General features: G+C 48.2%; 1 protein-coding gene across 14 annotated transcripts; it reads right to left on the minus strand.

The window, feature by feature from the left end:
• Window positions 1-11966: 11966 nt before the first annotated feature.
• MICAL2 (microtubule associated monooxygenase, calponin and LIM domain containing 2) lies at window positions 11967-233684 on the minus strand. Of its 14 annotated transcripts, none has more exons than XM_078433218.2 (37): window positions 233500-233683; window positions 207313-207380; window positions 183563-183903; window positions 147353-147560; window positions 144059-144175; window positions 142649-142750; window positions 139669-139824; window positions 136362-136462; window positions 131798-132055; window positions 130350-130465; window positions 129357-129483; window positions 128475-128565; window positions 127247-127394; window positions 125876-126075; window positions 125369-125475; window positions 117009-117077; window positions 113464-113613; window positions 111940-112062; window positions 110468-110686; window positions 110137-110238; window positions 108794-108919; window positions 104255-104317; window positions 99331-99438; window positions 98098-98284; window positions 96817-96905; window positions 94981-95083; window positions 78563-78743; window positions 74439-74620; window positions 68631-68705; window positions 63988-64142; window positions 61439-62741; window positions 44166-44281; window positions 39134-39223; window positions 36313-36406; window positions 19905-20004; window positions 16532-16605; window positions 11970-12560 (listed from the first exon to the last, which is right to left on the minus strand). In XM_078433218.2, exons 3-37 carry the CDS (start codon window positions 183824-183826, stop codon window positions 12376-12378), a joined length of 5889 nt encoding a protein of 1962 aa, XP_078289344.2. In that variant the 5' UTR covers window positions 183827-183903; window positions 207313-207380; window positions 233500-233683; the 3' UTR covers window positions 11970-12375. The 14 variants fall into 14 exon arrangements, 13 of the variants coding, with proteins under 13 accessions (XP_078289347.2, XP_078289350.2, XP_078289348.2 ...); XM_060606024.3 differs by having other exon boundaries at window positions 19905-20007; XM_078433221.2 differs by lacking the exon at window positions 183563-183903 and having other exon boundaries at window positions 11967-12560; window positions 19905-20007; window positions 233500-233684.
• Window positions 233685-269446: the final 35762 nt, after the last annotated feature.

The following is a 269446-nucleotide window of genomic DNA, read 5'->3' on the forward strand; positions in this document are numbered from 1 at the left end:
AGCCCTTAGAATCTGTTCTCCCAAATATCTACACACAATTTTCAGCTAAGATATGTTCCCTCAGAATAAAGATTATATATTTAGCTAGGTGCATTCACATGACTAAACTTTACCCAATGGGATGTAACCAAACATGTTGTGTAACACCTTCCAGGAATCTTCCTAACAAAGAGATGGGACAAGAGTATTCAGTTTCTCATATCATCAGACTACATAACAGGCCACACGTCCCGCTGAGAACAACTGGAAAAGTTAAACGAAGTGAAAAATAAATCTTGAGAGTGTTGGAAAGCTAACAAAACTCACAGGGCCACAATCTCAGAAAAAAAGGAACCCCAAGAGGTGAGCCCATCACTTGGGACTGCTTTCCCCCAGGGCACCTGCCAATTTCAGAAGAAGCAGCTGAGAAGCTAGGAGGTTGAGCAGGGCAGGTGCCAAACCTCACGAGGATAAGCAGACAGATGTTCAGGGGCCCCCAAGCCAGGGGCCCCCAGGAACCTCCCCATCCCACCTTGCTAAAAGACTGCCTTCTAGTAAACAAAGAGAAAACAAAGACATTTAAACTAAAAAGCACAACTGGGAAAAATGGTTAACCGCAGATCCAAACAGAACTAACGTGCATGACAGAAAGACAATCATTCTAGTTGGAAACTTGGTGACACAGGGAGGCAGAAAAAACAAAAGGGTAAACACATGGGTAAATTCAAAAGGATATTAACTAAATAAAATAACAATCATGTTGTCTTATAGGGTTTAAGAACATAGAAATCATATGAAAATACACAAAAGCCAAAGGATTTCAATTGGGTAGTGAGTAAATGGAGTTATTGTTCTAAGGTCCAGGCACCCTCTGGGAAGAAGTAAAGGTAACAATTTACATTGGACTTTGATAAATCAAGAATCATGTTGTAACCTCTAGGGTAACCATTAAAAAATAGTAAAAGAGTAACTATAACTAGTAAGATAATGGAGAGAAAATTGCAGTCTGTGTGTGCCATTCAGAAAGATCTCATAAATTGTGTTTATAATTTATATGTCATATTTAAGCAACTTGTCTTTTTTTTTTTTTTTTTTTTTTGAGAGAGAGAGAGAGAGAGAGAGGGAGGGAGGGAGAGTGTGAGCAGGGGAGGGACAGAGACAGGGAGACACAGAATCCAAAGCAGGCTCCAGGCTCTGAGCTGTCAGCACAGAGCCCTACACAGGGCTCAAACCCACAAACCATGAGATCATGACCTGAGCTGAAGTCGGATGCTCAACTGACTGAGCCACCCAGGCACCCCAAAGCAACTCGTCTTTCGCATTCTGTTTTCTTTTTATTTTGTTGTGTTACTTTTTTTTGTTGTATAGGTTAAAAGCCCAGGGCGTAGGGGAAAACCAAACGTCTCAAATTAAGGTAAAAGTCAAACTGGAGGAAGTTTTCACTGGGGAAACTTTTACATTTCCCAAACGTGAATACCATCTGTTATGGGTTGAACAGTGTCCCTAAATATATATTGAAATCCTATCCCCAGAACCTCAAAATGTGACCTTACTTGGCAATAGAGTCATTGCAGATGGACTTAGTTACGTTAAAATAGGATGTCAGGCAAATTGGACTAGGATAGGCTCCCAATCGAGTAAAACGAGTGTCCTTAAAAGAGGAAGGTTTGAGCACCGACGTGCACAGAGGAAAGATGGCTTGAAGACACACAGGAGAGAGACAGCCACTGGAATTATGCTGCCGTAAGCCACGGGGTGCTTGGGGAGGCTTAGGAGGAAGCATTGCAGGGGCACGCCTTCATTTGGGACTTGTACCCTCCACAACTGTGAGAGAACACATTTCTGTTGTTTTCAGCCATCCAGCTCGTGGTCCGTTGTGGATGGCCTACAAAATTAGTATACCATCCGAGGGACAAAATGGGAGGCCCCTGCAGATCATGAAGAGGGTTCTACAAAGGGTCTGGATCTTAATCAATCATCAGAGGTTGTTTGACCACATCAAAGCATTGTGGGCTGGGTGGGGAGAGGGTGGGGGTTGCTCTGGGTAAAGAGAAGCCAGCCAGAGCTTCCTGGGGACTTCTTTGATCACTGAAAGTAAAGTGTGCTCTTGGGATGAAAAGAATGTGTGAGATAAAATGGCTCTGGAGTGGGACTGTTAAGTGAGACCTCTTAAGTGAGAGTCCCTCTTGGGAACCCTGGGGTATTAGCAGTGGCCTTTGAAGGCCAGGCTGCCGCGAGCGAGCGAGCACGTCCTTCAAGAGTCCTGCCTGCCTGGAGTAAGGCAGCAGATGGTAGGGTGGGGGTGGGGCATGAGGAAAAGCGTCAGGGCAGGGAAAGCTGGAAGACCTCAGCCTTGGTTTGCGACATGGGGGACTGAGGGTGGGGTGTTGTCGAGGATCACACAGGACAATGCCGTTCAGATGGCCTCCGACCCAGCCGTGGTGGAATGCGTCCCAAGATCTTTGAGGCAGGCAGCCCACTTACCTACCCTTTAAGAGTCTAATAACGAACTGTAGACATTTAAGGGGGATCCCTCGCCTGAGCATGACAGCTCAGTGCCAACTACATGTACAGAGGGAACTCTAAAATTCGTGGCTCTTATCTGAGTGGTCTAACAAAGGAATGGAGAACACTCCAGAAGAAGAAGAGCAGGGGCAAAGCTTTTAAGGATAGCGAGAAGCAGTCATCAGACACTTCAGACCCAGTCAGGCAAGAATACCTGGCATCCCAGTGATTCTATTTGTATAATAGAATCTGTGCCTGTGTCACAGGCCACGATATTACTCCCATGGTCTCCCCTACCCTTCCCCAGGCCAGTGTCATTGGAGGAGCAAGGTCTTCTTTGTCACGGTTATAATCCACCTGCCTCCCACACCTGCCTCCTGATTCTGTGGCCTGGAGGAACGAGAGTCTGCACGTCCATCTTTACTAGGGAAGCTATTAACGAGAGTCTGCACGTCCATCTTTACTAGGGAAGCTATTAAGGCTATTTATATTTTAATGTTTCCTTTTAGGGAGGAAGGTAAGCAATATTACATCTAACCATGAGCTGGAACCCAGTCACCATGGCCAGATGGTGTCTTCAGGGCGTACTTTGAGAACCTTGGCCAAATTCGTCAGCAGAGGCCAGCTCAGAGACAGAGAGTCCCAAAAGGGAGGTGGCAATGCTCTGGGAAGTGCCGTCCCTGGCCTGGTTCAGAGCTTCTATCTCCTCTCCTGGGAACTGCCCATTCTTACCTGTTCTGCTGAGATTTGAGGTATCATTTTCTGTTTCTGTTGTTGGGATTAGAATGGTTCAAGATTCACCATGGCCATTCCAATTACAAAGTCATAGTCTGGCCATTCCTGTTTTAAAATTGGTACCTAGGTAGAGCAGACTGACTCTTGCAAGGAACCTGGGAGGGAGGGAGGAAGGGAGGAAGGGAAGGAGGGTCAGCTCCATTTCACAGATGAAGACACTAAGGCACAATCAAATTATCCAGTGAGCAGTGGTGGAACTAGAAATTGGGCCCTGAATTAGTGACTTTTAACTCAGATTACCGTGTTTAGAATGATCATACTTGTTTTTCCTGAGCTAGATCAATTTCCTGAACAGATCAATGATCTGTTTTCAAATCCCACACTTACGGTGTTGAGACTGCTACACACAAACACACATGCATTTCCCCCACATTCTTTTGTTTTTGGTGGGTTTTTTTTTTTTTTTTTTTTGGCATACCCTGTTTTGTTCCAAGTTGATATTTAAGTTCCAGTTAGTTAACATATATGGCAACATTGGTTTCAGGTGTAGAATTTAGTGGCTCATCACATATGCAACACCCAATGCTCATGACAAGTACCCTCCTTAATTAATACCCATCAACTATTTAGCCCATCCCTCACCCACCTCCCTCCATCACCCCTCAGTTTGTTCTCTATCACTAAGGGTCTCTTATGATTTGCTTCCCTCTCTCTCTCTTTTTTCCCCCTTCTCCTATGTTCATCTGTTTTGTTTCTCAAATTCCACAGAGAAGCGAATTCATATGCTATTTGTCTTTCTCTGACTGATTTCACTTAGCATAATATATACTCTAGCTCCATTCACACTGTTGCAAATGGGAAGATTTCATAGTTTTTGATGGCTGAGTAATATTTCATTGTATGTATGTATATAACATCTTTATCCATTCATCAGTTGATGGACGTTTAGGCTCTTTCCATAATTTGGCTACTGTTGATAGCGCTGCTATAAACATTGGGGTGCATGTACCCCTTTGAGTCAGCATTTTTGTATCCTTTGGATAAGCACCTAGTAGTGCAACTGCTGGGTCACAGGGTAGTTCTATTTTTAACTTTTTGAGAAACCTCCATACCGTTTTCCAGAGCGGCTGCACCAGTTTGCCTTCCCACCAACAGTGTAAGAGGGTTCCCGTTTCTCCACATCCTCTAGTCTCCTGATTTGTTCATTTTGGCCACTCTGCCTGGCGTGAGGTGGTATCTCAGTGTGGTTCTGGTTTGCATTTCCTTGATGATGAGTGATGTTCAGCATCTTTTCATGTGTCTATTAGCCCTTTGGATGTCTTCTTTGGAAAAATGTCTATTTGTGTCTTCTGGTCATTTTTTTTTTACTGGGTTACTTGTCAGGTGTTGAGTTTGAGAAGTTCTTTACAGATTTTGGATATTAACCCTTTAGCGAACGTATCATTTGCAAATATCTTCTCCCATTCCACATGACGCCTTTTAGTTTTGTTGATTGTTTCTTTTGCTGTATAGCAGTTGTTTTGTTTTGTTTTGTTTTAATCTCAATGAGGTCTCAATAGTTCATTCTTGCTTTTGTTGCCCTTTCCTCCAGAGATGTGTCTAGTAGGAAGTTGCTGTGGCCAAGGTCAAAGAGATTGCTGCTGGTATTTGCCTCTAGGATTTTGATGGCTTCCTGTCTCACATTTAGATCTTTTAAATTTATAAATTTATTTTTGTGTGTGGTGTAAGAAAGTGATCTAGTTTCATTCTTCTGCATGTTGCTGTCCAGTGTTCCCAGCACTATCTGTTGAAGAGACTGTCTTTTTTCCATTGGATGTTCTTTCCTGCTTTGTCAAAGATTATTTGGCCATACATTTGTGGGTCCATTTCTGGGTTCTCTATTCTGTTCCATTGATCTATGTGTCTGTTTTTGTGCCAGTACCATACTGTCTTGATGACCACAGGTTTGTTATACCTTGAAGTCCAGAACTGTGATGCCTCCAGCTTTGCTTTTCTTTTTCAAGATTGCTTTGGCTATTTGGGGCTTTTGCAGTTCCATAACACTTTTAGAATTGTTTGTTCTAGCTCTGTGAAAAACTGCTGGTAGTATTTTGATAGGGATTGCACTGAATGTGTACATTGCTTTGGGTAGTATAGACATTTAACAATATTTGCTCTTCTAATCCATGAGCACGAAATGTTTTTGCATGTGTGTGTGTGTGTGTGTGTGTCTTCTTCAATTTCTTTCATAAGTGTTCTATAGTTTTCAAAGTACAGATATTTTACCTCTTTGGTTAGTTTTATTCCTGGATATCTTATGGTTTTTGGTGCAATTGTAAATGGGATCGATTCCTCAATTTCCCTTCCTGCTGCTTCATTATTGGTACATAGACATGAGACAGATTTTTCTGTACATTGATTTTATACTCTGAAACTTTTCTCAATTCATGTATCAGTCCTAGTAATTTTCTGGTGGAGTCTTTTTGGGTTTTCTACATAGAGTATCATGCTGTCTGCAAACAGTGAAAGTTTGACCTCTTTCCTGCTGATTTGGATGCTTTTGTTTCTCTTTATTTGATCACTGAAGCTAGGACTTCCACTGCTAGGTGAAATAACAATGGTGAAAGTGAACATCCTTGTCTTGTTCTGATCATAGAGGAAAAGCTCTCAGTTTTTCCCCCATTGAGGATGATATTGGCTGTGGGTTTTTCATAGATGGCCTTTATGATGTTGAGGTATGCTCCATCTATCCTCTCTTGAGGGTTTTTATTAAGAATGGATGCTGTATTTTGTCAATTGCTTCTTCTGCATCTATCAAGAGGATCATATGGTTCTTATCCTGTCTTCTATTAATGTGGTGTATCACATTGATTTGTGAATATCGAACCCCTCAAGCCCAAGAGTAAATCTCACTTGATGGCAGTGAATAATTCTAATGTACTGTTGGATTCAATTTGCTAGTATCTTGTTGAGGATTTTTGCATCCATGTTCACCAGGGATATTGGACTGTAATTCTCCTTTTCAGTGGAGTCTTTTTCTGGTTTTGGAATCAAGATAATGTTGGCCTCGTAGAACAAGTTTGGAAACTTCCCTTCCATTTCTATTTTTTGGAATAGTTTGGGAAGAATGGGTATCAACTCTTCTTTAAATGTCTGGTAGGATTCCCCTGGGAAGCCGTGTGGCCCTGGACTTTTCTTTGCTGGGAGATTTTTTGATTACTGATTCAATTTCTTTGCTGGTTATGGGCCTGTTCAAATTTTCTATTTCTTGAGGGCCCTGGGTGGTTCAGTCAGTTAAGCATCTGACTTCGGCTTAGGTTATGATCTCACAGTTCCTGAGCTTGAGCCCTATGTCAGGCTGTCTCCTATCAGCACAGAGCCTACTTTGGATCCTCTGCCCCCCTCTGACTCTGCCCATCTCCCACTTGCACTCTTTTTCTGTCTCTCTCAAAATAAACTTAAAAATCCCTGAGTTAAAAAAAATTTTTTTCTATTTCTTCCTGTTTCAGTTTTGGTAGTTGTACGTTTCTAGGAATGCGTCGATTTCCTCCAGATTGCCCAGTTTCTTGGCATATAATTTTTCATAATATTCTAATTGTATTTCTGCGGTATTGGTTGTGATCTCTCCTCCTCCATTTGTGATTCTATTTATTTGGGTCCTTTCTCTTTCCTTTTTGATAAGTCTGGCTAGGGGGTTATCAATTCTGTTAATTCTTTCAAAGAACCAGCTTCTGGTTTCATCGATCTGTCCTCCTGTTTTATTTCCTTCTATGTCATTTATTCCTGCTCAACTTTATTACTTCCCTTCTTCTGGCTCCAGGCTTCAGTTGCCGTTCCTTTTCTATCTCTTTTAGGTATAAAGTGAGGCTGTGTATTTGAGACTTTTCTTGCTCCCCACCGCCTCTGCATGGTCTCTCCAAGGGTCTGCAAAAACCAGCTTACTCCCAGTTGGTCTCCAAGACACTCCCTCCATGCACGCCTTCTCCCATCCCTCCACCCCTGTGCTCTTGCTTCCCTACCCTTGGGAACTGAGATTTGATTAGGTAGTGCCATGCTTCTCAATTTGGGGCACAAAAGTGCCCTGTAGGTCCATGGCAGTGTGTCCCAGGTACTTGATCTCCCAGTGTAAACAAGATGCATCTTCCTAGAGTGTCATGTTTACTCAAAGATTTTTGTGAGGGGTGGTGGAGGTTAGATAACCATTCTAGATCATTGTTTTCATGTTAGAGTATATATATAGATGCAGTATAGAAGGAAACACAAGGCACTTTAAAGGGAAAGCTTTGGCTTCCATTCCCTTATTTTCCCTGATCAGGGCAGGGCAGTGAGGTGCTGGGGGACTATGGCAATGGGAACTGATTTAGGAAAGCAAGGGAAGGAACAGGTAAACAGAAGATACAGGTCTGGGTGGGGACACAGGGTAAGGCTGTATAGCCTGGCGGTCAAGGGCCCAGGTTCCGGAGGCTGACATCTGGATCTAGCCCCAGTTCCACTACTTTGTACCTGGAACAGCAGGTAAGCTGAGCCTCTGTGTCTCAGTCTTATCTTAAAAATGGGGTATAAGGATTTTGCTTTCAGGATCAAATGAAACAATACATTTATAGAGCTTATTACGGCACCTGGCAGGTGACACGAGCTGAATTCACAGTATCCAGTACCCTGATCAGAGTCGGAGGGGCTCCTCAGGGGATCCCTGACAACATTGGTTGTGCTTGTCGTTTTTGCAGAAACAAGCTGCGAGAGGGAGTGTGAAACTACCACACACGCCCCGAAGGCTGAGTGATGGTGAGCTGCAGCTAATAGGCCAGCTAATGGCTGAGAGTCCGTGACTCTGAGAGCCAGAGGAGGGCAGATGAGCCCCAGCATGGGCACAAAGAAAACTTGCAAAGTGCCATCAAAAATGGCTGGCCTTCCTTGGGGCTTTCCCTGCTGCCACAATGCTTGCAAAACAGGGGCTCTTATCTGCAGTTATGTTTACTTTTTGTTGATTTTAGATGGGAACAAATGGATCGTTGCAAATATTCCAACAGCAGACAAAAGCTTTCAAACAAAGGGGGAACTCCGTGTGAAATGCTGGGGACTGACCACTTGGTTAACCTGATGTGGCAATTCTGAGGCATTATGCTCTCCCATATCAGGAAGGCTTGCATGCACTGGGATTAAGAACAGAAACAAACAAGCCGGTCCTCAAAGTGTGCATTGACGAAAGAGGCCAGTTCAGGGCAGATGGGAGCATTTCTGCAGAGGAACTGAAATATAAAACCAGGCCATGCCAGGTAAGAAGGTGAGAGGAATGAGGAGGTAAACCGGGACTGGCTCTACCTTTCTGCCTCCCCATCCCTGAGGGTAACTTTCTTTGTTGAAAGAATACACCCAAGGCAAAACTTCTTCACTCCTCTTCCCAATCAAGTCCAATGTGCTAGTCAGGTAAGTCCTTCCAGGTGCCCCGGGGGGAATAAAGCATCCAACTGTTAATTCACAGACTCCCACACGAAATCAAAGCTTTGCCCTGCTCCTTTCACTAGAAAGGAAGAAATGAAATGGACACTGCCCTTGGAGGTGCCAGACCAAGCCCACACGAAAATGTTTTGATTCCTTCAACAGGAAACCATTTATTTTTGGTTCATTTCAGTATTTATAGCAGTGCCCATGTAACGCATTTCAGCCCACATGAATAGTTCCCAATTGTCGGAGCAAATTAATCTTTTACAAGCTACTCAGCAGTGAGGTTAGAAGATAAACAGTAGGCGAAACAGTACACGCTCCCCTGTATGTGAACCTTCCTATTACAATAAATTACATTTGAGCTCACCACATCCAATGACTGTGACTCTCTCTGTTCGTGTGGCAGCCCCGGCTGCCCCCTGCCACCTCTGCCCTGCTGAGGTAGTTCTCTGATCAGCCACCTGGCTGGGACATGCTGCCATTTTCAGTTTGGAAGGAAAAGCCTGTAAGTCTGCTTCCTGGGAAGACAGACACTGCTGAATTGCCATTTGCCTCCTGAATGCAGAAAACATCAATTTCATTGCAGCTCATCAGAGTTGGAAACACCTGCCACTTCCTTTCTCAGTCGCAATTAACATGCTGCATCTCAGCATTGATTGAGTCCAAGCAGCCTCACACTGCCAAAGTCAAGGTCTAAATGAAACAGTACAACCTGATAGTATTTTTCACAGTTTTAGAAACGAACTTATTTTCATTGCCAAAGAAGCACTACAAGAGTTGGGGATAAATGTCTTTAGACTTGAGATAAACGTGAGTAGAATAGACTGAGGCTTATAATGAAAAATAGTTCTTTACCTTTGTATTTATTTGCGAGTGGTACTTGTTTATTTTTGCAGTTATTTGGGGATAGAGTGGAGGACTGATATTCTCCCCTAATGGAAGCTGCACAACCCCACAGGCATTCAGAGAATGTTTGTTACACAAATAGATCAACAAATGAATGCTTTGCGAGAGCAAGCTTCAGACATATCCTCTTGATTCAACTTATGTAAAATCCTAAACTAGCAACTAACATGAGCCCTTTAGTTTAACTTAGAAGCCGTGTGAGACTGGCTATAAAATACGACCCGCAGCTGGGGCTTTATGTCTCGTTCAGAGTCCTAACTTGTTCAGCTTTGATCACAAGTATACTTTTATGGGACAGAAGAAGCTGTTTTCGCCATAATCCTACCCGTACTGCATAAAGAAACTGTCTTTAAAATGTACAATATTTTACACTTTGACGGTCTTAGAACATTCTTTATTGTGAATAGGAATGGAATTGTTCAAAATAATTCAACAGCTACAATATTTGTGTCATTTTGGAAATGTCCATTGAAATGGTTTTACATGCTGGTAAAACTAAAAGCTGGCGTAAGTAAAAGGCTGTTAGGTATGAGCATGTGTTTCAACCTGGCCACGTAAGACTCAGCCTTCCACTCCAGAACATAGTCTTTGAAAGAGAAAATGAACAAATTGCCTTTCTCATCTATTAACAGAAAGAAGGTGTTTCTTGGCCCCCCTCAGGAGGATCTTTCTTTTAGATGAAAATAGAACAAATCAAAATAAGTGGCAATAAATTCTTTTGTATCAAAACAATCCAGACACCACACAGGTAAGCATCACGTTAAACATATGCAAGTCGCAAGCAGCATGCTTTCATAGAACTGACAGAAAACACTGGGTTTGAATACTTCTAAATATTCTAGAATAAAAACAGAAGTTCTAGATCTTTCTCTTTAAATGAATTAAAATTCCTGAGTATCCAGAGTCTTATTTTAAATGCCTGAAGGCCGAAAATATTATTTTAACTATCTCCATAAATCTTTAATACTATACAACTAGCTCACTGCCCCAAACATCTGGGTTACTTATATGTTAAATAGCTTATATACCGATACACCCTAGTGCCAATAGACCTTCTCCAAGTTATAATACAGGAAAATCAGAATTGTGAGGAAACTGTATTAGCAATTTCCACCAAATATATAAATAAATAAGAAGAGGTAAATAGCCATAAATGGCATAGTTTTGACAGCTAGATAGATGCCTGCACATATTCCCCAATAGAATTCAGGCACTAGAAGATTTGACTCTTTTTTTAAAAAGGGGAAAGGAAGAAGAAGGAAGGAAAAAAGAATTACAACCTTCGGAATTTGGTCTGCCATGGAAAGGTTGCATTTTAATACCACCCAAAACATTGGCGCACTTGAGAAATCCAGTTACATTTCTGATTTCTGGCTTATCAGCTGGCCAGACTGGTGCACATAGACAGCATCTCACACAGCAGTGGTTCATGGTCAACATGAACTGAGGAGAGTTAGGTCTCAAGAGCCAACTGTTGCAAAGCACCTTTTGTTCAATGACACATTTACACACTTGCAGAAATGAGAGAGGCCAAACATATAACAAAGAGTTCCTCAGTCTGTCTCTTGTCAGCAACAGGCTGACTCTTCAAAGAATCCCATTGACTGTAAACAATCAAATACTTTATGACAACAGATCACTATTTAAAATCTTTTCTTTGGTTCCCATATGAACCATCAAAACGACCCAGGAATCTCCTGTCAGTGCACAAATTCCATCTCCTGGCTTTCTTTTCACATTGAAAATGTCACTTAAAAAAAAAAAAAAACCCATGACCCAGTTTGGGATTTGATCACTGCCTTTGGTAAATGGGGTCGCTGCACTCAGCTCTAGGGTGAAGTCAGAAGTGGTTTTGTCCTTGTCCTGTGGAGTTCCCAGGGAGTCCCTGGAGAGAGCGCTGGAGACACTTCTCTTTGGACCTGAGAAGGCTGTCACCGGGAAGCCTTCTTCACCTTGGATCACGAGTGTGTGTGTTTTCAGTGCCATTACCAACGGTTATAAAAATGCACTGGAAAATGATTCATTTTCGAGAAACACTTTTCACTGTGTTCCAGGGCCAGTAAGGAGAGGACTCAGAGAACAAAAGCTTTTCTAAGCCTGCAGTATTTGGTGAACACTGATAGTCTTGCCAGTATGAAGTTAAAGTTTGATTTCCTTCTCTCTCTCTTTTTTTTAAATGAAATTAAGGCTCAAATGTTGTATTAAACTCTCATTTCTTATGTATATTATATTAAGGCTTATAAATACAACTGGTAAATTAAATTCACCCTGGATTGAATTAACACCTGCTATATGAGTTATTTGCTTTATGTAATCAGTAATCTCAAGGTTTCTCCTCTTTCTCTGGAAACACAATTTTTAAATATTAACCTAATCTTTAAACTGTGGCTGCTTCTTTCTGACATTTGGAAACTGGTCATCCATGAAAAAAAAAAAAAAAGGGCAAATATGGATATATTAATGAAAAGGCAGCTTTGTAAAAATCTTAAGATGTGTAACTCAATGAATTGGGGAGATAAATGATAAAAACAGCAGGAAAGTCGATCCCTGTGTCACTTTCCAGGCAAAACAATGCTGGTCATCTGCCAAGGTCACTTCCAATGTGAGACATGCCAAAGTGACTGCCAATTCCCTAACCATCTTTGTATATTCGTCATTATAATCTCTGGAAGGGTCTTGGGCAGCTGTACTCCATATGGGAGAATTTTAAGAAGAAATTGCAATAGGGCATCCACGTATGGCAAATCCTGCCAAAGGAACCATGAGTGAGTGAGGTGTGCCCGGCCTGATCCTCAGCCAGCATCCAGGGCCAGCGCCTTGGGCTGCTCACGTCCTACTCAGCTGACAGCCCCTGGAGAATATGAAGCTTTCAAAGTGCTGGTCTTCAGCCTTTTCTTTTATGCGCTGTTCCTCTAAGGAGTCCACGAGTCTGTCCCTTTGTTCAATTACTTGCATCATCTCGCTGAGTATTTCTTGCTCCTCGTTCAGATCGCTCTCATCTTTCTGGCTCTCTAAAAAACAAAAAAACGGCAAGCATTGGGCCTCAGGTAACATTCAGGCCAAGGGAGAGATCTTGGCACGGGCATTCTTGATTGTTTCGGACTTGTTCTGCCTTCTAATTTCCATGGAGAAAACAAGGAAATGAATTTAACACCAGGGAACTCTCTCGCAGCCACAGATTAGCAAGGAGGGTGCTTTGTGCTGCAGTCAGCTCAGTTTTCATCTTGAGAGTATATACAAAGCAAACAGGGGGAAATCCCTTTGTAAGGAAAAGAATATCAGCCAGGCCCCACAGAGTTCTCCAGCCTCCCCTCCCCTGCAAGAAAAAAAAGAAACCAACGGAACAACAAGAAGGCTGTTTTCCCTAAACATGTCTGAACTACAACAAAGGAATCTATGAGAAAAGTTTCTAAACAAACCATCTGCATCAGGGGCTAGGACTTCAAAGATGAGGATCCTTTTTTTCCTTTTTTTTTTTTTTTTTTTTTGTAGTTAATGACAAATTGCAGCCCTTTGAGGAGAGACCAGGCAGAAGCAAAATAAGGCTCTGGTTGGCCAATGGGATGGTGTCTCCAGACTGTGAACATGTTTTCTCTTTTGTCTTAAGAGTACAAGAACTTCTTCCTAATTGGCCTGACACATCCCATTGCCCCGGGGGACATAAGATTGCTACAAAAGGAAGGGAAGGGATAAGAAACAGGTAGTAATGATTTTCTGACAATCAAAATAGATTTTAAGGCAGATTTAAGTCTTGTCAACCAGATTGTTGCCTTGGGAGACGACTTTATAAATACCTGAGCCCATTCCCTTTAACATGCCAGGGACTAGGTGGTGAGCCTGATCCTGGAGCAAAGAAGGGCCACTGTTTCTCACATGAGTCTTAGTTCAGAGGATGGGGTCAGGAAGAAGGCATATATGACAAAAGGGAAATAGAGAAACACCATTCCCTCGGTACTTCGTGTTTTATGGGCAAGAGACGATTAGAAGCAGAGGGTTAGCTCTAGCCTCTCTGTTCTGGGCCAGGAAACATCATACCATTTAATGGGAACACCAGGGGCTCAAGGATTCTTACCCAGCCCCTTGTTTGGAATTCTGGGAAGAAGCCAGCTGGAAGGGTGCCTTCTGCATAAACATAGGGCAGTATATGGTGACTGGGCAGAGAAGGGTCTGAGTGTGGCTCCCCAGATCTCAATCTGCTGTGTGTGGCAGCCGTGGGGCTTAAGAGTGCCCACCAGCCCTAGAGCTACCAAAGGTAGCTGGCCAGTGAGCCTCCCAGAGGGCTCCCCCGCGATGAGGAGTGATGTGGTCCCACGGTGGAGTCTGTCTGGACAAGCTGAATGGAGGATGTGCTGAGGTGTGCCTGAGAAAGCCAGGGACTGCCACCAGGCTCCAGGCATGCTGAGGAGTGGCCAGGCTATGGACGATGCCAGCCATACACCTCAGCTTGCAAATGCCAGCAGAGAGAGTGGCAGCCGGATGATGGGACACAGCTGATTGGGGACTCAGTGAATCAGAGCAACCAACCCAGATACCTACTGCTGCGGAGTCACAAAACCTGCCTCTCCCTACTACCCGTCCTTAGGGAGGAAAGCAGAAGGAAAAGCTGGCCATCTCCAAGGCTGAACATTTTCATCCCAAAGAGACTAAGCATTTCTACCGGGATTGTTAAACTTATTGCATCAGACCGAGTCTACTAGAGAGGGATAAATAAAGTTCTTTTTTCTTTTTTTTTTCCCTCTCTTGCTAACTAGTGGGCTAGAGCTTTTATGGAAGATCGGCTAAGGGAATGAAGAAATGTATGATCCTCACTCCTTAGTAAAACTTAAAAAAAAAAAAAAGGTTCAAAGGTGGCTAATGGGGACTGTTGGTGGTTTTTATTTTACCATCCAGAAACAGAGCAAACTGAAATTTTTATTTGATGTATAAATCAGATATTATGCTCTATGGTTTTTTCTTTTTAATTAATTTATTTTTTAATGAACTTATTTAAATCCAGGTTAGTGTAGTATTGGTTTCAGAAGTAGAATATAGTGATTCGTCACTTACATATAATACTCAGTGCTCATCCCAACAGGTGCCCTCCTTAATGCCCATCCCCCCAACCTCCCCTCCAGCAACTCTCAGTTTGTTCTCTGTATTTAAGAGTCTCTTATGGTTTTTATCTGTTTTTATCTTATTTTGCCTTCCCTTCCCCTATGTTCATCTGTTGCGTTTCTTAAATTCCACCTATTAGTGAAATCATATGATTTCTGTCTTTCTCTGACCTATTTTGCTTAGCATAAATAATACACTCCAGTTCCATCCACGTTGTTGGGCTAGATGGGTGATGGGCATTAAGGAGGGCACTTGCTGGGATGAGCACTGGGTATTATATGTAAGTGACGAATCACCACATTCTACTCCTGAACTATTTTTACACTATATGTTAACTAACTTGGATTTAAATAAAATTAAAAAAAAAAACAACCAAAACCCTGCTATACTTAGTACTTCTTGTTCCCCAGTCCCTGGTCCAGAGCGGTTTTCCTCCTGTGCAAACCTGATGCCGCACTCTCTCAACCCCTCTCTCTTTCTTTCCCTTTGTCTCTCCATGGAAAGGGTTCCCTCTCTTCTGTGGCACTGCTGTTTCTCTCTCCCCAAGTTCATGTCCATGCACCTTGTACCTGGCACGCTGTCTCCCTCCAATCATGGAGATCCTTCTGACACTCCATAGATCAATTTCCTGGTTGTTCCAAATCATCTGACCTCAACATAGCTGTGTTTGAGGGAGGAAGAAAACCCAGAGCACCCTGACTTCTCACCCATCTTATTCCTACTCCTTCTATGATCTGTTAATCTGGGTATATTCCAGTGTCGTTGCTCCTTATTTGATAATCAACACAGAAAAATAAAACATTCCTCCCTCAATGTTGGCTTGTCATCAACGGACTCATGCGAGCCCTCTGACAAATAAAAATGACTTTTATCTGTTCTATACAGTGCAGCCCTAGAAAGATTTTGCTAGAAATAGAATTTTTTTGTTGCTATAAAGAAAGTCCACAAATCATTACTATGTGGGAAGGAATAGGAGACCCTCTTTGGTAGTCTGTGCCTGAATCTTAGTCCTCTCACTACTTAACCTCGAACATACTTTTTAAGTTCCGAGACTCAGTTTTCTAAACTGTAAAATGGGGATAAAATGCCTAAGTAAAAACAATCATAAAGATGACGTCTAATATTTGTCAGGTGCTTGCCCTGTACCAGGCAACCCCATAGGTAAGCATGTTTGGTCCATGAGGTGTAAAGAAATTGTTGAACTTGTCCTTTTAGACCTAGGCCTAAGTGTAGGAAAGCCATGCGTGGATCTGGTCCCATGAACACACAGCCACAAAACGGTGTCTTACTGGGCTGGAACCAATGAATGCATAAATCAGTATAGCATGTGAATTGAATTTATGTCAGCTTTCCCTCCTTTATGGTGGAAATTATTTTCTCATTTGTGTTGACCTGGTCCGGCCTGTGCTGGGAAGGGTGTTTCCTGTACATCTATGGTGCCTGGCAGAACTAGGCCCGCCTTCCTTGGTGTTCCCAAAGCATCTCTGTCCTGGCCTTCATCTCATTGTACTACAAACACCAGTTTGCATGTTGGCCTCCCCGGTGAGACCACAAGGCAGGGGTGCTCTTCTTCTATTGCCAGGGCCCCCCTAGACTCTCAGCAAATACTCCTTAACTGAATAAATGGGAAAGCGAATGAGTGATTTTGCTCTGTTAGCTCATGGGATGGAGTAAACTGCTGCCCTCATAGCCCAGGTGAACAAAGCCAGAAGCGACTTGCTGGGCGGGTGGTGAGTTTCCACCCGTCCAGCCTCCCGTTCTGCCTCCAGGCTGCTTGCACAAGACAGGAAGAGCATCCCACTCTGGGATTTGCAGGGTGCTCTGTGCAAGTGCCTCTCGGGGGAAAAATGTCTTTAACAAGGGCCCCCAAACATGTCATCGTACTCACCCTCCTTGAGCATTTTTTCTCTTAATGTCTGTTCCAGTCTGCTTTGATGATCTTCCAGTTCTAATTCTTGGGCCCTGGAGATGAGAAAATGTTCAGACCTTGTAAAAACTGACGATCTGCCTAGAAACAGAAGCTCACTGACTACAGCTACTGCCTTTTTTTTTTTTTTTTTTTTTTCTCATTAAAACTGAGGTCTTGGAATATCTCTAAATGGAAAGTTCTGCTACTGCTGGGGTCACTGAAGGAGCCCAGAAGGACTGCTGGGATATGCTGAACTGGAAAGACCATGGAGCCGCTGAAGGTTGTGATGTGATCTCAGTGGGTGTTTGGAAGGCCACTCAGGCCGCCCTTTGGGGATGCATCATCAAGAAACGACTAGTATAATCCAGGAGAGAAGCAATGACAATCTGAAAATCTTTTCTCTTTTAGGGGCAAAGGGACTTCAAGAATCACCTCTAACAACTCCCAAATCCCTGATTGTGATAAAGAGCAAAACAAAGAAGAGGAGGCAGGAGAGAGCCATTGTGTCCATGTGGAGGCAATAAAATTCAGACGCTGTCCATCTGGTTGTAGGAGATGTGGAAAGAGGGATCAGGGACGCTTGGGGTCTCTGTGTTTCCACCAATAGGAGCAGCAAAGTCAAGAAGAGAAGTTAGTTCTTGGTAAAGGTCAGTTTGGAACTTCTCAACCTTTCAACGCCTGGGGCTATTCCATGTGTATCCCTCGTGTATGCAAGGCACCCACATGCTAGGCCATGTGTAATGTGGAGGTTCCCCAGAGCTTTGGGAACCCAACTCTGGAGTTCTCAGGAGAATGAGGACCACAAACAGAGGTCACAGGGATCAGAGAGGGTGGGTGAAGTCATGTGATCCCTCAGAGGAAGACTACAGAGAAAGAAAAATTTGAAGACAACGAGGTTGGAAATGCCCACATTTGGAAGTCAAACAAAACAGATGTCACCAGGGAGGAAGCAATCAAAACTTTGAGAAGCAATTAAAACAAGAAATTCAGCATCACAGAAACCAGGAGGAGAAAGTTTTGAGAGAGAAGAGAGAGGTCGAGGGGATTCATTGCTACAGAGACATTGAAGAGGGTGAGGGCTGAGAATAGGCCCCTGGGTTTGACATCATGGGGCCTTCACTTGCACCCTACCCATGGCGTGCATGGGTATCTGCTACACTTTGCTATGCCCTGTCGTTGCTGCCTTTATTTTTACTACTACTTGGGTCAAGGTCCCTGCCATGTTCAATATTCTGCCTTTTGTTATTGACCCTGAACTTCTCTTGGCCTGCTCTGATAGCCAATGGAAGTGTACCACTCAAGCCTTCCTTTAAGAGAGAACTTTCTGGGCAGAATACAGCAAGCTGACTGCTGAGGCAGAATCCACTCAGTGTCATGTTGTGGCCACACTGTCCCCAGGCAGCTCCCAGCCAATGTCAGAGCACAGCGGTGGTACTGGAGTTGGACTCCTCTGATGGCATCTCAGCTCTGGTTCTCCCTGTAGCCTGGCTAAGATGTTCTCAGGGCTACAGGGCCATCTCAGGTTCCTCTGTTCAATTCCCTTTCCTCCCCTTCTCCTTTCACAGGTATCAGGACCAAAGAGGGTCTGTAGACTTGCCTCTTACTCCCCCTCCTATTTCCCTTTATCCCAGTACATTTCTTGGACTTCCAATCTTGTCTTGGTATCTGCTTTCCCAAAGCACCCAAGTCAGTTACCCAAGATGGTTCTCTCTGTTCAACCAGGTCTTTTCTCTAAACTAAAACCTATCCTTTAGCAGCTTAAACCATTCCTGCTTTTGTCTAGCTCACCTGCCTGAGCTTCCCTCTGGCCTCTTTTGGAGCCGAAGGTTCCCCCTGGCAGCAGACTAACTAGGGAAGCTGGTCACTAAGCAGTAACAGCAGCCGTCATTGACTTTCAGACTCACAGGTAGAGCCCATGCACCGAATGCTCCTTCTACAAACTTCCATGGAGCTTTTGCCATGTTTTCTTGTTGCTAGCATGCTACGTGTTAGCACGTCTTTCTCCCCTAAAATCATGAGATCCTCAAAAATAGGGACTGTGGTGTCACTCTTTTTTATTTCCATATTACCCAGCAGTTCCTGGCACACAGAATGTGTTGGATACATTTTTGTTGAATGAACTTTGTACTTCAGATCTGGTCTACAGGCAGACGGTATGATTGGGGAAAAAAGGCTTTGCAGTCAGGCGGGCATGGATAAGTGTTGCTCTGAGTCTCAGCATGTGTATCAACTTAAAAAATAGTGACAGAAAAAATAGTTACTAAGGAGGATGCTTTCTTCCCGGACTTTCCTTCCATGTCCCTGAAGCTCAATGAGTAGAACTCTTAGTCTCCTTCCCCAGTCTCCACTCCTACTCACTCTCAACCTGGGAGAGGTAAATCTGGGAAGAGACTAGGTGAACTTAGCTCACACCCTTTTTCTCCTGGGACTAGCCTGCCTGCAGCAGACCTGTGTTCTTGATTACTCTGAGCCTTGCCATAGGTCTATGGCAAGATTTCCCAATCTTGATGCTATGGGCATTTTACTTCAATAGTTGGTGGGGGGAAACAGGGCATCCTGTGCATTGTGGGATGTTAAGTACCACTCTTGGCCTCTACTCACTAGACACAGGTAGCACCTCCTAGGTATGGCAACCAAAAATGCCTCCAGACATTGTTGAATATCCTCGGGGGGGCAAAATTGCCCCCAGTTGAGATACATTGGTCTAGGGTAAAAGTCTTGCCCCCAAGAAGCAAGTGGGTCCATTACTTTCTGTAACTACATAGATGAGTGTGTCTAATTCTGGGGTCTGGTTAGTGCAGTGGGTTGAATGGTTACCCCCAAAAGATATGTCCACACGCTGAGTGACCTTCAACTCTTTCAGAGTACGATGACATCCACCTCTACTTTCTGGTTCTCCCACCAGGCTGCTCTCTTATTCAGAGAGGACAGCCAGGGAGGTCTCAGTCCTTGTATGTTAAAGCCACAAGGAAGTGGCCAGGCAGATCTCCCCAGCCTCTTCCCAGACATAAGCTTCCCTATTGCAGGTGTGTGACTGCAGGTGGCCCCCCTCCCCCACTGGTCTCGGGGACAAGGATGGATTGAAAATACCTTATCCAAATGCCCTCTAGCTCCAGACCCATCACTTGAGGTCTGTTTTAGCCATAGGACTCCACAGAGGGAACAGACAACTGAAGATTCTCTGCACTAATGCCAGCATGATATGCAAGGCACCAAATATCAATTTGCCTCAATCACGATTCTGTATGCACAAGGAGAAAAATTCCTGGGACTTCAACCTGGGAGGGTGAGCCACCCCACTCCCACCCCCTTTGCTTTTAGGACTCGCTGTTATCTGTGTTGCCTTACTTACATGATCAGTAGCTCTGACTCATATCGCATTAATTTATTCTTCTCCAGAACCAGCTTAAACCATTCCTGCAAAAGCTGTGCTTCATCTTGTGTGCCTGAATCTGCTTAAGAAATCAGCGGCAAATGGGTTAGATTGGCATTTTTCTCCCCATGATCAACCTGCTTAGAAGCTACTTTGGTGGGCCATGTTTGTAGCAGAAAAAGTCTCAACAGGCAGCAGCCCCCCTGATGGCCTGTTGATGCCTCAGGTTGCAGGCGTGAAAAATAAAACCCACCTGTGCATGCTCTGGGGGCCGTCCTCTTGGACATTTAGGGCATGAATACTTCAGCTCCAAGGTTCATATAATCTCGATAATGTCCTGCCATAAATGAAACTTCTCCTGTCTACTGGTAAAACTTCTGTATGTTTTAACAAAAATTGTTTTAATATTTATTTCTTTTTGAGCAGGGGAGGGGCAAAGAGAGAGAGGACCCAGAATCTGAAGCAGGCTCCAGGCTCTGAGCTGTCAGCACAGGGCCTGACGCAGGGCTCGAACTCACAGACCGTGAGATCATGACCTGAGCTGAAGGTGGACACTTAACCTACTAAGCCACCCAGGTGCCCCAAACTTCTGTATGTTGATGCATCAAAATCTCCACCAAAGAAAACCCTAGTAACTCTGCTGGTTACTATCTCTTCCTCCTTCTCCTTCCCCAAATCCAATGATTACTGGGTGCTCAGGTGAGGTGTGGCTCCCTTCATGGGGCAGAGAAGCTCACACCACATTTAATTATAGAGGAGTGGTGACTGGCATCTTAATTTTTTACACAAAGAAAAGCCAAATGATGGGGAAAAAAATTACTAGTTTTGAGTCTCACTGGGAAAGTTCTATTCATATCTTCTTATAACTTAGGTTATGACCTTTATTCTATTTTTTTTAATGTCGATTTTAGAGAGAGAGAGAGGGGGGGGGGGAGGGAGAGAGAGAGAATGAGTAGGGGAGGGGAAGAGAGGAAGGAGAAACAGAATCTGAAGCAGGATCCAGGCTCTGAGCTGTCAGCACAGAGCCCGATGTGGGGCTCGAACCTACGAACCGCGAGATCATGACCTGAGCCAAAGTCGGTCGTTTAACCAACTGAGCCACCCAGGCACCCCTAGATTATGACCTTTATTAAACATAAGAATTACCATGAGAAAAACTGATGCTGCTTTTGGATGCACAATGTTAGATGTCAAATGTTTACATAATAAAATGCTAAAAATCTAAGCATATTTGAGAAGCAGGAACATGGAGATGGTTTTTTAGTATTTCACCCTGAAATGAGAACACAGGCTGTATTGTGGCTCATGGCCATTCTAGAAGGATTTATACTGGAGTATCCCATCGGCAGAGGGGAAAATAGTGCAGACAAAACATACGTGTGACCTTGAGCCTTTGCTTCTTAATTGGTTAAAATGAACAATAAGACACACAAGGAGGGGCGCCTGGGTGGCTCAATCGGTTCAGCGTCCAACTTTGGCTCAAGTCATGATCTCCCGATTTGTGGGCTCGAGCCCTGTGTCAGGCTCTGTGCTGACTGCTCAGAGCCTGGAGCCTGCTTCGGATTCTGTGTGTCTCTCTCTCTCTCTGCCCCTCTTCCACTGTCTCTCTCTCTCTCTCTCCCTCTCTCTCTCAAGAATAAACATTTAAAAAAATATTTTAAAAAGACACACAAATAATAGAGTAGTGAGAAGCTACTATTTATTATGCCATATTATGACTGATGATTACATGCCAGTCAGTGGGCTCTGTGCATTATATGGGACATCTCATTTATTTTTTTATTTTTTTAATGTTTTTTAATTTATTTTTGAGAGAAAGACAGAAAGGAAGCAGAGGAGGGGCAGAGAGAGAGAGAGAGAGAGAGAGAGAGAGAGAGAGAGGAGACACAGAATCCAAAGCAGGCTCCAGGCTCTGAGCTGTCAGCACGGCGCCCAACGTGGGGCTCAAACCCACAAACTGCGAGATCACGACCTGAGCTGAAGCCAGGTACCCAACTGACTGAGCCACCCAGGAACCTCAATATATGGGACATCTCATTTAAACCTCATAAGAAACTCACCAGTAGATTCTTTTATAATCACTGCTTGATAGCTGGAGAAAACAGAGGTCTAAAAGCTCAATTTTCCCAAGCTCACAGTTATTAAGTGGCAGAACCAGGGCTTGAGCCCTAGTGAGCTTTGTCCTGAGCTTTTCACTTCTTTGTATCACTCCCCACTCCCCCTCACTCCTTCCCTCCTTCTCATAGGCTTGTAGGGCAAGTAACACGCCTGACACGTTGCCCTGCTTGTAACAAGTCATTCATAAAAATGAGTTCCCTTTCCTCCCTTAAGAAGAAGGTGGTCTTCTTAACCACCTTTTTGTTGATATGGACATTTGGGTCCGGAGAGATTCATGAGTAATGCACCAAATTACACAATTTAGGGGAAATTGGTACCACAAGGCATATCTGGACTTCTGATGAATGCATCCATTTGTCCCTTCATGCATAAATTCATTTGCTCATCCAATAACACCTACTTATTGAATAGGTATTGGGTAGTGCTTTGGGTAATGGGGATACAGTGACAGATAATGCTACATGTGATGAGAAATTTGGAGATAGTAAAGCATAAGGCCTGCCATCTCTCTTTATTATTTTTTCTAGAGAATCTTCTGGAGCAGATGGATTTAAAGAGCCAGAATAAAATAGAACATTAGAAAACTCTTAACCACAACTAAGCAGCATAAAAGCACTCTGGGAATATAGAGAGGGGAGGGTTTTCCCAGTCAGGATGTGAGGTTGGCTTTCCAAGAAGTGTGGTGCTTGAACTGGGGTGTTGAAGAATGGATAACACTTGGAGAGGAACTAATGAGGATGGGAGAGGACATTTCCAAGAAGACACAATGTCAGCAAAGACAAGGGGATGGAACAGAAAGTGGTAGAGACAGAGATCAGGCAGGACTAAAGGGGCATGGTGGGGCGGAGGGTGAGGTCTGGGAGTGTATGAGGATCTTGTCCTAGAGGTCCCTGAACGTCATGCTAAGACTCTTGTACTTTATGCTGTAGAACACAAAAGGACACTAAAAGTGGTTGAGTAGGATGATCTAAGTGAAGTTTTAATCAGGAAGGATTAAAAGGCGGGGGGGAGAGAAATAGCCAAACGTTATTCTTCCTTAGGTTTCTTGGATGACAGGCAACTGGGACCTTGCAGTTCAGTGGGGAAGGCCAACACCGCACAGCCAAATAGAAGATAATGTGCCCCTTGCTATGGCCACACAGACAGGAATGAAAGAATAAGGTATATAGACCAGAGATCATCTATAGCATAAAAGTTACTTTACACTTGGGATCAAACTTCCACTCTTGCACCTCCTACCATGTGGGCTAAGAACACATACTGTAGCCTCCCTGAGCCTCAGTCTCCTCATCTGTTATGAAGATACAGTGGGATTGACTGTGTACACAATAGACCTTAACCCAGCCCTGGTACGCAGTTTAAGTTCAATAAATGGTAATGGTCATTATTCAAATCATATGACATAAGCGATGAAAGAACCTTCACGGGTAATCTGTTCCGGGGATTCCCTCTACCTTCTTCCCTCTCCAGCCTCTGTGATAACTCTCCATGTGATGGTGGAAATCCTGCGGGGCTCTGTACTCCAAGTATAGAAAACTTCTTTCCATTGGCCTTTGATGGGCTGGCCGCCAGCTGCCAAGTCCAGTTTTGCCTCCATGGGAAAACAGAGAACACTTAACACTCAGAAGGCATTCAGAGTGTTCTTTTGTCAGAGTCAACACCCCTAGGTCATTTGTCATTGTGTCACAAGAGGGCTGCCCACCTCCACTTGCCCTCTGGTGTTCCAGGATGCAACCTGAAGACAGTCCAGAATCAAACAAAATACCAACAGTTCAGAGGGGAGAGATCTTCTTGCACCTTTGTCTGAGCCCTGGGGTTGCTGAGGTCTTTTGGCAGCTGTGTCTTCACCGGGCTCTTCCTACCTTGCAAACGAGCGTGGCCTTTCCACACGAGTGTTGGTGAAGTCTGACGACTTCATGCTCTGTTTGTGCAACTCAGCCTTTCCTTAACCTAATGCAAGACTGTATATGTATCTTGTTAATTATCATCTTGTTTATTTTGTTCCATCATGGGGAAATCTTTCGAATATTTCCTCCAGCGACACAGTTCTAGCTTTGGGGTTTCTGCAGTATTGATAAATGGGCATCCTGGACCTTTATGCAATATTGAAAACCAAAATGTCAGATGGGACTGGACCAAGAACAGAGCCATCTGGCCCATCATTAGGGACCCTGCTCAGGCTTTGGGTGAGGCTGTTCTACAGACTCTAAATGCACTCTATCACCCAGCACACATTTCTATATTTTGTCCATGAGGCTGTTACAGGAAGCCTCGGTAAAATAAATTCCTGAAATCAAGCTTCACAACGTCTGCCGTGTCCACTGGCACTACAAACCTCACAGCTCCACCCAGAAAAGGAAATGACATTTGTTGTTCACAGCTTCTCAGTAAACACCAGTGGCTTCTCATAATCACTAAGTTTCTTTCTAAATATTCACAGTTTCTTTAATAATCCTTCCTAGAATCTTGACAAGGATCAGAATTCCTCTTTCTTTCCCGTGTGAAGTGAAACACAGAAAATAGACTGGCCTTTAGTCTTTGGTTCTGGAATTCGCCATGAGTTTTCAAAGACTGAGGTTATATCTAGCCATGTTGAAATAACTGGTTAATTTGGTTCATTCAACAAATTCTGGTTGAGGAACGCCACACCCAACAAGACTAGTATACATGCCATCGTTCTCCGTGAAAGAAACCTAAATTCATTGCTCTCTCATTTTTCTCACCTAGATTTCTCTTTCAGATTCAACTCCCTCTTCTAGATGTGTTTAACATTTCTAGATGGAGGACTATTTTCCTTGATAAAGAAAACATAAATGCTGAGAGTTGGAAAAGAGTTGTCTTTTTTCATCCTGTAACATTACACCATCTGCCTGGGTCTCTCCTTTCCTTGTTCTCAATCCAAAAGAAACAGCTTTAAAGGCACTATTTTGCTGTCTTTATTCTTTTTTTTTTCTTCAGAGTGAGCCTCTTTGCTGCATGATACCCACTTTAATCCTACATTACATGCCCCCTTTTTAATCTCTCTTATGTGCCCTTCTAAAATGTGGTCCATGAGAGAGTAACCTATGCAGCCACACTGACTTCTATTGGCACAATACTCAATAAACATGAGTTGAATGGAATCATTCCATTCAATTTCCTTTCTTTCAATGGAATAATTTACAACAATTTTTTTTTTTTTTTTAGAATCTGCCTTTCCTCAAGAGTCAAAATCACTTTGGGAGATCTTTGAACATACTGTAATTGACCCATTTTCCTGTTGATTGCTGTCTAAGTCCCTCTCCATGTTTTGCTCTGGAATACACACTGACGAATAAAATTCCTTAGTATGGTATGCAAATGGTCAGTTTCACAGAAAACAGAAAGCCAAAGCATTTTCCAAAGAGCTATGACTGTTGACACTCCCACTAACATTGAATAAAAAGTACCCCTTGTTTCTTAACCTTGCCACATACTTAGTATTATCAAGTTTTATAAATTTTGGTAATTTAATAGTTTGAAAGAGTTTCTCATTGTATTTGCATTTTCCTGATTACTAATGAGCATGATATGTTTTTATTATTTGCCTATTTTTATAAAGGCAAACATTTGCTTGCCTATTTCTTATTGATTTTTAAGGGTTCTTCACATATTCTGGAATACTGATTCTTTTTTGGTTATATTTGTTGCAAATGTATTTTCTGAATTAGTGGCTTATCTTTTCCCTTATAATGTCTACAGACTACCAGCTTGAGGTCAAAAAGATTCTTCTTAACTTTTCAAGTTTCATTTTTCATATTAAAATCTTTGGGGGCACCTGGGTGGCTCAGTCGGCTCAGGTCACTATCTCACAGTTTGTGGGTTCGAGCCCTGTGTCAGGCTCTGTGCTGACAGCTCAGAGCCTGGAGCCTGCTTCAGATTCTGTGTCTCCCTCTCTCTCTGCCCCTCCCCCACTTGCTCTCTCTCTCTAAAATAAACATTAAAAAATTAACTAAAATTAATTTTAAAAACTTTAATCTTTATGAAATTGGTTTGTTTGGATGATGTAAGGCTCAATTTTTTTCCTCTGTTGAAAATCACTTGTCTGAGAATCACTTATTTCCTATATATCTGCATGCTACTGTAGGCTTAAATCAGGTTTTTGTATATGTGAAATTATGTTTGAGTCTCTTGGTCGTTTTCAGTGAAGGATTAAAATTGGCTCCATAAAGGTTGTATACATTTTTTGTTTGATTTACTCCTAGGTGCCATATGTTTTTATGCTAATGTAAGGGCATCTTTTTTCTTTCATTTTTTAATTGCTTTATGCTGAGATCTAGGAATGCAATTGCTTTTTCTATTTTAAGCTTATACCCAATCACTGTCATATAGGCTCTTCTTATTTTTAATAATTTATTTGTGCAATTTGGGGTGCTTTTCACATGGATGATTCTATCATCGAGAAACAACACAAATTTGTTTCTTCCTTTCCAAACCTTATGCCATTTTTTCCTTGTCTTACTGCACTGGCTAGGGTTCCCTGTACAATGTTGAATATAAGAGGTAATGGTAGGCCTTCTTCTGTTATTTCTGATTTTTAAAGAAATGCTACTAATATTTTACCATCCGACAGTGATATTTGCTGCAGCATCTTGGAAGATATTCTTCAAACTAAGAACATTCTATCCTGTTCTAATCCTTTTTTGTTGAAAGTTTTTGTCCCAAGTGTTGAATTTTGTCAAATGATATTTTCTTCTTATACTGAAAAGACCATATGGTTTCCCTCTTTCATTTCTTAATGTGGTGATTGTTAAATCACATTGCATTAAATATTCATTATATTCTTTTATTTTTTGGGGAATCTGCTATATCTGTGGTTCTGTTTGCCCTTCTCATTCCTAATTTATTTATTTCTATCTTCTGTTTTATTTTATGTTTTCAAGAGCAAGCAAGGGGGGGAGGAGGGGCAGAGGGAGAGGGAGAAGCCCAAGCAGGCTCTGCGTTGTCACCACAGAGCCCAGTGTGGGGCTTGATGTCACCACCCTGGGATCATGACCTGAGCTGAAATCAAGAGTTGGATGCTCAACGGACTGAGCCTGCCAGGCACCTCTATTTTATTTTTAAAAATCAATTTAATATTATTGCTTCTAGTTTTTCATTAGTCTTTTCAAAGAACCAACATTTGGCTTGCTTGATCCTCTCCATGTTGTTATGACTCTCTATTTCATTTACTTCTGCTTATTATCTTCTTTATTAGGCTTCCTTTTCTTTTTTTAAATTAAGTTGGACACTTAACTCATTAATTTTCAGCCTTTCTTCTTTTCTAAAAGGAGTATTTAGGGCAATACCTCTCCACACCACTTTCACTGCACCTCTGAGTTTTGATCTACTGGTTTTCCTTTTCATATTTAGTACATTTTAAATTTCCATGTATTTTTAGAAATGTCCATTTGATTTTTTTCTTTGATCCATGAGAAATTTATCTTTTAACTTCCTAGATGCATGGTTTTAAAAAAATATTTGTTGGCTATTGACTTATAAATTAAGTACATTGTACTTTAGAATGTGGTCTGTATAGGGGCATCTGGGTGGCTTAGTTGGTTGGGAGTTCGACTTCAGCTCAGGTCATGATCTCAGGGTTCATGAGTTAGAGCCCTGCGTCGGGCTCTGTACTGACAGCTCAGAGCCTGAAGCCTGCCTGGGACTCTGTGTCTCCTTTCCATTTATCTCTTCCCCACTTGCAATCTCTCTCTCAAAAATAAACACTAAAAAAAAAATTTTTTAAAAGAAAGAGGTCTGTATAATTTAGGTTCTCTGAGATTTATCAACTAATAGAGTTAATTTTTATAAATCACATGTGAGCTTGAGAAGAATATACTATTCTCTAATATGGAGGTACAGGGTTTTATAAATGTCTTTTAAATTAAGGTTATTAGTTACATGGTTCACATTTGTACTAATATTTTGTCTGCTTGACAATCATTAAAAGATATACTAAAATCTCCTGCCACGGTAGCAGAAATTACTCCCTGTAGTTTAGAATTTTTTGTTTTATATATTTTGAGCCTGCTAGAGTCAGCACATACACATTTAAAACTGTGATATCTTCTTAGTAAGTTGATCATTTAAAAATTATGCTGTAACCCTGTTTATTCCTAATCACCATTGTGGTATTAAAGGCTATTTTACCTGCTTTTAATATAATTACCTCCAGTTTTTTTCTCATTTCTTAAATATTTTTTTATGGAGGATTTTAAACACAATGCATTACCTCCAGCTTCATTTAATTAGCATATATTTTGCCATCCTTTTACTTTAAAACTTTTTGTGTATTAATGTTTTATGCAGATTTGCTAAACAGCATGTCACTGTCTTGTTCATTAACTTTCATGATGATTACTGACATATTTGACTTGTGTCTATGTCTTACTTTGTGCTTTTTATCCTTTTAGAATACTCTTTTATTTTTATTTAGAATTGAGTTGGGATTTTTGTTTGGCTGATTATTATTTATTATAAATAATATTAATATACATTTATATATAATTATATTATATATAATTAATATAAATAATATTAATATTAATATTAATATTAATATTAATATTATTTGTTTCCTCCACAGATTTGGATGTTATACATTTTACTTCTATTGTTTTGGGTGACTACATTTAAAACATAAATAGGTGTTTTTAATACCTTAACAGCCTAAACTTAATATCTTAGCCTTCTTTTAAACAACATAAGGGCCCTGGAACTCTTGACTTCCAATCATTCAACTCCAAACTTAACCTCTATTTTAGTCCAGTGCTTCAGTTCTATGTTTTAAAAATCCATATTATGTGGGGGTGCCTGCGTGGCTCAGTCGGTTACGCATACCACTCAGTTTCCACTCAGGTCATGATCTTGCGGTTCGTGAATTCAAGCCTTTGCTTCAGGCTCCATGCTGACAATACAGGGCCTGCTTGGGATTCTCTCTATTTGTCTCTCTTTCCCTCCCCTACTTGTGCTCTCTCTCTCAAAATAAATAAACTTTAAAAATAAATACATGAAAATAAAAATCCATATTATTTTATATTGACAATGATTTACTTGCATGTTTATATTATTTTTTTATTCACCATTTCTTCTTTCATATTATAGATTGTCCTTCTGTGTATCTTTTTCCCCCCTATAGGAATTTGTTTATACATAGTTAACTCTATTCGAGAAAAAATTAATACGTCTTTATTGTGCACTTATTCTTGAAATACCTTTTTTTTCTCTATACACTATTCTAGCTTGAGAGTTATTTTTTTCAGCTGTTTGACACTATTACTTCCCTGTTTTGTAACATCCATTACTGCTTTTGAGAACAGGGCTGTTAGTAAAAATTTTTTTCCCTTTTAAGGTGACTTATCTTTACTCTTTGTCCACTTTAACATCATCTCTGTCCTCAATGTTCTACATTTTCACTCATTGTGCCAAGTAAGGGTGGACATATTTCAAATTTATCCTAATTTCTGTATCCTGGAATCTCTGTAGATTCACGTCTTTCACTCATTTGGGAAAAAAGAAAGCTAACACTTATAAACCACTCGTTGGGCCCCAGACCCTTTCTAAGTGCTTTGCTATCATGTCTCATCCATTACCTCTCCAAATGATACACAACTTCAATTTTCTCTGTTCTCTCCTTCCAGGACTCCAATTGAACATATACCAGATGTTCTCATTTTATTTTCTATGGCTACAAACTACGCCTTTATATTTTCCATCTCTTTTTCTCTCTGTGCTGCATTTTGGTTCATTTCCTCAGATATATTGTCCAATTCACTAATTCTCTCTACTGCTGTGTCCAAACTGCTATTTAGTACTTTCATCGAGTTTTTAATTTCAATGAATGCATTTTTCATTTCCAGGCTCTTCATTTCATTATTTAAAAAAAAAAGCCTAGCCATTTTCCCCTCAACTTTTTATTTGACAAAAATTAAACCTAAAGGATTAAGCACTATATTTAGTTGTTATGTTCCTTTAGTCTCCTTTTATCTAGAACAGTTCCTAGATTCCACCCCTCCCCTTTTTTATGGCATTGATATTTGCCAGTTATTTTGCAGATTGTCTCTTACTCTGCAATCGTCGGATTTTATTCTTATTATTAAATTCAAGTTGAGCATTTCTGCTGCATAAGTGATGATGCGTCTTTCTTGGTACATCACAGCAGGAAGCTTATGATGTTAAGTTTGACTGCGCTTACGGTTGGTCAGGCTGAAGGTGGTGTTGTCTGTTCACTTTGGTAGTGTTTTTTGGTTTTGCTTGCTCATTTTTATGTGTAGTCTATTTCTGTAAATGTTTGACATATAGACATAGTATATTCTGTATGTAATAATTAATATAGTGGAAGTTCTTGGCCATTGAAACTTGTTTTTGCCATTCTTAGTGGCTTACTTCCTTGTGTTTTGGACGATTACTTATTTTTATCATTTAATGATTTGTTGAACTTAATTTGTCTGAAGCCTGAGAGCATCAACTGAAGCATGGTTTCTTTCATAGAGCATCTATACTTGTTTTCCAGGGAGTTAAAAGAACTGGCACAATGCAGGATACTTTGAGGTTAGCTTCCCTACTTTTCTTTAGTCCCAAGGCTTAGCCATTAAAACCACTGATATTTATCCTCAAGGCAACCCTGGATTTCTTTTTGATGCTTCCTCCCTTCCTGGCACATGGAAGTTTCAGCATACTTTTCTTCTTCTCATCCTTGTCCTTCTTGGCCCTGAGAGGTTTACCTCACTTACTTGAGAGAGCCTAGCAATGTTTTTGAAAGTATACTTGTTGTAGTGAACGGGCTTTTGTAGTATCTAGTCCACAGTTCTGCTGCTCCGTGCTTCTTGGGAACTGCATTCTGCATCTGGCCGAGTCGGCCATTTGGTAATCTAGTTTCAAATGTTTTTCCAGGTAAAATCATTATGACCGTGATTTTTTTAAATCTGAGGGTTGCAAAATTAACTTTATGGGTCAGAATAAGCACTAAAAGTAAAATAGAATGGAAAGTACTAGTCTTTTATATATAGCAAAATTCAGTATTATTTCCTGATGAATTTTTCAGTTATATATTTACATGTACTAATTTGTGATATAAAATGCATTTCTTGCTGCTCTCATGGTAATTTTTGTGTGTAAGGCAATGCTCGAGGGCACATAACTCTGAGACCTCCATGCCCCTGGAATCCATGCAGTGGAGAGGACCCAAGGCTTCTTCAGGAAGAGAATCTCAGTCTCACCCTCAGTGGGCCCATCTTTGTTGTAAGGCCACTCACTTTCTATAGAGTGGCCACGGAGGCCAGAAGCAGAGATGAACACCATAATAAGCGGATGATTTTTATTTGCTGAGTAAGGCAATATGCAGTCGACCCCGAGCATCCCGGCATGTCTTTGGTGGGAGTGCCATACTGCAAGGGTCTAACCATCCTCCAGCCCTGAGACATTCCTGGAACCAGCCAAGTAGGCGATTCTGAGAAGTAGGTCAGGCTACCACAGCATGACTGCTATACAACTTCTTGCTTCCAGGGAAAGGGGCTGGTGTGCTCAGTGCTTTCTGTAAAGGCTGCCATGTACCTTGCCCTGAGCTCCTAAGCCGTGGCACAGTCCACTGGGTACACAGCTACCATCTAGGCCTAGCAGGTCACTCGGTGACACTTGGGTCCGGGGCAACTTGTACCATGCTGCCTTCCTGCCGTTTGCTGGGCTGTGAGCAAAACACTCCCGTGCTCTGATGGACTGGATTTCACTGTTCACTTGCGGCACATAGACTTGTGGCAAACCCATCCAAATTCCTTGCTTGCTTAGCCGTCGGCTTTGGACTCTTGTTAACTCTTGGCCATTTTCTATGAATGGCATCGGGCTTCAAACTCACAAGTGTCTGATTCCAGTGTCTGTGTTCTTTTAAGGACACCTCATTGTTATATTTTCAAGGAAAGTATTATTCCTTCTGTTCCTCAGCAGCAGCCAAGATAAAAACCACAGAGTGCAAGCCAAACTACTTCCCTCTTCCTGGCTAGGTTTTCATTGCAATTTCTCTTGTCATAACATGTGCTCCTGCTGCCACCTACTGGCAGCCTCACACATCCGGCTATTTCTTTGTAAACTCCATCTTTGTGAAGGGAAGCCATCTGGCTCTTAAAAAAAAAAAAAAAAAAAAAAAAAAGCAAGAAGCTCAATGAAGACAACCAGCTGGTAAACCTTCCCCAAAAGTTGGTAACACTGTGAGGGCAAAGTTAATTCCCATATACCTCCCTTAGGGACAAATCTTTTCTCCCTCCAAGCTGCTCTCAAGTTTTCATCAGATTTCACCTGCCTCCAGGCGTTGAAAGAAAGCACAGATTCTGTTATCCACACCATCTTAATCTGAATGGTGGTCTCCTGCAAAATTGGGAAATTCCATTGCCTTAGCACTTAACATGGACCACCTCATTGATAACAAATCAGTAGGTAACAGTGCCTTGACCAAGAAGAATCTAAGGGGCTGGCAATGCTTGGCTTGTTTTCCTCATGGGGGTGGAGCCCAGGGCAATCAGGCCCCTGCATATCCTGGTCCTTTACTCTGGGACCTAGGACCACCAGGGCAATCCATGCCTCAAGGACATCCATCCATAACACTTCTCCCCACCTCCCAACACACACCCTACAGGACATCATGACTTGCCATCTAGGGTGGATTGCTGGATTTTCGTTTTTCTTTGTTTCCCCTTCCTTGAAAACAAAATGGGGAACAACCCTTCCTGCGGGTGGGGGAGCTTATTTCTGACTGTTGGGAAGAAAGAAAGAAGGAATTGTTGTCACGACAATTAGGAGCTCATCAAAGCTTCATTTTGCTCATCAGCCATCATTGCCCTCCGTCCTGCACCCCCGCATGTTCCTCTAATTCAATGCCCGCCTAATGAATAACTCCTAGGAACAAAAGAGCCTTTCAGGCTGGCGCACGTAATTATTAGAGGAGCCTTGCATTACTGTCACAGACTACTCATGTTTTCAGGCCTGTCTCTAAATTTGGTTATTCACAACCTTCATAGCTCAATATTATTGCCTAACTGTGATCATTTTCTAATTATCCTAATAATACCTATTAAATAATTCCCATTAAATCACTTGAACCAGAGCAGCACAGGCCAGCTCAAATACAACTTAACCTAATAAGCATTGGTCATTCATTAAGCACCAGGGCAATCTTTTAAAGGGGCTGAATAGAATATTAAACTGCAAAGGAATATTATTACTGCACAAATGTTATTACAAGTTAGAGTGTATTAATTTCGATGCCTGGTTTGCACATCTTCTGTTTGGTTTCCTTCGGGGCCACTCTCCTCAACTTAACTCTTCCAGCCTCCAGCCCCGTGTTGATCTGTATCTGTCACCCACACAAGGACAATCAAGGGGGAAAAGGCCCATAAACTGAACAGGGGAATTCAATTACTAAGGATGTAAAGGGAATGAAGGGAATCTATCTTCTGGCTGGGCTGACACACCTTTGAAAACACCACAAGTTGACTTTCTTCAGCTGATAGTTCAAAATAGCCTCTCTTTAAGCTTGAGGGAGAGGGAGATTTTCAGAAGCCATGAAAATTTGGTTTCTAGAATTTAAATCTCAAGCAGTAAGATGAGTCAATTCTTTTTTGTTGTTGTTTTAATAATTAAAAAAATTTTTTTAATGTTTATTCATTTTTCAGAGACAGAGAGAGACAGAGTGTGAGTAAGGGAGGGGCAAGGACAGAGGGAGACACAGAATCTGAAGCAGGCTCCAGGCTCTGAGCTGTCAGCACAGAGCTTGACGTGGGGCCTGAACTCACAGACCACCGTGAGATTATGACCAGAGCTGAAGTCGGATGCTTAACCAGATTGAGACACTCAGGTATCCCGAGTGAGTCAATTCTTTAACAGTGTATGTGTGTAGATGGATACTTAAGAATACTTTGTAAAAATGACATCGGGTCGCATCCGTTGAATGCCTGCAGTGTGGTAGAAACTCTCAGAGGCAATTTGCCCACCAATGCCCTGAATGACCTGGGAGTGTGAGGATTATTAGCTCCATTTTTGGCATAAGGAATCTGCAGCATGAAAGGTTAAGTGATTCTCCCAAGGCCACACAGCATAAATGCAACAGAGCAGAATTTGAACACGGGCTTTTTGATGCCTATAATTCTCTTTTCCCCACCATGCCACCCTGCCTCCCTAGCAAACTGAAACATGCTCTAGCTTTCTTGGTTTATCCTTTTCATTTCTAAGGCTCTTGCTGAAATCTGTGGATTCCCAAAGAGCGGTGCAGAGCCTTCTTGACGGGGAATGTGGTGGTATGTCAAACAAGGGCAATTCATTTTACTGCAAGTCCCCAAAACAGCTGTAGAGACAGGCAGTGTCTCTCACTGCAAGCAAGAAACAGTTATTATTTGTGTCATGAAGTCTATTCCTCATGGGTGGATGTGTGCATTGCAAGGAAGTGCACGGTGTGTTTTAGAAAGAAAAGGAACAAATACTTACTGATCATCTGTCCTGTGCTAGGATTTCCTCATAAACTGTTTTAGCCCGTCCTTACCACAAATCCAAGAAACAGGTCTGATGATCACTCCCACTTCGTAAACCGGGCTCAGAGGGATAAAGTCAGACTCCAGCATTTCCCTGTGACTCAGAAACAAGCTAACCACGCACGCAAGTGCTAACGCTTGCACTGCAGGGACCCTCACTTGGCTGAGTCCTTGCAAAGCTGTGGGAGCAGCCCTCATAATTTTGCCTGCGTGACTGTGCACAAACTTCAGGCTTCACAAAATCTGGGTCTGCCCCTGCTGATACCATCGCTCTCAAACAGCTGAACTTTTAAGAGAACTGAAAGCCTAAACTTCCGCCATGTTGTTTAACAGGTAAGATGTTTACACGACTGTACGCAGAGATATGTTTTCAGTGTCTGGCTATACCCGAAATGCAGAAGGCTAAAGACATCATACCCCCAAACGAAGGAGACAATATCACCCCCCACCCACTAACTCTAAGGGCCTCTCCAATTCACTAGCTGAAAACTAGTGCTAGGGTGGCTTCCAAAAAATGTAGGGGTCTTATGTCATGCCTCACCTTGGACTCCTTTGCTGTCTCCGTATTCATTGAGGCACTTCACGTCTCCTGGAGCAATGTCCCTCTTCTAGAACAATCTCCTCACCTCACTGGTTAACTCTTATTCCTCCTCTGGGTCTCATCATAATGGATTGCCCCTTCCAGGTGATTAGCCTGAATGCCCTTCTCCCCAAGATCAGTTAGGAAGCCTGTGATCGTGTCCCCATGCCCCCCTCCCCAAACGCTTGTTCCTATCACAGGACTTGTCCTCCTGTATTGCTGTTTATTTATTTACATGTCTGCATCCTTCAATGGACCATGAACTTCTCAAAGGCAGAAACTGTGCTATACTCATCGTTATAGACCCACTGTCTTCATGTCTCCCCCAGGGTAGGACTTCACCAGATGAATTCTGTTTGAATCTAAGGACCTGAAGCTATTGGTGGGAGAGTTACCATTTCTTGTATCAGGCAACATGTTAGTTTATCATCTTCATATATATAATTTTTTAAACTTTTTTTTTTGAGAGAGAGAGAGAGAGAAAATGCAAGCAGGGGATGGACAGAGAGAGAAGGGGGAGAGAGAGAATCCCAAGCAGGCTCTGTACGGTCAGCCTGGAGCCTGATGTGGGGCTCGATCTCACAAACCATGAGATCATGACCTGAACCAAAATTAAAGTACAATGCTTAACTGACTGAGCCACCCAGGTGCCCCTCTTCATATATATTTTTTATATATATAATTTCTTCTTTAATCCTTATATCAGTTCTAAAGGAAACCGCAAATATCCCTATTCTAGAGGAGAAAACGAAAGTTCATAAAAGTTTAGAACGTGACCAGCCCAAGGTACACAGCTAGAAAAGGGAGGGATGAGGACTTTGAGTCCAAGCCCGGGCTTTGAATCACTCCCTGCTTTGCTTGAACACCCAAATAGCTCTCATGACTATCTCAGAACAGTTTCTCATAACCCCCAGGTTGCAAAGAACATTCACACTTGCATAAGGGAGGCCGGACGGGCCAGAAACCCAGGGACAAGGCCCACGGGCTGACCAGTGCCCTAGGAATTTCAAATCGGACCATGAGTTTGTTTTTGGAAGTGTGGAGCAGCTGTGACCTCAGCGCCGCCTGCCCACGTTAACAGTGCCGTTAACAGCAACGAGGTCTCAGTGTTTGGCCGGCTCCGTTAGACCGGCACCATTCTCGGCCCAGGCCCGCCTCTGCGATCGGCGGGGCCACCTACCTGCTTCCCCCCTCAGCGCCTTCTCCAGCCTCACGCCTTGGATCTCAGAAGCCCTCTGCCGCTCCTCCACCTCCTCCAGCTGCCTCTGGATGGCCTGCAATGTCAGGATTGCACGTCACATGGGGACTCTTGAGGTGCAGCGTCGCATGAGGGGGCTGGCTCTACCGCTTAGTTTTCAAGCAGAAGAGGCCCTATCCCTTGCAATGTCCCTCCTTGGGTAACGACCTCTGAATTCCCAAATCGTAGATCTTGATGTTTCCCTCGCTTAGAGTGAACACATAAAGCAAGGAGGCCAGACGTAAGCTCAATCCGCCCCCGAGTAGACATTAGAACAGTCGTCTTCAGGCCAACCACACAGATGTGCTCTCAGGCAGAGGATGCTGGGGTAGGTGGGCGGTTCTCACTGTCCCGGACTCTCCAAGCCTTGAACTCTGACTATGGTCGTGGCATACTCAGAGCGGCAGCTACTACTCAGAGTAGGACGAGGCTCTGGGAGCAAATGGAGGGCATGGTCGCTTTCCATGTTCTCAAGAACCAGCAGAAACCTCCCAAGAAGCCTGTCTGGAACAGGAGACGCTGAGCTCGGTTTGTCCAACTCCTGTCCTTGGCTATCGATTGTACTCCTTCTTTCACCGCACCGCAGGGCTGACACCCGGGGGCCTCTTACCGTGGGAGCATATGGAGGCTTACTAGCAGCTGATTAAGACAAGACCCAAGATGTTTATCCCACTAGCGGACAAACTCACATCCTCCCTAGTTAATGTCTGGAGTCACGGCTGGGTTTGCTTTTACCCGTTTATTTTCCCTACCAGCTATTTCTCTCCTGTCTGTATTAGGAAGGAAAATCAAGGGACAGCCTCTGCCCATATACATTTTCCCCCCATCAATTTTCTCTGCTTTCCAGCAGCATGCTGCCGAGACGGCACAGCCCTTGGCAGAACTGACTTCACACCTGGCAGAACAGGTAAATGAAAGGAACTGGCAGCTGTCTGGGCGGGCAGAAGGTGTGTGTCCCTCTTCCTCCACCCCACTGCAGCTCTGTCTCACCCCCACTCCTCCTGAGCTCCACATTTTCTCAGTCTCCCCTGCATTCAGACTACAATTGCTGAAGGGCCTCTGAGCCTGTGAAGAGGTGTGAGCAGGGGTCAGGCCTGAGTACCCACCTGGTTCCTCTTGCCAGGGACTAAGAGTGTTTAAGTCCCGGGGTGTAACCTAAAATCTGAAATAGACGGGGACTCTCTGAAATACTCCTGTGATTTTGTGCCCTCTGCCGCTCTTTTAAAGACAATTATATTTTTATAAATCCGTCTCTCAATGGTGTGGCGTAGAATCGCTAATGGAAGGGCAGCATTTCAATGACTTTATGATTGACTCTAGTGCATTTCTGGCTTTGTGGTTGTTACAGTCTGAATTGTGTCCCCCCACATTCATGTCCTGAAGCCCTAACCCCAATGCGACTGTATTCCTTTAAGGAAGGAATTAAGGTTAAATGAGATCATAAGACCCCTAATGCCGTTGGCACTGGTGACCTTCTGTGAACAGGCAGTGACACCAGAGACATCTCCCTCTCTGCCTGCGCACAGAAGGAAGGCAGCTGTCTCCGGGCCAGGAAGAGAGGCTACGATAAAACAAAACAAAACAAAACAAACAAACAAACAAAAAACCAATCCTGAAGGCCCTCCATCTTGGGCTTCTGGCCTTCAGAACTATGAGTAATAAATTCCTGTTTTTTAGGCCACGTATTTTGTGTGATGTTATGGCCGCCTGAACGGACTACGGCAGCGGTTGTTGTTTGGAAACCAAGGGTGAAAATCTTGGAGACTAACAAGGGCTGCTGTGAGCGTTAACAGATGGGGACTCCAGAGGCATCATGGTTCTTATCACCACCTACTGTCTGGAGGGAGAACACGAGGAGGGGGTTGCTGGGTCGGCCAATCGATATCATAGAGACTTACCTTGTTTTCACAAGGGAAAGTTACAATGTTTCAAGGAAACCTGTTTCAGAAGTTGGGAGTGGACAGAGACTTTGTAGGGACTTTCCCTGTCCGCTAGGTGACAGGAGTGGCTCCCTTGTCAGTCACTCTGAAGGGTGAAGGAATGTGACTTCCTTCCTCGACAGAACTATATGGCCAGAGGGAATAACTGCAGAAAGGAATATAAGGGTACACTGCATGAATACGAATGGTCATTCTAAGTCCTTCTGTCCTAAAACCCCACTGTTCTTCAAGGCTAAGTCTGGGGTCCTCAGGGAGATGGAGAATGCTTGACTTCCTGCTTCCTTTGGCTGTCTGTGACAGAAGTGGGCAGACCAATTTGGGCAGGAGTGTTTAGAACTAACAATCAAATGAGGAAATCTATATTGGAATGTTGGATGCTCATGTTTTTGACGAACCTTGGAGTAAAGACAGCTCCTAATAGTGGTCAGTTCAGCAGGGACACAGTCAGGAAGTCAGGGGAAGGTTGTATCCTCTCAGGGGACAAAACTAAGTCCCTGCAATGTGGTAGTCAGGGCTTGGGATGGTTCCCAAGGCCATGGGTAGCCTGTCACTCCAGGCTTACTTTGCAGGACACATGTTTGCAGATAGAAAGGCAGCTGGGAGGGGCCAGCTCAACTCCTGGGCTCTCCAGGCCTCAGAGTCCAACCAAGCATTGAGTTAGGATTTTTAGAACGGCCACAAATCTGGTCATTCACAGAAGAGAGACTGACCTTTTTCCCAGCCCATCTCCCCCAATACAATACAGACTCCCAAAGGGCTTCCCAATCCAATTACCAGGTCCCAGTCCCCAGGCTCACTCACTCATGTTAAGTTTGTATTCTGACCTGAGCTTTATGAAGTCTTTTCAATTCTTCTTGCTTAACCATTTGTTTTATTGCGTTCTCCAGCTTCCTTCTTCTAAGTGTCTCCCTCTCCTGAAAAAACAAAATAGAGAAGAAAAAATATATTCAAGAAAAATGGGGTTGAAATTTTCAAAATAATGACACAGGCTTCTACTTTTTCCAACAGAACCCCTGCTTAGCTTCTAGAACAACGATGTTCTGATAGAATTTCCAGCAATGGTGGACTATCTATGTCTGTGCTGTCTAAAATATGGAAGCCACTAGCCACATGTGGCTATTGGATATCTGAAATGAGGCTAGCATGAATAAGAAGCTGAATTTTAAATTTCACTTCATTTTAATAATTTTAAAATTATTAAAGGCTAGGAGGTGCCAGATTGGAAAACTGGCGTGTGTGTGTGTGTGTGTGTGTGTGTGTGTGTGTGTGTTGGAGGGGGTGTATATGTACATATGTAGGTGGGAGTGGCTTTATAGAGAATTGACTTGGCTCCCTTGAGGAAAAGAATAACAGAAAAATTATACTCTATACAGGTGCTACCACAGGCCCAAGAAGGATGAGCCTGAGAGGGAAACACACACACACACACACACACACACACACACACACACATACACACACACACCATGAAAAGCATTTAATAATTTTAAACAGTCCTTAGGTTGGGTCTACATTGCCCAATTGAGCCTGGGAATAGAGGAAGGTATCTAAATAATCCAAATGCGAGTGTTTCTTGGATTGAGGCAGGCATAAGTTTGCTTCCCTTCCCCACTTCACTTTGCTTGTGCAAATATGTCATTAACGTCACTGGGTTTTGTGTGTGCCTAGGCTTGTAAAATCAAGAGCACTCAAAATCCATGTATGGAAACTAGATGTCTGGATTTTGATGGTGTCACTCTTAGGTTTTAAACACCAGCGGAAGGAGAAGTAATGGTGTGGCCAGCTCCACATACTGGAAAGCAGAGGAGACACTTTCGGTTGGGAAACAGCAGAATGCTGGCTGAGCGCTGGGCCCAGGCACCCTACAAAGCTGGCATCAAATCCCAGCTGAGCTGTGTAAGTTTCAGCATGGCACACAACTTTCTGAACTTCAGTGCCCTCTTCAGAACGAAGGAAATGATTTAGTGCCCACCTGGTGGGGACGTTATAAGAATTAATGGAGGGAGGTGCCTGGCTGGCTCAGTCAGTTGAGTATCTGACTCTTGACTTCGGTTCAGGTCATGATCTCACAGTTCATGGGCTCGAGCCCTGTGTTAGGCTCCGTGATGATGGAATGGAGCCTGCTCTCTCCCTCTCTCTCTCTGCCCCTCCCCGACTCACGCCCTCTTCAAAAATAAATGAACAAACAAAAAAGAATTAATTGAGAGAATGTCTTTAAAAAGATATGGGATAAGTACTCAGTAAATACCATGATTTTTATTTTATTTTATTTTATTAATTTATTTTATATGTAATTTATTGTCAAATTGGTTTCCATACAACACCCAGTGCTCATCCCAACCATGATTTTTATTATTCAGTGGCATGGCTATTAGATTATCATCTTGTAAATTAGCATGATTATAATTTACTAAAATCAATGCATTTTTCATACATGTGTGCCTGTATATATAACACACACATATATATGGATATGGATATACATACATATCCTATACACACAAAGTAAATGTTTAAACTGGACTAGTTTCACTATGAGTTCGTCTTCTCTGAGCATACTCATCTACTTTCTACATATTAGGATAAAGGTTAGAGCATGCTAACGATTTCTTTTTAATGCTGGCAGAAACAAATATGGAATTAAAAATTTATTACAGCTAGCCTGGTGCCTGGGCATTCTGGTTGAACTGAATGTTTGCCCCTTAAAGGGATTATAAATCCACAAGGGAAGAATAGACCTAACAGGCCTACCCCAGAAACTGCCAGAGGAATCCAGTTCCACGACAGAGGTCAGGGATTATGCCTAAAATGTGTATGTGCTTCCAGGGCCACGTGGATCCTGGTTATTCAGTCACCCATTCTATGGACATGGAACATCACACTCCTCAGGACAGCCAGCTTTGAGGCTTCAGAGTGTCTACAGGTCATCAGTGAAAACATTTATGATGAAATTTCCTTTTTCTAGAATTCTCCTTAGGATCTAGAGTCCTTTTCTAGAATCTCCTTAGGATCTTCCTCTTCATCCTTGGAAGGAAATTTTAGCTCTCAGAACTCAAACTTATTCCATATCAGATCATCTCTATTTCTATTAGATAGCTTCCAGATTTACTGTCCATCAGTCTGAACAGAGGGTCTGGGCCACTGGGCTGGGGGAACCTCACCATTAAGCAGCCAGGACATTTCTGGAAAGGGTAGGGTGGAGGGGCAAGGTAGAGATCGCTGGTAGGTGTTATCCAGAGATTGTCTAACTCAACCTATACAAAGACTCACAAGTATCTCTGGAGCTTCCATTATATTAATTTACATAATAAATCCCAGCACGTCCTAAGTGCTATGTGGCAGGTATTATACTAATTACTTCACATATCTCTTATTCCTCAAATTACACTTACATTATGGATAAGGCAATCAAATCTTGGAGTTAAGTAACTTGCCCAAGATGGCACAATGAGTAATTGGTAGAGCCAGGAGTTAAGCCCAGGGAGCCTGAATCCAATATCCACATTTTCATCTGGTCTATACTGCTTTTCCTGTGCCCAATAATGTGCAGGGACATCGAAGACCCCTGCCTTAGAGAAATGTCAAAGCTCCCCCCCTAAATTAAGATCATTTAATATAATTTCAGGGTGGGGGGGATGCCTTGACAGCTTCTTAACACTTTTCCAAGCAGCAGAGCCAAACCCTTACTGCTTTATCAAGAGTTAGCAAAACAGAACCTGGAGAAGGAAAGAAAGCCATTACTGCCTTTTATTAAAAGATGTTGACATAGAAAAGAAGGATGATTTATTAACAAATGCTCATATAGCCATCTGATGTGCCAGGCACAGTCCTTATATCCTCAATAGTGGCAATGACAGCACAGAGAGAAAAGGAAAAAGAAGCTTGGGGCAGGGTGCTTGGGTGACTCAGTCGGTTGAGTGTCTGACTCTTGATTTCAGCTCAGGTCATGGTCTTGTGGGTTTGTGGGATCGAGCCTCGCATTGGGCTCTGTGCTGATGGTGTGGGGTCTGGTTGGGATTCTCTCTCGCGCTCCCCCTCTGTCTGCTCCTCCCCTGTTCTCTCTCTCAAAATAAATAAACTTTAAAAATATTTTTTAAAAAGGCGAGGAAGGAAAAGACAAAGGACAGAGAAAGGGAGAGGTCTGGCAGGACCAAGGTCCGGCTGCCTGCCCCACTCTCCCAGGTCCAGGCATGGGTCTGGGAGGACAGGGGGAGGGGAGGGCCGAAGGAAAGAGAAGGGGTGGAGTGTGCACATCCCATGTCCAGTTTCCTGTGCAAAGTTTCATTTGAGCTGACGTGGGCTCTGTGCCAAGTGGCCAGGGACACACCTGTATGGGAGAGAAGAGATAAAGAAACCAGAGCGGAGGGGGAAACCCTTGTTCCTTCAGAGTGAGCCCTTGGGAAGTAGTAAAGAACCTTTTGGCCGCCTTCCCTCCCTGTAAGAGTGGTCAGAAGCCAGGTGAAGCAGGCAAGCTTTTCCACAGTGTGGGCTTAAGTGCTGACAGGCTCTGTTCTGGGCCAGCAGGAGGACAAGGAGCTACTTGCAAGGCTTGCCCGGGATCTCATGGTCTTGCTATTCAATGTGTTTGGACCATTCCATTCTTCTATTCTCCGTGAGTGCTGCAATGGCTGTTAGAACGGCTGATGAATGTCTGTATTCACTTGAATACAGACTTAACTCAGGGCCGCTTAAAGGGATGAGAGAGGGACAGTAAAGAAACCGCAGGAATCAACATAACACCAAATTCATTTGTGTTGAGTACTGAACTAATCAGAGATGCCCCGAGTTAGAAAGGAGAAAGCCCTACATATTCTCTCTCCTTTGCATTCCCTCCCCCACTCCCTCTCACCTTCTTCCCCTCTGTCTCTCCCTCTCTTCCCCTCACCCCACTCATGCCCTGTCCTGGCTCCCCTCCTGACTTGCTCTAAGCTGGGCCATGGAGGGGCTGGAACCCCTGAGTGACTTCAGATGATGCCAAAGCTCCTAATGCCAGATATGGAAAAGTTGAGTCTAAGTAAATAAATGTGGTTCTCTCCCTTTCTCCTCAGATCCCCACTGCTCCAAAAAATAAACACTGTTAGTACAGTGAACTGCTTCTCTGTTCTCCTGGAAAGCATCTTAGGTCCAACCATTCATGCGCCAGCCCCAGGGAGAAGGCGCCAGCCCCAGTGGATAAAGCAAAGAACAGTGAGATTTGGTCATGGGATGTGTCTTCACGTATGTGACATACAGACACATTTAAGGACCTATAGCCACGCTTGTACTTCTAAATCTATGAGTATGGGAATTGTTTAAAGTGTTTCCCAGAAATCTGTTCATTAAGCAAAGAGAAGGACGGCCATGTCCCCAGCCGGCACGCAGCTAGCCCCTTCCACAGCAGGGACCCTTGGAGATCCATGTCTACATGCAACTGCATGGTCCATTTCATATTTCTGATTAGAATCAACAGAACATTTTCCATGCAATCTGCCTCTAGTGCTTCTTAAATGAAGCTGTGTTTCCCCCAGGGAAATATGCATCTGCTTGTTGTAATTTTTTCGATGGTTTGCTTGTTGGACCACATATTAAACCCACTTTAAGAGCTGCAGTCACCAAATGATTTTAAGTAAATATGTCTGTCTTTTTTTTTCTGCCAGCTGGAGTCTCTAAGAAAGGCAAGCTCCTAAAAGTTAAAATTAAAAAAAAGAAAAGATAATTCTTGGGGTGTTCCAGGTAAAAAGCGGTTGCTGTCAGATGCAAGGAAACACGATCCTCTAACGAAACCACTGCAGCTGGAGACCACATTGGGTCTGGAATCGAGATGGTGAGTGGCCCCCATAAGCCAAAAGCCCTTCTTAGTTTGCCATGTCTTGTTACCTTTGACTGCAACGAAGGCTGGGGATGAAACTCTTCATCTCCAGAGGAGGAGCCGGTGGAAGACGTAGAAGAGGCGGCCCCTGTCACCTGCACTCGGATAGGGGTGTGTTTGGGACCTGAAATGGGAACAGAAGAACTCACTGAACTCTCAGCTTCTTTGCTGCTTCCCAACCCAAAGCTGCTTCTCCCTCCTCCCTTCTTCCCCTCACCCCCTTCCTCCCTGCCCTTCCCTCACTGCACCTGCCAGTGAGCAGGAGGAGGCAGTACCTAAGGGCAACTGGAAATTTGGCCCTCCACGTTAATTACATTTCTGGGTCCCTGCCAAGAGCTTTGCAGCTCTTTCATATTAAAAAAAAAAAGGTATTATGCAGAAATCAATTAATTCCTTAAACACCATTTATATGGTGTGTTGCTTAGAATGCATTCAGAGATGAAATCTATTATTAAAATCCTTGTCTGAAGTTAGCTGAGTTACCTAAATGCTCGTGTAAGGTTCGTTCTGCAGAGTAATTGAATGCAAAAAAGTCGGAGCCAGCTCTTAAACAAATCGCCCTTCTGTGGCTCACAGCATCTGGCACCCATTTTTACTACATGACATCTGCTCAGTGTAAAAGAGCTGGCGTCAGAATGTCTGGTCATAGAAAAAAAAAAATCCCAAATGTAATCAGAAGCAAAAGGACTCTAAGCCTAAGGTTTTATCACATAGTCTCATGCAACATAAATATTTCATTAATTATGGCTAAACAAATGCCACTTTTATTTTCCCAACTTGCAGATATTATCACATCATCGAAGTGATGATTCAAATGCCAGGAAAGGCACTGTAAGATAGGGAGGGCTCAACAATGCAGGGCCCACGGGAGAGCTGAAGGCGAGGAGATATGCGAATCTCTGAACAAGAGGTGGATGGTGAAAGGCGGCAAAGGGCCCGTGTTCACTAATCTCTTTGTGATCTGGCTGGGGACCGTGTGTGGTGAAGTCTTCCAGGTGCCACAGGAGGCTTTTATTCTTCTCAGTGAGAACATCTGCCCTTGCACACCATCCTGATGCAGAGTTGATAGTAATGTCTGTCTGCATGCACCCACTCTGGACACTGACTCTCAGAACCAGCGAGAACTCTGTGCTGGGAAATGTAGGAATCTTTACTCTGCCGTGGCAGCTTCTATCTGAATAGAAGTATGTGTTGGGTGGGGAGGGGGAAGGAGAAGCAATTCCATGTGACTAGCATTCTCTCCAGCCTGTCTTTTCCTCCCCATAATTTTCAACTATTTACCCCAGTGGAAGAGGCCACATTTAAAAAAAAAAAAAAAAAAAAAAAAAAAAACCAAACAAAAAAAAAAAAAAAAAGGGTAATTTTAACCACCAGGAGCACATTTACATATGCTGTTATTCAAAGCAAAATAATGCAAACCATCTATATAACAGCACAGACTCTCTGGGGAAGGAGTTCACTGTTTTCCATTTCAGTTTGCCAGATGCGAGAGCTCAGGTAAAGAGAGCTTCAGAGGACATCATAGTAACGGAAGGAGGCACCCTTAGTGGTGAGCTCAGATTGTCCTCCAGTTCCAGCCACTCAATTACCACTGAGTAAAGTAGTCACGGAGTATTCACTTCTGAGTGTGTGAGCCTGAGGACCTAACTTCACCTCCCTGAGCTTCTGGAACTCACAACTTCTAACCTGCAGCACTGTAGTGGATGAGTAAAGGTAATCAATGAAAAGAGCCTGACCCAGTGCCTGGTTCATTAGCGGTGCCTAAATAAATCTTGTCATCATCGTCAGCAGTGGCAGCAACTCTGCCTCATCCTGATCGTCAATCCAAATCAACAATACTGCAATATTAACAAAACTGCCTGAGTAGCCTTCATTTATAGAACTCTTGTAGCCTAAAGTAGAAACTTTCAAAACTAAATGTTATAGGGCCATTGGATTTTCTTTTGAAATTGAGAGGAAAATATTTTTCAATGTAACGCATTTCTTAAACTTCTGGTAAATGTTATGTAAAGTTCTATGGTCACCTCTGCTACCTCCAAACTTTGCACAACCCTCCACACAGGGCTAGGTTCCTCCTTGTGTGCCGTCAGAGTCCTCTGGACATATGCCTATCAAAGCATTCATCATCCTGTACTACAAATGCCTGTCTGCTTCACTGACTCCACTCGGCTGAGCTCCCAAAGCCAGGAACTGGGACTCAATCTTCTGGACGACTCTATTCCTACCATAGGATCTGGGTCATAATAGGTGCCCAATGTATGTTTATTACGTGAGGAGGAGTAAGCCACATGTTATCCATGACATTCAACTCAATAGCTGAGCTTGACAAAACCAATAAACATGGTGCTGTGCAGGAACAGCGCTAAGCTACACTGCTGGAAATACCAAGACTAAAGACATGGGCTCCTTCCTCTCCAGGGATTGACATGCTCATAATGACTGTCAAGAATGTGGGTCTCACTCTCTCTCTCTCTCTCTCAAAATAAACAAACATTAAAAAAAAAAAGTTATATAGGTGCCTCTAAATCTCTTCCCCTTTCCCCGCTTCTACCACAGAACCATTGACTCCAGGAGTTAACTTTTCCAGGGCAAAGTTAACAAAACCTGGCAGCATTGCTCACTCTGTAATGGAGGGGCTGATTCTGGGATTGATCTCCAACTGCAAAGCACTGAAAGTCGGGTCAAGATATATGAGGCAGCTATTTCCAGACATTGGACAACAGACAGTGCAGGACTGTGATAAAGGTAAGAACAGAAGCAAATGAAGCTGTACAATCACAGTACCTCCCTGCCTAGAGGCACTTTCCAGACCACAGTGCAGGTAGGAAGAGCCTAAACAGCGCATAGCAGGTTCACTGAGTTGAAAAGACAGAGACCAGAGTTTGAGTGAGTTGAGGCAGCTGGAATGTGTGGGGGAGACAACCGTAGAGAGCTATGCAGAAAAGGCACTTCAGGAACAAGCACAGAAGTCTCCTTGAGTCTATTGCTTAATAATAAACTTTAGATCCATAGAGAGAAACTGCATGAGGCTGGGCCAATAACTGCTGGGAATTATAGGCTAAATAATCTCTAAAGCTTTTTACAGGATTGGGAAATACTCAAGTTCCACCCAGCGAGGGTAGAAAAAACTTTAGTGGCATTAGAGTAGAGGCCACAGAAGAGTCATACTTTAGTAACAGGGATAAATTAGCCCTAGAGTAAAGGTTATTATAAACTCACCCAAACAAGCTTACAAAAAACAACCTTGAAAGAAACAACTTGATCTTCAAGTTACACTACCGCCTACCAAATATTTTTACTGCCTATTTAACATTCTTTAAGTGAAGAAACAAAGTCTAGACACTCTACAATGTAATAGTCACAATATCTAGCAGCCAGGAAGTATATGTAAAAGAGCAGGACAATAAGCTGATCATCAAGAGAAAAATTAGTTAACAAAAGCAGACTCAGAAATAAATGGAATTAGCAGACAAGGATTTAAAAACAGCTATTATAAATGCGCTCAAGAATTTAAAAAGACAGCATAAATAGAAGGAGGAAGTAAAAAATATAGAAAAATGAACCAAATGGAACCTACAACAATGAAAAATACAGGGGTGCCCGGGTGGCTCAGTTGGTTAAGCATCTGACCTTGGCTGAGGTCACGATCTCATGGTTTGTGAGTTTGAGCCCCACATTGGGCTCTCTGCTGTCAGCACAGAGCCTGGTTCAGATCCTCTGTCCCCCTCTCTTTCTGCCCCTCCCCCACTTGTGTTCTCTCTCAAAATAAATAAACTGTTTTTAAAAAGATGAAAAATGTAAAATCTAAAATGAAACTTTCACTGGATTAGCTTAATAGCAGGTTAAATATTGCAGAGGAAAATGGTGAAATTAAATTACAGCAGTAGAAACCATCCAAAATGAAACACAGAGAAAAAAACAGACTGAAAAACTGAACCTCAGTGATCTGTGAGATAATATTAAGGGGTCTAAAACACATATGGATGGAGTGCCAGAAGGAGATAGCGGGAGATAGAAATGGAAAAAGTCATTGATGTAATATTGTTGAAAACCACACAAATTTAATGCAAGTTGTAAATCCACAGTTCCAAGAAGCTCAATAAACCATAAGCAAGGTCAACATAAAGAAAATCATAGCAAGGCTCATGCTAATAAAATTGCTGAAAACCAGAGATACAGATAAAATCTTAAAAGCAGACAAAGAAAACTGATATATTACCCACAGAGAAACTAAGTTAAGAATGTCCATGGGCATCTCATTGGAATCTAAATAGACTAAGAGACAATGAAAGATCATCAAAATGTTGAAAGAAAAGTCTGTCAATTTGTAATTTTATATCCAGTGAAATGATCCATTCAAAATGAAGAAAAAATAAAGGCTTTTTTTTTCCAGAAAAAGAAAAGCTAGGATAATTTGTTGTTAGAAGACATACAATTAAAAAATGTTAAAAGAAGTTCTGTAGCAGAAGGAATATAGCACATGGAATGAAGACCCATGAATGGCTTAGAATGGCTCTATGAAGAGCCATTTCTGGAATGGTAAATTTAATTTCTTTAAAAGATAATTGGCTATTTAATATAGGATAGTGTGAGCTAAGAAGAAATACATAATTTGGTCTCTGTCCCCCATTCCCACCCATATCTGGTCTTTGACTCCAGTTCCTGACACAGAGCTCCCGAAACTATTGTCATTCCTGAGTAGTTTCTAAGTCTCTTGAAACTTCTGGTGATAGGAGCACCTTTTGTTCTAATGAGGTGACTCTTGGTGGGCTCCTGGGGGATGGCTGGCCATTAGAGAGACCAAGCTGTGACCAGAGCTTGGAACTTACAGTTCTACCCCTGATCCTCCAGAGACAGGGAAGGGACTGGAAAATAAATTAATAATCAATCATGCCTATGTGAAAAAGCCTCCATAAAAATCTCTAAAGTACAGAATCCAGGAGCTCCTGGGTTGGTGAACATAGAAAGTATCAACAAATTTCAAAGGACTAAGGTCATCAAAGTATGTCTTCTGACATAGTGAGATTAAGCTAAAAATCAATAATATAAAATATAACTATAAAATCTCAACATGATTAGAACTTTTCTGAGAACCTCCAGACCAAAGAAGAAATAAACATAAATTTAAGCTGATGGGATAAGAATATGGCATAACAACATAAACTAGGATGTAGCTAAAGTAGTGATTTGAGGGAAATTTAGAGCTTTAAATGCACACACTGTGCAAAAGAAAAGTTGAGAGTTAATGCCCTATGATCTATTTCAAGAAGTTAGAAAAAGAACCACTGACTGAACCTAAAGAAACTAAAAGGAAGAAAATAATCAAGATAAGAATAGATTACGAGAGACAATAAAAATAAAGCAGAAATAAAATAGAAAATTAATGAAGCAAAAATTTGGTTGTTTTAAAAGATATAACACTGATGATTTCTAAGAAGAATGATTAACAAAAAAGAGACAGAAAACACAAATAACCAATATTGAGGATGAAAAGCCCTACAGAGTATTCAAGGAAGCTATTATACAAATGATCTTATAACAATAAGTTTGAAAATTTAGATAAAATGGAAAAATCATTGAAAAACATGACTCACCCAGCAATAGCACTGCTAGGAATTTACCCAAGGGATACAGGAGTGCTGATGCATAGGGGCACTTGTACCCCAATGTTTATAGCAGCACTCTCAACAATAGCCAAATTATGGAAAGAGCCTAAATGTCCATCAACTGATGAATGGATAAAGAAATTGTGGTTTATATACACAATGGAGTACTACATGGCAATGAGAAAGAATGAAATACGGCCCTTTGTAGCAACGTGGATGGAACTGGAGAGTGTGATGCTAAGTGAAATAAGCCATACACAGAAAGACAGATACCATATGTTTTCACTCTTATGTGGATCCTGAGAAACTTAACAGAAACCCATGGGGGAGAGGAAGGAAAAAAAAAAAGAGGTTAGAGTGGGAGAGAGCCAAAGCATAAGAGACTCTTAAAAACTGAGAACAAACTGAGGGTTGATGGGGGGGTGGGAGGAGGGGAGGGTGGGTGATGGGTATTGGGGAGGGCACCTTTTGTGATGAGCACTGGGTGTTGTATGGAAACCAATTTGACAATAAATTTCATATATTGAAAAATAAATAAATAAATAAAAATAAAAATAAAAATAAAAAAAAGAAAAACATGACTTACCAGAACTGACATAAGAAGAAATAGAAAATCTGAATACTTACATATCTATTAAAGAAACTAATTCCACAGTTAAAAACCACCCTACAGAGAAAGTGCTAGGCTAGATGACTTCATTTGTGCTCAAATGTTTAAAGAGCAAATAACACCAGTGTTGAAAAAAAAATACAAACCCTCTTCCAGAGAACAGAAAAAGATGGAACACTTCCCAACTTGTGTTACAGGGCTAGGATAAAATCCAAAACCTGACAAGGATATTGCAAGAAAGGGAAACTTCAGACCAATAACTCTCATGAGCATGGCTGCAAAACTACTAAAAATAGTTAGCAAATCCAATACATTGATACATAAAAATACACAATACATTATGACCAAGTTGAGTTTACTCCAAGAACACAATAATGGTGTGACATTTTCAAATCTCTATAACAAAGTCAATCAATGGGACACCTGGGTGGTTTAGTCAGTTAAGTGTTCGACTTTTGATTTTAGTTCAGGTCATGATCTCACAGGTTCATGAGATCTAGCACTAAGCCAGGCTCTGTGCTGACAGTGCAGAACCTTCTTGGGATTCTCTCCCTCTCTCCATGCCCCCACCCCTCAAAATAAAGAAACATTAAAAAAAAATCAGTCAATGTAATTCAGCACATTATTCATTAAAGTAAAAAAAAAAATTTATCTCCATAGATGTAAAAAAATTGATTACATTTATCCATTATTCATGAAAAAAGTCATAGTAAGCTAAGGAAAGATGGAATTTTCTTTAATATAAAGTACCTGCCTTAAAAATCTACAGCAAACAATATATTCAGCAGTGAAATATAATCCTTCCGTTATGGGGGGGGGGGGGGTGGGGGGAGACAATGATGTACATTCTTAACAATTGCATAGGCAGTCCCAGGCAGAAAAATAAGGCAAGAAATTTAGTATATGTGCTGCCGAAGCGAGCACAGGCAAGAAATTTAAATAAAAGGTATAAAAACTGGAAAGGAAGATGTCAAACTGTATTTATAGACAACATGATTATCTATATAGAAAATCCCATTAAAAAGCTCCTCGAATAATAAGTGAGTTTAGCAAGGACAATATAAAAAGTCTATTGTGTTTCTATATATCAACGATGACCAACAGAAAATAAAAATTAAGAAAGCCATTCCATTTATAATAGCAACAACAAAAAAATGAAACACTGAAGGGACACATTCAATAAAAAATATGCAGAACTACACACTGCACACTAACAGCCTTTTCTAGGAAAAATTAAGGAAAACCTAGATAAACTGAGAGAGATCCCATTTTCACAGACAGAAACTCAGTTGTCAATTCTTCCCAAATTGATTTATAAACGAAAAACAATATCAATCAAAATTCTAACGGGCTTATTTGGTAGAAACTGACAAGCTCATTCTAAAGTTTATATGGAAACACAAAAGACCTAGAGTGGCCAAAATAATATTTAAGAACAAAACTGCAGGACTCCCACTACCTGTTTTCAGGTGAAGCCACAGTTACCAAGAGCACATGTTATTAGTGTAAAGCTAAACATGTAGATCAACGGACAGATTAAAGAGGACAGAGTGATACCTACACATGTATAGTCAACAGATTATCTGTAGAGGTGCCAGAATAACTCGATGAGGGAAAGAATAGACTTTTTAACAAGTGGTGCTGACAATTGGATATCTACAGGCCAAAAAACTTGACTTCAATTCACTATAAAAAATTAATTAGAATTGGATTGTAGATCCAAGCCTGAAAGCTAAAAACTGTAAAGCTTCTGGGAGAAAACCCAGGAGAAATTCTCAGTGACTTTAGGTGTAGCAGAGATTTCTTAAATATTACGCAAATTATAAAAGAATTGATAAAGGTGACTTCATCAAACTAAAAACTTCCATTCTTTGGAAGATGCTGTGATGATAATAAAAAGATAATCCATCAACTAGGAGAAAATATTTGCAAACACATGTCTGATGAAGGATTTATATCTAGAATTTTAGGAACTCTGGCTAAATAGAGGACTATTGTATATTCTTAGATCAGAAGACTCAATATTCTAAAGTTACCAAATATCTGTAAATTAATCGATTAAAGACTGTATCATTTATAACTGCACCAAAAAATCGAATACTAGGGAATATATCTAATGAAAATTGTGCAAGATCTCTACAATCACAAAACACGGGAAGAAATTGAAGAACACCTCAGGGATATGTCATGTCCGTGGCTTTGAAGACTCAACATGCAAAGATGTTAATTGTCTCCAAATTGATCTATAGATTCAATGTGATCCCAATCGAATGTTCAGAAAATATTTTTGTGGAAAATGATTGATTGATTCAGTAAGTCACATGGAAATACAAAACGCCAAGAATAGCCAAGACAGTCTTGAAGAAGAACAAAGTGGAGGGTCTATTCCAGGCTATGAAGACTTACTATAAAACCACTTCCTGACTGAGGTGCAAGGACAAATCAACCAGTGGAACAGGATAGAAGGCCAAAAACAGACCTGCCTAATTTATGACAGAAGTCACAGCAATGAAATGGAGGAGAAGGATGGCCTTTTAAAAATAAATGCTGCTGAATCAAGAAAAACAAGAAGAAAAAAAACAACCAATAAACCTTCACTCTACCTCACAGAATATACAAATATCTATCCTACTTTCGTACTAGACTAAATTGCAAAAGGTAGAAGAATAAAACTTTTATAACTGTTGTCCAAAAGAAATATGAGCCATACATGTATCTCAAAATTTTCCATTAGCCACATTAAAAAATGTGAAAAGGAACAGATGCAATTAGTCTTAATCATGTATTTTATGTAGCCCCAAATGTCAAAAATATTATCATTTCAACATGTGGTCAATATAGAAATTACTGAGATATTTTACATTATTGCATTCATACTAAGTCTTCAGAATCTGGCACATGTTTTATACTTACAGAACATTCCTGGCTAGGGGTGCCTGTGTGGCTCAGTCGGTTAAGGGCCCGACTTTGGCTCAGGTCATGATCTCATGGTTCATGAGTTCAAGCCCCACATTGGGCTCTGTGCTGACAGCTCAGAGCCTGGAGCCTGCTTTAGATTCTCTGTCTCCCTCTCTCTCTGTGCCTCCCCTGCTTGCACTCTGTCTCTCTCTCTCTCAAAAATAAACATTAAAAAAAATTTCTGTAAAAAAAGAATATTCCTGTTTAGGTGATAAAATTTTAATGGTTAAAGTAAAATGTAATTCAAAAAGCAAAACGTTGTGTTTACTAGAAGAATATTTTGCATTGCTTCAGTTTTTAAATTTAAATTTATTATAACATGAAATAAAATAAAAAATGCAGTCCTCACTCATAATAACCATGTCTGAAGTGTGCAGTAGTGGCTGCCATATTGGACGGCACAGTTCTAGAAAGTAAAATAGAACATCTTTATGACTTCAGAATAGGGAAAGATTTCATCAACAGGATGCAGAAACCAACAACAATAAAGGAAACTATTGATAAATTTGGCTTCATTAGAATAAATACTTCTGTTTATTAATAGACACCTTTAAGGGTGAAAAAGTGAGGGGTGCCTGGGTGGCTCAGTCGGTTGAGCGTCCAATTTTGGCTCAGGTCATGATCTCATGGTCCGTGAGTTCGAGCCCCGCGTCCGGCTCTGTGCTGACAGCTCAGAGCCTGGAGCCTGTTTCAGATTCTGTGTCTCCCTCTCTCTCTCTGACCCTCCCCCGTTTTTTTTTTTAAAGAGTGAAAAAGTGAGCCTAAGAGGGAGAGAAGATACTCATAACACATGTATCTGACAGAGGACTTGTATCCAGAATCTACACAGATTACAACTTAATAAGGAAAGGACCATCTATGCAAGAGGTCTGGGCAAAAAGGTCTGAATAGAGATTTCATACAAGAGAATATCTGAATAGAGGATGCCTGGGTGGCTCAGTTGGTTAAGCACCTGACTCTTGATTTCTGCTCAGGTCATGATCCCACAGTTTGTGAGATCGAGCCCCATGTCGGGTTCAGCGTGGAGCCTGTTTGGGATTCTCTCTCCCTCTCTCTCTGCTCCTCCCCTGCTCATGTGCTCTTTCTTGCTCTCTCTCAAAATAAATAAATGAACTTTAAAAAAGAGGGAGAGAAAATGTCAAAAGTAGTGCAACATCATTATCAGGTAAATGCAAATTAAAACAATGAGATACCTTTCATAAACATGGTGAGAGCAAAACATAAAACTAAACTGAGACTGTCAAGTGTTGGCAAGAATGTAGGTCAAGGGTAGCTCTCATTTCCTACTGGAATGTATAAACACTCGTACAACCACTTTGGAAAACTGTCTGACGGTATCTTCTAACGCAAACCACGTACATGCCTACCCTACCACGCATCAAATCCACTCCCAGGTGTTCCCTGATAAAGCTTCTCTCTTTGAACAAACTCTGGGCAAGCTTCTTCGTGGCTAGGCCTCAACTTTTTATAGTCTATAAAAACTATAGACTCTCAACATAAATTACTTAGCCCACCCACTTCTTCCTATGCGAAAAGACTTGAACACTAACAGTTTCTAACAACTCAAAGTCACATCCCTAAGATAACCCTAGCCCTCCTTAAAGTACCTACCTGAGAAAACTCAAGGCTGACTGACAAAGCAATTTAGTGTTTGTTCTAGTCAACACCTGCTGATAGGGCTCTGACTGCCCTTTCTTACAGTCCTTGGTCCCCTTGAGATGTATATGAATCTCCTACCACTCAAGAATGTCTTTCTCAAGAACCTGAAAGCCAGTCCTTTGAAAGGTAATCATCAGGAAGGATAGGACCTCTGTCTCCCAGTCTCTATGGGAAGATAGAATCCTAACTTCAATAATTGCCAGCTAACACACACAACTAGCCTATTTAGCATTTATGCCGACCAAACCTTTATAATTCTTCACTTCCTTGACTCTACTGAGCCTTTGCTCAGCCCCTCCCTATTCCCTCAATCACCCTGTAGAACACCCAGCCACCTCTGTAAAGTTCAAAGGTGAGTTCACTTCATGTTGGACTCTCTTTTCTGCTGCAATAGTGTATTATCAGTTAAAATCTGTCCTTAACACCTTTCATGGCATCTGGCTTTATCTTTGACAATAGCCAACACAAGTGATAGGTATAAGAATGCTCAAAGCAGCATTATTCACAATAAAAGCAACTGAGAACACCTAAATGCCCAGCTTCAGAATGCACGATCGTGGCATATTCACAAAAGGGAATAGAAGGTGACAATGCAAAGAATGAACCACTGCTGCCTACAACAATATTGAACCCTGCCCACATCCCCCTCCCCGCCCCGCCCCCGCCAATAATGTTTAACGGAAGAAGCCAGGCACAATACATACTTGTATTTTCTGTTGTTGTGGAAGCAATGAACTCAGATTCGGCACCTATGATGATACCCATTTATTATGTCACAGTCGTATAGGTCAAAAGTGGAGGCAGGCACGGCTCAACCGGATGCTCTTGTTGGGTGTCTCACAAAGCCACGATTGATGTGTCTGCCATGCTGGGGTCTCATCTGCAGCTCAGAGTTCTCTCCCGGCTCATTCAGGTTGTTGGCAGCATCCAGTTCCTGGTGGTCATAGGAGATGGGGCCCATTTTCTCACTGGCTGTCTGCTGGAGGCCCATCTTCACTCTCAGAGGCCCGCTGTCCGTAGGGCCTCCCATAGTATGACAGTTGACTTTTTCCAGGCCAGCAGGATCCTATCTTTCTCACCCAGTGAGTTTCAGGAAGGGCCCCCTCCTTATTAAGGGCTCCTCCAATTAGGTTAGGGCTACCCAGGATAATCTCCCTTTTGATTAACCCAAAGTCAATTGGTTTAGAACTTAATTACATTCACAAACTCTGGTAACCTAATCACAGGAGTGAGATCCATCATGTTCACGTTCCCACCATACTCAGGAAGATGAGATCTGCAGGGCAGAAAGCATGGGGCCCTCTGAGAATCCTGCCTACCACAATACTGAGTGATTCAACGTTTATAAAGTCAAAAAACTGCAGAAGCAATCCGAGATGATGGAAGTCAGATGGTAAGCACTTTTGTTGGGTGTCACATGTATGTGGGAAGAAGCATGACTGAGGCTTCTGAGTGTTGGTGATTTTCTAGATCTTAATCTCAGGCGTATTTAAGTAAATGTGCACTTTGCAAAAATTCATTAGTTGTGCACTTTAATGTGTATATTTTATACTACAATAAAGATTTAATGCAAAAAGAAAAAGGAGGTTCTCGGGGTGCTTTAATTATATATGAGAATGATACCTCGCATTCAAAATTGTTTGTATAAAATCAGCACTGGGAAGTGCTTGAAATCAGTTTATGCCCCTAAGTAATTCAAGGACCCTGAGAAGTTTATGTATACTATCAATGAACCCAGAAAGTTTTGTGGAAAAGATAAAAATTAAATTTCAGCCTATTTATTCAAGTGATCGTAAGTTTGAGGTATGTTCATTTGAATATGTTTTGAAAGTTTCTCATTTTCAGTTATGATATGGTTCTTTTTCTCCATTGCATGGGAGCATACCCACAGGTTAACTGTGGAGAGAGCAATGTCAGTGTGTATGTGTGTGATTGGTGGGCTGGACAGGGAAATGAAAGGAATAATAAATTCCTTTATTAAGAAATAAATAAATTTAAAAAGTAGTAAAAGAAACTAATCTGAGCCTAATCTCATAGGGTAGGGAAAATCTTTGCATTCTTAGGATATTGACCTGAGAACACCTGAGAGAAAGACAAACTCTTCCATGAAATGGGCCCAGGCACTATTTCTAAGGCTGGTCAGCCTTAACCTAATTCCATTCTCTACCTTCTCATTCTGTTCCAAGCCAAGGAAGTCATACCATTTCTCAGTGAATGTAAATGCAAGAGCTCTCCGTGATAAATAAATCAGGAAAACACACTGGCCCCCACTTATCGTAATCAGCATATACAAAAGTCATCTAAATGTGAAATAAATGAAGTAAAGACCAATCTTCTGCATGAATTTAATGCAAAAATCTTAAATAAAATACTAACAAACAGAACAGTTATATTAAAATAATAAGATGTCATGACCAAGTGGTATTCATTTTAGCAATATAAGGATGGTTCAATATCAGTGAATCTATTACATAATTCATAGTATTAATCAAACTATGGAGAAAATAAAATCATACCATTATCTTGAAGGGTGCCGAGCATCATTTGATAAAATTCAACAACCATTTACGATTTAAAATACTTTCAGTAAAGTAGGGTTAGATGGCAATTTCCTTGAAGTGTTTAAATATATCCCAGTCAACCCAGAAGCAAGCATCATGCTTAGATGGGAAAACATTCTCCTTAATGAGGTGCATTCTCATTAAGGTTAGGAATGTCATAAGGAAACCATCATCACCACTTTTAGTTAATACTGTTCTGGAGATTCTAGAAACCAAAGAAACTAAGGAAACAAAATAAATTAGAGGTATACGTCTTGTAAACAAGAGGTAAGATTATCATTATTTACAGATGTTGGGATTGCATATTCAGGGAGGACCCAGGAGAAGCCACTGGAAAGCCTTCATAAGCAAGTAGAAGGCAGCACAATGGATGGGCAAAAAGTATTTATACAGAAGTCAATACATTTCAGATATACAAACAATAGTAGAAAGATATATCAAAAGGTCTATTTACACTAGCAATAATAAAAACGAATACATTATAATAAACTTAATAAATATGCAAGACCTGTATGATGTAAGGTTTAAAATATTCTGGGGGCGGTGTCATAAAACAGAGAGCAAATGGAAAGGCAATTTATATCATAGGGTTGTGAATTCTTGCCAACTTAGTTTGTAAACTTAATGCCATGAAAATACTCATAGGATCTTTTTTTTGTACATAAACAAGCTGAGGCTAAGTTCAGATAGAATATCAAACAAGGAAGAAGAGCCAGGAAATTTTGAAAGAGAGGATCAATCATGGAATACTGTTCCTATCTGACAGTACATACATAAATTTAAAAGGGTATAAATATATAAAGTAAAATAATTAAAACAGTGTGGTACTGACACATAGGGAAATCCATCCAAGTACAGGAATTTGATACATGACAAATACGTCATTTCACATAAGAGAAAAGATGGATTAGTCACTAAATTATTTTAGAATAACCAGGGAGACAGCTTAAGACAAAACAAAACCAAAACAGGGCTGGATCCACACCTCACATTTTATATTAGGACTGTTTCTTGATATAAATATTTAAATGTAAAAAATTAAAAACAAACAAGAAAACCTAAAAGATACTGTAAGAAAATTCTTTTCTAAAACTTGGAAGAAGTACTTTCTGAACTATTATATAAAGGCTAGGAGCCATAAAATGAAAAACTGCTTATAACAACGATATAAAAATAAAACTTTTATGTGACAAAATCCACCATAAACAAACAAGAGGCTGGAAAAAATATTTGTAATTCCTGTCACAACAAAAGGGCTAAATTTCCCTTTTAATAGAGTCCCTTCACATCATTAAGAAAAATACCAACAGTACAACAGAAAACTGGATAGAAGAGATAATAGGTCATAGAAAAGGAAATACAAATGACTTTTTAAACTGAAAAGGTACTCAGTCACCTGTCACATTGGTAAAGATGAAAAAAAAAAATCGGATAGCCCATTGGTTAGTGCAAGTGTCGAAACACCACGTTCATATTTTGCTGAACCGGCACCATTTTGATGGCGGATTTGGCAATCTCGATTAAAATCCCTGATTCACATATCCTTCGTTCCAGTATTTCTACCTCTACTACTCCACATATGACAAATGGCCTAAGTTCTCAGTTAATTACAACAGCACTGTTTGCAGTAGCAAAAGATATGCAATTGACTTTCCATCCTGGGGGCCTGGCTACCTAAATCCACATCTACACCTGTGCAGAGATCCTGTGCAGCTAGAAAACAAAGGAGAAAGGTCTTTATGTGCCCACATGCAATGATCTCTAAAATAAAATTAAAAGCATAATACAAAGTGTGTACGATATGCTAGCATGCTACCTTAATGTAAAAAAAGAAACAAATATTGTTATTTATAAAATTACTCTTATATGCATGAATTCTGTCTGCAAGAATGCCTAAGAGGTTGATGATAACATCTGTCATCAAGGATAGGACCTGGATGGCTCAGGGACAGGGAAGGGAGATAGGACTATTTATTTTGTGCATTTTACACCCTTTTATTTTTAAACTACACGAATGTACTATCTATCAAAAAATGCACAACACATTAAAGTTTACGATGTGATATAAAGGGTATAATTGAACTCCAGCCTGTTTGTGCCTATCCTCAGCTTGGCTGAAAATAAAGTCTCTTGTTAATCTGTACAGCTTTCTGATTAAGGCACCAAAGAAGGAAATTAATTTTTTGCTTGAAAACTAAAGTTCCAAAATAAAAGTTAAAAAAAGAAAAAAGTTAAAAATAAATAAATAAAAACAAAGTTGCTCAAGAATAGGGACAGGAGAGTCACAGTTTATTTAAAGCCATCAACCAACTATCAACAATTAAAAAAAAAATAAATCATGTGTTTAAACTGTCTCTAAAGATACATACCAAAACTTTGGCAAGGAGGAGTGGGACAGAGAATATATGTTACTTTCTAAAAAATATATTTTCACATTGTCAGATTCTTCCAATTTATTAATTAATTCAATCATTTAAAAATTATAATCAGATTTAAATATAAAAAGCCTAGGTTTCCATTGTTAACCACATACATAACTGTTTTTAAATAGTAACAAAAAACCTAAGTTTAAAAGAGGCACCATTTTTTGACTAGTAAAACAGCAATATTTTTAAAATATGAGACAATACAGATGACAGTATGGCGGAAAAGGTACTTCATACATTAGTGGTGGAATATAAACTGTTACCTTTCTCTCGGTTTAATTGAAACTGACAATATGCAGTTGTAAGAAATAACACAGAGAGGCCCCATGTATCCTTTATCCACACCGTTAAGAAACAATGTTAGTGTAAGAAAAAAAACTTTGCATCTTTAATCCAGTAATCTCATTTCTTGGAACCTATCCTAAAAAAATAATTCAAAGGAAAGAAAAACCTATATGCATAAAAAATGTTCGTTCAATACCACATATATAAAATATAAATATATTCATAGGCATAATTTAAACAATAAACGGTTTGGGGACACCTGTAGGGCTCAGTTGGTTAAGGGTCTGACTTCGGCTCAGGTCACGATCGCATGGTTCATGAGTTCGAGCCCCGCGTCGGGCTCTGTGCTGACAGCTCAGAGCCCAGAGCCTGCTTCAGATTCTGTTTCCCTCTCTCTGCCCTTCCCCTGCTCACACTCTGTCTCTCTCTCCCTCTCAAAAATAAATAAACATCTAAAAATTGAAAAAATTGAAAAAATAGTTTTATTATTTTCTAGATAAAAATAATTTATTTAATGAAGTAACATATCCACTAGTGTTAATAACATTCTACTGCCATTAAATCGCATTTATGTAGACTATGTGTGACTGTCATAATAGTTATGCTATATTGTTGATTAAAAAAATACAATTTGGGGGCACCTGGGTGGCACCTGGACATCTGACTCTTGATTTAGGCTCGGGTCATGATCTCACAGTTCATGGGATTGGGCCCCGCATTGGGCTGTGCTGAGTATGGAGCCTGCTTAAGATTCTCTCCCTCTGCCCCTCTCCCCTGCTCATGCGTACATTCTCTCTCTCTCAATCTCTCTCTCTCTCTCTCTCTCTCTCTCTCTCTCTCTCTCTCTCTTTCTCAAAATGAATAAATAAACTTTAAAAAAATGAAAAATACAATTTTGGGGGTAAAACTTAGTAAAAGTTGCCATACATGGATAATGAGTGAGAAAGTGGTGAGATTATGGTCGATTCTTTGTCTCTTTCAAAACTTTCTGTAATGTAATTTCAAATTCAATTTTTTCCCCCAATTTTTCATGTTTTTCAAATTCAAGTTTTCCTACTTTTGTCAGAATTTAATTTGGGAAGCAAAAGAAAGGGAAAGATGCCCGTTGTTAGTCCAGTAAGAATGGTTAACTGCCCAGCACGAACTGCAGACTTTCGTTAGGAAAGAGCCACTTACTTGCATCTTTGTCTGGAGAAGGATGGACCCTCTGCTCCAGGCAGGTGCTAGTGAAAGGCTGTGCCAGCTTCTCCAGGGGCTGGGCACTGTCCACGGGCTCCCCTTTGCCCCTGTGGATGCTAAAGAGGTCCTGGAGGTCCTTTCTTTGTTTGGATTCTTGGAAGAAACTCTCAAAAGATTTGTCTTTGAGTCTGAGTGAGGAGAAGAGAGAGATCTTCCTCTTTGGAACCCTGGAAGCATCTGGGAAGGTCTCCTGCAAACTCACTTTCTCAAGGAGTGTGGGGACATCTTCCATCTTGTGGCAGGATGGGGACACTAATGCAGGAAACACCTTGGATGGTCGGTTAGGCAAACTGTGGGTACGGAAGGCAGGGTCAGGAAGGCGAGGGTGCGGAGGCTGGGCAGCCCTGGCAGGTGGGGAGCCCCAGGAGAAGAAGGCTGAGGTCCTGCGTGCCATGTCTCTCCCTGGGGACTGCTGGCTGCAGTCTTTACTGGAGCTGGTTTTTCGAAGGCTGAACGAGCGAGTGCAGGAGTGTGGCTGGGTGGTGGGCAAGGGCTTTGATTCTGGCTTGGTGGAGTTGGGGAGGAGGGGCTCCAGGGACCTTCGGATGGCATTTGCTATGAGCCGAAGTGGGGACTTGGGTGGAGGGACGCTTGGCTCCCCTGGAGCCCGTTCAGCTGGGGTCCCCGTCTTCTCCTGAGCCTTTCCCTGGGCTGGCGGGGTCTCTCGCACTCTCCAGGGGAGCAGCAAGGGGCTGACTGGTTTCAGCACATGGCCTCGTCGACCACTGTCAGCACTTTTCTGGGCAGGTTGTGCCCCAGCTTCCAGGCTCACACTCTCAGGGAGGGAGTCATTCCAGTCCAGCAGCTTTGTCTTCTGCTCCGGGGTGAGGACTAACTTCTTCAAGCCCAGCCTCTTCCCCTCTGTCAGCTGTGACCCACCCTCCTCTCTCCTTCCAGATTCTGTTTTCCTTTCTCCTGGGTCCTCTCCAGCCCCGGGGGATAGCTCTTGGTCTGGCAAGCACCTGTCCTTCCCTCTAGCAGGGTGTGGGCCTCCGTGGATGCTTCTGGCATCCCCAAGAAGGGACTCTGTTTCCTGACACCCATCAGAAGCCGTCTCTGCAGGGCTGGGTGTCTGGGGCCTCACCATGCAGTACTCTGCCCGCTCCAGCACTTGGTCATGAGGCAGATACAGGTGCATGTCCTTGGGTGCTGCCTGGGCTCTGGCGCGCCTCAGAAAGATTGGGGTAGAAGGGCTGAAGTGACCTCTTGAGACCTGTGAGGGCAGGTTGTAATCTATCACCTAGAGGAGATGGGCAAAATTAATGGGTATTTAGGGATTCCCAGCATTTATTTATATGGGGAGGCATTTCTCAGCCCATGTCCCCCTCCCTGCCTCGCTTCAGATCTCCAAACCCCAAAGTAAAAAAGAATTCTGCCAAGGATGATTTCAAAGGGCCACTCTTCATTCTAAGTGGCTGCCTTGGGACCTGCTGGGATCTGCCTAGAGCCCTGTATCAGCAGTGATCAAAGGCTTTGCTGGGTGCTGGATTAGGTGGGTTGGAAGCCAGAATGGAAGGTGACTGCACCGACCAGCTCCTGGGCCAGCCAGCCAGCCAGGTAGAGCTGGCCTGGCCTCTATGTGTGGCCAGACCAGATGCCCCAAGGCGAACTTAGCCACAGTTCCTACTAAGGGAACATTCCACCCGTAGATAGGTGTGTTCCTCCAACAACCGAGAGGCCAAGGCTTCTTCCTTGGAGACTATTAAGCGAAGGAGAGACAGTTACCCTTCTGGGCTGGAGCTGTGGTGGCAGAAAGATGGCCGTCGGGACTTTCCACTGACCCTTCTAGAACTGACTCATGCCTTGCTCCACTGAGAAAGTAGCCATTTGTAGCGAGCAGGGACTTGGCCCCTTGGCAAAGGAAGAACATAGGGACATTCTAGAAGTGGCTGTGCCCTGCTAAAAGCTCTGGTGCCTAAGGGCAGGTCATAGGACAGGGGCTTGACAAGAGCACGTACCTTGATTTGTCTCGTGCACCCTACTTCCCAGAGCCCAGACCAGGGTCTGGCAGGTAACAGAGGCTTGATAAACTCATACTGGAGGATACAGTTCAAACCTGAGTATCTCAGGGATGTCATTTTCTGTTCAAGAGGGATGGACCTCCAAGAGTCTCAGCTGCTGTCAAAGGCAGCCTCAGTTCCGTGTCTGCCATCCGTCAGCTGTGAGCTCCTCAACGTTCTCTGCCAGGCCCTCAAGGGCAGAGCAGATGTCCTAGCATCTCCGCATGCCACAGTCCTGCCCAGAGTCCATGCCCCACAGAGTCTGCTGAGTGAGTGGCTGTGCCCTGGGGCTGGCTGAGAAGGAGCAGGATGGATGAGCTTTCATGAAGGGCACAAGTGAAAAAGGCCTGGGTGGGCATTTCTTGGCCCTGGCTTTGCACTTGGGGGACCTCAGACTGCTAAGAATCCAGAGTTAAGGGCGGGGGTAGGAGGGGCACAGGCAGCTCACCTTCCTAACACCGGGGCAGGGCCCCAAGGGGCATTTACCTGAGGTGGGGAGAAGCCATCCAGGACATTCCCTGGGACACCGCCTGAAGACAAAGATGGAGGAGAAGATGAAGAAGAAAACAATGAGGAAGAAGAAAGAGGGGCAGCTTCCTCTGAAGGTGACATGGTTCTTCTGTTGTTCACTGGTGTCGAACCTGCCAAGGAAAGAACATACTCTCCATTACAGAGCTGTTTTTTTACGTTATTTTATCATGAAAAGGTGGAGGTTTGAAGAGAAGCTCCAACTCGATAAACACAGCCAGAGGGTGGAAGGTGCTGGAGACTGATTCTGAGACTCCAGTGCCCAGAGTTTGACCTTGGAGGAATGGGTGCGGGAATGACAGCCTGTGGGGGAGAAGAGGTCCTAGGACGAAAAGTCTAAGAACCATTGCACTTCTCACTCCCATGAGAATGTTCCTGAGATATCTCCAGGGCGTTTCTTGGAAATGGACGACTACCTCTGAAGTTTCCCCCAAAGCCATTGTGGTTGGCATCTGGACTGCGTTAACTCACTTGGTCAATAAACCATCTGAGGCCTCTTCCCACAAGATGCCTGGCCATTAGCTGTGGGCACGGACAGGGTAGGTAGTCACTGCTAATGAATCAGGCTCTTCCTTCTCACATGGGCACCAAGGGGCTCTCAGGATGGTTAGCTTGAGATTTTGAGAGAACACTAGGGAGGGAGGTTATAATGAGTATCAAATCATTTGAAGCATATGGAGTGGGGTTCATGCCAAGTTCCTGTTGGTCAGGGAACAAATGAGATGCAGTGTATGTGCTTAGACCAACATGAGAAAGGAGTGTGGCCAGGACCCTGGGGATCAATGAGTCAATGAGTCTGGTAACAGCAGAATTGTGACAGTTGTAGCCTATAAGATCCATCTCTCCCTCTCCCGAGTGCACACACATGTGTACGTGTGCACAAATATGCCCTCTGGTAACCTTAAATCTAAAATCTCTAGGGCTTTGCTTCCACGTGGGACCATTCCAATAATATGTCCTGAGAGGGATTCAGAAAATGCCATGCTCCTTTTCATATTTGTCCACTCTGTGTCTGACCCTTCAGCCCAGCCAGCTCTCCTGTGAACCCTTCCAGCACGTAGAGTCTATCCCCCAGAGACTTCCCAGGACCAACGTCTCTCAACCACTCCTGTCAGATTCCCTGCTTCTGGCTGCTCAGCTGACCCGTTCCTATTTCCCTTCGAGGTGTCCAGCCTTCAGATGTTAGCTCACTTCCTAACTCAATACAACCCCCTGGCCTCAGTTTCCCCATAGCATTGGGTGAGACACTCCTGCTCTGGAGCCCACACAGGCCAGGCCAAACCCAAGCCCCACCCCCAGAAGAGTTCTTTCCAGACCCATCCGCATGGGGGAACCACACGGGGGCAGGGGGTTCTTCAGGATTCTGTCCTGCTTTCCTTGTACACAAATGTGTGTCAGAGTGCGTATCCCAGTCCTGGGCTCTGACAAGACAGTCACTACACACACAAGTTCAGCAGGCTTCCAAAGCGAAGCCCTCCAGAATGCTTCTGAGGGAGAGAAGAACTCAGGGGAACAGATCCGAGGGCAGCAGGAAGGAGCTGCTGGGAGAAGGCCCCAGGCTGCCAGGAGCCGATGCGGGGGAGGCGGCTGGCCAGCTTGTCACCCAAACCCTCAGCCCCCGTTGCGGCCCACAATGAGATGTTTCGAGCCTAAAAAGGCAAACGCTGTGAGTCAGTTGTTGCCTTGCTTCCTGTCCTCGGCTTGCCAAATTCCTGCCAAATTCCTTCTCCTCCTCTCCCTTGCCCCCTCATTCTCTTCCCTCAGCTACCTCCCAAATCAAACTCCTGAGCTTGTCTCAAAGTCCCCTCAGCTCAACAGACTGACTCTTTGTTCCCCTGAGGAGCTCTCTGGAACCTTCTGACACAGTGCCAGGGACACCTAGGGAACCAAACTTGACAGGAAAGCCTTGGGGTTTGCAAGGTCGTGACCCGGAGGCTGCTCCCTCTCTCCTTTCTTTAACCCCTGCCCCCACCCCTGCCAGTGAGGCCTCTTTGCACTCATGTTCCTCACACACCCACTTCAGGACAACTTGGGCAGGGCTTGAAGGGATGCCTGCCCGTCAAGCTGCCACCTGGGAGGGGAAGACCAGAGGTAAGCTGAGAGGTGACAGGAAATCTCACCTGCCTGAGGTGGCTGAGGTTTTGGGGTTCCCTCAGAGGATGGCAAAGGGGGAGCCTGGAAGCCCGCCTCCTTCACACCCACACCAGCTGCCTGACACTGAGCAAGTTACTTAGATTCTCACTTTCCTCATGTGAAAGACGGGAAGTCTAGCGTTGCTTCATGGGGAGGCTGAGGGGATAAAATGGGGTAAAAAGTGGTGCCCGGTGTAGGATGCCAAGTAAATGCTGCACACGAGCTAAATATTAACTCTAATCCTTCTCTTCTGCCCATGCACATGAGTTGTGCCCAATAAAGACACTGCTGAACTGCTGACCTGTTCCAGAGGGGGCTATGGACCCCAACTATGGCCAAGAGTTCTCTAACTTGTAAGCCCAGGGACTCCCCACTTACCACCTCGATCCTTCTCTGCGGGTTCTTTCTTGTTTTCCCTGAAGGCTTGGCATGGTCCAGCCAGGCTGCTGTGCCCTCTGCCAGGGCCTCAGTCCTGGGTGCTGCTGGCCCTTCTGGTCCCATCATGCAAAGGGGTTGATAAGAAGACCAGGGCCCAGATTACAGCCCCCCAAGCCTCCTCTGGCTCAGCTGTCTCTTTGCTGGGCCCTCCGGCAGTGACCTTTCCCTTCGATTCTAGAGGCCATTCTGGTGACTATGGTCAGCTGGGGGAGGGTGACAGCTCCCTCTGTCCTCCCACCTGGGGTTGGGGCCAGAACCAGCCTTGACAGGGCAGTGAGTGGACCGAGGAGATGGTGCCCCAGGTTCTGCTCACTACTACAGGACCAGTGTTGCCCACTGGGGTTTCCTCTTGGGCAAAATGAAGAGGACGAAAAAGATGGCCGTGAGGATTTTTACAAAGACTGGGATTCCAGGGTGCAGCTTCCCAGAATTTGGTGTTTAGGCAATACTCAAATTTCCTGAGGTCTCAGAGCGCCCTCTAGGGGCAGGAGGCTTGTTCCTTGGTTCATATGTTTGTTCACTCATTTTCTCTTTCATTCAGCAAGCTAGAACTGAGTGCCTCCTCTGGGCCAGGCCCACAGATACGATCCCAACTCAAGGCCGGCCCTCAGAGGCCCGAGAACTAACACCTAGGAAAACTAAAGACACATTGAGGTCGTCAGGTCCATCCCAGAAACCATGCTTCTGGTTAGCAGTCCTCTCTCTCCCAGGCCTTCTCCAGCACCCTCTAACCTGCTGGGGGAGGGGCCCCCAGACTCGCTGCTCACAGCCCAGACCGAGAACTTCTTAAAAGCAGGGCAGAGCCCCTTGTGCTCGTGGCACTCCTTAAAGTCAGCTGGAAGCACTGGATGGCACCTACCCAAATGGACCCACCGGTGGAAGCAGAAGTCTTGTGATTTGGGGAGGGGCTAGGAGGCTGAGGAAATGAAGTGACTCAGGCCTTCAGTAAACATTCCCTATTCTCGTGGCCCTCACTGCCTGGGACTGCAAGATGATTCAAGAGCCATTTCAGGGTGCCCCCAGGTGAAATGGCCTGCAGGTGTGCAGCTGTGGTCCAGCCCCGGAGGCACCCATTATCCCAGCCTGACCCAAGGAAGGGGGGGGGGGGGGGCTCGAGTCTGAGGGCTGCTGGGAGAATGACTCATGGGCCAGGAGTCAGGACTGACTCACAAGGAAGGAGCCAACTAACTAGTGCTCTGTTCCAACTTCAACAATGGTTCTTTTTAGAAACCCCTGTCTAACCCAAGGCTTTCCTGGGTCCACCTCTTCCAGAGCAAGGCCCAGGAGGGAGTGTGGGAGCAGGGGGAGGCCAAAGGTGGACTTGGAAATGGACTGAGAGTCCCTGTGCCTCTCTCAGGACCGGGGAGGGAATGCGTGCCTGCTCCTTAAGGGCTGCAGAGCAGCACAGAGAATGTGGCCAGCCCCAGGATGCTGTGCAACCGTGCGTGTGGTTAGTGCGCCCCCTAGTGGGAGTCTAATGCATCCGCGGCAGCCCTTGGCCCTCACCCAGCCCTGCTCTTCTCTGGGACGCTGGGGTCAAAGCCTGCTCAGATGAAGCAGCAGGTGTGTGTGCCTGGGCGGGCGGGTATGTGAGTGGGTGTGGGTGTGGCTTCCTTCACTGCTTTGCCCATGACTGCATGAGATCATTCGGCTGATGCCCCCAGTCGAACTCCAGTGCCTGGAATGAAAACACATAGAGGCTCTGGGCCTCAGTTTCCCCACCTGTGTTTCAAAAATCTTGGAGCCAGTGATTGCTAAGACCCCTTCCAGGTGCAACCGTAGAGCTGTAAGGCTCCATGATTCCAGACTGAGGAGCTGAAGAGGCAGGGAAGGTCCCAAATCCTTGGAAAATGCTTCCCCGAGTCAGCAGTGGAAACAAAGCCAAACTACTATTTCTTTCCTTGCTGCTCGCATCCAGGAGCCCAGGTCAGAGAGGACACGCATGGAATGAGAACAGCTGCCCCTGAGAATGAACCAGAGGACACTGCCCCTGTCCCTCCCCACCCACTCCCAGAGAGCTCATGACTCACTGGACTGGAATTTTCTTCTGCAGCTCTGGTATTTGTTGGGAGTTACAGACTGGAAGCTATTGGCCCGGAGCAGAGCTGTGGTGGAAAAAAGAAAGGGGCAGGGGAGATGGGGAGGGAGGGAGAGTCTGTTAAACTCGTAGAATAACCACAGGGTTTTTCCCTTGTGGCACGTTTTGTAGACCAATAATTATAACCTACCTTTCTCAGACCACATCTCCCTGTCCCTACGACGCACACCTCCAGCTTTTCATTCAGTCATTCATCGAATATGTATTGAGACCCTGCTATGCGACAGGTACTGCCATCATTCAGAAAATGCCTCAGATTATGAGCCATCATTCTAAGTCACCCATAATTAACATACGTGTGTACCTGTTTGTGTGCACACATGCATGCCCGTGTACATATATGCATTTGTGCACACGCTTGCTTGTTAACAGAGCAGTTCTTCAAAGCTGGAGTCTCACATCAATGTCCCATTTATGTAGTAGAGAAACCGGAGTTGCACTCATTGAAGCCTGCCTGGAAGCCGCAGAGTGTTCTACCTCCTCTCCCCCTTCCCTTCCAGAGCCTTCCAGACCCTTTGGGAACCAGGATTCTGTAGGCTGTGTACTCAAGACCCTCCACCCAGCTGGGTCTTGAGAATTAGCTGAGCAATACGAACATCCCAAGACATCCCATGGTCTTGGCCATTTAGGGTGTGAGAAATGCAGATGTACCTCCTTCCTACACTGGGCCCTCAGATTTGGCCTCAGGCTCCGGGTCCCTGTGGTGGACCTTCATACTGGAGATGTAGAATGGGGTGCCACACGTACACCCGAATGCACACCCTGGTGGGACTGGGTGGTACGGAAGGAAAGGATGCTCTGAGAGCGATGTAGGTGTGGGAGAATGGCGTAGGGAAGGTTTGGAGCCAAAGCCCACCTCTCTCTCTCCCTTCGCCCTGCCCCCATCTCGGGAGGAAGGCCCAAGTCCCAAGTCCTGCCAGGGCTCAGAGCTGGGCGTCGGTGCTCGTCAGCCGGACTGCGAGGTGCGGGCGGCAGCCACTTCCGGGGCTTCTTTTCCTGGGGACGAGATCCTCCAGCTCCTTAGACCCCTGGCTCCCCTCTTTCCCTGACTCCACCTGGAGACAATTTGAGCCCGTTCTCTCCTGTGGCTTCCCTGTCCCACAGGCCTGCTGTCATATCAAGCCCTGCTGTGTGGACAGGTGCAGAGTGCGGCCTCCGCATCTCACAACCTACGGATCTGGCTCGCTCCTCCCGCAGGTGCAGGTCGGGGTTGGCCAGGCTGGACAGTGTATGTCAGGGGCGAGCAGGACTCCAGGGCAGCCGCATCTCGCTGACCTGCGCTGTCCTTTCAATCACCGAGTGGCGAAATTTCTCAAGAAACACAGAAGACTGCTTAAAGCTCTTGTTGCTTCTCCTCGGCTTTTCTCTTTGTGGAATGAAACTTACTAGAAGTAGCTACAATTCACAAGCGATTTTTCCATCCCTGGTGTTTACAGGACACGCGTGCACACACTCCCAAAGGGTTTGGGAGGCTCTGGGAGGGAAGGGGGAGAAGAGGTAGAACTTTCTGCAGCTTCCAGGCTTCGGTGAGAGCAGCTCTGGTTTCTCTACCACATGCACACCTATTTTACCACAGCAGGAACAGCAGGGTGGGTGGCAATGATTTGATCCAGTCGTTTTGAGCAGCATAAAACAAGCCTGGTTCCCTTATTTTCAGCTTATATTTCATTTTTTATTATTTTTTTAATGTTTTATTTTAGTTTTGAGAGGGAGGGAGTGAGGGAGGGAGAGAGAGAGAGGCAGAGAGAGAGGGAGACAGGATCGGAAGCAGGCTCTTTGCTGACAGCAGAGGCTGATTCGGGGCTCGAACTCACAAATGTTGAGATCATGACCAGAGACAGAGTCAGACGCTTAACCGACTGAGCCACCCAGGTGCCCCCAGTTTATATTTTATTTATATTTATTTTAAGGGAGCACTTTTGGAGATCTTAGTGCCTGAGTTGCTACAAAACGAATAAGGGTAAGTATTTTGTCATATGGTGTGAATGATATCATTTTATTGTTACAAACGAGTAGTATCTTCCATAGGTCACTGGGCCATCCTGTCGTCAAATTATTGTCAGAAAAAAATGGATAAATACCAACTTTTCTAAGCCAGAGTAATTTGGGGCAGTCTGCCGCCCCCCCTCCCCCCCCCCCCCAGTTCCAATTAGCTCATGCCCAAAACCTAATACACTTGATTGATTCATTTAATTGTCTAGGTGTGCATTTTACAACACACGCAGACAGGCTCTCTTGAGCTGCTCCTCTGTGATTCCCCAACGTGTAGGTCGTGGCCCTCCTGCATGGAAGCAGCTGGGGCACTTACATAAAATGCAGACACTTGGCTCTACTCCACTGAATCTGAATCTCTTGATTCACTGAGATCCACTGAATCTGAATCTCTTGAAGGTGGTGACCTAGACATCTGCCTTTCAAACAAGATTTTTAAGAATCACTGAACTAGGTGTCTTAGGGGAGTGTTACTGCACATTTTCCACTGAACCTCGATAACACAGGGCTTAAATTTTTTTTTAATGTTTTATTATTTATTTTTGAGAGAGAGAGGCAGAGCATGAACAGGGAGGGGCAGAGAGAGAGACACACACACAGAATCTGAAGCAGGCTCCAGGCTCTGAGCTGTCAGCGCAGAGCCCGACATGGGGCTCGAACTCACAAACCGCAAGATCATGACCTGAGCTGAAGTCAGATGCTTAACCGACTGAGCCACCCAGGCACCCCCACAGGGCTTAAATTCTATATCAGGCCATCATCTTGGTCAGGCTCTATGCTGAAGAACTTTGAAGATACAATAGGTTCCTTGATGAGCCAAGGTAGTCCCAGAAGTCTTTCTCTAAATTGTGGTAAAATATATGTAACACAAAGTTACCACTTTAACCATTTTAAAGTCTACAGCTCAGGGGCCTTAGGGACATTCACAGTGTGTAACCATCACCACCATCCATTTCCAGAACTTTTTCTACATCCCAAACTGATACTCATTAAGCTGTCACTCCCCACACTCCTATCCGCCCCACCCCCTCCAGTCATCACCATTCTGCTTTCTCTCTCTATGAATCTGGCTATTCTAGGGACCTCGTAGAAGTGGAATCATACAATGCTTGTCCTTTTGTGTCTGGCTTAGGTTCATCCATGTGGCAGTGTGTCAGAATTTCATTCCTTTTTAACACTGAATAACATTCCATTATATGAATATCGCACACTTTGTTTATCTGGTCACCTGTTGTTGAACTTGGGGGCATTTCCCCCTTTGGCAATTGTAAATAACGCCGGATTGGCATAGGTGTGCAAACCAGAAGTCTTCTTAAAGCAGTATCTCAGCTTTGTTTGGCATTCCCTCAGCTCAGCTCTGAGCCATTTATCCAAGGGAACATTGTGATTCATGAAGCTCCATTAACATGCACAACATAACAACCCTATATTATCTCGCAAAATAACAGACTCACCATAACTAGCAACACAAAACACCACACTTCGATGGTACCAGAGATCTTAACCTTACAATGTGGTCCGCCTAGCAACGATCAAAAACATGATGCATGGAGGCGAAATCAGTAAAAGATTGCCTGGATGTCATGCCGTCGATCCACTTCTCTGTCTACTCTGTATTTCATTCTGGAATCAAACTAGACTGTCAGGAACAAAATGCGTTGGCCACACTGCCTTGTTGACTTGATGCAGCCCTGTACCCTTGGAAGAAGTGTTCCTGCTGAGCCATGTTTTGTCACCATGCCCTCACCTGCCAGCCAGGGCTGTTGCACGAGACAGCCTCGCTCAAGACAGGGACTCCTGAATCCCTCAATGCCATCTATTTAACATGAGCTGGACAATTTCTACAGAGTGAAGCACTAGGAAAAGTGGTACCAGATCTGAAACTTGCTACAAGCCAATACATTGTTTTGAATTATGAATATTATTATGAATAATAATTGTGTTTCCTTTCAAAATCTGGCTGCCAGAAAACTCAGAATCAAATTCATGATCCCACTAGAGCAACCGTTTAGGACTGCAGCCTGCCTCGCTGGAGTCTCTAACTCCTAAACTGGTTTTGTTAACCTTGACCTTGGGGATTTATCTTTTATAGAGAGTGACATGTAATTTTGTATTATGTCTTTTTTATAACTTGCCTAAAATCCCCTGGCAACTGAGGAGAGAGGAGAAAATGGAGGGAGGGGATGAAAGGCAGGCAGGCTTCATATCTATAAAGGAGGAGGCCGGAGCCCAGGGAGAGGAGACAGAGGCCACACATAACCAGACAGAGGCAGTCTGCACTCAGCTGGGCACAGCACAGCTAGCGCTCTGTCCCCTTCATATGCTTAGCCTTTTGGACGGCACCACAGTGGTTTTTAACAAGTACGTCCTGATGACAATTTGTCTTATTTAAAAATAACTTTTAAGTTTTTTTTAAATGTTTATTTTGGGGGGAGAGAGGGAGAGGGAGAGGGAGAGGGAGAGGGAGAGGGAGAGGGAGAGGGAGAGGGAGAGGGAGAGGGAGAGGGGGAGAGAGAGAGAGAGAGAGAGAGAGAGAGAGAGAGAGAGAGAGAGAAACAGAGCATAAGTGGGGGAGGGGCAGAGAGAGAGAAGGAGACACAGAATCTGAAGCAGGCTCCAGGTTCTGAGCTGTCAGCCCAGAGTCAGACGCAGGGCTTGAACTCACAAACTGCGAGATCACGACCTGAGCTGAAGTTGGACACTTAACCCACTGAGCCACCCAGGCGCCCCAATGTGCCCTTTTTTAAAAAGGCTCACAGGGGAGGGTAAATCCAGAACTTCCAGGAGGCCGGCCCCGCTCGGGTTTTCCTGTGAAACCAAGCCTTGGGAGATTGTTTCTCGGTTCAGGCGGAAGTTCTGCTCTCGGCCACCAGAGGGGTGTGCAGGACAAGCTGAGTACCCGCTCTCCCAGGGCAGTGAAGCTGTTGGTGCCTCAGGTGGGAAGTTTCAGTGAGCCTGCTTCTTCCCAGCCCCGAGGTCACAAGTTACTGTTGACTGAATCAAAACATTCAATTCAAGGCCACCTTTATTAACACAAGCTGGGCTGCTAAAGGCAACGACTTTTTAGGGTGCGGAGGGCCCCAGCACGGAGCCACACCGATTACCAGCCGTGAGACCTAGGGAAAACACAGTGTGTTTGCTCACAGGTAAAATGGTGAGCTTACCGACCCCAGCGGGGTTGTCCTGAGGATGCCATGGGGCCATGTTTGGGAAAACCAAACAGGTACTTAGTGAGAGTGTATTTATTCCTGCGCAGGTCAAGTTTTAGTGCGTGCCACGTGTCCCAAGCACGGCTGATGGCCCTGTGCTGTCCCCAGGGGCCCCCAGGGAAGCTGTGCCACCCAGATGGCTGTGGTCCATGCACTGAGCCACATCTTTCTCTAGCGGGGCTATGGAATGCTCTAAAGAGATATCAAAGAGGAGACTGCTCTAGGCGAGAGGGTGCCGGGCCCCCCCTTGTCTCTGCCAGCCCGGGACACACCGCAGCCAGTCAGTCAGGCCCCTCTGCCATACACCCCACTTGAGATTCCAAAGCTTCTTATGGAGCAAGAGGCTGGGCCTGGGTCCAGTCCCCTCACCCCCACATATACCCTGGCCTCACTGCCTCTGAGCCTGAGGGCTGGGCCTACTGGCCCCTCATTCTCCGTGAGGAAACAGTTGCCGGGCGGGGGGGGGGGTGTCTCCGCTCCCTCCCTGTGCCCCAGGATCAAGCAAGCCTGGCTCCCATCCAGGCAGGCTGTCCGCTCACCTTGCACAGCTTGGGGCTCCTCAGGGCAGTGTGGAGAGACTTCTCTGGTCGGGGCCTCCCTCAGGGAGCTGTGCCTGGTGAGGGGCTGCGGTAGGGGTGGGGGCTCTGGCTGCCGGGGTCTTTCCTCACGGGGCTCTGCACTGGAGGCCTCGCTGCCACTGCAGTCTGGCTCTGCCTCAGAGCTGGAGGAACAAGGGGAGACAGTGGGTAAGCGGAGGGCCCAGTAGTTCACCCCCCAGGCCCACAGCGTGTCCTGCCCATCAGTGCGGCCAGCAGACCACGGGGCTCTGGGGGAAGACAGTGGTGTAGTTACCTCAGGCGTTGTTATCGCCCCCCCTCCCACGTTCATATGAAGTCCTAACCCCTCATGCCTCAGAATGTGACTGCATGTAGATATAGGGTCTATAAAGAGACAATTAAGTTCAAATGAGGTCATTAGGGTGGACCCTCATCCACTATGACTGATGTCCCTCAAGAAGAGGAGATTTGGACACAGACAGGCATAGATGGGAAACACCATGTGCACATGAAGCCAGCCATCCTCAAACTGAGGAGAGGGCCCTGGAACAGACCATTCCCCCTCACGGCTCTCGGAAGGAACCAACAAGCCTGCCAACGCGTTGATCTTGGACCTCCAGCGTCCAGAACTACGAGAGAGTACATCTCTGTTGTTTAAGCTGCCCTGGCTCTGGTACTTTCTGGGGCCCTAGCCAACAAATATAAGCACGGACCCAAGCAGGACGAAGCCCAGCAAATATATGCCGATGTGCTTGCACGAAGGTGGGTCCTCCTACGTTCAGGATCCTTGAGCAGGATTCCTTGGCTCTCCGGGGTAAGATGAGCTTATCATTTAGGACCTGGGCCTAAACCTTCAGGCATTTCAATGCCGCTTGTGTCCTGTGGGAATTGATGGGGGAAAGAGAGGACTAGTGGGTTGGAGGGAGAGTATTTTTCTGGGTCTTGGATGACTGGCAGGAATTCAAGTGGCAGAAAAGTAGAAGCGGTGTATCCTTAGGCAGCAGGGATAGCAAAAACACAGTCCCTCCCCCCCACCCCCGCCCGGGGCTTGGGGGAGGCGCAAACCTGTAGGGCTGTGAATTTAATGACCACTTGTATTTATTCTCTATGTATGTAAGTCCAGCCTGTGTGTGTCCATTGGGGCACTGCCCCTTCTCCATCTGTGTACCCTGGTGGACTCTCCATCCATCCTGGTGCCCAAGCATGCCGGTCATGGCAGCTCAGTGCTCTTCACTGATTAGTCCCACAGGTGCAATGCAAAGTGAACCGTACCCATTGGAGGTCTACCTTGAGATCTTGGTACACGGGCACGGACTGATGGATGTGGGCTGAGGCCCTCAGCAGCTGAGAGTTCCACATGTGGATACAGCCTCTCTGGGGATGGTTGTAAATCCGCTGTAAGAGGGGCAGCAGTGGAGAGTGGTTGTTTGAGTTTCTGGTTCCAACCTTGCCTGGAGAGAGAACTATCTTTGGACTTCCCAGTGAAAGGAAACGGAGTATTTGCTTTGTTAATTAGGCTGGGTTGAGTTGGGTTTCTGCCTCTTACGATGGACATGGTCAAGTCTAATTGAGGCCCAGAAGGCTGTGAGAACTGGGGCAGGACCTTCCTTCTCACCTCAGTGATCACCAAGGGCACTCCAAGGCAGTGGCTCTCATGCAGACATGTGTCACAATCACCTGTGGGACTTACTAAAATGTATCTTCCTAGGCCCCCTTTCAAGAGTCAGAAGACACCAGACCTCATGAATAGTTATCTACACTGCAGTATCCATTTTCTCTCCTCACATCCCTCCCACATCTACTCCAATCAGGTTTCTGATCCTCTTGTTGGAAAATCCAGAGGCCAATTCTCCATTCTCATCCGAAACAGTGAGCCACCCCCTCCTTCTCGAAACTTCTCCTTTCTCCTCTCAGCTTCCACAACGCAGCCTCCGTTAGTTTCTCTCCTTCCTGTGGGTTTTGCCAGCCCCTTCTCTGCTTGCCCAGTGATTGTTCAAATGTCCTGGGGCTCTCCTCCAGGCTCAGCTCTTCTTTATCTGTGAGAAGATATTCTTACTCCACAGGTAACTCGTCGGCATCCTTGGTTTCATAGGCTCCATATGCCACTGGCCCCGAAATCATGGTCTTCAGCCCTGCCTCCCAGACACTTCTCTGTTCTCCTGCTTGCTTGACATCTGCATGAAGACTTCTGATAGACATCTCAACCCCCCCACTCCCCGACCAGGTCCAAAATAGAACTCTTTTCTCCACAAAGCTGCATCTTCCCTGATATCTTCTCCTCCTCAAGGCTACTCTAGAAACAATGGCACCTTTCATCCAGTTCCTCAGATCAAAGTCTGGGAGCCACCCTTCAACTCTCTCTCACCTTCACATTCAGTCCATCAGCATATCTTCTCCTCTGCTCCTGACTGTGGCCCAAGTTTCTCATCTCTTACTGGAGCCACAGGCTCCCACCTGGCCTCCCTACATCTGCTCCTACCTATCTCTGCTCCATGCATTTTCCATACCAAGGCCTGCTGATCTTTGGATATTGGAAATAAGATGTCTCTTTCTGACTTAAGAGTTACCTAATGGCTTTCAATTAGACCTAGAATAAAATTTGAACTCCGTGCCCTGTCTTACTAAACCTTACTCCTGCCTTACTTTCGGGTATCGTACTCTCCTTCCCCTCATTGTATGCCAGCCACATCAGAAGACACTGGGCCACACTCACCCAGAGGCCTAAGTACTAGCATCCCACTGCTTGGATGCCACTTCTCTCAGTCTTCACATGGTGGTCCCTTCTTGTCAACAATTCTCAGCTTGAATGTCACCTCCTCATGGAGGCTGTGGTAGATTGTTGGCAAAAAACAGTTGCAATCATCCCCCTCCTGGATCCACACCCTTTTTCAATGGACCTTTGTAGCTCCTCCCATAATGGTGGAGCCAATTTCCCTACCCCTTGAATGCTGGCTGGCCTTGTGACTTGCTGTGGCCATTCTAATGTGATAGGGGTAGCCAAGACCTCAAGAGACTTTGCACATTCTGCTTTCTCATGGGACAATGTGAATAAGCTTGGGCTGCCTGTTGGAGGAGGAAAGACCCATGGCCAACAGCTCCCTGGAACCCCAGCTGACAGTTAGCCATGCTCCAGAAGCAAGTGGGACCCTGCTGGCCCAAATTCACAAGGGAGCTCACTGAGACCAGAAGAACTGCAGGGCTGAGCCTGCTAGCCCACAAAATCCTAAGTGTAATAAATAGTGGTTGTTTGACACCCCAACCTTTGGAGTGTTTCGTTACTCAGCATGATTGTGAGAATAGATAACTGATACAAGAGACCTTTTCTGGCCACCTATTCTAAAGTAGCTGACAAGTCACTTTCTATCATACATTCTTATTTTATCCTTCTAGCAGGAACATATGAGATATTTTTCCTGTTAACTATTTGCTTGTTTGCTGGCTGTCTACCCAGTTTGAAAGAAAGCCCTGTGAGAGCAAGGCCTTTGTCTTATGTTGGTGACTGCTATGCCCTCGGAGTCTAGAACATAACGAACAATCAGTACATATTGCTGGTTGACCTCCTGAGTGAATTCAGCATCCCGGGGAGGCCTGGAGTCTGCACTCCTAACGACCACTCTGTGTGGTTCTGGTATTGGTGGGAAGGATGGCATTCTGAGAAATACTCCTCTAGGGCAGCAGAGATTCACTTCTCATGCCTCTTCCAGTCCCCAGCCTAGCCTCCCCATCACCATGCATTGCCATCTTACATTTTACTGTGACAGTGACACCCATTCGGCACCCCGTGATGCAGCCATCATGACAATTGCCTTTTGGAGAGAAGACAGTGGGGCCAGAGCCTGTCCCTTCTCTGAGAAAATAGCAACTGCTAACACTTAACAGTGTTTATGATGTGCCAGGCATTGTTCCATACACTTTCCATATATTAATTGTTAGATTCTTACAACTGTCCATGAGACAGGTGTTACGATTGTCCCCATTTTAGGGATGAGCACATAGAGGTATAGAGAGGCCACACTGCCAGTGAATGGAGAGAAGGCCAGCCTCTAAATGCTGTCCTCCTTGTCCAGTCCCTCTTCTGTCCCCAGCCTGCAGCAGCCTGAGCATACCTGCTGTCATCACTGTTGACCAGCACACACACAGCCATCATGTCTTGTCCAACTACGTCCTCCCCAGGGCTGATCCTCACTGAGGTCCACTCAGAAGGCAGGAGAGAGATGGCTCCACCTTCCACATCACTGGGCTCTGGCTCCAGAACACTCTTGGGCTTCTTGGGGGAGGTTGGCTCATCTGCTGGGAGGAGAAGAGGGTCTAGAGAGATGGTGTGAATAAACAGGCCCTGCAGGGTACCTGCTCCCCTGTCCAGAAGCTTGGGAAGCCTGCTGGGAGCAGGGGGTAGGCAGGGCAGCAGGACTTACATCTACTTGGACACTCCAAGACTGACTTTCTCGTCCTCTGTACCATCGTGTGATTCCCACCACTTAGCCCAGCAGGTGCCCCGGCATTTAGAGCACACCTTTGTGTATAGAGCATGAATGCACATATCTATCTCACTTAATCCCACAGGAGGGTCCTGAAATGTTTGAAGGGCCCACCTCAGGCCCACCAGCCTCTGCACTGCTATTGTCAAAATCACAGTGTCCAACATGCTGTTGATCCCAGTGGCAACTTCTTAATTCTTGTCTTGACATATTGGCAGCATTTGACCCAGCAAATCATTCCCTCCTTCTAGAAGCAGCTCTCCTTTCAGCTTCCAGGATAGCACAGCCTCGTTCCCTTCCCCTCACTGGCTGTCTCCTTCTCTCCTTATTTCTGTGCTAGTTCCACCTTTTCCCCCTGACCTGGGGGATACTGGAAGGCTCCAGGGCTGTTTTTGAATCTCTTCTTTTACCTAGACTCATGCCAGTGATAATCTCATCTGGTCTCCTGGGTTCAAATAACCCCAGATAACAATGACTCACACCTCCATTTATATTTCCAGCCTAGTCATTTCTCCTGAATCTAGACTTATATATCCCACTGCTTACTTGGCACCTCCATGTAGATGTCTAGCAGACACATCAAGCTCATGTCCAAGTGGAGCTCTTCATCCCCACTGCTCCCCAGTCCTGCTTTCCCCCACAGCCCTCCCCATCTTGGTAGATGGCAACCTTGGCCTTCCAGCTGCTCAAGTCAAATGTTTTCGGGGCATCCTTGATGTCTCTTGTTCTTTCATTCTTCACTCAAGCTATCAGTGAATCCGGTTGGCTCTACCTTCAAAATATGTCAGGAATCCAGTCACCCATCACCACCTCCTCTTCTACCACCCTGGCCCTAGCCACCATTATCTCTTACCTGGATTATAGAAACAGCCTCTGCAGGTCTCCCCACTTTCCCTCTCACCATGCACCCCCCTTCAGTTTTCTTAATACAGCCACCCAACTCACTGTTAAATATAAGATCATGTTCCCCTGTTCAATACCCTCCAGTGGACCCTGTGACCTCACCTCCCACTACTGCCCCACTGTCTCTGCTCTGACCATGTCCCCCCATCTTGGCCCCTTGCACCGATCTTGCCTCTTCCCAGGAGATGCTGTCCCTGGACAGCTTCCTGCAAGGCTTGCTCACTCACTGCCTCAAGTCTTTGGTCAGATGGCACCTTCTCCATGAGGCCTACCCTGTCATCCTATTTTAACTGCAAACATGCCCTGAGCGTTCTCCATTCCTCTTTATTTTTATTTGCAACACGTCTCACCTTCTAATGATCTCTACAACTTTCTCATTCATTTTGCTTTATTATCTCTCTCTCATGACTAGAATATAGGCAGTGATCTTTGTCTGTTTGGTTTCTTGCTAGAATTGTACCTGGTAAGGAGTAGATGCTCGATGAATACCTGTTGAATGATCAGTGAACCAATGACCAAAACAGGCAGCCTGAGGCCCAGCTCCATCTTGGCCATGAACTAGCTGGGCAACCCCTTCTCTGGTCTCAGTGGGGCAGATGTGCTCTCTCCCTTCTAAGGCTGACACCGCACTTGCACTTGGCTTCCTCCCCGCCCACCCCCTCCAGCGGTCATTACCTTCTGTTCCCTGTGTCCCAGACTTCTGTCTCAATTGGACCTTTTCCATCAGTATTTGCATGTGCTGGAGCCTCTCCCATTTTAAGAAAACTATTTTTAACCCAATTCCCATGCCCGCCCCCCCCCTTGCCAACTCTTCTTCCTCTTCTCCCTTTCCAGCCAATCTTGGGAGAATTGGCTACACTCACTTCTCCACTTGTTCACCTACTATCACCCAGCTTCTCAATCCCTGTAATCCTGCCCATGCCTCTGCCACTTCCCAAACTGCTTCAAAGTCCCCCATGCCCTCCTTAGTGCTAAGTCCAATTCACAAGGCTTTGGGGTCCTCCTGCAGCCGCTGCCGCCCTCACCCCTCCCTGCTCTGGGGACACGTTCTCTCACTGCCTCCCAGGCTGCATCCAACCCTTAAGTGCTGGGTTCTTCATGCCTCCACCTGGGAGAGGTTAGCCACTCCATAACTGTGTTTACCATCTGTGAGGATAACTCAACACATTTTTTATTTTTATGTTTTGAAATACTATATAGGCCAAACAAAAACACGTGTGAAAACACGTGCGCAGGCAGATGCGGTCAATGGGTTGTCAGTTGGCCACTCCTGGCATATGGGCACGCTTGCCTGTGCACACACATGGGCACACCTCTGCACAGGTGTGGCCGTGGATGGGAGGCACAGGGGGAGTAGGGGTGAAATTGGATGCTTGGCTGTATCGTAGCAGCAGTAATAATAGAGGCAGCTTACTTTTACTGAGACTTTTATGGAGAACTATTTAAGTGTTTAACATGTATCAAGTCTATTAAACTTCACAGAGCCCTCTAAGACAAGTATTATTATCCCCATTTTGCTGCTGAAAAAAAAAGCAGGTGCACAGAGAGGTTAACACACCACCACATGGTCATGTATTTCATCAGAGGACAGGGACTAGTCTGCATAGCTGTGAGCAGAACAGAACCATGGACGCCAATGTGCGTGACCTTTATTCTGGGAGTTTGGGCTGGAGTATGTTCCCAGTTTTTTTCCCCTTCCCCGCAATAGAGCCATGCTTTGTCCTGTGATTTTGCAGCCCTTCCTACTAGGGCAGGTAGGTGTGCTTCCCTGCCCAACTGACATGAGGCTTGGCTGGGACACTTGCTTTGGCCAGTGCAAATGAGCAGATGTGACGTGAGCAGTGGCTTCAAATGGCCTTGCTGTTTGGCTAGCCCACTCACATTCTTGCTAGTTTGCCATGAGAAGAGTTTGTCCCAGATGGTCACTGTCCCTTCGGCTTAGGTCCCTGGCTGTGGGCACATGGAACGAGCCTGGAGCCTGGCCCGGCCAATCCCATGGGAGCTCAGGCCACCCTTAAACCTGCAGCCTGAAGCAGAGCCACTCAGCCAACCCACAGACCTGTGAGCAGGAAAAATGGATGCTACAAGCCCTTAAGATTTGGAAGTCTTGTTACACAGAATGACTGTAGCAGAGACCTGACTGTCTACCTGGTTTCTATCTGAGTATAGGTGCGTGTGCCAGAGCCAGAACCACAACCACAAATATTGTGGTTGGCTATACATAGTCAACAGGTGCTACTTGGCCACCTCTGATCCAGGCCTGTGCTCGGGGTTTGGAAACCAATCAGCCATGCTCTCTCTGCCTTCAAGGTTCTTTTCCTGTCCCACAGGGGAGATAAGGCATATTCATACATAGTTGCATTACCAGGTAGATGGTCTGAGAGCAAGGCGGGACAAGGTGGAAGGGGAGGGAGATCGGACTTCCGTACAATAAACACTGGGTTTAAGGCACCATTTTGCTGGGTTAAGGACAAGTCGGTTCTGATCAGAGAAGAGAGAGGTGGTGCTCCATGGGATGGACGTCTGTGAACAAAAGCCATGTGGGAAAGCATTGCCATCTGCGTGGGAACAGAAAATAACCCTGTTTGGCTGGAGGGCAGGAGAGTATATAAAAGAAGCCAGTGGGAATGACTGCATGGACACTGAACCAGAAAGGGCCCTGAATGGCAAAGTGAAGAGTAGATGTCACTCCAAGAGCAACCATTGAAGGGTCGGAAGCTGAGGACTGGTATCACCAGACTGGCCTCAGAGAAAGATCGCTCTAATTACTGAGTGGAAGGCGGACTGGAGGACCCAACAGGAGGGGAGAGGGAGACTAGGAAAGGGGCTATGATAACCTGGGGGAGAATGAAAGGCTGAGCATGCACAGCCAGAAAAGAGGGGAGTGAGGTTGCTGAGAGCAGCCTGGGGGGGATCAGGTATCTGCAGGCAGTGGAGGCAAGCTGTGCCAGGCTGTGGTAGCATCACCTTGGGGACTAGCCCAGACCTACAAGGAACGCTCTGGGGGTCTGCTTTTCTCCTTCCTCCTTCTAGAGAGTTTTGGCCTGGCCAGCAGGGCTGAGGGATGGAATGGCATAAGGCCTTAGGCTAGCTCCCTGAGCTTCTAGAGGGCTGGGGACATGGCTGACTGATGAGCCCTCAGGACAGCAGGGCTAGCATCTCTCACCACGGAGTCCAGATAACAGTGGAGGGGCTGGGAGCACTGGGAGGTGAGGATTTTGAAAAAAGGAAGATGGAGCTTCCTCTTATTACCACCTTATCCAGGTAAAAAGCCCCAAAGGTGGACATACTCTTCCCCTCCTTCTGCCCTCCAAGGCCTGGGCCAAAGGCTCCAGCTGGGTCTCTGGGGTTCAGTGCTATGCCCAGGAGGAAACTGCTTCACTCAAGCTTCTACTTCTAGACCCCTCTCTCATTCCCTGACAACACCCATCTGCATGCACATACCAGTAGTCCTAGCTCGAGCCGTCCTGGTACCAGCAATGGAAGTCATCAGCAATGGAAGGCAACAACAAAAGTAACACCAACTTATTATTGAGTGCCATTATCAACATCCATCATCTCTAACATCCTGACGACCTGCAAGGATGGTGCTGTCACCTTCACTGCATGAGTGCAAGAACGTGGCACCCAGAAAAGAACTCAGCCAGGGCCCCCCAGGGGGTCAGCTGGATCAGTCACCACGGGGACACGCAACGGCTGTGTCAGTGGCCAGCCCCAGGTGAGGGTCCAGCTGTGCTCACCTGCTGCCTCCCCCAGGCCTGTCTGCAACTTGTCGTACGTTTTGCCTGAAGTTATGTATTTCCATAGGGAGAATCCAAGACTCCGGTGGGGCTGGGGGCTGCCAAGGAAGGAGGTGCAGAGGGTGGGGGTGAGAATGATCCAGCAGCTCCCAGAGCAACTGAGCCTGGCCTCTTGGAGGAAAGCAGCTCTGCTCAGAGCCGAGCACTTCAGTCTCCTCCCAGCGCTCTAGCCAGACACCTGCTGCCTGGTGATAGAGGACACTCCAGCAGCGGAGCCAAGCTGTGTCTGTCCTCACACACCACCCCCGGCAGCCAAGTCCCAAGGCCTTTATCTGGCCAGACCCCAGCTACAGTGTCAGGGTGAGGACCCTTGGTTCTGCTGCTGAAATTGTTCCTGTTTTCTCCCCAAGACTAGAGACCCTTCCACGCTCCCCCCAGAACCCAGGGAGACAGCAAAGCAACACGTTCTCCTGTGTATTGTTATTAAGCCCATTTTACAGATTAGGAAACTGAGGCTCACAGGCGTTATCTTCTTTGTCCAAAGTCACACAGCTCCTAACTGCCAGAGCTACTTCTGGCTCGGGGCTTGGCAAGACTCCCTCTGCTGTCTTGCGCACTGTTCTCTCTGAAGAACCAAGTTTAAAAAGAGCAACGAAACTAAGTTTATCAGGATCCAGTCAGGAAAATAGAACTCAAGCTAGAAAGTTCAACAGAGGAAAGTTACTACAGGAAACTATTGACGATGGTGTCGGATGAGCCGGAAAGCCAAGTGCAGATCGGGAGACAACCCAGAGACGAGCAATAGCAGGAAGCCACCTGCTGACGGGGCGGTGGGAGGAGACGGTGAGTCCAAAGGCCAGGGCTGCCAGGCAGGAGTAAGTACCACGGGGAAGACACAGTCACTGCCCGGGATGCAGAGAATTGGAGAAATACCCTGGCCTCTCCCTTCATCCCGCCCTCCACCTTCCCACTAGTGCACCCAATGGTCAGGCCTAACAGGAAGCCAGTTGCCAGGGAGCCTGGGAAATGTAGTTTGCAGGGATTACACCTGTTCACTACAGAGCAGAGCAGGGGAAGGGCGGGGAGGATGTCTCAGAGCGAACAGGCAAATGTCCAGGACACTAAGCATAGAGCGGTCTCCCCACCATCTTGTAAGGTGGACAGCGACGACTGAGGGGACACTGACAAGCCCCCAGCAGGATGGGGGAGGGGCTTGGGAAGGGGCTTGTGTCAGGCATTCCCTCCACTCACTGCCAGGGGATGGCACAGTTGTCTATGCCAGTACCAGGGTCCCTCACAGTGCATGTACCCTTAAAGGATAAAGGCACAGGTGCCTAAAGACGGTACAGCTGCCATCCAGGCTTCTGAGAGTGACACCTCAGGGTAGACTCCCAGGAATGCCAGTTCCCAAGGGTCTTCAGGGAATGGCAAAACTGATGGTGAGCCCTGGGCCTCTGGCGTTTCTGTCCCGCCCTCCTGTACTCTGGCCAGGTATCCCCAGGCCAAGTGTCTAAGCCTGTTTGTGCGCAGACGTGTGTACTCACAGGCCCACGCTCTGCTGCCCTCAACCAGGGTGGGGAGCACTACTCAAAGGGCCCCGGCTGGCCTTGGGAGCAGCCTCTGTGCAGAGGCCAGCCCGAGTAAACTAAAAGCCAGCTAGGGGGAGGGCTCAGGACTCCCCAGCTGTGGGTTCCATCCTCACAGCTCACCAGAGCTGACCTGCTCCTGCGGTGGGGCCCTCTGCCTGCACACGAGGTCAGACAGCAGGGGAGTGCCGTCTACGGACAGACCCGGAACCTGGTGTGAGCAGCAGGGTCTCCTCCATCAGGACCAGGAGGGGAGGGGGCCCGTGGTAACTTCCCAGCAGATCAGCGGGCCCCCACACAGCCGGCTTTTTCTCCTTTTCTTTTGCTAATAGCAGCAGATTTAGGGCCTTAGTCCTCAGACCTCCATTCTCTTCTTCTTCCTCCTCACGCCACGATGGGTGCCGTGTCAGGCCAGCTCTGCGCCTCCAACTTTGGGCACAGCCAGTACCCTATATGCAAGTTTCTCTGAATGACGTTGGGGGTGGAGAACTCTAAGTTTCTGGGTAGGAATCCTAACAGCAGCCCAGGGAAGCAGGAAGGGAAACAGCCTTGGGGCCCACAGGCCTTCCGTCCTGCACACGCCCCTTGACCGGGTGGCAGGCCATCCCAGTGTGCCACAGCTCACCTCAGGGCAGATGGGAATGGCAGGCATGGCTGCCAGGCCCGGATGAAGTCCTCACAGCCCCAGGGACGTGCCAGGCCTGGCTGGGCCTCATGCGGGTGGGAATTGGAGGAGAGAGAACTGATCTTCTGGCACTGCTAGGTCCCCCAAGATTGAGAAGTTGGCTACTTTGTCTGGGTGAGGTGTGTGTGAGGGGGGGTTACCCCTCTTCCTTGGTCCCCCTGCTGCCTGCCCTCTTGTGGTCTCAATGAGAGACACTTGCAGGATGACTCGACTCAGGAGGTCAAAGGCACGTTGAGCAAACCACATGCCAGGCGCAGAGGCAGAGCCTTCCCCACCCCACCTCTTGTCTCAGACCTGCCACCTGGATTCCTGTATCAGAATGCCAGGAGAGGGAGACGATGTGTGTGGCTCCGTGGCCTGGGCCTTGACACCCAAGGGGATCTCGCTGGAGCCGCTTTCTGCTGCCAAACTCACACTGGCTCCCACCAGTCACCCAGTTCTGCGAGAGATGCTGTGTGAAGATCACCCCCCCCCCCCCGAAAGGCAAGAATGCAAGTCGAACCTCCCCTCTCCCAATCAAAAGGCTCTGTGGACACAGCAGGACACACAATGTCACATGTCATTCTGAGCCATGAATCGATGCCAGCAAGACCTTCTCAAGCCCAAGACAGCAGCAGACTCTGCGGTCTGAGGTCCAGCCCAGAAGGTAGGGCTTTTATCTGTTCTGCAAAAACTTATCAAGGGTCGAGTATGCGTCAAGCACTGTTCTACCAGTGGGAATTATAGGAGTGCCCGAAAGAGACAGAGATCTCTGCCCTCCAGGAGCTTATGTTCTGGCAAGGAGGGATATATAAGCAATAACCAGAATCAGTAAGTGAATTACATGATATGGTCAGGGGTGATCATTTCTATGAACACCTGACTAGTAAGTGGGGTAGGGGGGATCAGGACAGCTGGGGGTATGGATTGCAGTATTAACGGGAGACCTCCCTGGGAGGGAGACAAGGGAACAAAGAGCTAAATGAAGGGTGGGGTCAGCTGTACAGATACTAAAGAAGGGTGTTCTGGGCAGAGGGAACAGCCAGTGCAAATGCTCTAAGACAGAACGTGCCTGGTGTTCAAGGAGGCCAGTGTGGCTGAGACACAGTATATGAGAGAGAGCAGGAGTAGAGTAGGTCAGAAAACAGGGGCCAGACCATCCAGAGCCATCTGAGTCCATTACACGTACTGGTTTTTGCTCTGAGTGAGCTGGGAAGCCGCTGGAAAGTTCTGAGCAGAGGACAGATCTAAGCTCTGGAAGGCTTACTCTAGGATTGTGTTGAAAATAGGTTGAGCAGAGCGAGGTAGAACCCAGGAGGCCGTGTTGGAGGCCACTGCAGTAACTCCAGAAGAGAGAACAGTGGCTGAGGCTGGGGAGGTAGCATGGGGATGTCGACAAGGGAACAGATTCTGGCTGGATGTGAGGCCAAGTGAAAGAGCCATCAAGAATGATTCCAAGCCTTTGAGCTAAGCAAGGGGAAAGATGGAATTGCTGTGCCCAGAGACTGAAGGCCAAGGGTCAAGTCTGTTCAGGGGAATATTATGAGCAGGAGGTGGATATTTAGGTTGGAGACTCTTGGTAGAATCTAAGTAGAGATGTCAAGTAGGCAGCCAGAGGCAGGGCTAGAGCCCAGCTCCCTTTTTGCGGAGACTCAGGAATTCACTAAGCCAAACCACAGTCTTGCTGCCAGGTGGCAGGGGAAAGAAGGGGGCTCCAGAGCAGAGGCTGCGTTGTCTGAGGGAGGTGACCAGTTGCCTTCAAGAAGGCTGGGAGATCAGAACACTGGAGAAAAATAGAGGGTGCTGCCCAGTGTGAATGGAGACCTCTGTTGAATCTCCAACCTAAAGATGCCCCGTCCGGCACACTCTGAGCTCCAGCTGATACAGAATGCTCAAGAAAGTCTCTTGACTTCCTTGGGAAGTCTCGGGCCTTCCCTGCTGCACAAAACCAGGAAGGTGCTTATCTAGAGCTCAGCCAGAGAGTTCTTGCTGCCTGAGAGCCCTGTTGGGCATGTTCACCGATTCTACGCCACAAAACCCTAAGCCAGGGGCATCAGTTCACAGGAGGGGCTTGCCCAATACCACTAGTCCATACAAAGCGCTGGAGTCAAGGCTGGGTCTTTGACCAGCTCCAGGACCTCCCCAAGGGCCAAGGCTCCCCTGAGAGCAGCATCTAATTCCTGGCCGGGGCCTGGTGACTCTCTGTTCCTTCACAGTTGAAGATGTTGCTCTAGCTCACCTGCCTAGCATCAGAGAGCTCCTTTAATGTCAAGGTTACCTTCAAGGTGGCCACAAGGAGGTGAAGAGCTAATGAGGGACTGCCCATGAGCTGCTTGGCCCCAAGCCCAGCAGGGAGGAAACGCTCAATCAATAACAGCTGGCCCTGGAGCAGTAAAAGCAGCAGTCACTTCTACTTATTTAAGGGATTAAAGAAAAAGCTGTAAAAGTGAATGAGTTCACAGAAATAAAGGAGAACAGCCCACCCACTCTGCCTGACCCACTTGCTCTACTTAATATTCAGGTTACGGGGAGATTGGTTTCTTTGGCTGGATCATTTCTTTAGGATAAATTCCCTGGGGTAGGATTACTGCGCCAAAAGGTCAGAGTTCTTTTATGGATCTTAATAATTGTTGCCATATTGCTTTCTAGAAAAGATGGTCCTCGTTTACTTTTTACCCAAGACTATTTTTTTTGCTTACAATCTACACCACTTTCTTCTTTAGTATTTCAGTGGGAACGAGATAATTTACATTCCTTTGAATGTAATTTTTATAAATGCTTGCTCTTTCTTTTTTAGCATTTACCTTTTAAGTTTCCTGGAGTGAGAATTGTCTATTCATGGCCTTTGCACATTTATCATCGGTCTTTTACCAACAAATATTAACTGATCACCTACACTGTGCAAGGTACTTGGGAACACCTCCTTTGCATGAACTTTTTAAATGCCACAGCAATGAACTCCTTCATTATAGCACCTAATTCACATTTTCCCTCAGTCTGACTATTAAATATTTCCATTTTTACTGTTAAGTTTTTAAAATGTTTATGGTCAAATTTGTGTCGTGTTTCTCAAGGTTCTAAAGCTTAGAAAGTCACCATTAAAAAATTAAAAAGAAAAAAAAAACCTAAAATTTAAGGGGTACCTGGGTGGCTCAGTCAGTTGGGCGTCTGACTTTGGCTCAGGTCATGATCTCGCAGTTTTGAGTTCGAGCCCCATGTCAGGATCTGTGCTGACAGCTCAGAGCCTGGAGCCTGCTTCGGGTTCTGTGTCTCCCTCTCTCTGTTCCTCCCCCGCTCACAATCTGTCTCTCTCTCTCTCATAGATTAATATTAAAAATTAAAAAAAAAACAAAATAAAGCTTAGAAAGTTATCACTCCACGATCTAATCAATTCTTGATTCTAACATTTAATTCTATTATTTTACCTTTTTAAAATTTTAAGTCTTTAATCCAGTGTTTCTGGATTAAGAATATTCTACCCAACATGTATGTAGAATGTATCATGCAAAACAAAAAACCTATCCCAGACAAACAAAAACTCATTTCAAATAGGTATGGGAAAGCCCACTTCAACAAAGTTAATTAAGCTTCTTTACTGGAGGACCCCTCAGACACTTTACCATGTTAGTAAGTCTCATGGATCTCCAAGGTTTGGGAGGACCAGCATGACTGCTATAAACCATTTCTCAAACTGTGTGACTATGGAGCTCCTGATTCACAAAGCCCCTCTTGGAACTAGTGTTCCCTTGACACACTTTGGAAAATGTTGCTTTAACCCCACTTTAAGTTAAAAAAAAAAAAAAGTCAAAACTGTAAAGTTCCATGAGAATGAGGACTTTTGTCTACCTCACCCCTTGTGATATTTCCAGCACACCGTAGATACTCAGTAAATGTTGGTTAAGTAAACAAGTGAGTGTATGTACAAATAAAACAAATCAAATCTAGTGCATGAGACCGAGATACATATAATCCATGATATAGGGAGGGGCAGGGACTTTGTGTGGCTCACTATCGCCTCCCTAGGACCTAGAATATGTCTAGGGTATGGTGCGCGTTCAACAAATACTTGCATGGATGAATACATAAAGGAATGAGTCACTTGCCCACCCTAGCTCCTGACCTGAGTCCCTGACACCCTTTCTTCTATGGAAAAGAAAGAATATCTCACCTGGGTAAGAGTACATAACCCTGGGCAGCGCAGAAGGCAGTTCCAGGAGCCAGCAGCTGAGCTCAGAGGCCCAGAGCCCCAGAAATGCCCCTTCGGCGGAGGCTCATACCAGCGTCAGAAGCCCAGCTACGTCCAGCCTGGTGACGGCTGGCATCCCAACCTCAGGAGGCTGAGGACCAGACTTCCTTGGCGCGGTCCAGACTAGCCAAGTGAGACTCTGAATCCTTCCCGTATGGGGAGGCCAGCCTGGAATTGGGTCAGAGCCTGCCACGGGTTCTGTCCTCGGAATGGATCTGCAGGCAGAGCTTTGCAGCCTAAGACACTGAGGGACCTGAGCCTCTGGGGACAGGGGAGGTCTCTTGGGATCACAAAACGGCTCTCCATCTGGATAAGCATACTTGCCGTGTTCGCTGCTGTTCTGAAACCAGTGTCTGCTCCTTCCTCCTTACCTCTCACCTCTCACTCAGCTGGGCCAGCATAAGACTTGCAAGGGTGACCTTTGTCACATAGGAGCCTCACTTAGAGAAAGTTTCCTAAGGAAAGCTCTCCTACTGGTCCATGGTTTGGATGGGGGGACAGGGGCGCGAAGAGCTGTTAAGACAGTCTGTTTCCAACGGCTGATGTGACACCGACCCTCACCCAGCTGTGCCCAGCATCTGCACAGAAAAGTACCATGAGCTTTCAAGAAAGAGACCCCAAAGCCTGGCCCAGGAGCATTGGTGACATTTTCCAAATATTACCCCTGGGTAATATTTCCTTTGAGAGTGCCCAGCGCAGCCCCAGAGAGTCCCGTGTCACCACAGATGCAGGTCCCGCCAGCGGTTTAGGGAAGACGGATCCCCCTAAACCAGCCCCGTGTTTGAGGTTGGAGCAGCTTCCACGGCAAAGAAGAGAGGAAACAATGAGCTTTATAAAGAACCATATTTATTTTTCATTTACAGCATCAAATACCATAAATAAAGCTAAACAATGTTTGCCGTGTGCAAAATACAGGGTTCCGTGTGGCACTGTAAATGACTACCAAAGGTCACAAACATGCGCTGCGATGAGATGGGGGGGTGGGGGTGGGGGTGGCTAGCTAAAGAGAAGGCTGAGAGGGAAGAAGGGCCCCCTCTGGTTGACATTTTATAAAGGGAGGGAGACTCTGCAAGAGAAGACAAGACAAGAGCAATGACTTCGTACTGGCTGGAATCTGCACCGATGCGGTGAGCAGCGCAGCATGCAGGGCTGTGCAGACAGGCCGAGAGGTCAGCGTGGCTTGGGGCCGCATGCAGGACAGACACCACCTGCAGCCTGAGCCCCTGAGGCCTGGCCCACAACAGCTCCACCGTACTTGGCACGGTGTTTCTCTATAAAAGCACTTGGAATGTCCTGCTGCTGCAGGCAATGAGGCGGCAGGGGTGGGGGAGGGGTGGGAAATGTGTTTTGAGCGGAGCCCCGGGGGCGTGGACATGGGCTGCTTCAGGCTTGGGCTGAACGGAGTCATTTCTCAAAGCCACCCCTGGCCTGTGACAATGATTGCTCTAAGTGAAGCTTCTGCATCATCTGGGGCTTTCTGAGCCAAGGACAATAAGAGGAGCCACAGCAAAGCCCTTGTGTCTGAAGCACAGGCTGCAGCAGGGAAGGGATTTGCTAGGAAAATTGTGATTGTGTGTTCGAAACACAGAGCATGGGTCAGGCTTGCGATGAAGCCTGGGAGCGTTTTTTTTTTTTTTTTCCTCTCCTTCTTTTTCTTTTTTTTTTTTTTTTACATCCTTCCAGAAAGGGTCACCCATGGTTTTGATCAATAATCTTTATACTAGAATCAATTTAAGACACTTGTACGCATGTACTTTTTCAGAGGCTGCTAGATAAAAGAGTTATTTTCAAAGGTGAAGAGCCCTCTCTGCTGTGTGGTGTCACAGTTGGGGTCACTGTCCCAGGGAGGTAAGTGGCTTCGCAATGGGAAAGGCACGCATGCAGGCCATACAGGGAGCCGGAGGGAGGCGTGGTATGTCCCAGGTGTAGACCGGGCAGCCGGCTCAGAGGTGAAAAGAATGAAGAATGGCTTCCGAGCGGAGCACCACCCCACACTGTTAACCCACCATGCCACGGAATGAGTCCATTAGTATGCGAGACGTTCACAGTTAGCACAACCAGTAAGTACCACGGCGGGGAGGACGGGGCGCGGAAAGCGGGTTAGGCATTAGTACCACTCTCTGAAAATCGGCAAGAAAACCAGTCACCTCAGAGCAGAAGTGTGTCAGCCAAGAAGTGGGTGTAGCACTGGAAGGCTGAAACGAACTGATGGCCACAGTGTAAGGTTGGAAAGAGAGAGACAGAAAGGAGAATTTAGTCTGGGGGACAAAGGAGAAAGGCTGATAACACGAAAGGCACAGAAATTGAAGATGAGGCAACCATTAATAAAAGGGGGACGTCCCCAAACAAATCGTTGCTTGCTTTGGTCAGGTGAACCTTTCTGGTAGTGACCACCTCTTTCTCTGCAAGAGAGGATCCGTGCCCCTCTGTTCTCCACTCAGGGCTACGCACATCCTCGGGAACCCCCTCCCCCCATATCTCTTGGCCCCAATTTTACTCCAGTGTCTCATACTCATTCTCGAATATGCTGGGGAGGCCGAGAGGCATGTGCCTCCTGGGATCCACCATGGGTCTCGGTGCTGCCCACCAGGAAGGTTCAAAGCCTCAGAACGTACAAACATCTCAGGTTTCTGACAGGCACACCCTGTATCACCAGAGTAATTCAAACCAGTCTCTTCATGGCCGTAAAGGACACTCTGAGAGATGCTCACTCGGGCTTCGTGGAGCATTCCACAAAGCGTCTCGGCCCACCCTGAGCCGAAGACAATAGCAATGACACGGCTGCGCATGTGTTCACATCACAACCTCAAGAATTTCCTTTCGGAATCAAAGAATGAAGCAAAAGTTCCTCCCACCACGCGGAATAGTAAAACCCCAGCAAAAATTTGGAAAAACACAACACGAGTCATCAGACTGAGAACAGTTCCAACAAGGACAGAGGTGCCAGTGCCTGTGAACTTGGTCACAGCCATATCCCTGTGTTATCCAAGAACTTCAGGGAAGTATTTGTAGAAATGCCTCTCCCTCTCTTCCTGCCGTATAGAAACCTATCATCACAAAGCACTCAAGAGCCCTGGCTTCTAACCCACGACAGGTTCCGTACTTACTTCATTGAGAGGAGACCTCTAGTGTAACAAGGGCACAGAGCCAGCTCCAGCCTGGCAAATATACACATCCTGAGCACGCTGGTGGGCCTCTCCCGGCAGCCTCTCCATTGTTCCACTAGACCCAGCAGTGGTCATGTCTAGGCAGAGTGGAGGGGTGGGGGGGGGGAGCAGAGGCCTCCTCCGGAAGCCCAGAGTGAAGACCACAGGTAGGCCCCATGCCTGTGTTTGCCCTTAATAGGGCATATTTCCTTTGTATCAGTCAACAAACAGCTTCCACCCCCAGCCTCCCCTGCTAGTCAAGACACAAGAGGTCAGACACATTCCTTTGCTAGGACAGTGTGAAAACAAATGGTGTCGGGCTGTTTTGACCAAATATGCATGGCAGCCGAGCGGCTAAGCAGCCAGGATGTCTGTAAGTAGTGCTCATGGGGCAGATCTCGTGTCCCAGAAATAATACCCTGAGGTGCTAACAAACGCCCTCAGTCCCAAAGGACATGATAGGAGAGGGCAGATTCCTTCCTCAGCCTGACCATTATAGACCCTGAGTGGCCTTGGCTCAGTCTGCAGCCTGGGCTGAGCACCTGATAGGGAGTCCCAGGGGTCATGACCCCAGGCGTCAATGCCACCAACTGACATAGCTCCTCTTCGACATTGCATCAGCTTGATGGAGCTCCGCATGGTCAGGGGCCAAGGGGCTTCCTGTGCAGTGCTCGTTAGTGGGAAGGGATGATGGAGGTTTGTCGCAATCTGCTTGAAACCCCATGGCTCTAAGGCATTTGGCTGTGATTTGGTAGGAGGGGAAAAACCCTTCAGCTCCTATCGTACATCAAAATAAGGCAGCAAAAACACTTTCCGTCCCTCCGGGAGGACAGATAACAGCCAATGACACACTGCCGCGTGCTTTTGCAGGCCGTAGGTTCAATTCCACTCTGATCTACTCCTTGCTTCTAAACTGATCATGCTTTCGTGTTGCAAAACACTGTCCCCTGTTGACAAGTGGCATTAGGGGACGTACATCTAAAAGCACTGGTCAGGAGGCAGCATACTCACTTCTGCTTCTATAAAAGCCCAAATCGTTAATGTTGCAGGCAGTGACTACGGCAGCTGACTGCAAGGTAGAAAGGGTTTGTAATATCAGTTAAAAACTTCAAACCGTGTTTAGAAAAATTGACACTCATAGCAAAAAAAAAAAAAAAAAAAAAAAAAAGCTTTTTCTTGGCTTATTAAAAGTTAAAAATTGAAATGTAAACCTAGAAATGTGGCTCGCTTTGGTATAAAAGGAGGACAAAGCTATAAAAAACATCCTTCATGTCGTGCTGGCCCCAGCACCAGGAGCAGATGCTCGCCCTGACAAAGTCAGGCGCAGGTGGCCAGCGGGAAACTCTTTGGCTTTGAGCGAACTGGTTATTAAAGAATGCTAGGCTTCCTGGCCAGGGCCTTGCTAACTGCAAACACACTGCCGTCTAAGTGGAAATGTTAGGGCCCTTCGGGGGTGGCTGGCATTTCAGTGGAGCTTGACCGGGAAGCATCTGAGCACCCAGTTGCGGATGGTCTCGAGGGACTCCTCAGACTCCCGGTACATGGAAGCCAGGACCTCGGAGAACACCCAGAGGAGCGGGAGCCCGACGCTCAGGAGCTCGTAAGTGTAGCAGTAGTTGTAAGCATTGTCCCTGAAATGAAGGCCGGCTGCACGCAGGAGTCCCCGAATCCAGTTAAGCAGGCTCTGGGGAATGTGAAGCAGGCCCCATGGCAGCCTGAGAGGCCAGCTTAGCGCCTTCCTAAAGAAGGAATTGGTGATACCTGGAGGGCTGCCTTCAGGCGTGCCAATGGCGGCGGCCGCGCAAGAACTTTCCACAGGAGTGTCCCGCCGAGGGGCCTCTTGCTCTCTCCACGTTCCCTCCTCCTGAGAGGGAGCAAAGGGAGGGCATTTAGGCCATGATTCTCACCGAGGACCCCTCCCATGAAGCAGACGAAGAGAGCCAACACAAACTGACGATGGCAGACTCTGCATTTTGCAACCAGCCCCCTCTCCCCCGCCAATAACCTCAGCCCCCATGCATGGCTGAAGGGGGGCTAAATATGGGCATCACTTTCCTGGGGCCAAGGTGACCAAGAGGTTCACAGTCCTTCAAAACACACATGTTCTTTACTTTTTAAAAAAAGTTTATTTATTTGAGAGAGAGCGAGGGAGCAAGCAGAGGAGGGGCAGAAAGAGAGGGAGAGAGAGAATCCCAAGCAGGCTCCGCACTGTCAGCGCAGAGCCCGACTTGGGGCTTGATCTCATGAACCATGAAATCATGACCTGACCTGAGCTGAAATCAAGAGTCAGTCGCTTAACTGACTGAGCCACCTGGGTGCCTTAAAACACACATGTCCTTTGAAAACAACAACAACAACAACAACAACAACAACTGTTGGGTGCCTGGGTGGCTCCAGTCAGTTAAGCGTCCGGCTTCAGCTCAGGTCATGATTTCACAGTTCGTGAGTTCAAGTCCCACATTGGGCTCCGTGCTGACAGCTCGGAGCCTGGAGCCTGCTTTGGGTTCTGTGTCTGCCTCTCTCTCTGTCCCTCTCCACTCGTACTCTGTCTCTCTCTCAAAAATAAACAAAAAAAAAACAATGTACACATGTCCTTTGACTCAGAAATCCTATTTGTCATGATCTATTCTAAGTAAATAATTTGAAATAGGGACAAAGACATGCATACAAAGATGCCTGTTATAAAAATATTTATAAGGTAAAAATATGACACAGGATAAACCTCATTAAATAAATTATCAACCATCTTTTACAGGCATCCAGAATGAGGCTTCAGAAGAATTTTTAATGTTTGGGGAATGGCTCTCAATATACTGCAAATATATAAAAAGAAGGATATAAAAGCGTAGTGATAGGATTCCAGCTAGGTTAAAATACATTCACAGAGGGAAAAGTCTGGAAGGAAATGTCACAAAATGTTAGTTACGGGTTTCTCAGGACAGGGTGGTGATGAATGATTTAATTTTCCTTGTCTGCATACGTTCATTTATTTCCCCATTTTTCTACACTGAGCCTACAGTACTCGTGTAATCAGAACAGGGCTGTTAAGTTGTGGGTCCTTGCTGGAGGTGGGTGGCCAATCAGGCGGTAGAGAAGGTATTTGCTAAGAGCTGCCAAAGGGGGCGCTATCACAAACTGTCCAAATATGTAGCAGGCTGTCACTTCGCGGACTTCTGAGAGCCTGGGGGGAAAACTTAGGGAAAGGTAGTCTCCACAGAAGGCATCCCTGCATAGAACACTCTGAGGTCCCGAGGGACCCAGGCCAGGGGTGGGGGCAGGGGGACCCTGTAGTCTTCGCATGGCTGGGCATATAGTCTCAGCCCAGTACCTGGGAAGGCTCTTCCAAGCTCCTCGGGAGAAGCTGGCACCGCCGCTCACCTGGGAGCTGGCCTCTAGAATGGGGTGAGCCCAGAGGCCTGCTGAACAGGCTAAGGAAGAGGGACCCTCCACACTGCACAGCACAGACTCTCGTGTTTACCTGTGGGTCTCAGTTCCTCCAAAGCCAGAAACGTTGGCCTAACTTGGAAGAACCCTCGCAAATGAGTTCCTGTCCAGGGGCCTGCCCTGTTTCACCAGCGCTTTCAAGACAAAACATACCTCTCTTTGTTGCTTCAACTCTGCCCGTCTCTTCCTCTGCTGACTGTTGGCTTTACAGTGAATGAAATGAGATTTGCAGAAAAACTTGCCTGTAAAAGAAACACACACAGGCACACACAGGTTTTCTCCTGTAAATGAGAGCTGCAGCAGACACAAGCCAAGGTCAGAAAATACCAATAATGGGAGCAAGCCTAGGAAACCTTAAACTTGGGAAGCAGTTTCTATCACTTGTCTTAAAGCAGCAGCACTGAGATGAGAACCCTTTGCTGCCTCAGAGGCAGGCTGTAGCAAGGCGGGGGGAGGAGTGCAGGGATGCTGGGGACGGGGCCGAAACCCTCAAACAAAACACTCCCCAAACCAAACTGAGGCCAAGTCCCTTCCCAAGGCTGGTTGCAAGACTGCAAAACGGACAGCTTTGAATATCAGTACTGTTTCCAGTTCCTGGTCCTTCCTGGGGCCCCCTGGAAGTGGGAAAGGCTTGGAGCAGATGGCGGCAGTGATGGGGAGGAAAAGACCCAGGTGAGACACACACTGGGTCCCTGGCCACAGCCCAGGACCATTGGGCACCTGCCAGAAAAGCCTGCTTTGTTCACCATTCATTACAAGAGTAATAATAGGGACAGTTAATGATGGTAACAACAAGGAAAACTTCTCCAGGACTCACAATATACCAGACACTATTCTGAATTTTTCCCATGAACGAACTCGTGTGAACCATCTTGCAACAAACTTTTGACCTAAGAACTATTATTACCTTCATTTTACAGATGAAACGACTGAGGGACCCAGAGGTAACCGGATTCCTAAATCCAGGGTTATATGGCTAGTAAATGGTACATTCTGGCAGGCCGCTTCTCAGAGGGGAGGTTGCTATTATGATTACTTCCATAATACACACTTTATAAATCACAGCATTGATATGCCATCATTTGTTGGACCCTTGCCACAAGCCAGGTGCGGTGCCAAGCACGTGACTAGGTTTCCAGGTTTGATTCCCCAACCACACGGGGTGGGGGGTGGTGGGGATGGAAGGTGGTGAGACTGGCTGAGAACGCACATGTAAAGCACTCGGCACCCAGCAGGTGCCGCCTGGTGCAGGACCGCTCCCGGGTGTCCCTGGCCTGCCCACAGAAGACCTGTCTCTCTAGCAGGATCCCCCGGCTCTCTGACCAACTCTCCTGAGGACGCTGCATTCCTTGGCAAGTGTTGGGCGTCCCGGAGCCTCCAGAGCACAGAAGCCCAGGCCGCAGAGCAGTGCCGTCCCGGGCCCCCGGGGGTTACCTTCGTCGCTGTCGAAGGCGTAGGCGGCCAGGCGCAAGGTAGAGGCACAGACACTGCAGCGGAAACACTCGCGGTGGAAGAAGTGGCCCTCTGCGCTCAGCCTCTCCATCACATACACGCGCTTCTTACAGAAGTGGCAGGTGTCGCTGCCGCCCAGGTTCAGGGGAAACACCTTCCGCATAGACTCCTAGGGGCACAGGGCAGCGGGAGAGAAGCACCGTGCGTTAGGACGGACACTGTATCTTGCAATGTGAGGCTGACGCTCTTGGAATTGCCGACCTCAATCGCGGGGACCTCGTGGGCTCCCGTCTGCTGCTCATGTCTCTGCAGCAAAGGGTGAGGTGGGGGAGGAAATGCTCCCAACATAGACCCCAACCCTCCAGGGACTGCGGTCCATTTTGCTACCAGGCTGGCCAGCCGGCAGCAAGGGAGGCCCGGGAGGGGCTCTTCCCAAGGCCGGCTGCTCTGGTTTGGGGGCAGGAGCAGGCAGCCCTCACAAACATGCCTGCCAGGAGATGCGGTCTCCAGGAATCTGTCCTGGGGGTTAAGGGCTGCCCGGGTCTAGAGAGAGGTCCCTGAAAGAATGTTTTCCACATTTGTCCTCCTGCAGTGACTTAAGTCAGGTGAGGAAAGCCTGTGGCATCAGAACTGTTCCAGAGAACTGCAGGGAAGGGAGAGGCTGTGTCCTCTAGCCCCCAGACTGCCAGTCAAATCCCTAAATCCAAGGGGGCAGGAGGAGGAGGAGGGCCAGGCAGCGGTGCACCTGGGGGGTTCTGGATTCCAGGCGGGACGCGCTCAAAGGAAACCAGAACTGTACGGTCCGATGGCTGCCATTGGCAGCAGGCAGCCTTGTTTGGAGAAGGGAGAATTCAAAGGGAGGAAGATTTCTCCATTACTGGATTCTCAGTCCAGTGCAAAAGGGCTACTCGGACTGGATGCCCAACACTGATGGTAAGGGGTGCCTGGCTACACGGTTGGCCTGCCTGGCCTTTTCACGGAGCTCTCCAGAGCCCTGGACAGCAGGAGAGAGACCCTGCCTTGTGAAATGACCCCTTGGGGAGCCGAGTGAGGTTCGTCTGTCAGAAAATGCAGCCCCCTCAAACCCCGGCTCTGGTCCAGCCCCTTCTCAGGCCTCCCGTCTACGAGAAGAGGGCCTTGGATGGGCCAGGCCATCCTCTCTGGGAAGTCAGAGCTGGTGTCTGCGGGTGAAGGCTGAGGGGTGCGCATCCTTACCAGGTCTGGAGAGGTGGCCTGGGTCTTAGGTCTGTGATCATTCATGTACAGATTGATCAGGACTTCAGCCGCGGCCCCTATTCCGCTGGACACTTTCCCTACCGTCAGCTACCCAAGAGCAGAGGCAGAGGAGACAGAGACAAAGGTAGAGGCCAGTTAGCACCGAGCAGGAAAGCACAAACAGGCTGGATGTGGGAGAGGGCTCCACACCCACATGCAAATAGCACCCAACATCCCGGGAGAGGCAAAACCAGCCTGGAGCGGGCAGCGGGCACTCCGGAGATGGAGAGAAGCACAGAAATGGAACCCCGTGGCCCGGGTGAGCCAGGTGACCTGGAAAACTACCACCATGGGGAGGTGCAAGGCCTCCAGGATTCATTAAGTTCCTTGGTTCACAGATGGGGTAAATGAATCCCGGAGACAGGGAGGGATCTATCCAAGACCACGGAGCACACACATGCAAGATTTGGAACACTTTCCAGGTCTCCTGACCGCCAGCCCGGTGCCCTCACGCACTAAGGAACCACGACCTCACAGACAGACAGCTGGATGGCAGCTGCCCTTCCCCAGAGACCGCCCCTCTTTGGAGGGCTGTGAGCTGTTGCTTCATGAGCAGTGGGCTTTCCCTGCCCCAGACCACACTGGGGGGGAAGGGTTAAGTCCCCAACTCCACCATGAACCAGTTCTGAGACTGAGCACAAAACTCTCAACTTCTGAGCTCAGTTTCTTTTGTTCAGTAAAACGGGGAAAATGGTGTCTGTCTCACGGATGTGAGGTAAGAACTGAGGGAGAGAATGTATATCCAAGCGCCTGGTGCTTTGAGGGCGGAGCCAGGATGAGCTAGATGAGCTAGACTCCTCCCTCCCTGCTTCCTGAGTTCAGCAGGTCCCAGCCTGCCTTGCAGCCTCCACACCCCTAGGGAGCAAGGGTGGTGTCTGACCTGAGTCTCCCTGGGCCTACAGAGAGGTGACTGAAACAGGAGTGAGGAGGCAACAAGAGCGTACTCGACTGTGGGCTCCAGACGGCGGTGCCCAGAGGCCCCAGACTGGTATTGGCAAGATAGCTCCATGTGGGCCCTGGGCATCACGGCCTGGTCTCGGGTACCTGTGCTTTGGAGGGCATGATGGCCATGCCCACCTGTCCGGGTCCCCATCAATGTGCCTTGGAGCTGGGGCAGCTGCTGGAGCCCAAGCAGATAGGGCACAATCACACACACACCCTCCGGTAAATCCCAACCTGCTCCCCCTTTCCCACCAGCTATGAAAGGCCACCCTGGGAACACTGTAGTCTCCTCTTCAGAGAGGCACACACCACAGTAAGGGATTATGGAAACACTGTTTCGCATCCCAGGATTCCAGAAGGAAGCAGGCTCCAGACCCTCCGCGGCCTCTGTATCCAGCTTCTGGGAGTGGCACAGGCAGACGGCTGTTGCAACAACAAGCAACCGTGATGTGTGAGGTTGAAGGAATGCCCTCAATCTAAACCCAGGACTGCTCCTGGGAGGCCACATCTAATCTGCTACGAGACGCTCAGATGTAAGGCAGGAAGTTCCGGGAACGGCAAAGCCAATGGGCAAATGGCAGCAATTCCCCACCTCCTGATAGCAGGGCCCATACTCAGAGCCTTGGCCAACTCATGGGATTCCTGCAAGAGCACAGCCACTATACGAGGAAGAAGAGGGAAGGATGCCAAGCAGGTGGGGGAGAGTGAGGCTCTCTCCCCAAGGCTCCTGCTCCCTTTCTCATCAAGGAAGCCCTAACACTGACAGCCGCTCTGGAACAGTTGCGCCGACCACGTGTGGGTCTTGGGGTTGTAGGGAATACGGCCGTGGGCCTGTGAGGTAGGGTGTCTGACCTCACACCTCAGACAGACGGGGCCCCTCCAGGCTTTACAAAGCCAGCTCCTTCCCAGTAGCAGCAGCTGCCAGGCCACTTACCCCATACCCATTTCACCCTCCAAGCTGGCCCAGCCTGGGAGAGGTTAGGATTCTGCTTCCAGGCACACTTTCCACCATTTGCAGGATTTTGCCAATGCCAAGGAACTTGGCTCCTGTTTCTGAGAAGGGTTCAGGTGCGTGGGCGCAGGACAACAAGCCTTTGTTCGTCTGTTGTTGCACCCCCTACCGGGAACCCCCAACATGGGTCCCTCAGACAAAGGCTGTAGAATACCAACTACTTCTTGGGGTTATATCAAGACAAAGAGGGGAGGGAAGACAGCGGAGGTGAGATTTACCTGCCTGCCCACACTGCCCTTGTGGGGCTGCCTCCAATGGCCCAGCGTGTGAACTGGCTCTGAGGCACTCTCCCAGAAAGACTCCACGGCGATGCCATGATACCCACGCGCAATTATTGCCTCCCTTGAGTTAGCAGAGACTGAGACTGTACTTTCCGAGGCTTTAAATACAAGCCCCTAATGGGACCTTATTAACCACTTAGCTAATAGGCACTTTGTGCTGCTGAGCTTTTGTGCAATCCTGACTTAAGGAGCAATTACAGAAGCCTGCCGAGGGCTGTAAGGTTGCTGGTGGGTGTCGCCAAACACATCTGTGTCGTCATGGGCCTGCGTGGTTCTTCTACCAGGACAGGGCACCATCCAGGGTCACCTGGCCAGGTAATCCAGGATAAAGACAAAACTGGTCTTTCAGTATGGGCCATAAAGGCTCCTTTCTCCCAGTTGCAATCACAGACCCCACCCCATTTCAGAGGCTTTACCAAGAATAAGGAAAGCACCCTTAAGAAAGCGGCATTGGGTCTGCATGTGCCCCTCCTAACCTGATAGAAACCATCCCAGGGTCACCACTGGCCAATACCAAGAAGTGGACTGGACTTTCTGGAGAGGTCACAAGGAGACTAGGAGATGGAGAACTAATCTCAAGAGGTGAGGGGGGGTCCCCAGAAGCCTACCCTCGATGACCAGTATGGAGGCAAACATTGCCCTGGGGATTATGGGTTCTCTTCTCTATGTTTCTTGTTAACAGGATACCTTATTGGCTCTAGAAGATTGAGGACATGATCGACAGACATGTGCTAGCTCACTGCTCCTCAAACAATCAGTGGTAAATAACCAGGTTTTACTTTAAAAAAAAAAAATCTCTAATCTATTGTGACCTGGTATTTCTGGACACAACACAAGGGAATTGCTAGAGATATGATTGTGCACTTGGTTGTATGGCAATGCCACACTGCTCTACAGGTGTCTAATGCTCACTTTCACTTGCTGTGCTCACCGGGTCACAGACCAGTACCTGCCCAGGGACCACACTTGGAGTAGCACTGCCCCAGCCAACCAAGGAATTACTAGGCTCTTGGGATGCTGAGAAATAGAGAGATCAATTTGTAGAGAAACTTCCAGAAAACTCATCCTGATATTGACCTCAGAGCGAGATCCAGGGGTTCTCAACAAGGAGATACACCCACTGAAAGACCTGCAGAGGACTAGTCATGAGGACAGCTGACAATTCAGGAGAGTTTGGCCAAATAAAAAGATTTAGCCAAAAATGATCACATCCCAGTCACTAGTTTTTAAAGAACTGGTCATTTCAGAGGGCTGTAGGGCTGCTTTTGCAAACCTTTATGTATCTTTCAATATTCTTGTAATTTTGAAGAATCGGAGTATTTCTTACTACCCTCTTTCCTCTTTTGAATTCTAATTATTTTTTGGTTAATTGACTAGAACAAGCTGGAATGGCTGGACACTTCTAGCAGGCCAACATCTCACATTCCATTAGAATAATCTCACATACACTATTTCCCTTCTGTGAGCCTCAGCTGCCCCATCTATAAAATGGAGAGACCACCTCCATCCTTGCAGGACTGCAAAAAAGGGTCCCCATAGAACCTGGGCCACACCTCACATGGCACTAGGCTCCCAAGAAGCACTTGGCAGATAGTTCAAAGCACTGCCGTTGGGGTGGCTTTACACTTCCATGTTCTGGAACTTCTTCTCTCCTTTCTTAGATGGCCTTCACTCTGAAAACCTCTAGGTTGCTTGGGTTCCCTCCTCTGCATGAGTAAGACCAATACAGCCCAGCCAGGGTGAGCGCACCGGCTTCTCTTCGATGAGTCAAACATGGTGACAGGACTCTTGTCACCAGCACGATCCCAGAGGCTGCAGCAGATGGCTGGACACCCCCCCCCCCACACAAAAGGAGGCAACCCTGGCAGCCTGAGCTCAGAACAGGACAAGCCTTTCTCACCCTGCTCTCCACTCCCTTCTGGTTTGCACTCGCTAATGTCATCACTGTGTTTTACTCATGTCTACACTCCGGGCACAGGGCATGTGCTCTGAAGGAAGGAGGAAACAGGTTCCTGGGCCCATCTGTGGCCAAACAATGCTAACGTCCCCCTCCGCCTCCCCCCACCCCCCACCACCTCGGGCCTGGAACTCAGCCAAGAATACCAGGTGTCTGGGCCGGGCTTCTCCACAGAGCTGGGTCCCCATGACCACCTGGCCTGTTGTGAACATCATGAGGCCCACACGGCTCAGGCAGGGTGAGGAGGTGTTTCCAGGGCCTCCAAGCTGAGGGCTCACTGGAAGAGGAAGTTTTGACAGGCAGGGCCAGAGAAGGTCTCCTGGGCATATTTGGGCTGACACTCCTCTCTGAGGAGTCCCTGAGTGAGGAACATCATAGGACAGGCGGTGGGCCTGCATGCCCAGGGATACGCTCAGGGCATGGGGGAGAGAGGACAAGGATCGAAACCACCTTGTTTTGAGGAGGACCAGAAATTATACCCTTGGAGTTGAGACTCAGGCAGGCCTTTGTGGCTGTGACCTCCCAGTGGGCACCCACATCTGCACCTGTGTCCACTGGTGCCAGGCACCGTGCTGTGCCCAACCGTGTGCAATGCTCACGGCCTTGCGAGGTGGGTCTCATAATCCCCCTTCGCAGATGGGAGAGCTGAGATTCAGGGAGGCTCTAACTCACCTGAGGCCGCACTGTTCTTAAGTGGCTGGGATGGAAATGGAAACCTGAAGGTGACTTCTTTGCCTTTAGAAAGAGAGGAATCAACATGCATTTCAGGTAAATGAGCTTTCTTCTGGAATTCTCCTCCACTGGGGAAAGAGTATGTTTACTGGATCCTTCAGGCATGTTACATTGGTCAGTTTATGGCATTATTCCTGTCACCCTCAGGGCTAGCTGCTGTCACCTCCATTCTATAGGTTGGGAAACTGAGGCGCTGAGAGGCCCACCAACTCATCCAAGGTCACACAGTGAGTACTTGGTGTTCTGAACCCAAGTGCGACCCTAAGCTCATATTCTTCTCCCTGAAGCGCCCTGCCTCCCTGAGACACAACAGCACTCTACTAACTAAAATTCCCCATGTTGGGATACACATAGTACACTTCCAAAGGCACTCTTATCCCAGGAAAAAAGAGAAAGACGATGAGGTTGAGGGAGGCCTTGAGATCTAGGCTTGTCTCAAATGAAACAGACATAGCAACCAGCCAAGACTCACCTAGCTTTGCTCCAATGTACAAATCTCTGCAACAAACCCTGCAAATCGAGTTTTGGAACAAATAGCCCCATGTAGAGAAAGCTCCTTTTGTGATGCGAATTGCTCTTCTGACCCAGGAAGACTGACCCACAGTCCCCTCTTGCCCCGCTGCACAAACACTCAGCCGCCATCTTGTTCTCACAAGAGCTCACCAGCCTTGGCAAAGGACTGGCAGTCATGCCCCCCTGCTTGAAAAGAGAGGTTAACTAATGGTTGATTGGGGGCCAGGGGGCCACCACAGGAGGGCCGGTCTGATGGGATGGATGAGTTGAATGGTGCTGGGAATATACGAGTGGACATGATCCCTAGTCCAGTCCTTGGAAGACAAGACTCTGGTAAGGATCTAGATCCTAAATGAGAGGACCTAAGGAAGCCATGTGACACCATTCAGGCCAAACTCCCAGTGGCATCACTGAATCTTAGAGCAAAATATCCACCTGAGAAGGCAGGCAAGTGGAATCTGAAGGCAGAGCCCTGGCCACATATCTAGGGACTGGTGATCCAAGTTTGTATCCCTGTGAGGAACACGTGGTCCTCATACGAGTTTGGCTAGGTCTGCTCCCAGGTGGAGGTGGCTATCCCTGGATCCTCAGAATTGGAGTGTAGGGCTCTAGGGCAGGAATAGAGACACGGTGCCTGCCTGAAGTTTGCCAGGGACCAAACATCAGTCTCTAAGTGCATTTTCCTTCCTCTGGCTTCCCTGAATGGAGTCCAGCTTGCGGCCCTGGGCAGTGAGAACAGCCCATAATCTGCTGGAAAGAAGCACTGAGGCCTCAGGCTCTCTCCAGGGGAGAGGCTCCCGGAGCTCCTTCAGGACTGAATGAAGTGGTTTGTCACCAAGCTGTCACTTACTTTAAGGGGCAGCCAACCCTCTCTTCAGAGGAGGCCATCACCCTGCCAGATTCTGTACATGCACAAAGTCCAGTGTTGAATCAGTGGTAGGGTGGGGCCCAGGAGAGGGAGGGATATTGGTGGTGTGTGGGGGCGGGGAGTGCAGGGCCACTGGCCATATCCTCTCCAAGAATGCTTGAAACTTGGAATTCACCACTCATTCCTAACTGTCTACAAGGGCTTCACAGTGAGATCTGAAGGGTATTGTGAATGCTGAGTCCAAACTGGGTCCTTTTTACAAATGGAGAAACCAAGGCACAAAGAAGGTGAGTGGCTTGCCCAATGTCCCAGGGTGGCCCTTTCTAAGAGCTCTCCACTCACTGCCAGCCACCCTATGACAGGCACATCAGCCTGTAATTAATAAGCTCAATTATACTATCGCCTGATGGTCAAGGCTGGCTAGAGAAATGGAATAAGAATAAGAAATAGGGGTGACTCTTCTACCACAACCTGGTAGAAACAAGGAACAGAGCTGTAGGGGGGAGCAGAGGGCCTGAGATTGGCCATCCCAAAGCCCACTCTACTTGCGGTTCTCCATGCTCCATGTGGAGCTCTATGCAGTCACAGCCTCTGCGCTGGTGCCTCTGACAAGGACTCCATTCACACTGGGCTGGGGTCAGGAGCGCTGGGTACCAGTCGCCTCTCTGCACCTTTGTTTTCCTATCTGTGGCTCTACTCTCGCTCAGTTCTCTTTCCCAGGAAGAGCCCTCCTACCACTCCATTTTAAATTCCTACCCGTCCCCAGCCTGCCAGGTCCCTGCTACCTGCTATAATTTTTCCATAGGATGTACTGTCTTGTCTTCTGATGTACTGTACAGTTTATTCACATATTATATTATCATTGACCATTTATTTCAACCTACAAGGATATAAGCCTCACCAGGGAAGGAATGTAACTCCATTGAGGCCTATCCCAAGAGCCTGAAGTGCCTAACACTGAGCTGTCTGTTGTTTAATAGATGTTTGTTGAATGGCTGAATGTTCACTAACTGCCTTGCTTCATGGGTGACATTGGTTTAAAGCTCCTTGAAGAGCCCAATGGAGAAGCAGCCGAGGGCTCCAGTGGAGCATGATGAAGATGTGACGGGGAACGTGCCTATTGACATTGACAGACGTGACAGAAGTGCCTCTGTCAGACCCTGGTGGCCTCGCCAGCACTTAGAGATCAAACACCTACTAGAAATCAAGTCAGGGAACTTGGGAAGGGTGGTAGCTTTTCTTGTCCCAGCTCTGCCCTCAGGCCAGGCCACCATGAGCATGAAAGAAAAGCAGAGACAAGAAGGGACCTTGACCAGGGCTAACTGAAGAGCGGCTGAGCGGGAGAGAAGCACGGTGTGGGCCTGGCTGCCCAGCCAGGAGCACCAGCCACTGCCTGCTTGTGCCCAGGCAACCTCGCCCCTTCTCGTCCTGTCATGGCTGCCACAGCAGCAAGTACCGTCCCCACCAGGGGAGGCTCCTCTCCCAAGCTGGGCAAAATGGCTGCTCCGTAGCCTTGGTGATGGTGATGACAAAACTGCCAGTCTCCACCCAGAGAGCTCACTATCACATGAGCCAGGAACCACTCTCTTGTTGATGACAAAATACAGAAGCCCAGATAGGTCAGGAGACTTAAGGTCAAAGAGCCGACCAATGGCTGACCTGGAACAAGACGCTAGGCGTCTTGGCTATGGCTATCTTCCATGGAGCTGGAGGTGTTTGTGTTTCTCCATGTCACCTCTCGCTGCCCTTCCAGGGGGTCATTCACACCCACGACTGGGACTGTGGAGGAGTGGGGGGCTGATAATATTCCTTGCTCCTTTCTTAGTGACGTTCCCTGTACTCTTCTCCCCACAGCAGTGGGAAGTCACTGGGGGTGGGACTCCCAACTACAAACCGAGAGACAGCTCCTCTTGTACACTCAGGTAACATCAGGTGTTTGAGCTTTAGCTTAAAGCACAGGAGCAAAAGAGCAGTAACTGTGATGGGGGACATTCAGCCTTGCACGCCCAGACGAGCCTGGGGAGCTAGATGGACCAGATGTGTTCAGAGAAGCACGGTTTGCAAGGAAGGGACCAAGCCTCCTCATGAGCAACAGCTAGACAAAGTGGGCTTCACATCCATTTTCAGGCTCATCTACTCTAGGGGCCAAGCTTCCCAGAGACCACCCCTCTCCCACCCCCACCTGGAAGTGTTCTCAGCATACTCAGTGACAGGAGGACAAGGGGGAAATAAGAAATTCCTCCACAACCACAATCTAAAAATTGTTCAAGGGCGCATTTCATTATCTACCTAAAGTTCGCTCCCTACCCCCGCTCCAAGCCGACCTCTGCACTGCTACCTGAGTCAGCCTTCTAGAACACAGAGCAGTGGCTTCTGTGGCTATAAGAGGACAGAATGAAACCCCTTAATACCAAGAGTGGACTGACTCTCACCCTCATCCTCCACACTCCCATAAATACTTTTATTCCCAAAGCAAGTTACACCAGAATTCTCTTTCCGTTCACGCAAGCCCTGCCTGCCTTCCTCTGCACATGCTAGACCTTTCTGAAATGCCCTTCCCTTTCTGTGTAACCTTCGACACTTGTTTCCCATATTGCCTACTCTGTGAATCCTTTCCAGACTTCTCCCCCTCCCTGGGTTCGTATAAACTTGCCCTTTCTGTGCCTCGGAATTAATGGATAGTGTTGACAAGTAGTAGGTTTGCTGTGTGAAGCTGCCATTTTGCTAGGTCAAAAACAACCAAATACTGGCCATCTCCTATGTAAAATGTTACTCATTTCTATGCTGCTGTGCTGTTCATCATCAAAACTGGAGTAAAAGGATCGTGCCGCCCACCCCGTCTCGCCATCCGGCACGCGGTGGCATATGGTGGGTGCCAAGATGCACAGCACTGTCCGGCAAGTTTTTGTGTGCTGCCTGTTCTACTTTGGGGCTTGCTCCAACACAAAAACAAATGAATCCAGGACTGCTGTAAAGCATCTTACAAACCCTCATCACCTCCAAAGCAAGCTCCTGGCATTTGTCTGCACAGGGTGGGCAGAGGAGAAGATCTCAGAACATGCAGAGGGTGGGGGAAGCTAATGGTACGGGACGACTACCTTTCTGGAAGGAGAAACAGAGTCAACAGTCGATGGAGAGGAAGTAGCAGCAGGATCAGGAGATGGAAGGCAGGAGGGAGAAGCCGGAGGGTGCTCGGGAGACAGATCTTTAGAAAGTAGTTTATTCTGCACAGAACAGAAACAGAGGAAGCTGTGATTATCCCTGGGGCGTGCACCGTGATGCTCGCCTCCACAGTGCAGCTCCATGCCTACGCATTCAAGGACGGGAAAAGAAATCCAGGCCTGGGTCTCAGGACAAAAAAGAAGCCTCGATCTTTGGAGCCCAGCAGGACCGCCTGGCTCCCGGGTACACGGCATTCTGCTACAACTATTCCGGCTCCCTCGTCACACCAAAAGAGCTGCAGCCGCTCCGTCCTAGTCCTGCATCTGTCTGCTCCAGATACCATCGCTAACGCCTGACGCTCTCGCTCTGGAGTTTGGGGTCATGTAGCAGCTGCAAACTTAGGAAAGGAGAACCCTGGGCTACTGTGGAGGCTGGCCCCTGGGCCCCAGAAGTGAACTAGATGCAAAGCATCCCTCCACTGTCAGTGACTCTGACAAGAAGCAGAGGACACAGGTCTGGAGGAGATGGAGTGAAAACAGCAGAGGGGTTATGTCCTAGGGACCAGGCTGCCTGCGAGCGGTGGCGGGGGTGGGGGGGCGCCTTACGCACACATCCACTGTGGGGACCTCACTATCAGCTCTTCCCGCTCCTCGCCAGCCCTCGCTCTTCTCTTCAGTGAGTTTCGAAAGGAGTACCTGGCCTGCAGGGGGCTGTGCTTCCCATTCTCAGGCAAAGCCATTCTTCTTGGCTGATGCCGCCTTTTGGGAAAGCAGAGCACAGGTTACAGCCTGTGGTTGGCCCCATCACTCAGGATCTCCCCGGTCGGGGCCACGGGGAGATTCCCCCATCATGCCTTCCAATGTCATGAGCAACTTGTCCTTCACGGTCAAGTCACTGTGATGTGATTCCTGACAGGCCAGCTCTCCTTCTCCGTGTTGACTCTCAGGATGCTCAGAGCCTACTTGGACCCCTCTAGGATCTAAAAGCATTCGGTTCTGTTTCCTTTGACCTGAGCCCACTTTACTACCTCGCTTTTCCCTTTGTCATGATTTATCTACATATTTTTGCATCTTCTCATGTGGGTCTTTTTTAGATGCCGGTCCAAGTTCTTGCAAAGTCAATAGCTCCTCATGCCGTGGAAGGAGGAGGGGGAGGGTCTGAAGCTGCACAGACTGAGTCGTGGTCACTTTGCTGGATGTCCAACATGTGGTCACTTTGCTAGATGTCCAACATGTGGATCCCTGGGTGGGGGAGGGGGCTCTGAAAGCCCCTTGTTTACCTGTGGGAAATCCCCATGTCCAAACATGGAGGCGAGGTGAGCCGCCTTCTCCTTAATGTTCTTTTTGTGAAATTCCCTGTTGGCCAAGTTCTGAGCCCTCTTCTGCAGGCCAGGTGAGAAAGAGGAAAGAAAAAGAGACAGCAACAGAGACCGTGAGGGTCAGGAGAGAGGTTGGGGGTTTGGGGGGTAGGGGCAGGCTTGTCTCGGTGGGACAGAGGAGACAGGGAGTGAAGAGGAAGAGGAGGAACCCACTGTGGGCGGAGGGAGGAGGGGAGGGAAGGAAGGCACCCCCAAACACAGGCAGAGGAGGGGCACGGAGCAAAGCTTTCACCTGGAGAATCCTGTCCTCCACTTGCTGCAGCCGCCGCAGCACCCCGGAAAGGGCCAGCGCTCCCTGGCAGGCAGGGGGCAGAGCAGGAGAGCTTCCTGGCCCACCCAGCTGCAGGTCAGACTTGGCTCTGGCTCTCCAGGGTCTGCTCGGGCACTCGCAATCAGCAGACACTTGCTTTAGCTCTCGGAGCACGTGCCCCGTCACAACCACCGAGGGGAACTGGGAGAGAAGGAAAATCAAGCTTCCTTCCCGACTGTGGCCCATTCACACCCACCCCACTATAAGCCATCCCCAAGCTGACCAGGGACAGAGGGCACGGCAGGTGCCACCATCAGTCAGATTCCCTGTTAACCCGGGGTCCCGACTCTCCACCGTCCGACATCCTCAGTAACGATACACAGTCTCGGGCCTCCCCCCCAACTCACCGGATCAAGACCTGTACGAGGCTGGTCTCAGTCCCAGCTGCACCCTGAGGTCACCTCAGACACTTAGAAAAAGTAACCCAAGTTTGGCCCCACCCGCCGGGGGTCTGGTTTAATTGGTCTGAGGTGGGTTCCAGATATTTCTGAAAACCTCTCTAGGGGCACCTGGGTGGCTCAGTCGGTTGAGCGTCCGACTTTGGCTCAGGTCATGATCTCACGGTCCTTAAGTTCGAGCCCCATGTCGGGGTCTGTGCCGACAGCTCGGAGCCTGGAGCCTGCTTTGGATTCTGTGTCTCCCTCTCTGTCTGATCCTCCCCTGCTCGCTCTCTCTCAAAAATTGGTAAACACTAAATTACGAAAAAGAAAGCTCTCTAGGTGATTGTGACGCTCACAGACGGAAAGCCGCTGGAATACACCCACACAGGCCTCGCTCGGCCTCCACCACCTGGAGCGACACAAAACTCCTGGTGCTGATGAGCCACTTCTGAGTACTGTGGTCACAACAGTGTTTCTGTTCCAATTCCAAACCCAGAGATGCTAGCTGGAAAAAGCCTCAGCCCACGGCTGCCAGTTGCCTCCCCGGCCCCGGCCGGTCCTGGTCTGCTCGGGCACCGGGGGAGGCCTTCGCCACATCCCAGCCTCACCCCTCCATGGTGCGCAGCCAACCGGTCACCTGAGCTCGGCCCAACACCACTGCCGCTTATCCATCCGTTTCGAAATCTGCCTATTCAAGTGGTCTGCAAATAAAGCTACGTATCCTGGAGCTTCGCACAAAATCCCCCACGCGGTACAGCCAGTTCTCGCCCGAGCAGATGCAGCATCGAGGGTGTAGTCGCTGGGCAGATGTTACTCCTGACTGGCAGGTATTTCCAGATGCTGCATGCCTGGTTAGTCTTACCTATAAGGGCGGTCACCCCAAGTTGTGTCTGCCTTCCCAGAGATTCTACAGTCAGCCCTACATGGGCTGCACAGCCAGCCACTGACCCCGCCCCTCGGGGTGAAAGTCCCCTCTGACTTCAGCATGACAGCGTCCACTGGAAGGAGCCCTACCTGCCTTTTCAGAGGAGGTGATGGGCCGGGTGTGGGCTCCTCCGGCCGGGGGCAGCGAGAGTTAACAGGTGGGTCAGAGGAAGAGCGCAGGACAGGCTTACCTATCCCTGAGATGCGGCATTCCTGGGAGGAGGAAGGGAAGTCCAAAAAAGCAGCCACGGGAAACATGAAGGAAAAGGTGAGTCAGACTGAGAACTTGGAGGGAGGAGAAGAGAGGTGGGCAGAGACAGCACCCCTGCAAGCTGGGCCTTGCTGGGAAACCTGAACCCTGGCTCTCCGTCCATGTGAACAAGTCCTGGAGTCCCCTTCTCTTGGACAACGTGTAAATCCCAGGGAGTCCTTGCTCTTGGCTTAGACCCGGGGCACTGGGCCTGTGCCGCCAGGCCATGCCAAGCCAGGGTGGCCAGCCCTCGAGTCCTCCTGGAACTGGCAAAGCTCCCGGAACACTAGATGCTACATTCCTTCTGATGGAAGAGAACCCTCAATGACACTTGGGGACTTCTAGGGGCAAAGCCTCCAGAAGGGGCAATTGAGAGAAAAAAAAAATTCAGAGAATTGTAAGTCTCGGGAAAACGGCCCCCTTATAGCAACAAAACTTGGCTCCCTGGGGAAGGTCGGTTTGTCCCGGAGGGGGCGTGGTCCACCATCAAGGCCAGACAGACATTTATGATTGCCTGTAAACCCAATCAACCAGGTGTTCTCTAAAAGAGAACCAATCCCCTCATCCCACGCTCTTGTAATTTGACGGCGGCATCCCAAAGGAATTCAGGGGAGCAAAATGAACCTCATGCAGCTCAGACCCTGGAGTCAGAGTCTGGAGAGCAGTCAGCGTAGTGTGCAGCCTGGCCCACGGCATTCTGCCTCTTTCGGCCTCACAGCCACCCCTGGTCAGACACAATGGTCCTGCTAGCCTAACCTCAGTGAACATGGGAGAGGGGATGCCAGAGAACCCTTGGGGAGGGCTGGTCCCCCGGATCTTAGACCCGTGACTCAGTTTCCCCTGGTTTGCACATGTCTTCTCACTCTGGCCTTAGGCTCCTCGGCAGCCGGCATCTCAAAGATGGCTGCAGACCAAGTCATGGTTACAAGGTGGAACCAAATTCTGGATTTCTCCTCCAGTGCAGAAGAGGCATCAGCAAACTACGGGCCCCGGGCCAAATCTGGCCTGCTGCCCGTTTTTGTAAATTCAGGTTTGTTTGCACACAGCCACGCACATTTGTTTAGGTATTGCCCCTGGCTGCTGTCATACTACTAGCACAGAAATGAACCGTTGTGAGAAAGATAGCGTGGTTCCCGAAGCCTAAAATATTTGCTAGAGCCTAAACTTGCTATCTGGTTCTTCTTGGAAAAGTGTGCCGACTTCTGATCTAGAAGGAGCGCCAGTCTCACCCGAGCCAGGCCTGGCTGGCCTACCTGAAAATCCACCACTAGCCTCAACTGGCTGCTGCTTCTGGTTTCTGCTGGCTTCTCAGCAGGTTCTGGTCACCAGGAAGGCAGGTCCAGCGAGCATCTGACAGGACTCACCTGCTTCACGAGCGAGGGGTTCCGAGAGTTCTCCTCAAACTTGGCCAGCAGCTGACTTGCCATGGACTTGACTTTGTTCTGATTTCCACCTTCTTTATTGCTGCCGTACTCTTGACTGGAGCGCAGGCTCCGGGTGGAAAAGGTTGAAGGCTGCAAAGGCCAAATTGAGTACATTGGTTGTTGGATCCTGGCACCCAGATATCAGGAAGGGGCCTGGGGACTCAAGACGGGGGACTAGTTTCCTGAAGATGGACACCATGGTCCGAGGAAGTGAAGCAGAAGCAGGAGGTGATGCCCATTGAGACAATGTTCATATCTTCCCAAAGGACAGGCGCACCCACCTGGGAGCCAGACAGGGTTTGAAAATGGACTCACTTCCTAGCCCCATGACCTTGGCAATTTACTTAACTTCTCTGAAGTGTCCTCATCTGTCAAATGGGAGCATAACCCACTTCCTCTGGTTGTTGGAAAACTCCAATACAATAATGAAGTGACAAGCAGAACAGTTTTCTAAATACACCATGTGGCATCAGAGGTGAAGGGTCGGGGGGGATGGGGGTGAGGAAGCAAGAGGCAGTATCAGTCAGGCAAGGAACGGGCCTTGGACTTCTTTCTCCTCTCTCCTCTGCGCCCCAATCACAACTTCAACCAGCCCTTCTCTGTTGTTGCTATCTTTAAAAAAATACCTTTTAATCTGGAAGTAATTTTATTTTTTTAAGTTTATTTACTTATTTTGAGAGAGAGAGAGCAGGGGAGGGGTGGAGAGAAGGAAGAAAATCCCAAGCAGGCTCTGCACTGACCTCACGGAACCCGATGCGGGCCTCGATCCCATGAACCCTGAGATCATGACCTGAGAGCCAAAACCGAGGGTCAGACACATAACTGACTGAGCCACCTAGGCACCCCTAGAATAATTTTAGATTTACAGAAAAGCTACAAAGATAGCACAGGTAGTTCCTATATACCCTCACCCAGATGCTTTTAATGTTAGCATCTGGAATAACCATACTACCAATCCCAAAACTCAGAAATTAACCTGGCACAATTCTATTAGGTAAGCTAGAGACTTGATTCAGACTACTCTAGTTTGCCACCAATGTCCGTGAGGTTCTAGGGTACCAGTCAAGGTCCCACATGGCATGTGGTTTATCACGTCTCTTCAATCACCCTCATCTGTAAGAGTTTCCCCATCTTTCTTTATCTTTCATGACCTTGACAGTCTTGAAGGAGACTGATCAGCTATTTTGTACAGGGTCCCTCAAGCTGGGTTGGTCTGCATGTCTCCTCATGATCAGAGTAAGGTTGTGGGTTTTGGAGAAGATGCCACAAAGTTCAGAAGTGTCCTCCTTGCTTTATATCAGGGTAGGTGCTATCAGTGTGACCATTACTTGGTTATGCTGTTTTATCAAAAGGTATTCTATGTAAGACTTCTTCGGCTCATCCTCTAAACACTAGAACCTGGAAAATAACTGGTGTTCATGGAAAGTCTTCTCTCCTTACCACAGAATCTGCTCCCATAGGCCTCAGAAGTAAATACCATCATATCTGGTGGGCAGTCTGCTTTCCCAAGGGGGCAATGAACCTCCTTCAAAGGAACAGATGTTCTCAAGACGACTAAGAAATGTTCATTTAGCAGAAAGTCATGGGAAGAAGCAAGCTAAGGTCTAATGATTTTTTTTTTTCTTCTGAAGAGTCCCTAAGAGCCCCAGGGGAAACCTTGTAGGCATATAGCCACTCTGAAGTGTTAGACAAACACAGAGTCACTCCGACTTCAAAGTACGGAATGTAACTGTGCATATCAATACAGTCTTGAGAAGAAGAGGGTAGGTTTACTGGAGTGGTCACTGTTTGCACAAGGCCAAAGTGGGCCAAGACACTGGGTCACAGACTGGCGCTTCTCAGAGGTTAATGCGCATACGAATCACCAGCGGCTCTCTTTCAAATGCAGATTCAGATTCGGGGGCGTCTGGGGGAAGGGACACTGCATTCCTAACCAGCTGCTAGGTGATCCTGCTGCTGTTGGCTCCTGGCCTACATTTTGAGCAGCGAGTATTTGGAAAGAATTATTCCTTAGTTAAATCTGACTTTAACAAAATGGCTGGCTCCAATAACAGTCCAGCAACATCTCAGATGGGGCAGGAGTAACCAGATTTCTTCCCACACTCTGACTCCTGTGTTGCCATCTACAGAAAGAGCACAAACACTCCCTCAAATGAGCCGCGGATGAAAGGCAGGAGCAGACTTCCACGTGAGACACGCATCACAGGCAAGCCTCTAGGGAGGAGGGAGGGGCAGATCACAGGCACTGTAAGTGAGAGCCAACACCCCATACTGGGGAAAGTGTGAGGTCTCTCCTACCCTGTTCCTCAGCCTCTGCTTCCTCTGCTCAACCACCTCCCTATTCACTGGCTTCTTGCGCACGCAAGAGCCAAGAGACAGAGAAACAAACTCTCTTGAAGGGATCAAAGAAGTTCTAGAAACGGTTTAGAAAAGGGTGATGTGAACTCATTGGATAAAATGTATTTGTACACATTTTAAGACATGAGCTGAACTCCACGCTTCCTTGAACAGAGCTCATCTTTGCCCCTTCCAGAAAATGCAATGAACAATAGGCAACTCCCCCACCCCCACAGGTTGGGCCTTGTAACTTTCTTTGTTATAAAGGTCACTATGTTGAGAACCAGTGTCTGGATCCCAGTCGAGGCTTCCACATGAAGCAAGTCACAGACATGAACAACAGTGTCCTAAAAATATACAGCAATAATGCACCTTCATCCACATAAGGTAGTCTTTTCTAAGTCCTGTAACTCAGGTATAAATGTATTATACAAACTGTCCCGCATGCCTTTGGGGCCTAATTATGACATCCGCTAGCTAAAGCCGGCATCCTACAGTTCACTGACAACATCTATGCTTGTTTTTGTGGGGTTAGGACAGCTTTTTCAGATGGTATGAGTACCTCCGGTCTCTTTAAAGAGCTTCCTGGGGAAGCAGGAACGGATACTCTCTTTTTGGCCAGATGGATTTTTCAGCAGGAGGCAGACTGGTGCTTGGTTTGGACAAAGTAGCTTGTAATTTTCCACTTTGACCAGAAGGTGGCACTTGTGGGCCCTGGGACATCTGCCTTAAGGACTAGAAATGCGTAAAACAAAAGGTAGAAACAATGACTGGGAGACAAGAGGGGCTGCTGGTGCCCTGTTCCTACTTGCTGTTAATAGCGATGATATATTGATTAACACAGGTGCCAGATATCATGCTCGGCATGATATCATACACCCTCTTATTTAATCTTTAAAAATCCTGCAAAAGTTCCATACATTTCAAATCTATCGCCTGCATTTCACAGACGTGAACCACAGCCGGAGAGGCTCTGTTTCTCCAGGTTACACACCTCGTAAGTAGTGGAGGGAGGACCAGAACCCGATGGTTTTTCCATCAAGCCAAGCTTAGAACCAAGTGGTTCACGAGAGAGGAAAGAAGGAAGGGCCAGCACTGTGGCCACTGGCCGTCAGGCAACCAGCCTTTGCTTAAACTGACACACGAACCTCATCCAGGTTGTTGAAGCCTCTCCGCCTCCGTTTGTTCATGTCGCTCTCTTCAGTTTGGACGTCCACCTGCAGCGGCCAAGAAAGCATGGTGAGTTCAGGGCCATCGAAGTCTGCAGTTCCACTAACAGCCCGACGCCACGGAGCTGGCCCTGAGCTGTTGCCCGCAAACAGTCGCCAGCCCAGGAGACAAACGGACATAAATTACCCTGCGCTGTAACACACACTATCACAGAGTTCCCTTCAGACGCACGGGAGGGAGCCTTCCTGAACCTAGAGGGGGCTCTGTCGGCAGGGGTGGGAATCACATGGCAAAAGATCATCCTGAAACCTCCCAAAGCACAAAGAATCTCTGTTCTGGGGGCAAGGCAGGGACTGTCTCTGTTGTCAGAGTGACCCTGGGCTCAGAGCAGTCCCAGCCAGGTCTGCTAATGCCTGTCCACATGTTCCAACATGGAGACCACCTCCCACAAGCAGTGGTACTGCCCATCTCACAGGTGGGGATTCCCAGGGTTCCGATCAGCCGTCCAGGGATTTGATGGCAAATTAATCCGCCATTCATTCGCAATTGCAAATACCAATAAATTGTATTCTATCAACTTCAAAGTAGCATCAGGTATGGTCTGAAAACTGTGGTGACCATACAGCCCTATTTGCCCAGGACAGTTTCGATGTATCGTTTTCCCCAGCTGAATTATGCAGTGTTCCCTTTCCCTCTCAAAAGTACTTTGATTAGACAGTAAATCACATGGCTGCCCTACCAATAAGCCCTGACAGCCTCCTTTCTGCTGCCTGAACCTGAACATTTAAATCTGGGAACCCCCCTCTATACACGCCCATTGCAGTAACCCTGCAAGGACCACCAAAGGCTACACTCACGGTCAGCCTCCTGACCTCGAGGGAATGGGCGGGACTGCACCGATGGAGCTGAGTCTGGGGGTTGGGCTGGATTGGGTGCCTTCACTGCACCCTGCCAGCTAAGTCTATCCTGACCCTGGGGTTACACCGCTCTCCCTCCCCATGCCCAGCATGTTAGCCATAAGCATCTTTGCAGCAGACATCCTTGCTTCAAGCACTTTTGCCACGAGCATTTTTACCATGCAACTAATTGGATATAAAGCAATGTTGCTGTAACAGATTTACAAAAATAACTGGGGGACAGTTTGGTTTCACCAACTGATTGACAGCTTGGTTTCATTTCTCCATGGGCATAGTGCTCCCATTTTCACATTCTACAAATCTTAGCCCTGGCAATGGTCTCTGCAGCCGTGCAGAGTTTTGAACCCACATTTCCCACAGAGCTTTGGGATGTCTATCAATGGACATGTGACAATATGCCAAGAGTAAATAGCAGGGTGCTTGCAAAGCAACATAAAGCGAGTAGGTTTCCTAGGATTTGGAAATGGATACCTCTCTCACTAAAGGAAGAACGTTTAGCGAAAAAAGAAAACATGCCATGTCCAACAAGGAGACCAATCAGTAAGCAAAAAATATGTAACAGGATGAACCAAAGATCGAAGACCAGTGTTTAAGTCCAGTCCACAAAATGAAACAGTTATTTGCACAAGGTCACGATGAATCTACGCCATGCTAGCTACATACTCTGGACGTATCCAAACGTTTTGTATTTCACAATAAAGTCTTTTGAATTTGGTTATTTGTTTTTCATGTTTCATTATGTCCTTTTCAATGAATGCCCATCTTTTATTTTTTGTGCTTTTCTCTTTTAGAGTAAAATTGCCTCTTGACGTTTACGGTGAGACTACCCGGAATCCTGCCATCAGTCTCTAGCTGGGGTCTTCTCCAAATGGCCGGGCCCCCGAGAGCCATGGATGTTCCCTTCCCTGGGAAGCCTCCACCCACAGACAGGCTTTCAATAGCATGCCAGCTGAAATCCCAGGCTTTCTTCCACTTGCAGTGGAAGGATGCAGTGGGAGGGCTGCTGGCCACTCTCTCCCCTCAAACCCAGGAGTACAGCCCCTTCACCCCATGCTTGTGCTGCACCAGGAACTCCTGGAGCCCCTAGTACACACACTGCTGTGTACCCACTTGCTCCCAGCAGAAGCACCTGCTTCCCCTGCTTTTATACTCCCGTCTCCTCTGCTCCCTTTCCACATTCACCAGCACCTTTAATATTTTGAAAGATAAGATCAACCACTGTTTAGTCATTGATATTTGTTCAGAAATCTGACCCTTCCCTTGTTCAGGCAGCACAAAAGAGCAGATCTGAGGGCCCTGCCTTCCCTTCAACATTTCCTTCAGCTTTTAATAAATCATTATTCTGTGAATGGAAATGATTTCAACCCAAACGCTTGGGCAAACACCAAGAGAAACAGATGACCTTATTCGCAACAATGTTGGGTCTTAGAGGCGCAGGCTGTCTGGGCCCCCGGCTCTAGCGCCTATGAATGGTTTGCTGGGGGAGACCGGAGCGCAAGAGAGTACAGGATGTCCTATCCAACAAGAACTCTCCATGCATAATCTTAGGGTTTTCTGTTGCGTTTTTTTGTTTTGTGTTGTGTTGTTTCTACCTTAAATGAAGACTTGGCTTTTCTCTCAAAGAGCAACACATCTTACTCTCGTTTGACAGCTTAGGGCTTGACTGTTCCAACATCAGAGCCTGTAGAGATCCAAACCCAGTATGTTAGCCACAGGCTCACAAAAAGCGCTTCTAGGACGGAATGTGCCCAGTAGCACCACCTAAGATGACCACAAATCCTTTGGGGGAAATAAAGGAAGTGGATGGGGTAACCTCCACTCCTCTGATTCAGCCTGAGCTATGGGACAATAACATTCGGTCTATATGGAAAGGTCACCTACATACATACACAAACGGTCTCTACTCTTACTTATGAATTGATCTTGGAAGCACTGATTCTCAACTAAAGAGCTAGGTTAAGACAGAAAGGCAGAAAAAAACTCAAACTTAGGGATTTACCTAATTTTTTCTTATCTCTTTATCTCTATCTGGAAGCCAACGTTGCATTATTACCCCATCTCCTTGGACTCTATTTTGCTCTACGAAGAATGGAGTACAAGAAGGGAAAAAAAGTATTTATTGTGCCCAGTGAGAGACAGCGTGAGAATACACGAATAGCTCACTTTCTTTCGCTTTTTTTTTGCCTTTCTCCCAAGAACACATTTCTTTTTTAAATTTTTTTTTTAACGTTTATTTATTTTTGAGACAGAGAGAGACAGAGCATGAACGGGGGAGGGGCAGAGAGAGAGGGAGACACAGAATCGGAAGCAGGCTCCAGGCTCTGAGCCATCAGCCCAGAGCCTGACGCGGGGCTCGAACTCACGGACCGCGAGATCGTGACCTGAGCTGAAGTCGGACGCTTAACTGACTGAGCCACCCGGGCGCCCCAAGAACACATTTCTTATGATGATTTCCCAAAGATTTGAAAAAGTCCATATACTACGGGGCATTTATTAATCTAATTGGTGTCTCCATTTAAACAAATAATCAAAGACATATACCTGCTAAACTGATTATTTATTTGATCAGTGCAAAATAATCATGTTCCCATAAAGCCCAACTTCACGTGATGTTAGTTCAAAGGAAACCGCCTTTATATTTAGCTAGCTAGTGTAGGCTAACCCTGGAGAGATTTAGATCTGGGGCACAAGAAGAGAGACTAGCCATTGCAGGCAATGCCCGGATGTGTAGAGGCAGCCATGATATTTAGAAAGATGGCCAGTGACACTGGCAAGGGAGCTCTTCTCTTCTTCAGTAACAGAGTCATGACTTACTTCCCAGCTGTGTGACCTTAGGAAAATCACCTAACGTCTCTGACATCAGCTTCTTCATCTCTTATTTCCTCACCTAGATGTACTATCTAGCTCATAAGTTGTTGTAAGGATTAATGAAGTCACGTACACACAACACTTATCAGGTTGGCTATGGAAGTGTGGCACACTGTTAATTAGGATCGTGCTAGTTAAGAGACTTAGAAAATCTGAATTCTAGTTCTGACCTTGACTTTCACCACCACTATGGGACATCGCAGTTTAATCCCCCCACATGCAAGATTGTCCTTCTCTAAAGCTGGGAGGAGAAGACATGCCCCACCTTCCTCAAAAGGTAACACAAGGAGCAAACGAAATACGCATGAAACGGCTTCGTACGCTCTAAGGTGCGGCATCGATCACGGCTGCGATGCAGAACCAAGTGTTCAGTCCAACTGTTTGCCTCATCTCAGAAAACAGGCATCTCCGTTTACTCACAACTCCTCAGGGACAGCAGCTACCATTTGTGGAGCCCTTCTCACACGGCAGGCAGAGCGGGGGCTCGCACCTGCATTGGTTCGTACTGTCTTTGCACTGGAGCAGTGCCGTGTTGAGGTTGGTGCCATCATTTTGCAGACAAGCAAAGGGAGGTTCAAACGTGTGCCAAATCCCCAGCAGGCCTAAATATGGTTTTGTCTGCCTGGCTTCAAACGTATTCCCATTCTGTAGGTTAGCTCAGAATCCCCTGCTGTGTTGCACAGAGAACAGGAGAGAGATCAGCCTTCAAACCGCAGGTGCCACAGCAGCGGCTCGAAGGCCTGGTGCTTGCTCGGCCAGGCAGCATCTGCACCCGGTGCTCTCGACCCTCCTGGGCTTTCTTCACATCTCTGAATTGAGAAGTACTAGAAAGCTGGTGGGGAGCCCTGGCTGCTGGGTGTAGGTTCTGTGAGAGCAGCTGGGGAAGGGGAGAGGAATTCAGATGGTGCCCCTGGAAAGTCAGCATCCTCGGGCAGCCTCCTTGCCTGTCTTGTTCTCTGCTCTACCCTCAGCGCCGACAGGAGAACCCCACATAATATAGACGCTCAGTAAATATGGATGGAAGAAAGACTTCCTTACCTAATGCCCCTGGCTCTTTGGAAAGTGTTTGTGTGGGAGGAGTGAGGAGGGGAGAGCTGGGCGGGCACCCTCACTGATGAGACCAGACACCCACGCGAGCCATGCTCTGTGAACTCCACTCTCCCGGGATCAGTGCTGATGGAGAACGCCCGCCGCCTGGGTCACAGTCAGCCAGCTGAGCAGGATGAACACCCTGGGGCTGCCAACGTGGCTTCTGGGATGGGCTTGTCATGAATAAGGGACACCTCTGTGTTGTGTTGTCCTCCAAGGAGTGGGCTCAGAATGGGGAAACAAAGATCAGGCGCCCCGAGTGTGTTGTAACATACTGTATGCAGTGACTGGAGTGGCCATAAATGCAGGCATTACCCACAAGCAGTAGGTCTAGGAGCACATACCCAGGAGGACAGGGACCACGTATGTGTGTTCAGGCGTGACTTGTGGTACATGGTGACAGGAGCTCTGGAGTCCCCGGGAATTTTCCTATGCCACAGGACCAGAGGCAGATCTTCAGAAGCAGACTGAGAGCTTTTAAAGAGGAAAATATAATCCCCAAGCTCTTCTTCTTTCCCCAGGCATGGCCATTCAGTCTCCGGAAGTGATCAGTCAACCTCAGTCGTTTACCACTCACCAGAGGGACGATCCTCCTGGCGGACTGAGGGGAAAGTTATATTCTCTAAAAGCAAACAAGGTCCTTGGAGGTAAAAAGTCTTTTATTTTTCCTGGAGTTGATCAGCTTGGTTGGGATTTGGATGCTATCAGGCTTAGGGATGAGACAACAATTTAACGCCAGCAGTGAAAACCAGGAGAGAGGGAGAGAAATTTTTAAGACTGGCTCCACAGAGAAAAACGGACCCTCTCCAGATTAAGATGCCGCATTGTGAACAAATATGGGCTCCTCGATCCCCATATCAAGATGCTCCTCTGGAAGTTAGTGAGGGCATCGGCAGGGCCAGGGAGGGATGGGGAAAGGGGGTGAGGTTGAATACAGATGCCCCTATGTGTACAGATCCTGGCTGTGTGCTGTGGCGTAGTCATGTGGGCAAGGTCTAGCCTGCACGGCTGGTCCACAGGGGCGCCTGAGCTGGGGCGCTGAGGACTGTGTGTCTAACTGCACCGACACCTTCTGGGTGTGACCATGGTGGAGCCTCTGGGTGTGTGCAGTTTTCAGAGTCTCCTGTGCAGACGTCCTCCGTGCCCATCCTGCGGGAAGCTGGAGCGTATTGAGTACCCTGCTTGTGGGAAATGCCAAGGCCAAAGAGGATTGCAGGTAGGCTCCCCAAACCAAATAGTGTGCGGGTACAAGAAGACACATGGTCAGATGGGGAGGGGGTACCTTGTGTGTGGTCTGATCACTGCACTGGCACTGAGCGGTGGACTGTCTCTTAGTCAGTGATGACTAAGGCAGAATGTGATCCAGGGGCCTAACTAACCAGCCCACCCAGAGGAAGCATTCGATCAATCTGAGGTGCAAGAGGACAGATAATGCCCATGCCAAGCACTTACTTCAATGACCTACTCTTTCTACCTATCCAAACAGCATGGCAAATCCTAGACATAAATGGGGCAGGGGGAGGGACCGGACCCCTCGCAGGATGGGCAGTCCATTTAGCACACTTTGGGGGTGACTGGACATGGTTCAAACTTAGCCGGGGCGGGGCCAAGCAGAGCCCACCCACTCCCCCTGCATTTTCTAGCAAAGCCAGCGAGAAGTAGGGTGAGGACCTAGCAGCCCTTGGAGGGCCTGGCTGGCCTTGCTGACCATTCCTACCACGTGACCCAGAGCTGGCCAGGCTGGTTCAATTCTGTCACTCTGTAAACAGAGGCGGGGTGAGTGATAGGTGTAAACACTCCTTTCCAGTTCCCCCTGCTGTTCCCAGTTGTGGGCTGAGTGGTGGGAGAAAGCCGGTGAATGGAGAAAGGGGTTAAATATTTGCCTCTGTTTCCAGAAAGGCTGCATTGGCTTGCTTGGAATGGGGAAGCCCAAAGTGGGGATCCTTGGAGGAAAGCTAGCTGGGCTGGGGTGAAATAAGCCTATGACTGGGCTCCAGAAGGTGGCTTGCACTCAGTAGGACGTGCGGTAGGCCACGGTGCCTTCGCACAGAGCCTGTGTATGGGCGAGGCGTGGCCCCTTAGCTGTGGTGTGCCGACCCACACACCTTCCTGCCTCAGCCCTCGCCTTGCTGGCCCGTTCCGTCCCGTAGACAGGGTGTGGCAGAACATTACGTGCCCACTCCTGGAGTTAGCTCAAAGGCTACGACGTTCCTGGGAGCCTAGACCTCAGTGGAAAAACTGACCACTGCTCACACAACTGAGGGAAAGAAAGGAGGCTACGTGGCCCCAGCCCCACCCTGGGTGGAGGGCTGACAGGACCGGGCACGACTGACCACGAGTAGGAGACTGTCGGCAACCTAGAGAGACTGAGACACACGCAAAGGCCCGCAGCACTCTCGGCTGTCCCGCCGCTCTGTGGAGGGAGGCGAGCTTTGTGTGAGTACTTGCCACCTGATATCTCTGGGCCTCTAATTTTTTGATCTGTAAAATAAGCACGTTGAGCAAGATAACTTGTATCCTGTCTAGCATGGCGATGCCATCATTCAAATAAAATGACAATTTCTCATTAGGCTCCTAATTCCCAAACTGTCTACCAGGGCAGCCCGTGGCCCCATAGTGTACTTGCAGAAGAGTCATAGGATACTTTAAATTTTCTAGGGAAACACGGTGAGGTCTGTTATACATCTTGCAAAATACCCCTACCAAGTTACTTGGACTTATACCTACTTAGCAAACCGAACTTTTAGGGGTTTCTTTTGAGCCAGGGGCACTGTGATAAAAATTACTGAGGGACCGATGGTGCTGTAAGTCAGGCAAGTTTGGGAAGCTCTTTAGGCTCTGAGCTCCTCAAAGGCATACCTTCTTCACCTCTGTATACTTGCTACTTGTCAAAAAGAATTCAGCACTAACGTTGGCAAACAGTAGGGCCCAATAAACATTTGCGGAAGGGAGGGAGGGAGGGAGGAAAAGAAGGAAGTGAAATTAACCGAACAGACTGTGTCAGTGTAGTATTCCCACACACCTCTGCCACTAACGGCCATTGTGATCCTGATCTAAACTGTTTTACAAGGAAGAAATCGTCTCCTCCTTCCCCTCCCCGCTTAGCAGCCAGGGCTAATCTGATTTACTTTATTATTTTTTTTCAAATTTTTATTTACATTCTAGTTAGTTAACATATAGCGTAATATTGATTTACTTTAAAAAACGCTCCAGCCGCGTGAACTCTCAGCTCTCTGCCACGCCCTTCCTAGAACCACTTTCAGGTCACTGAAGCCAGCTACACGGTGCCGGGGCGACTTCCAAAAGCGGTCAGTCACTAAACTGAGCTTTGCTCGTGTCTTCCGTGAGAACCTTATCTGTGTAATTCATCAGCATTAACAGACGGAGAGCAGGACATTGCCCTCCCCCTTGCCCCATCCATGAGCAAAGAGACACCAAACAGAAAGAAGCAGGTCGACACTTACTCGCGGGGTCCTCTTCCTCGGAAACGTGAGGTTGAGATAGTTGTGAGAAATGAAGGATTTGGCCAAGCTGAGGTCAGCATTTTCTCCATAGTTTTTGCCCCAAGAATCTATTCATAAATAAAAATATGACGGAGGTTAGACCCCACCACCGCGACTCTAGGACTCGGGGCGGTGGGGGAGGGGGTCATTGCTACAAGGTCCCTCCAAATAACTCCCTTACCCGTAACGAAAGATACAAGTGAGCTGGGTAGGGGCTGTGTAGCTCCATCCATGACCTCCCAGCCACAGGGGTAGACCTTCAACCTTTCGTGGCACCTGCCACACACACCCACTTACACACACAGGTCTGGGTGGGTGGGGTCCACTCCCATTTGGCCTCAAAGTGAGAGGAAAGGAAGGGGCCAGCCCCAGAACAGATGACACCAGAGAGCAGAGCAGCCAGACATGGGCATGGGGCAGAGATGGCCCAAGGGTGCAGCAAAGTCTCGCCCCAAAGCAGGGCCTTACCCACAGGCCTCAGCGGGGTGCCCCGGAAGAGCTCGTAGAACTTGGAGAGGTACATGACCATGCTGAGCTTGTCAGGCTCCTGGGCTGACGCCATCTCCTTGCCTGTGGTCACCGGGGGGATACCAAACTCACGCTCAGCCACGTCAAATGCCAGCTGGTTGTTCTCCACGGCATCGTCTTCATTCAGAGAGTCAAAGTTGCTGGAGAATCAAAACAAAGTGAAGTTCAAGGACAGGAGACATGGGTGTGAAGAGCTGAACAAACTTACCCACAAGGAGCATTATGAGTGACACTCTGCCGGGTCTCAGTGGCAGGGGTGTGGTGAGGGAGGTGTGGCCCCAGCCCCTGCCCCCATCATCCCCTTCCTGCTTCCTGCTGCCCTCACCAGCACCACCCCCCCCACTGCCCCTCCCCCCCCCCCTCCCCCACACACACACCCGCTGCTTCTCCAGGGAAGCTCCTTCTCATTCAGGGTGGGACCAAATCAGATTTAGGCATCGCTGCCTGGGCTGGAACAATGGGAAGATAATTTACACCTGTTTGCTACTTTATTTTTAAGTAGTTCCTTTATGTTCTTGTGCTTTTAATTCTAAAAGTAACATGAATGTCTCATAAGAAAAAGAATCAAGGTGTATACGACATATAAAGTGACAAGTGAGCGTCCCATCCCCTTTTTGAGGCAACCTCACTTCCTAAAGGTATCGACTGCTAACCCTTTGGTGGGTTTCCTTTCCTCCTTTTGGATGAATGTACTCGTGGGCCTGCAGTTACTCTGCAGTTGATTTGAATCCAGCATCAATAGATGTATTATTGGGCCTTCAACATCACAAAGTGTGTCCAGCGTTCCTAATGATGCTGCCATTATTGCCAATATGTGGACGAAGAAACAAACTCAGAGAAGGCAAGTGACCTGCCTAGTGCCACACAGCTGATTGGTCTACATCTCGGTTCGAATTCTTTTGGCTATAAAACTCAAACTGGTTCCCAGAATGAGGTCTTGCCCGGAATTCTTCTCTTGTGGGTAGAGTGCCCAGGGGCAGAGGCTCCATTTCCCCAGTGACAGAGGGGACGTGGGGACAAGAACGCCCAAGGGCAGAGGCTCGATTTCCCCAGTGACAGAGAGGACATGCAGGGACAGGCACACGCATGCGGCCTGAGCTGCTCTTCCGACTCACAGATTAGGAACTCAGGTCACGCAAGCTGCTTACAGAGTAATCAGTGCAAATGGAAAAGAACTTAAGAAAACCTCCAATAGAAGATATGTTTCGAGCCAAGATTCTGCATCTCGCAGAACAGCTCTCATCCCCCTTGTGCCCGGGTCCCCTTGGGCCATGAAGGGCTTGGCAGGTTCAACCGGAGCCCCCGACTCACATCAGCTCAGGCCGGAAGCGGTGGATGATGGCACACAGGGCCAGGCCGCTGCGCCAGGATGTGGTCAGGTCGGTGACATTGACGTGCTGGTAGCCCTCGGTTTGCTGCTGACACCAGGTTAAGAGCTTGCTGGGCCGGATGTCGGACTCTGCAGCCAGGGGAGACACACAGTGGTGATGGGCTCTGGGGAAGTCTCAGCAGCCTCCCTGGGGACCAGGAAGAACAGCACCAAGGCAAGGGCCAAGGGCATGGGTGCAGCCCCGAGGCACCCTGCCAACAGCGTGGTGGGAGGGAGGGCAGGATACTGGGACAGGACACATGTTCTCCTGCAGCAGAATCCCTGAGACCCCCTATGGCCAGGCGCCAGTCAGAGGCTACATACGAACACAGCGGGGAGCACTGTGTGGACAGACCCTGCCAACATCTCATCTGGTGGGGCAGGCAGACATGGCAGCAGGTGACGATGACACCATGCTGTGATGGCAGAGATGTGGGTACGGGGGGCACGCGAGCAGGTCTGTTCCTCGTCTGCCAGGGCAGCGAAACTCGCCAAAGTGAGAGTCATGGAGCAGGTGTACCTGCTGCTTGAGGAGTGTCTAGGGATTCATCAGACAAAAGAAGGCATTCTGGGAAGACAGAAGAGGGCTGTGCCATGGCAAGAATCTACAAAGGCCGGCCAGGCTACGTGCAACAGCTTGTTACAGGGGTGGCAGCAGTGGGGCGGGGGGCATGAAGGGAAGGAGGGGTGGCCAGTAAGGCTGTGTGCGCCCAGAGACTGGGAGGATGCGGGGTCCAGGCAGGCAACAGAAGCCAGAGAGCTCTTTCAGCAGGACGGGGACCTGAGCGAGGCCAATGGATCGTGTAACTATCCCTTCCCTCCACCAGGAAAAGAGGGTAGCATGTGGAACTTCTTATCTAGCTGGGGAGACAAGATCCCCACACTAGAAACAACAGGGAAAGAAAAGCAAGGCCCCAATAAAGTAGTTCCCCAGTTCACTTTCATGTCCTAAGTTCTTCATGCATATTAATTCCTCTCCAACCCATCTACAGTTGGCGTTGTTGCTGTCCTGGTTTTAGAGAAGAGGACGCTGCAGGACAGAGGAGAAGTCCCTGGCCAAGGTCACACAGCTCATAGCAGAATAGCCTAGTGGACTGCAGGGTCTGTGCCCCCATGGCCACCCCACCCCTACGCCAGCAGCTTGGCCGAGGACCCGGGTCGGCTGCTTACCCCTCCTGGAGAGGCCCACGGATCTCCTCACTGAGCCCAGCCTCTCGAGAGGCCACTGGTCCAGCTCCTTAGTGATGTATAAATGCTTCACCTGCAAGCAAGCACTTTGGTTAGCACTGACTTTAAAGAGACCACATAGCTGCCCACCAGTATTTCCCCCAAAGCCAGTCTCAGGGTTGACCCAGCCTCTACCCAGTGTCCACCATCTATTTTCCTCTCTCCCTGGAGGGCATGGCCTTCAGCAAGAGAACCGGGGAACCTGAGACACAGAGCAACGGGTCCCACCCAGTTGTCCACCCAAATGTGGGGGACTCAGGCGTGAGAAAATGTAATTGGCTAACTTTAAGAACATCACACCATTCTTCGTACCATTGCCTGAAGAAGTTGGCAGTTGTGTGTTTCTGAGTCAACGGGAGCAAAAGGGACTGTTGGACTGCGAACTGAAAGGACTTGATGGCTGGCTGAGGAGACTATTTGAGGGAGGCATGCTCAGCCACGCATATGCGCGGTGACAATAAACACGTAAGCACATGTGCAGATGTGGACGCCACAAATGTTCTAGTTCTTTCTGTGGGCTAGACACACACTGACTCTAGTTTTCTCCTGCAGCTCTCCTGGAGACAGGAAGTGGTCCCACACCCAAGCCAAGAGGCATTGGTGGCCTCAGTCCCAGGGATGTGGCAAAGTTTCTTGTTTTTTTTTCTTTTTAAATTAATTAATGTATTTATTTTTAAATTTATATCCAAGTTAGTTAGCATACAGTGTCACAACGATCTCAGGAGTAGATTCCAGTGATTCATCTGGAATGTGGCAAGGTTTTACATGACCCCCACCCACTGCTCAGTGACGGGTGGCCCCGATAGGGCCCAGGGAAGGACTTACCTGATGGGGCCTGACACAGTTAGAGTTGAGATTTGGGTACCGTGTCCCTGGGTCCAACGTGTACTGCTCAAAGTTCTTGTTGATGTTCTCTGGGGTAGTCTGAGGTAACAGCCGATAGAGACTTTCTCTAGGATGAGGCAAAGCCCAGGGGTCAGGGGTTGCTAGGGCAGCCTCAGGCCCTTGTCTGTGCCCCCCCCCCCCCCACCCCTTGCTCTGCTCTTAAAGGCTCCTTGAATATGTCTGTATACTCCTCCCCTCAAAGCCTGGCCCTCATGGTTCCTCATGGATCCACAAAGTGGGGGAGATTCGAAGGGCTGGAGAGGAGGTGGGAGGGGGGTCCACAGACAGTGACGCTGGCCTTCTTCCCCCAAGAAGAGGGCAGGGACACACAGCTGGCAGCAGAGGGACCTGTGGTTTTGCTATAACCACCACTCAGCCAAGCTGCGTCCTATGGCCTGCCCCCCATGACCGCTGGCCTCCACACCCAAGACCAGCAGAGGCCTGTCCCATTCACCAGCCCTGATTTCCCCCGGTCCACCAGCTGTTACAGCCACGTGGCCAGCAGCAGGAGTCTGGGCAGAAGCCCCAGAGGATCTCAGCAGCAGAAGACGCCTGGGAGGTCAGAAATCCAGCCCCCACAGGAGGACACTCAGTGCTGCAGTGAAGGCTTCCCCCTAAACCTCTTCTGGCTCTGCAGTGACCGGGCAGTGCTGGGAACCCCAACTTCAGGGCCGCGCCAGGTCAAGATTTCCCTGTTGCATTCAGGTCGTAAGGTCCTGGCCCCAAGAAAGAAGTCACTGAAGAGGGCAGAGCATGACAGAGAAAGTTTTCCTGGGGATGCTGGGGATCAAATCAGGGCCCGTGTGGGAAGGCAAATGAAAGAGTCATCCCAGGTTCATCCGGGAGTCGCCTAAGGGCCAGCCTTGCTCTCTTTCCTGTCTGATTTTGGAACTAGCCCTGCCCCCAGCCCGAAACCCTGCCACCGATACTCACCTTTCGGCCAGCAGCTCCAGGGGAGGGGTGCCCTGGTCCCAGCTTTTCACCATCCATGCCGTGTCAAAGGCTGCCAGGAAGCCTCGCGCACAGCCTGTGCCCATGGGCCAAAACGGCTGGAGGAGAAAGTGTGGAACATTCCCGTTAATTCTAAAGGCCCCCACTTTGCCTTCCCATTCTATCCAGCACTTGGGGCTTGCCAGGCCCTTGCAAGGCACTGGAGCGGGTGAGGGGTGACAGGACAGACCCTAGGATTCACCACAAACACAATTAGCTATAGCACAAAGTCCCGTGTAAAGGGTGCTGTATCACAGGAACAGCAAAACTGCTTTGGGGCTTACAAAAGGCACAGGCAAATCCCCACCCTGGGGAAGGCGATGGAAATCAGAGAATACTTCGCAAAAGAGTTGCATTTGTGAGGATTTTAAAGAATGGGTAGGATTCTCATCTTGATCCGTTCAGGAATAGCATGGGCAAAGGCATGGTGGCTGGAAAATGATGGTGCCCGGTAGAGGAGCAGAGGAGGGTGGCAAGAGAGAATGCTGAGAAGGGAGAAGGGGGGGGGGGGCAGGTCACAGCCCACACACCACGGGGAGCAAGGGCTGGTTCACTAAATAAAGTTCTTTTTAATTTTTTTAACGTTTATTTTTAAGAGAGAGAGAGAGAGAGACAGGGCGCAAGTGGGGGAAGGACAGAGAGAGAGGGAGACACAGAATCCAAAGCAGGCTCCAGGCTCTGAGCTGTCAGCACAGAGCCTAACGCTGGGCTCAAACCCATGAACCCTAAGATCATGACCTGAGCCAAAGTCGGACGCTTAACTGACTGAGCCACCCAGGCGCCCCTGACCAAGCTAAGTTCTAACTGAACTGTCCCATGGGCACCCAAAGCATAGTCTGGAATTTGACTTTTACTTGGAATAAACACACATTTTTTTTTTGGTTAGTGCTGACTTTAAAGATAAAAATGTAACCCTTCTGAAAACATTCTATCTAAGGATCCTTGCATTTGCTGATTCTCTGGGAAGCACTTTGAGCAGGGAGGCCATGGACAGAAACTGGACTTGGGGCCCCATATGCCTTCTTATATCCTCTACAATCTCCATGTTGCAAGGCCCCAGAGAGAGCTCCCCATGCGAGGAAGAAGTTGTGGTCCAGCTGAGGGCGTGCATGTTCTCAGGAGGCCAGCCTGTGAAGTCCAGAGCGGGGCTGACCGATTTTGTACTTTGACAAAGAGGTCGGCCCGAAGAGCCCGGAGGTAGGAGAGGAAGATAGAATGAGCTTCTCTGTATTTGGTCAAAGGACAGGTGCAAGCTGGAGACCAGCACGGGCTTGGCAGAGTCCGGCACACTGGCAGGGCACCCGTCCGTCCCCTGGCTGAACGACAGCACAGGCTGCTGGCCACACCATAAATGCAGGGATCGGTCTTTTACCGGGAATGGGGGGCACTACCTCAAGCAGGCTGTCGCCCACCAGGGCCACGAGTAGCTGGTGTGACTGGCGCTCGCGCACCAAGGCCGCGTTCTCGGAGGCGTACATGGAGGTGAAGTCGAACATGGCCACATCGGGCTGCCCATAATGGTTCATAGCATAGTCTAACGATGGCAGCTGGTAATTGGTGGCGAAATCTGCAGCCTCACGGGCATAGGAAAGCAGGTTGTCCTGGTTCACGTTCTCCGCACACAGCAGCATCTCCGTGTCGATGTAGTCCTGGGGGGGAGAACAGGAGCAAAATGTTGCAATCTGCCCCTGGAAAGGGCAAGTGTTCATACCCATATCTTTGCAAAAGGACTTGGAATGGGTTTGGACAGCGAGGCTGATCAAAACAGAAAATCAGGGCCAAAGGAATCAAGAGGAACCAAATCAGCCCTCTGTATGGGCCAACAGAGCTGTGATTAAGCATCGCACTTGACTTTGAGCTTCCTGGCATCCGAGGCAAAAGGGAAATGTGATGTATGGCAAGGCTTTCCTTATCAGAAAGAAGGAAGCATAGAAATTCCTAGGGGAGGCAATTTTTTCCTGGCACTAAATTCTAAAAGAACTATCTCACGTAGGAATTTTGACAGAGAACACAGTGTTGCAATGAACAGTTTACTCAGTAATGGTCTTGTGGTAAACACGGAAGTAAATTTCATATGGCTGGTTCTTGCGATAACTTTCAGCAAAAATGAAAAGACAAAAGAGCGAGTAAATTTTATAGCAGACCAAGCTGAGCTAATAATATGGTCTGGACATACTGTGTTTAGTGGGCAAACAGGACCAGAAAAGAAATGGGTAACTGGCATAACTCTTGAAATGTCTCTGCAGAATCAGTTATCTCTTCTCTGGCCAGGCTGAGGGTTGCTCAGGGCCCTGTTCTGCTCTCACAGTGTTAACTGCTACAGCCCTGAAGGGCACTGGCTCCCAGCACCAGGATACCCATCCTGGAGGGACTCCGGCAGTGCCCCATAGCATGTCCCCCGGAGTCTAATCTGCTCCTCGTGTGGTTAAGGAACCAGAAGACTATCTTTCCCGAAAGGTGGCAGAGAAGTGCAGATCCTGAGGAGGGTGGAGTGTGGGCGGGAACTGGTGGGGCCATCCAGAGCATCAGGTCACAGTCCACCCCTGCTACGCAGTGAGTAAATTTGGGCAAGTTATCAAAGTTTTCTGAGTTTCCATTTTCTTGTTTGTAAAACAGGAATGACAAAATCCACCTCATACCGTGAGGACTGAGGGAAGTCGCAGACATAAAAATCCCCAGCCTGACGTCTGGCATGTGAGAAGAGCAAAGTGAGTGGGAATTTCCATTCCCTATAATTCACGATGGCACAAACATAGCATGTGGGGAAGCGCGTCCCTGGACCTCTGCTCCCCACCCCGAGGCACCAACAAGAGTATTTATAAAGGTCTTGGAAGGCACAGCCACATCTACAAACAGAGCGACCTACTGTGTCCATTTTCCTCATAGCTGTGATTTCAAATACCTCATCGCAGAAATTCTCATATGTTCACACCATAGTGCATCACCCAGTTTGCACCCAGCAGTGGCCCAAGGGTGCTTTGCCGGGTCACGGCGTTCAGGCTGGAGCTCCTGTCATTCGCCTTTCCTTTCTCCTACCTGCTCCTCCAGTCACATGACCAATTTCCTCCCTTACAAGCGTGGGGATGAGATGGGGAAGGGTGAATGGAGAGGTCTTGAAAATACTCCCTCTTCAAAGCAGGCCCACAAGCGCCCGTGAGGTGGGCTGGGTGATGGGGGAGTGTGGTCACGCCTGGTGCTGGTGTCCCGAACAGGGGTATGGGGACCTGCAGGGCTGGGCTGGGGTAACAGCCCACCCGGCCCAGGGCTGCTGGAAGGAGCCACGGGACCTCGTATGGCAGGAGGTCCCAGGTGAGGGGACGGTACAGAAGCAGGACAGGGAGCAGCAGGGAGGGGGTGAAAACAAGGACAATGGAGAGAAAGGTGGGAAGGGACCCTAAGCGAAGTGGGCAGGCCTGGAGAAGTAGTTTTAAATTAAGACAGATGCAGGAGGATGAAGGTGGACCCCGTTTGCCACACGCATAGGTACTGAAGACAGGCTGCGTCCTCAGCAGAGAGGAAGGACAGTAGAGAGAGACACGGCAAGAAGAGTACAGGGCGGGGAACCTGATGGGAAGAGCAGTCACCCCTACCTCCCCACCCCTGTGCTGAGCTGAAAGGAAGGCTGGAGATCAGAAGAGAAGGTCAGGCAATGGCTTCGAATGAGGTTGGGCTCAGCACTGGGAGACCAGCTATGATGTACGTTCGCCTCACCCACCTGGAAACAAGGCTCCCTCCCCCCATGGCGAGACCAAGCCTGCTATATCCAGGAGCCTTCGCCTATATGAATGTGGGCCAGCCCAGAGAGGGCACCAGGATGACAGGCCACCCTCCTTGTGAGGGAGAGCAAGATGGGCAGAGTTGGGAGCCCAAAGCCATCGTTTCCTGAGGAGGAACTTCACTCTCCCTTCAGTAGCCATGGAAGACCAGAGGTCAGTAGGAATAGGTGGGGAAGCAGGTCAGTCAGTCATTCAACACACATTCACTCAGCACTCTGTGTGCCTCCAGAAAGATGCTGACCCATGCAGGGAGAGGAAACGAGAGAGGACTTGCCATTCCTCTGGGAGCATGACAAGAATGTTAATTTGAGTGGCTCGGGGTAGATGGACCAGCTCCCAGCTATGCAAATGCTACAGAGCTTGGCCGGGCACATGGAGACTCCTGGCCAGAGCTCCTGAACCAAAGAACTTTCCAGCCCTCTCACGTCCAGCCTGTGGGCTAGAACTTCTAGAGGAGAGTTCCTGTCTTATCTTAAAAGCCCCTCAGCACCAGCTCAGAAGATGCCCTTGGACTCTCTGAGGGGAAAGAAAGCCCCAGTGAGGACACCCACGAGCCTGGGATCTGCTCCCAGATCTTCCACGGTCATTATGGGGTTAGAGTGAGTCACGCTTGCCCACCTGTGTGATGACAGGGACGTGGGGGTATGGAGGGGCTTTGACAACTGCCAAAGAGTTGAATCACCATGAGCAACATGCCGTGGCCTGGACAAATGCCCTGGGATGCCCTGAGGGAACCTTAGTGTCCCACAGGCTGGAGTACTCAGCCAGTGAAATAAGAAACCCATGTCAAATTCTGCCTGACTTCCCATGGTGAGAGGTGGGTGCTGACAAAAGCCTCCTCAGCCCCTCCTTTGCAAAGGTTTCCACTGTTCCTCAAGCCCCAGACCCCAAATAGTCCTTCACTACCTGCCATTGGCCTCTCGATGGAGGAGGCAACTTTGGAAGGGATGCCCATGGAATAAAGGAAAGAAGGGGACACCACCCCACCTCCCCCAGACCGGGTCAGCCGTGGGGCACCAGATGCCAAAACCCACTGCTCACACATCTCCTGGCTGTGTTCAGTCGGTTCCTTTCAACTCCCATCCACCCCATTCACAGCCTCCTGTCTGCAACTCAGGCTCTCAGCAAGCCCTGAGCCACGCAGAGGAGGCCCAGGGGAGGGCTGGGTTACTAATGCCACCCGGCCGGCTGCCAGCACAAAGTGATCAGAGGACAGGCAAATTCTTCTTCGACAAGCGACACTGAATAGTCACCATGCCGCCTGAGCTGCAGGCCGCCACCCGGAGAGCAGGCTGACCTCAGACTGCATGATCGTTATCTTGAGGCTACAGCAGGGGCAGCAGGAACAGAGGCTCTGGATAGGTTGGAAACCTGCCCAAAGCAGCTTCCAGCCCAGGGCCCACCACTCTGTGTGCTCCTTTCTTCTAGCCTCGTACTCGGTTTAAACATGAAGATGCACAGGCAGGAAGCAGAGGCCAGGAAGCCAGCAGGACCAAAAAGCAGGTGTCCAAACCAGACAGAAATGACAGAGGGAATCTACAAACCCCCTATATGCTCCAGGCATGGGGCCCGTTGCTCTGTATACCTTTTAAAATTTACTCCTGCAAACAACCCTTTCGGACAGAAACCATTATTCCTGTTCTACAGATAAGACCGAAGTTCAGGAAAAGTTAAGCAGCGTTTAGTCACAGTCCTGAGTTAATCCGTGGCAGAGCCAAGATTCAAGTTGAGCCTTTGTGCCTGTGAGAAGAGAGGGTTCCACCGGACATTACGACAAGAGGGCCACATGTGAAATTCACCAGTGAATGTTGTCTCCATGTTCCACTCGGACAAGGAGCCCACAGCTGCCTCCGAATGACATGAGACCTCCCAGGAAAGGGAGCAGGGTTGAATGAGACATGGAGAAGGAGAAGACTCAGCCCATCTCCCGGTGGCAAAGGCTCACACCAACAAGCGGGGGAGGGTCTCAGCCCCTACCGCCACCCCCCAGCGTTCTGCAGAAACACCTCTGCCTGTATCGGCTCCTTCACTCAACACTCACACGACACCACACAGAAGGAAAATGCTGGTCCTTTTCTTGCCTCCCGCTTTGCTCGGTTTCTGGCAGGACGGCATCTTGCTCCCACACTTGCTGGGTCACAAAGGGAAAGACAGGACACCCCAGCCAAGAGATACGTACGTTAATGATGACACCTTTGTCGAGCAGGCTCTGCTTCTTGGCAGTCATGACGAAATAGTGGGTGCAGTCCTTGTAGTAAACAATGTTCTCCAGATCAATCCCTGCAGAGAGAAGTATGTGTGGACTCAGTTTGATTCCCTCAGTGCTCGCTGTATGCCAAGAGCTCTACTTTGCTGCATTACAGGTGCCGTTGTTTCCCTGCATATACTCATGTTGGGCAAGTTTTTAAAACACACAAGGCTGGGAAAGAGAAAACGGAGTGCTAGAATTTACCTAACTCCACACAGCTAGCTTTTACAGCCCCACTAAGACCCTATGTGCTTTTTCAATTGAGATATGATGGACATGTAACATGTTATAAGTTTAAGGTGTACGATATATTGATTTGGTATATTTATATATTGCGATATGATTAAAGCGCTTTAAAAAAAAAAAAAAAAAAAACCTCAAAGTCCTTAGGGGCTGTGGACCAGCACTTCCAAGTTAGAGCTAAGCGCTGCAGAAAGGCCAAGAGTTGTCCACAGCATAGCAGCAAAGCAACAGTAGTCCCGGGATTTGAACCCCAGACGGTCTGATTCCCAATCGCCACCGTGCCCTCCATGTGACCACAGAGTCAGAGAGTGGTGTCAATTCTCCCAAGGCTGTGCTAAGCCATGTTTCTCCCGTTCTCCTGTGTGTGGGAAAACCCAGGTGTCCTGGCAGGAACAAGTCAGGTTGGAGGGCTGGGTTGTATCTTTTTGTACTTTCCAGCAAATGCAAAAACACTCGAGAGACTAGGTTTCTGCTTTTAAAACAAAGCCGTAGTGCCTGGCCGAAGCATCACCTGAGAACTTGGAAGTGTGCATGATCAGAACCCCACATAGGACCTACTAAATCAGAAACTCTGTTGGTAGGGCCAGCAATCTGCACTTTGACAAGCCCGAGAGGGGATTCTGATGCACGTGCAAATTTGAGAACTGGCTTAGCTTCTTTGGAGAGAAAGGAACAGACACGTAACAACTTTAACAGCAGCTGACATAGAGGTGTGCTGGGTAACCAGAGGAACCCCTTTATTACCGTTAAATAGGAAACAGCCATCAATGCAGAGGGCTCCCCTGAGAATCAGAGGAAATTCATCCGTGTCACTGTGAAAGGGGCACTGTGAAACAATGGCCAAAGGTGACCGTCCCAGCGAAATGTAAAGGAAACTCACTGAGACATTTGGAAAAACACACTCAATGTCCTGTCATAATTCATATTTGGTGGTTTATTGAAGTATTTATCTTCTTGGTTTTTGAGAGGAAGGGAGGGTTGGACAATTCTTAAATCATTCAGAAGAACATAATACGCTGAATGAAAACATTCTACAGAGAACTGTGGGCTGATGGGGGCCAGGGTGGGGAGGGGAAAATGGGTGATGGGCATTGAGGAAGGCACTTGTTGGGATGAGCACTGGGTGTTGTATGTAAGTGATGAATCATGGAAATCTATTCCCGAAGCCAGGAGTATACTATATACACTATATGTTAGCTAACTTGACAATATATTATATTTAGGAAAAAAAAAAAAACAAGAAATAAAACATAAAATCCTAAAAAAAAAAAAGAAAAAGAAAAGAAATGAAAAGAAAAAAAAGAAAAAGAAAAGAAATGAAAAGAAAAAAAAGAAAAAGAAAAGAAAAAGAAGAGAAAAGAAAGAAAAGAAACCAAAAAACCCCGCTCTAATAAAATCATGCCACTGTGGTGAAACTCAGAGGATCACCCAACGGGCACACATCATAATGGCCAGTGAGTGGCACAGTCTGGCTCAATAAGGAATACCATTCCTAGAAACTAACTTGAAATATTCCCGGGGAGCAGTTTGACCTGTAACAGTGCACAACTGGAAGGTCTATACCAGAGGCCAGCAGACTTTTTTCTGTAACAGGCAGATAGTAAGTAGCTGGGGCTTTGTGGGCCATCAGGGTCCACAACCACTCATGGCTACAGGTAGCAACGTCAACAAGTGGGTGTGACTGTGTCCCAAGAAACTTTCATTTATGGGCACTGAAACTGGAATTTCATGTAACTTTCGATTTGTTGCAAAATAGTCTTCTTTTGCTTTTTCTTCAGCCATTCAAAAACGTTAAAACCACTCTTAGCTCGAAGGCAACACAAACATGTGGCCGCCCATAGTTTGCCAGCCTCCAATTTAAATGCTTAGGCGGTGACAGTGCATCTACTTAATGAGCTATTCTGTGGCTGCAAAACTGACCATCAGGAGGACCTGGCTGCAGTGTGGACAATATTTCAAATGTGATGCTGGAGAAGAAAATCAGATTCACAAAGAGTATTGACACCCCAAGAAGAGCCAGAGCCCTGTGAAAAGTGGGGCTACGGGCAGACGATTATTGAAAAGAAGTATGTGAACATGAGAACTCTTTCTGTGCTAGGTGATACTCGGTGTGGATGATTGACTTCTGGTATGAAAATTTTGTCCAACATTGTTGTTACACTGCCTTTCGAGGAGAAATACCTATCTTAAAATCAGGTGAAAAGAAAAATCTGGGATTTCCGTAATTGGCAGGAGCGTTTCCCCCCTCTTTCCCCTCCCTGGGCTGGATTTCTCTGCACCACCTTTCTGACTGCCTGACGTACTAGTTGTCTGTTTATTAACGGTCTCCCCCAGCAGAATATATAAGCTCCAAGAGAGGGGTCTCGTTTTGCCCACCGCTCTTTCTCAGGCCCTTGAACAACAGCTGGCACACAGTAGGCAGTCAATAAATATTTGTTGAGTAAAGGAATGAGGATCTTCTTTCCTCAAGGCCCACAGCTGGGGGTCACTGATGCGCTGGGGTGAGTACACATTCCCTGGGCATCCCTGGATGTCCCTGGTGGGGAAGGGCGGCTGGCACACTGCACAGAAGTACCTACACTTCTTCAGGGGCTAACCTCAGGTTACTGGCTCCCTCCTCAGACGGCTCTCTGAAGCTCACGGTGACGTGGGCATAGACCAACCTCCCTGCATTAGGATGGTTGTCCCTCACTGGACAAGGATCCACTTGGGGAAGGGACCATGTCAACCTCAACTCTGTATCCCATGATACTGATACTGGCACGTAATGAGCACTGAGTAAACGTTGACTGAGTAAATCCATCTTTAGCCATTTTCATGTACAACAGCCAGAACTTTTTCTCAAGAATTGCCCTTGTCCTTGAAGGAATCCTACCCATTTCTCTCCTAAGGAGAAGTCTGGGCTTCTGCTTTATCAGAGTGAGGCTCCCAATCCCCAAAACTGGGACAGCCCAGCATGGACATGGCCTGGTTTGGAGAAAGGTGAGGGTCCCACCTGTTTCTTCTTTAAGGTCCTGAAAAAACTTCTGGTTGAAGATGAAAGCCACCCCGCTAATCTCTTCCACCTTGGCCTCAGCTGTGCTGTTTCTGTTTATGAAGTTGGCGGTGATCGCAATAGCCAGCTTCCCACGGAATTCTTTTCTTCGGAACCCTGCATGAGGCCAAGAGAAAAAGGGAGTCTTTCTTCTGGATTTGGTGGGAAAAGTGAAAAAGATTACTGAGGAAGCTATTCTCAGATGCCTCACGGGCCCCTGAAACCAGAATTCTGCATCTGTAGAGAATAAGGGCAGGTGGAAATGTCAAGGTTTGTACCTGAGGAAGAAACACATCACCAGAGGCCTAAGTCAGTGGGACTTTTTCCTTTCCTGAAATCTATAGGACCAATTATTCTGGTTAGGCTTCTACAAACAAAAGGCCAAAGTGATCTTCCTAAAGGCAATCCGAGAGCTCATCCTTTTAAAGATTTGTTAGGGGGTCGCCTGGGTGGCTCAGTAGGTTAAGTGCCTGATTTCGGATCAGGTCATGATCTCACGGTTCGTGGGTTCGAGCCCTGTATCAGGCTCTGTGCTGACTCTCAGAGCCTGGAGCCTGCTTTGGATTCTGTGTCTCCCTCTCCCTCTGCCCCTCCCCTGCTCATTCTCTGTCTCTCTCTGTCTCTCAAAAATAAATAAATGTTAAAAAAATTTTTTTTTAATGAAAAAGATAAAGATTTGTTAGGCGCTGTTGCTAGGTACATTCATGACACACGCACTTTGAACTTGACGATTAAGACTACATTGTTAGCATTCTTCATGTTTTCCCCCCTTTGAAAAGGATTATGAGACTCAATTCCTGTGGGATGGGGATTTTAAACTTAAAAAAAAGTTTTTTAAATGTTTATTTATTTTTGAGAGAGCGCGAGTGAGCGGTGGAGGGGAAGAGAGAGAGGAAGACGCAGAATCTGAAGCAGGCTCCAGGCTCCGAGCTGTCAGTACAGAGCCCGATGTGGGGCCCGAACCCACACACTGTGAGATCATGACCTGAGCCGAAGTCGGATGCTTAACTGACTGAGACACCCAGGCGCTCCCATGGGATGGGGATTTTAACAAATTTCTATTTCCAGTCTCCAGTGACGGGCACACGGTCCACGCTCAATAAATATAGAATGAATAGACAAAATTTTAACTTGCAATTGATTTGGTACAATGATTCCTTGGGGTGCTTGTGTCAATGGTTTAGCTTTTTAATGGCGGTGACAGAGAGGACCCCAAGCAGCTGGTCAGACTTCATTCTTCTGCCAACCCCCTTTCTTTCTAGCAGCTGGCTAGCCCACAGTCCCCAGTTTTCCCTCTGCCCCAGATGCCGTGCACTTTGCTTAACTCAAGGCGCTCATCACATGAGCAGCCTTGGCGGACATGCTTCTATCTTCAGCCTCCCCTGAGAACTCCCCCCACATTTGCTTGCAGTATACGCAAACCTCATGCGCATTCCCAAACTTTGGTCAAAAATCCCTTGGACTGGAAACCTTGGGTTTTTATCTCAGTACCTCCTCTTTTAAGTCATCCTTCATTAGACTTATCGAAATGATCAGAAATGGCCATGATGGTCTAGTCTGGTATTTCTTAACCGGGAGTGACCTTGGCTCCCAGTTAGGCAAAGTGTGGAGACATTTCCGGTGGCTACAACTTGGGGGTGCTACTGGTGTCTAGCAGGGAGAGGCCAGGGATGCTAAGCATCCTACTGTGCACGGGACAAAAAATGATGTGGCTCCAAATGCCAACGGCGTCGATATGGAAAAACCCGGCTGCAGGTCTACTTATTTGGTGCTAGGCTGCCTAAGTGGCTCTTCTCCTTCTTACCTTTCTTTTCCTGTGCATGAAATGCCAAACTATACTCAGACAGGGTGTGGATTTTGGATTTGCAAATATTCAGACTTAACAGTTTTACCAAACCACCAAAATATCCCCATAAATGCTAACGGCACAATATCCAGGTTAGCAGCTTAAAAGGTCTTTGTCAGGTATTGTTTATTGATTGCAGGGATGGGGCACGTGTAGGGATGGAGGAGAAGAGAGAGGCACGGGAGCGGGGAAAGGGCCCTCATGGTCCAGCAAGTGGTAGGGCCCAGCTAGGCAGACCACACCTCTGGAAGCCTCCAACACCTACCGTCTTTCAGGGAGTGAGTTCTGCCCTCAGAGGAGATGCCCTCCCGGTCAGACCTCTGCAGCCTGCAGCCTTTAAGCAGGGCAAGCTTGAAGAGCAGATGTAGCCACAGTCTAAGAGATGCCATGTGAGGCCATTTTGTCCACCATCTGTGGTCTCACGCGGATACAGTTAGTGCAAATCCATACAACCTACGCACCAATTAATCTCGGCAGGGGGCGGGTGGAGGGGGAGGTGATTGAAGGCATTTCTGGCAGTGGTGCTCCTCTCCCAACCTGATTAGCCCTTACTCCAAGAAAACGTGTTATGCTTCCAACTTCAGAACTCAGGGAAGCATGGTTTTGCGCTTTGACAGTCTGGGGAAAACAGATCTTACTGCCCAGCAGTGAGTGTGCTGAAAAGTTACAAAAAGAGAGGGGCTCCTTCTTCTGGAGCATTACACGTGACGGTGAAAGAACACACTCATAGTAGAAGAACGGCTGTCTTAGAGGAGGTATGAAAGTTCTTAGTGCCATGGATTGCACATTGACACGTGCTCAGTAATTGTATGCTGACTTTGAACTTCCCTGGCACTTTATCTTTATAAAACACTTTTACATGTGAGTCCTTTCTTAGCCCTCAAAACGATGCTCTGAGAAGATTCTGTTATCTACATCTTCCAGGTGGGAAAAGTGAGGTTCAGAGACAATGAAATGCTCAGCCTCAGGCACAGCAGGACAATCTGCCCTTCTGTGAAGGCCCCACCCAGCTTTAGCACCTGCCATCTCGCTTTTCTGCACTGCCCCCTCCCTCACTCCCATACCCCCTTCCTCAGCTCCAGGAACAGTCTTCACCTTCCAGCGTGTTCCTGCGGCCATCAGCGCCAATGATGACGTCAAACTCAAAGTCCGACAGAGCGTGGTCCGCAGGGAGAAATTCTGCCCGCCAGCCGATTTCTGCCAGAACAGAAAAATGATTTGAGTTGGCAGAGAAAGGTGGGAGGCCTCTTGGTGTCGGCCAGGAAAAATGGATAATACCCCTAGGTGTAGGCACCCCAGACAGAGCTGCCAGAGGAAAGACCCAGAGTCATCCCAACTCATACTCTCATCTGGACTCCTTCTGGCTTTAATATCAATTCAATCCGGGACAAAGTAAACCAGCAGCGTCAACCCTATGCTTGATGTAACTGGTTTCTGTGCAGGTTGGGAGACTATCCTCAGTGATTCTTAAACTAGTCTTACTTGAACCTTATTTTTCCCAGTGTTTTCTACCTTGCTCTCTTCATCTTCCCCTATATTCCTCCTTGCCCTCCCATTACTGACCAGACCCGGAGGATGTGCAGGGTGTAGAAACCAGTTTGAATTGCCACTTCATTATGGTCAGAATGTTCTGTCGGGCAGTACACAGCCTTCTATGATAACATTTTCAGGTAAAATCTTGTTGGTCACCCATAACTGGGATTTAACATCCACCAGAGGTTTGAGAGAGGCTACCAAAGCCACCTAAAGCCTCTTCTAAATTTTCAAATATCCTGGGCTGAGGACAGGAGAAGTCAGAACTGAATAAGCACATGGAGCTCTGAGGTCTCTGACATTAAGTTGCCCAAACTGAAGGTCCTGCCTCAGCAGAAGATTTTGATAATAAGATGCAGAGGCATCAGGAACAAAGTCTCTGTCCGTGGTGTGTGAGAGATCAGCATTTACATAAACATATTAAAGGAGAAAGGGAAGCATTACTAAATAATAAGACACCCACAATGGGCGAAGTCTGTGGTTTGTAAATTATACTTTAGTAAGACTTAAAAATATTATATGCCAAATTATATCATGAGCACTTATTTCATATTTTCTCTAGAAGCTTCACATTTCTCACTGGATTTTAAAATACCATATGGGTACAAAATATCCAAGTAACTGTGTGTTTTCCCACATAGCTGGAAGAGCATAGGAATGAACTTTTTCAAACAACCAAATGTAGGTCTTCTATCCTAATTACTTATTACTTCATTTGTCAAATTACTTCCCCCTAGTGACAGGGTAACAAAATTACAGGTTTAATGGCATAACCAATCCCCCGGGGGGAAGAAGAGAAAAACTAAAGTGGTAGGTAGCCCTGGTCCAAAAAGGTAAAATATCCTTGACGGAATTATACCAAACAGTCCCCAACAAGAATAACTCTTACAGAAACATCCTCTGAGAACTACAAATGCGATTTCCATTTTATGATATCTGATTTCTAGATATGAAAGGAAAAGTATACTGTACTTTGATTTTCTTGATCTTCAGGAGGTTCTAGAACCTTCACAAACTCCACATTCACATGGATTTCAACGCCCAGCATCAGGGCCACCTTGAATAGGATGAGCTGCAACTGACGAATACCTATTAGAAAGGAAAGGGGAAAGAGAAGACGTGTCAGCAGTAGTGCTTGAGTGCCTCCTGCATACAGGGTACTATATAATCACTCCTTGATGATCTCTGCGCATAGTCATGTACCAACCATGATCACTACCGAGAACTAATTATGTGACAGCCACTTGGTGTTTTCTCACTTAACCCTTATTGTGACCCTTTGGGATAATTATTCCCATTTAATGGATAAGAAATTGAGGCTCAGTGAGGTGAAGTGATTTGCTCAAGGTGACACAGCAGCAAAACTACAATGTGGACCCAGATCTGTCTGATTCCTACACTGTGCTCTAGCTTTTAGATAATGCCATAATAATGGAGGCTCTCTCTTTCCTGCCTCCTTCCTGAGATAGGCTATAAGTTTGACAAGGTAGAGATGGAAAGGGGAGTAGACAAAGAGAGTAAATGGTCACAAGTAAAGTCAGTGATAAAATGGTTCATCTCATGGCAGACTGAGCCTAAGCTCTTAGCCACCCACGGTCAGGGGCGGCTGGGGAATTCTCCCTATGGAACTGGGCTCGTGATAATTCACCTCCCACCCACTCTTCTAAACTTTCCCAGTAAGTGTCACCTCCTATCTCTCCCTTGGCCCTGCCATTCAGCACATGTGGGGATGTCTCCAAATATTTTTCTATAGAGCAAGAAACTTTCTGTGGGTCCCTCTGTATTTATTGGGCTTTGTTCATTTAACATTTACTGAGCATCTGCAATGGGCCAGGTGCCATGGGAGGCACAAGAGATATGGAACTCACTCTAGTGGAGGAAACACATGTAAACAGACTGGGTCAGAGCATGGTGATTGGGGGCAGGGGAGCGGCAGAACAGCGCCTGAGCTGCAGTCCCGGAAGCCAGGAGAATACCAGATCCCCACAGACAGATTAAGGATTACAAAGAGGCGCTTGGGAGTTAGGAGGCTTCCTGGGGGTGGAAATCTCTGTGGAAATCTCTTTGGCAGGGTGGTGGGGGAGAAGTCAGATTACAAAGGAAGGAGGCATGAACAGGAGAGGCACAGACAAAGTCTATATCCTCCCTTTCTAGAATAAATGTTTTGAAATAGAAAACGGTAAAGGAAATAACAGAGGGCTTGGGGGAGCAGGAAGCCAGGAGGGAGAGAGGGGAGCTGAGCGGCCAGCTCTGCCTCCTACATGGGGCAAGAGGAAGGAATGGGTACTGGGGTGGAAGCGAGTGCAGGAGGAAGGAGGGGGCTGGGACTGAGGAGTACCCGCCAGTGGCTTCTCTTCCCCAGAGCACAGGAGGAAGGCCATCTGCTCAGAAGGAGGCGGCTGTGGTGGAGGTTCAGAGCAGCCGCCTGGGGACTGGAGGAGGATGCTGACACAGGACCATGGAGAATTGCTGAGCAGTGCTGAGGGCTGGGGCGCCACTGGGACTGGAGGCCACGGTTGGTCTGGAAAGAAGCCAATCAGCTGGGGCTCAAAGAACCCAATCCCCCTTCCTGCCTGGAAACAGGCCAGGTCTCTCCTCATCATTTCAAGGTTGCTAATCTATCCTGTTCCAGCACACATTAGGTGTTCAAAAAATTCTCCCTGCCTCCCTTCTCACAGGCACTGGAATTGCTCTTGGCAATGAGCGCCCTGAATGCCAGAAGCTGGGATCCAGAGTTCTGCCAGTGTTTCTGCATACTGGGACTTTTCTAAGAACTAGGGGTTAAATTGGAGCCCCACCAATGGGGCACAGAGGGGCTCCTGGCCCACAGGGAAGGCAGCCCAACAGACTGGGGCCCTCACAAGGACCCAGCTCTGCCTCTCTGGAAGCCTTGATGAGAGCGTGGCACTCAATGTTGTCATCCTGGGTTGGTAACCAACAAAAATTCTTCTGTGGGTGGTAGGGAATACCCTGAAAGCTGACACTGCGGCCTTATGAGCGAATCCAAATTTCTTTCCAATGGACTCCTGGAATTTTCTCATCCCAGAGTGGGAATAAAGTGTGGGGCCACTGCTGATAGGTTCTCTTTACTTGTGACTAAATTACACCCTATGTGGTTGACCATTGTCTCCAGTCATTCCTCTGAGCCCCACGCCCTTTCCCGTCGGCTCCTGTCCTCATGAGAACGTGGCTCTCAGGGCTCTCCTCCCGCCCACTGGTTGAGAGACTGAACCCTCAAGTTGGGGACCCCGGCCGCTTCTTGCTCACTGCACACCAGCGGATGCAAAGCACTTCCCAAGTACCTACTACTTGCCAGGCACAGTGAGAAGCACATCACAAACTTGACCTCACTTAATCCTGGTCCTGGTAGGCAGGCATTAATCACATGTGGGGGAGACAAAACTTGGGGCTTGAGGAAGGTTAAGGAATTTGACCCAAGTTACACAGCAAATGGGCAAGACCAATTTGGGGCCCAGATCTGTTCAAACCCTTGAACTCTCCCCATAGTGTTAATCTCCCTGACTTTTATGGGTCACAGTCTTATATACAAGGTGGCTAAAGACCTCCTCCCTGTTAAGCATTAGGGGAAGTCTGTCCTACAGCTGGTCTGCACAGATCTTGCCTGGAGAGACCCAGGCCTGAGGAATGCAGAGCCAAAGGGCCTCAGTGCTCACCTTGCCCTACCCGAGCATGCTAAGCTTACAGGACTGGCCCAGGGCCTGGAATAACTCAAGGAAACTTGGTACGGGATCTGCCGATTGTGTCATTCCTCTCTTCTAAAACCTGCCGTGGCTTCCCCCAGCACCACAACATAACATCTAAGAGGCCCACTTAATGGTTTTGTGTGCCTCCCTCTTCTGAACTCCTCCAGCAAGTCTGACCACTCTATTAAAGTGCAGTTTATTGTTGACAAGATCGGTGAGCTCTCTGAGAGTGCAGACCATGTCACTTGCCTCTGTTTCGGTTTCCCACACTTCATTCACTCAACAGAAGTTTACCAGACATCTACTATGTGCCAAGAACTCTTTTACACCCTGGAGATACTCTGGTGAACAAGACGTGCTTACTGCTCTGTGGGGCATACCCAGCATAGATGCCAGCACGAGGCACAAAGCAAGCCCTTCGTGAAATGTTGCCAGTTGAATGCATGGATCCCCCAGGGACTTGTAAGCTGGAACATCCTGGAGACTCCTTAGTGTGGAGAGATGTGCCCCACCCAGGGTCAGACCCCTCCCTGAATGGGGTGCCACCATTGGCTCTACTCACTGATGTGGTCAATGGAGCCAGCGCAGAACTTCCCGTAGAATTTCTTGGCTCCCAGTCCCCGTAGGTCATGGATGGTGAAAGGCCAGAGGTGCAACACATTGTTCCTGGAGAAGGTGTCCCTCTTCTCCACCACAACCACTTTGGCCCCTAGGTAGGCAAGTTCAATGGCAGTGCGCAAACCACATGGTCCTCCCCCAACAATGAGACACTGTAGAGGTAAGAGAGAAACACTCAGTGATCTCTAGCATTGTGGACACAAACTCCTAGTCAACACCTAACTGGTCCACGCAAATCAACCAGCAAGTACAAACCAAGCACCTTTTTGGGACCTGCCATTCATCCACCCGAGGTACATTATCTGTGGGCCTAACCAGGCACTGTGCCACACCCTACAAAGGACACAGAAGTAAAAGGACTTGGGGGGAGCACAGATACACTTGAGGTTCCGAGTCAGACTGAACTGGGCTTAAATCCCAGCTCTGGCATTTGATACCTTAGCTTCCTCATCTGTGAATGGGTCTACTGCTCTTTCCTTGGGGAATTATTGAAAAGAAGATTCCATTAAAAAAGCTTATGGTGCATCTCTGTGACCTTGGATTAGGCAATGATTTCTTTGATGTGACACCAAAAGCACAAGCAACAAATGAAGAGATAAATTGGACTTTATTCCTAAAAGATTTTGTGTTTCAAAGGCCATAATAAAAAAAAAGTGAAAAGACAACCCCCAGATGGGAGAAAATATCTGTAGATCATCTATCTTGTAAGGGACTGATATCCAAAATATATAAAGAATTTTATAACTCGCCAATAAAAAAAAAAAAAAAGACAAACAACCCAATTAAGGAACAGGAGATAATCTGAATAGACGCTTTCTCAAAGAAGATATACAAATGGCCAACAAGCACGTGAAAAGATCCTCAATATCCTTATCCATCAAGGAAATGCAAATCAAAGCCACACGAGATACCACCTCGTACCCGCTAGGATGACTATAATCAAAAAGTTCAGACAAAAACAAGTGTTGGTGAAGAAGTGGAGAAATTGAAACCCACATATGTTACTGGCAGGCAGATGCTTTGCAAGATGGTACAGATGCTTTGGAACAGTCTGGCAGCTCCTCAAAAAGTTAAACATAGAGCTGCCATATGAGCCAGCAATTCTATTCCCATGTTTATACCCAAGAGAAGTAAAAACATATGTTCACACAAAAACGTGCCCATGAATGTTCACAGCAGCATGACTCATTAGAGCCAAAAAATAGAAACCGAAATGTCTATCAGTTGATGAATAAACAAAATGTGGTCTATTGATACAATTGCTTATTCAACTATGAAAAGGAACGAAGTACTGATATATGGATGAACCTTGAAAACGTCATGCCAAACAAACGACATCAGACCCAAGGGGATACATATCGTATGATTCCATTTATGTAAAATGTCCAGAGTAGGCAAATCCAGGGAGGCAGACAGTAGATTAGGGGTTGCCTGGGAACGGGGGTGGGGTGGGGAATGACCCATAATGGGCATGCGGTTTCTTTTTATGGTGGTAAGACATTCGAGAATTCGATAGTTGTGGTGCTTGCACAGCTTTGTGACTACATTAAAACCATTGAATTACATACTTTAAAAAGGGTGACTGATATGGTGTGTGAGTCATATCTTAAGAAAATGCTTGCATGAGAAGAAAAAGCATATGGTATGGAATTTGGTACACACTAGTGTAGACTCTGTTATTCGCTGAGCCCCAGTCCCTGTCTTCAAGGGAGCCTGAGCCTAGTGGCAAACTCAGACTTCTGGAGTAAGTAACCAGAGCCCTCTGTGGTTAGTGATTCCTCCTCACCACAGACACGAGAGGAAGAAACTATTGTCATCCTCATTTCACAGATGGGAAAACTGAGGCACAACGCAGCGAGGGAACTGGCTCCTGGCTTCCCAGATCCGAAGGAACAGAATCAGGATGCAAACCCAGGTGGTCTCACTCCAGAGCCCATCAGGCTGAGCTCCTATTGCTGTACGACTTCTACCAGGAATAAAAAGAAGAAAGAACGTTGCAGCAGAGGGGAGCATCCGTTCAAAAAGAAAGAAGTTCTTTAAGGTGGGTAGAGAAGGGTACTTTGAGGGGAGGGAAGGGAAAGGAAGGAGGGAGAAGAGATGAGAGTCAGTCTGGAGCCAGATGCTAAGGGTCTGAAACACTAAGTGAAGGAGTATGGCCTTGGTCCTGCAGGCTGTGGTGAGCGGAGGTGACAGGACCAGATTCTATACGAGTCCCACACTAGGTTTCAATGGATGTTGCAGTGTTGAACAGGACAAGGGCCCTTCCCCAAGGAAGCTACAGCCTGTTACGAGAGAAGGGACAACATGTAATGACCTCATTGGTTACACTAGGCAAAAGCCCTTCCATTTAAACAAAATCATGAGGGAGTGCCAGAACATCTAGACAGGAAAACGACAGTGTTTTGGCTGAAAGAGTCAGAGACCCCTGGGCAGCACCCCGCCCTGCCCCTGGGCGGTCCCTGAAGCACCTTCAAGAGGCAAGAGTGCACCTGGGGCGGATACCCCAGCAAGGCAACAGGGAAAGAGATCTGTACCCACCCACACCTCACTGCTCAACATGTCAGAGGCATCTGGAAGCTTCCCTTCTGCTCAGGATCAAACCTTATCTTTGAAAAATGCACGTCCCTTCCCCTAGCAAATATTCCATCATCCAGTTATCACTCATCTGGGGCCTCTGGGGTCTCAAAGAGCAAGTGCAAACAAGCATATCACAAACTCCCACACCACAATCAGCGTGGCTTACCAGCTGGAACCTTCCAGAGAGTTTGCAGAAACCCCATTAGGGGAAATGAAGTCACCACTGAGATACGACTCACTCCAGAGATGTCGGGGAACAGGCGTGCAAATCCATTTGCTTCCTTTCTGGTTAGAGCACACTGGGGAGAGCCACCACCCCCACTCCTTATCTCACACCCCAAACAGCTCCTCTGGCTTGCCTTGGCCAGACCATGACGGGCATTTCAAAGTAAGATTCCGAACCCTGACACTCTGAGGTTGGCTTTGGGGTTAAGCCTGGATTCACTGCATTTCTTTACCATTAGTGCATCTTCTTCTGTTTGCTGAGTGCTGTCACTCCAAAGCCAGGGATGGTGTGGGGGTGGGAGGATGTGGGGGAAGATGGGGGGGAGGAGGGGGAGGAGGGGGAGGAGGAGGAGGAGGAGGAGGAGGAGGAGGAGGAGGAGAGGAGCCCGCCTGCACCCTTCTATCCACCAGGCCTGACCCAGCACCACTCCCAGAGCAAGGCAGGAGATCCCTTTCCCACCAGTGGGGTGAGGTGGGGGGTGGGGCAGGGGCTGCTGTACATTTTTCATGCAAACAGTAGCCAGGGTATTGTTTCTTACCCTCCCAGCTAAACCTGAAATCCCACCGGCAAAAGGTCAGTTTTCCCACCACTCTGGGCCCCAGCACATACTTTGGGCCTGAAATTTCAGAGACGCCAGGCATACTGTAATCTAAAGTCAAAGCAAATACCAACAGGCCCAATTATATAAAGGGAGCAAATTTGGTGCAGATGTTATCAAGACAGGAGAGAAGGCTTGCCGGCAGGGGCCGGGCCGGTTCCTCTCGGAACACACTTGTTATGATTAACATGGGAACTTGGGAGTTCTGACTAGAGGCCACAAAGTGCAACTGCCCCGGGCCTGGGCAGAGGACAGGAGAGAAGGAGGCTTCCCCAGCGTGCCCACAGGTGATGCTCCGGATGTTGGGTGTAGTGCAAACAGACCCCAGATGCAAAGGCTCATGATAACTCAATGTGAAAAACTCTCCACATTTCCTAGACCCGTCTGGGCTCTCGCTGCTGAGGACCGGGTGCCAAGGAAAGAAAACTTTTCATTAGGACTCAGCCCCGAGGCCTTCCTCGAGCCCCAAGTGACACGGTACATTCTGTCCACAGGGTCCATGCTAAATGTTACCCCAGAGCTAGGCTCTGACGTTATAATGATCTGCATGTTTCCCAGGCCAGCGTGGGTGCTCCTCAAACTCTCTCCCTGTGTCCCCTGCATTTCTGTTATGCTCAGAGCCCAGTACATGGCCTGGCACACAGGCGGCCTAGATAAACAGTTGGTAGATGCACACGAACTTCTCACACCCACCCCGCCCACCCAGTTCTGGCTCTCTATCAGTAACTGGGATCTGCGGTTCATGTCAGCCAGGGTTTATGTCTGCCTTTCCCACCCAGGCGGGGGTTAGCTGGGGTCTGCCAAGGCCACCAGCATTACGGACGTCAGCAGATCTGCGTGCTCAGGCGACATCGATTTATTACCCAGTGGGGAGTGGGGCAGACCCAACACCAGCAGGAAATCCATTGTATAGATAAGCTTGGCAGTGCATTCGTGGAGAGACAAACACCACATGGAAAAATCAGCTCTTACTTATCAAGGGGTGGGAACGGGGGACGAGCAGACTAGCCCACAGTCGAGGCACCGATCATGCTTCAGGCACAGGGCTGGGGCAGCCTCAGCCACACAAGACTCTCTCACGATCCAAGAGGAGCCGAGCAGGCAGTACCCACTTCTTGATGGCATGATGCATGTTCCGATCCACAAGTGGGTGGGTGTATTGGGACCATGCCAAGAATGCTAAAGGTATTCAGTCCCCCAAGGGAAGTGCCGAGGGGACCAGGGGCTAAGCCAGGGGTTAGCAGTCTGGAGATTTGATTTCCGCTTCTGAACTCTGCCTCCAGTTTCCCTGGGGGCTCTGTGTGCAGACGTTCCAGTGAGGAGGGGCACGGAAAGCCAGCACCCGGAGGCGGCAGGAAGGCCGGGGCCTGCGTTTCCCCAGCGCTCTGCACCTTGTTGAAAAGGAGGAGTACGGCATCTAAACTCTATGGGCCCAGGACTTTCTACTTGCCAGGCACTGTCCTGATCACTTTATGTATTTTGTCGTTCCCACGGCCCTGTGAGGTCAGTGTCCTCATCATCTCAGCTCGGTGAATGAGCAAACTGGGGAACAGAAAAAGTGAAGTCACTTGGTCCAGGTGCCCTTAGTATCACCATTTTTTTTTTTTTTTTTTTTTTTTTAATTTTTGGGACAGAGAGAGACAGAGCATGAACGGGGGAAGGGCAGAGAGAGAGGGAGACACAGAATCGGAAACAGGCTCCAGGCTCCGAGCCATCAGCCCAGAGCCTGACGCGGGGCTCGAACTCACAGACCGCGAGATCGTGACCTGGCTGAAGTCGGACGCTTAACCGACTGCGCCACCCAGGCGCCCCTAGTATCACCATTTTTGAGCTAAGAAACGGGAGCAAAAGACAGGAAGAAAGTCCCTCGGGTCGGTCACGGGATGAGTAAGTGGTCAAGTTTGGATACAAACGGAGGCAACGGGGGTCCAAGACCTGTGCTCGGAACCACGTATCTGACATGACAGTAAAGCAGACCTCAGGGGTGCGGTCAGGGGTGCGGTCAGGACGAAGGAAGGTGGCTTTTCACCGTTTCCCTGCGTGGGGCACACCTCAGCCTGCTGAACGGAGCTGGGGTTCAGGCTGGGTGCCCAGAAGGCCTACAGGCCTGGGTCTGGGCTGAGCCTCCTATGCTTCCCTGGGGTGGGAGTTTACGGGCCGGATGGACCTTGAGCTCGTGCAAGTCCAGGAAGCCACCTTGGCAGGTGCCTTGGCAGTGAGGGGTTTGGCCACGGACAATGCAAGCCTTCTCCAGTGCACCTGGGGGGCTGGCAACCCTGGCAGAGAGCCGAGCGATGGGAGGTGAGGCATGGTGCCATCTTCCTGGGGGGAGCCGGTTCTCTGGGGCAGCGCTCTGGTTCCAGGGACATACCGCCCCACTTCCTCATGTGGCTTCCCAGCTTCACTGGCCCTTAGGACAAGCGCTTATCTGAACCCAGGCAGGAAGGCCCTGTTACTGGGTTACCATGGGTGAAAACAGCTCATCTCAGAATCACAGGACAGAGACTTTGCCATCCCAAGTGCCACCCACACGCTAATATGGGGGGGCTTGCGGCAGGGGCCTGGCCTCACACCCCCATTCCGCAGGGCAGCACTAAGTGGAGAGACGTAGCCACTTCAGTTTCTAGCCATGGAGGAGTCTCCGTGGGTTGGGTGGTCAGACAGGGGCTCTTGCGGGGGATTTCAAGGGGCACTCTGGGCAGGGAGCTAAATCTCATCTGACTTGACAGGCCCCGCCCCGGTCTGGCTCTCCTGTATCTGGGTCACACCCAGTTATTCCTCAGTAACAATGAACACCACTCACTAACCTCAGAAATTCACAGAAAGGAAAAGGAAAAAGATATCCTGCTCTCCCTGCCTGCTCTGAAAAAAATAAAAATAAAAATAAAAATAATAATACAAATGCCTCTGAGAAACATTCCATTCCTCCCGGTCCTTCCTTTCCAGCTCGAGCCAGCGCTCTGAGGTGCACCTGCGACCAACCACCACAGGGTCTACAAATGTTTCATTTGCAAACATTCTGCCCCTTGGCCTTGTGGGTCCGCTTGTATTGGGGCTTTGGTCTCAAGGTGGTGCCGCCTGCCTCTGGGTGCTGGTCATACGTCACAGTCTTTCCCCGCTTGGGCACAAGCACCCTGAAGTCAGGGCACGCGTGCCAGGCCCCATCCAGCCCCCGCTGGCAGGACAGCACAGGACCCTTCCTCTGCAGATGTCGAAGTGCCTAATCAACAGTGCCAACTCTGTCCCACCTTTGTTGGTGCCTGTACCTCCCATGTTGGGAAAAGCAACAGTAATCACAGTGTTCCCAACAGCAACAATAAAAACTAGAGCCCGCACTTGCTGCCTGCTTACAACGTGCAGGAACAGTGCTAAGCCCTTTGTAAGAAATGTGTCTCGTTTCATTCCTACCGAAACCCCGAGTTAGGCATATTCATTACTATCTGGCACTGGGAAACTGGAGTTTGGGAAGCTTATAGGACGTGACCAGGGTCCCAGAACTAGAGCAGGAGCTGACCTGGGACTCCAGAGTCCATGCTTGAAGTCATAAGCTTATATATTACCTCTTCCAGGTTTCCGGGAGGTGCTCAGTGGTCTATTGTTAACATGTCCCCTCCTCCACTAAAACATCTAAGGATCGCTGAGCACCCTGTGGGATTGCAGAGGATACGAGAGAAACCTCAGAGACCAGCTGGCTGGGACCAGAGAAAAAATAAAACGGAGATCATGAATGCTGCATTGTTTGGGGATTACCTGTGAAGACTGCAGAACCTTGTTGGAGGGACAGACAGGTGACTTTCATAAAAGAAGTCCCTCTAGGAGAGGGTCCATGAGTGGCCACCTGAGGCCGAGGATGTGGACACTGGAGAAATGGCACACCGAGGTTTGGGCCAGAAAATGGGAGGGTTTGGAGGGAGTGGGCAGCCCAGCTTCCACCCTTGTTCCCTTACAGTCCCTCCCCCGAAGGAGTGGAAAGGGCCTTCTGAAGTCAGATCATTCACTCCCAGCTCACAACCTCGAGGTCTTCCTGTGGCACAAAGAGCTCAAAATCAGACTTTATCATGGCCTTGAGGCCCTGTAAGACCTTGCCCTCTAATTTCTCCTGTCTTCTGCTCCTACCACACTTCCTTCCTTCTCTGCACTCCAGCCATAATGGCCTCACTATGTACACACAGGGCCTTTTTCATTTGCTTTGCCCCCTGTCTGGAACATTCTTCCCTTAAAAAAAATTATATATAAAACATATAAGATACATAAACATATAAAGTAAAAAATATATTTTTTTCTAATATAAAAAAGGGCATCTATTGCAAAACAATATGTAGGCCTAGTTTTATTTTTCTTCATATTAACATCCAACTTTCCAAACAGCATTTAAAATTTTTTTTAACATTTATTTTTGAGAGACAGACAGTGTGAACGGGGAAGGGCACAGAGAGGAGACAGAGAATTCAAAATAGGCTCCGGGCTCTGAATTGTCAGCACAGAGCCTGACGCAGAGCTCAAATGCACAAACTGTGAGATCATGACCTGAGCTGAAGTCGGACGCTTAACCAACTGAGCCACCCAGGCACTGAGTCAAACAGCATTTTAAATGTTGGTAAATATTTCCAGATGTACATGTATATTGTTCTATTGTAGGCTCTTTTTTTTTCCTGTTTGTAATCTTATAGCTTTATAGTATTTTCTTTACATTTTCCCAAAGGTTTTCAAATACACAGAAAAGCTGAAGGAATTTTAGTGAACAAACAACTACCAACCACCTAGATTCTATAATTACATTTTGCTCTCCTTGCTTTCTCACACATTTATTCATCCGTCCGTCCCTCTACCCATTCATCAACTTATTTTTTTGGTGCATTCCAACTAAATTGCAGAATCAGTACATTTCCTTCCAAATACTTGAGGATATCACTGATTGGAGTTTGAGATGTGTCCAATGCTCCCCCCCACTTTCTTTTTTTAATGTTTATTTTTGGGAGAGAGGGGCAGAGAGAGAGAGATACACAGAATCAGAAGCAGGCTCCAGGCTCTGAGCTATCAGCACAGAGCCCGATGTGGGGCTCAAATCCATGAACTGTGAGATCATGACCTGAGCCGAAGTCAGATGCTCATCCAACTGAGCCACCCAGGTGCCCCCAAACCCTTTTTGTTTTTTAAGATACAATTCACAGGCAAAGAAATGCACATATCTTAAATATATTCATTTGATGTGACAAATTACACTATTTTTGTTCCTTGTAGCCTATCAGTCTGCTCTCCCTCACTGGTCTTTCTTCTAGTTGACCCCGTGCATTTTTGTCCCCTGGGCTCTGGTGCCGGCATCTTGGTGTGTGAGCAGTGAGCAGCCAGGAGTTTCTAGTCAAGGTGCGGGTCTGGGGCCGAGCAGCCGGCTGTCTTGGCTCCCTCTTCTCCCTAAGAACAGAAGTCCCAGGGCCTTCCATGACCCCCCCCCCCAAAAAAAAAGAGTGTGGAGGAATCTCACATTCCTTGAGGAAGAACAGGGGAAGGAGCCTTCTCCAATGGGCTGAGGCCAGATATACTCAAAGCTAAGAAATCTCAGGCGGGTTATAATCCACGTGTGCGGGAAAAGTAGGGCTAAGATACACAAACCATCCGGGATCCAGAAATAGACACGCTAGGTCACTGTTACCACTTTCTCTTTTTGCTAAGGCTCTTAGAACCTGTAAGTCCAGTCAGGTGGGGGTCCCCACATTACACAACAATAGTCAGCACTCACTGTCCTTCATTCAGGGACACCTGTACCTGTCTTGCCAATGTCACAGCTGTAGCTAGTAAGAGGCAGAGCCGGGACTTGAAGCCAGGCACTCGGCTCCAGAGACCATGCCTTTGGTCACTGGGCCACAGAGACCACCGCAGGTGACAGGGGCATGGAGAGAGCGGACTGGGAATCCACAACAGCCCTCCCTTGCTCCGGTTCTCAGTGAATTTTAATTTGTGATCTCCTCAAAGGCAGGGTCATACCTGGCTTGCCTCTGCGTCCCACGCCACTAGCCTGGCACAGGGCTAGTGCTCGGTGAGGATTAGAAAAAAGAGAGGTGAGCATACATAGCAGGCCCTGGGTGGACGAGTACCCTTTGGGGGCCTAACTGGTGAGGTGGCTGGGAGAAGAGCACGCACTGGCAGGATCCAGCAGGAAAACTACAGCAATGGCAGGACACCCCTTCCAGCCAGGACTTGGGGACTTCTGGAAGGGGCCAGCATCATGGTAACTCAATCCAACGAGAAAGGCAGAACACAGTCTGAGCATCCACCAACGTATACTTTCCCAGCCCAGAGAACCCAGCCCGGGCCGTGCCCAGCAGTCATCAGTCTTCCTGGTGACACACATTTCCGCTCAACAGGTGCCATGACTGGGGGCCACCTGAGGTCAGGAGAAGAACGTACTTCGTATCTCCCACATGCCGACCTACAGCCGGTGCGTTAGGTGCAGGCACTCATTTCCATTGTGAAAGCCGCATTGCTTTGCCCAGTGTACAGCTGAGGAACTGAGCCTCAGGTGACGTGAATGAATGGAGCTGGCATTTACTGAACTCTAATTCTGTGTCAAGCACTGATCCAAGGGCATCTCACACGTTAACTCATGCAAACCTCACAACCACCCCAAATTTGGAAATGACGGCACAGAATGGCTAAGTGGAGTGCCCAAGGTTGTACACCATTAGGAAGGAAGAACTGACATTCGGACCCAGGCTTCCAGTTCCAAAGCACAAACTCACGTCCATCGCGTCACGCCTGCCTAAGATGACGGAGCTAACAAAGCACAGAGCCAGGAGTCTCTACTAGGTCCCCGTGACTCTACCATCAAGCTCTTCTTTTTTTTTCTTTAATTTTTTAAAATGTTTATTTTTGAGAGGGGAGGGTACACTAGCGGGACAGGGGCAGAGAGAGAAGGAGACACAGAATCCGAAGCAGGCTCTAGGCTCTGAGCTGTCAGCACAGAGCCCCACGCGGGGCTCGAACCCATGAACTGCAAGATCATGACCTGAGCCAAAGGTGGGCACTTAATCAATGGAGCCACCTGGGTGCCTTGGCTTTTTCTTCTCATATCGCCCTCCCTGACACCTCTCTCCCACATGTTTGGGTTCACTATCCCTTTCTGGCCCATTTTTTTTCTCCATCCTGGGTACTCTGACTCCTTCACTGGGGCTGCCTCATCTGTGACCACGCACGGTGCTAAGCAAGGCTGACCCAATCAGTGGGCAGCAGGCTTGTCCTGGGCTGCCCTCTACAGAAAGGCCACTATGGACATGGTAATGCATCTGCATGAGAAAAGGCCACGTGTTCCTTCCGTGTTCACAGATTCCTATTGCTCTGAGGTCAGCAAAGGAGAGACTACTTACCTGAGCCCAGCGGCTGTTTCTGCAGCCAGCCCAGAGCTGGGCCGAGGGCCCAAGGAGAACAAGGCCACCCCTGCCTCTCCACAGGCATATGTGGACCAGCAAACACTCGACCAAGAGCCCTGGAGTGTTTCCCAAGGAGGACACAGCAGGTCAGAATATGCTATAAGAACACGCTGTTAAGAACACGCTGGTTTCCTTCATCTTCCTCTTTTATAGGGTCTACGGCCACACAGGCAGGTGGCTGGGTGCATGTGGCTTAGGGTCTAAGCAGGACGTAATTCACACATGCAAACAGGTGAACCCCGTCCCCCTCCCCCCAACAGCCCTCCAAGGAACTCCACAGGGAAACAATGCACATGGCCGTGGAGGGAGGGGCCCGGGCTGGGAGGCAGGAAGGCCATTTCCCAGCTGTGTGACTTCCAGCACAGCAGCACATTAGGCTCCAGTGGGTTGACCTCCGTTTCCTCCACCATAAACAAGGAATTAGGGTTGTTGCGGGGATGGAGTCAATAGACCGCAGAACTCAGCCGAGCACGCGGTAAGCGTTCGCTACGTGACAGCAATGACGGACAGCTCGCCTCCCTGCTCCCCTCCTCCTGAGCAGAAGTTCTCTCAGTGAAAGCAGCAGGGCTCCGCCTCCAAGACCTCTCGGGCCAGCTCACCCAGGGACACGGATGCGGTGATCCCGCCAGTTTGAAGGCTGGTGGTGTTTCACATTCCTTGGGGGCAGATGTATTGGCCTTTATCAGGGTGCTTTAGCAGGGTAGATGTGCCATGCCTGGAGTCTGGGCACCCAGAAGGCTGCCAGGCCGCGGACCCCCACACCCGCGAGCTGCCCTGTGTCTGCCAAGGCCATAGGTGTGCGTACTGTCCAGTCTGTCAGGGGTCAGCACACTCTTTCTGCAGAGAACCAGGCAGTAAATATTTTAGACTTTTTGCCAACTGCTGGGTTGGATCATCCTGCCTGGTGCTTCCTTCCTCGGAGTCCCCTTTATCTTAGGGGGTCCAAGGAGGTACTCACGAAAGCCCGGATGCCATTGTCAGTATCTCCTGAATTCTGATGAACTTCCCTTGCTGCTCCTGCTGCCCAGAAGCCCTGCTGCACATCGTATAGAGGCTTCTCTCGCCATTCAGGTCTCGCCCCAAACATCGCATTCCTCAGACGTATCTTCCCCACCCCACCCCATTTACTCTCACGTTTCCTTGTTTTCCCAGGGTGCTGACCACAACCCAGAATGTCTTTTTTATTTGTTAACTAGTCCACTGTGCCTCCCTCCACCTGCAGTGCAGTGTAACCTCCAACAAAGCAGGTAACTAACGTGTCTCCCTTAGTCACGCTGTATCCCCAGAGGCCAGAAGAGCCACTGACCCAGAAGACCTGCATCGCCCAATAAATCAATGAATCAAGTCCAATCGTATGTTTCCCCCAAACAAGATGTTTGCAGCACTAACCAAAATATCATAGTCAATATATTCTTTTAATTTTTTTAATGTTTTTATTCATTTTTGAGTGAAAGATAGAGTAGGGGGAGGGGCAGAGAGTGAGAGCAAGACAGAGAGACAGAATCCGAAGCAGGCTCTAGGCTCTCAGCTGCCAGCATGGAGCCCGATGCGGGGCTCAAACCCGTGAACTGTGAGATCATGACCTGAGCCAAGGTCGGACGCTCAACTGACTGAGCCACCGAGGCGAGGCGCCCCGTGTCATAGTTGATATTCACTGAGACACTATCTTGGGGGCTGTGCACATACTATCTTATCAAATGAGATGGAAAGTAACTCATGGGATACACTGACATTAAGGTCCCACTGCTGAAAAATTTATCTGGGAAGAGGCAGAGCTAAGTTTCAAACCCAGGTCCGTCCAACTTGGCCCCAAGTGACTAACCACCCTCTTGCTTAATTTTGCAGGGGTTTTTTTTTTTTGTGTTGTTGTTGTTGTTGTTGTTTTATCAATTTCATGGGAACACAGATTATCTGTGGCTGATTAGAAATGCTGGTAAGCAATGATGTGCCTTGGGACTTTTCAAACAATGGAGGGAAGACATTATCTAAAATGTGTGGCCTATTAAACAACTTGTTTCAAAGCACAGGTTTGGGGGAGAAGGAAAGAAATGAAGTCGCCAAGAAGTATGGGGTTTTTCATCTTTCACCAGAGAAACGGTTAGGGTCAGGTAGGGGAAACAACTTCAGGTATCACAAAGCCAGTTAGGAATGACAGCAAATCCTGACACATCCCAAGGGAAAATCCATATGGTCCCCGTACCTTGACCCACCTCCCAGGACTGGGCTATATATCCCATACCCAATCCACCGAAGGTTAAATGGGGAAATCCCAAATCCAGATGTGCACAAGACACAGCCCAGTCTATTTCCAGAGAGACTCCTTCCCCAGTGAAGAGGCCTCACAGCTTGCAGATACCAGCAGATAACAGCATCTGACACATGCCTTCTGGGCCATTCTCACCCAATGCAGTTCTGACTCCACATGCAGCTGACACAAAAGAAATGAGCAAGCTCGCCCAGAAGCTCCCCGTAACTTCCAGGTGGGTTAACCTGACACTATAAAGTGGCTTGTAATTAAATTGTTTTCAAAACTGGGAGTAGATCACAGTGTCTAGACATTGGGAGACTCCAACCCTACACCATCCTGCCCACCCAGGATTACAACCTGCCAAAGAACATGTTGTGTTTTCTTTATCAGAGGATCTCGAAGGGCACATCTCTGGAAAGCCTCTCCTCACCGCCTGCTGGGGGCTGCTGGGGAATTCTCTCTGCCACCAAGAAGGAGGCATGCCTGGGCATCTCGGGCTCCCACTCTCTGGAAGTGGCCATGCCTGGGCCACTGGAATGGCTGGGGGCATCCCCTCTTAGGCTGGCTGACGAAGTCCACATACACAAGGCAGGACTTCTGGGATCCAGGCGTATTGCACCATAGCTGCGAGCCTGCACGGGAAGAATTACTGTAACCCTCCAGATAGAACAAACAAACTGCTGGCCCCAACGCAAACACAGGTGCGGGTGGAAGGGGGAGTGCTGAGGTAGGCAAGGACAAGGTTTAAGCTGTCCTACCCAGGAGCCAAGAAGAAAGGATATTTATCATTCATTTGCCCATGCATTCATTCAAATAACACTCAACACAGTTTTTTTCTAGGCATCATGTTGAGGGCTGGGGAGACAGATGGACAGACCACATTTTCTGCCCACAGCTACTCCCACTTGAGCACAGGAAAGAAAAAAAAAAAGACACTAAAGTTTCTGGAATTGGGTGGACTTCACCAAGCACATGCATAGTGGGATTGGGAAAGAGCAGAGGCAGAAACCTGGAAGGAAGTCACTCTCAGGCTGGGTGAAGAGGTCCTGAAGCTGGGAATAGAAAGGGTTATACGAGACACCCTTAGCCCATAAAGGTTAAGAGATTTAGTTTCCAAGTTGTTGTGTGAGTGTCAGGTACTCAGAAAAATCTGGAAGGCATGTAGAAATCCCTGTAGTTGATCCACAGAGCCAACAGAGTAAAAGATTCTGATTTTTAACAGTAACAGTAACTTCTACTTAGCGGAAGTCTGCTACGTATTACTCATGATGTATGCTGATTTCATTTACTATTAGAAACATGCCATTTTGCAGATGAGGAAATGGAGGCTGTGAAATGTTAAGTAACCTGCCTGCCCATAGTTGCAGGTTATCCAGTGATGGCCATTATGCGATTTCTACGATGCCCTAGGACCTCTGATCTTGAAGTCATTGCCCATAAGACCACATGACCCAAAGTGAGAGTGTCCAATAGAACACGGTTTCTCAGCTTTGGCACGATGGACATTGGGGGCTGGATCATTTGTTGTTGTCGGGGGCTAACCTATGAACTGCAGGATGTTTAATAGCATCCTTGGCCTCTACCAACTAGATGCTAATAGCAACCCCCTTCTGCCCTGAGCATGACAATAGAAAATATCTCTATTGCCAAATGTCCCTGGGGGGCAAAATCGCCACCAGTTAACAGCCACTGCAACAGAAATATAATGTGAGCCACACGTGTAATTTTTAATTTTCTAGCAGCCACATTTTTTTTGGAAAAACTGGAAAAAAAGAGAGAAAATTAATTTTAATACATTTATTTAACACATCAAAAATATCCTTTCAACATGCAGTCAATATAAGAAGTACTGAAGGGGTATCATACAATCTTTTTTTCATACTAACTCCTTGCAATCTGGTATGTATCTTACACTTACAGCACATCTCAATTTGGACTCGCCACACTTCAAGTGCCCTAACCATGTGGCTAGCGGCTCCCATAACGAACAACACAGATCTAGAAGAAAAAAGGAGGAGCTTACCCATTTTTAAGAATGGGTGGAGGCAGAAGAGCCCAAGACGCTGCTGAAATCAATGGTCAGAGAGTATAACAGGCAACTTCTGGGAATGTTCACAGTTCAAGTTTTTCCTTTCCCCTCTGAGAAGTATCTCTCCCTACCAGCAACCTACTTACCCCGTGGGCTGGGGTGGGACAAGTGAGGAGTGAAAAAAAGGTATCTGGTAAGGAGGGGTGGAGGGAAACCCAAGAGAGAGCGAGAGAGAAAGAAAGAGAGAGAGAGCATCCATGGGAGGGGGCCCTGGGAAGCCCACCCACGCAGAAAACAGGGAGTTACTGGAGGCTTTCAGGGAGGCAGCAAGCAGACCAGGCGAGGCAGAGTCCAGGAGTAAGACAGATACAGACAACTCATCCACACTTGGGAAACGCCCAGAGTCACCTCCACCAGCAGCGTTGACTCAGGGCTGATCCCAGTCCAAGTAACTGCTGAAACAAAGCCCCTAAAACCACAGTCTTAGTCAATCTAGAGCCAGATCCAGAGAAATTGAGGCCCTTGCCTGGGACCACTCAGCAACGATCAACACATCTTTGCAATGACAGATGGTAGGGCTGGGGGCTTGCCGCTGTCTGGACTTATTTATTCACCCATTTGGCCACTGCTACCCTGGCAGGAGTCTCACTCGCCCCACTGTGCAGATGGGGACAGAGGACCACACTGCTGGAAAGGGCCATGACGCTTCACTAATTATTTAAGGAAAAAAACCTTAACTGAAGCACACAATTCAAGTTAAAACATAGCAATGGTCCTCCCTTGCATATGAAATCCATTAACTAATTGATGTTTTATAGAAGGAACAATAAACAGAAAACCTTTTGCAGTTAAAAAGAAAGCAGCTCTGGGGTACCTGGGAGGCTTAGTTGATTAAGCGTCCGACTTCGGCTCAGTCATGATCTCACAGTTTGTGAGTGTGAGCCCCACGACAGGCTCTGTGCTGACAGCTCAGAGCCTGGAGCCTGCTTCGGATTCTGTGTCTCCCTCTCTGTCTGCCCCTCCCCTGCTTGCACTCTGTCTCTCTCTCTCTCTCAAAAATAAATAAGAAACATTAAAAAATATTTTTTCAAGGAAAAAAAAAATAAAACAGCTCTGTGTACTGAAGAAGGAAGAAGGCACGGGAAAGGCCAGCGGGCAGAGGGAGGACAGAGAAGACAAACAGAAAGGGACAAGGGGAGAGGCAGATTCCTGCAGGGGAAGAGAGCAGAGAGGAGATAGCCAGAGCTCATAGAGAAGGGAGGACCAGCACCGGGCCTCCAGCGGGGAGCAGGATGATGCTGTCTACCCCAGCTCTGCCGAGACTGGGTCGCTGCTCTCTCGTACTCTCTGGGGAGAAACACACCTTCCCACTCAGAGGCCCCACTTGACAAGAAGTATGGTGGTGGCCAGAGGCCCGGTCACATATCCCTGAGAACTAGGTTTGGAGGGTAGCCTGCAGTTTGGCTGTCCGTGGGTCCTCGGGGCCTGCAAATCTCCTGCCTGCCTCCAAGAAGAGGCCCATCCCACCCTCTGAGCAGGTAGTTCCAGAAGAGCACCTCCCCTTAGCTGATGTCTGGGTTCCACCAGCTGTGCTGGGCACCCCTGAACTGCTCACCACTCTCAGAGTTAACTCCACTCCTGCTCCCCATGCTCCCACCAGGCCCCTGAACCAGGGAGAGGCACATTCTCTCACACCATGTCCCCTAATAGAACCTGTCATCCCCATTGTGCAGATGGGGAAAGCTGAGCCCCAGAGACTGAAAACCAACCTGTGTTGTTTCCACTATAGAGTATGTGTATTATTAATATAATAGCCTTAAAGGGGAAGGTTACATAGGGTATTTACACACACACACACACACACACACACAATACATGTGAAAAGGGCTCTATAACTTATAAAGTTTTATAAACAGTTACTAAGTTGACTCTTAATACAGAGTATAACATCCTGTCGACAAACATATGGCCCTCTTTCCAAGGGACTGGGGCCGGCTTACAGAGTTCCTTCTAGTATGTTATTCAACTAAGCCAAAAAAAAAAAAAAAAAAAAAAAAAAAAAGGCTGTATCTAACCTCCGCTTCATCCCTGCGTGGGCAAGGTCTTGTTTGTTTTTCAAAACCCACTTTTTAAGCACTTGGAGAGCTCTCTGTTGCTTCCCACAGTTTCCAGCAAAAGTGCCGGCTCCAATTAAGCCCATAAGGGATCGCCTCCCCCTGCAGCTGGCTCTAGAGCTTCCAACCCCCAAGTAAGGAAGAAAACCCCAGCCAGCGCCAGGAACCAACCCCCCCCCACCCCGCCCCCGTCAAAGCAACTCAGCCCACCTTCTACTTCTGGGACTCCTTTGCGAAGCACCTACTATGTGCTGGGAGGCATATGCTCCATGCTGAAGTAGATGTAGGATTTCAAGGTCTCTGGCCACAGTTTGGAAACATGATTGCAGGTGGGGGTGGGGCTCGCTGTGAAGCACTTTAGGGGAAGCATGCCAGGGTACAGGGTGTCACCCTGGTATCCTCCAGGCCTCTAGAGGGTCCAGAACTTCTCCTTTTCCACATCTGGACATCCTTGCAGCCTACCTCCCTGGAGACAGCCGAGCAGTGCGGTGTAGTCAAAGAACACTAACCTGACCTGAACCAAGAACTGAAGTCCTCCTCCATTTTAGGATCCTGGCTCCCCTAGCCTCAGTCTGCTCATCCATGAAATGGTACCAGAAATATCTACCCACATCACAGAACTGCCAAGAGGCTCAGACTCCAGCCCCAGCCAACACAGAAGGGGACGGCTCAGAGATGGCCAGATTCTGTCATTTGGACTGGAAGTATCAGAGGCTTAGAACAAGAAAGGATGCAGACAAGGAAGGTCTTCTGTATGGGAAAGTGCTCTAGAACTGATAAAATGTGGAATATTTCTGGAATATTCCCTCCAGCACCAAATAATGGTTTTATTCTAGCAGCAACCATTTACTAAGAGCTCACTGCTTTCTCTCCAGCATCTAGAACACTGGCATCATGACCCTAAGTATACGTGTGTGTGTGTGTGTGTGTGTGTTGAGTAAAGCTAATTATTGCTCTAGGCCCTTTATAAACACCTCATGAAACAGGAGGAATCTTGGGGGAGACAGGTGAGGAATCCCTCCTTTGGCCAATGACCTTATTTATAACTTTCCAGGCCACGTGAAACCTTGCTTCCTCCCCTCCTGCTTTGTAAACATGTAAGGCAGAGAGATTCAAAAGGCCCAGCTTACTGGACAGATTCTGGGCACCTAGAGGCTGAGCACTTAAGGTAGATTTACCAGCCCCCCGGGCTTGACAGAAATTAAAAACCATAGGACCTACTGTGCACTGGTTACCACTGCTGTTATTAACCCCCTAAATTAAGCTCTGCCCAACCCGCTTCTCCTAACAGCCTGAAGGGAGGGATCCCTAAAGCCATTCCCTGAAGCTCATTCTTGCATCAGTAAAAATGCGGAAAGGCCTAGGGGTGGGCTTGGCTTCCTATAATGTCCGGAACCTCTCTCGGAGAGCCTAGACGATTTCATCACGAAACGCGAGTGTCATTTTCTGGGACAGACAGAACGGGACATTCAGGAGCTCAGCGCCCCACGGAGAGACTGTAGACTGGCCCTTTCTCCAGTTTACCTCTCCTGGGCTGGGACTGCAGAGCAGCGGCTGAGCTCCAATGCACAGCCTCCACGGGCAGGTGCGTGGGTACGGCTCTCCCCTGGGACACGGACACCACTAGGAGGAAGGTGGACAGGGAAGTGGCTCACAGGCCACAGGGCCAGCCGAGGTCTCAAGAGCCCCGCTGTTCAGATTTCTTTTGCTCTGGCGGCTGGTCATCATGACCAAGGCAGTGACCTTACTCTGTGCAGGCACTCTTCTAAGTGCTTTACTGTATGAATTTCTTCAGGTCTCCTACTCACCCGATTCTCTGGGTAACCACTGCCTTCTCTACTTTACAGTTGAGAAAACTGAGGTACAGAGAGGCTAAGCACCATGCTGAAGGTCACACAGCCCTGACAGTCCCAGCCTGCATCCCACCGGCGATATAGAAGACAGAAGACACAACACCAACCCCTTTCGGCTCAGCTCAGTTTCAGAAAGTTGCTTCCTCACACTCCGCTCTCTTGTAGGCCTGGACGGAGCAGAGGTGGTGAGATTCTGGGCTCTGAGCTGGAGTAGGGAGGAGGATATGCAGGGTATGGACAGTGATTCTCCCCTGCTGATGCCATCAGGCCGAGGCTCCAGCAATCATTTTAACAAAGAGTGCCACGTTCAAGCTGGCACACCAGACATTTTCACCTACTCTGAAGACTGGGCTGGAACAGAGTATGGTTCCAAGGCCCAGGATAGTGAAACGACAGAAAACAAAACCATAACACATGTCATCTGAACTCAGTGACCACAAAGCCTTTTTTGATTCAGTGCTTAATGAAGGCAAACAAAAAAGGAGCAGGATGTGGAGTCATGATGGCATCTGGCCACGTTCCCCCCCCCCCCATACTCCTACTTCCTGTATAATGAAGCATTCTGTCACTTTAGCATCTTCTCACCAAGATAACAATAGGCTACGTTTTTCCACCTCAGGACAGTTGGCTTGAGGCTGCAGATGGAGAAGCCGGGAGAGGGGAGCCACCGAGGACACTGATTAATGGGTTTCCCAGGTCTGCTATCAGCTGTTCCAGACACGAAGTGTCGGCACTGATCTCAGAACATGCTACGCCAAAGGCCCTATCGCAGGCACTCCGGGCAGATCGGCCCACGCATTCCCAACCCATGAGGCAGCCTGGAGGGGAGCCAGAGAACGCCAAGGTGGACAGAGGAAGGGCCAGAAAAGGTCTGAGAGCTCGCGGTTCTCACTGCTGCTCTGGGAAAGGAGGCTGGCAATCCCATGGGGCATGAGGACACCAGCTCTGACTTGAACAACAATGGACCGCCTGGTCTGGCCTTAATTAAAAGAAAGACGCAGGATCATACCACATTTAGAAGAGGCCTTGAAGAGGCCATCTGCTAGAACCTTGCGTGTCACAGAAGGGGACACATAAGAGAACAGGGAGGAAGGGAAAGAGGAATTGTACTTTTGAGGACTTCCTTCGTGCTAGCAAGGGTGCTTGATGTGCATGCCGAAGCAAGTAAGGTATGTTTTAATTTTAACATCCGTTTTACAGAAGAGGAAATTGCGACTCACACCACTGATGTGATTGGCCCCGGGTCACAAACTAGTAAGTGAAAGAGCTGAGATTTGACCTGAGTCGCTCCCAGGCTCTTCCTAGCATGCCCCACTGCCGCCGTGCACAGGCAAGCCCCACACAGCTCCTGATCCCCAGTTCCTAAGGGTCGTCAGACCAGGGGTCCTTAACCTTGTATGAGCCAGGGGTCACTGTGGCAACCCGGTGAAACCTAATGACCCCTTCTTAGAATAGTATCTTTAAATGCACAAAGCAAAATGTTAACACACGTAACATATCTAATAATATATTAAATAATAATATCTAGCCCCAAGTCTAACACCTTACATGATTTCCAAACAGCCTTAAGTGTAAACCAGAGACTAAGGAACCTGCGACAGTTATGAGGACAATTGGAAACATCTGTGATTTATTTTGGTGATAAAGGCACAGGCACCCTTAATACAGGTGTGCTGCCTACATTCATGATTGGGGACGATGCTACAGTTCAGTTTAGAGGTGGGTGAAAATAAAAACTGGAGAAAGGGCCAGTCTACAGTCTCTCCATGGGACGCTAAGCTCCTGAATGTCCCGTTCTGTCTGTCCCAGAAAATGACACCCCAGTTCAGAGACTCCTGAGAATAAAACAAACAAACAAAACAAGACCTCATAACAGAACAGGTGGCAAATAAGCATATGAAAAGATGCTCCCCACCACTTGTCATTAGGAAATGCAAATTAAAAACAATAATGAGATACCACAACATGGCTATCAGAGTGGCCAAAACCGATCACCGCCAACACCGAGTGCTGGCGAGGATGTGGAGGAACAGGAAGTCTCATCCGTTGCTGGTGGGGATGCAAACTGGTACAGCCACTTTGGAGGACAGTTTGTCAGATTCTTACAAAACTAAACCTATTCTTACCATATGACCCAGCAATCGGCCCCTTGGTATTTGCCCAATGAAGTTGAAAACTTATGTCCATACAAAGACCTGCCCAGCAATGTTTATAGTGACCTCATTCATAATTGCCAAAACTTGGAAGCAACCAAAATGTCCATTCGCTAGGTGAATGGATAAAATTGTGCTATCTTCAGACAATGGATTATTGTTCAGCCCTAAAAAGAAACAAGCTGCCAAGCCATGAAAAGACATGGAGGAAATGTAAATACATATTGCTGAATGAAAGAAACCAGTCTGAAAATGCTACCTACTATGTGATCGCAACTATGTGATGTTTTGGAAAAGAAGGTCAAACAACTGTGGAGACTGTAAGAAGACCGTGGTCGCTAGTGGCCGGGAAGGTTCAGGAAGAGGGATAAACAGGTAGAGCACAGAGGATTTTTAGGACATGAAAACACTCTGTCTGATACCATAATGACAGACACAGGACACTATACATTTGTTTAAACCCCTAGAATGAACACCACCAAGAGTGAACCCTAAGGTAAATGTGGACTTTGGGTGACGATGTGTGTCAGTGTGGGTTCATCAATTGTAATAAATATACCACTCTGGGGCAGGATGTTGATAATGGGAGAGGCTGTGCATGCGTAGGGGTAGGGAGTATATGGGAAATCTCTGTACCTTCCCCTCAATTTTGCCGTGAACCTAAAACTGCTCTGAAAAAAAAAAAAATAAAGAAAAAACAACCCCCCAACCCAAAAAACCACAGACCAGAGCAGCACTGCCATGAATCCCCAGCACAGGGGGCACTTGTAAACCTTTTCCCCAAACCTGTGGGGCAAAATAAGAAGTTACCATTTACTGAATGCTTACAACATTGTGGGCTCTCATCTAAGTGGATGCATTTTCTACTCACAACAGCTCCTTGAAAGGGGGTAATATTACCTTCATTTTGCAGATCAGAAACTTTGGGTTTCAAAGTTGAATCCTAAAACAAGTTAGATAGATCCACCTAACGGACTATTTGAAATAATGAATTATTGCATCAGAAAGATTGCAACGCGAGCTGTTAAAAACTCTTACTTGAAACTCCTCCTTTTTACATTTGGGTAAATAAAATGAAATAAATTATTTGCTGAAGCTGATATAAGGCTGAAAATGCCATCTTTAACCCCAAATCTCAAACTGCCACATCCATCTAAAGGGCTTCATGTACCGGGACATTAGCTGAGAACATCTAATAAGCCAACAGTCAAATGTGAAATTCTAAAATCATGAATTCATAAATACAAAGTAATGCTGTTGTCCACCTTAAATATTTCAGACAGGATTTCTTTTGAAAATAAAGAATGACATCTGAATCCCCCCTCCCCACCCTATCTTTGACACTCAGTACTAAGTGCTGAAGAAACAGTGTGGTTGGAGGTACGATGGACATCGTATTTCTGACAGTCACTGCCTACAGTGAGGTCCTCACACAAAGGTCAATTAACTGGGCACCGCAGTCTGGGACCCCTGGTTTTGAACATTCTTGCATTCTTCCATTTATCCCCATGAAATTCCAGGCAAGTCCCTTAATCTGGCTGAGCCTCAGTTTCCCCATCTAGAAAGTAGAGATGGTAACCCCAGCCCTTTTTACCTCACCGAGTTGGTACGAGAATCAAGTGAGATGCTAGAGGCAAAATTGCTTCACGAGCAGAAAAGCTTTATGCCACTGTGATGCATCAGTAAGTTCTAATAAAGGAGAAGTCATTCAGTACGGTCTGGAGCCCTGGAGTAAATCTGAGAGGGGAGAATACAAAAGGCTCCGGCAGCACTCGCAGGGCTCGTAAATCCACACCACCCACACCTGTCGCTGAGTTCAGCAGCAGCAGCAGCAGCACAAAGGCCAGTGATGTGCTTTTCATGGCAACCCCTCCTGCCAAGAAAGCATGGAAACACTGGAAGAATTTAAACCTGGTGATAATCAGGTTTACAGTTCCTTGCAAGGGAGCATCACCTACATTCTCCCCTCCCCCAAGGGCCAGGGTTCACGGACCTCACCCAGGCACCTCTCTCCGGGGAAAAGACTTTCAAGAGATGGTGACTCCGCCACGTCCAACGTCCGCAAGGTGCCGAGTAGGCAAGGATACACCAGGTGTCATGGTCTGCAGGGCCCCCAGTGACCCTGAAAAAAATCGTCTCTACTGGTGTGATAGGAAGGAAGCTAGAACAAGAGGGAGGTGAAGCCATGGAGGAAGGGGTACAGAGGTCATCTTCCCTGAGATGAAATTCCCTGAGAATTTGGTTGAGAAGAGAAGAAACAGATCTGATGCCATCAGTTTCATGAGAAGCAACGGCTGCTTAAAGGAAGGGGGCAGAGGGATGGATAGGGAGCCAGAGGAAGGGAGCGGGTTAGAAAACTGGCTGGGCTTTCTTACAAGGCTGCACCAGGATGCTCAGCACAGGGTGGTCCTGAGACCACCCGTCCACTCTGCTACCTTCTCCACCAGGGTGAGTTCAGGGCAGACCTCCCAAGGCAGGGTCAGCCTGCAGTCAGGGCACTGAGAAGCTGCCCAACACAACCGCGGGGAATGAGCACGGGCTCCAGGGCAGGCAGGGAAATGAAGGCAAGGGGAGGCAAGGGGAGGCAAGGGAGGAGCTGGCAGAGGACAGGGGCCTGGGCCAGCACCAGGTCCGGTGAGGGCAGCCTGGCCACAACAGTGGCAGCTCTGAGACATGACTGGAGAGGAGCATTTCAGAGGAGTTTAGGCGGAGCAGTGCTGGGTGCTGGGAAGGGGTGGCTAGGGCAGAGGTGGTAGGTGACAGCTGCTGGAACCACTCAGGCGGAGGGCCTCCGAGGAGAGGGTTTGGGGGGAGGGGCCATGGGCCACTGGCCAGAGCAGGAGAGGGAGAAGGTGGGGAGCAAGGGGCGCGGTGTGGCTAGGATGGGACAGGCCGGAAGGCTGTTCTGGAACACCAGGCTGGTGAGGCAGGAGCCGGATGATCAGCCAGGGCACCAGGCCAAGCTGGGGGCGGGAGGGTATGACAGACACTGGGGAGCCACAGATTTGAGCAAACCGAAGTCAGATCCTTATTTCTGAAGGAAGGCTCCACAGGGCTGGGTGACAGGGCTGGGTGACAGGGCTGGGTGACAGGGCTGGGTGGCAGGGCTGGGTGGCAGGGCTGGGTGGCAGGGCTGGGTGGCAGGGCTGGAGAGGGAGAAAGGCAAAGGGGAGTTCAGAGACTGGTGACCGGATCACCTGGGTAGGAGGTCACTGCCGCCATTCCCAAGTGGGAATGGAGAGAAGGGACAGGCGTGATTGGAATTGTAAAGGAAGGCACAGCACAACTCAGGAAATGATGAGAGCAAGTGAAGAAACGGGAAGAGAAGCAGGTGTCAGAAAGAAGTTGGTGAATGTGGCTTAAAAGTGCCCAAGGGGCATCCTAAAGACATCCAGAAGTGCCTACATGGGGCCATGGTGCTCAAGAAGGTAGGGACTATAGACAGTCATCTTTGTGGGGAGTGACAGCTGAGTGTAGCAAAAGCTTCTCCTGAGAGAGCACCCCCAGCAGAAGCAAAGGAGTCAGGCACAAGCCCTTGGGGTACGCACTATGGAAAAGAAGAAAGAACACGAAGACACCTGCAAAAGATGGATCAGGAAAGTCGTGTCACAAATGCAACAGGAGCCTTTCAAGGAGAAGGAGGTAATTAACCGCTACCAGGTACTTTAAGTGCTTTAGGTATATTTCCCACATAACCTTCACCTCAGCCATGTAAGATAATAACTATTATTATTCCCACTTCACAGAAGAAGAAACAGAGGCAGCATCATAATACTTAGTAAGCAGTCAAAGAGAGTTCTCATAATAAAGGCAAACACTGGTAAAGGGAAGGCCCTTCAATGATCTGCCTCCTAGTCACCACCCCAACCTCCCCTGTATCACTATCCCCTTGGCTCACCCTAGTCCTGTCTTGGCTGCCTGGCTGCTTCTTCCAAATGACCAAGAGCTTTCCCATCTCAGGCCTTTGCACTTGCTGTCCTCTCTGAACAACCAATTCTTTGCCTGACTCCTTCTCACCTAGAGACTTCAGCTTAAATGCCACCTCCCTGTCACCGTATCTAGAATCAACTCCCTTCCCCAGGTCTATCACAACACTCACAGCACAATGTCCTTCTTGGGATGACAGGATAAAGTTATCTTTGTGTGCTTCTGTTCCCTGCTAACTGGACAGAAAGCCCTGCAAGTGTAGGGGCCGTCTGTGTCTTCATCTTTCTCTCTGGGGCCCAACATAGTCAGCCCTTAGCAGCCACTTGATGAGGGAGTAAAGGAGTAAATTAATGAGAATACTTCTTCTTGGGTAGGGTTCAGTTCTGTGGACAGTCCGGAGGATTCTTTCTTTCCAAGACTTTAAATCAGAATGACCAGGTCTGCCCAAACCTGGGCAGCAAGGCTGGTTTTAGCCTTTTCCTAATCTGTTGCGTCTTTCCCTCTAAGGCAAACAAGCACAGGACGCAATAAATTCCTTATGGCTGAGACAGCTGTTACGCACAGTTGGAAGACTGGTCTACCTTCACTCAGCATCACTATCCAGCATCACTCAGATCCCACAGTCCCTTTCATGATGGAGTTTTGTGGGTCTCTACTCCAAAGCCTTCCATGGTTTTGCATCTCAGTCAGAATAAAAGGCAAAGCCCTCCCAGAGGCCTCATGGCCCACACAGCCTGGGCTCACTTCCTGGACCCCACCTGGGGCCATCTAACCTCATCAGTCTTCTCGCTGTTTCCAGAAATACCCAGCACCTTCACTTGTCGGTACCTCTGCGCCTACTGCTGTTCCCGCTGTCTAGAACTCTCTTCCCTCTAGGAGCCATATGCTCATGTTCTCGCTTTCTTTAGTTCTTGGCTCAAATGTTACTGTCACACAGAAGCCTTCCCAGCACGTCCTTATATAAAACAGCAACCCACCTCTGCTTCGGACACCCACATCCCCCTCACCTTGCTTTCTCTTCTCTTTATTTTCATCCTAGCACTGACCACGCGCACAGGCACACATGCTCTGCCTCTTACTGAGAAGAACACAAAGTACAAGAGGGCAGAGAATTTTTTCTGTTCTCTTTCCTGAGGTATCCCTGGTATCTGACATATATGTAGGAGACACTTGAAATGATTTCTTTAATGAAATAATAATTGTGGGAAATTTAACTCAGGGATGGCAATTTAAAATAAACACAAGCAGGTGGAAACAGTTGGGTTGTTACTCAGAAGTTGAACCCAGAATTACTACATGGCTCAACAATTCTGCTCCTCAGTAGATGTCCCAGATGTTCCGCAAACAGGAACCTGAATGGATACCCGTACACCAGGGTTCCCAACAGCATCATTCACAAGAGCCGAAAGGTAGAAACAAAGTAAGTGTCCATCGATGGACAAATGGACAAACAAAACGTGGTATATATACCTACGATGTGGAATTATTCAGCCTTCAGGAGGAAGGAAGTTGACATGTTACAATGTAGATAAAACTTGAGGACATTATGCAAAGCAAAATAAGCCAGTCGCAGAAGGACAAATACTGTATGATTCCACTTATTAAGGCACCTAGAGTAGTCAGATTCATAAAGGCAGAAAGCAGAATGGTGATTGCTAGGGGACGGGGGAGGAGAGAGTAGGGAATTATTGTTTACGGAGTACAGTCTGGGATGTTTCAGGTTGGATGAATAAAAAAAAAGGGTTGAGAGACGGGTGGTGTGATGGTTGAATAACAATGTAAATGCACGAATGCCACTGAACTGTTCACTTAAAAATACTTACAAGGGTAAATGTTATGTATATTTCACCATAATAAAAATTTTAAAAACTCTCATACTGGATTCAATCACTGGAAATCTTTTAAGTATGGTTGGGATAACTTGGATATGTGAGTCTCCTTTCTCTACTTAAAATTTATGGAATCTAAATACAGACTAGGTATTTGTGATTAAAATTAAGCCTCCAAATTGAGATGTGCTATAAGAGTAAAATGTATTTTGAAAACTTAGTTTAAAAAGTGTAAAATATTTTACTCATGGTTTTTACAGTAATTACATGTTGAAATGGTAATATTTTTGATACATTGGGTTAAATAAAATATATTATTAAGGTTGGAGAAAAAGAGGAATGGATTCTACCACGTGGGTGAACCTTGAAACATTATGCTAAGTGAGATAAGGGCCAGACACATAAAAACAAATATTATATGATTCCACTTATCTGATATACCTAGAATAGGACATTTTATAGAGACAGAAAGTAGGTCAGAGGTTACCAGGGCCAGGGGGAGAGGGGACAAAAGAGTTATCACTTAATGGGTACAGAGTTTCTGTTTGGGGTGAAGAAAAATTTTGGAAATGGAAAATGGTGATGGTTCTATAATACTGTGAATGTAATTAATGTCACTGAATTATACACTTAAAATGGTTAAAATAGCAAATTTCATGTATATCCACAATTTAAAAAAAGCCATGAGGAATGGGGTGGGGGAAAAGTAAATGAAGAGATCACTTTCTTAAAGCTATAGAAATCAATAAACAGTTGTGAACACTGACACGCTAGCTCCTTGGGTGAAGGGGTAAAGGAAACTTCCCCGGCTTATTCTGTGGATTTGGACAGAAAGGAATTTTCCCATGTATGCTCCTCAGATTTAGACAGCTCTCTCCTAGAGAAAGGATGCAAGAATAAAAAAATCTTCCCACTGCTGAACTCCCATGGACAAATGTTTGGTGACAGCTTGCAAAGCTGTATTTATATCTCTTAAGACTATGATGCATAAGAGGAGGTGGGGAGCACGTCAGGTGGCAAGTAAAATATGTTACATACAGCTGAAGGCTCTGAGCAGGCTCTGAAGTTGGAACATATCTGGGTTTTCTTCCCAAAAAGCTGCATTGAAGCTTAAGGTGAAGAGTTTTTATGTAATATGTGATATACAAAAGAATACACGTATATGTTATTATATTTACAACTTACCGTCCTTAACTCTGCACTCTTGTAACTATATGTTATATAGTATACTGTTTGTATTCATATAGGTTCAACATGCTATAGAGAGAACTGGAAGCTCATAACTGACCACTCTGTAACCCTGAGGTCTGTGTGGCCTCCTACCTTGTCTTTTGAAGAATTCACCTGCTGAAATGCCAAGTAGGAAATAACCCAACTGCTTGAACCTGCAGGCATTTGGTTCTCTTTGTACAGTCTTCTTCTGTCCAATGGTACTTCCTCTCCCATTGCTTTCACAACTGTTGATTGCTAATGAACACCTTATACTCCAAACATCTTCTAAGCATCTGGTTTTGAAGATCTAACCTGTGACAAATACCTACCATTTGCCAGGTGCTGGAGAATCAGCAAAGTGTAGACAACAACTCCTGCCCCCATGGATCTCATAGTTTAATGAGGTTTCTGGAAACACGTGATAAGGCAATGTTTGTAGCTAGGGCAGCACCTTCTACCTTCCTCCTGTCTTGGAAGCAGATGTGGTGGCTAGAACTGCAGCAGCCACGTTGCTTCTACAAGGTGACAAGTATGATGGAACATTGAGTGCTGTATACATTTTAACAGCCACTAGTCACATGTGACTATTGAACATTTGAAATGTGGCTAGTCTGAACTGAGATGAGCTGTAAAATACATATGGGATTTCAGAGATTTAATTAAAAAAAACAAATGTAAAATATCTCAGTAGTATTTTTTTATATTGACTACAGGTTGAAATAATATTGTAGATACATTAAATAAAACATATTATTACAATCAATTTCACCACTTTGGGTGCTTTTTAAATGTCGCTACTAGAAAATTTTAAATTACATGTGGCTTGCATCATATTTCTATTAGACAACAGCCGCCTAGAGAATCAGAGAATATAGCCACCATCACTCTACTGATACCTGGTTTAAAAACCAACTGGGTGCTTGAGACCTGGGGATGAGCCAGGCATGTCTCTGTCCCCAAGGAGCCCACAGTGAGAAAGAGACACAAAAAACAACCAAGGTGGGGAGACACCAATCAGCAAGATCTGGTAGGACCAGAGTCTGGGAGTCCCCAGTGGGCACAAAACCCAGACTGAAGATGGAATAAGAGAAGGGGAAGTAGAGAAGAACTCAGGGAGGGCTCCCTGAAGAAGGTGATGCTTGCTTAAACTGGATCACACAGAGAACAAGTTAGCTAGGCCAGGAAGGGGCCCATGTTCAGCACAAGCCATGCAGATCTTCTGTGGGCCATGGCTCTACAAGTTCCCATTATTTGATGAAATTCGAAGAGAAAAATACACACTTGTAGTTGTTCCCCTTTTAAAGAGCATTCACCTTCACTGATAAAGCAAACCTGTTAAAGAAACCATGTATACACAACTATATTTGCAACTGTAAAGCACTATGCAGACGTTGGGCGATAACAATAGCAATTCAGTTGTTTTGGCTGTGACTGAGATGGCTTCAGAGGTGTCAGCCATCCCTGTCTTATTGCTACTGGACTGCTCTGTTCGAGGCCACCCCGCCCAGACTCCAGGACTCAAGGGGTGTCCATCCCAATGCCCACTCAGCAAGGCCAAAGAGATCCAAGTAGGCAATATCCTGCTGTGGCAGCCCCCTTTCAGAGATGGGCTCTTCTTGGCCCCACTGGTGGGGAGCATCCCCCAAAAGAAGGTCCAGGGAGAACACAACAATGCCTATAATATTTCCAATGCGATGCACACACCCTTGGGCTCAGAAATCCTCACAACTATCCCAGACATGCTCTCATGTATATATAAAGTCTGTGCGGAAATGTACTGCACCACCATTTAGGATGGCAATAGACTCTGAACGAGCGAAGCAGTAAAATAAATTGTGAAACGGGAAGCCATAAAAAACCCTGAAAATAATAAAAGGATGAGAGCCCCACATACTGATATAAAACAATCTCCAAGATAGATTTGAGTGAAAAAAGAAAGATGCACAATATGTAAAAAACAACAACAAAACCCCCCAAAAAACAAAAAACCAAAACAAAACAAAAAACCAAAACGTTTTTCCATAAAAAGTCAGGAGTGGGGGGATGTACACATCCATAATGCATGCACACAGCCATGCGTACCCATGTAGACCGTCAGCAAGAGCACGTGGAAATGGTGGTGGCCTCTATGGTTGGGACCTGGGGTCGTGGGGAAAAGATACATTTCATACACCTAGTACATGTTCTTGTCCTGCTTGAATTTTTTTAAAATCATAAGCACACACTTCTTTTTTTTAAAGAAAACTAATTCGTTCTTTTTCCCTTAAAAAGACAAAGAAGTCTTTATAAGTGTACTTATAAAAATGAACCACAGTGAACCCAAATTAACCACTTCCCACGAAGACAGCCAAAAAAGAGAGCTTTTTATCTCGGTTTAATATTTGGAGGATTGGAGTCACTGAAGCTCATATAGAATGTCCAGCGCATGCTCTCATGCTGAGCCTGCAACCTCCGTGTGGAGCAGAGGTGACAAGCGCAGGAACTAACCCAAGCCCATTGTAACCCAGGCTTAAAAACGTGTCTAACCAGGGGCGCCTGGGTGGCGCAGTCGGTTGAGCGTCCGACTTCAGCCAGGTCACGATCTCGCGGTCCGTGGGTTCGAGCCCCGCATTGGGCTCTGGGCTGATGTCTCGGAGCCTGGAGCCTGTTTCCGATTCTGTGTCTCCCTCTCTCTCTGCCCCTCCCCCGTTCATGCTCTGTCTCTCTCTGTCCCAAAAAAAAAAAAAAAAAAAAAAAACGTTGAAAAAACGTGTCTAACCAGTGCCAGGAGGCCATTCCAGGTAAGAGGACAAATCCGGAGGTCACCGACAGAGTCTCACCCCGCAGAGACCATCTCCTGCTCTGTCGGCTGGCTATGCCTGCAGCTGTCCATATTAGGCAAACTGGAACCTGACGTGCCCCAGCCAGTGCAGCAGAGCCCAGCTTCGAGGGCCGTGGTGGGTGATTTCAGAGGTCCGGAATGTCAGATAGCCTTATCTCGGCCAGGAGATAACAGCCTTCCCTCCTAGCTTCACCCTTCCTGCCCTACCTCCCTGCCTCCTGCCATGCTCTGCTTATGAAGCTTGGGAACCAGTTGCATCACCCAGGCCCGGGCCACCCACTGGGGAGCCACTGCAGAGGCAGAGATGGGCAAGGGTCACAGTGAGGGACAAAAGGTATGGGGTGACCCTGCTGGATGTTCCCCAAATACGGACATTTCCTTCTCACCAGATAACCCAACAGTGTTCATTTTACAGGCTGGCCCCATTCCTGCTGGTGACAAGAGCCCATGAGTCATTTCCTGCAAGCATGTTTTGATGGCGGTGATGTACAAATGCCTTCTGGTCTGCCTTGGTTATCTGTGATTACTGAGCAACCCCAGGGAGGGTGGTAGGAGGAACCCTGGATTGGGAATCTGGAGCCCATCCTCAATGGTCCCCCAGGTCCTCTGACTGCGAGACCCTCTCCTCACGTCCTGGCCCCAGGAGGCCGTTCTTTCTGGCCTGCCCCTGCATCCGTCAATTCTGCTTTCTCTGGCCCTCACCCCCTCCCCTCTCCCCATTCCTCATCCACTCCTTCGTTCCTGTTACACAGCAACATAGTCTTCCGGGAATACAGCTCTCTGCCTTGTGTTCCCTCAGCTCAGCAAGGCAAACTTCTACTCCGATGTCAAGCTCCAAATCACACCTTCTCTTCCAGGAAGCATTCCCAGACTGCTCCAGTCATACTTACTCATTGCTTTTCTGTACTCTTGCAGAACAGCGTTCACACCTGTCTCATACACTTAGGAAAGCACTGAAAATAATGGCTCAACACTTGCCGATCACTTATGATGTACTACGCAGCATTCTGAATACTTCACAAAGACTGTCTTATTTAATCCTCACTGCAACTCCATGAGAGAGGGACCATTCTTATCCTCATTTTACAGAGAATACCACTGAGGATCGGGGATTTAGGTAACCTTCCCAAGGCCACAGAGCTATTTAGTGGCTGACTGGTACCTAGATGAGTGCCTGGCACACAGTAGCTACTCAATCATTATTCACCTTGTGAATGACTAAGTAAGTTAAGAAACATAGACATAATTATGTTTCTATCTCCTGAACCACTCAGAGCCACCTCTTATTTACCTTTCAAGCCATCTCTCCTGTCAGGTGCCTAGTAAGACACAGGGCACTCGAAATACCTGCTGAATGAATGAACAAAAGAAGAATCGCTTCTCAGCCTTTTGGCCAAGATCAAGTGAATGAACCAAAGAATATTTGAGCAAAACCAATCAACAGCACCCAAATCCTGTCAATGCCACCTGCTAGCTTCACATAAATAACTTCAGGATCCTGAGTCCCCGTGTATGTCACCTGTCAAATGTAGAGATTGTACACAACATTCTCTCAAGTCCCTTCTGGTATTGGGTACATATAAAATAAAAGACCAGACTCAACAATTTTGCAATGATGGCAATTCCCATACTAAACTTTGTATTTTTTTTCCCTCCCGGGCTATTTTCCCCAGGAACATTCCATAGGTGGACGTGACATTTGATCTGGGTCCTGCCATAATGCAGAGCCAATAATAGTCCAAAAAGAGTTAATTCGGCTCAATCCTTGGTTCACTCTATCCTTATCCAAACAAGTCACACCCAGAGAAAGAATGATTAAGTGCCTGACAAAACCCTCATAACTAATCATCAATAATAAACAATGATCCCAAGTGAGATTGTGCAAGTTAGATTAAAGCCACTGCTCTAACAACTCTGTCTGATTTTCTCCCGGTCTCCTGGCAACTCCACCAGAGACTTTCTTCTCCAAACAGATCCTGGTCCATCTCCCCCAACCACCACTGCCAACACACACACACACACACACACACACACACACACACACACACACACCACTCACTGCTGGAATAGAGACAGCAGCACAATGCTGAACACGTGGTAGCTGCTGATAAAAGCTTGTGAAATGCTGAAGCCCAGATCCACTCCAGATGGTGCTCAGATGTGTCCACATCCGTGGAAAGGTGGGGCTTCTGGCTAAATTTCATGAATTTCTACTCTAATTGTGGCCTGACCAGGAGCTTGGCTGTATGCCTGGTACCTGACACAGCTGTGTTCTACGGCTCAGCATTAATGATCACCCATGTGCATGCTAATACCCAGCATTTCTTGTCCGGCTGATGCTCAGCATAAACCACTACACCCAAGGATACCTAAGTGGGGTGTGTGAGCGAGACAGTGTCTGTTCATGTCAGGAGAGGGAGGAGCCACGTTCTGTGTTTTGTTTGACTCACAACAAGGAGGATATAAACTCTATGCTCTTAGAGCAGGGCATTACCCATCCACATGAACCCAGTACGGGGAGAGACTATACCATGACCGGAATGCAAATAAATATTCACCACAGAAGACACCTGTTATTTATCTGTCTCACACCTCTATGACCTTGGGAACCTGCTCCTCCCTCATATCAATCATGTGATGCTTGAAAGGGCCACCAAAGACAGTAGCCGTTTCCCTCAGTTTGGGCACAATAATTGGTCCAGAGATGGGCCAATCAGAATCCTTCCCTGAGATTGTAATCAGCATTAGGCAGGAGGACAGAGAATCTAGTCTTTGGGTCACACACCTATAAAGATATGAAGTACAGGCCACCAACATGGAGAAAATGTGTTTGCAGGAGGGAAGAATGGAACCAACATAGAGCAAAACATCCAAGGGATACATGGAAGGACAGAGGATGGGAAAGACTTTGAGTGTCTGGACCTCCCTGTTTATACAAGTTAATGATTTCCCTTTTTGTTTAGATTTGAGTTGGGTTTCTGAAGTGTGCAGCTCAAGTGACCTCACACAGTCACAGCCATACTTAGAGCACATTTTCTTTCTTTTTTTTTTTTTATATAATTCAAAAAAAAATTTTTAATGTTTATTTTTGAGAGAAAGAGAGAGAGAACGGGTGGGGGAGGGCCAGAGAGACAGGGAGACACAGAATCCGAAGCGGGCTCCAGGCTCTGAGCTGTCAGCACAGAGCCCGATGCAGGGCTCGAACCCACAAACCGTGAGATCATGACCTGAGCCAACGTCGGACAGTCAACCCACTGAGCTGCCCAGGTGCCCCTAGAGCACATTTTCAAATGTGTCTTCCACACTTAAGGATCTAGGTCATCTGGCTACCACACATCTGAAATGTCTGTGTTCCTCCTCCCACAAGGTATAAAATTCTGAGCAAGATACACTCTCACCCAGCATCACTGACTACAGATGTTAGTGCTTTCCCTTTGTACCTCAGGCCCCAGGGGTGACCTGCCAACCACAAGAGTCCACAAGGACTCTTCTCGTTCCACCCATCAAACCTTGTAAAATAGGGGCCGGCCAGACAGGCTAGGCAACCGACCGGTGATTTCTGAAAAATGCCCAACATCCTGGCGGTCAAGTCTCCATCCCATCCCCCTGCTGGCTCACTCCGTCTGAAGGTCTGTCTTCAGATCTCCAAGAGAGTCCCCTCAACAGCTAGAAACTCATGAGTGCATGAGGCCACCGCATTTCCTAATAAAATAAGGCCTCTAAAAATCTCCCTGAGAAAACATCTTGCAGCTCGGTCACCTGGCCTCTCTGGGACCTTTCTAAAAGAACGCCGCCAAATGTACCTACTGAAAAGGGTGATGCTTTAAAAACAAACAGTTCCCCCCTCTCTGTGTCTGAAGAGCCTCCCAGAGCCATGAAGTTATAGCAGCTAGGCCCGGGTGCTGCCTCGGATACCAGTTACACCCCTTGCTCTCGTTTTTCTTTAAAGCTTTCATCTCCTCTGCACAGGGCTGAAGCTTGGCGGGTTACGGGCAGACACCACCTGGATGGCGAGAGCTCTGGGCTGGAGTGCTGGCCTGGTGCAATGCTCTTCTTATGCCCCATAAAGTCAGTGCGCCCCAGACCTGGAGGAGCTCTGGCAGCCATGTCCCCAGGGACAGGAGAAAGCAGCCATCTCCCACGGTACACTCAACAGCTCCTCATCACCAAAACAAAAACACAACAGTCCTGATCGCCATGGAGAGTTCAATCCTCTTGTCTGGGATTGGCACCGACTAAAATTCCAAGGGCTCTGGCTGAACCACCTCCTGTGAGGTCTAAATTCAGCACACTCACTTTTAACCCAAACATACGGCCTGGACCACTGCCCGGGGCTGACAGCCCCCAGGGGCCAGCCGGGAAGTCATGACTTCCGGCTGCCCATTCGGCAATGGGCACTGCGGTGCTAGAAGAGAGGTGATGCGCTTCCTAGGCCATGTTCACCGAGGTTGCCTATGGCAAAACAATGGGGGAAGTAACCAGCTGTGGAGGATTAACTGCATGTGAGATCCTGAGCACAGAAATGCATCCTGGGGAAGAGGGCAGGGAGGCAGTAGAGAAAGAGAGAGGGAGGAAAAGGCAGTAAGGACCAAAGACCTATTTCTTAGCCAATTAAAGTCAAGGGATCTTTCTACAATGTTGGCTCCCAGGGGAGTGGAATTTAGGACACAATCTCTAGAATCAGACAGACCAAGGTTGCCTTCTTGTTGTGTGATCTTGGGGAAGATAATGGACTCTTGGTTTCCATAGCTCTAAAATGACCCAAAGGACCATGTAGTGTTCATTGAGACCACTTTTATAAAGTGCCCGGCACAAAAAAGTTGCTCAATAAATAGTAACTACTAAAAGTAGTAGTGGAAATGGTAATAGTAGAAGGAGGATAATGCCAGGCATGCCTTTATTCCGTCTGCTTTGGAGAGGGCACAAGAAGAGTAGCTGAGGCCACCATGGTAAGACACGAGCTCCCACCCAGGATAAGCTGTGCAGGTACAAAAGAAACCTTGAACTGAGCAAACTGAGAATACACACCCATGCCTCTTAGGAACCTCAGGATGGCAAGACGGCAACAGCTTCCTGACCTCCCAACGAGCCAACCCACACACCCCACTCGGGTAAGAGATGTCCGCCCAGGGTGTTTCCTTACCTTGGTGTTCATACAAGACTTCCCTCGCTTATACTCTTTGTGGGATCCACGCTTGTCCAATTTGTACCACAGGGCTTTGGCCTTCCAGGTGGTCACCTTGGACTTGAGCTTGGAATAAAAGTTTCTGTGGTCCAGAGGGTCTAGGTCCAGGTGTCGCGTGAGGATGTTGAAGGCCTGGAGGGTGCCTTTGCACGTGGAAGCCTGGACAAAGTTCTCGAAAACCTGCCCGGCCTGGGTCTGCTTCTCGTCCTCGTTTTCCCCCATGTTTTAGGAGCCGTGTAGAGCAGTGGTGAGGAGAGGATGCAGGAGAACACCATCAAGTACCTGGAGAAGCGTCACACCTGCAAAGGTAGGTGGAGGCAGAGGTGAGCTCCGTGGCAATGAGGACAGGGTAGGGGGGATGGGTGCCGAGAGCGAAAAATAAAATTCCTTTAAGATGTTAAACACCCTAAGCGTAATAATGAGTGCTAAACATAAATCATCTATAGAAGACATACAATCATATCTTCTGACTTGGCAATCCTGTCTTGCTGGCAATCTCTGCCTCCCCACCAACACCCCACTCCCCTCACTGGCTAAAAAGAAATACATACAGACTGTTCAAAGATACACCCTGGCTGATGTCAGCATTACCTGGTCGATCTTGCTATGAGCCAGATACTGTAGTTCTAGAAATAATAACTGGTAAAGGGGGGGGGGCAGAAAAGCACAACAGATTTAGCTAGCACCACCAAAAACATCTAGTTCGTGGTGCTGCAAATTAGATGACTAATATTACTGTAATCTAGCCACATGACATTAGTGCACAGACCAAAAAATTCAAAGCACACGCCTCCCTAGATTTCATGACCTTCCCACCTGTCCTTAGACACCAAACTTTAAAGTCTTCCTTCGTTTAGTCACCAGAGGTCTTTCCCCTACATAGGTGACAGACAGCAACTTCTCAAAATTTCTCTCTACTGCCAGTACCTGCTGGAAGCATGGGATCCACCTGGGTCAGACATACAGAAAGTCACAGATACATGTGGGTCTCCTCCCGATGGACAAAAGGAGTCTGTGCTTTGTGAGCCCAAGCTGTGAGCTGTTTGGAACAAGTGCATAGGCTGATTGAAGGAAAAACGCGATGGGTATTCATTCACATCACGAAAATAGCTCGCCGGGGTTTTGGCCATCAGCCTTTCCCTGTGCACCACTCTAACCTCAGGCATTTCTTTGGAAAGTCATTTAAGTTTCAAAGGAACAAAAATAAGTTAGGGCTGATTTTCCAAAGCAATAGCTGTTTTTCCAGAATCCAAAGCTAGTGCAAGACGACAAGCGTCGAGGAACTAGGGCCGGCCCAGCTGTCACGAGGGCTCGAGAGGGTCTGTAAACAAGAGAATACAGCATACCAAGGTCCCCCAGACAGAGGCCTGGCAGGAGGAGGTCGGCAAACACACAGACAAGGCCCTTGGGCTGGGCGGCTTCCCACTCTAGACAGAAATGCCATTGTGGGTGCATGTGGATTGTGGGCTGGCCTTATATTATTAAAAGCAGAGAATGGTGTTTGTCTTCTTCCTTAATCCTTTACTCATTCATTCAGCAACAATTATTGGTGCCTAAGCAGAAGCCATGGGTTGCCCTAGGTGCTAGGGATGCAGAGATGGGGCCTAGTGAGGAAGACAGGTGCATAAAGAGTTGGTTATAAGACAATAGGCAAGTGGTCTTAGAATACGAACTCAGTGCATGGAAGCCAGATCAGGAGGTGTCCAACGGAGCCTAGAGGTAGCCAGAGGAGCCATGGGGGCAAAATGTCCAAGATGCTACAAGTTTAGGAACAAAGTGAATTTCATTAGAAGACCAGGGAGTAGATGCTCTCAGGCAAAGGAAATACCATACAGGCTTGAATTTGGAAAGAGCCAGTACAGCTGCAGAATGACAGCAAGGTCAAGGTGTCCGGAGTTCAGAACTCGTGACAAGGGGTAGGGGCATCCAGGGCAGATCATGGAGGGGGCCTGCTCCTCCCACGGGCTGTGAGGTGCAGAGACAGAGCAGCGGGCTGAGAGGAGTCTCTGGAAAGAGGAGATGGTGGGGAGGCACAGGAGAGGGAGGCAGCGAGGACCAAAGCAGCTGGGAGAGCACAGGGAGACAGAAGCACACGCGAGAAGGCTGTACAGCAGCCTGGCGGGCACCACCTGTAGGGGGCAGCCTGCCGGGGGCAGACACCCAGACACTGCCAGCCAAGAGGGCACTGACAACAGCATGGGACCCCACCCCCACCCCCACTCTGCCCCCAGGAGCCTCCAACGTGCTTGGCACCGTGCTCAGCTGAAGGCACATTCCACTCCAGGCCTCGCCAAGTTCCATTTCTCGCCAGGCCCCTCTCCTCTGCGAGCACTGACCTGGCCACTCTGTTCTCCGCAGCCCAACCAAGTCCGCAGACGTGGAGAGCTGGCCCTGTGCTTTGCCAGATGCTGCTAAGTCACGGATTCCCTCCCAGATGCACTCTCGGCTCCTGTGACATCTGCAGTGCTCAATTTTGGCACCGCTCACATAAACACGGCCTCCTCCTGCTTTAGCTCTGCCCCAGGTACAAGACTCGCCACCAAGACAGCTAAACAGACAGCAAGACTCCTTTGCTTTTCAGAGCGAATGAACACTTTGTTTCTCTCTATCCTTGGATCCACTTCTCTGCCCAGCGCCGAATGAAGGATGTGGCAGCGGACGGACAAATACGAAACCCCTTGAATTCAGCCAGTATCTTGCAGTCCTTTCTGGGGCTGGGCAGGCAGTGCAGAGAAAACTACAGGCTTTAAGGCCATCAGAGCCCAAGTCCAAAGCTCAGCTTGGCCCCTGGCTGCCCTCGTGGCCTCACACAAGCCACGTAAGCTCTGAGTCTCAGTTTCTTCTTTTGTAAGAGATGTGACAGTCTCCACCTTGCAGGGTTGCTGCAGAGGGTGAGATACGTGTGTGAAGGCAGAGCTGGCCCCGGGTGGCTCTCGGCCGATGTGGAGACATATGCCACATCCCTCACAGCGGGCAGGTTTGTGTCTGGGGAACGTACCGGTTTGAAAAATACTTTTGCAAGATGGAGTCTCCAAGTTTCCAACTCCTCCTTGCCTAGAATGATGCTGAACCTGACTCCCAGAGAATAATTTACAAACTGGAAGAACCTGTCTCCTTCCAACACCAGCTGCCTCCCTTCCTTCCCCCCACCCCCCGAAAGAGAAATGAACATTTTAGGGCTCCAGTGGAGAGCTGAAGGTGGTACAGAGGGCACAGGGTGGGTGTAGGGGCTTCAGGAATGCACTGCTATCTAGAGAGAGGTTCAGAGAGGTGGAAAGAGCTGGCAGGACGGCAGACAGAGCTGCCTTGGACTGTACCTTAGCAGCTCACACAAGGCTTAGACCTGCATCCCTGGGTCTGAAGGGTCTGGTCTCAGGCTATAAAATCAGCTTTCCCACTGAAGTCAAAGACCTTAAAAATGACTCTAACACCCACGTGGGGTAGGTTTCCTCAGGAAGAGCCTCAGAGGGGTTAGTCTGGCAGATGGGGGCGTGCACCTGGTCTCGCGCACCTGCTAGGCACACCTGATCTAGCATATCTCTCAGCCTGTTTTCTCATCTATAAGAGGAGATCATCACACCCACTCCATAGGCTTGCAAGGAAGAAATTCAGTCATGTATGTGATGTATTTAGCACCCAGCAGCTACATGATAACCAGCATTCGTTACTATTCTTCAAATGGTGCAAAGGTCATCAAACCAGAAGGAAGGGACTAGCTTCCCGGGTCAAGGAATTATATATGTTATAAAACTAGAAGCCATGGGCTTTCAATTCAGAATATATGGTTCAAATCTACTTTGTAGTTATGGAGGCTTGGACAACTCACTTTAACTTCTGAGATTTAAGTTTCCCCAAATATAAATTGGGGAACAAGGAAGTTTCAGTAATGAACTGAAAGCATCCTTGGTATGAGGTAGTTCTGTTAATGAACTAGAAAGGCTGACTTAGGAGAACTCTTTGAGTCCGCGTTCCAAGCCCTTTCTTCCAGAGACTTGTGTGTAATTCTTTTGGTGGATACCCTTTCTCCTTCCCCAAAAGAAAATCAAGGGTTAGTTAAATCAGAGGATCCTGGATAAAAGCTCTTGTTAAAATTTTCCTTGTCAACCACTCCCCAGCTGTTGCTTTTTAGAGTTTGATATGAAATATAAATAAAACCAACTACCCAGAAATATGAAAGGTTTCTGCATTTTCTGGGAAGAAACAGGACGTGATGCTTTAGTTTCTAAGAATAGCCTTGAAGCAATTTGGTTTTTGCCAACTGGAGTCCCTTATTTGTGGTTCTGCCTGTGTGACTTCATAAGTCACAAAACAACCCCCTTTCCCTGTCTCTGGCTGCTACAAATTAAAACTCAGGGGCTCCAGGGGCACATGGGTGGCTCAGTCTGTTAAAAGTCTGACTGCTGATCTCAGCTCAGGTCATGATCTCATGGTTCATGAGTTTGAGCCCTGAGATAGGCTCTGCACTGACACCAGGAAGCCTGCTTGGGAACCTTTCTCTCCCTCTCTCTGCCCCTCATGCACATGTGCGTGCACTCTCTAAATAAATAAATAAATAAATAAATAAATAAATAATATTTCTCTCCCTCTCTCTGCCCCTCATGCACATGTGCATGCACTCTCTAAATAAATAAATAAATAAATAAATAAATAAATAAATAAATAAATACAAATTAAAAACAAAAACCAAAAAACTCAGGGCTTCCGATTGCCAGTGATAGCATGAGTAATGGGCTCAGTCCAGGGCATCTAAAGGACAAGTTCAAGGTTTACACAGAGTCCCTAAGTACCTCTCAAATGAAAGAAGAAACCTTCTGGCCAAAGAGTTTCTCTAGTACACTCATATTTAAGACCCCCAGCCTTCTGTCTTCCCTGGGCCTCATCATCTGCCAAATGGCATCACAAAGGATGACCAGGTGTTGGATAAATGACAGGGTTCTATAAAAACTTGAGGGCTGGAGGGACACCAGACAGAACCTTCTAACAAAGCAGCTGTTTGGCCCAGGAGAAAAGCTCAGCCCTGAACCACACCCTCAAGGCTCACAGACAAGATATGCTTCAAGGTAAATACCAACCCTTGGGGTGGGGTGGGGGTGGATAAACAGGTGAAGGGGATTAAGAGGTACACACATCCAGTTATGAAGTAAGTCACAGGGATAAAAAAAAAAAAAAAAAAGACAGCACAGGGAATATAGTCAGTAATACCGTAATAAGTTTGTACAGCAACAGATGGTAACTACACTTACTGTGATGCACCTTGCATAATATATAGAGCTGTCAAATCCCTATGCTGTACACCTGAAACTAATGCATTATATATCAACTTATGTTTCAATTAAATAAATAGAAAAAATAAATCAAAACTAAAAACCAAACCCTCTTACCATTGACATTGTCAAGCTCCTCATTCAAACTTACCATCTCCTAGGTACCTGGCCAACAGACCCCCACGCAGGACCAGTTTCCATTCCAGAGGCAATGAAAGGAAGCCGTTCACCCCCACGCACTCACAGGTGGTCAGAAGATAAGGAGCCCCAGCTCCGAGTGTCACACACAGAAGACCCTCAGTCACAGCCACCTGGATCCAACACCTGATCTGAGGCAAGAGGAAGCCAGGGGAATGTCTCCCACATACACTGCATCTCTGCAGAGCCCAGGTTCACAGGTGATCACATCTTCTCACCCGGCCCAAGGAGGCCTGGCTTTCCATCTTACAAGGACTTACAACAACCATCTAGAACCAAAAGGGGCATCCCCCAGAGTTGGGAAGAGACTGAAAGGGCCCCCTTGTCCTTGCCATGTCCTTCCAACCAGGGGTCCCAGCCTTGCCCTGCTCACCTTCCCAGATGGACATCACACTGCCTCCTGGGGCGGCCTCTTGCACCCTTGCCTCCTCTGACCAGGAGAGCCTCAGTGGGATCAAGTCTTCTCAGTCATTCCCCGGGGAGATGGATCCTGTCTCTCCACAGGTTTCTTTCTGTTCCTTATTTTAACCCCAGAGATCACCCACAGGAAGTCAAAGCCCTTTCTTACATGCAGGCTAAACGCATACATGCAACTTTTCTTACACAGGCCATCTGAAGCCCTAATAGGAAAGGCCAATGGCAATGCATTCAAGAGACATACCGTGAAAGCCCAAACAAGTTCCCAGCCTGCCGCAAGGGTCTAGATAGTGCCCTCTGTCTACACTGCTCTGGGAGGGGAGCTCAGACTCTACCTTCTATGCTGCCCCCTCACTGAGAGCCCAAGGCCATGTGGCTCTTGCCCTTCCAGCCCCAGCCCTCTCCTCACTCTTTTCCAACAGTGAGTTTTCTCCATTGGTCTGGCTTCAAGTGACCTCACACACTCCCATGTCTTCACCTCCATCCACTTCCTCCTGCAATCTCAGAAGCAGATCCCAGGATGACCTCCCTCCCTGCTCCAGTGGGCCAGAGACCAGTGTGCTGTGTGCTGACCAGTCAGAATGCCAGGAAGAGACCTATGTGACCAGAGGCCCACGGCAGGCCAGGCTTTTTCACCAGTATTATCCTAAGGAGTCCTCACAACAAGTCTGTGGGGTGGGGTGGTCCTTATTTTTCTTTCCTGTTTCTGCTCTGTAACAAGAGCCCTGGGGGCCAGGGGCCATTCCAGAACTCATCCATCTTAATTTTTTTATTTTTTAGTGTTTATTTATTTTTGAGAGACAAGAGTGCAAGTGGGGGAGGGGCAGAGAGACAGAGAGAGAGGGAGACAGAGAATCCGAAGCAGGCTCCAGGCTCTGAGTGGTCAGCACAGAGCCCAACGTGAGGCTCAAACCACGAAACCATCATGACCTGAGCTGAATGAAGTCAGACACTCAACCGACTGAGCCACCCAGGTGCCCCCATCTTGATTTTCTATAAAGCAAGTGTAAGTCTGCCATATGTGCTTCCTATTGTGTGTGTATGTGTGTGTATATACATGCATGTGTGCATGAGTGTATATATACACAAGTGTATATATATATGTATGTGCATTGTGTATTCATGTATGCTTATATATGCATGTGTGTATATACCCACGTGTACATGTGCGTGTATAAGACACATGTATATATGTATATGCAGGTGTGTGTGTATATATATGTGCATTGTGTATGCATATACATGCATGCACGTATATGCCCGTGTGTATATGTTCATGTATAATACGCATGTGTGTATATCTACATGTGTACACACATACCTATTTTAAACATTTTTCAATAAGGATTTCCAGCCAGTGCTCCACATCTCTGCTTGAACCACGAAGCCTCTCTTCAAGGACCTTTCCAGAGAAGCAAAGCCTTTGAGTGGACAGAACTCTGGCCTGGGCATGAGGAGTCTGGGCCGGCCCCTGACACCAGCCTCATGAGGACACCAACAGCAGCGTGGCTCAGCTGCTGACAGTGCACCAGACCCTGTCCCAGATGCCTCCATCTGTGATCTCATTTGACCATCCTTGTTGGACAGAAGACAAGACAGACTACAGAGTAACCTCCCCAGTATCCCATAGGCAGTGACTAGGGATGCCGTGAAAGGAGCCCCACTCCATCTCACTTCAAAATCCACACTCTTAGTCACCCACTGGATAGGGGCCACATAGACAGAGCTAACACGACCAGCTTTTGCTGCAGCCACCGTATACAGGAAATGATCCAGTTCTAGAGCTTCTGAGGATCTCACAGGTGTCAACAACGGGATGTGGTTTCATCAGTTACGGTGCAACCAAATAATAAAGTATTCAGCAGTTCTTTAAAAATAGTATTCATGAAGACATTTAATCCATGGGGAAATGCTTGTGCCTTACTGCAGAGTGAGGAGAGCCGGATACAGTTTCAGGTACGCTATAGGATTCCGACCCCATAAGGCAATATCTATAGAAGAAGAAAAACAAGCTAAACATGAACATCATTGTGTGTGTGGGGGGGGGGGGGTGCACGCATGGGGTGGGGGGAGATGGTCTTTCAGATTATTTTTATTTTTAGCTTCATACTTTTCTGCATTTCCCAAATTTTCTACCAAGAGCATGTACAACTTGTATAAACCCCTCCTATACACACATTCCAAGTCCAGGAGCCTCTTTCCCTGATCAGACCATTGGTCTTAGCCACAGGAGGTGGGCTTCTGGACTGTACCTTCCTTGGGCCAGCAAGTACCTGCAGGCCTCCACCACACCAGCAGTGTACTTTTCTTCCCGAAAACAAAGGGCCATCCTGCAAGAAGCACCAGGCTAACTTGGTGAATGTGTTTACATTCCAGCCAGCAAGGGACAGGGGTGGGACAAGGCCCCAAGGCTGTATTCCCCCCCATGGCTCTGCCCTCTGGATCTCAGGTCCTTGGGTCCAGCATGGCAGGCCCCTTCCCAAGAAGCCATGCCTTTGAGCCCATCTCAGCCTGGCCTGCAGGATGCCTTGCCCGTGAACCCACAAGAAGGAAACCTGCATACCTGCTTATGGGCCAAGAGGTGACAAAATTACGTGGATCTCAACACACACACTGGGCTCATCTTAACAACAAAAACTGAACAGTCCATTCTACGTGTGCCCCAAATCATCTTGGTGACATACTGGGTGCCCAGGAAAACTGTCAACTCTCAATTTTGAGTTCCAGGAGGCCATCCTATTTCAGAACTGATAGTGGGGGTACTGAGAATAAGCAGATTCAGGGACAGAAAGCAGAACAGTGGATGAGAGGGCAGGGGGAAGAGAGGAATACGGAGTTAGTGTTTAAGGGGTGCTGACTTTGAATTTGGCAAGATGAAAAAGTTCTGGAGGTGGATGGTGCGGATGTCTGCACAACCGTGTTAATGTATTCAGTGCTACTGAGCTCTACATTTAAAAATGGTTAAAATGGTAAGTTTTATGTCACATATATTTTCCCACAAGAGTAAAAATAAAAATAAAATGCACAAAACAAAACCACCATCACCACCTAACAGTAGGAGCTGTCCAAGGCCAGAGTATGGAATTTGTGACCTAATTAACGCTGAAGTCAATTTTCTAAAATACTTTTGAATTAAAATGTAATACGCAAAAGAAATCATTGGGCTAATGAAAGAATCTTGCTGTTTTTATTTGGCTCAGTGAAATCATTTTCACCTTTTTTTTTTTTTGGTAGGTCATCTAGACTCTCATTCTTCCTTCCAAATTTTATTGGACTCCAGAAAGCCTATGGAAGCTCAGTCCTGACAAGTTGTAATTTTATCTCTTGTTCTGCTTCCCCCAGGCAACCACCACCAATACCCCTGCCCCCGTATGCTCAGCACCAGTAACATCTCCTTCAACACCCGGCTCCCTGGTCCTTGCTCCCTGAGCCCACCATGCATTGCCCAGAGAGAATGCTCCTGCATTCTGACCATCCCCAAGCAGTGAGGCCAGCAGACTGCAGTTCTGTGAAAGCAGGGAACATTCTTCCCAGCAGTGTACAGATTCCCTAAAAGCTCCCTGGCAACAGGTCCAGATCAGCTCAGATCAGGTGGACATGCCGTTGGGCTCGAATGAGTGGAAATAACGGCTGTGTCATGAGATGACACTCCTGTCCCTCAAAGTCAGGGCTGGGCATATTTTTCATTGGCTAACATCAACTTCAAGGACACTGGGTAAGAAGCCTTTTGAAGAATCCTGTTGTAAGACAAAAAAGCTTCCCCATTTCAAAAAACATTAGGTCCAATATATCATATAGCATCCTTGGTGTTCTTAAGCATGTGGATGTAAGCAAATCCTCGCCCTACCAACTCCTCCTCTTCAAGGCCCCTTCCCTCCAGACATTTTAGCTCCCTAGCCCCAAATGGGTTGGCTCCCTCCCACTGCATCCTTACTTGCCTCAATTACAGCAAGTTCTTCTGTGAATTTTTTATTTCCCTATGCCCAGTTCCTAGCACAAGACCCTCTGTACATAGTATGTGCTAAATGAATGAATGAATATACAATCCTTGGGACCGTAAGAACTGTTGACATTAAATGAGCATCTATGAAGTCTTGGGCAAGGTGTTAAAAGCTTCCTATGTATTAAAGTTAATCACTGTAACAAACCCAGGCATTGTTAGACTCTCCATTATCTCCATTTTGTAAAGAATTAGGAAAGTTAGCAAGTTGCCCGAGGTCACATGGTCACAAGTCATGAACGTGTAACATGAAGCCCCATAGTCAGAGCTCAGAGCCCATATCCTTAACCACTATACCCATACTGCTCCCACACAAAGTGAACGCAGCCAAAGGTATACAAGTGCTGCCCGGCACACCACAGCAGACAGGGTCTCTGGTCTAGGCCGGGGACTCCTTTTCTTCCATCAAACTCCAAAATGCTAAGATCTGGGTAATGAGATCTTGGTGCACTATCAGATGAGGACAGAGGCTAATCTGCCAATAAAAACTCAGCTGGGAGGTAATTTTCAGGCTTTGGTGGGTATGGCCGAGACAGGCTAGCTGACTGCCACACGCATTGCTCCTTCCTCCTGAGCCCTTCCTTGTAGCTGTGAACCCACGCAACCAGCTCTAGGTAATCGGACTATGAGCAGAAGTGATATATACAACTTCCGGGCATGCCCCATAAGAACCTCCCATGGTGACCGTCCACGTTCTTTTCACTTCTGCCAGAGCACAGCAGCTTTGGAAACCACAGGTGGGAGATGGCAAAGCCAGGAGAAGGAAAGAGCCAGATTCCCTGGGTGCCCTGGGAGGAAAGCCCTCTGTGATGAGGAACATTTGGCCTTCACATACATGAGAAATAAACTGCAAGTATATGAAGTCACTGAGAACTGAGGGTTTATCTGTTAGGTGGGAAACGTCCCCTTAAGTAATACAGGAGGTAAACCACAGTGTGGTAGGTACGTCAGATTTGGCCTGTGTCAGAAAGCTTTCTCTCCCAGTAAGAACGCTGGTCACGTGGGGCGCCTGGGTGGCTCGGTCAGCTAAGCGTCTGACTTTGGCTCAGGTCACGATCTCATGGTTCGTGGGTCCAAGCCCCGTGTCGGGCCCTGTGCTGACAGCTCAGAGCCTGGAGCCTGCTTCAGATTCTGTGTCCCTCTCTCTGTCTGCCCCACCCCTGCTAATGTTCTGTCTCTGTCTTTCAAAACTGAATAAACATTAAAAAAAAAAAAAAAAAAAAAAAAAGAATGTTGGTCACATGAATGAGCATCTCTCTCACTACCACCATCGTTGTGGTCAACTTCCAAAACAACCAGATCCGCCATTTTATATCTTACCTTCCACTAGGTCCTCAATATCCTAAAAAGGTTGCTTGACCCTCAGAATACGCCTGCCCACCTCTCTATTTAAGCACTCCCGTCCCATATATATATCCTGGGTTGAAAATCCACATCCTTTCTCTACGTGAGAATAATAGAAGAGAACAGGACAGATAAGCTAGTCATTTCCTTGGTTTCAGTGCCTGCCCCCGTGTCCCCCGCCCTGAGTCCCTGGAAGCGATGTGCTATGGTGGAAACCGAATGGACTCTAGCTCACTGAGCACTCTACCGAACAAGTCATAAACAAAGCGTCTCTGTGAAACGTAAATGAGGTGCCTCATAGTGCGCTCTCACGGATGTGCTAAGTGTCATTTCCAGCACCTGCAGGGGAATGACTCCCACTACCTCAAAGCTCAAGGCAGCCCAAGCCAAACTAAGGTAGAAATTGGTGCATTTTCACACAAATGGAAAGGGTAGCTCATTCCCGTTCATCTAACTTAGGCTGGGATGGGAGAGCTAAACGTGTATTTTCCACTGAGCTGGTTTCTAGCACGCCCTTAAGGTCACTCCCCGTGGTGAACCTTTGTATCTGGATCGCATTACATCTCCTGACTTGCTGAAATTAGGTCTCAGGGACTTAGACTCCAGTAATTGGTCCAGAGGACAGAGACGGAAGCCATAGCAAAGCGAACATGAAAAGGATTTCTCAACAACGCCTGTTCACTCCACACACAGCTCCCCAGCCAGGAGCCTGGGACGACCACAGAGCAGTCCCCGCCCTGAGAAGCTCACAGCCCAGCAGTGTCTCACGGAGCCTGTCTTCCAAAGGCCCCAGACCTTAAAGAGTTGTGCCAAGTTAATGTATTTGTCAACCGCCTCCCCCCCTCCCCCAGCAAAAAATTTGTTCTTCATTGCCTGACAAAAGTTGCGGGGTTTTTGTTCTCGTGTGAATTTATCAACATGAAGTCAGTCTCAAAAATGTGCACAAACTCCATCCTGGTTAGGTCTATACTGCCTTCGCCTAAGAAAACAAAATGGCACTCTCCGTCCTTCCCACCCAGCCTGGCTTCCCCGGCCATGTCCACTCCTTCACCTCCACCTCCCCTTCCATCCACTGCAGTCTGCTTCCCACCCATGCACACAGTCCGGGCCTGGCCTCACACCCAAGGTTGCCACACCAACTCCACCATCCCATCTGGGACCCTACCTTGTTCACTGCCTCTCCCATTTTCAGTCTTTGCAGGCTCCTCTCTCTCTCAATGCCCCTGAGATTTTGCTGTGTCCCAAGATTTTAATCTTCACTCTCCTCTCACCCTCAAGGACCTTAGACACTCCTATAGTTCAACCAATATCTATGTCCTTACGACCCAACAAGCTATCCCTCCATGGGATCTCCAGGTCTGTAAGCCAACTGCCAAATACCCACTTCCTCAATGACTCCCATACAGAGACCTCACGTGTGGTCAGTTGACCTCCCCTGTCATTCCCCTGCACCCCCAACCTCAGCGAACAGCACCATCTGCATCCAGACCCCCGAGTCACACTGTCAGAGTCCCCTCCTTGCCCCAGTCCCTCACCTCCTGAGCGGCCCATCACCCAGTCCTGCCTTAGCAGCTCCATCCACTACCACCCTCCTTCCTCTCTGCTCTCATCTGAGCCCTCAAAACCTCCTCAAGCTGTTCCTGCTTCCTGATCAACCCCCTCCAACCCATCGGCCTATTTCTCAAGCTGCCACCAAAGACACCTTTACATCAAAAACGCACATTTGCTCAGGATCTGTTCCTCTTTCATCCTTCAGCAGCAGCCCCCCACCCCCCCCCCAACAATCTTCAGGGCCAAATCTGAACATCCTAGCAGAGCAAAACAGAAACCACCTTTGTGACTCACCTCTTGCCTGCCCTTGGCCTGCCCCCCAATGCTTCCCCTTCCCTGTACTCTTGGCTTACTGAGCCACCTGCAGTCCCTAGTAAGCCAGGCTCTTCCACAACTCCCTGCCTGTGCCTTAGCTTGTGCTGTGTCTCTAACATGCCCATGCACATTCTTTTTTATCTGGTGAAAACCTGGGGGGCTCTAGAGCTGAAATACCAACGCTAGCACAGTACCAGGGGTCCCAGTTTGGACCCTGGAGTCAGGCAGACTTATTAGAAACACGACACACCATTTACTAGCTGTGTGTGCCTGGATGAGTTACCAAACCTCTTTGAACCTCAGTTTCCCCATCCATAAAATGGGGATAATAATAGTCTTGACCCCACTGGGCTACGTGAGGATGAAACACAATGATGCTTGGCTAGGCAGTGTTCTAGGCTGCACTGTTCTCCTTTGAAGTCTTGCTCGGGCCTCCACTCACCCCCTTCCCCACACCGTACCCTGTGGAGGTTCCGATGATCGTTTCACACATCCTATTGAGTGGATCCACTTACAGGTCTGCCTGCCTCAATGGACTGTGAGCTCTCGAGCCTGGGATTTGTGCCTCTAGCAATGGTAGGTGCCCAGTGACCACTGCTTGTGGGTAAAACCCAAGCAAGAGTGGCTACAAAACCCAGGCTATGTGGCGGCTCGAAGTGTGACTGCTCTATCTTAGGGCCACCAGGATTACCGCAGGGGCCTCCCACCCAGCCTCTACTTCTCAGCCAGAACCGCCCCCACCCTGTTCCCAAAGCCCTCAGGGCTCCCTACACCCCTCTGTGTAAACCCCCTTGATGGGCTCACCAGGCCTCCGGTGCAGCCCCTATTTCCTTGTTAGGCTCGATTCCCAAAGGTATTAGCGCTGCCCTGTGGCTGCGTCAGACAGGTGGGCCCCTGAAGTGTTCCACATCCAGCCTCCACCCTCCTCCTCCCAGCCCTGCTCCAATCTTGCCCATCCTCTAGAGTGGGGGCATGCCCCACGATGCTAACTGAAGACTTACCGTGCCCTGTCTCCCAAAGGAACTGCACAGTCCACTCAGGGGATCACATTTCAATAATAATTATGGGTAATGGCTGCCGTGACACTGAGCGGTGTGGACACACAGGATGGAGTGACGGGCGGCCTGAAGAAAACCTCAGAGAAGTGGCACCAGAGGCACAGAAGATTCCCGGCCCCTTACTGACCTTTCTTTCCTATGCATTCTTTTCCTCCTGGAGTCCACGCCAGAGGCCACCCAACCTGGCTCTACCATCGATTCACCAGGAAGGGTCTCCAAATACAGCTTCCTGGCCCCACTCCCAAACAGAATCTATGTAGCCTGATGGCCAAGGTGGGGGGGAGGGGAATGCTTTTGACTCCCCAGGGAGTTCTGTGGCCCAGCCAGGTCTGGGAATCACTACCCACATAGAGTTCTGCTCGTTCCATTCACTGAGAACCTGCTTTAGCTGGGGCATCGCCAGGCGCTTTGGAGAGCAGGTGGACAAGTTCTGCGCCCCCAGCTTCTGAGAAACTGCTATCCGGGCAGGGGTGGGGGCAGGGGGAGACAAGCAGTCATAACACAGGGATCGTACACAGGGCAGAGACCAGACTATCTGGCACTTCATTTAGCCTTGAACCCCAACACATTTTTTGTGCATTAATCTTGTCTGGGTGACTCATGTATAAACTTCTTAAGGAAAAGGCCACTGTCCTTTGTCTGGTTCCCTGCATTTCCCAGAGTACCCAGCTCAGTTCTGGGTACACAACTGGCATTCAATCGGTGTCAAAGATTCAAACAATTCGACTTTTTATATTATGCCCCTATTTGACGAATTCAGCCATTAACGAGCCGTCTACTCATTTTTACCTTTGTCATTTCGGTGCCAGTGAGGTCCCCACTCCTGGTAGGTAGGCACTACACATTTGTTGAATAAATGAACCTCTAGCAGTCAACGATCTGTTTCAGGAAGGACAGAACAGCTTATGCTATAACACCTTTAGAGTTAGCTTTTGAAAGCCTCCCAAATTTTTTTCATTTGAATTATAGACCTTGAATTTCAGAATCAATTTCCTGATATGTAATTATACTGCTTTGTCGTTAATACTGTCATGAATGTTATTAGCAATGTAAATAACACCTCCCTGGACCTTGGCAGTCAGCCGGCCTCCGTGTGGCTATGCCCAGGGCAGGGGCACAGGACATGATTGCCCACTCCTCTCATTAAGCCTTCCACCCAGCTAGCAGACCAGCCAGCCACACCCCTGACCCCAGTCTCCACACAGGGACCTGTAAACTGCATTCAGCCTTTATAAGCAGGTGTGTGCACCTGCAGGGCTGGGTAAGCCCTGCCTGAGTTAGAAAAGCCCAATGGGCTGTTCAAAGCCTACGGACATGTCAACGCACTTGAGAAGCCAGGATCTGTGATTTCAGTGTGAAATCCCCTGTGCTGTAGACAAGACACACGACCAAACAGGGACACTCAGCAGGAGGTTCTTGGGAGGCCCCAGCACGGGACATTCCACCAAGCGGGAGTGGGCTGGGCAAGCTGGGGTGACCAGAAGAATGGACAGACTCTGCTTTCCTTGGGGCCAGCATTTCCAGTGGTAATGCTGTTGTCATTGTGGTTTGTTTGTTTATTTGTTCTACGCCCTAAAAACAAGACTTGGTCTTGAGTGGGGACACTTCTGGATGCGGCTTAAAGATCATCTGGCCCTCCCTCTAGGTTCAGTCTAGGGAGGGAAGATCTGTGATGCCCTTTGCACCAAGGACCAAAGGGGTTTTCCCTGGAGGGCATGCTCCTTCGTGGAAAGCACTTTGGCAGCCCAGTCTGAGAGCTGTTCCCTTCCTTTTCGCTTCTGCTGGAAAGCAGGAGGATTTATTTGCTGCCTACTTATTTGTCCATACCTTCCCCACAGACACTGATGACCATGTGCCAGGAAAATGAACACAGCTGCAAAGTTCTCAGATGTGACCTTGGAGGAGTGAATGGGCCAGAGGCAGAGCAAGAAAGCTCTGAGAAAGTTTCTCTCTACTCCAGCAGGACCCACCCAAGGGGGTTCTCTGTCCAAGTCAAATACACTGTTATCAGAGAGCAGTTTAGATGTCTGAGCAGAAAAGAGAGAGAGAGAGAGAGAGAGTTTGGTCCATTTCCTCATTTGTGCAGAGGAACTGAGGCCTCCTGGGAACTATTTTCCCAAAAGTTCTATAAAGCCAATGAAGTTTCCAGATAGTAAATACAGAAAGGTCTCTCTGATAAGACAGGGCAGAACAAGTCCCTAAAAGACACTAAACTGCTGAACTGACCTCTGAGATTTTTTTTTTAATGTTTATTTATTTATTTTGAGAGAGAGAGAGAGAGAGAGAGAGAGAGAGAGAGAGAGAGAGAGAGAATGCACACATGCCAGCTGGGGAGGGGCAGAGAGAGGAGACGGAGAATCCCAAGCAGGCTCCACACTGTCAGCACAGACCGTGATGCAGGGTTTGAACTCCCCAACCATGAGATCATGACCTGAGCCAAAATCAAGAGTCAGATGCTTAAGTGACTGAGCCACTCAGGTGCACCTGAGATTATTGGCTTGACAGGTTATTCCACACCACTGGCACATGACCACGAGGCTGGCAGAGAGAGCAATGTGGACCTGTGTGGAAGGGCACCATGGCTCTGGGGACACGGACGCCCAGCTCTCCCAGTGAACACACAAAGGCCATGGTCTGTGAGCTCAGAGATGCTGGGATTAGCGCTCCAGGACCAGAGACTACCCTGACCCCTGCCCCTCACTGCCCCACAGCCCAACAGACATCAGTGCAGGGAGAAGATCATGGGTGGGACCATGCTGCTGATTTTTCTGTGGAGGTTAGGGAGACAGTGTCCTACCATCCCAACATAAGAAAGCTGGGTTGGCTCAACAAAGATATTGGACTCCTCTCTGACAAACACATTCGCTAAAATAAGCAGCAGCTGTCTCAGAAAGGAATTTCTCTTTCTTCACACACAAAAAAAACACAAAACCCAGGAGCTACAGAAGAGACCGATGCAGGCATGAAGGCTTCGACTCCACATTGCTCTCCGGTTTTTCACATGAAGGACAAGTGAGGCTCAAAGCTCTGTTTCCAAAATGGATTTCCTGGGACAGACCTCCACAAGGATTCATCCATGGAGAGAGAGACCAGGGCTCCCACAGGACTCTCTCTCTCTCTCTCTCTCTCTCTCTCTCTCTCTCTCTCTCTCTCTCCGTGACTCCTCGCACTCTAAAGAGCTGATATTTTTAAAGATTCTTGCTCTCTCTCATGGCAAATCATCTGCTTCCTGGATCCTTTTGCCTTGTAAATATCATCTTTAAAAACAGCAATATATTTTCATTGGTCTTTATTTTTAAGTAGCCTTCTCACTCCAGCCCCAGCTCCTGCAGAAAGATTGTGTGGCCCTGTCTGGAATGCAAAGCAGTCCCTGGAGAGACAGTCTGCGCATGAACTCACAAGGGTGTTTGTTATCAGCTTATTTGGCAAAAGGAATCTGAGACATTTTACACATGAACTGTCAGTGTGGCCGGTCCCACTCTGATGCCTTCGCCCTATCAATAAACACCTCCACTGGTGCGTGACACACAAGAGGTAAAAAATGGACACAGACAGTCTGAAAACAAGCCTCGTGCACATGTCTACAGGGAAAGGTACTTCAGGTGCCTGGAGAATTCATATCTGGAGAATCTTCGCTGGTCCCTACTGAGGTTTCTTTCAACGACTCTTACAGAGTTAGCAAGTGTTTCACAAAAGCCCTTAACCTTCTGGTGCCAACCACGCCCCCTCCTCCCCCAGCTTATCTCTCAGTTAAATGTCCCACCCCTACCACCCTCAGCGAAGAAGAAAACTCTTCTTTACTTGTGAGTCCTGCATCAAGCCCTTTCATACCACCACACATTTTCTTGGAAGCCTGCTTTCTTATCTACCTAGTAATCTCCTATTCATCCTTCAATTCCCAAGTCCCCCAGCTTGTGCTCAGTGCAGGTACTCTGTGTGAGGCTCTCTTCTCAGTGCTTCCAGAACACTTGATGTGTCTATGACAACAGTTAGAATGGCGGCTGTAACTTCGTATGCACCTGTCCTGCTGTCAGGCCAAGGCACAAGCTCCTGGGAATAAAGGGACTAGGGCTTACTCACCCCTGCATCCCCACAACCCAGCCCAGGACCCGGCATTCAGAAACCGCATAATAAACGTTGGTCGCCCCAATCAACGCCCGGCCCATTTAGCCCCAGCCCTCCCTTCTCTAACAGAGAGGCCACTTGAGATGTGGAACAAGAATAGGTGGCGGGGTCAGCCTCTGAGCCCTGGCCCCTGTGAGTTCAGTAGCCTGTGTCTGCCTCAGTTTCCTTCTCAGTACAAGTATGGCCACCTCTCAGAGGGCTGCCGAGGGGAACAGACAAGGTAACACACACAACTTTGTGCCCACTCGTGTCATGGAGCTCAGGAGGAAACGTGAAAACAAGTGGGGTCCTACTTTAAAAAAGTGAATGGCTTCCGCGCCGGTTCATGGGCCATTAACATGGTGACAAGGTGGCCAGCCTGCACCCAAAGTGGCCTCTCTCAGAGTAAGAGACAGGGCAGGCTGCACACTCAATCCACACCCTTAGCTTCAGAATCTCAGGACGAGGCCTGCTTAGCAACAAAGGTGATTTGCATCTGAGTGGCAAACCCACAAGAGGCCACTCCTGCCGAGGCTGGCAGATCCGAGCCTTCATTTCCGGTCTTAAATTAACCTTTCACCCCAAGACACGCCATAAAACAGAATAATGCTGGCTCAACAGTGGTAAGTCACTAAGTACAAGCCAAACAGCCCGCACATGAGAAGAAGCCTCCACCTCCCCGAGCGGTTGCACCCAGGTTTTATTAGGCCCCCAATAAACAATGAGGTGGCAGCAGTGGGGCCCTGCTCACACCTTAGACAATCAAGCGCAGGGTCAAAGAGAGAAGTGGAAAGTGTGGTGACTGGAACCATGTGAGGAGGCAGCAGGGCGCTGGGGGGAGAGCCACTTCATATGATGTTGTTTTTTTAAATGTTTATTTATTTTGGAGAGAGAGGAACAGGGAGCAAGCAGGGGAGGGGCAGAGAGGGAGACACAGAATCCGAAGCAGGCTCCAGGCTCTCAGCTGTTAGCACAGAGCCCGACGCGGGGCTCGAACCCACCAACCGTGAGATGGTGACCTGAGCCAGTCTGACGCTTAACTGACTGAGCCACCCAGGTGCCCCTCATATGATGTTTTTGATACCCAAAGTTGGGAATCGGGAGACCTGGCCTTCATCTCCATTCTCCCACTAGCTTGCTTTCTGGGTCTTGGTAAGTTCTCTCTCTGGGCCTCAATTTCTTTACCCATACAACAGAAGAATTCGATTCCATGTTCTATAGGTTCTTCCCAGCTTTAACACACTAAGATCACAAATCCTAGAGGCAACCCCACCTTTCTCAGCCCTTCCCCTTTCTGTGCTAGTTATCCATCTGAGACATCTCTTAGCTCCCACTGAGCAGGCTTCTACCAACACTAGAACTTTACTGCTCCAGAGTGTCTGGTCAGTCCTGAGCACAGAGCCTGGCTGGCCGAGAAGAGGAGACGCTTGAGGCCGTATTCTTAAGGACTCATCTGGACTCATGTCTCTGGTCAAACAACTCAACTCCAGGTAACTTGTGGCATTCAGAGCTTGGCTATCCCAACAACCCCTGGTCATCTGGGCTGGCTTCTTTCCACTCAAAGATTTTTCTCACTCCCTTCTAATACCACCTGCACCTCCTGGGTTCCCGACTCTCTATCAAAACATTAGACTTTCCCCAAGGTGCTTGGCAAGAGACTAGGGCAGCAATAGGCAGTTCTTATCTGTACTCTGGTATGTCCCAGGGTGGGGTAGGGGAGAGGCTACGAAGGCCAGGAGAAAAGTGTCTACAGAAGCAATCTCCAGCCACATTAGGAGGAGGTGACCTGGAGAAGGTGACAGAGCTAATCACAAGGACAGAGAGAGCACTGAAAAATCACAGAATTCCAGGAAGCTCCTTAAGATGCTACCCAACCCTCGATGCCTCCCTTATCTCCTTAATAACTCTGGGGACAGGTGAAGTTCTGAGTGGCCCAACGCCATGCAGCTAAGCTGTGGACAATCAATACTAGAACGTGGGTCTTGGCCTCAGCCCACTCTTTTTTCCACTCTACTCCGTCGACCTCAAGACCTAGTTAGGGTACTCTAATGAGGCCAGTTGGATCCCCTACAGACTCTAAGAAACATGACCCAAGTGCCACTTAGGGGAAGAGCAGGCCCAGAAGATATTTTGATAACTGTCTCCCTGACCCCCCATGCATTCCTTCCCAAGCTGACACGGTTTAATTGTTCTTTCTCCAGCCCTTGCCACAAAATCTTGAGGAGCTTAGAGGTCAGTGAGAAGGGAGGGGTGAGCCCTCCTGTCTTACAGAAACCTGAATATCTAAGATGATCACAAGGTTCCCTCTTCCTCGGTCTAAAGGAGGTCAGTGGGGAAAAGTGGCAGATGGAATTAACCCACTGGAAACCTGGCCTGATTAGGTCAAGAACAGTCATTGTGAGCAATTAGATGGATCATCTGAATGTTTATTACAACGCTAGGATCTGCCTCTGCCAAGGACCTTTCAAAGACCCATGTTGGACAGCTCACCTCAACATCAGGAGGAGGAAGCTCAGAGTAAAAGATTCAAGGAATTAATTATTCAGTGTGCATGACCCAGTTCCTGGAGGTGAGGCTGAGTGAGAAGAGAACACACCAGCTCCTTATCATGGCAAGAAATGCAAATACTTCACTGGGTAGTGTTCCCTTTGCTGCCCAAGAGGATCCGTTTATGGTGGAGAGTGCCTCCCGCCTGCCTCCCCAAAAGAGCCAAAGTTCATTCATTCAACAAACAGTTACTGGGCTCCTCTGAAGTCCTATGCCCTCCAAGGATTTACATATGGCTGGAGCTTAGCAGCTTCGAAAGATCATGGAATTTATAAACAGGAGGCCCGGGCAGTGTCCCAGCTCAGACCTTAGGTGGCTATACTACCCTGGGCAAGGTAGAAAATTAAGTTAACTTTCTCATCTGCAAAATGGGAATGAATCCTCCTGCCTTATTATGAACGTGAAATTGATCTTTTTAAAATGGAAAGTCCAAGTAAACCTGAGGTGTAAACAATAATGAGAGAAGCCGCATGCTTTTCCTGCCCTAGAGAAGCTTCTGACCTGGCCATATTTGGAAAATAACCCGAGGTACCTCTGTGGCAAAACTCACATTTCCTGTAATTTGGGCAAAGGTTATGTTTCAATCTGCCAAGCAGAGATGGAGCCTGTGGTCAGTCCCAGTCTCCAGTCGGTATGCCCCAGAAGGTGCAAGAAGGGGCAGAGTATAAACAGAGGACTCAGGACCTGCCTGGCCCTGTATCTGGCCTGGGTAAATGAAAGACCCAGGAAAGCCCTATGACTGAGAGCGGGGGAAAGGCCACCTGGAAGTGTGGTCAGTCAGAAACAAAATTTCATCTGGGCACAACAGGAATGAGTTGGCATACACATCCCTCCCCATATACATTTCAGACAACGATGGAACTCACTGCCCATTGCCCGACCCTTCTCTGGGGACACATTCTATATTCTGTTTCTCTAGGAAAGAGGCAGAATTCTCAGGCCACAGCAGATGTTCTTATCAGGACCTCTTTGCCAGGACACTAAGAATCAGAACTCCTGCAGTAGCTTTTCCCAGGTCCAGCCAACCCCTTCCTGGTCTGTTGTTTAGGATGTCACCTCCCATAGCTCCTCAGTGCCCCCCAGGCCAGCCTCTAAATGCCCAGACCTGGCTGCCTGCTGCCCCTCCCCCACCCTGCTCCAGCCTTAGGTTGGGCAATGATGCTCTCTGATCCCCTCCTCCCCCTCCACCAGGACCCACCCCAGTCTCACACCTCCAGGGAAGCCCCTAGAGGCAGGGCCAGTTCTATTCTTCCCTATGTTCCCTCTAACTCAGGGCATTCTAGAAGTCCTTCACCATCCTGGTACTGCAGAATGATAGTCCCAAAATGTTCTCTGGTGTCTACATAAGGAAGGGAGGCCGAGGAGGAAGGGGGAGGAGAGGAAAGATGCCAGACTGGAAGTCCAGGGCCCACGTTCCAATTCTCCATTTGGCACCAGTTAGGTAGGTAACTTTGAGAAAGTATCTTCAGGCCAGGCTTCAGTGTCCCTATCTGGTAATAAGGTGTTTGTGCTAAATAAGCTCTTGGGTTCTCTCTAATTATAAAATTCAGTATTACAGAAACCAGACTAGCCTGGCCATAGGAGACAAGCGTCCTGGTTCTTATGTGCTGCAGCCAGGGCGGGAGCAAGTTAGCTGACTGCCCAGACCTCTGTCTCCAGGTCTATAAAATACGTGAGGCTGATTGGACCACTCCTCCCAGGGAGTGAGGTTCCCACCAGACACTGCGGTCGAGCTTCATGAGCCACAAAGCCCTGAAGAAATCTTGGGGTTTGAATTCCTTGAGTCAACAAACAGCTGCCGACGCCCTGCCACGTGCCCAATACTGGGCCTCCAGGATGGCACTGCCTGGCTCGGACAGGAAGGTTGGAGGATGGGTCGTTGCTCTCAAGGCTCCCACAGCTAGGGAGTGAGACAAACAAGTGAGCAAACCTTAACTTGGCCGGTCATGCACCTGCAGTCTGAACAAAGCACTATGGGAGTGGAGAGGAGGAGGAGGCGCCAACTTTGCCTGGAGAAGGGAGGGAAGCTTCTAGAAGGAATGGCATGTCCCAGATGTGGACGCCTATTCCAGGAGTTGTGGGACTGAAGTCAGGGCAAAGGAGAGAGGCAGAAAATGAGGCTGAGGTCTAGCAGGAGGGGGCCTTGAAGGCCACCGGGACAGTGATGTTCAGATTGTCTTCTGGGAGGTTCTGGCAGCGCATAGAGACAGAGCAGGGGAACAGAGCAGAGCTGGGGAGAGCAGTGGGGGCTCCCAAGACAGTTCCTGAGGGTGACTATGCCAATCAGTCATTTTGATTCCTGCCCACACCAAGCCTCCCAGGCCCCCAAGCCTGCCTCCGTAGACTTGCCAAATCTACAGAAAGAGGTAAACAGGTCTGTTCTCCTAAGAAGGGAAGCCAAGCAGAGGAAGATGCCGCAATCACATTTTCAAATCTTGGACAAGTGGTGGAGTGCTGTGCAGTCACTCCCTGCAGGAGCTGCCCAGCCAGATTCTTGCCTTGGCACACATCTGGGCCAGCAGGAGACGGAAACGCCATCAGAACTGGGACTGGAGTCGGGACATCTGAGCTGCTGCTCTGACTAAGGGGAGAAGGGGCAGAGTGTCCCCCTGACCAAAGACCACTGACTTAGGTCCCAGCCACATCTCAGTCTCAAGCCCCGCCTCCCTCCCTCCTCTGACAGCATGGAGGGCTGTGCAATGGTGGGGTGGTTGTCGGTTGTGGGGCAAAGACAGAGACAGGGCGGGAGGGGGGGCGGGGTGTGGGAACGGAGGCCTTCACCAGCCACTGCTTCTCCAAACCGGATCACAATTCACTTGGGTTTAAAGAAAGAGTGCAGGTGCCCTTACACCTTTCTGAAGCCTGACGCCAGCTCCCCAAGGTCAACCCGATGGTAGAAAAGAGACTTACTTGATCCTTAGGCATCGCAGTGACTAAAGTCATCTTGCAGGAAGAGCCACGCACAGGTTGCCATGTTCCTTTAAAAACAAGAGCCCGGCAATGAATGTCAGTTACGTTATCTTACATTACAGCCTCATATCTTCTCCCTGCTAAGAGGTCCCCCAGGTTGTGTACTTTGCCCTGTAGTAACACTACCCAACTAGAGGAAATGCACAGAGGATTTCTCTCTGTGCTCCAAGTTTTGCATATGAATAAAGGAATTGCAAGGTGGTTAAACAAATTCCATTGTGTCCACTGTCTGGGCACCCTAAGGGTTTAATCACATCTCTACCTGAAGACTTGCAGAGAAAGTAAGATGGTAAAGATTACTTTAGTAGAAACAGAAAGTGCCAGAATTTCTAAGCTGAAGACACGCTGAAAGTAAGTCATGCTGGTGTAAAAACTTGGTAATAAGTCACCAGCGCGAAATCTGTCACATTTCCCAAGGTGGAAAGGATCCAAAACACTACATAAACTAGGAAGTTATAAAAGTGGACCATCTGATCATGGCTGAGTTTCCTAAACAATTATCTTGGCTTCCGATGACCACCCAAATGGTTTGGTCACATCCTACCGCTTCTGCAGAAAATACCTCTACACCTGTTTGGAAATGGAGCCCAGGGTTAGAAAACATTTCTAAGGATTTACTTTGACTACTCCAAATTCCTGAGAGGTAGCCTCAAAAGTTAAGATGAGAAGTTTGAGATGTGCCAGAGGCAACACACATACTCCAGAGACAGAGGCACACTTCGCTCAACAGGGGTGTGGACCTCCTTGCCCCCATAATCACACATGTGTTCTCTCTACGCACAATGAACTGTGTTAAGCACCTGGGACTTGAGCTCACTTTCGGGAATTTTCAGACTATGAACAGGAAAGTAGCTACTATGTACTGAGCACTGGCCATGCATTGAACGCACACTGTTCGACTAGACGTGGTCCGTCTCCGTAGCTCCTCACATACAGGAAGACAGGTCTGGAGAGCAGAAAGCCCCTGCCACGGCTCTGTGGCATTTAAGACCTCACATACAGGAAGACAGGTCTGGAGAGCAGAAAGCCCCTGCCACGGCTCTGTGGCATTTAAGACCAGGGCAGGCTGACCCTCTGCTCGTGGTCTTTCCCACCACACCGAGGTGGGAGGGGTCCTAGGACAGCCGTGGTGAGCTCCCAGGGCAGCCACTTGGGCAGAGGCTACAACCATGCCCATCGTGATCATCGTTATCAAGCCACACCTCTCGGGCCGTCTGGAACATGGCGGCTGGCAAACAGGCCAGCCTGCCTCACCCACATTCTATCAGCCTGAGCTGTAGGCTCAGAGAGGCCGGAGGGCTCCCCTTATCTGCCACCTGCTTCTCAAGGGAAGCACACTGGACTGTCCACACAGTGGGATGCAGGTGGGCATTTCTGGACCAGTCTGTGAGGGTCAGATTCCCACACAGGCCTGGGCACATTGCGATCCAGCCAACCCAAGGACGAACTCAAACCCTCTGTCTGACCAACAGTTAAACACACTTCGAACTCCCCTTAAATCCACTAAACCAGAAGGTCCTAGGGCCAAGCACCTCCCTTCCCCTCAAGGGGCCTCAGTTTCCTCATCTGTAGAATGAGAAACTGGACCTAATTGGTGACTCCTCACCAAAGACCCTTTAGCTGCCCCCCTCTATGGGCCCTGACTTTTAGAGCCACCTACAAAGCTAGTCGGTTATTAAAAGACGAATCTAAAGGATTAATCCGCGCCCGGGCATTGTGATGGGTAGTTAGCACGTGCTATCTCAGACAATCCTCCCAGCCACCGTGTGGGGCAGGAAGTACAGTCACATCACAGAGGGCAAAACTGAGGCATGGCACAGGCAAGAGCCTTACCTGGGGACGCGATCAGCACTGGCCACAGCAGCCTGGGACTCCCAGGGGAGCTGGCCTGATGCCATGCCCATGTGTGCTCCCTGACACAAGCGTCCCTTTGTAACAGAACGAGGGAACGACGTCTCCTCTGACACCTGCCACCTCACCAGTCCCAAGCAGAGGCACGAAGTCTCCAGGCCCTTGCGGACCTGACTTGGGTGGTGCAGCAAAGATGTCCTGCCGTATTCGAGTAGCCTCATGATCTCAAGGGACATGAGCGTACCTCAGGGGACCTTTCCCTCTGCTCTAGCTCCATCGCGTCAGGGTCTTCACTGGGGGACCCCAAGCACTTGGGACCACCAGACACTCCATCAATACTTGTCGAATGAAGGAATGAAGAAATCCAGAGGTCAGAGGCATGTAAGGCTTGTCCAAGAACCCCTTGGGGTAAGTTAGTGTGAGATGCACCAAGACTGGCTGGCCCAGAACCACCAAGGTGGCCCCTCAGCGGTGTGCCAAGGTCTCCATACCCCAGCCCCGCCCCCACCCCCTGGACAAAGGATGAAGGCTCAGATGTTGACCCAGGTCCGCTCTCCATCACAGTCACCGGAGCAAGAGAAGCACCTGAATGCCAAGGCTGCCCAGGGAAGTGGTCCAGGAGCTCAGATCCTGGAACCAGGCAAGCCTGGGCTCCTACCCCAGCTCTGCCACTTTCAAGGAGTCTGATGGTCGTGGACAAGTCACATAATTTCTGTGAGCCTCAGTTTCCTATCTAAAAATGGGACTCCTGTTGGTACCCACTCCGCAGGGTGGTTGTGAAGAACAAGTGAGGTATTGCTGTTAACAATGTGGCCCAGGTGTGTAGTTCAAAGTGCTTGGAGGTGACGTCTATGCATTGTATCATCTGGGTTAGAGCGGGTGGTTAGGAGTACATCTGGAGTCCTCTGCTCGGGTGCAATGCCAGCTCTCCCTACTAGCTCATCATGGGACCTTGGGCAGATTGCTTAACCTCTTTGTGCCTTAGCTCCCTAGCATAGAAAGTGGGATTGATTGCAACGATTAAATGAGTTTATGTAGGTAAAGACCTTAGAAGAATGTCTGGCACAAAGTAAGCACTCAAGAAAAGTTAGCATTATTCTTAATTACTAATATTACAAGCATCCTTCTCCCTTTGTTCCAATACAGATTCCACCCCACCTCCCACTCCCCAGCCACAGAGATTGGCATGGGACTCAAGACAGGTTCATCAGAGAACCTTTACTCCTTGGCCACAATCTTGAGTACAAAGGGTGTGTACCTGCTCCAAGTTGGGCCAGATTCTAATCTGAAAAACCTGGGAAAGGCCCGGTCCTCAGAATGCGTGGAAGTGTGTGCAGGGTCAGCTGGGAGCTGCCTGCAGCCATGGACTGCTGAGCAGGGATGCTGGAGGTCACCTGCTCTCTCCCTAGGGCTGGATTCTGCAGCATTTCCTTTGGGTCTTTAAATCTCCACTAGAACCTTCCAAGGCATCCCATTTTTGCTTAAGCTCATTCAAGTTGGACTCCTGTCACTTGAAACCAAGAGTCTCAACTAACAATAGCACTCAGCAACTGGCCGCTTTATCATCGCTAAATCCCACCCGGGAAGTAAAGCCAGCTGCACACTCTCAGGGAGCCCCAGGCAGCCAAGGAAAAGCAAACATGTGCAGCAAGGTGTCTCTGCAAACTGAGGTCAAAGGAGGCCTCTGCAAGCCCCTGGACCGATGCCTTTCCTGGCAGAGGAAGATGCCAGAACCAAACATGTGAACAGCCCAGTCCTGGCATTCGTGGATGGGAACCCAGGCTCAGACGTGGGTCCTCCTCGCCATGAGCATTTTCATGGGCTTCACCGTGGTTCAGGGGAAAATACAACACCAGGCAGTTGCTTGAAACAACTCTTCGGAGGAGGAAGGAAGGGGAGTAAGAGAAGGGAAACCACACTGAGTCCTTCAACATGTGGCTCTTTCCCTGGTGCAATCGCCTTGAACTTTCAGCATAGTCCTAGGAGCTGGATGCTCATCTGACCCACTTTCCAGTTGGGGAAACGGAGACGCAGAAAGCTGGATGTCTAACTCAGCAAGGTCACAGTGTTCGTGCCCGATGCCTGGTCCGCCCGCCATGCCGCCACCTCAGCACGCTCTGGTCCTGAGCCTGAGACCTCCCCACACAGGCCCCTCTGCTGCCTCTCACCCCTGTGCTAAGACCACCCAAGCAAGATGGTCCTGGGCCGCTGCCCCCTCATCTACCACCCGCCCTCCACCCCTGCCCAGAGACAGCTTCCCAGAGGAAGGGGCTGCCATAAGGTACTGACAGGACAGGTAGCATCGTGGATATCCGGAGTGAGTCCCTGGGCACGTTTCCTTCTCTGCACATTAGTTATTTTCATCTCCAAGAGCCGCAGTGCGATGCTATGGAGACAGCATGTCTCCGGGGGTTTTAGCCAGGCCACACCTGTTAGATCCCGGGGAGAGTTCTGTGGGTTCTGGGGTTTTGTTTTTGTTTTTTTCTCAGTCACCGTTCCCAAGAGATGCTGGCTTACCAGGTGCAGCTACAGGTGCAGTCCTGTGCTAAACCCCGTCCCGTTGTCTCACCGCCTTCTGGGCCATCACCAAAGACAGTCTCCTGTACCCCAGGCCTCCTAACAGCAGCCTCTCGATTCCCTCCAGGAAAGGAAGCTCTATCTCCACATGCGGTTTCAAGAGTTTTAGAGAAACAGAAAACAACAACAACAAAAACCAAAACCCCGGCCTGGGAGCAAAAACAAAGAACAAAAACACACTGATCGCCTCCCCGTCTCCTGCAGCCGTTAGCCGTGGGGTGAACACGCACACCAGCACGCGAGGTCCCCGGAGCCCGACACCGAAGTCGGCACAGGCAATAAAAGGAAACAACCAGCGGAGTGAGGACTATGGAGACACAAACGCCAGCTGGTACAGACGGAGACTCAGACGGAGACTCAGCCGGAGAAGGTAGCTTCCAACATGTCGCCCTGACTACAGTAAGGTGGAGCAGAGTGGCCTTGGCCAGGTGAGGGCTGCACCTGTGGGCGTGGGGGAGCTTGGCTAAGCCATTCCCAAGAGGCCTCTCCCACTGACCCTCACAGGCACACATTTCACAACGCCACATGCTGCCTGGAGCCCATCTGCCAGCTAATGGCCATTCTTTTTGTTTTCTAGCAGCCCCAAGTCACAGGGGATTATCCAGGCAGGTATTTCCCTTACTTCTCTTTTTCTTTTCAAAGCTTTGCCGTATAAATAGCTCTGCTATTTAAAAATAAATAAATCAGAAGGAACCGGCTGATTTTCCCTCAGGGCATGATTTGGTTTCACGCACTGGGCTAGGTGCAGGCTACACAGCTCTGCTTGGTGTTAGAGGGGCAGGCAGTACACTGGAGGGTTCTGCTGGGTCAGCTACAAATCTGAAAGGGGCTGGAATGCTCGAGAGGGTCCCATTTCCCCCCTCCCCCCACTCCCACCCAAACCTGGTTCTCTTTAAACCAGCCAGGAAAACAACCATTCAATCAACATTTGCTGAGTGCCCTGGCAGAGGCTGTGAAGAACACCCAAAAGTGAGGGAAACGGGGCTGGACGTGGGAAGCAGAGACAGTAGAAAGAACACTGTGGCCCCCCCCAATGCCAGCCTCAGTGCCCATGTGTCCTGAGATGCTGGACGACTCATTTCAGCACGTAGGTTCATTTGTCCCCCTTTCTGGGTTGAGATCTACCTTTTAAAGTCAGGGTATGGATTAAACAAAACAATACATGGCAAAGACTGTTAAAGGCTGCCACGTGAGAGCCATTTACTGCAAGCCAAGAGCTGCATGCTAAGTACTTTGCACGGATTATTTCAGCAGAACCTTACAACTTCCCTGTGACGTGGGGACCACATCCTCAAGCTCAGAAGAGGAAACTGAGACTCCAAAATCAGAGCACCTGCCCCAAGTCACCCAGCTAGAACATACACCCAGGCCGGTCAGACTCCGAAGTCCTGGCCTCGCTGTGCTGCCTGCTGTCTAGTAGGTGCTCAGAACACATTACATGACATGTAAATGCGGAGCTCAGCTCGGGGCTGCTGGCTCTCCACCCGGGAGGCGCATGGAGAAAGGAAGGGGAGTTTTGGCTGAGAGAGTTTAGAAAGCCTTTCTGGAATAGGCAGGGCTGATCCAGGCCTTAGGAGATGGAGACGCAGACCAGAAAAACCGAAGCAAGGAGCCGGAGGCGCAGATGACCAGGCAGGTGGGCAGCGCGTAGCAGCAGAGACTGACCAGGCTGGAGGAAGAAAGGAAGGGGGACTGGCCTGAGGGAGGGATGGGCCACCGGAGCCATGGTCTTAGAAGTCATTCCACCTACAATCTTTCTCACCCACACCCCAGAGACACTCCTGTGTCTGCTCCTTTGGTCATATGACAATCCTGGAGGGAACCAGGGATCCCAACCGTAAAGGCCCAATAACCCCTCTGTCCCCACAGCAGACCTGGCACCCAATTCGACGAGCAGGTGATCTGCCAGCTCCCTGCCCGCGCTGCCCTGCCAACCGGCCAGGCCCAAACTCTAGCCTCAGCTCTGGGACGCCAGGAATCTGAATGTAGCCTCGTGCACGGAAGTATCCCCACTGCCACCCAACATTCAAGGCTCCCAGGAGGGAGAAGAGGTGAAAAGGGAGCTGTAGGACTTGAGCTCCTCACAGGGCTGGGTCCCTGGTTCACTGACTCTGTATTCCCCACATCGGCTGGGACATTATAGGTACTTCTCAATAACTGCTTATTAGGCTAAACTGAACAGAAGATTCTTCCACTTAAGCAATAGCTCTGGAGTTTCGTAGGTCTGGATTACAGTCTGTCCCGGAGCCCTGGGCTTCGTCCCACCTTGCTGGAAGGATCATCTGCCTGTCTGCCTCCCAGAAAGGAAGTGCTGATGCCACTGCCCCCAGCATCTCTCCTGTGACACCCCCGGGAGGCTCCCCTGCACCCTGAACACGGTTCTGGGCCCTGCAGCTAGCCCCACTCCTCCTCCTGGGAGAAGCACAGGTGCCAGCCTCCTCCGCCTCCAGCTGCAGGTTCCTCCAAGGACTGTCTGTGCTCTAGGCATGGCTCCAAACGCTACAAGCTACAACGCCCTCCCCACTGTCTCTGTTCCCCGCAAGCCCAGAGCCCCAGCTGAGCCTCAAACCCACGGGGAAGGGAAATGGGAGTGGGGGGGATTTAAGCAACTCCGATCGCTGGCTCAGCTCAGGCCCACTGTTGCGTGCTTTTCTGGAAGTAACAGGACCTGGAGGAGGAGGAGGAGCAGGAGGAGGAGGAGGAGGAGGAGGAGGAGGAGGAGGAGGAGGAAACTGTGTAAAGTTCTCCTCCCAGCTCTCCTCAGGAGAAGGGCACAGGGGAATTCATGGAGAGGCTTGGTCAATCTGAGCCTCCAGACCAAGGCTTCCTGGGATGGGCAGGGAGACACCTGTTACCTTCTGCCTGAGAATCTGTGGACAGATTACCCAACCCTGCAGAGGCTCAGTCTCCTTACCCATTAAATGGGGATAAGAGTCAATGGTCACAGGGAAAAACGCTGAAGACAGGATAAAGTATGAATGTGAATGTGCTTGGCCAACCGTAAAGCACCCTTCGAAATATCAGACATTGTCCATAATCCTGGGAAGTGGGGTCTGCAGGTCAGAGTAAGCGGCTGCGAGGGAAGTGGAAAACTAGGAACACTTTCCATTTGGCAAACTTCCTTCAACATCATCTAGGACAAGGGACAAGTCTCCAGGGATTTAAAAACAAACAAACAAACAAACAAACAACAACAACAAAAACCACGAAGACCTATTCCCTGGTCTCAAGCACTCCCAGTCTGGCAAAGAGCTACACTCACATTTACATAACAAGGCAAAACAAAATGTGACTGGAGGGATCATCCAGAGGGGATGGGACATTTTATTCTGGCCTCAGAGGTCACAGGAGACTTTTATAACATTATAAGATAATAATTCACATAATGCTAACTCTTAGAGCTTGCTGGGGCCAGGGAGTTCTGAGTCTTTGCATGGCCAACCTAATTTAACTCTCACAAAATCCCTACAAGGGTTTGCAGAGAACATAACTGAGACACAGAGAAATTCCCTCCTATCTCTGTCTCACATGGCTGAGGGGTGGTGGAGCTGGGATTTAAACCCATCAGACTCTGCTCCTCCAGCACACCAGGGGCTGAGTCAACCAAGACAGGTCTCAGACAGACTCTCCAGGTGGTTGAAAAGCTCTGATAAGGCCTGTGAGGATGAGTCACTGGGGGAAGGTGCTAACTTTTACTCACCCATGTGCAACTCTGACTTCCGGCCCAGGGTCTCACCTCTGACGCGGCCCCTGGCGGACCTGGGGAGTTGGCCACGCCTCTATGTTCCCCAAGGCTCCATGTCAGCACCACATACCAAGGGAGACTGACGTAGCCTATATGTCAGTATACATTTACATAACAGATCACTCCTGGGATAACAGTTCTTATAAAAGGTACTTTAATGTCAGACGGTGGGGGCAGGGGGAGGGAAACCTCTCAAATCCTGGCTCTGCTACTTATTGGCTGTGTGACCTTGGGCAGATCTTAGTGTCTCTGAGCCTCAGCTTGCTCATCTACAAGATGTGGTTGACAATGCTTATCTCGGGCAGTTGTTGCAAAGATGAAATAAGATAGCATGGCTAGTGCAGCACCTGGCACACCGTAGACACAGAAGCAGTGGTTGAATGAATGACTTTACAAAGGATTTCCACCGGAAAATCACCTTCTGCATGGTACTTCCTGTACCCCAGGTAATGTTCCAAACATTCTACATTCAGTAGCCGATTTCATCCTGTCAAAAATGCACCTATAGGATAAATACTTCTTTATCTTCATTTTACAGGTGTGGGCTTGAAGCACAGAGAGGTTAAGTAACTCTTCCAAGGTCACTTAGGCAGGAGTCAAACCCAGAGCCCACACTCTTAAGCGCTGGATTATTCTAAAATAAAGAAAAGTCACAGCAAGAATGTTGAACTGACCCCATGCCCTAAATTCTGAGAACACTTCAGTGCATTTCTCATCATTCCCCCTCCAACCTAAACTCTGCCATCACCCCCCTTCTGCCAGTACCTGCTATCCCCCTCACCCCTGCCCCACGGCTCTTACTTCCTAGCCCTGCCCCACTGTACTGAAGTCAGAGGTGTGAAACTAGTGGGCTTTTTTAGGCCCTGGTCATCTGGAATCTCAGCCTCCCGCCCAGCCTCTCTGCTGGAGCCCCCTATATCCCATCCTCTACGAAGTCATCAGGGATATCTTACCATACATGGCACTCCTCTGCTCAAGCACACTCAAAGGCTCCCTGCTGCCTAGAGCTGAAGCCACCAGTGGGTGGAAGAGGATCAAATGGGACTCAAGATCTTGCAGGATCTGGCTTGGTCTCCTTCCCTTTGGCCCCACACCTCTCTTTTGCTGCCTTTTAAGTCCCAGGGGAAGGGCAAGTCAGTGACCACCCCATTTAAAATTCCAGCCCTCCCCTCAACTGCTTCCCTCCACCTGCCCCCAGCACATCCTATCTTTTTACCTGCTTAGGGCTCTACCTCCACCTTATCACCTGGCCCCATACATAACCTGATTGTTTATGGTCCCTCCCCCTCTCCCAGAACAGAAGGTCTATGTGGCAAGGGATTTTACCTTTCTCTTGCCCTTCTGTAACCATAGCACCTAGAACAGCTTCTGGACCAGAATAAGAACTCATAAATACCTGCTGAATGGCCAGACATTTAACATGCCTAAGAAGAAAAATGTTCAAATAGAACAATGGTGGGGGAATGGCTAGCATTCCTCTGACTTCCTTTCCTGCTCCTGAGGACATTTCTGGAGCACAGGCTGTAGACCTCTGCTTAAGATTAAGATGTACGGCCGTCAACCAATTCTTCGTCATTCCCCCTAGGATTTACAAGAGTTCCCTAAGAGACCCTGGGCCCGTATCCTCCTATCCCTGAACTTGGACTGGAGCACATGCGTGCACACACACACACTCCCTCTATCCCTGCATATTGAAGGCCTGAAGGCCACATGCCTCTGCCCAGCCTCATCTCCTTCTGCTCACCTTCAAACCAAGCCATTTCTCATCTTCCCAAGCTGCTACATTCACCAGAAATGCTCTCTTCTTCCTCCCATGTACCCATCAGTGCTGGACCCCTCTAGATCCAGATCCAATGCAGCCTCCTCCTCTCCCCGACCTCCCTCCTTCCTTTCCAAGCTTTCTAGACCTTCTCCAGCCCCTAGAGAGCACTCCCCACACCCACTGCTATCTCTACCAGTCATATGGAATTAGTCACGAACTACCTTGTGATTTCCCTTCTATGATCTGAACCATTACCAAAATCTCCTACTTAATTTTTTTGAATATGTAGGACTTATTTTCCCAAGTGTGTGGTGAATGCTTTGGGAGGTGAGGCTGGGCCCTACCCACATTGCCATCCCCATAGCACAGGGTCTGGGGTACACAGTAGGTGCTCAAAGCATGCTTTGCCATTAACTGCCCAAGGTAAACAAATCACCTTCCAATCAGGTCATTTCCTCAGTTACAGGTGCCTGGACTGGCTACTCCCAGTGCCCTACATTTTGTCTTCAGGGTCTGCTCTGACTTTGGTTATCTGCAAATCCAGTCGTGGGCTTGTGTTTTCACAGGGTGTTAGACACATTCTAATTATACCCCCCTGAGCTGGGCAGAGGAGTATGATGGGAAAGGAAATGGTCTGTAAAGTCCTGCAGGTCTGGAAAAGGAACGTGCATAGTTCTTGGAGACAAACCCAGACATTCAGAGTGTTTCAATTTCCTCAAATACTGGAATTCAACAGAAGGGGAAAAAACACCATGGTGCGAGTTTTTACGTGAGTCACAGCAGAAAACCAACACTTGAGGGGCGCCTGGGTGGCTCAGTGGGTTGAGCGTCTGATTTCGGCTCAGGTCATGGTCTCACGGTTTGTGAGTTCAAGCCCTATGTCGGGCTCTCTGCTGTCATCACGGAGCCCACATCAGATCCTCTGTCCCCCTCTCTCTCTGCCCTTCCACCCTCTCTTAAAAATAAATTAAAATTTTAAACAAAAAAGAAAAAGGAAACCAACACTTGAGGCCCAGGTGCACCTGTTGAGCACCAGCTCTTAGTAAACTGTGATTATGAGAGGCGGCAAAGTCTCAAGTTACTTCCGACCTTTGAAGAGAGTCAGGGAGGAGGCTGTTTACTGCAGGCCCTCCGTGTGCCAGGCTCTAAAAGAGGGTCCCCTTCAATCCCCCCTGTAAGGTGAACAGGCTGTCACTAGCCCGGTGCGCACCTGAGGAACAGAGGCCAGTGTGGTAGCAGGAGGCAGAGCACTGACTCAACCAGGTGAGTCACACGCTTTCCACAGTTCACAGAGCAGGGGTCCCAGATTATCTGTGGGCTTTCTTGTTTTATTTTGTTTTTTTTTGTTTTTTGGTTTTTAATTTTGGATAGTAAATACATTGAAAAAAATCGAAACATGGGGTGCCTGGGTAGCTCAGTAGGTTGAGCATCCAACTTCGGCTCAGGACATGATGTCACAAGTTTGTGGGTTTGAGCCCCACATCAGGCTTTGTGCTGACAGCATGGAACCTGCTTTGGATCCTCTGTCCCCGCCCCCTCTCTCTGCCCCTCCCCCCCTTTCAAAAATAAACATTAAAAAAATTTTTTTTAAATCTAAACACACAGGGGCGCCTGAGTGGCTCAGTCAGTTAAGCATCCAACTTCAGCTCAGGTCACGATCTCGTGGTCTGCGAGTTCGAGCCCTGCGTCGGGCTCTGGGCTGATGGCTCAGAGCCTGGAGCCTGCTTCCGATTCTGTGTCTCCCTCTCTCTCTGCCCCTCCCCCGTTCATGCTCTGTCTCTCTCTGTCTCAAAAATAAATAAACGTTAAAAAAAAAATTTAAAAAAACAAAAAAATCTAAACACACAAAAGTATACAGGAAATGTGTCCCTTCTACTGCATCTACCCCTGTCCCCACTCTGAACCAGGGAACCACCATTATTGGTTGCCTGTGTCTCATCCCTGACAACGTTTACGTGTATACACACAAATATAAATATTTATTCTTTTCTTTACATAACTGATGGCAAAGGACACACACTTCTCAGTGCCCAGCTTTTATCTCTTAAAGGAACAGATTTGGGATGGGGAGATAGAGAATCTCTATGTAACAAAAAAAGATGCATGAAACAAAGAGGAAAATATTCTGCAGGATACAGGTGTGCTCAGAGAAGAACTGGGGCATAACGGGAAGGTCCCCACGGGCACCTAAAGGTCAGTTGCTGATAGGATCTCAGGCCAGCCAGAGATGAGCTCTGGTGGTTTGTGGGGGGCAGAGGGGAACCACCACAGGGAAGTGTGGAAGCCCCACTGGCTGAAGTCTCTGACTGGCCTCACCTTCCAGAAGAGAACGGAAGTATCCATAGAGACAGGACTAACCTAATCCCCACAACAATAGCAGAATGGGTTAGTGACCAGGAGGACACAGGAACTGTGGAGGAAAAGCAATCATTTCCTCTGAAACTGGAGAGAGACCAAGAAGGGGAAGTTGGTGCCTGAGACTGTAAGAAAACAGACTTCACGTGGCTGGGAGAATGCAAGGGCTCTAGGACCTGAGATCGAGGAAGTCAATGATTCAGACTCTGAATTACAGTTCTAGTTCTGCAGTGGAGTGGAGAGGGAGAGGGGTGCTGTCTGGAGCAGGGAAGGGGAGGAAGCAGGAGGAGGAGGAGAGGAGGAGGGCCTTTTAGGAAGGGGAAGCAGGAAGCTCACCATAGAGAATGGGAGCTAGACTCTGGGAACAAACTGGCTAGATTCTAACTCCCCCCTTTTCCCTTGTGAAATCTTGAGCAAGTCAATTAACCCTTCTGTGCCTTAATTTCCTCACTGGTAAGTGGGGGGCGGGGAGGATGACAATATTCACCTCATGGGGTTGGCACAAGAATTAAATGAGTTTATATTTACAAAGCCCTTATACCAGAGCTTGGCACATAGGTAACTGCTATATGAAGTGTTGCAGAATAGAAGCCATGTGGTTGCAGAGGGAAGCCTGGACAAGGCTCCTTGTCAAAAGGCCCACATCCCATCACTGGATGAAGGATGCATAACCAAGAAGATCTTAAGAGACAGTGATGCGAGGCCTGGCCCCGTGTCAGCCGGAGGAGGCAAGACTGGGATGAGCTGTGGCCACATGGCAGAGGGCAGAGGGCAAGAAGGCATGTGGGTCATCTTGAACCAAGAGGTCCAGGGATATAAAGGGGCCCCGGGAAGTCTGACCTTGGCTTCCACTCCAAATGCATAGAGGCCCCTCTCAAAAAGAGGGGTCTTTAGACTGACAAGTACAGATCAACACGGAGATGACAAAGGGAGCTCAGATCAGGGATGAGCTTGGTTTTTAAAATACACACATTTAGATACTGTCAGTGACTGCTGGAAACTCTTGCAGATGAGACGGATGCACTTCCTACTGCATCACTGTGGGGCAGCCTGGGGACACAGGAAAGCAGTCTGGGGGCCCTCTGGGAACTGAGACTATGTGATGTCAACCAGAGTTCACTTCCTTCTGTGATAGGATACTTGGTGGGAGATGGAAAATTGCCAATGGACGTGGCATATCCAGATTCAAGAAGACATCTGGCCAGAGGTCAGAAAAGCAGTAAAGAGACTTAGGAAAGGGGCAGCCCACACTGCCGTTCCCCAAGCAAGCTGATCAAAGATTTAATGTCTGAGGGGAGAGGTCTCTAGTAGTGTGCCAGAGGGCTGTCTCCTGATAAGCAATTTATCAGGATGTGGGTGATGCTATAGAAGGCATATTTTTTATCATTATTATTTTTTTTAATGTTTATTCATTTTTGAGAAAGAGAGAGAAAGTGTGAGCAAGGGAGGGGCACAGAGGGAGAGAGAGAGACACAGAATCTGAAGCAGGCTCCAGGCTCCGAGCTGTCAGCACAGAGCCGGACGCGGGGCTCAAACACAAGAACCGTGAGATCATGACCTGAGCCGAAATCGGATACTCAACCAACTGAGCCACCCAGGCTCCCTGCCTTTTTTAATTTTTTTTTTTTTTTTTGGTAATGTGCTATAGAAGGTATACTCAAATAGGATCCTGAAAAAGCCCAAAGAAACATGGTTGCCCTGAAATTAACAAGTTGAAATTTAACAGAAATGGCTGTTCTGAATCAGATGGGAACAAAATAGGAGGCTCTGTATTTAAATTCTAAAGCCACACACGTTTAGGACAGAGGTGATGCTGCTTACCAACACCACATGTTAAAAAGATCTAGTCTGCGGTAATGTCAGTGAATCAATGGTGTGATGTAGCTTCTAGAAAAGTTCATGCCATCTTGGGCTGCATTAATAGAAATAGAATGGCCTGAACTAAGAAGGTGATGGCTCCCTTCCTGTGCTGTGGTCATACCACACCATGAATACCATATACGGCGTGGGCACTACCTTCAGTGTATTAGAAGAATATGAACAAATGGGAGTTTGCTCAGAGGAGAACCACAGGGAAGGTAAAAAGAACTGAACCCACACCACAGATTGTTAATATGGAAGAAGATTCCAGAGCAAGTAAGAGGGCTGCCTTTAAATATCATGTTTTACTAATTAGAAGATGTGCATTCAGATGCACATTCTTCAATTATAAAATGTCTGAGCGCAGAATGTATCTTACAGCCCCTTAACATCTAATTAAGATTAAGAAATGGATCATCACTTTACCAAAATATAATAACGTACCAAAAGAGCCACAAAGATGGGGGAGTCAAAAAGTGAAATGCAAGAGTCAGAGTCCAAAACTGAAAATATTTTAGAAATGCCTTAACTAATTTGTTTTCCTTTAAAAATATTTTAATGCTTATTTATTTTTGAGAGAGAGAGAGTCCAAGCAGGGGAGGGGCAGAGAGAGAGGGAGACACAGAATCCGAAGCAGGCTCCAGGCTCTGAGCTGTCAGCACAGAGCCGGACGCAGGACTCGAACTCATGAACTGCGAAATCATGACCTGAGCCAAAACTGGACACTTAACCAACTGAGCCACCCACGTGCCCCATGTTTCCTTTTTATGTACATGCAAGTGTTATGGAATATAAAATTATGTCTAAGGCCTAAAAGGATTCTTTCAGTAAATATAAAAGTTTCCGACAGTCACAAAGCAGTGTTCCACAATTTAATTGGAAGCACTTTTTCTTTCTTGAAAGTACACAGAATAGTGGTACATCTTCCAAATGGTGGTATCACAGATTGGATTTAAAAACCGTATCTGCAGAGCTGACATGTGGAGACAGAGGAGACTCATTCTCTGTGGCTTCAAGAAGGAAGCCTGAGACCAAATGCTGGAAGCTGCAGGGAGCCATCAAGGACGTGCCCAGAGGAGCCATCCAAAGATGGCCAAGGTCAGCTCTGACGTGCAGGCCCAGGCTGGACCACCACGGTGGAGAAATCAGGCACCGAAGGAACAGCCCTGCAGTTCCAAGGTCTAAGATGTCACCAGAAAGAGAAAGAAAGGCACCCCCATCTCTCTTTGCTGCACACACAGGTGCTTTGAGCCGTTCTCTTAAAAAGTTACTACTTAAAGGTAGAAGCCACTCAGGGATCAGTGCCGAATGGGAAGCCAGAAGCCAAGAGGAGCCCCACCCACATCTGTGCTCTCGGACTCCTGTGGGCCAATTCAGAAATAGGCTCGAGGAAGGGAGAGCCACCAAAGGTGCCCACCATGTGCCGGGCACCATGAAGTGTGCCATGCACATCGCCCCATATAATCCTCACAGCCTGACAGGTGGATATTATCACTCCCCTCTTACGGAAGAGAAACTTGAGGCTCAGAGAAAGTAAGGGGCTTGCCAAAGGTTTTACACCTCTGAAGACCACCACCAGTGTGGCAACATGCTTCACGTGAAGGAAACTCCAGAAGTCTTGGTCGCAGAATGAATAAATGGAACAATTAATTGATCAGTCACGTCAATGAACCAATGTGGTCTCATATCGGTAGCACTGATACTAGAGAAAAGAAACATGAAAGCTGGTTCAATGCTCCCTTCCCCCACCCCCCAGCCACCCCCATCAACAGCTCCCACAGGCACTAAACTCATGCCATTTGCTGCTCACAGGACCAATTCATCCCATCACATACAGCCAGGGTGTTTCTGAGACATCTATGGCAGAGAACGGTGCCGGCAGCCCTGCTCGAAGGCCAAAGCCTTAAGTGCACCAGATTGCCATGTCTCCTACCTGCCAGGTTAACACCGGAGTTGGAAGAAGCTCAGCCTCTGTCCCCTTCCCCATGGCCAGCTGGCCAGAGGCTGGGGGGTCAGCCAAGCTCCCACTGTTCCAGCTGCCTGGAAACATCAAGCCAGCCACACCTGCATGCCTGAGCTTCCTCCTTCACCAGGAAAGTGACCTCAAAGTGTGCGCCAGAAGCCCAGGGCGGCACCCACCTGAAGGGGATACTCAGGTGCTTGTGAGGCTACAAGCAAGGGAGACGCGGTCACTTCAGAGGCTGGCCCACAATGCTCCATGAGCATTGGACACCTGCACAAACCCCCCTACCCCACCCCCAGCACTGAGGCCTGGCCTGACTCCAGCCTTCCACAGCCCCCCAAGGCAGCTCCCGTGTTGCCACCACACGGCACCCCTAACGTGGCCTCACTCTTCCACCTTTCTGTGTGCTATACCACTGGCTACCTCTGCCTGTGGAAATCCTCTTTCCTAAGGCCCATCTCAACCACCAAGTGCCACCTCCCCTGGTTCCCCCACACTGTGAGGCTCTCCAAAGCACATTCCACACTCTACCTTGGCGGTTGGGCATCAGTCGCTTGTCTAGACCACCTGTGTGTATTAGATGAGGGCTCCGCACCTGTCATTCAGCACGACATCCCCAGCACGGCAGCCGCACACGGTGCTCCAGAGCCCTGGCCAGGGTGCTCCACACCTGCCCTAGCAGCGTCCTATTTACAGTCCTGATTGCCCCCTCCCACCTCTTCCCAGCTGACTCATCTCCTTAGGTTCAGCCTTCAGCTGACAGCTAATCAGAGATCGACTAATCTGTCAACTATCCTTCCCGGTTAAATTATGTATTTTTTTTTTTTTTTTAAACAAAAGTCCTCTGGAGACAAGGGCTGAAAACAAAGGTGGGAATTCTAGGCTCCAAGGCTCTGGGGGAGGTATTTTTGATAAGGAAAGATCTTGCACCCAGCAACTGAGCAAGCCAGCGCTGCAAGAGTATGCATCCTAAATTCGAAGCATGCCAGAACTGAGAAAGGGGGTGGGGCCCCGTCCTCAAAAGGGAAGGACAACTGCAATTAAAGCTGCCCAAGACAAACCACAGGAGGGATCACAGCCTGGCAGAAATGGTGGAGGGAGAACAGACTTGGCTCCCACCTGGCTGGGTGACTTTGAGCAAAGAACTGCCCCTCCCTGGCCTCTGCTCAGTACCAACAAGCCTCTGAGCCTCAGTTTCCCCATAAGTAAAAACCATGGTGGCAGGAGTGAGTGAGAACTGGATGACCTCAGAGAGCCCTTCCATTCTGACATCCCAAGGTCCTGTGACTCACGGCCTCCCTCCTTCTCTCCCTCCCTCCTGGGAGGTATCACTTGAAACTACCCTAGTTCCACTCCCTCCTCACTTTGAGCCCCACCTGAGTCCAAAGGGAAACGTAACGATAAGATCTCCTTGCCAATAGGCAGGCAGCATGTGGGGACAGGGGGTTTCGCCACCACAGGTGGAGGGAAGGGGCAGAGCTGGGGGCAGGTGTTGGTTTCTATGGACGTAGAAATGCTACTTTCATTCACGTCCCAGCCTGGAAAAAGACAGCTGGTCGCCTTTGCTTCCCTGACCTACCTTTTTAAGAGATTACAACCGCTTGCCAAATTTAAGTGCTGCTCTAAAATCAGGACATATAAGGTCTCTGCGCCTGGATCGGAAGGTTTCAAAATGGGGAAAGAGCTTGGAGGCAATCTAGGCCGCTTTGTGCAGCCATGCCAATTAAACATCTTTAAAAATAGCCTCTCTCTTCTCTTGCGCTGAAGATAAAGATGAAGTTTCAGCAATAACCAGACATATGCTAGGAGCTTCTGAAGAGATCACAACATAAACACCCTGGAGAGCAACCATAAACAGCCCAGAGCCCTCTCCAGGCAGCCAGCAACATCCTGCTCACTGGTGGGGTTGGGGAGGGGCCCAGAAGGAGGTGGTGCAGAGAGGCTGGGCTCCCCAGGGCTTGAGGAGGTGGTGGGGAAGACCTCAACTGGATAGAAAATAGAGAGCCAGTCCTCTTCTGCAGGGAAAGAAAAGCTCAGGAAGCCCACGGAGAGGATTTCCAGGAAGCCATCCAGAGGATTCCATGCAGGTGTCATTCATTCTGAAAATGGGCCGCTCCTTCAAAGTGGAAGTAAAGACCCCTTTGAGTGCTTACCTATGTATGCAGGGTGCTTCACAAATATTCCAATTTCATCTCTACATCTACCCCTTGAGATGGGTATAATGTCCTCCTTCACATAGACTCAAATACACTAGTGTTCGTGGACTTGCCCAAGGCCACATGGCTATGATTCAAACCCAGATCTGTCTTAGCAGGACGGTTTGTTTGTGCCTGTATCACCTGTATCCAGAACAGGCCCCCGAGGTGTATTCTCAATGTCCAGGCTCTCTACACCCACGAATCACACGCAAGGAGATTCCACAAGGGGAGAGGGGACACAGGAAGGGGGAAGGACAACAGTTAAGCTTCGGCTAATACAAATAACCGCTGGGGCTCAGCGGCCCCGTGGGCCCTGCCTCTTCACACCCTGGTTGCTTCCCAGCAGGTCCAAAGAGGAGCAAAGGGGAGAACAGGCACAAACGGATGCCTAGATTCTGTCTGTGGGGGTCCACAGGAGGCTAGCGACAGCCGATGCCATTGAGGAAGAGGACTGAGGGCTGGAGGGCTGGAGGGCAGGAGGGAGAGAGACTTTTCATTGAATTACCTTTGTCCTGAGTGAGTATGGGACCATCATGTACTCATGTGTGTGGGAGCGAGTGCTGAGCATCTGTGTGTGTCTGTGTGTGGGCGGGTGAGTCATTTTTTTTAAGAGAGTCTGTGATGTCAGGTACAAGATAACAGACACACCCAAGATGGAGATGGAAACCCGGAGTGAGCAGGAGTCCTGGGCCTCCAACTGCCACAAACCTGGAATCCAGAGGAAGCTGGAGATCTCATCCAAAGTCTCCTCTTCCTTCACAACAGTCATGTCCTGCGGCTCCAGCAGAAAGCCGAGGAGCTCTCCCCCCACAGCCCCAACCAGTTGCACAAGCCCCACAGGACACTCCCTGAGGAAAGCAATACACCGAGTCCTCTCTCTGAAGTCTGGAAAGAGGCCTCCCCAATACCCCTGTCTATTCCTCTCTTCTGTATCTCTGTCATCTGCTATCAGACCCCTACCTCCTTTAAGCAGGGGCCTCCTGACCTTTGTATCAAGCTGTGCGAAAGCCCAGCTGTCCTGACACATGGAGCCATCAGCGCTCTGACTTTACAGCGGCCACGAACTCCACACACAACACGTCAATACCCCCTTCTGCTTGTCCAGGATGAACAGTTGTCCAACAGGGTAGGTCAGCAGCTCTGCCAGCCCCCCGCAGGCCCTGGGCCCACTCTGCTCCAGGCAACAGCTCTCCTGGTGACCAAAAGGTCCAAGTGGCTTTTTCCTAGAACCTTTTCATGCCTCCCCCCCAGACACCTCATTCTACTGGCCCCCGGTACAAGTTAAACCCTGAGATCCTGCAAATCTTTACCAGTCACCGTCTGCACTCAGATAAGAAGCCAAGGCCAGCCTTTCAGAGTCATGAGAGCAAAGAAGTAGTTTCCGTATCTGTTATAACACATCGATGCTTCGGCAGCAAGGCCAGAACAGGATGTTCCTAAACTCCCACTCCTGCCTCTGGCGTGGCTAGGCTTCTGGACTGGGTGTGTCAGAAGCTCATGCCCGAAAACGTCCCATAAACCTTCTCTTGTGGCAGGTTGGAGAGCAAGAGCCACTGTCCAACTCTTTGCCACCCTCCTCTTGTGCCAGCAGGAAGGACATCTGCACTGCACATCCCTCACGGCCCGGAAAGGAGAAAACAACCTGAGCCCCAAACCAGCAGGAAATAATTCCCAATTCTGAGACTTGCCTTTACGTGTGTATTCCCCAAAGAGAAATCTGACCAAGCCTTGGAAGGAATGCAGATACAGCCAGGCCAGGTTTTCCCAGAATGAGCTACAGTAATATCTAGGTGTGTAAAGAGCACAGAGCAATTGCATTTAAGAAACAATGGCCACACCTGGCCATCAAAAAGGCTCTTCGTAGAGGACACAGAGGTGGACACTTCCTCAACAGCTGACAAAGAAGGGAAGGGTCTCAAACATCAGACTCCATGGTGATCCAGCCTTGCAGGGAAAGTTTGTTTGTGATCAGAGGGCCCATGTCCCCTATCATCCCTGCCAGCTCTGAGTTTGTGAGACCAGATGATCAGCGCTTTAGGAAGGAGGAGACTTATCAGGGCACACCAGCCATGTTTTCTACCTCCTGCGAAAATGCAGGGAGGAAAACAGAAATGGTGGAGGGAGTGGTCAGCTTCCCCCCCCCCCCCACCACTCCCACCCACCACCCCTCCCAAAGTGAGGGGAGCAGGGTGTTTGACTGTCAGGCGCTCTCCCCAGAGGACAAGACAGGCCACTGGGGCCAGAAGCTTTGCCCTGCCTACCTTAACAACCATGTTATTTTGTGTTCCTCTGATATCTCAACCTCCCTGAATAGAAATGTCAAAATCAGAGCCTAACATTAGAACGATTTCGTTTTAGGGAAACCAGAATGAAATTCTCAGGAAGGAAAGGGGGGCAGGTAGAATGGGAGAGGGTGAGGCTGCGTGGGTTCTATGGCTGCCTGTCTCCTAAGCCCCAGCTTTATTCCCTAAATGAGGCAGCCCAGGTATGTTAAGATAATGTCGTAAAACAAAATAAGCAAATATCAAAATGCCAATGGCTCTGTGACCTTTTCCACACACATAGCTGTACAAAATGCATGTATAACTTTGTCCACCCATCCACGGTGAAGAAAATTTTTTAACTTTTTTTAATGTTTATTTATTCTTGAGAGAGAGAGAGAGAGAGAGAGCTAGAGAGAGCGCGAGCGAGAGAGAGCATGCAGGGGCGGGGGTGGAGAAGGGGAGACACAGAATCTGAAACGGGCTACAGGCTCTGACCTGTCAGCACAGAGCCTGACATGGGGCTTGAACCCACGAGGTAGGAGATCATGACCTGAGCTGAAGTCAGACTCTCAACCAGCTGAACCACCCAGGTGCCCCGAAAATTCTCTTTTTTAAGAAGAAAAAAACCCCAAATATTTGGATTTTCCATTAGAAAAATAAAATATTTTTAGTGTTAAAAATTTGAAGAAAATGCTAAAAAGACTACTAAAGATAAAGGGAAACAAATCGACTCTTGCACGGTTATCAAAAGAAAAGGACTTAAAAATTTTTAATTTTGTTATATTTCCACCTAGCAGAAAAGACTGTCTACGTGGGGAAAAAGAAAAGAAAAACGAACAAAACAACAAAAACACAAAGAAGAAAAAAACCTCCTCATTCTGAGGGCTGTTTGCAGAGGGGGCCCCTGCTGGGTGCATCAGACCATCTGGAGATCCGACAAGGAATCCACGAGTGACGCACACCTTTCCTTCCCTCCGGAGCCTCCAGTGTCCTTCATTAGGATTCCCACAAAGGTGCAGAGGTGGTACAAATTCACGGGGCGCCTGGGTGGCTCAGTCGGTTAAGCGTCCGACTTCAGCTCAGGTCACGATCTCACGGTCCGTGAGTTCAAGCCCCGCGTCGGGCTCTGGGCTGATGATGGCCCAGAGCCTGGAGGCTGCTTCCGATTCTGTGTCTCCCTCTCTCTCTGACCCTCCCCTGTTCATGCTCTGCCTCTCTCTGTCTCAAAAATAAATAAACGTTAAAAAAAAATAAATAAAAAAAAAAAAATAAAGTATGGATAGCTTTTAAAAAAAAAAAAAAAAAAAATTCAGACAAGACACTGAAAGGTCCCAAGCGTCCGTCTTTGGTGGTCCCAACCAGCCAGCTGCAGACGAAGAGTGACTTGAGAAGGCTCCACAGCTGGCCAGGTGTGGGGCAGGTGAGGTGGCTGGCGAAGGCACAGAGAGGAAGCGCTGTGCAGACAGAGGTGGGCAGAGGTCTCTGTGCAGCCCGAACACCAAGTGCCCGGGTGAGAATGCAGTGGTGCCTGCGGCTGACTAAGTAGGGATTCCAAGCCCTGGCAGAAATGACCTCAGAGCCTGTCAGCCCCACACATGATCCGGGAAGCCCAACTGCTGACCAGGGCACAAAGGCGGCCGTCTGGGCTCCCCACCACAAACCAGAGCGGCGCGGTGAGCCCAGAAAATAGTTCTCCTATTATTTCACGAGGTTTACAGACTGACGCTTGCTGGGGAAACCTCCACACGCGAGCAAGTCCTTTTATTTTTTTTAAACCTCTTATCTAAACACAGTCACAGGCAGCCACACGAGCCCGGGACGGGGTTCATTCACTCAAAATGCATTTCCTGAGTGGCTACACCACTGGACGGATGCTCAGCAAGGCTCCGCCCCATCCCGGATGCCACAAGGGCATCCAGCATGGCACAGATGTGGATCCCAGTCTCAGAGGATTTGGTGGCCGGGGGGAGGAGGTGGGCATATAAAACGGAGGGTAACGGCTGGGTAAAAGGCGGAGGGGAGACTGCTCCAGACTAAAATAGGCATAGAAGGACTAGCAACCAAATGCAGCATACAGACTTTGGATGCTGATTCGAACAGACCAACTGTGAAGGTCCTTTCTGAGACAAGGAAATCCGAATACAGACAGATAAGACCAAAGTACTGTTAATTTTAATTACATGCAGTAGCAGCAGTGTGGTTATGAAAGAAAACATTCTTTTAAAAATAGATCTATACTGGATTATATAGGGGCAAAATGACAGGATACCAGAGATTGGCTTTCAAATACTTCAGGAAGAAGGGAACCTGGGTGGCTCAGTTGGTTAAGCGTCCGACTCCTGATTTCAGCTCAGGTCACGATGTCTCTTGCTGACAGTGCGGAGCCTGCTTAGGATTCTCTCTCTCTCCCTCTCTCTCTCTACCCCTTCCCTACTTGCACATGTGCAAGCTCTTTCTCTCTCTCCCTCTTTCTCTCTCAAAATAAATAAATACACTTTAAAATATAAATTAAAAAATTTAATTCAGGATAGAAGGGGAGAAAAGAGAGCGATGAAGCCAGCCTGGCATAATCTTGCTGACGACTGAAGCTAGATAATGAGTAGATGGGGCTCATTATACTATTTTCTCTCCTTTTTTGTCTGGAAATGTTCATGGATATTTTAAAATAGAGGACTGCAGTACATTGTGGTGGATAGGTTAACGAAGACCAGTACAAAAGGCTCCAGTACAGAAGGCTCAGTACAAAATACTGAGCAAAGGAGAACCAGGAAATAAGTGGGTTAAGTTTTGTAAGAGTTTTCAATGCCATGTCCTAGTGGCGTGGGAAGACTCGCTCACAAATAATTACAACAGAAGTTGGGGAATAGGAAGTACAGCAAAGAGAGATGCACATACCAGCCCTCCGAGTACAGAGCACAGCCACCAGCTTTCCTGCTTTCTTCAGTATTTAATTCACCATATAAACCTCATTCATATAGACAGAGACCAGAATCCTAGCTTGGTTACTCACTAGCCAAGCGATGGGGGGGGGGGGGGGGGGGGGGAGGAGCTCTCATTTGCCCCAGTCTCAGTTTCCTCATCTGTAAAATGGGGACGATCCCAGTATTCCCTTCCCTGGCACTTTAAACAACAGATACTTTTAGCCCTGGCAGGGCTTCTAGGATTAGCAAACCTTCTTACATTCCTACCCTACCCTTCTGGCCAGAATCAAGGCTCTCCACCAACAAGGCAAGACCTCTACCCTTCAGTAGCAGGCAGTGAAAGGGGCAGGTCAGTGGTTGAGAGACACCCAGATGAGGGTAGGGACCTGGGTGGAGAGAAGACATGCCCCAATTATAGGCAGAGGGAGGGTTACCCAGCTGTTCCTCTGCTCCTTCCAGCTCCTGGGAATGGGCCTCCGACGACCACAGCTAAAACCAACCTTAGTCCATAAAATGCTTTTTACTAAAGTACAACTGGTTGGTATCTGGCTAATCATGATTTGCTTTTAAGGAGAGGGATGAGCAGAAAGCCTGGGATGAGCTCTGGGACTGAAGGAAGGAAGGAGTCAGGGACCAGAGTGATGTCATTTTTTTTTTTTTTTTATAAAGGTATGCTCACGCTGAGGATCTCAATCATCTTACAACCATAACCTCAACAACTGCCCCCCAGCCCCGCCCCGGCAAATAAAACAAACAAAACTAGAATCAGATCTGGGGTAGAGGTTATTCCAGGTAATAGCCCTCCTAGACAGTCCCAGGAGCCAACTCTCAGGGGTGAGACCAAGTCAGTGGCAGAGGCAGGCTCTCCTCCTTCACACCCCCCCCCCCCCCCAGATAACACCCAAACACCAGCCGCTAATCCCTCCCCATCTCAACCTGACCAACACCAGCCACTCATCCCTGACTGGAGGACAGACTGAGCAAGCTGTCTGCAGGTTGAACAACCTGGGTTAACCAGGGTCAGTTCAAGTGCGTTGCCAAAGCAGGAGCCCCCGAATCTTTGGACAGAATCTTTTCAGAGGCCACGAGGCTCCAATCGGCACACAGTGGAGGCGTGATTCTGTAGCACCTCACTTTCCACAGCCACAGGGCAGCAGGAAGAGCACTGGGTTTAGTTCTGGCAGAGCCTGGTTCAAATCCTACCTCAACCACTTTCGGTGGGACCTTGGGCACTTACCCTACCTGAGTCTAAAATGAGGACAGAAAAACAGAGTTTTTGGAGAGCAACCACACAATCTGCTGCAAAAGTGCTACAGGACAGGATCTGTCAGTAGGTACTTCGTAAATCTGCCTTCTGCCTGAAGGCAACTTCCTACTGCAAAAAGAGTCTTCAGAATATCGGGGGCTTCCCTGGAGACTTGAGGCCCCCTTGCTGGGTTTGCCTCCCCTGCCAAGAAGACAAGAACAGAACTGGCCCAGGTGCCAGAGCCCCCAGGCACATAAACATCAGAGGGCCAGCCAGCTACTGGCTTTCTTCCTGAGGGACCTGCCCAGAAGGGGGCCAGTTAGTGACTTCACCCTTCACTGAAACCACAGAAGACTATCGTGAGAAAGCGGGACTGACAGCAAAAGGGTCCATACACTGCCACCCCAAGCCCCCTAAGGCCTGAGAGGCTTCCAGAGAAAAGCTCTCTTGGCCTTAAGAACCAGGTTACAGAATTAACAATGTGGAAGGAGACACACGTTTACTCTGGTTTCAACACGCCTCTTCCCCATCCAGCAAAGGCGATTCCTTGCTCTGCCGGGAGGGAGGCCGGCCTAGGATAAAGTTAACCCTATCCGCTCCAGTCTGGAAGCCAGGTAAATGGTGGCAGGGACTTCGGGCAAGACCCCACTTCCCCTCAGAGCCAGTCTGGCAACAGCAAGGCAGGCGCGGCAGATGCCCGGTGGGGTGCTCCCGGACCTGGGTGCGCTTGGGCTGCGCCTGGGCTGCAGGGGGCGGGGGGGGGGGGGGGGGGGGACAGGGTATGCGGCAGAGAGAGGACTGCGCCACGGCCCCCTGGCCACCTCCACCACCCGCCCCGGACTGAGTCCCAAACCCAGCCCGCAGGAGGCCAGGCAGGCCACTGACATTTGGCCCAACCTAACTTCCTGTTGTTAAGGAGGGAGGAGAACTGGGGCTGGGTAGGGGAGTGCCCAGTGAAGAGCCGGGAAAGAGCATGAACAGAGCGGAGCCCAAATTATGGGAAAGCAAAGTTTGGGAATGATCTGCCCCGGTGGCATGCGGTACTACGGGCGCGTGGCGCCCACTCTGTGTTGACGTTTGGGGATTTTCTAGGCTTAGAATTACAAGGTTTGGTTGTTGGGGAGGAGTAAGAGGTAGTTCGGGCTAGAGTGGCAAGTTTTAATTGCGTTCTAATCGATTCCGAGACCTATCGGGCAGCCCCGGCCTCCCTGGGGCAGGGCCACCTGCTTGCCGGGCTCCCCGCGGGGTGGGTTTGAGGCAAGAGATGCTGCGGCCGCACCTGACTCTCCCCGGCGCGGGCCAGGGCGCAGAGTCCAGGCTCGGCTGCCCACGGTCCCCACCCGCCCACCCTCCCTGGAGCCCGGTTCCCCACCCCACCCCCTTACCGAGATCTGCGCCGGCCGCCGAGCCTCGGGTTAGCTTCTGCGTTCGCCTCGAGCCGCGGACGCGGCGCTCAGGACCCGCAGGCGGCCTGCGGAGCTGGGAGCCACCGAGGCAGCCCCGCGCAGGCTTAGCCGGGCTAGCGCCTGCAGTTCTGCTCGGCGCGGCCAACCCGGCTGGTAGCCGCCCCCATCGACGGCGCGGCCAATGACAGAGCAGCCGGGGGCGCGGCCCGCCCCCGATCGGAGGCCCGCGGCCAATGGCAGTGCGGCGCGGAGCCCACCCCCGTTCCACGCCCGCTCCGCCCCCATGGGGCCAGCTGTCACCGCGTATGCCGCGGGCGCACGTGGGCTGTAGCCTGCCCCCAGCGCGGGGAGCCCCGGGCGCTCCCACCCAGACCAGCGGAGGGCCAATGAAGGCAGGGCGTGATGGTGCTGCTAGATGAAAACCTGGGCGCTAGAACCTTAGTGTGAAGGAAGAGGCTGGGGCTGGGCCTCTGCTCCTTGGCTTGGGCAGCTGGAAAGCAAGCCTCAGCTTCCCCTTTTGAAAGTGCGGGAGCAGCATGGCACTTCCTGTAACGGTCGTGGACCTCCCTTCTTGCTTTGCTCCTTGACTACCCTGGGCTTCCGCAAACGTCCTGCTAGCTAATAGGCTCTTCCTTTCACCTGGACTGGCCTTGCTTCGAATACAGCTGGTGGGAAGAGGGAGGGTAGTACAGACCACCTGTGTTACCTTCGTCAAAATCACCGAAGCACCCTGTTCTCTTGGCTGTCAGATGACTACCTTAATCTCTGCTCTGCCCACGCTCCTGGGTTGCCCAGACCCCCTCAGCTCCAGAGGGCACCATCCACAGAAAATACAGTGTGAACAGCGTGGGGCCTAGCGAGGGGTGCAAAGCGACTCCGTAAGCGGCAAATACTACACATAGCTTGTGCAGGACTTCTCCAGTATAGCAGGGATCACGAAACAGGGATCCCAGGGGCAGGAGCCATATCTTGGTCACCTCTGAGACCCAGGGCCTATCACTGGCTTGGCCCCAGGTAGGCATCAATAAAGGTTCTTGGAACTCAGCTGACCAGGGAGAGAACAGGCAAGCTTGGGCAGTGAGAAAACAGTGTTGTGGCTCCAGGCTGCTGGAGTTTCCACAGCACGGGACCACCCTCTAGAGACACTACGTTCCCTTGCCAGGCAAGTACCAACAGAACAGTTGGCCCCCATCAAACCCGGGGTTTATTTTGTTCTCTCTGCTCCTTACCAGGTGATCCTACTCCAGGCCTTTTGAGTTTTCCCAGGGATTGTCCTACCCGGTAGTTCTCTTGGCATCTTTCGAGTTCAATCAACTTCCTGCAAATAAGCCTCAGCAAAAGCCGCCCCTGTTCCGTGTGTAAAACAGCAGTGGCTCCCAGAGGGGCAGCTCTCCACTCAGAAAGAACTCCCCCTGTGAGGCCAGTTGATGGAGTGTTTTCTGGGCACGTTTTCTCATTGAATCCTGAGTATGGCTCTGTAAGGTACGTATCTTTATTATCCTTCCCTTTAACAGATGTGGAAACTGAGACTCAGGGAGGCAAAGGAACTTGTCAAGGTCACATGGTTAATAGGTAACAGAGTTGGAATTTGAGCCCAGAGCTATCTGATTCCAGAATGTGCATGCCTAACCACAGTGCGCTGGGGCCGCTACAGTCCTGCCCGTGCCTCTGGAGCACTGGACAGGCCACGTCTATCTCTAAAGGAACTGCTCTGGGGCCTGACCTGCCCAAACATTCCATTGAGCTCAGGCCTGGGCACTGTCAGGGCGAGAGATGAGAGCAGCCTGGCCCTGCTTTATTCACACACTGATATAGGAAACCCTAGACAGAGAGGAGCTTCAGGAGACACCCTCACCACAAAGCCTCAGTGGACACAGGGCCTCTTCCTTCTGGCCTGTGTCTGAGACACCCATGTTGGGGATCTAGCTGGAGATAGTCATTCATTCAATTCACAAATGCTATTGCCAGCTGAAGCTGAATGTGTTTCCTGCATTCATGTAACTCATGCTTCATAAGCATAAGTACAAGGTGTTATGGGAACTGTATTCTATATTACTTTTATGTGTTTTTTTTTTTTTTTTTATAATTCCAATCACCTTATCTCTAGCACAATGTTCTCCAAGTTAAATTTAACACTACTTCAGGAGCACTTTGGGCCAACCAAGTTTTGCAAGATAGCACTGTTCAGTATAGAAGTTTGATTAGCTCAAAAAACTGAAACTTACCAGTGCCTTTCTAGACTCTTCCTCTCTTCTCCCCCACCCTACTCCCACCCAATCTCTTTAACTCTGGGGCTTGGGTAAGAAAGACCCTTGCTAGGTGAGCTTTTAGGGCAAGCTGGGAGCTGATGGGGGCTAACTGCGTGGATGAGGATAAGCCTCGGGACTTCGCAAGCCAGTGGCCAGGGCCCCTCACCACCACACACAAGCCACCCTTCCTGGCCATCTCCCCAGAGGGTGGATAGAAAAAGAGACAGGAGACAATGCCACCCCCTCTGGACAGAGCAGTAACCATGGCATATCCTGCTGGACTGGTGTCTGGGAGTTTATACAACTGAGCTCTTCAAAGAGAAGGCCATGCAATGTTAGAGCCGACCATGGAGGAAATATCAGCTAAGCCCCTCACTTAACAGATTAAAGAAATAGAAAAATAAACGGAGCTGCAGGGAAGGGAAGGTGCTCGTGAGTGTCACGGTGCGTGGGAGTGGGTTCCAGGTCTCTAACGCCCCCGCCTCACTCCTAGCACGCAGGCAAGCTCACACTCCTTGTGCCGTGGCTCAGTATGCTATATTTAATAATAATCTCTTCCTCAGCCCACTCTGTCAGGACGGAGAATGTGTGCTGGTGAAGGTTGTCTGGGAGATACAGATGGCCACATTAGCATCAGAGGGAGGGAGAGAAGGAAGGCCCAGATTCATCCCTAAAAATATCTGCATCTCAGACTGGAAGCGATGGGTTTACCAGCACATACGTGCCTCCCTGGAAAAAACTTCAGCTGGTGATCTCCGTCATCATTGGTTATCTACCTGATGGGTTCTGAAAAGGCTCTGGGGGTGTTAGGGCTGGCTTCTTTTTATTTCCAGCCTAGCAATTTGCTTGAAGGTCAGAGTTGAACTAAGTGGATTCCTTTTTTTCCTTTTCAAAGTTTTATTTAAATTCTAGTTAGTTAACATACAGTGCGATATTGTTTTCCAGGGTAGAATTCAGTGATTCATCACTTACATACAATACCCAGTGCTCATCACAAGTGCCCTCCTTAGTAACCATCACCCATCTAGCCCATCCCCCAGCCACCTCCCTCCATCAACCCTCAGTTTGTTCTCTGTCATTAAGAGTCTCTTGTGGTTTGTTTTCCTCTCTTCTCTTCACCCCCTTCCCATATGATCATCTGTTTTGTTTCTTAGATTCCCCATTACCTGGATTCCTGAAGCAGAGATTTTCTGTGGGGGAGCCAAGGTGCCTCTCACAGCATTTGAATGGCAGGAAAAAGAGATATACCACCTGTGTCTCCCCGTCCAAATGAAAAAGGGTCCAGGACCTCAGACCTCTTCCTCCTGTACTGATGTTCCAGGAAAGCTGGTTCTCATCAGCTTCATCCCCACACTGCTACCAAAAGCCTTTGGGCTTTCAGAAGAAACAGGAAGACTGGTATCTATACAAAGTCCAATGACCTTCTTAAATGATGACAAAAGGCAGACTGGTCCCAGGCCACCTTAGGAGCTATGTTTGGAGAAGGACTTCCTAAGCCAGGAAGTGGAAACATTTGTGCCTCCCTCAAACAGTGTATGAGAAGCAAGATCACTAGGTCCTTGTTCTAGCCTGTTATCTTCCTGATAGGGCTCTGAATGCTCCATTTTCCATAGAGAAGACATATAAATGTTTTCAAGGTCCGTAGGAACTCATCAGGCCTACCACATTTTCGGTGGGTTTTCCAGAGACAGTTTGGGGGAGAAATGGCACCTGTCAAAATCAGTAATGCCTGTAGCTCTTTGGGGACTGTGTGCATGTTGGCAGCAATGATGGGAAAGTCAGTGCTGGAGAGCTGAGAGCAGGAAGGAGATGAAATCCCAACCAGAGCAAATAGAGACAGAGAGTGGGTGTGCAGAGGGTGAGACATGGGATTATGAAAGTTGTCTATCCCCAGGCCCAGATACCCTGGGGAGTGTATATGCCTGTGTGTCTGTGTGCACACTTGCAAGCTCAAAGCCAACTGTGAAATACAAGGACATAAGTCTGGTCCTTAGAGACACAAGAGGTGAAACAATGCTATAAAACCCATTGCATCCTCCAGGCAGGCTGGGCCACACCTGCAGCTCAGGCAGACTCGCGTTCATGCAAACCTGCCACCCATTCTAGAGCACACTGCTGAAATTGCACGGAGCTAGGGAAGCCGCTTCCAAATCCTCCATAGTGCAGCTGGCAAGGAGCAAGGACAGGGATACTTTTCTCTGTTCCAGCTCATGGAGGGGACTCACTCAAGTTTATCTGTACATCCACCCCCCCACCCACCCATCCATTCATCATATATCCACCCCATAAATATGTACAGTGCAGTTATTCTAAGAGACGTTCTAGCTAAGTAATTAGTAACATAGTCTCTGAAGTCAAGATGCCTGAGTTTGAATCTCAGCTCTGCCATGTGTTGACTGTGTGACCCTGGGCAAGTGACTTAACCTCTCTGTACAGCAGGCTCCTCACCTATAATAGGGGAATAGTAATAGAGAGATGTGTGCATACTACAGTGACTGGTACATAGTATTTATGTATAAATGTTTTTAAATAAAGTAAATGAGGGGTGATATTAATAAGGATGTAGGGAACTAGAATCTCTAAGAGGCATCATTATAAGCAACTCCAGATCAGGGACACAGCCACTCCCATCTCTAAACTTGTGTGTTTGAAGAGAGTACGATTATCATCCACACCTTAGAGATGAAAAAATGGAATCTTGCAGAAGTGAAGTCACTCCCTCAAGCTCTCGCAGGAACCAGCATATGGCAGGGTGAATCTGACTGGCTGACGTGTGAGCCTGTGCTCTGTACATATTCCCGGCTACCAGACTGGGCACAGCTCCCAGGCCTGGCCAACACCAGAGCCCCAGTGGTGACTGGTCCAACAGATGTGCCCATGGTCCAAGCGGATTTCGCCTTCAGGACCAGTGTGTAGATAGAGCTATCTCTTTCCGAAGAAGTCAAGGCTAGCTGTCAGCGTGTTCCCCATGCAGAAGAGACCCAACCACAATAGGAGAGAAAGAGATTCCTATGATTGCAGAGACCAGAAGTGAGATCCCCAACAACCTTTCTTTGCAATTCTCTTGGTTCTGCCTTCCTCTGAGTTGGCTTTGTCTTCAGTCTGGTTTTCCTCATTGTAGCTACTGCCAATAGCTCTTGTTGCCACCAGCAACCTTATCCAAAAGAGAACATTTCCGGCCCAGCATTCCAAGCAGGAGTCCTAAGACCCACTCTGCCTGGATTGCATCACATGCCCACCTGAACTCTTAGGGTAAGCAAAGGACTGGAATGTGCTGATTGGCTGTGCAGGGCGGGGCCCCTGCCTAGCTCTGGGGGGACTCAGCCTCCCCTGAGACACCAGGTTGCGCGGGAGGGAGGCCGTCGCTTGATCGAAAGCAGAGTACAGTTAGGAAGGGAAGGAGGGACACACAGCCATGTGCTGGGTTGGTACAGATCAGGGCACATATGAACTCGCAGAAGGAATTCGTGCTTTTTGTCTCTCAGAGAGTCATGTCATTCTGACCCCCCCCCCCCGTCCACACTGTACCCCCACCTGCCCCACATACCAACCCCCGTTAAGCTTCTCTCTAAGTGCAGTGCATCCTGTAGTAAATACATTTTAATTAAAATCGAATTCCTGCCCAACTGCTTTTCTGTTCAAATCTTTCCCCTCAATGCAGTTCAGATGGCATTAGACTGCGCAGTGCAACCTGACCCCTGATGGGTTCAGAACGGCTTGTTCTCCCCTCGTCAGAGGAGTGCAGTATGCAGGGGCACTCGGTATCACCGTGATGGAGCTGGAGCCCCGGGACAGAAAAGCCTGAGCAAGCCACACAGGTCAAATCCTGGTGGGAAGTGTTCAGGCTCCAGCAACCTGTCTGCAACCTCTGCTGTCCATAATGGTGTGACTTCCAGCAAGCCAGTTAATGAAGAGAATAGCCCTTACTCATAAGGGGAGAGTAGGGAGCAAATCAGATGACAAACGTGAAGGCTTATTGTTGACCTCATTAAATGTCAGTTGCTTTCTCCCCTATTTGTGAGTGTGGCGATTTTATTTCATGGCAACTTGCTTGGGGTTGCCATGAACCCCCTTGGGGTTCCCAGAACACCCTTTCCTGGAGGGTTCCAAGCAAGCACCAGCCCCTAGGAGACTAGGAAGGTGAAAGGGACAGCAGGCTGCGGGCGCGCCGGGAAGGTCAGTGCCGGGCTTCAGGCGCCACTGCCGCGCATGCGTGTTGTTGATGGCGTAGGGGGCAGTAGCTGGGCTCCTGGCGGTAGCTTCCTCCAGCATCCCTGAATCCGGGGCCCCTGCGCATGCACCAATTTGGCAAAATGCACAAGCTGCTTCTAAGGGTCACTGCATCGTTAAGGTTGTGAGTGGTGAGAAATAAATACAAATCCCAGCTTCTCCTCAAGGGTTCCGGGTTGCCCGGGTTCGAGTTTCCTCTTAATTTCTCCCACTCCCATCCAAATTTTCTTCCCACTTACCAGCTCTGCCAAAGGATACAACTTTGGGCCCACCAGCCGACACGAGGCGCCTGCTTTCCATAGACCATTGTGTTGTGAACTCCAGTCCCTATGATCATACCTTATTCCAGATCCCATGCATGATCCTGCTTCCCTGATCAATCCCTGGTATGATGGTAAATAAAACTGCCACTTCTTGTAAGCCGACCACGGGCACATGCATTATTATTCTTCACAACATCCACATAGGACTGTGAGAATTTCTGAGAATTACTGACTGAGACTATTGACGCTATTTTACACTTTTTATATTAGGGTTCCAGATAAGTGAAACCAATAGGAGATATATAGAGACAGATAGACAAATGGATTCATTATGAGAAATTTGCTCATGTGATTATGGAGACTAAGTAGTCCCACAATCTACCCTTTGCAGGCTGGAGACCCAGGAAAGCCAGTGGTGTAATTCCAATCTGAATCTGAAGGCCTGAGAACCAGCCAGCCGAAGGCAAGAGTCATAGAGTCGTGCCTCCTCCAAGGGCAGGAGAAGACCAATGCTCCAGTTCAGCAGTCAGGCTAAGAAGTGAATTCCCCCTTCTACTGCCCTTTTGTTCTACAGGCTCTCAAGGCATTGGATGAGGTCTGCTGACATTGGGGAGGGCAACAGGCATTCTACCCATTCTTATCCAGAAACACCCCCAAAGACACTCCCTGAAATGATGTTTAATCAAATATCTGGGCCAGCCAAATTGACACATAAAATTAACCACCACACTTGGCTAAACCCAAACCAAAGAGGTTAAATACTGTGTCCTAGTAACTGGCAGAACTAGAATTCAAACCCTGGTGTATCTCACTCTTGTGCCTGAACTCCTGTCACTCACTGGCTCTGAAACCCGTCAGGAGCATTATCCCATTAATTATAAAAGGCTGCAAATGTGATGTATACTCATTAGGAATAGGAAAGACTCTTAGACTTATCAGTTTAAAATGCTCAAGATGCCAAAGAGGTGACAAAAAAAGATAATGGAACGTACCCCAAAAGGTGTACAAGCACTGCCAAGAGGAAATGCATTGTAGGTCTGCTGGTCATCATACAAGTTGCACCTTAAGCACACGGGTTTAGGCTGTGTCTCAGCTGCAGGGGTCTGATCGCTCTCTGTACAGCCATGTCTGAAAAGATATCTGACTTCTGGCAGAAAGAAATGCAGTAGTTGGTTCTCTGCACAGTTCACCACTCAACACCCTCCCACTGGCCAACAATCCCTGACAGTCCAACTGGGAGAAAATCAAAGAAGCAATTGAGTGAGGGCTGCTCTGGGTCTGTGCCTGAGAGTCACAGGATCCCAGCACAAAGCAGGGAGGCATGGCCAAAGCGGCCTTCTAAGAATGCCTGGGAGGCCAGCCCTCAAGGTTTTCCATTTCCCTGAGGACCGAGGGAAGCATCTTATGATGAGGCCATGGCTGTCCCGTGGACCGAATGGAGCAAAGCAAATTTATGTGGCATGCATGGCTCATTAAGGGCAGAATAGGAGGAGAGTGACATGGGAGAGGGGCAGAGGGAGGACTAGGAAAGAGGTGACATAAAACATCACCCCACTGGCTCCAGCCTGTATCTCCCCACTCCTCCCCCAGCCCTTCTGGCCTCAGAGTTTCATACCACAATTCCCTCCAAAGGGCCCTTCCTCTTGCTTTCCCACCAAGGACCATCACTCCCTTTCAGACTTGTCTAGATCACCACCCTGTGACATCTCCTCATCGCCTTGGTTCATGTTCATTCCACATCCTGTGAACACTGTGTCCCTGTGACACTCCAGTTCTTTCTTACACACGTGTCACATCTTCAGAGAAGGGCCGTATCTCCTACATCCTTTCCTTCTTTATATTAAAAGTAGGCTTTTTCCTTTTAAAAGAAATGTTCATTTATTTTTGAGAGACAGAAGGCAAGCAGGGGAGGTGCGAGAGAGAGGGGGACAGAGGATCCGAAGCGGGCTCTGGGCTTGAACTCACTAGCTGTGAGATCATGCCCTGAGCGGAACTTGGATGCTTCACTGACTAAGCCACCCAGGTGCCCCAGGCTTTTCCTTTTTTTAATCAAAGCTGTGCTCAATCAAAAAGAGGAATATAAAAAGTAATGTCATCACCCAGAGATTTGGAGAATCAATACCTTGCTGGATATGGACCTATTTCTAGTATCAATATATGCACCTATGAAATTGTGTGGCTATATAGGCAAGATCAGAAAGGGGTTACAAGTTTGAGTTTTGTAGTTGAATCACCTTAAATTGACATCTGTGTGACCTTAGATAATTAATCCCTCTCTGAATCTCAGTTGTCTGGTATATAAAATAGGGACAGTAAAGTTGTTACAAAGTTGTCATGCGGTTGTTGTAAGGATGAAATGAAATGATCCACAGAAAGTCCACCAAGCATGATATATAAAATCACCATTTGTGGTGTGCATTTATGTACGTGTTAAAATACCCATAATAAGAAATTCACCATTTCGACCATTTCAAAGTGTGAAACTCGGTGGCATTTAGTAAATTCACAATGTGGAGTAACTATCAGCACTGTCTCTTTCCAGAACATTTCTAGCACCCCAAAAGGAAATCCTACACCCCTTAGGCTGGCTCTCCCCACTCCTCTCTGCCCCAGCCCCTGGCAACCACTAATCTGCTTTCAATCTCTAAGGAAAATCACTTTCTCTTCAACCGTTGTCTCTCCCTCAGATTTTCCTGACAGCTTTCCATTCAAACCTCTCTCCAAACAAACTAAAGCAAACTTAAAGAAAGGGAAACAAACACAAAACTACAAAGCAAACACAGAGGAACGATTTGGCTCCTCTCCTTGAGGCCCTAGAAGTCCCATCAGGAACTTTCTGTCCCTGCTGGTTTTGTCTGTCTCCAGGCTCCCTCACCCCAAATGCTGTCGCCTGGCTCTCTCCTGAGGGTGGGGGGGCCTCCTGGTTGTCAAATTCATGTTCTATTTCCAGCCGTCATCCTCGTCATCCGTCATGTTTTTGCACCGCATGACGTCTTGCCCCCTCCCCTTTCTCAAAACCCTCTTTCCTTTGATTCCCAGACACCTCCTGTCCTATGCCTCTGGCCTCCCAGCCTCAGTCTCTGTGCCTTCTTCTCTTCACCGTCCACAGCTCCCCTCGGGTCATCACATCCGCTGCCCCAGTGCCCACTATCACACGGACACCGGCCACTTCCAACTTCTCCTCCATTCCAGATCCCTGCGTTCATCTGCCCCCAGGACCTCCCAGAAGTCCTCGAGACATCTCACACTCAACAGATGCGCACTGAATTGTCCAAAACGCACTAAATATTCCTAATCTTACTAACGGTGGACCCCACTTCCCAAACTAGAATTTTCAGAGTCCTCTGTGGTTCCTCTCTTTTTTTTCTAAATCTTTTTCTTTTCCAAGTAGATAACAAAGCATGTCGGTATAGTTCAGAACCCTCTCTTGGGTCGCCTCCCTCCTATCCCGCCTTGTTGCCACAGTCTTAGTTTGGGTCCCAACATCTCTCAACAACTACAACAACCTCTTGAAAATCCACATGTGTCCTTTCCATAACTGTCAGGATTCCATGTTCCAAAGACAAAAGCAATCAGGTTGTTCTCCTATTTAAGTATCTCCGTCTTCTAGAGTATACAGTTAAACTCCTCACCCTCAGCCCCCAGAATATGCTAGAAGCTATCACAAATCCTCCACTCTCTAGCATGGGTGGGCTTTCAGGTGAAGCTGCTCCCAATTCCTGGCCCCAGGGGTGGGACACGTGACCCAGTCTGGGCCAACTAGCAGTCTCCACCTCTCCGGCCCCAGTAATTGGCTCAGGCCCAAGTCAGAGCCAATGAAACACAATTCTGGGCTTTTATTTGAGCTATGGGGAAATCAGACCTCTTCTTTACACTGGACATAAAGGAAGAAGGTACAGAGACTAGAATGGCTGCATCTTGTGACCCAGGAGAGCGTCAGATTGGGGCCATCACTGGGCAGAGGAAAACCTCACCCCAGTGACATCTTTTGGGGCCTGGATCAAACCCTACCCATAACCATATACCCTTGGTCTCTTTTGTAAATGTAAGCCAACACATTTCCGCACTCTTTTTTTTCTTAAAATAGTTTGAATTAGGTTTTTTTATTACTTGCAAATTGAAGTCCCAACTCATACCTTTCAAGTCAGTATTTTCCAGATTTTGCTGAACATTAGAATCACCTGGGGGAGCTTTTAAAACTCCCAGGGCTAATTCAATCCTAACATCTCGGGTGGGAGCCAAGCATCAGTCATTTTTAAAGATCTCAGGCAATTTCACTGCATGGTGAAGTCTGGGAATCACTGCTTTAAGCCACGCAGGCTGCTTCCTCTGGGCTCCCCCAGCTCCCCGCCTACCAAGTAACCAGAGTTCTTTTCACCCCATATTATTGTCCTCTCTCTTTGGACTTTGAGAATCTTAATGGCAGATTTGTGTCTTTATCCCTCTGCTTTGCATATGGTAGACTTCAATAAGAGTTAAATAATGAACAGATGACTGACTGAATGAATGAATGGGACAAGTCCATGCCATCTTCTGGTGTATTTTTAACTTCAAGGCACCTTGAACTAGGTACAAAGTAAGAATGTTCAGGCTCTGGAGCCAGAGAGCCTTTGCCCAAATTCTGGCTTGATATGACTCAGGGCAAATACCCAGCTGCCAATGCCTCCTTTCTTCATCTATAAAATGTAAATACAAATAGCTCTTACATCACAGTGATGTCAGGATTTCATAAGTTTTTACATGAAAAATTCTTAGAACATTGTTTGGTACATAGTTACAATAAATGTCAGCTCCTCCCTCCCTTTCTTTCCTTCCTTCTTCTCATCCTTCCTTCCCACTTTCCTTCCCTCCCTCCCTCCTTCTCTCCCTTCCTCCTTCCATCCCAGATAAATTTTTTTAAATTTTTTTATGTTTTATTTTATATTTGAGAGAGAGACAGAGACAGAGAGTGAGCAGGGGAGGTTCCGAGAGATGGAGACAGAATCTGAAGCAGGCTCCAGGCTCCGAGCTGTTAGCACAGAGCCCGACGTGGCTCTTGAACTCATGAGCAGTGAGATCATGACCTGAGCCAAAGTTGGACGCTTAACTGAGTCACCCAAGTGCGCCCCCCCCCCCACCAGATAAATATTAAGTACAGACTCCCTGGGTTGGCTAAGAAGTGAATGGGTGGTGAGGTGGGGTAGACAGTACATATGGAGGACTCCTTGCAAAATCCCCTGACTAGAAAGGGACACACAGACTAGGAAGAGGCAGAACAGAGAGTGGTTTCTGGGGTTTTCATTTCTCCGCTGAAAGCCTTAGCATGTTTAGATGCAGAAAGATGTTGAAGGGTCAAGAGGGGCAGATTCGACACCTGCCGTGGCCAGATCCACGGGAGATGGGAGGAGGGACAGCCTTGGACCAGAGGAGGATGGGTCTCTCTCAGACACAAGAGGAATCACAGCGAGGAGGTAAGGAGGCCAGGGAGGCTGCAAAGGCTTCACACCTGTGTGCGATTTGGAGGTTGTTTTCCTTTACAGTCTGTTAATGTCGGTGAATTGTGTTCAGGTGACTGGAAGTTTACTATGTGGGGGTGGAGAGCCAATTACTGGTTGGTGGCAGAACAAAAGACTTGTAAAATTCCCAGTGCTGCTGGGCTTGCCCGGCCCACAATGCCAACAGCACACAATCAGGTATTTTCAGAGGCACCTGAATAGAGCCTGTTATTTGCAGGAGGCCAGGTGAAGGGCTATTGTTTTGTATTATTCATCTCAGAGAATTTCATCTGTCTTAAAGGAACTCTTTTTCTGCCTGGGAGGAAGAGAAAGCACTTCCGCAGAAGAGCACAGCTTTATAACAGGATTCGTTGTATCAGAACTTTTCACCTGCAAGGTCTCTGTCGTTACAATCCTACGTGCTTCTACGTTGTTAGCAGGGTGGTTGCAGGGCTCTTTGCTGTGTTAGAGGCAGTGGTAAGCATCCAGATAAGGACATCCTTGAAAACATCACTACCCTCCGCAGCTCTCCGTTTTCTTATCTGTGAAAGGAGGGAGTAGGACTATGGGCCTGGCCGCTCCCTTCCTCCCTCCCTTCCATCAACATGCATTCACTGAGCTCCCATCAGACGTTGGGTGCAACTGTAGACCCTGTGGGGTGCAGAGATCAACAAAACCCGATTAAGCCATTGTGCCTGCCCTTGGTTAGTTTGCAATTTCGTGGGGGAAACAATAACCGAAATCACTGTGTTGTGGTTCAGGCTTTCATCATCTCTCATTGAAACCCCTTCAGTGGGTTCCTAACCAGCTTCCTTGCTTTGTTGGGTTTTTCCACCACTGTGGGGAAAATGTTTATGAAGCACATGTCCAATCTGGAGGCTGATATCCAGCCCCATAACACGACAGGGACCCCATGCCTCATTTCCTTTACTCATGCTATACTCTCCTGAAACCCTATGTCTTGCAAACTTAACCTTCAAGGTCTTGCATTACCTGCACCCACACCTTGATGGAAAGAACTGCTCGCTCCTACTGTACTAACCCCAATGTTTTTAAACACACCTCAGCTGTAGCGCTGATCACGGCATGACCATTTACCTGTGTGTCTCTTCTAAGAGCCTGTAAACTCCTATATTAGGAAGGGGCAGACCTGAATTAGTCGGCGCATGGCACTTAACTGGTACTGAATTAATGATTGTGAAGTCATCAAATGCCATAAGTGAGAAACGTGTTAGGAGAGGCACAGTCTCTGGGGAAATTCCTGGGTATAAATATAAGGCAAACACCTTTCTGCCCTGTGTTCTCCCAAGCCATAATTGTGCATCTGAAGGAAACTCAGAGAGCAGGGACCTGGGGACTTTCTTCTAGTATTGTGAACAAGGAAACAAAGCATAACACATCAGTCTTATCCCCACCATACAGCTTTACAAATCTTGTCATTTTGCCCTGTTTGCTTCAGATGTTTTTGTTGTTCTTTCTTTTTTTTTTAGAAACACAACCATTATAGGTAATCATAACCCCGAAGGGATACATTCCCTTTCCTCATGAATGGTGTTCTTCATGGTGCTTAACATTCTAATATATATTTTTACACCATTACCATACAGGCATATATTTCTAAACAAGGTTTTGTAATGTTTTTCATATTTCTAAACATTAATTTGATATGAATTCATACTGTGAAATTATGATGTTTTACCTTTGTCTTTGAGATTGATCCATGTTGATATTTGAAAATTATTCATGAGGGTCTGCTTTGTTGATTAGTATTCCACTGAGTGACTGTAACACATTTGATTTGCTCATTTGCCTGCTGAGAGACATTTTTTTTTTTTTGCTATTATAATTGATATCACGAAAACATCCTGTGTATATCTCCTTCTGGACGTGTAAGAGTTTTTCCTACATGTGTAGAATTGGTATGGCTGGATCATAGGGAATATTTATTTTCATCTTCACTAGGTAGGAACACATTGCTCTCCTAAGGGATCCTGCCTATTTCCTGCCATCGGTGCTGTCTTACCCAGAATGCACCAGTGCAATCCACAGTTGGCGTTATCAGACTTTAAAAGTCTTGCCAATCCGATGGGGATAAAATACCTCATTGTTATTTTAATCTGCATTTTCCCAATTACGGTGGAGGTGAAGCTTATGTTTATTGAACATTTGGGTGTCATTTATTTGTGAATTTCCAAGTCATACCTTTTGTTCATTATATTCTGCTAGGTGGCCTTTTCCTTATTGATTGTAGAAGTTCTTTACTTATTCGGGATATAGTCTGCATCTCATCTTTTTATTTGGTTGTGTCTTTCCTTGAACGTTTGCCTTAATCTTAATTTACAATAAATTTATTGTTTCCTTTATGGTCTGTGGGTTTGTTGTTGTTCTTTCTCTCTAAAAAATATTTCCTTACCTGAATGCCATAATTATAGCCTTTTATATGTACATTCTGTTCCAAAAAGTCTCACATTCTTTTTTTTTTCTTGAGTTCCATCTTGAATTTTCACTTCTCCGTATGGAAACCAATTATCCGACCTTGTTTACTGAATGGGCTATCCTTGGTCATATGTCAGGTATTCGGATACATGTGGGTCTATTTCTGGGCTCTCCCCTCTATCCCATTGGTCTATTCCATTCCTGCACGAATTCCTTCAGATCAGTGGCTTCCTCATAGGCCTTAATAGCTGGCAGGGTCAGTCTTCTTGTTTTTCTTCACAGTCACTTAAGCTATTCTTTGGCCTTCTCTCTCCCACGTGAATTTTAGAATTGGCTTGTAAATCTTTATTGAGATTTTGGTAGGCATTTTGCTAAATTTACATACTAATTTGAGAGAAATTCTCACATTTGTGGTATTGAATTTTCTAATCCGTGAGTCAGGTAAAGCTCTCCGTTTTCTCAGGTTTCCTTTTGTGTGGGATGTGGCCATGAGCCCCGGAGCACCATTCCCAATGGAAGAGTAAAGTGCATCTGAGAAAGCGATCACCGGGCGTGGGCAGAGCCCAGCCAGCAGGAAATGAGAGCAGGCTGTTCAAACGGACTGCCAAGGTTTGGCTGCTTCCTAACCCCACTGTGGCAGATACTACCAGTGCTCCAAACCTGGGGTTCTCAGCTGCCTTCCAACCTGGTTCTTTAGGCAGTCCCCCCACCCCCATCAGAGCTGGTGATGCCGAGTGATGAAACCACTATGCCACCCCGCCTAAATCTCTCAAAGCAGAGAGGCATTTGCTGGGACCCTATGACATCCCAGCACTGGTGGCTCTGAGGGACTTTGCAGGCCTGCATGGGGCTCCGGGCCAGCTGCCTTCCACAGACAGAAGTACGGGCACATAGTACCCAGGAGCTTCTCCCTGGAGAAATGGTAGATTTCAGGCAAACCAAAGCGCTGAGTAGACTGAACAAGGGCCTACTTTGCCACACGATCTGGTTTTGACTTCTCATTCCTGCTACCAGGCTCCTCTGTGTTTGTAAGTGCAGAAGCCCTTGGGATCTGGTCCCCGAATGCCTGGTAGTGGAAGCTCTTTATGTTTCCTTACACCTTTTATGGAAACAAATCACTACAGTCTATTATGGAAAGATGACAACAGAGGCTTCAGGATCTCCACCTTGCTCCCCCTGGACCTTCTGCATGTGGTGCACAGGAGGGGCTTACCTGACGCGGGTTACAGTCGGAGAACGTGTCTTCAGTACCCATCACATGTCAGGCACTGGGTTAAGGGCTTAAAAGATACGTCTGCAGCACAGCGACACGATCATCTTCCTTTTGAGATGAGAAAAAAAGGTGCAGGGAGCTGAAGTGACTCATCCCACCAGGGTCCCACAGACAGTCGGTGAGAGAACTGGGAGCCAAGCTCAATCTACCTGTGGCCGTGGAATCCAGGTCCAGTGCCATGAACTCACTTTCGCCTGTTCCTGACGAGAGGGAGAGGGAAGAAAAGGGAGACACAATGGAAGGAAGAGAGGGAAAGAGGAAGCTGGGGGTGGGGAGGGAGGGAGGCTGGTGGAGTTGGAGGCTCCAGGCCTGCCCCCCTTTTTCCTCCCCCAAGGTCTGCATCCGGGGGTCCTGTGCACCTAGAAGTCCCATTACCACAGTCTCCCAGAGTGCTCCTGTTTGCCCTAGGACGAAGGAGGGGGGAGGACAGATCTTCACAGCCGAGGACCCTCTCTGAAGGGGAAGGCACAGTTCATGGAGGGCTGGCGGGTGCAGAGGAGAGTCCTGAACCCAATTAGCAAGATAACCTGACCTTTGCAACAAGGCCGGAAAAGCCTTAGCCACCCATGACGGCTGTGGCCTGGGAGGGGGGCTCGGCTAAAGACCAAAGGGAGTACTAGAGAGGCGATCTGAAGAGTATAATTGGGTTAAACATTATAAAAACAAACAAACTCTTCCAGACATAGAAACATGTATCTCGAAGGGTGGAACTCAAAATTTTCTTTTCTCTGTTCAGGTATTCTACTATATGCAGATATTACAGTGGGTATAATTCTCTTTCTCTTGCTTCATTTGCTGGATGTTGCTAAGAGATCATCCCACCTCTCAGCGGATGGAAGGGACAGGGTGTATGTGAGCAGAGAGAGTGGCTGTGGGCGCGGGGAGGCCACCGCAGGGAGGAGCTGGCCTCCTGGGAGCAGATGCTCAGGTGAGGTGCATATTCCATAAGGCGCGTTACTGGGCCATTACCTCAGCCAGGAAGGAACACTCTGGACTTTAGAATTCACTTTTACCTCCCTCTTCCCTGCTCCTGGCTCCCCAGAACTCCTCCCTTTCTTGATGGCTCCTGAAGGAGTTCTAGAAGGCCGTCTCTTGTCCCCAGATCCCTGGGGTACGGGCCTAACTGGAAACCACTCTGGTTTGCCCCTCGGTAGGAAATGAGGCAGACAGGATGTTGGTGCCAAGGCAAGCCAAAACCCTGGTCAGCATGGGAGGCGTCTGCAAGCTTCCTGCCATGAGCAGCTGGGCTCAGCTACAAGGCATGCTGGGACAGGAGTAGTGGGAGCCGGCCCCAGGGGTGACGGACTGGCTGCTGCCCTGGCAGGGGCTCCAGGCAGGTGGGCCGGGCTCTGACAGAAAGCATCTCTGGCATGTGCCAAGGGTGTGTGTCCTCAGGTGGGCAGCAACATCTCCTCTCCCAGGAGTTCTGTAGTTCTTCCTCTCCAATTGCTCAACCTGTGCCGATCCCTGTGCGATTACTTGAGGACCCAAGGAGGACAGACAGAAAGCAGTGGTGCAGGGGAGAAGGGACCATGCCAAATCTGCCAAATTCAAATATCTCTGTTATCCTTTGCCACAATACTGTTGCGCAGCTGTGGCTGCTTCTGGCTCCCAAATGTGGCGCCAATCATGTCGCGCAGCCTGCATTGTTTTTTGAAATGTGATCTTGCCATTTCCCCATCAAGAGGCGACATCTATTTCTTTGCCCTCTTGAATTTGGGAGGATGCTATGACTGTTTTGACCCATAAAATATGAGGGAAGTGATGCTGTACCAGAACCGGCATAGCCCTTCACCAGCCTGGCGGCTTCATCTTCCTGCCTCTTGGAAGCCAGTGGCCGTGTTGTGAGAGGCTCATGCCACATGGAAGGGTCATGTGCAGTCAGTAGCCCCAGCCAGGCCCCCAGATGACAGCCAGCCTCAAGCACCAGCCATCTGCCTGAGCCATCTCAGACCCCCGGTCTAGTCGAACCTTCAGATAACTGCAGCCCCCATTGCCATCTGACTGTGATCATATAAAAGACCCCAGGTGGGAACTGCCCAGCTGAGACTGGTCAATGCGAGATCATAATAAATTTGTATATAATAAATTGTTTTAAGCTACTAAGTTTGGGGGTGGTTTGTTACTCCACAATAGCTAGCTAGATCAGAAACAGTATATCCAAAACATATGCCATAAACCAACACCACGTGGGGCACCTGGGTGACTCAGTTGGTTGAGCGTCTGACTCTTGATCCCGGATCTGGTCATGATCCCAGGGTCATGGGATCGAGCCCTGCATTGGGCTCCCTGCTGAGCATCGAGCCTGTTTAAGATTCTCTCTCTCTGTGTCTCTGTCTGTCTCTCTCTCTCTCTCTCTCCCCCTCTCTCCCTGCTCGTGCTCTCTCTCTCTCTCTCTCTCTCTCTCAAAAAATTAACTAATTGTAAAAAAAAAAAACAGGGGCGCACCTGGGTGGCTCAGTAGGTTGAGCATCTGACTTCGGCTCAGGTCATGATCTCACAGTTTGTGGGTTCAAGTCCTGTGTCGGGCTCTGTGCTGACAGCTCAGAGCCTGGAGCCTGCTTCACATTCTGTCTCCCTCTCTCTCTCTGCCTCTCCCTGCTTGTGTTTTCTCTCTCTCTCTCTCAAAATAAATAAACATTACATTAAAAAATTATTTTAAAAAACCCCAGCCGCCTGTATTATTTCTCATGAGTCTGTTGTTTATGTGACTTCAGTCAGTTGGTGAGGGGCTGGCTGCCCTGGGTGGCCTCAGCTGGGTCAACCCAGCTCTCTCTACCTGATCTCTCATTCCCCAGGTGAACCCAGGCTGTTCTCATGGCAGCATCAGGGGTTTAACAGGCTTCTTAACAGGCTTGGAACTGGCTTGCTATCACTTCCCCTAAATACTGTTCAAAGCAAATCTCAAGGCCAGTGCATATCCAAAGGGTGGGGAAGAAGATTCCGTGTCTTGGTGAGAGGGTCTATAAATTCACAGAGCATGTGAATAATAGGAGGGGTGGAGAATTGTGGCTGTTTCTGTTATCTATTACAGCATCTAATGAGGATATTAAGAAGTTTGCTGAGGGTTATAAGACATAAACCCTTCCTTTGTTTTTACTAGTGTCTTTAAATCTCCATTGCCTGCTAATACTTATCATTATTTTAACTTTTCAGCCTCTACATGGAGGTAAGGAGAAAAGGACTGCGAGAAGTAGCTTTTAGGTGGCCAGCCTTTCTTGTCAAGTGCCCCAGTCTTGTGGTTTTCAAATGGGGCTCCGTAAAGCCCTGGGGTTCTCTGGTGGCTTCTCAGCAGCTACTACGAGGGGAGTGGGTGTGTCTAAGTGTGATGTCCCCACCTAAATCAGCCAGTTTTGTTCTCTGGTGATTTCCTTTGGAGAAATGTTACGCGGCTTTGAAAAAAATAAAAGGAAAGATTTGAGGTCCTCTGAACTAGATCAACCTCTGAGTCTTAGAGAAAAAAGTCTTAGTGAAGTTGAGTGTCTACTCCAAATTACTCAGCAAATGGCTGTCTTGGCTGGCCAGTCTGCTGACCCACCATTCAATCTGAGACTAGCTCTCTTAACTTATTCCCCCTGGCCTTCACTGGGTTAAGGTAGGAGAAGTTTGAGGTAGCTTGGTGGACACGGGGAAACCAAGGCATGCATAAACGATATTCCTGACACTTTTTAAATTCTATTTCCCCAACAAGTGGGATCATTCACTGTCCTTGAGCCTCGAACCTCAGTGACCCCCATTTATACACACAAATACCCTCACATACTCCCTGTAGGGCTTGATCCCCAGAACCACCAACAATTCAGGGCATCATGTTGGCACACAGCCTGGGTTGGCTGGTCGACCCCAAAACAGAACTGAGTATGCTGGGTGGAGTTGACTCCTACAAGGCAGATGGAGCTCCATCTGGAAGAAAACCTCATCTCCCAGGAGAAGTCCTGGTCTTGCTTAGAGCCTGTGATCTCCTTGTTCTCCTTCCAGTGTGTTAATTCCATTTCTTCCCAAGTTAGATTTTTTAGGACAGGGGCTATTTATAGCTCCTCCTAAGCCCTTTTCAGTCTGTTTCCTGTTCAAGTACTGCATTAGTCACCAGAAAGTGTCTCAGGCAATCTCCGAGTGCCTGCCTGATCTCAGCAACAGGGAATAGGGATGATGGTCAGACTCAGGGTGGTCCTGTGGGGAAGGGGGGAAGTAGGAGGCAGCAGGCTGAGCAGGGAGGCAGAGGGAGCATCCCCTTTCCCCCATCCTCTGTGGCATGAAGTTCTGAGTCCTTATGGCTTCCTAGAGTTTGCTTAGCCCTTGGAGACACAGAAACTCCGCTGAGGCACCTCCATTTGGACACATATTTTTGCCATTACTTGATGACCTATTTGCATGCAGCTCCTTGTAGAGAATTTCCTCCCAAGCCATATACGGTGATTTCATTGCACCACAAACCAAGGCTTCTCTTCACAGTCAGTGAGAAGCTCCTTCCTGACTTCCTCCTGCCTGTCCCTGCATCTCTCCTTTTTACTGGAGCCTGCCTAGGCTGCTCTGAGCTTTCTCCAAGCCCAGGTCTCACCAAACATGTTTGTTCCCAGGAAATTACCAGCTTCGTCTGAGTGAAAGGCCCCTGATCTGAGCTTTTGTGTTCACAGGCCCAGGAGCAGCGACCTCTGAGGCCAAGGGGAGGAAGAGGCAACTTCAGGCAAGGGAGTGGGCAAAAGGGCAGCAGCCAAGCCCTCCATGCCTCTTCACCTTCCCATGCCTCTGTTCATATGGTTCCCTTGCCCGAGATGCACACCCTGGACCGGGGTGAACGTGTCAGGGTACCCACTGCTAAAGATCTTCAGTGGGGCACCAACATCCCCTAGCAGCCGCTGGCCACCTTGAACGCTTTGATCAACCTCTACAAATCCTTAGCGAAGAAGTTGAGTTCAAGTTCCTGACCCTGCCTTGCTGGGGACAAAAGAGGGAAAGGTAGAGAGGAGGTGTCGGAGCTTCTGTTTGCATAGCACATCATCAGGTGGCCGGCATCCCACAGACTGCCATCTTTCCAAGTGTAGCTTTACTAATTCCACAAGCCCCAAACCAGGGCACTCCTGCACCTTGAGAACAGAGCTCCTGAGGGCTTCAGAGACAAGCCTCTAGGCTCTCCTCAGGGACAGCGGCCCCCTCTGTCCCAGCTTCCGGGTGCACCGGGCTCCCTAACACCAGATGGTCGCTGAGCACGGCTTTGTGCCAGCTGCCTGCCGAGTGCTGTGGAGACAAACACTCCAAATGCTCAGAAACCATCTTGGTGAGAAGGTGTTTGGGCTAAATGGGACCTTCCAGTCTCACTCAGAGAGCTGGCATGGATGCCAGGGCCCTGAGTGGTGGAGAAGAAAGAATTCAAACTTGAGACAAGCATGCCAGATGCCAGCTCAGACCCAGGCATATCAGGGCCACTCCACATCTGTGAGGCACACCAGCAATCTGGCGCCACTCTTCTGATTTCTGTTCAGATTCCATCTAAGAGATGTATTACAGACTATCTCCCCACAGAGCACCCTCAGTTATATCCTTGCGAGTGCCAGAGCCCAGAAGATGTGGTCAGGGGCAGCTGAGTCAGACTTAGTCAAGGATGAGATTGCTTCGGCCAGAGCTGGAGGCCTTGGGACTTATTTCCAGGGGGTAGGTGATCCAGGAGCAGGGCGAGGAGGTCCCTCTTCTGGGACCATGACGACGGACTCTGAAGCAGAGAACATCAGAGGGTGAGAACCTCATCTAAGCTCCTCTTACAATGAAGCTCTTTCCTGGTTCCATTTTTTAATTACACCCATCCAGAAAAGCACATAGGACCTTTTACATTCTAGTAACTACAAAGCAATCCCCCACGTACTCACCACTCCCATCAAAAAGCGCAACACTGCCAGCACAGTGAAGCCCCTTGCATATCCCTATCTGATCAGACCCACCCCTTCCTTAGGCTTTTATGGCATCTACTTCCTTGTCTCTTTAATTATGTTACCTGAGTTTGCCTCCCTAAAGAAAATAGTTTTGTTTTGAGCTATTTGTGAATAGACTCACAGTTGGGTTATTTGTGTGTCTGGCTTCTTTTGTTCAGTTACGTTTACCAGATTCATCCATGCTGTTGTGTGTAGCTACAGTGTGTCCATTTTCCTGGCTGTATAGTATTCCACTGCATTGATATGCCATATTTATTTGTTGATACTGCTGTTGATGAATATTTGGGTTGCTTCCAGGTCTCGACTGCTATATGCAATGCTGTCATGAACATTCTAGGTATGTGTATCCTGGTACAACTGTGCATGCATTTCTCCAGGTTTTATATCTAGAAGTGGAATTGTTAGGTCATAGGGTGTGCACATCACCTCTTCATGAAATAATAGCCAATGGTGTTCCAAGTTGTTGTACCTCTTCTTCCTCTCTTGCATAACTGTAGCAGCGATTCCGATGGGAGGAGACCACAGGTCCAGAATTGCTGGTCCCACGAAGATGCTTCAGGAGGAAGAACTTCAGTTGAGAAATCAATCTGCGCGTGCCTTCGTTTCTTTCCTCATGTTACTGATGGAGACTGTCAGCCCCTGCCTCACTGTTCCAGCCTCTGTGACTGGAGCTCCCTATAGTGAGCCCACTACTCTCCCACCTCAGACTCACTCTACTGTGGTTGCCAGACTAATATGGTCAAAGACATGATAGGCAGTTGTCATCTGAAGGTTAGTCCAAGGGTAGTAGGACCCCAGCCATCAGATAGGAAGCCAGAAGAGATGATACACAGTGGGGTCTTTAGCAGGGCTTGCAGCAGGATGGCCCTGTCACATCTGGGGCCTGACAAGCAGGGAAGAGGAGACATTGGGACCCTCACTAGGCCCAGAGACCTGGGGCAGAGACAGGACTGGCTTCAGCATAGCATATCACCTCTGAGCCTTTGTATTACAGCAGAAACCCAACCTGAATACTCTTAAACAAGTAGGAGAATTTGTTGGCTTATAACAAAATATAATGACAGGCCTGCCTTCAGGAGGAGCTTAATCAAGAAGAGTAAGATAAAGCTCCAAAGAAAAAACAAGATTCTAGAAGAGGATCAAAACGCAGCAAACCTCACAGAAGCCAGGTCTCAGCAGGATCTGTAACAGGGGGCGAGTTGGGGAGCAATGCCCTGTGTCTGGATACAGTGGGTGTCCCCAGAGTGTTCCTAGTGCCTAGTGGACCACTGACGCTTGGGGAGCAGCATACTCACACAACCCTACAGAGGCCTGTTTGTACCCTCAGATTCCTGAAAAAAAAGTAACGTATGCTGAGCATCTGGGAGGGTACTCAGGAAAAGAAAAAGTGAATGTCTGTGCTAGACATGAACATTTTGAATATATTTTCTACACTAGAAATTGGGAATCAGGGTCTGAGTTAAGATTTGGCACTATTTTCAGGTAGGTGAGGAAATTTGGGTGTCAACATGTGGTCAGCGTTTCTGGGACATTTCTCTGATGTGTGAGATCAAAAGGAGAAAATATCTGAACTCGGCTGTCTTAGAAATCTTAGAAGTACAGTAACTGCATTGATTTTTAATAATATTTACTTGTGTTTTTTTGTTTTATTTGGGGGGGGGGGTGCAGAGAGAGAGAGAAAGGGAGAGAGAGAGAGGGAGGGAGAGAGAATCCCAAGCAGGCTCTGCACTGTCAGCACAGAGCCCACGTGGGGCTCCAACCCACAAACCATGAGATCATGACCTGAGCTGAAACCAAGAGCTGGATGCTCAACCGACAGAGCCACCCAGCAGGCTCCCCTACTCGTTTTTTGTTTTGTTTTGTTTAATACAGAAAAAAAAAAAAAAAAAAAAAGAGTAAAAACCAATTGGCCCAAAATCCCACTGATAAACTCCTTGGCGTTTTTCAAAAACAACACCTCTGCATGCTATTTATGCTAAAAGGTATTCAATGAAAAAACAAAACTCCTCTTCTTTAGCTCCCCCTTTCCACAGGGACCCACTAATCAGATTCTTATGTGCTTTCCAAAAAATTATTTCTTCATCAGACCCAGAGTAAAGGATTGGAGAATCATTCTGTTAGCTGTCCCACCTTAATGAGGGGAGACCCTCTGGCTCCCTCTCTGGCCAGTCCCCCTGCCCCAGCTCCAGGTAGCCTCTCCAATGGGCAGGGCTACACTGACCCTCCTCTCCTGGCTCCTGCCTCACCCCTACCAAGGCACCCCTCCTGAGGAATCTGACAGCAGGGGAATATTTACTGAATGAGAACACCCTGAAGGGAAAGATTTTTCTACTGATTATATGTCTGGCGCCCTAGAACATCTTCTATTTTTTCCACGGTGATTCATCCAGGGATCATGAGAGACAGGCTGCTGGGAAAGATGCCGTTGCCTTCCCAAGCTTTGATCAGGGTTATACAATCTTGAGCTGATTTCTGCTTGGAAGCCCCCTCACTTTCCCCCTTGCTACTTATCCCCAAAACCTAGGGAAGAGGACCGTATAGCGCCTGGGGGTTATGTTATCATGAAATCCTTTTTCGTAAGCATTGAGTCATATGATATGCCTCTGTATGACACTGGAAGTTAGTGTGAGGTTCTCAAAAATTCTCATTTATTCATATCATATAATTCCTGAGAGTTTACCATGTATTCCTCTAATACCTTTGTACTAGGCTTTAAAAATTAGTCAAGTTTTCCTGAGGCTGAGAAAGAGAAGCAACTCAGGCATAAGGAATAACTTGCTCAGAGGTGCAAATGTCTGAGACTAAATGCCAAGGCCTCCTTGAAATTAGAATCTTAGAGTAAGTGAAGGCCAAAGTCAGGAACCAGGTTGGAAAGGTAAACGGGAGGTGGATGATGAAAGAGCTTGAATCCTAAGATCATCAATTTTGACTTCATTTTAAAGGCTGATGGAAAACTTTGTGGCTTATTAAGTAGGAGAATGGAACCATCCAGGGACCCCCACACTCAAGTGAGGATGATTTGAGGAGTGTTAAGGTACGGGGTTATTTACTAAGGTTTGGGCAGCATGTAGTAAAACCACAAGGTGTACTGCTATTCCTGGAATAAGCAGCATCAGGGCTGTAGGAAGGGGTGAGGGACAGGTGCCATTGCTTAGAGAGTCATGCAAATGTTTCCCTGAGAGGAGCTGTGGCCTTTGGTTGGAGTGACTCCACAGTGAGGGGGCCAGGGTGTAAATCCTCAACCTCACTGTCCTCCCCTTTTGACCTCTTGCTGGTACTCCCCATTGGCCAAAACCAACCAGAAGCCAGAAGCCAAGGGAGGCCATTGTCATGTCCATACAGGTCAGCCCCCCCAGGCCAAGAGCAGGACAGAGTAGATTTGCAGGGGCAAAGGACAGATGTCCAACAAGGCCATCTTGGGCAGAGTGGAGGGTGAATTAGAGGCAGAGGGACAGGAAGAGAGTACAAGGGTCTGAACTAACCTGGGTCATGGAGATAGGGAGGAAGAGAAAGATTCGAGCAATATTGAGGACTTAGAAGAGTCATGACGCTTTCACAGGAGAAACTAGGACAAGGGAGGTATCTAGGGTCACCTGGGTACCTCAGTGGATGGTGACCCCGTTACCTAGGAGAGGAGACAAATCCAGGGGAAGGTGCTGCTAATGGAGAAAAAGAAATCACTCTTTTCTGGCTGGCCAGGGCAACCATGGGCAGAAAGGCGGATGGCTTCTTGTGTCCCTGCTCTGGGCAGAAGCACAATGGCTTCCGGCATCTTTCTCCTTCCTTTTCTGAACCCTTCTGCTCCAGCACTTAGCAGCCCCCAATCACCCACTTCCACAGGGGTCTGACTTCCTCAAAGCATCCAGACTACAAACTGATTTCTTTGTTTTCACTGCGCTCCCTTTCTACTAGTCCAAAAAAACCCAGTCCTCCTTAAAGGGGAAAAAAGTGTAGGGGTGGAGGAGAGTGGGGGAAAAACAATGAGGAGTGACTGACTGCTAGTTCTCTGTGGAGATAGATGCATATTTTTAAAGGAACTACTGGGTTGAGTTTCTAATTAACAGATTATGGGGGGGGGGGGTTGTTTTAGTTTCAACTCTGGATCCTTCCAGGGCACTCAGGATTCCCAACTCTGCCCAGCCCCCACCTCCTCCGAAGTACACAGGGAAGCAACTTGGCGCCTACTCTACCATGCAAACAACCCCTAATCTGCATTATGTAGTGCTTGGGACTTTCAATGGTGGGTGAAAATTTTAAGTTTGACTTCTAAGAAGCGTGGGAGTAGGGTAGACCTAAACATAATCCTAAAACAACAAGGCCACTTCAGGGTGCTTTGCCAGCAGGGTCTCCAGGAGTGCCCTCTCCCTCCCCCAGTGAAACCCAATTGTTCTACCCACAGAGAGCTGCCTGAAAGGGGAGAGAGCTCCCCAGGGCCCCCTCCCCATTCCTGACCTCCCCACCCCCACCCCTGAAGGTGGGTGTGTGGGAGGCCATGTTGCTAGGCAACTGGCTGTTGTCCTGCAGTTGCCCTGGTGATAAGGGCTTGTGTGTACAAGGGGGTGCTCCTGGGTCCTTGCTGAGTGTCTGTATAAGCAGGCTGGACTTTTCCACCATGATGCGTTCCTGGAAACCATGTCATAATGTGGTTTGTCAAAATTTCTCAGAGGAACAGCATTTGGTCTCCGTAAGGGGTTACGTTCCTGACTAAAGACGCAGCCAGAGATAAATCACAACTGTGATCAACAATCTGTCATAAGCAGAAGGCACAAGTGCCCAAATATCCTCAATGAGTTCTACGGCTAAAATTATGCTCCAAGCCTCACCACGAAGCTATCACTTGACTGCACGTGAAGCCCTATGCATCATGTTCATTCATTCACTCATTCACTGACATGAAGGCTGTAGGGGTCATTGTGGCTCACTCCTAGCCTCATTTCCACTTCAGATGATTCGTCTTCTAAGCCAACATTATGGGTCATAGTCCCTTAAAAAGATGTGTTGATGTCCTAACCTCTACTACCTTAGAATGTGACCTATTTGGAAATCAGGTCTTTACAGAGATCATGAAGCTAAAATGAGGTCATTAGGGTAGATCGTCATACAGTGTGACTGGTGTCCTTATAAAAAGGGGGAAATTTGAAGAGACGTGCACAGAGGAAAATGATGTGAGGAGACACAGGGAGAAGGCCACATGAAGACAGAGGTTTGGAATGATGCGTCTACAGGCCAAGGAATGCCAAGGATGGCAGGCAAACTACCAGAAGCCAGGAAGAGGCAGGGAAGGATTCCCCTACAGTCTGAAGGGAACAGAGTCCTGCTGCTCTCTTGACTTCAGACTTCTAGCCCGTGAGATAATACATTTCTGTTGCTTTAAAATTGCCAGGCTTGCACTACCTTGTTTCAGCAGACCTAGGGAACTAATAATGGCCAACCATGGTAATCCCACCCTCTTGGCTCAATCCTGGCCAAAGAGCAGTAAGGAGAGGCTACTGGGCTGTTTCTGAGAAAGGTTCCACTTTTCCTTCTGCCTGTGCCTGGAGGTGACTCCAGGAATTGCTGTAGCCACCATACTGCGAGCCTAAAAGGCAAAGCCCTCACGGAGGAAGGCAGGGAGTACGTGCATAGGACCGGGGACAGATGACCTGTTGAGTTGCCATTTGAGCCAAGCCGGAGTGTGGCCAGCCTCTGCGCATCCTGTCACGTGAGATGATGGGGTTCCCTGAGGTTTAAGGCAGAAGGTGAAGCAGAGTCTCCTTGCTGACACAAGTGTCCTCCATGTGGGGTCAACTGTCACATGTGCTCAGCACTTCTCCCTGCCACCTCCTCGTGCTGACTGAGGCTCCAGCCTCCTTCCAACTGCTATTCTGCATCTCGGTACTGACTGTGGTAGATTGTTTGCAAAGGTGGCCGTAATAGTTCCTCCTAGCCGTGCACTTCCCAGTCCGACTTGGCTGCCCCACCAGTACAAGGTGGTGTTTATCTTTCCATCCCTTAAATCCAGGCTTGGCCATGTGACCTGCCCTGCCCTGCCCTGCCCTGCCCTGCCCTGCCCTGTGGGAAATTAACAAATGAGACATAAGCAGAGCTTTCAGAAGCACTTGGGAAGTCGGGCTTGCTCTGTGGGCTTCAGTTGGAAGCCCGAGACCACGATGCAAATGGCCTGAGGCAGCCTGCTGGAAAGGCCACTAGAGGAGAACTGAGGCACTCCAGCTGACAGTTGCCACTAATTGCCAGCTCTGTGACTAACCTTTCTTGGATTAGTCAACCTTAGTCAACAGCGACATGAATGATCCCAGGTAAGACCAGGAGAAGTGCCACTGAGCTGAGCCCAGCCTGAATTTTTGACCCACAGAACCACAAGCAAGTAAAATGGCTAGTTTTAAGCTACTAAGTTTTGGGGTGATTTGTCACATAGCAATAGCTAACCAAGGAATTGGCAGATGGTCCCCAATCTGGCACAATCCCTTCAGGCTCATTCCCAGGCCAGGCACTGGGTGGGAGACTATGGATACAATCATGAGAAAGAACAGACCTCGTCTCTGTGCTCTCTCTCTAATTCTTTTTTTTTTTTTTAACGTTTATTTATTTTTGAGACAGAGGGAGACAGAGCATGAACGGGGGAGGGGCAGAGAGACAGGGAGACACAGAATCTGAAACAGGCTCCAGGCTCTGAGCCATCAGCCCAGAGCCTGACGCGGGGCTCGAACTCACAGACTGTGAGATCGTGACCTGAGCCTAAGTCGGATGCTTAACCAACTGAGCCACCCAGGCGCCCCTCTCTAATTCTTTTTAAGTTTCTTTATTTATGTTGAGAGAGAGAAGGAGAGACAGAATCCCAAGCAGGCTTCACGCCATCTGCACAAAGCCCGATGCGGGGCTCAAACTCACCAACTGTAGGATCATGACCTGAACCGAGAGCAAGAGTCAGACGCTTAACAGACCGCACCACCCCGGCGCCCCTGCTCTCTTTTAATATTAGCATGTGCCAGGCACTGTGCCAAAGGCGTTCGATGTGTTAACCCGAATGACAGTGTTAGGAATTACTACCATCTTACGGCTGAGGAAACCAAATCTCAGAGAAAGTAAAGAAATGGCCAGCTTTGCCAGATCGTATTTTCCAAAGGTGGCTGCAGCGATATCTGCCATCAGATATGCTCTGCTAGAACCTTGCCACCCTCCCATCAAGGGGCAGAATGCAATTCCCCTCTTGAATCCAGGTCGGCCTGTGATTGGATTACAAGCGAATAGAAGGCAGCAGGAGCGACACCACGTGACTTCCAAGGCAAGATCATAAAAGCAGCTACAGGTACTTTATGAGCTGGGGCACTTGTCTTTGAAGTCCTAACTTCTGTGCGAGGTTGCCGTGCTCTGAGGAACCCTAGGACACGCTGTGAGGCCCCGTGGGGTGTCCCAGCTGCCTACTCCCACTAGGACCCAGCTGACAGGCAGCCCCTATCAAACTCCAGATGATTCTACCGCCCAACTGTTGAGTCATCCCAGCCTTTGAATCTTCTCCCTTGAGGCCCAGAAATTATAAGTCAGAGACAAGCTGCCCTCACTGCGCCCTGTCCAATGCATAGAAGGCATGCACATAACACAGTGGGAGCTTTACGCCGTGAAGTTTGGGGTAGTTTCTTCCACAGCAACAATAAGGAAGCACGCAAGTTTATACAGCTGGATAGCAGGAAGGGGAATGAGGTTGGATTTGAACCCTGGCAGTCTGACTCCAGAGCCCCTTCTACCTCGGCGAGCCCTTCACTCCCATGCCCCTCAGCTTACTCCCCAGAATGGAAGCTTGGCTCCCCTGACACCACCACATCTTTCTGCGAAGCCACCCCAGTCTCCACCCCGAGAGGAGCGAGGAAAGGAACAGGTTTGCTTCTCCCTCTGCTGCTCCCAGGCCACCCTGCCCTCTTGGAAGCCCAGGCCCTTCCTTACCTCGGCTCCACAACAAGGCTCTCTCAACCTTGAGCACACAGCCTGCTCTCCTTGATGATTGCAGTTCCTGCTTCGGGGGGTTGCTTTGCTCCCCATCGAAGGCTATGTGAAAATGCCCCCAAGTGAACCTATTATGGGTCAGGCACATGGTAGGGAGACAAGGTAGAATGAGCTCTGTGTTTACTCCCTCTTGCTCTTTCACAAATTGCCACAAACTTAGTGGCTGAAAACAACACAAAGTTATTCTGACAGTCCTGGAGGTCAAAAGCCTAAAATCAAGGTGTCTGCAGGGCTGTTTTCCTTCTGGAGGGCCTAGGGGAGATGCCGTTCCCTCCCTTATCCAGCTTCTAGAAGCTGTCTGCATTCCAGGCCCCATGGCCTCTTCCTCCATTTTCAAAGCCAATAGCACAGCCTCTTCAAATCTCTCTCTCTGACCCTCCCGACCCACTGTTCCACTTATAAAGACCCTTCTGATTACATTGGGCCCACCAGATTGTCCAGGAAAATCTCCCCATCTCAAGGTTCTTAATCATATCTGCAAATTCCCTTTGGTAAGGAAGGTAACATATTCACAGGTTCTGGGGATTAGGACGTGGATGTCTTTAGAAGGCCATCATTCCACCTACCATGGGCTCTTTGATGGAACTCATCTTGGGTGAGGTTATATATTTACAGCAGACACTGCCACTCCTCACCAATTATTCATCTTTTCTTCTTACTAGACACAAGCGTCCTATGCATGACCACGCAGTTGAGTTCTGGCCAATAAGGTAGAAGCAGAAGTGATAAAGTGAGGGGCACAATTGCAGACCTGCCCCATACAAACCCACTTACGGGCCTGGCCACAGAATCCCCAACAGGTTCATATATCTCCCATGCATGAGCTAAGTGAACAGGACTGCAAAGACCCACAGGAAGTTGGAGCCCGTGGGGCAACAAGTCAGGGTCCCTGAATGACAGTGGAATAGTATCCCTGCTGACCCACCTTGTATGCTGACATACATTAAGACATTGACATTGCAGGTTGTTGGTTACAGCAGTTAGCCTACACTGACAATATACACCCACAGTAATGTACTTTAAAAGAATTTGTATAAACGTATTTCATAAATTTTATGAGGCATTCAATTTTGTAAGTAAATATAATATTTACTTACTACAATGATAAGTTCATCTATGACATAGATCATAGTAACAAGAAGGTTACTTGAGTATGGAAACCAATTTGACAATAAATTTCATATATTGGAAAAAAAAAGAAGGTTACTTGAGAAACACACACAAAAACAAAATCAGTGATGATGCCTCTCAGCTGCAGGCAAGAGGAAAGAAATCTGACTTATTTCTGTTTTGTATGGACTGCACCACAGTGAGGAATCCTGATTAGAACACATAACTGCAAACAGTAACAAGTATATTTTAACCTACTGTAATCTCCAGAAGCCCTTTGATAAACAGAGATCACCAGAAAAGCTTGAATCTGAGACCAGCACAGGAACTAGCTAACTTGGCAACACAAGTTCGTGTTTCGGGGGACTTCCACATGGATTCATTTATACGTTGTTTACTTTCAAAAGGAGAAAAGACAATTTACCCCCAAACCTGCAGGACCAATAAAACCAAAACCAGGCAAACAAGAACAAGAGTCCAGTGATCAAAGAACTGGAGCTAGGAATTTCACAGACTGAGAAGCCGGGGAGTGTGTGTGTGTGTGTGTGTGTGTGTGTGTGCGCACGCATGTGTGTGCATACGTGTGTATATGTGCATGTGTGTGCATGCATATGTGTGCAGATGTGCATGTGTGTGTAGATGTGCATTGTGTGCATGCGTGTGTGTGCATACATGTGTGTGTACGTACACATGCACGTGATGGGGACCCAGGGGAAGGGGTGGTCAATAAGACCCTGTGGTCTTTTTTCCAAAATGGTCCTTCTGGGCAAATGACTTTTTTCCAAAATGGTCCTTCTGGGCAAATGACTGCAGGGTCCCACATCTAAATGACCAAGCAGCTGGTCATTTAGAATAAAAGCTGAGGTTCCTGCAATTGTTTATCAGTGAACAGAGTCTGGGAGCCCCAGCCCTGGCGTGCATAAACATTGAAAAAGAACTTGGGGAGAATCTATAGCCCCAGAGCAGTTACTTCTAGACTACGGTCGGTATCTTACCTGTGATACATTACGGAAGATTGGTTCCGCGGCCTCATCAAGGCTGGGTGCAAAGAGGGCCTCGAGGAGCCCCTGTTCCCTCTGGCATAAAAAGACATGAAAAGTTCTGGAAGCCCAGCTAACAAGTGGCCCAGCTGTGGCTCCCAGGACTGCAGGAGAAGGCAGCTTCTCCCAGACTGGCCTGGGCTGCCCACACCAGGAAGGACCCACTGGGGGAAGAAGAACACTCTCACTGACCAAGCACATGTTCTGTGAAGCTCTAGGCTCTGTTTTTACATATAGTTCAGTTGAACGACAACCCTGTGTGGTAGGTCCTTTTAATCCCCAATTTAGAGAAGGGGGCAGTGAGTCTTAGCAAGATTAGAAAGTCAGCCCCCAAAGCACGCAGCCATTCGTGGTGGGTGGCATCCGAGCGGAGCCGAGTCCGTGTGCTCACACATCTGCCGGGAGGGCTCCAGCTGCACACAACTGTCGGCTCCCTTTCCTCTTGACTCGGAGGCCCGGACCGAAATAGACCCGAGGAGGGAGGCACTGTGGCCCTCGGTGCCACGATAAAGCTATAAATGGTACCAGGGGTGAAACCACTGACCTTGGCTGGCAGCGAGGGAAACAGCAAGCTGCAAAGCCAGGGTACACGATGTGGCCCTCAGCCCCAGTACCAGGGCGGCGGGCACAATGTGCTCCCATCTTCCTCACCTCCTGGGCCTCGTATTTCACAGGCTCAGTGACACGGACCTGCTGGAACAGCACGAGGGCCCTCAGAACACTCTGAACCTCTCATTGTTTACACAGCAGCGGCTGCTATGAGCTTCCCAGGGCTGATCACTGTGTAACCGCCCATGTCAGGAGTGGTGAGACTGAGGGACCATCAGGTTTGTTCCTAAATCAGGACCCAGAGGCCAGTGAGAGCTGGTAAACTGGTGGACCATGGTCCCCAAGCTTGTTCACCAGATGTCTGATGCGCTGGCTGTGGGCACCGGTTAAGAGCAGGAATAGCGGTCAGCATCTCCCAGATAACCTTTGACCTTACTTCTGTGTGGGCCATGCCTTTACCCATGGAGCAGGTGAGCAGTGGGAGCTGTGGGCGCCGGAGAAAGGGCTCTCACCCACCCCTCGCATCTGCCAGAACGGACACCTCACTTACCCAGGGGCTTTTCTCTTCCTTGGGACAGGAGAGGCAGGTCTTCCTAAGCCCCAAACAACCAGCCTGTGAAGTTTTCATTCGGTATGTGTTTGTTTTGTGACAGCATGTGATTCTAAGTCACCTGCTCTTTCTAAGTGGCTTTGATAGTTACCTGAGTCCCAGCAGCGCAACCAGCGTTCTGTGGATGTCGAAACCCCTTCGGTTCTTTTCTTTAATGAAATTGTTGCCCAAACCCCTGTCCTCCCTATAAAATGTCAAGCCATGATTTTCAGAATGACACTGCAGTGCATACTCTTGCAACAGGAAATGACTCGGGGGCATTTTATTAGACTGGAGATTGAGAAGAATGTGGACTTTTCTACAAAACTCTGATTTGGGTACTTTATCATTTCAAACGTTTCCGAATAATGAAGTAGCATTTGTACACAACTGGCTTTTTCTAGGCCCTTCGTTTTTATTGTTGAATGTTTTATTTAGATATATCTTCAAATTGCTTAGGGTAGGAGATGGGGCTGCTAGAAGAGGGAAGGAGGAGAGAAGAAACCAGCACCGGGTCTGGCTGCAGGGGACCCAGAGCATAGGTTAACTGCGAGAGTGAATGGATCAACGAATGAATGAAACCATCATTGAGCAGTGTATCCAAGCTCCGCATCCTTCGCTCCTTGTCACCTGCGAAATAATATCCAGACATCTTGTGTACTTCAAATGCTCGGGCCTCAGGCCCATCTCGAGGAACTGGGGACAACCTGAGACCCAGGCCAGAGCAGTGGCTGATGTGAGCCAGAAGCCCTGAGGCAGTCACCAGCCCTTCCCCTCCTGGGCACCTGCTGGTTTATCAAGCCTCTCCAAGTGGTTCCCTCCTGGGCTCCTCAGAGCACCCCACCAGGCATCAGAGTGGGGATCATTCCTGTTGTACACTTGGGGTCTTGCACCTGGGTCTGGAAGGGGCACAGCTACCAGGGGAGGAAGGAAGTCAGGGTGGACCTATTAAGCTGGACACCAGTGTGGTGAGGCCGATTCAAACCTGGGGAGCTGAGCAAGTTCCCCGATGACACTCACACGCTTAGTTTTGTCCTCCCACCAGACAATGAAACTGTTGAGCTTTGACTTGTCAATTAAATGATGAGAATAACAAGAAAACTGTATGTCCATTTTCAAAGGCTACAGCCCTTCACCTCAGATTCTGGTAGCATGTCCTAGGGTCTGAGCTCCCCACTCCCCCATCCCGCCGCCGGGTGAGCACTGCCTTTGAAGGTCAGAGGGCTGATCCCCTCCTCTGCTGGTTGGGGCCACACAGCACAGGCTGCCTTCAGTGCCACACCCCACACCCACATCCTGGTCCTAAGAGTTATGGAGCAGCAAAACCAATAGAGCCATTCAGCCCCCCAAATCCAGGGGCCCCTACTTTTAGCTGCTGTTTACTGAAAAATTGGGGCAAAGAAGCAGAATGAGGATGGGTTAAAAGCACCAATCCTCAGTTAAACCCACTGACTATTTTCCTACCTAAAAACCTAGAACATGAAGAAGTAATCTAAATGTTTTGGGGGGGAGAGGGCTCTCAAAATCTGCAAAATGTCAAGTTAGCCTAACTTACTGAGGGGCAGTGACCCCCTAGAGCCCTTCAGAGGAGGGTAACTAGGATGGCTCTGACACATGAGGGACAGCCAAAAGATATGGTAATATAACATTCATCCTGGAAAGCAGGTGGGTGGGCACTGTTTTCAAACTTCTGGACAGCTCCAATGGGGGAGAGGGGTGGGCTTGTTCAGAGGGGCCTTACAAGTGTGGACAGTGAAGGAAGGCCACATGGAGGTAAATGGCAGGAAGCTGCGGAAAAGCCAACAGTCAAGAGCCATCCAGACACGGGACAGGCTGGCGTGTAAGGTAGTGAGTTCCCCGCCCCTGGAGGTATCCAAATACTTATTCATTCATTTACTCTGTCAATATATATGTCTTAAGGTCCAGCAATAACTTGAGTGCCAGACATGCAAGGTTCCTGCTGTCAGGGAGCTTATATTTTAGTGGGGAAGACAAATAACAAAAAACTAAAAAACTAAACATAAAAAACCCAAAATATATATTCAGCAGAGTTATAAAAAAAATTAAATAGGGTTATGAGAGAGTGTGGGCCCGGTGTCTCCTGTGCACGGCGTGGTAAGGGTCAATATCAAGCAGAAGCAGAATGGCCTCTTAGCAGGGCAGGTGTTAAGAACCAGATGCAGCTCTTTGAAACCCCTTCCATTCTGAGCCCACGACCTCACACAATCCTACATGCCCATTTGCTCACTAATGACTACTGGGCGACTCCTCCCCAGAGAGTGGTATGGCTGAAGGAACCTTGAGCAGAGTACCCCCCACCGGGTACATGGCTGGGGCCAGGGGCCCTGGGCACAGTGGGGTGGTAGCTTCCCCTGTCTCCCACCTGCTACCTCCTCACATCCTGCCTGTCTCACGGGCTTGGCTGCATAATCGCTGGGCCAGGATTTAGAGCCAGCGCAGCATGGAGCTTGTAAATCTTCTCTCACATCATGAAATGCCAGCAATTTCACAGCCAGGGACTCCTGTTCTCATAAAGTCCCCACACCAGCAGACTTGCATCTAAAAGTGTCCTCTGGGCTGACGGATTGATGTTGGAGCCTCTCTGGAGCCAAACACGGGGACAGGCTGCCTCTGCCACCCTCTTGGCTACTCTGAAGCCCCCACAAGGAAAGGTCATCATTACCAGGCCAGATTGCCGGGGCTGTGCCTGCAAAGGAACCCTCAAACACGGTGCCCTGAGGAGTAGAGGAACAGAATGGCCACCTCACACTGGGAACCAAGGCCATACTGA

Source organism: Panthera onca, chromosome D1 (genome assembly GCF_046562875.1).
Source record: "Panthera onca isolate mPanOnc1 chromosome D1, mPanOnc1 haplotype 2, whole genome shotgun sequence".
In the NCBI taxonomy this organism is placed as follows: domain Eukaryota; kingdom Metazoa; phylum Chordata; class Mammalia; order Carnivora; family Felidae; genus Panthera; species Panthera onca.

What these genes read in the sequence shown, in the direction of transcription:
- MICAL2 (XM_060606024.3), bottom strand. Translation starts at nt 183,826, where the DNA reads ATGGGGGAAAACGAGGACGAGAAGCAGACCCAGGCCGGGCAGGTTTTC. An exon ending in CGCTTCCGGCCTGAGCTGAT is followed by an intron (nt 126,076 to 127,246) that starts GTGAGTCGGGGG and finishes TTGATTCTCCAG; the next exon opens with CAACTTTGACTCTCTGAATG. An exon ending in ATGGCTTCTCCCCACCTCAG is followed by an intron (nt 62,742 to 63,987) that starts GTAAATGCCCCT and finishes CATCTCCTCTAG; the next exon opens with GTGATAGATTACAACCTGCC.